At 38.2% G+C, this 288358-nt stretch overlaps 3 protein-coding genes across 6 annotated transcripts; 1 reads left to right on the forward strand and 2 right to left on the reverse strand.

Moving 5' to 3' along the window:
• The first annotated feature begins 23427 nt into the window (after nucleotides 1–23427).
• LIN28B (lin-28 homolog B) lies at nucleotides 23428–152037 on the forward strand. Of its 2 annotated transcripts, XM_043439474.1 has the most exons (5): nucleotides 23428–23463; nucleotides 32283–32331; nucleotides 40365–40552; nucleotides 104090–104274; nucleotides 151177–152037. In XM_043439474.1, exons 2-5 carry the CDS (start codon nucleotides 32298–32300, stop codon nucleotides 151535–151537), a joined length of 768 nt encoding a protein of 255 aa, XP_043295409.1. In that variant the 5' UTR covers nucleotides 23428–23463; nucleotides 32283–32297; the 3' UTR covers nucleotides 151538–152037. The 2 variants fall into 2 exon arrangements, with proteins under 2 accessions (XP_043295409.1, XP_043295410.1); XM_043439475.1 differs by lacking the exons at nucleotides 23428–23463; nucleotides 32283–32331 and adding an exon at nucleotides 39556–39565.
• Nucleotides 152038–169170: 17133 nt separating this feature from the next.
• Nucleotides 169171–214076, reverse strand: BVES (blood vessel epicardial substance). Of its 3 annotated transcripts, none has more exons than XM_043439382.1 (8): nucleotides 213765–214076; nucleotides 205326–205562; nucleotides 202764–202888; nucleotides 200034–200221; nucleotides 199241–199349; nucleotides 190314–190481; nucleotides 189244–189385; nucleotides 169171–171856 (listed from the first exon to the last, which is right to left on the reverse strand). In XM_043439382.1, exons 2-8 carry the CDS (start codon nucleotides 205549–205551, stop codon nucleotides 171732–171734), a joined length of 1083 nt encoding a protein of 360 aa, XP_043295317.1. In that variant the 5' UTR covers nucleotides 205552–205562; nucleotides 213765–214076; the 3' UTR covers nucleotides 169171–171731. The 3 variants fall into 3 exon arrangements, with proteins under 3 accessions (XP_043295317.1, XP_043295316.1, XP_043295318.1); XM_043439381.1 differs by lacking the exon at nucleotides 213765–214076 and adding an exon at nucleotides 213230–213362; XM_043439383.1 differs by lacking the exon at nucleotides 213765–214076 and adding an exon at nucleotides 211926–212146.
• Nucleotides 214077–233239: 19163 nt separating this feature from the next.
• POPDC3 (popeye domain containing 3) lies at nucleotides 233240–254079 on the reverse strand. The gene is made up of 4 exons (XM_043439385.1): nucleotides 253945–254079; nucleotides 235732–236463; nucleotides 234699–234807; nucleotides 233240–233706 (listed from the first exon to the last, which is right to left on the reverse strand). The coding sequence occupies exons 2-4, from the start codon at nucleotides 236214–236216 to the stop codon at nucleotides 233425–233427; spliced, it is 876 nt and encodes a 291-aa protein (XP_043295320.1). The 5' UTR covers nucleotides 236217–236463; nucleotides 253945–254079; the 3' UTR covers nucleotides 233240–233424.
• Nucleotides 254080–288358: the final 34279 nt, after the last annotated feature.

The following is a 288358-nucleotide window of genomic DNA, read 5'->3' on the forward strand; positions in this document are numbered from 1 at the left end:
CATAAGAGCTTTCCACAGTTTATTATGATCCACACAGTCAAATGCTTTGGTGTAGCTGATGAAACAGAGGTAGATGTTTTTCTGGAATTCCCTAGCTTTCTCTATGATTCAGCAAATGTTGGCAACTTGATCTCTGGTTCCTCTTCCTTTTTGAAGCCCAGTTTGAACTTCTGGAAGTTCTAGGTTCGCATAATGCTGAAGCTGAGCATGCAAGATTTTAAGCATGAGCTTACCAGCATGAGAGATGAGTGCAATTGTCCAATGGTTAGCAGATTCTTTGGTACTACCCTTGGAAATTGAGATGAGGTTTGACCTTTTCCAGTTCTGTGGCCACTGCTGGGTCTTACAGATTTGCTGACATATTGAATGCAACACCTTGATGGCATCCTCCTTTAGGGTTTTGAATAGTTCTACTGGAATTCCAATGCATTACCTCTCATACAAAATGAAAATTATTTTACAACACGTTTGTCTTCCTGATCTTAAGATTTCTCAGTGTTAAGGTTCACAATAATTCATATTGTATCCCTAGGGCTAGTCTGGGCACATGCCTAATAAGTGTTATGTTTTATTCTAAGTGGCCTTTTTTTTTAAATCACCAAAATAGTATGAGAATTAAGCTTCCAGGAAATTCCAACAAATTTAAGCATCATGACTATCCAGCAATGCTGCTGCTGCTGCTGCTAAGTCACTTCAGTCGTGTCCAACTCTGTGAGACCTCAGAGACGGCAGCCCACCAGGCTCCGCCATCCCTGGGATTCTTCAGGCAAGAACACTGGAGTGGGTTGCCATTTCCTTCTCTGTCCAGCAATGCCATCCACATTCAAAAGCAGGAACTAGAGACTGACTTAAAACTAGTGTTTCAAGAGGTTCAGGAAACTCCTTACCTGCACCCTAGGACTCATCACCTCTCCTCCATGACCCTCCTGAAAATCACTGCATTGAGCAGGATGTTATGAAGAGAAAGCACCATACTTGTGAAGGGCATAGTTGCGGGGGGGTGGTGGGGGGGAGATTGAAAATCCTGTGTTTAGTTTCAAAGTTTTCAAAATCACTGCAGATGGTGACTGCAGCCATGAAATTAAAAGACTCCTTGGGAGGAAAGTTATGACCAACCTAGACAGCATATAAAAAGCAGAGGCACTACTTTGCCAACAAAGGTCCGTCTAGTCAAGGCTATGGTTTTTCCAGTGGTCATGTATGGATGTGAGAGTGGGACTATAAAGAAAGCTGAGCGCTGAAGAACTGATGCTTTTGAACTGTGGTGTTGGAGAAGACTCCTGAGAGTCCCTTGGACTGCAAGGAGATCCAACCAGTCCATCCTAAAGGAGATCAGTCCTGGGTGTTCATTGGAAGGACTCATGCTGAAGCTAAAACTCCAGTACTTTGGCCACCTGATGCGAAGAGCTGACTCATTGGAAAAGACCCTGATGCTGGGAAAGATTGAGGGCAGGAGGAGAAGGGGATGACAGAGGATGAGATGGTTGGATGGCATCACTGACTCAATGGACATGGGTTTGGGTGGACTCCAGGAGTTGGTGATGGACAGGGAGGCCTGGTGTGTTGCAGTTCATGGGGTCACAAAGAGTCAGACACGACTGAGTGACAGAACTGAACTGAACTGGGACAAGCAAAGGTTAGAACTTCCTCCAAAGATAGTGGTAGGTTATCAGTCCCATGAAGACACAGCTACTAAGAGCAGTTCCACCATAAAAAATAGGTGTGTTGTTTAAGAAGACACCTTCTGAGTATTCTCACAGGAGACTGCGTCAAGCAATCAAGATTTGGGAGCTGAGCCAAAGCCTATTCAAAAGCACATTGGACTGCATTTAAATTTGATTTTCATCTAAATGATGTTAAGAAATAAGAGAAGCCTCAGTTACCTTTATCCTGTACTTCTGTGTTTATATTTTTAAAAACATTTTTGGCTAGAGTGTCCACTGCCCACTGGGGCTTCCCTGATAGCTCAGGTGGTAAAGAATCTGCCTGCAATAAGGAGACCCCAGTTCGATTCCTGGGTCGGGAAGATCCCCTCCCTGGAGAAGGGATAGGCTACCCTCTCCAGTATCCTTGGGCTTCCCTTGTGGCTCAGCTGGTAAAGAATCCACCTGCACTGAGGGAGACCTGAGTCTGATCCCTGGGTCGAGAAGATCCCCTGGAGAAGGGAAAGGCTACCCACTCCAGTTTTCTGGCCTGGAGAAGTCCATAGACTGTATAGTCCATGGAGTCAAAGAGTGGGACACAACTGAGTGACTTTCACTAGGCCCACATCACTAGGTCCACTGTCCTTAAAGAATTCGAGTAGGCATCATCTCCAGAATCCATAAATGTATTTGTTCCTGGCCCATTCTGTAATAGTTTAATTAACCATTACAAACACATTTGATTCATCTACAATAGTGAAAAAAAAAAGAATTTGCATTTCTGTGCATTACACGAGAACAATTCTGTTTATGTTCCACTGTATGCAGGAGCACATTCTGCTGGTTTGAAAGAATATGATGCACACAGTTTTCTAGCAATTTTGTTTCTTTTTACAGAATTGTCTGTGTTGTACTCTTGCTGATGGCTGCTAGATTTTGTTTCCCTACTTGGTAACATTAGTGATTCTGATTTCAGTTTTTCATTTGTTTTGCTTTTCTTTTTTTTTTTTTCCCTTATGTAACATTAGTGAAGCATACAGGAATAGGACACAAAGGTGAAATAAACATTAATCTGTGCATTCTTTGGTAATTTTGTCTTTTGTAAAAACAAAGCCTTGCTACAAATTTATGCATTTCTTTCAGATCAGTGATCCATGTTTGTGTGATTTTCTAGACAAAATTGTGGATTATTAAAATAAAAAAAAATAACATGATAATTACATTCCTAATTAGAATTGCTGTGCTCAGTCACTTCAGTCGCATCCGATGCTTTGTGATCCCACAAGGTTCCCACCAGGTTCCTCTGTCTGTGGGATTTTTCAGGCAAGAATACTGAAGTGGGCTGCCATGCCCTACCCCAGAGGGTCTTCCTGACCCAGGGATTTGAACCTGAGGCCCCTGCGTCTCCTGCACTGCAGGTGGATTCTTTACCACTGAGCCATCAGCGAATCCCCAATTAGAATTACTATCTCTGTTTTTGCATCTTTATGCTGTATTTTAACACTTTGTAGCACTACATAGGTTATTTTGCTTTGGTTAAAAAATAGCTCAAGTAGAAAAGTGGCCCCATTCATATTAAGATAATGTACAAAAGTGTAAATAAAATGTGTACCGTGAATTGTCCTTTAGACAATAAATAAATAAATAAATAAATAAATCACTTACCATAGCAGTCGCAGAAAAGACTCCCTGGGTAGTACTTTATAGAGAACTTTATTAAAGTGCAACCACTAGATGGCAGCACTTATGAACGGCAATCCTGCCCACAGTTCTGAGGTCCGTTTCATTTTTTTTTCTTTATTATGATTGATGAAAAAAGATAATTGGTAAATAAATAAAATGTTTGCTTGAAATACATAACATACTATATTTAGAAAATAATAATTCAATTATGACAATTCTCAAAACAAGAACAAAAATCTCACTTTAAGTGACCAGTTTGCACACCAGGGAGGTTCACAAACTGGCACTTTGCCAAGGCAGGACCAGGACAAAATTCTAAGTGCAAGGATTCTCCACAAGCAATACCCAATCGCCTCAATCAAATAAGTGGAGTCTGAATCTATGTCTCTGGGATTTCCTTCAGGTCATGAGAGCAAGGCGGTCTTCAGGAAGAACCACACGAGTTATGGTCCTGCCCAGGTGCCGCCTGTCTAGCTTTTTGGCACCTGCCCGCCTATTTTCAGCCTCTTCTTCTAGATTTAGGTCCTGGAATCACTGCATTCCCTACTGCACCTCTTTGGCTGCACAGTCAACAAAACAAACCAAAAATCACTGCACCGACAGATGCTTAAAATACAAAAGTTGTTTGCTTGTTTCTCCTAAAATATAAAAATCCCTCTTGGGCCACTTCTAAACAGCAAAACCAAGTGAGAAGCACGGAGAGAAAGGAGCATGGCAAAGGTGTGTCGACTGGGCGGGGTCTGTGAGCCTGGCTGAAAGTACTGCAAGTCTAATTAGCTGCTTAATGAACCATTATTAAGCTGTCTGGGGTTGGGTGAGGAATGTACACACTTGGCTCAGCTGACTGGCATCATTTTGCTCCGAGTCTGAAATGAAACAATAGAATGTGTTAGGCCATTAGATATTTTCATAGATAGCCTCAGAGATCTCTTCTGTAACCTCAATATGTGAGGCTCTGTAATACAGCTAGTCTGTTGCATCACCTGAATTTAGTTTTAAGAAAATGAAAGAGGCTTTTCTCACTTAAAAATAAAAACATGGCAAAAATCACACCACAAAATTAATGTTTCTATTGAGCATGTCTTATGACAGGGAAGGAAAATAAGGCACTAATCCTGCTTTCCATTTTCCCCAGCCTCACCATTTTGTTTGCATGCTCTGAGAATTTTGTCCCAGACTATTAGTTAAATTATTGTTATACACCAAGATTTTCTTTCAGTGATTATAAGATTTAGATTCTGCCTTCTAAGTATAATTACCAGAGTTATTTGAACTTAATTCTGTGTTTAAGTGGATTCAATGTGTATCGGCAGGTCTTTCCTACACAACTTGATCATACGTTTTCCTTTACATTTTAAAGATGAAGAAAAAAAATCTTAGAGTGCTTTTGCTTACTTGTTTTAGTAAATACTATATGGAGAGTTAGAGATAGAATTTGGGTTATTTGACATTCTTTTCTTGCTTTGTAGAGTCCTTCTTTTCTTTAATCTCCTTGAGAATCAAAGAAATTTTGTAAAATTTTGTTCTTCCAAAGTGTGCTCTTCATCCTCTGGTCCATTCTGCTTTTGTTCCAGCATTTTTGCACAGGTTTCATAGGAGTGTTTCTTGCAATTTGCTGGAAAAGTAGTGTACTAGAATCATCTTAATGCATGTCCTTACTCACTTGGGGACCTTTGAATCACTACCTTAGAATACAAAGGTGGAGGTTTCATTTTGATGCTTTTTATCCTATAATCAACCAGTCCCCTGGTTGCCTAAGGGTGGAGGGGTGGGTGGGGTTAAAAGCTTCTGGCTGAAAGAAGCCACGGTGTTATAGCTTTACGTTAAAAAAAGAAACTCCACCACTGTCCAGGGATGCCAAATTGTGAAGAGTATGTTACAGTTCTTATTCAGTGGAATGTCCTTGGGTGTTGGCTTTTTCTTTACTTTAAGGATGAGTCAAAGAATTTGGTTAAGTAGACACACTACTATATATATAAAATGGGTAACCAACAATGGGTATAGCACAGGGAACTAACCTAATATTAAAAAAAGAATTATTTATTTGGCTGTGCTGGGTCTTTGTTGCTGCACAGGCTTTTCTCTGGTTGCAGAGAGCTGGGGCTACTCTAGTTGCAGAGAGCATGCTTCTCATTGGGGTGGCCTCTCCTGTTGCAGAAACACAAGAGCTTTAGGGCGTGCGGGCTTCAGTAGCTGTAGCACCTGGGTCAGTAGTTGCAGCTCCCGGGCTCCAGAGCACAGGTTCTCTAGTTGTCACGCACAGGCTTAGTTGCCCCATGCATGTGGGATCTTACCAGACCAGGGATAAAACCTCTGTCTCCTGCATTGGCAGGTGGATTCTTTACCACTGAGCCATTAGGAAGCCCTAACCTCTACAGATTTTATAGTAATCAATAAGGGGAAAAGATCTGAAAAAGAGTACATTTACATATATGCATATATATGTACATGTACATATGAAAGACCGTGCTGTACATCTGAAATTAACAGGACATTGTAAATCAACTATACTTCAATAAAAACAAATAACAATGACAACAGCAAAACCCCAAAGGCTTTAGTTAAGAAATCAGGTCAGTGTGACACTGACTGGTTCATTTTCGTTTTCCCTTCTTTGCTTCCTTTCCCTCCCTCCCTCCCTCCTTTCTTTCTTTCCTGATTCTTTTTCATCCCATCATTTTTGCTACTTTGCAACAAACTTGACTTCCAACATAGACTCCTCTTTCTCTTATACTTCAAAGCCCTCTTGCCTGATTAAGAATCCAGGTTGTTTTTAATTTTAGTCAATAAGTCATGTCAGGCTCTTTTGGGACCCCATGGGCTATAGCCCACTGGGCTTCTCTGTCCATGGGATTTCTCAGGCAAGAATACTGGAGTGGGGTGCCATTTCCTTCTCCAGGGTATCTTCCCAATCCTGAATCCATATCTCCTGCTTGGAAGGCAATTCTTTACTGCTGAGCCACCTGAGAAGGTCCAAGAATCCAGACTGGAGAATTTTTTTTAAATGGTAGCTAACAGACTGGTTCCAAATAGGAAAAGGAGTACGTCAAGGCTGTATATTGTCACCCTGCTTATTTAGCTTATATGCAGAGTACATCATGAGAAATGCTGGGCTGGAAGAAGCTTGTGCTGATGCTGGGAAAGATTAGGGCAGGAGGAGAAGGGGATGACAGAGGATGAGATGGTTGGATGGCATCACTGACTCAATGGACATGGGTTTGGGTAAACTCCAGGAGTTAGTGATGGACAGGGAGGCCTGGCGTGTTGTGGTTCATGGGGTCACAAAGAGTTGGACACGAATGAGCGACTCAACTGAACTGAGGGACCACAGGGTCTCTTACAACTGACCATCTGCCCTAGAGAATGGGCTCCAGGTAGCTTGGTCTCTGCTTTTCTTGCTACTGCCCATGCTTTTAGTCATGCCCTTTCAAAATAGGGCTACAGGGAACCCCCTGGCAATCCAACCCTGGTTAGGACTCTATGCTTCCACTGCCGAGGGTGCTGGGTTCCGTCCCTTGCCCAAGAACTAAGACCCTGCAAGCCACTCGGTGCAGCCAAAAATTTTTTTAAATGGGGGTACACTGGGCAGCTGATTGTCTTGATTTACTTCTGATGATAACTACAAATGACCAAAAGTATTGGAATGCTTTGTTGTTACTATGGAAAAGTATATACCAAACTCTTATCTCTGAAAATTCTACTTGGTACATTATGTCCTCTATCCTGTTCTAAACTTGTTTCATTTCAATAACTTTAAGATTAAAGTTTAGAAAATTAATTAGCTTTAATATTTCAGAAAATAAAATTTTAGTACCAGCAATTTACATGTGGAATGGTTATGTGTAAATAAAAAAGAAAATACCTTGTAGAAAAATGGATAGAATAATGACTAAAAAGAAATAGCAATAATAAAAATCTTTCCAGATGAAGATAAATACACTAGAATAAGTACACAGGCTGAGAAAGGGCACTAATCTTATTGGAATGCAACAAAAATTATATTCAATATAATCTAATTATCAATTTGAAAAAAATATTCAAGAAAAAGGGGTCTAGGGCCTCTTATTGAATTAACTGACTTTACAAATATTCAAATATTTGAAGATCCTGGGACTACTTTTGCATTTATAGATGTGCTCTGATTTTTCCAATAATCATGAAAACTATTCCAGCTCAGCAGACCACAGGCATCAATCACCGGCCCTTGAAACAACCTCCCAAGTGTTTCTGTGAGATGGTGATTATATTGCAGATGCTCACAAACACACAGATATCATAACCTGAATCAGACAGTTCTCTCATAATACACTAATCACTATTGAAACACCTTTCAGATTACCCGTTCAGCTTAGTAGGAATGCCTGCACTTCATGCCTTTAGGGAACCCTGAAGAAACCTGAGAGTCTAAAAATTTTGAGCATCTCCACAACACTCTGAATCTACTGTTTATTTTATAGCCAATTGCCCCATAGCTTTCTTTTGAAGGTAGGAGCATCACCATGGCAAAGGGAGTTGTTCGATAAAAATACTGTTCCATGACTCAATATCAGAGATGATATTTTTGTCCCAATTTGGCTTCTTATTAGTTGAGTGAAATAGAGCCTTAATTGTCTCCTGTACATGTTTCCTATTACTGTCCAAACAACTCCTGGACTAATCAAACCATCCTCTACATCCCTCCCCAGTGTGTTTCTGGGAGGTGATGAGAATTGGCCTGAGCTTCTACCTACTATCAGGACCGGGACTCCCAATTCCATTTCTTTGACCAGCCCATGGAGCTCACGTTCTTCTTTGGTAAACACTGCAGGATTCTGATCCTTGTCAGTGCTTTCTGGGCTCCTATTTTCACTGTCATTCTGAAGTCGGCACACTTCTTTGCATCTCTAGCCATAATGTGCTCCTGGTCTTTGTTGTATTGACCGTACAGTGGAAGATAGAGAGATGATAAAGTGTTCTTTCTAAGTGATACCATTTTGGCCTCCAAGTATAAATTTTCCTATGAAATAATTCCCCATTCTACTGAACAGTCAGTCCCCTCTATGAGGGAAGGCACCAAGTCTACTTTGTTCATTTTTTATCTCCATGACACTTCCTGACACATAGTGAGTGCTCAACAATATTTGTTCAGTGAATGTTCCAGGTCCTTCAAGGATTGGTTGGAGAATATTTACGACAACACTGCCTTTTAAAATAGCCTTTCTGGTGGGCTTTTGGTCCAGACAAAATGGTATAGATTTGTCTGTCCAAGTACAACTATAAACCCTGGAGATAACAAAAGAGGCAACCATAGAGGACTCTAAAAGGTGAAAAGGGAAAGGCAGACTGGCTAAGGACCCAAGACTAAAAGACCATCACAGTGGCTGGGTATCTTATGATCCTTCCTACCCAGCAATAAATTTTGGGCTCCAAAATCACTGCAGATGGTGACTACAGGCATGAAATTAAAAGACGCTTGTTCTTTGCAAGAAAAGTTATGATCAACCTAGACAGCATATTAAAAAGCAGAGACATTACTGACAAAGGTCCGTCTAGTCAAAGTTATAGTTTTTCTGGTAGTCATGTATGGATGTGAGAGTTGGACTATAAAGAAAGCTGAGCACTGAAGAATTGATGCTTTTGAACTGTGGTGTTGGAGAAGACTCTTGAGAGTCCCTTGGAGAGATCCAGCCAGTCCATCCTAAAGGAGATCAGTCCTGAACATTTATTGGAAGGAGTGATGCTGAAGCTGAAACTCCAATACTTTGGCCACCTGATGCAAAGATCTGACTCATTGGAAAAGACCCTGATGCTGGGAAAGATTGAGGGCAGGAGGAGAAGGGGATGACAGAGGATGAGATGGTTGGATGGCATCACCGACTCAATGGACATGAGTTTGTTCAGGGAGTTGGTGATGAACAGGGAAGCCTGGCGTGCTGCAGTCCAAGGGGTCACAGAGTCAGATACGACTGAATGACTGAACTGAACTGATCCAGCAATAAAAAGCAATTCATACTCCATGTCTCCTAAACCCCGATCTGATGGCAGAAGATGGCCAAGGTAGATTCATTCCTCCTCTAGGTCAAAGAAGAGACCTGCCAATAACAGCAAGCAGGACAAGTGGCATTGGCAATGGGGACAGAGTGGAAGCTCCTCTGAAAACAAGTGGCCCAGGGGAAAAACTTGTCATCAGTGTGGGCTGAAGACTTCCTTTCTGAACCCAGAGACCAGGTGGCTGGGACTGGGGAAGTGCCTTTCATCCCACAGATGGCAACAGCAGGGATGAGTAGAAACCCTAGAGGCACCAGAGAAGCCAAGCCAACTAAAACAGCACAACAAAGGCTCAACATTAAAGTGTCACTAAAACCACAGGCTACAAGTAGACCAGGTTCTGCATGCTAAACCTAAATAGGGTGACTGCCTGCTAAAATAAAAAGATTTAAACAGGACCTGGAATTTCCTAACACAACAGCCTAAATGTCCAGGATACAACAGGAAATCGCCTGTAATACTAACAGCCAGGAAAATCACCAGCTGAATGAGAAAAAAAAAAGAAACGATGCCAACACTGAGGTACATCAAATATTGGAATTATCTGACGTGGACTGTAGAGAGCAATCATAAGAATGCTTCAAAAAGCAATGATTTCCTTTGAAACAAATGAAAAGACAGAAAACTGCAGCAAAGAAATACAAGGAAAATAACCAAATGGAAAATAGAAAAGCACAATAACCAAAATAAAAAAAATCACTGGATGGGCTCATTTGTAGAGTGATGACAGAATAGATGCAGTGAACTTGTTTAGGTGATAAGTCCTGTCTGACTCTTTGTGACCCCATGGACCATAGCCCGCCAGGCTCCTCTGTCCATGGGATTTCCCAGGCAAGAATACTGGAGTGGGTTGCTGTTTCCTTCTCCGGGGGGTCTTCCCAACCCAAGGATCGAACCCATGTCCCCAGGATTGGCAGGCAGAATGTTTATCACTTGAGCCACCAGTCTTCAAACCTCTTTTCCTCTTTAATAACAGAAGAAAAGCACCATTTCCCAGCCAACTGTGCAGCTAGGTCTGGCCAAATGCCCAGGTTCTAGCCAATGCTGCTGCTGATACTAAGTCGCTTCAGTCGTGTCTGACTCTGTGCGACCCCACAGACAGCAGCCCACCAGGCTCCCCCATCCCTGGGATTCTCCAGGCAAGAACACTGGAGTGGGTTGCCATTTCCTTCTCCAATGCATGAAAGTAAAAAGTGAAAGTGCAGTCGCTCAGTCGTGTCCGACTCTTGGCAACCCCATGGACCGCAGCCTACCAGGCTCCTCTGTCCATGGGAGTTTCCAGGTGAGAGTACTGGAGTGGGGTGCCATTGCCTTCTCCATCTAGCCAATGGGATGTGCCCAAAAATTATACAAGTACTTGACAAACATTAGCTAAGCTTGTTTATAGGTGCGCTATGAGTCAGGCTCTGTCCCAAGAACTTTACATGTATTAACTCACCTGTGCCTGGTACCATCAAGTCCATTTTCCAGATGGGGAAACTGAGGAACAGCAGGATAAGTAACTTATCCAAGCACAGAGCTGGGAAATGGCGGCGCCGGGATGAGAAGCCAGGCTGCCCAGCTGCAGAGCCTGCTCTGACCTGACCACCAAGTGTTTCTAATAGTTCCACACAGCAACTTCTTACATATCAACTACCCCAGACTCAGGTTTAAACTGGGGGAAGACTCGGTAAAAATGCAGAACCCTAACTTACCTCCAAATTTCTTTTTTTTTTCTTTTGGCTGTGCCACCTGGCATGTGGGAATCCTTGTTCCCCAACCAGGGACCAAACCCACACCCCCTGCATTGGCAGCTCGGAGTCTCACTCACTGGACCTCCAGGGAAGTCATTCGTCTCCTGACTCCTGACCTTCTGATCCAGGATGGGTCCTGAGAATCAGTGTGATACCATGTGGAGACGAGGCAGAGGGAAGTGGCAAGGGTGAAGTCGAATGTCTCTGCTTGTGTTTTTTTCCCTCCTTATCTGAGGCCATTTAACAAAAGCACATACATAATGGTAATAATCATAGCCGACATTAAGTGAATGATTAGTAGGTGCTAACATTTAAAACACTTTCTAAGTGCTTTACCTATGCCTCAGTCAGTCATTTCATCTTCATAATAACCCTATCAAGCAGGCATTATTTTTGGTCATCGATCCAAAGGTGAACATTTGATGACGTTGAAATCTCAAAACCTGAGATGGCCCACAGCTCGGCTGTCTTTTTGTTATCTTCCAGTAGGATCAAGAAGGTTCTGGGATCAATCTTAGCTCCCATGGAATACAGCACTGTCCCCATCTTATAGATGAGGAAACAGGCACAGAGAAAGTCACCTGCCCAAAGTCACACAGCCAGGGAATAGCTGACGCTGAATTTGAATCTAGGCCATCTGGTTTGAAGGAGCAGATGTTCCTCCTTCCGCCACTTACCCACATGATCCAGGAGACCAGCCCCAGGATGCATCACTGAAGGAGCTGAAGAAGCAGATGAGCAGCTCTCTCTCAGGGCCCAGCTTCCGCAGGGCCACACCAAAACCACCACCAGGCCCAGGATGTTCATACCCTCCACCTACTCTCCCACAGGCATCTTTGGGCAAGAATAGATGTCAACAGGAAAGGACAGATAAACAAAATTCACTGAAACTGAATGACAAAAAAAAAAAAAAAAGGCAGAAAGGAATATTCTGTTCCTGACGACCAGCAAGAACGTCTCTTTTGCTATGTGGTCAACTGTTTCCTCTGCTTGATGCATTGATCTCAACCTTCATTCTGTATAGATGCTGAGGGGAATTCATCTCCCCTTTTTACTAATTTCATTATCACAAGGAGCTAGCTGTTAGGTGCAAAGTTTTCTCCAAGGGGTCCTGAGTCTCCAGACAATAAAGGACATTCTGTGACCTGCTTTGCGGTTCACATGGGTAGATTAACACGCAATTCACTTTCTGCATCCTTGCATCTCCCGTCCGTCAGATATTTCTTATGGTTCCTCATGTAAGATAGCACTGGGCTGCCCTACTAGGATTCAGAAGCACGGGATACGAACTGGAGTCTATGACAATTCTTTAAACTAAAGAAGTTACCTCTACAAATTGGAAGGTAAATGTTTAATGTAAATAAACTTTTATTGGGGGCTTCTCCGGTGGCTCAGATGGGAAAGGATCCGTTTGCAACGTGGGAGACCTGGGTTCAATCCCTGGGTTGGGAAGGTCCCCTGCAGGAGGGCATGGCAACCCACTCCAGTATTTCTGCTTGGTGAATCCACAGTTACTCATTATACAAAGTGAAAAAAATATACAAAATGATTTAAAAGAAATACATCTTTTTAGGTACAAGTCACATTGCTTTCAGAGTAAATCTTAACTTATATCTATGATGATCTTTAGTTTTCTATGCTACCGCCATGAAAAATAGAAATATCCCACTTCAGGTATTTTGGACCTGTTCACAATTATGTTTGCTGCTTCCATTTAAATGTTCTACGCTGGGAACATTGTTCTAAAACTTTCCTTTAGCTATTTCAGTGGCTTTGCAGCTTTATGTGGTCAATGCTTAAGCTGGAAGTCTGTTGTTAACTAATTAGCTCTCGCTAATTACTTGCATATTCTAATTGCCCTAGCGATCTGTGTCTGAACCCACCATAATCTCTGGGACCTGATTTCTTGGCGCTTCTCTCACTATTTGGCCTCTGTCTGTTCTGAAGCCTGTTAAACCCTCTCCTTCCTGTCTCTCTTCAGACCAGGAGCAAAACATGGAAACACAGACTCCAATCAAAAGGCATATAATACGACTCTTGCTACTTCCTCCCCCAAAACTCCAGGTAAGCTCCATGGTTATTCACACACACACACACAATTCAACAAGAGCTACGGTGTTCTAGGCAAGCCGTTGGTCTGTCGAGGAAAGCAACCATACTCACACATCTTTCCAGTTAAGTCTGACGTTCCATCTTATATGCTGGGTTTTGTGTTCATTAATACTTGGCATATTTTTTTTTTCCTGTGTTTAAATCTTAGCTCAAGGACCTACTGTTCTGTGTGTCCATGAGCACACTATTTAATACCCACTCCTCCCCCCATCGAGTGTCAGTTTATCCATTTATACAGAAAGAATTATTTTAGTACCTAGGAAAATTGATTCTGTGGTAAGGATCAACTGAGTATTATGATCACCTAGAATACAGTAAACACGTGATAAATGTTGGCTGCTGTCACTCTTCTTATTTCTACTACTGAAATAAATTCTTCCTATCTCCTTTATTTACTAAATTATAAATGCTGTGAGGGTGGGACAGTCTTATTCCTCTCTGTATACTACATTTTTCTCTGAAGCTGAGTGACTCCACCGCTAATGTCACCATTACCACAGACTGTGTCATACTATTCTATCCAGAACTCTCTGCTACATGGAAAAAAAAAAAAAAAAAAAAAAAGGCAGAACTCTCTGCTACATCGTCACAATACATACTCATATGTATTCTAAATATGTCTCAACACAATTGTACTAATACCCCTACCTGACTTGAAACTGTCTTCTAAAAGCATGGCTGGAGGCTACTACTTGTATCTGTTCCCACTCTCCAGGCTCGACATTTGAAGCAGTGATTCCAGGTAAGTGGGTCATTCCAAGGTCTGTATGGTGAGAAGTATTAGGAAGCTTGATTGGTTGTTGATCTAAGCCCTAGTTTTCAATCTAGCTTTTTAATCTCCATCTGTCTTGCTTCTCTGTATATACGTTAAGTGGTTTAGAACTTGGAAAGTAGAATGGAGTATTATTCAATACCTCATCAAGTCAGCAGAAACTAGTAACAACCCAAGGCACAGTAAGGGAAGAAGAAAACCTGGTAGACAATAAGATATTGAAAAAGAGAGACGGAAACAAGGAAAGTAAAATAAAAAGGATATATTACTAAAATAACTACTAGTGTGCCTTAAGAATGGCACTAACAACTGCTTTTGATGCTATTCCTGACAGTCAACTGAGGATGACACTAGGTAAGCACGAAAGTCTAGAATGCTGGTCTCTGCTCTTTATTATGCTATCTTTATTTACAGGTTGCAAAATTAGTAATTGACCATTTATAACATAGAAATGTAATCATAGATACAGATACTAGTCACTAAGGAGCTCTGTCATGAACAGAAAAAGATTAACTGATGACTTTAACATCCACTCACCAAAAGAGTTTATGTATTTTATGCCTTTTGGTTCTCTTGAAGGTGCCCCAGAAATTATGATTCAGGGGAATCTGATTTGAGGTGTAAGAATTTAAACTTCTATTAAGCTCTCTGGGTGGTTTTGGTGTAGGTGATCTCTGAGAAACATTGAGTAGCCTCAGAATCCTCCTCTCTAAAGGGAAACTATTGTTCTTATTTCATAGATTTCTTACGAGATGAAAATGAGATAATATCCGTGAATGCTTAGAACAGGGTCTGGCAGTTAGGATTCAGTACATGTTAATTCTTTACCCACACTCCGTCTTTTCAGTTTTAGAAGCTATTTTCCACTATACAAAAAAGTGGTGAATTACAATATAATTTCTCCCTATTCACTTTACAATAAATACCTTCTGGTTTTCAGCTAGATTTACTTCTGAATAGCTTTACTGACTGCTTAACATTAGTTTTATCACCTGCTTCAGTTTAACATCCATTATTATATTGCGTTTCTAATAAATGGGAATCAAGATGGCTATCACAATATTTTAATTCTGTTGCATGATTTGAGCTAACTTGTTCATGCTTATCCTCTTTATATATAATTTTATTTATTTATTTTTGGCTGGGCTGAGTCTTCATGGCTGCGTGGGCTTCTCTCTAGTTGTGGCGAGTGCGGGCGACTCTCTACTTGTGGCGTGCAGGCTTCTCACTGCGGTGGCTTCTCGTTGCAGAGCATGGGCCCTAGGGTGCAGGGGCTTCAGTAGCTGTGGCACGTGGCCTCAGGGCTCTAGAACACAGGCTCAATAGCTGTGGCTCATGGGCTTAGTCGCTCTGTGGCATGTGGGATCCTCCCGGATCAGTGATCAAACCTGTGGCTCCTGCTCGGGCAGGTGGTTTCTTTACCACTGAGGGATGCTCCCATGATTATCTTTCTTTTTTTTTCCCCATGATTATCTTAAATACCAAGGGAATTTAAATTCCCATGTTTATCTTAAATACCAAGTGCAATTTGTACTTTAACACTAGCTTTCTAGCTTGATCTGTAGTGCTGAAAGCACAGCAATTTCAGTTACTAAGGTAAGACCATAGGAGAAAATGACCCAGGGAAGATCTCAATTTGGAATTCTTCACGCATCAACTCTATATTTTAAAAAGTCAAGTGTTTAATAACAAGTTAAATAACAAGACAAGCTGTGTGCAAATCTGCAAAGTTTTGAGGCATCCTTTTTTTCCTTTTTTGACATTTCAAAATATGTTGCAACATAATAAATCCAATGTCTTTTTTTTCCTCAATAATTCTATTTTTAAGGCCAGTCCTTGACCCCTATGCGAATTTTTGTTGGGGGAAAATCTAAATGAAAATGGGCTCTAAAAATGAGTAGATACAGCTTCATGGCTATCACCACCTACAAGTCTGAAGGGCACTTCCAGTTTAAAAAAAGAAAACCATTATAAAAATTATTTAAAATATATTGTCTCATATGTTGACAATGTCTGATATGTCTCTTATGTCTGACGAAACTAAAAGCAGATGATGCCAGGCACTCCTTTTCTGCATTAAATGATGATTACACAACGGAGCCTTGAACTATACTGCCTTAGTACCTCTTATGATTTATATTTAGAAAAAGTTCTGAGTAATATTATTGAAGAGAGATGGAAGTACCTGAATTTATTTTTATATGTATGACATTCGTTAACCTTTCATTCAGTGGCTAGTGAATCAATCATAATTTTATGTAAAAAAAGATGGGTATGTTTTGAAGATTAACAAAGGGGCCTCCACCTATGTTGCCCACATACCATTCCCTATTCCCCCCACCCTGCAAGCAACTCAGAACAAATGTGTCTATCCTGGAAATTCTTGTCCCGTTGCCCATACCGGCCACCCCTCTGGCAGAGATGACCATCACCGTCACCTTCCAGGTGTGTGCCCAGCTCGGGGGGCCCAGAAGTTGCAAAATCCAAACAGCTTGCAACCAAGTAAAGGCCTTAACCCAGCCGCCCACCCCATAGTAGACAACACTCACCATCCCCACCCACCAAGTCTCTATTCTGATACATTTACCTTCTATTTTTCTCAAATAAAGTTAGAAGCAATTGCCCCTTCCCTCCCTAAATAACTAAAATTGCCTACCTTTGCTTCCTAGTTAGTAAGCAGAGGTAGAAGTCGTGTGAGAAGCCACATAAAAAGAACCCTTGCCTGTGATTACACACGCACACGGAGCACGCAGGCTTCAGTAGTTGTGGCATGTGGGCTTAGTTGCTTCACAGCGTCTGCGATGTTCCTGGTCCAGGGATTGAACCTGTGTCCCCTGCATTGGCAGGTGGATTCTTTACCACTGAGCCACCAGGAAAGCCCCTCAAGACTAATTTTTAATTAGCCAAAGCTTTTGAAACTCTTTATGCTTTACTGTATGAGGTAAACATGTAGTTACCTTTTTAATATTGCAAGACCCTGGATTTTGGACCTTCTGTGGCTAGTATTAATAAATCCTTTCCTGTCTCAAAGACTTGGGAGAATTGGGTGAACCTGGTGCAAGTATTCATCTATTGGATCTAATCCACAACTGTTTTTTTGTGTATTTACTCCAAAGAATAAAGCAAACACACCTGTCCTCATGGGGCTAAATTATTATAATATTGTAATACACAAAAATGATGCTACTGATGCACATCATTAAATCTTGGATCTTAGTTTTGCAAAAGTAAAGAAATGGGGACGATGTTGTTGTTCAGTCACCAAGTCATGGCCGACTCTGTGACCCGGTGGACTGCAGCATGCCAGCCTTCCCTCTCCTTTGCTACTTCCCAGAGTTTGCTCAGAAAGGAGGATACATTTTCTATTAATCTGTACTTTTCTATTTTCATTGTGATCTTAAACAATAGCAGGGCAGGATCAGGACTGTGCACTGTCCTTGGCATCCAACATGGATGCTCCAATCCAGGCGTTTCCAAGTGGAAACAGCGCAGAAGACAATTCAACGAGGAATGGAAAATACAAAACTGAAATTTGATTTTTACCTCATTATCTTAAATTTCTACTTTGTACATGTTTTACAATGTACATAATATACTCTTATGGTCTGAACATAGAGTTTTGGATTTAATCAGCAATAAGTACGCAGAAACCTATGCAAACAAAGTCAATTATTAATTCAAGGAAATAAAAATGCAGTACAGAGTAAGAGTAACACGTCACTTACATAAGATTATGTTATATAATCTTAACTATATAAACATTCTTAATCATAGTCAATAATGTAAACATTGAATTACACATGCTGGGAAAAGGGGAGCAGGAAGAGAAAGTGTAATGGTTTTAGTCCACAAGTATGCATACAAGCTATAAATACATATATATACTGGAGGAAATATATGCTCATTGATGAGGTAAAACATACAATTTTTATACCATAGCTCTAACAATTTAAAATACAATTAAAATTAAAAATTTAAAAATGAACTATAATGATTCTTTTAGAAGTTGGAGCTAGATGAGGAAGTTCAATTTTAAAAAGTTAGGGTCTACAGTTCTGTGTATGACTATGACATATACTATTGGCAAGGCTGTTGGTTGCATGTAGAAAGATACTGTAATAATAAGTAATCTTTCAACCAAGCATTCCTTTTCTCCTGGTTGGCTTACTTGACCAGACTACCCATTCAAAGGAGGCTTTACTAGTTATTTCTAGCCAACTGCCTTAAAGCTCTGAATTAGGTAGACTCCTCCAAAGCCAAGAAATTTAGGCATTAACAATTAAAAAATTTTTTTAAATTTATTTTTGGCTGTGCTGGGTCTTTGTTGCTGTGTGGGCTTTTCTCTAGCTGCAGTGAGTGGGGGCTGGCTACTCTCTAGTTGTGCACTGGCTTCTGACTGAGGTGGCTTGTCTTGTTGCAGAGCATGGGCTCTAGGGCACGCGGGCTTCAGAAGTTGTGGCATGTGGGCTCACTAGTTGCGGCTCCTGGACTCTAGCGCACAGGCTCAATAGCTCTGGCACACGGACTTACTTGCTTTGTGGCATGTGGGATCTTCCTGGACCAGGGTTTGAACCTGTCTCTCTTGCATTGGCAGGCGGATTCTTTACCACTGAGCCACCAGGGAAGCCTGGCATTAACCATTGTTAAGTGACAGCTGATTTCTCTACCTTTTTAGAAATTTATCCAATTTTTACATAACTCATGAGATTTTATAAATCCTAATGATGAAGAGAACATTAGATGGACTTTCCTGGTGGTCCACTGGTTAAGAATCCATCTACCAACGCAGGGGACATGCATTCGATCCCTGGTCTGCAAAGATCCTACATTCTGCAGGGCACCTAAGCCTGTGCTCTGCAACAAGAGAAGCCACCGCAATGAGAAGTCCACCCACTACAACTAGAGAGTAGCTCCCTTTCTCTAGTTGAGAACTGGAGAAAGCCCATGCACAGCAACGAAGATCCAACACAGACAAAAAAAATAAATGAGAAGAACGAAAACCTATATATAAACAGAGAGAACTTCAGAAATATGAAGATATTCAAACATCATATTAGAGAGACTAATATGATAAACTGTTACATGTCTATACCAAGATTCAACAGTTAAGGTTTTGTTACATTCGCTTCATTAGTCCATTCTCTCTCATTTTCTGGAGATATTTTTTAACAAATGAGTTTTCAAGAAGCAGATAGATTTTAAATAGTGGTTTTCATAGAAGTAGCATTGGTTTTCATAGAAGTAGCATTGGTTTTCATAGAAATAGGATTAGTACCTTGTCATACTTCACTGTTTCCATTGTATCAATGTACCATTGCTTTTTATTTATTTGACCTCTGTCGATGGATCCAGGTTATTTCCATTCTATTTGCTATGATAAGAATGTTCAACCCAGGTATAAACATAATTTGCCATGTGGGCATTTGTATCTGTAGGATAATTTTCCAAAAGAGGGATTGCTAGGTCAGAGGCTACACTTAGAATTTCAAAAGATGTCACAAAACTGCCCTTTCTAAATGTCAAACCGCTTTTGCATTCCCTCAGTAGGGTATGAAGGTAGAGATTTACTCAGTCTTGCCAACACAGCGCTGTCAAACTAGCATTTTTGCTAGTTTTTGGCAAGTACAAGTTGGTCATAACTTTTACGAAGGTTAAGCTTCCTGTCCATTTTCATTTTTCCCTTTTGTATATGAGAGGGAGAGTTCAATAGATACCTTACCTTACAGCTTGGGTGACAGTGCTTGCTTTATAAACTTTTAACTTTGAAAAGAAGATAAATTATGTTTGTGATAGGCATATAGCAGTCTAAAACAAGCTTTCGTGACTGGAGTTAATTTCTCTTACCATAATAAATGGAGGAAAAAAATCCTATGTGGACATAGTCAGTACTTGCAGAAAGCTATCAGTTAAGAAGCAAAATCATCTAGCTCTAACAACGATACCTTATGGGCTGAACTGTGCCCCCTCCAAAAATTGCTTAAGTCCTAACCCCCAATACTGTGAATGTGACTTTATTTGGAAATAGGGTCTTTGCAGATGATCAAATGAAGATGAAGTAATTAGAGTGGGCTCCAGCAAAGAAGTACAATAGTTCTTCTTTTTTTAAAATCTAATCTTTCATTATTCTTAAACTCTATTTTAGAAATTGTTTCTGAGCAGGAGAATAAAGACATAAAGAGCCTAGTTTTTCAAATGATAACACTCAATACTTCTAATACATAAGTAAAATGTCATGATGTCTGGGATTTATTTTCATATACTACAGTCACTAAAAAAGGGGAAGGTGAGATACAACACACTGCACTCTATTTTCTAAATGTCTTGTTAATTATTGCTTGAAAATATATTCAGAATGTATCCTCATGCACTAATTAAAAAATGACATTTCTTTCACATCTACTATGTGTGAGGCAATGTTGTAGGCATTGAGGATATTAACACGGATAAAATAAAAAACAAAACTTGCGCTCCCTGGGAGTAATTATCAGATATAATTTTTAAAGTAAAGCAAATTAGTCTTCCCTGGTGGCTCAGACAGTGAAGAATCTACCTGCAATGTAGGAGACCAAGCTCAGGTTGTCTCTGGGTCTGGAAGATCCCCTGCTGATGGAATGGCTACCTATGCCAGTATTCTTGTCTGGAGAATTCCATGGAAAGAGGAGCCTGGTGGGCTACAGTAAGTGAGGTCGCAAAGAGACACGACTAAGGGACCTTCACTCACTCACTTACAAAATTATCACCACAGCCCCAAGTAGAAAAATATACTTTTTTTTTGAAAAATATACTTTTAATAATTGCCATGAGTCATGCCCAAATGATAAATTCACTTGCTTCCAACTTTCTCTTGTGGCTTTTCATCCACATCTAATCATGCTAAGATATTCTTTACTAAGTGCTTAGTCTATCAAAGTTCATTATCTCCCCTTACTGTCACCTGATATGAAATAATACACTAAGCATTACAATGTCTCATTTTTTCATTTTTGTAACAGTGGCATGGAGCCATTGTAATAATTAGTTTCAAATAAAAAAGAAAGATGACTTTGTGACTGTTTGGAATACTAAGTCTAGGTTACATTTTAATGTTTTTTGTTTTCTGATTACAAGCCTTCTCAGGAGTTTAAGCAGATATTACATAAGTATACTTAAAGTCTTACAGAGCATCTAAAAGAGTATTGGCAGGGGGGAAACCCAGAACTGATAGTAGGTTCCCCCAAACTTCTGACACTACTGTGCTCACTAGATTCTGAGATACGTTACTCATTGCTCTGAACTGCCGTTAGGAATTCATTATCTCCTAGTATCTTCAGAGGGTTTGCTGGTTAAGGAGCAGACACCCCTGAGGATACCATTTGGTACTGTCCTCCATTTTGCTGCTGCCTCCCTCCAGGCGCAGCCTAGGGACCTTAAGTGTCCTGGAAGGTGCAAGTAAGCTTCATTTGTAAGCTCTACTCATAAATAAAAACTTACCATAATGCTTTTAAATCAAGGCATATCAGATATTTCAGATGGTGATATATAATTAACTGCTGTTTTTATTCCCAGTGATGAATGTCTGCATCCTTTTCCACTAAATTATCTTTAAAATCATACTGTAAAGTATGCAGCATTGTAGCAAATCAATTGCAATGGATTGATACAATGGTTAAAACTAAGAATTGTATCTAAAAGAATCCTCAGTATTGCTCCATGAGTAATGTGAAGTACTTTATGAACTTGCCAATGAAAAGGCAACTTTAAAGACAGTCAAGTTGTACACATGCTCAGTGGAAAATTAGGCAGCCCTTTAGGGAATGTTTCAAAGGTGGTCGACCTGGAAAATTCTTAGGGAGTCAAATGGGATTTTACTTCTGATTAGTTTGTCTGCACTTATCTCAACCCCAGGCTAGAAGTGATTTTTCTAGATTGTGGTTATCCCTGACAGATGAACTGGCTTCCTAATCCTAATCCAGGAGCTGGAAGGGAAAATATGATCAACGTTATACAGAGATGGTTTCCAGGCTTGCCTTTTAGTTACAGGTTATCCAGCTAACTGGCCTTTATTGGTCATGCTTAAATTTTTCGACTTTAATTGGTTATATATACACATCTAGTTTTTGGTTGGCTGAAATAGTTAATCCTTTTAATCAGTTCCACCAAATAGTCTATATTTGATCATATCCATTCACAAACCACAAGGCTGTCATTTTTGTAGCTGGTCAGACAATGACTGATTAGGACTTCGCATCTGGTTCTAAGAAAACAGAAATTTTGACAAGAAATAACTATGAAGTCGTTAGGTAGAAAATAACAGGGGCAAAGGAAGGAAGCGTTATTTTGGGAAGAAATACCGTAAATACAGCGCAGTATTTTTGGCCACACATCTTTGGGCATTGTGTGAGACAATGTCTGCATTTAATTTGAGATTCGGTATTTTGTTGTTTAGGAAATAACAATGTAGAACTGTTAGTAGGTTCCACCAAACTTCTGACACTATGATGCTCACTAGATTCTGAACTGCCGTTAGCAATTCATCATCTCCCAGTACCTCCAGAGGGTTTGTTGGTTAAGGAGCAGACACGGGGCTGAGGATACTATTTGGTACCTTCTTACAGTTTCGCTGCTGCGTCCCTCCAGGCGCAGCCCAGGGACCGCCCGCTGAGGGTTCTCCAGGAGCCCGCGCAGCGCGCAGCGGGCCCCGAGTGACAGGCCCCGACGCTCGCAACCGCCACGCGAAGAGCCGGCGGCAGCGACCGTGCGCGCCCACAGCCCGCGCGGGGACGCGCCTTTGGGTTGGGGCGGGCAGCGCGCGTCCTCGAGAGCCCCCGGGGAAGGCTCCGCCGCCGCCGCGCGCGCCCGGCAGGCCCAAGAATGAATGGAAAGTTCAATCTCGCGCGCTCCGCGCGGACAGCCAATAGTGCGGCCCGGAGCGGCGGCGGGCAGGTGTGCGCGTGCCGCCGCCTGACGCAGGGCTCCAGTCGAGCAGTCTGGTGTCGCCGCCGCCGCCGCGCCCCGCGGCACCCCCACTCCGGCCCGGCCCCCTCCTCCCCGCCGGGCTGTGGCGGCCGAGCGGCGGCGACAGCGGATTCCAGTCCGGCAGCCGAGCGCCGCCCTCGCTCCCCGGCCCCTCCGCGCCGCGTCCCCTCGCCGGTTCACAATGTGCTGAGCGGCCCGGCCCCGCCGCGCGCATCCCGGGTGTCCGGCCGCCGCGCTCCCTCAGGAAGTGACAGAGTCCAGGCCCCTTCCTCCGCCCCGTCCCCGGACTGAACGCCACACACGTACTCACACCCTCTCCCCCGCTCTACCCGAGCGAGCAACGCGACCATGAGGCCCCGGAGGTAAGCAGCGCGCCCCGCGGCCGGGCGAGTGCTCGAGGGGCTGGGTGTGCGCGCGGGTGCCGACGGCGCTCGCGGACCCGGGTCTGGCACGTGAGCAACGTCGAGGGGAGCTCGGTGCGGCGCAGCCGGGAGAAGGAGCAGGCGTGAGCGCCAGGGAGGGGGACGAACGGGGCCAGGTGGGGAAGTAACAGGTCTCGCCGCAAGTTGCTGTTCGGGAGCCGGAGCGGTGTCCTGCCTTCCCGGCCCTGATTTATTGCCCCGTGTTCCCACCGAGATGCGGGCAGGCGATGTACTTCCGGGTTCACACCTTTCTCTCCCAGCTCCGAGCCGCTGGGTCGGCGCTGTGTGCCGGCGCGGCATTGCCTGCGCGGCCGCCAGGTCTCACCATAGCCTCGGGTTTGCCGCCCGGCCGCTGGAGCTGGCGGGCCGGGTCGGGGTGGGGGTGGGGGGCGCGGGCCATTCGGGCGCGATGGTGCGGCGCGGGCTGGAGTCCTGGCGGCGGGTTCGGGCGCCTCGAGCCCGCGGGGCTGCGCCGCCAGGGGGCGTCCGCTCCTGCCCTTCGCGCACTCCGCTGCGGAGCTGCTTTGTAGCCGCAGGCGTCGGGGATCCTTTTTGCTTCGGGATTGGTAATGTAAATTCATGAATTAAAATTAAGGATTTGAGGAGAACAGAGAAAAACGCGCTTGGATCTAGGTTGCTTTTGAAAAGGAAAAAAGCCGAAGAAGAATCGATACATTCGCAGGAGCGGTAACGGAGTACTGACTGAACACTGAATGCGGTTGCCTTACGAGGATTTGTACTCCCCAAACTTTTTTTTTTTAAACTACACGTTGGTAAATATTGAGTGTTTTCGAGTAACATCTTGCAGTATGTATTTAGTGCCCTCATTGCGGAAATTTTTTAAATGTAAGTAATAGTCCGCCATTTTGAATTGTTTCATGTAACACAGACTGAAATCTTAGGTTCCTGTGTTTCCTTGAGTTCCTTTCTGATCTCTCTATGGATTTGTTTTCATCCACAGGATATTAACATTATCAAGTATTATTACTGCTAACAGGACTAAATTCTCCATTGAGGATTTTTATCCCTATAGCTGTTAACGCAAGGGAAGATAGACTCGTGTTTTATTGCAGTTTTTAATTTCTTGGTCAAAATATTGTGGAAGTTAAAATTACACATGACAACTGATGTTAGAATGAATTTAAAACATTTAACACCATCCTTAGAAAAATATGACAAAATGATTTTTACTCGGATGAAAAAAATCCTTTCATATTTTTGTTCAGATTATTAGCGTATTTAGTTAGGTGATAATGCAATAACGCTTTTTAAAATGCATCTGATAGTAAAGCATATTTTTAAGTCCAACAATAAGTTATGAAACATCACAGTTTAATTTTTTAAGGACTTCAGGGAAACTTCAAAATTTTAAATTGAACTATTGGGAATTTATGCCAATCTGTGTGATTTTCAAAATACAAATATAATTATTATGGAATTTATGCCATTAGTTTTTTTCTGTTATGGGTTTGCACTAATGTAATAGAGAAGTCATATTATAAATTAACAACACAATAGGTAATACTGTTCCATTTAGATTAGTGACTAAATAGATCCTTGTTCATTTGGGGAACAGCTCTTGCTTCCCATTATTCTTTCTCTCTGAATGTATGAAATGGGGCAGTCCAGTGTGCCCAAATTTCCTAAAGAGCTTTAAGGATTAAATTGACATAGGCCTCTTTCTAGTACTTGCTGGGGAGGGGAAGGTACTAAAAATGAATAAAATGCTTTATTTGACTTTTCCATTTTGCAAATAGGATCAGCTAATCATTGCTTGATATTAAAATATCGAGAGAATTTAAGGATATGAATCAATTTGTAGTTCCTGTTGGTTATTAAAACTGTTTATTGATGCTCCTCAATAGATCTGGAACCAAATAATTCAGTGATCAAGCCCCATTAATCCTTGTCAAATTGTAGAGTGTCTTATTATATGTCTGTGCCAAATTTCTTTCAGAGACAGTGAAAAATTTGTGAAGTTAATCAGGATTTAGATTAAAAATTGTATTAATGGGGGTAAATGAAGTGAACTATACTTCTGTGTAAGCGAAATAGATTAAGTTTTAGTATGGTAGTATTCAAAATTAATCTTCAGAATGACTTAAAGTGTGTTGTACATGTAAATTAAAAAAACAAACACTAGTATTTTAATAAATATAGTGTATATAAGCGTTTTTTTCCCCCCTGTTTACTCTGAACAAAGAGATTAAGCAGATCTGACCTAATAGTTTGATAATGTTTGGTATCTAATCATGTCACTTTTTTGTATTTATAACACACTGCTATCATAATTTACAAATCATAATTAAGAGAAAAATAAGTTATTGCATAAAACTTGTATGCATGTTTTCAGGTAACGGTCTTCATGACAGTCTTCAGGTATAGAGTTGATGTTTCTTTAAACAAAGTGCTATTTAAAACTGCCAATTTTGGGGACCTTATTAGGACACACAAGTCAGGAAATGATCTGTTAACATTTATCTTAATCCATAGTAGAACTGATTGGAGAAAAAGGAAAATGGAGATTTAGAGATGAATCAGTTCAGAAGTAATTAAGCTATTGATTATGAAAGGGACTATACAAAATTTTGGTCAACTAAAAAAGAGTTTTCTTATTTGGTAATTTTTAATGGAATATTATTTTATTTTAAAAATCTGTAGTCATAAATACTCCTAAGGTTTTATGTTTAAATGCGTTAGAGCCTGTACTTGATTTTCTTGCCTTTTGAAGGAACTGTGTTTGGATTATAAGTAAGTATTGTTTTTGAACTGGTTTTGATGAACCACATAGTAAAGAATTTCTAGTTTGTCATACATAACTAAAAATTCTTTATATTATAATACTTAAAATTGATCTATATGATCATATCTAGGAATATATGGAGTATAGAATCATATTGGTTTGAGAAACTTACCCAGTATATACGTGGACACTGTGTTGGATTTCTGACAGTGACTCTCTATGAAGTCGCTGACCATAGTGCTGAACCAAGACAGCCATGTTGGCCATTGCTAAATCTGATTGAAAACTGCACACAGAAATTGTGTAGATGTTCAAATAGCATCATCACTGTATTTCATATATATATGAAATATATATAATTTTTTGTATATTCTTTTTACCCAGATGAAATTTGGTAATATTAAAATCAACCAAAAATTATGATAGAGAAATTTCATCTCTGAAGTAGATTAATATAACATTGATTTTGGGTAATGTCAGTAAAATCAATGGGATCAGTGCTAGAGGTTTTCTCTTTCTTTGCAAGTTACCACTTACAGATGAAGACAAGATTTTAAAACCAATTTAAGAGACCAGTGAGTTTTCTCAAAAACTGTACAATTCTAAGGAACACCACTGTAAACTTCAGTATGAATTTGATATTTGCAATTTTTGACTTGGGTTCATATCACTGTCAAAGTGGCACTGTGAAAACCAATATCAAAACATGTGGTTACCAAAATAATAAAATTAAATGACTCATGAAATAAGTTCTACTAGAAATAATAATAATATATGCATTTTTAAATAAAGAGAAAAATATAAATTTGAAATTATAGTAATCTTGACTTAGCATTTTGTGGGAATTTTCTGTTGTTTGAAGCAAGGTAAACACCAGGTTGTCACCCCTAACAATATTATTGTGTTCTGTATTGTGTGAAATGAACACAGATATGAAACCATTGTAGAAGTTACCTGAAAGGAATGTTGTAATGTGCTTAATTTTTCAGTAAAAAGTACTATTTTAGGCATAGAACTTTGACATTATTTTCCTAAAAATAGAATGGGTTGACATGCAGGATCATCAAATTAAGGGTCAAAGGTGACAAACCAGGACAAAGGGCATGCAGCTCATTTCAAGCAATCAGTTTCTAGTTTTTTCATGGCTGAACAAAAGCTTAATTATACAGGAAAAAGGACTTAGCATTGAATGGCCAGTTCTATTGGTGGGAAAACATGTTTTAAATATTTTATAAATTTGCAAATCAATATTTCTTATTGGGGAATGTAAGAGTCAAAATACTACATTTATATTTTTCAAACAGTTCTTCTGTGTAACATTTCTTTCAGGCACTACAAAAACATTTCAGCTAAATAATTTATACTGTATAAGTTAAAAACAAAATTTACTTTTCTTAGATTAAAAATTTTAGAAGACATGTGTAAATTATGTTTTGTCTTTTTTGTGTTAGGTTTTGGTATAATCTCCTTTGCTAGTTAAAATCCTGATTTAAAAAAAAATTACATTTATTACACTATTTGGTCACTGGCTGTGATGTAAAAGTGAGCAGCCTCTAAAACATCTCTTGATCTTTATAAAGTGTTTATTGAAACTATTTCAAGTGCACTAAAAATTTTCATTTAATCTCATGATATAAATTTTTAATCATTAATTTATATCAAAACTTAAAATTATATCAAATAAAATTTTGTTGTTAATATTGTACTTATATAGAAATATTCAGGTTTACTTAGAATCATTTTTGTTTATCATATCAAGAAGCTCCCCTAGCTGGAATACTCCTCCCTCTCATTAGCCCTTGAAATTACCCACTCCTATAAAAACTGACAGCCCCATACCCTGGGGCTGCTCTAGCCTTCTGAGATGCCCACACTGTGAAGTATGTTTCTCTAAAGAAATCCACTTCTTACCTTCCCCCCCCCCCAAAAAAAAATGAAGCTATTTTAAAGTTTTTGTCTTAAAGTTATGGTAAGCCTTCAAAATATATGTGAGCAACTTCTTTTAAGATGGGACTTCTGCCATTATTTTGACTCTTTTTAAATTTAAAACCACACACACAAAAAATAAATAAATAAATTTGAAACCACTAATTTTTTCCTCCTATTCAATATGACCTCAACAAATGACTCAGCTGTGAGCTTTATTATATAAAACTGTTGTTTGATATGGTAGAAAATATAAACTATTTGCATTAGCAAACCCAACTGTGCCATGGCTTAGTTGTGTTACAACATTCACATTTAAGCTGAAGAATTGTGTTTACCAATTATTATTTGTGCTATGGTTGGTACCTTTAAACAATCTTGACAATGTGCCAGTTGACTTAAATGATTACCCTTTGAAAATTTTTATTTTCTAGAATATATTATCTTTCACTACAGTAGTTGCAGAGAAGACTAGAGCTGCCCATATTTTATGTGAAATCAATAAAATTTCAATATGTAAAATGGTCAAGAAAGTTAAATTCATCTCCAATTGAGTAGCAGTATGATAAGTACTGGCCTTTAAGGTTAACTGTTTTTTAAATATATTATAAAAAGTAGTTTTTGCTTCATAAATATAAGAAATGTAATTTTGAAATGTTTTCTAAAGTAATATTGATTTTTTTCCATTCTCTAAAGATAATCTCAAAATAGTTCAATGAGGTTTCCTGTTTTAACAGGAAAACAATTACATAAAGTCACAAGTAAATATTTGTCTTAACTTCAGTTTCAAATAGGTTATTTATTTAAATTTTATGTATCTGTATAATTGAAGGTGTAGCATTTTCCGTTTTTTCTGAAGTTACAGTAGGATGTTGAGTTAAATTACACAATAATTTACCCTGATTTTGCTTATGTGGCATTTGAATTTAGTCTGTTGACTAATTTGTAAAAATATAATTACACTGAAACATTTCCTAGCTATGAAACATTCCTTCACAGGAAACATTCCTTTACAGGACAGTTTAAGAAAATATTTTTCATGAAGTGCACACATTCATGTCAGCGTTGAACTTCCACATCTAACATTTTGTTTCATATGTGTATGTGCTATACTTAAGTTACAGTAAGTGTAAATAGATACTGTGCTTTAGGTTTTACTCTGATTTTGTACTGTGTTCACTCTGGTGTTTGTGCTAGGTTTGCTGTGTGATTTTAAATAATCATTTAAAAACTTTACCCCCAACTAACTGTTCTTCTAAGCAAGGAAAGTCACATTTCTGCCTACTTTGCTTTACAAAGATAGAGACATACTGTAAATAGACTGTAATTTTTTATAAGCCATGCATGAAGTGAATATTTAGCAAACTATAATGTACTTTATGCTTACATTATTTTGAAAATACTAATGATAAGAAACAAAAGTTTGTTAACTTTTTGTAGATGTTGAGAAATTATGGTGATGAGAATAATGAAATAAATTTGCTTTTATTATGGTGAATATTCTTGATTACTAAACCATTCTTTGCCAAACTGAAGTTACTGTTGCATTTTATTAATATTAGAAGTAAAACCTAACATGATGTAAATTGAATTTAAATAAAGTTCTCAATAATATGTAGCAGTATTTTGTTTATTATTAATTCTCTGGGCTTAACAGCTTGTCAGTTTAAATAAATTTTAGTATATAATGCATAGTAGTAATTGTTTTCCTTTACATTGAATAGTTACAATAGTAGATTAACAACAATATGTAATGTACTTGAGAATATTATTTTACATATTTTGCTAGGAGGAAATATGAAATCAAGTGTTTGTAATGAAGGGTGTTAAATTAGGCAATTTTATATTTGGTAAGTCTATAGTATATTTAAAATAAAATTATTTTAATAAAGTTACTTTATATGTACATATTTTATATTTGCAATAGTCAAATGATTGTGTATCACATCCTCTTGAAGAAAAGATAGTTTTTAAGAAAAATTTGTTTATATGTCCATTTAATTCATAAAAGGCATCCTAGAGATAGTCAACCCAGGTTCAGAAGTTCATTGTCATTGATTCATTTAAAAAAAATGTGTTAAACACTAAAGAATGTTAGGATTACAATGATGAGCTAAATATACACTCTCCTTCCCACCATAGAGCATAGAGTTAAGTTGGGAGAGCCAACATCATCTTCATGAGCAGTTACAGTTAACTTCAGTACAGTGCTGAATGGTAGAGGCATTGTACTGAACAGTAAGGAAAAGAGGGCTAAATGGAGATTTAAATGATAATCAGGGATTATTCTAGTGAAAGGGCAGATAAATGCATTATAATAAATAAAAATGCCTATGTATAAAATTATAAAAAAGCTGTTTTGGGAATATTTCATTGCCAAGAATTATTTTCATTATTTATCATTATTATTTCTTTTCAAAAAATAGTCACCTATAGTAAGAATATGAACATTTAATATTATGAATATTTTATATAACATTAATCTATCATTCTTATCATAGTTGTTCATATAGATAGATTTTCATGTTCGTATTTAAACAGTTCTTCTTTCTCTTCCAACTCCTTTGTTTTTGAAAATTTTTAAATCATTATTTAACATCCTTGGAATATATTGATATCTGTGAAATAATTCCACCTTTTCCTTTGAAAAGGATGATAACATTAAAACTATCAATAACTGAAAACATCACATGTAAGTTTGGATAGTGAAAAATCTGAACATCTTTATCATTCAGAGTGACTGGATTTCATTCAACCCAGAGAGCTCTTAGTTAGAAATCTTAAAGTTGAATAATGTTGTTTAGCTAATTCTTACACCATTTGATGTTTCGTTTATTAGATCCATCATTTATGGTAATTTTGCACCTGAATTATTTGAAAAAATAATTTTTGCAAACACTTTCTATGTTTTTTCCACAGCTTTTGAATATGTTATTTTGAACTTTTTTTGTAAATATAAGCAGAGAAAATTAAGCCTGGGCTGTGGGCTATTAGAAAAATATGAGCTACGTTTTGCTGAAATTTATGTGTAATATTTAAATACACCCTCACATAAACCAAATGTGCAAAATTAATATAGGCTCAATGTAAAGGAAAAGTACTTCAGTAAGTTTTGATAATGAATTTTGTTAACATTAGGATCTGTCATTATTTCTGTATTTTGGTTGTAAACAGAGGATAACTGAAGGATTGAATGTACAGAGGTTCACGTGCCTTTTGTTCACATTCTTCCTCTATTCTTTTCAAATCTTAGTGGAGTTGTCATCCTTTGTAAGAAAAATCTTGGGTCAACATTTAGTAGAACTCTGAATTTGGAAAAACCTCCATTTTGCTTTGAGAAAAAACTGAGATTGTGACTTGAGAATTTACACATAATGATTTATTTTTTTGTGAATTGATTTAGTAGATAAAGAGTGTAAAACTTAGTTAAGAGGGGAATGACATCCTGGTAGTAGCAGGTGAGTGGATGCATGTTCAAACCAATCTATTTTGCAAGCCATAATAACTCTGACCTGAAGATAAAAATGATAATTCAGTGGTCATCAGGAGTTTTAGTTGCAATTGCTGTATTTCATTACTGGGTGACCTCTTTATTGCAAGTTTTACTGTACTGTGACATCTGCCAGTGGATATATTTGAAAATCATTACTTACTCATTTTAAAAAAAGAACTGTTTTTTCTTTATAAAATCTGTGTTAATGCACATTAGATTCCTTTAGTTAAATTTATTCAGTGATTAAATTTACCACCATTAAAGTTAATTTTTTCTCCCTAAGTATTTATATGTAATAGACCCAGGATCAGTGGTGTAGTATCACAATTAGAGTCTCATGATTTATCTTCTAAAAGATGCCTGAAGAGAATAGTCAAATAAGTTCATCAAAGAACACAATATTGTGGGTTGGGTTCATTGTTAACTGTGGCTAAAAAAGAATGGGATTCTTGAATTGCAATGTAAAATTAAATATTACAAAATTTTTAAACTGCATCGTTTCTGAAATCTCGAGATTGACTACATCTTAATAGGTTTTAGAACGGTTTTTAAACTACTGTCCTTGAATTGGAATGAAAGGCAAGTTTATGCCAATTGGTTATCTAATTTTGCTAGGTGAGTCTTAAATTGTAAAAAAAAAAAAAAAAGTTTACAGGTCACTTCACAGAGTCAAAACCTAAGCATTTTACTGCTTTCTAATGAGCCATTAAGCTGAAGAAGAGTCAATTAAATGAGCAATTAATGTAGTACTGATTTGAGCTCTCTGATTTTAGGTTCTTCAGAAGACAATGAGGTCATTCAACCAGGTTTCATCAGCCCCAGGTTAGTCTTTTTTTCAATTACATTTTTACTTAACTAACATTTATTAAAAAAGATCACTGGAGGCATATGAGAAAATGTGACAGCTCTCAGAAATTCTCCACTGTGGCAAGATGGGTACCACATATTCTACTGTACTCCGGATTGCTTCATTTATAAACTGGTACTCCCACCAGAATTGCAAGGGTGAAATCTTCTAATTAACTCTTTTTCCTCCTAATTTTAGCAGTATTGAATTTTGTGATTCCTTTTTCCCTGTCTCAGGCAAAATAGATAATATTTAAATGCTTATGGATCTGAATAAAAAGTAGTTGTGGCTTGTTCATTTTTGTAAGTCCTTTTGTAAGTTCATTTTGAAAAGAGGCACTCACAAGTATTTGTTAAATTAACGAGAGAGACTTGCTGCTGTTTTTAAATAATTTACTGTAAGATAAATAGTGCGATATATTAGACATTTTTTCAGGAAATTAGAGAATTTTCCTAATCTAGGAAAGTCCCATTTATTTTGCTCTTCACCAGTTTGTATCAAATTAGTTGCTCGTTATATTATTAATAGGCTTCCATGGAGGCTCAGATAGTAAAGATTCCTCCTGCAATGCAGGATACCTGATTTGATCCCTGGGTTAGGAAGATTCCCCTGGAGAAGGGACTGGCTACCCACTCCAGTATTCTTGCCTGGAGAATTCCTTGTACAGAGGAGCCTGGCCGGCTACAGCCCATGGAGTTGTGAAGAGTGGACATGTCTAAGCAAATAACATACTATTAATACAAAATGAGTCACGTGAACTTTTAACATCTTAAACCTACACTTCAAAAATAGATATCCTTTCATTTGTTTAGGTGTACTTTAAAACCTAGGTTTTTGATGTATAAATATTCTCTTGTATTAGTGAAACTAACTGAAAACTGACAGCACTCCTCTTTCCAAATGGTTTTATTAGTAACAGTGTATTGCCAGGCTTCCCTCTTGGCTCAGCAGTAAACAATCTACCTGCCATGCAGAAGACACAGGAGATGGGGGTTCAATCCCTGGGTGGGAAAGATCCCCTGGAGGAGGAAATGGCAACCCAATTTTCTTGCCTGGAAAATTCCATGGACAGAGGAGCCTGGCGGGCTGCAGTCCATGGGGTTGCAAAGAGTTGGACCCACTGAGCCCCTGAGCACTCATGCATGTGATAATGTATTATTCTGGCTTCTGCTCTTGTGGATTTAATGTCTTGGCTCTTCTCTTGACTAATGCTATCAAAACTCTTAAAAGCTATAAGATGACAGAGTTCATGAGCATTTTTAAGTACAAATAAAAAGATATTATTCTAGTATTAAGCTTATCAAATACAGGATTGTAGGTAGAGAGAGGAAAGCAGTAGGGATCGAAAGGTTTAGTGAGGAGACCACTGATTGGCATTGTCTTTTGACAGCACTTTACTTTTTTTCTAGACTGAATCCTTTGACATAGAGGTGATGCTCTAAAGAGTACCATGAAAAAGAAGATTCTGAAAAGTTGCTACAATATATTAATTTACCAACTAGTTTCCCCTTACTGTCGATTGTGGTTTTCCTCTGGGGGCAAACTGGAGGCAGTCCAGAGGCCTTTTTCTCTTCTGCTGGAAGTAATGTAAACACCAATGTGTTAAGTGAGTGCAATAAAGTTTCATGTCTGTGTTTCCTTGTGATTAAAAAGGGGTTGGCCAGGGAGAGGTTGCACTTTCCCCAAAAGAAAGATTATTGTCAGAGATTACATTTATGCCTAAAACTTGAATATCAGCTGCTGCAGGGTCCTCACTTTGCAGGTAAAGAAACTGAGGGCCGGAGAAGCTTAATGATCCGAGGTCACAAGGTCATCAAATGGGACCAGAACTCTGGCCTCCAGTTTGTAGCTGGATGCTTTTTCTCCACAGGTTTTCCTCTCACACAGACATCTTTAAAGCCGAAGACTTCTTCTCATTTGCCTCATCTTTTACTCCTGTACTGTTTTTTCCCTTTCCATTTTCCTCCTACCTATCCTTTTCCCCTAAATAAACTGAAAATGAAGATATTAAAGGAAATACCTAGGAAACAGCCCCTACTCTTAGTTATTTGTTTTGATGAGATTAAGTTTTAAAGAATAAACTTTCATTCATTGCTTTCAGAGGGGGAAAATTGTATGCTTACATTATTTACTGTCATTTCTGTAGACTCAATGTTTATTGCAAAAAGATCTTTTAAGTTATGAGGCATACCTGTTCAAGTAGTACAGGTGAAAAACATGGGACTCATTTTTTGAAATAAAACACAACCTTCATTTTGTGCTATTCTGGGCAAGGTATAATAACTAAATGCTTATTACTAAATGATTTCTCTAACATATTGCTGTCATAATTAAAATTACATAGCCAAGTGTTTGTTTAGGACAATTCAGAAAATATTTGGGAGGAGTGATAATAAAATTTTTATTTTTTTGTTTTAATTGAAGTATGTTAACTGATTTTTTTGCTATTCGTTTTAAAAAATAAAACTTTTAAAAAATGATGGGGTTAAAGTAATATCCCCTTTCTGAAATAATTTTGTTGTTCTAAATACTTAACTAACCAAAATGAAGAAAACGTTTGCAAATGCTTGTTTTCAAGCATTGTAATGCTTGAACTAAAGAGGCAATTTGGAAAACTTAAAATGCTATCGTTTTCTGTATTTCCATAATTTTATTTAATTATACCTGGGGAAATAGGTTAAAATATTTAAGGAAGAATTTTCAGAGGTTTTTATAGCTGTGTAAAAATTACCAAATCGGAACAATTGTGTTAAGACAGAGCATTTTGCTTTTAGATAAGGAAATTAAATGAGAACGGAATTGTGCTCTTTGGAAAAAAAAACAAATAGCCCCCATGTTCTAAAGTGCCTCTGTTGTAAGATCAACAGCAGAGGCTCTCCTTTCATTTGACTCCGTATTGTAAGAATTTCAAGAAAGTTACTTGCCAGTAAAGGAGTTTACTGAAACGCAGTGGGAGGGATCGGCAACAGCTTGCCCGACGTGCGGGTCCGCAGCTTTTGGGCGGGAAACCTCACGCCGCGGGCAGAGAAGGGGTTCCCTAAAATCGCCCCTGGTCGCCCTCCACTCCCTCTGCCCCCCGCCGGCTTCCCCACAGACGGCTTTCCTTGACCCTCCAAAGGCGCACGGCGACGTTTTCGTGGCTTCCCGAAAGGACGGCGGCGCCAGGGGTCTGAAGACCGCTCCATTTTAGGCACGGCCTGGTCGGGGAGTAGGGGGTGGGGTGCTCCTTTTCTTGGCTTCTTCTGATAACCGCCCCCCGACTTCACTTTTCTAATTGCGGAGACTTTGACATATCACAGATGAAGAGATCAGATTATAAATGATATATGTCTGGAAATGCAGTGAAGGTAGCAGATTGTGCCAAACGTTGCCTCCATCCCAGTGGAGGCAAGGGTTCCTTTTGTTCGGTGTTCATTTGGTTGGGACAAAATGACTAATGTGAAAGTACCCTAACTAGTGAAAAACCCTCAGGCTTCTTTGGAAGGGCTAAACTTCTAGAACTGAGGTGGTGATGTGGTGAATAAAGAAAAAGGTGACCGGAGAGAAAGGGGAGAGGAAGTGGCAAGGGCGGGCGGTGGAGGGAAGGGGCAGAGCCGCTGACCTGGGGGTCTCGGCGAGCTTGGGGCGCGGGGCTGCGCGTGAAGCTCGGCGGGGCGAGGGCAGAGCAGGCTGCAGACCCCGGCCCATCCGCCGGGAGGGGAGCACGGGTGGAGCCGCTCGCCGCGGTGCCGCAGCCCCTCCTCCTAGTTTTAAGAAGAACCGAAGCATTGTTTCAGCTGTGTAGAAGTCACTCATTGCTTTTACTTGAAAACAACAACGGTGGGCTCTGGGACCTTTTTCGGCTGCTTGCATTGTACTGTTGGAATTTTTAAAAGGAAGAAAAAATGGTGTATTTCGTTTCTTAACTGTAGAAATTTTAGATTGTGATAACCAACGGGCATTTAATAGGTTATTTCCTTGATTTTTTTTTTTTTTTTTACCCCCAGTGTGTTGGGGATTCTTTGTAGCTACTTGAACTCATCTTAAAGACATTTTGAAAGAAGTATGATAAATCAAGCTACTGAACCATTTGGCTTCCACGAGTATAAAACATGCGTTTTGAGTCAAGCACAGGTCTTTCTGGCACTAAAAACAAGTAGGAAATGAGAAAAAAATTAAAACCAGAAGACTTCAGGAAGGTGACAAATTGGAAAGCGTTCTAGGAGATTCAAGGGACCATTTTAGGTGAAAGAAGAACTCTATGAGCTTAAAAAGATTATGGTTAGTTTTAAACAAGGATCTTAGGCTCAAAAGATTGAGGGCAAGGAGCAGGAAAAGATGAGTCTATTTTCAAAGACAGTGCCATATCCCTGAAATGGAAACTGGTATTTTCTCTGTCACTGTCTCCTTTCTCTTCCCTCCCTACCCATTCCCTTCCCCGTTTCTCCTTCCTTCCCTCTCCCCTCGTCTCCCTTTTACTCTCCGCACTCCCCCTCCCTCCAACCAGGTATGTAAATGCATTTGCCTTAAATTCTCTGTGAATGAATGTTAGAGGATTTCTCAAAGTTCCCGGTTGGAAAAAGCTTTCTACAAGACTTGAAAGGCCGATGTCCCTCTCAGGAAATGAATGAGTCGATAACCTCTGACACCAGTGACCAGTCCAGTGAACCCTACCTTAATTCCACTAATACTGGAGGCCCCCATTCCAGCAAAACTGAATCTCATAACCCATATCATCCAAATGTGGTTCACTTATGGTATTTCCCACTCTTCATCTATGTATTTATAGGTTTGAATTTCATCACATTGAACAAATAAGAATTCAGAACCCACCAACATGTTTCTGAGTTTATGCTGATTAGGCCATTTTCTGATTAAAAACAAACATAGATAAAATATTGTTTATCATAGACGTGTGTCAGTGACAAAAGTAAATTACACTGCCTGTGAATTTTATGATAATTTTACATAAATAATGACATTTCCTCAATTGTGTTAATACTTTTCATTTTATTTCTGTTATCAGATGTTGATTTTTAAAAGTGATTCTTTCATTTAAAATATTAAAACCCCACTATTGATTTAAACTAATTTTTATATTTCCTGTTATTCAAAACATTTAACCTGGAGTACCATTGTTAAAGTTATTTCATTATAGGTCAGTGTAATCAGTTGATTTCTAATAAAGTAATGCAAAGTAAATGTTTTGTTAGCAATTTTTTTGTTGTTGTTGAGAGCTTCAAGCTTTTGGGATGCTTACAAAATCATTTGCATTTTTATATTTTTTCTTTCCTCCCTACCAGCTGGCACATGGTTATCTCCCCCTCTCCACCAAAGTAAATAAAACGAGATAGCTTTGCTCCCTTTCTTGAGAAACAACAAAAGAAACAGACGAAAAATCTTTTCAAATTTATCAGTCTCTATTGAAGCCTTTTACCACAAACAGCTGAAAATAATTTATTTATATACATCCATTTATTTCAGATCTGAACTAATTAGTATAATTGTCCATTTCATTGTTTAATATGGGGAGGAGGTGTAAATAGGTGGATTCTGTGGGTTTTCCAAAGCTTTTGGACTCAGAATCCCTACGTTTTAGTTTGTGTGAAACAGTGCTAAGAGTTAGGAGTGTGTTGGAGGGGAGGTGGATTGCGGGTTTGGTGGGGGAGGGTAAACTCGGTAGCTTTGCCGAAGGGAAGTGGTGTCTGTACAGTTTCTCGGTAAACTGCTTGTTTAAGAAAATGGGGGGTGGGGTGGGGGAAAGGGTGGTGGTGCGTTTAAATGTTTCAAAGACCGGTGTTATTTTATATTCTAAAGGAAATCAAGCATTTCCAGTTGATCTATAGTATTTACTGTAGTAGTCGATGAGGGAGGCAATATTGGTGTCAGCATCTAGTGATCAACAATCGTTTGTAACAATCTGAAAGGTAAAAGGATAAGCATTTTGAAGCTGGGGGGCTGGCCGTGGAAGGGACGGTAGGAGCCTAATCCGTTATTAAATTTTCGTTTATTCAACTCTTGTATCCACTGGTAGTGCACTTTTAAAATGTCAGGGTCCAGTCAATAAGATGTGAATTTACCTTTTTCCTCCCACTGGCCCCTCTTTTTCACCCCTCCCCCCACCCTCGCCCGCTGTTTCTCCCCCACCTCTTTCTCTGGCTCCTCTTCACCTCGCCTGCCTGGCGCTCCCCTCCCCCTCCCTGCCCATACACACGTCGCCTTGCTCTTGGGGAACAATCGCCACTGATTGAGGTTCACTCTATGTTAGGCTGGAAAACTGGGCTGTTATTTAGGAAGTCATTAATCACATCTCCTCCCCCGGAAAGAGATGGCGGAGAAACCTGTGAAGTACAATTCCTTACCAACCCCCTCCAAAATGTTCCGAAACGGTAAACCTAAACACAATTTGACTGCATGAAGGTGATAGCGATTTTTCCGGTAGGATTTTATTTTAAATTTGAAAAATATTTCAGGGCACAATCAGGTACTTGTGTGCATTTCTCTTACTGTGGGTGTAGGTTACCAATATATAAAGTTTCATGGATGTGTAATTAGGTTCAATTAGATCCTTTGTAAATTACATATTTTCCTCTAAGAATTGAATCAAATGTGAAATTTGCATCCTAAACAGGTTTGTTGTTACGGATCAGTTGAATTCTTGGGGGGGGGGGAAGCATAACATCGGTTGCTTTATTTAAATGGCTTTTCCCCCCTAAATGAGATTATTTAGACAGGCTTGTGTGTAAGGCACGCGTGTGCACATATATGTCTGTGCCGTTTCTCTAAATCGACGATTCACAAGGACCCTCCATTGTGTTTAAATAAAAGCACGAAATCGGCATTCTGATTTATCGTAAAGAAGCGTCCCAAATTGTCTTTAAGATAACATGTTTGAGTTTTTCGTGTTCATTCATAAATTATTTTGATGTCAGCATAGATGAAATGGCGATTGGTTATCTCTTCCTCTTGCCAGCCCCTTAAGGATCCGAGGTGAAATTAGTAGCAAGAAAGCATGTAATTGACAAAGTCACGTGTGCTCAGGGGGCCAGAAACTGGAGAGAGAAGAGAAAAAAAATCAAAAGAGGGAAAGCACATTAGACCATGCGAGCTAAATTTGTGATCGCACAAAATCAAGATGTTAGATTGATGCAGAAGACCACTCCGTTCCAAAGGGAAAGTTTTCATCTCACGAGTTTGGAGCAGAGGGCCCGTGGGGCAACATGGCCGAAGGTTAATTTTCTTTTCTATTGTTTTACTGTGATTTTCTCTCTTCCTTCTCCCCCTCCCCCTCTCCCACCCTTCTTTGCCCGTCCCCCCCTTCCCCTTTTTACCCCAATACTGAGCAATACCCCCACCCCCCCGTCGCGCAGTGGGGCTTTCTGCAACCTATTGTTATAGATCTCCAAAAATGTTTTGTACCGCCCACACTGATTCACAACTTGAAAAGCTTTCAGGGGGCTATTGTTTGAATTGTTTGAGTGTGATTAAGCGCAGTTTCAGTTAGTGAGCCCGAGAAAACTTTTATACACCTGCCCCCTCCCCCATTCCACCCCAACTTTAATTGAAAGTTATTGGGGGGGAGGGGAATGCACATTGCAAATAACCCTGGATTCAGTGCTGCCGCATGTGCATTAACTAGTTCTAATCATCTTCATGATTTCTTTCCTCCTCGTGCATGCCGGAGAGTTTCGCTGAAAATTTCTTTTTATAAATGGGATCAGTGTTAAATCAGCAATATGCAAGTAAAGTATCGCATGCTGAAAAACGGAGTTAAATGAAAAAGTACACGTATGTACAGAAACGTGGAAGTTGTGATCGATAGAACATTGTGGCTTCCTCCCTCCTCCGCTTCCCCCTTTAACCCTTTAATTTATTTTCTGCAGAAAAAAGGAATCAACCATTTAGTACCCCCCCCCCCCCATTTCCGCTCCCCGATCCCCACTCCTAGGCAGGGTTCCCTCCCCCCCCCACTTTGAATGAACTGTTTGGGACTACTGACTAACTGACTTTTTTGTCCTGTTCTACTCAGGCGGGGCAGGCAAAGGTGGTGGAGAAGAGCCCGGGAAGCTGCCAGAGCAGGCAGAGGACGAATCCCAGGTTTTGCACGGAACTGGCCACTGCAAGTGGTTCAACGTGCGAATGGGATTTGGATTCATCTCCATGATAAGCCGAGAGGGAAGCCCCTTGGATATTCCAGTCGATGTATTTGTACACCAAGTAAGCCAGACTGTGGTTTTTTTGTTTTTGTTTTTGTTTTGTTTTTTGCTTCCCGTCTTTACCTTTTTCTATGTGGAGGAGCTGACAGGTAGTTTTGTCAACTGACTTACAATAATGTGTCCTTCAAAATCTTCTTTAAAATCACGAGTGATTGCAGTTTTTAGGGTATGTGCATGGGCTCTTTCCTGCGTGTCTTTTCCTAAACAGAAAATGAAATCTTTGAAATTTCAGTTCTGAGTGCTGGTTGACTAATTTTCCCTCTTCTTTGCACAGCGAAATTGTCGTAGTGTAGCTTCCGGTGTTACTGGTTACAATACATTATGTGGCTTGTGTCTGGGAAATGAGTGGGAAATGAATTAAGAAACGATGATCATATTAAGGTTAAAAAAAAAAACAACAACTGCCAATTTGTTACTATAAGAATCTCTAGGTACCCTTATTTTAGATGCCTCTAATCACGGTAGCTTCCCCAATTATTTTGTATTTGCCTGTAGTCATTTGTAGATCAAGTTAAAATAATTTGGTTTCACAGTAAAATAAATTCGGACATTGTTGATCTAGTATGGATATGAAGAAATGCAGGAGAGGATTTTTGGTAATCAAACATTTTAGAAACGTGCTCCGTGTAGGGCATAGGTCCAAGGATACTGTCTCTTTAAGAGACTGAACTCAAAAAAACATGTGGCCAGTGGCGGCTCGAGTTTGTGTGTTTAAAATGTACTAGTCGCCTACTTGGGGCATATTTCCCCCGTTACTTATATTGTGTTGTAATTTTAAAAGATGCTTAAATACCAAATATGATGTCTTTTCTTCTCATTTTTGAAGTTTTATCCGGAAACAAGAAAATGAATGCATCTTCCCCTTTCCCTCTTCTCTTCATAGTAAAAAAGGTATCTACAAGTTTGCAAGCTTGATTCTTTCATCCAAAGAAGTTGGAGAAATATAAATGATCTGTAATGACTTCTTCCAAGTAAAGGAATTTAAGACTAAAGAGGTTTATTTTAGCTTGACATCTTAAGTTAAAATGAATTGAATGCATGGATATCAGTCCTACAGGTTGACTAACATAGATACATGCAGGAAATACTTAGTGTATTTGCAAAAACATTGTGTTTTGATTGATAGTACGTTGCATGTTCCTGGTAATAATTTACAACCTCCTTTCCTCCCTAAGGAATATCATCTTCAAATTAAGTATATAAACAATAGAAACACATGAAACCATTTTGTTTTGATCTGTTGTCCTGTGCCTGGTCGCTTCCTGACCTTGCTGGGTGGTGTGTTTTCCTTTCCTAAAGGCCTGGCTATCATTATTGGCTGTTTACATGTGGAAGGATCAGCATAATCTGTGAATTGAAACAGGGTTTAAATACATAAATAGAAGTCCACAGACAGGCTACTGGATTTTATGCCTCCTATTTTATATGGCAGAATGAAGCCACATTTTCTGCTTTTTCTCCTCCGTACAGAGAATGACTGAAATCACTGACAAATCCATCTTCTCGCAGACTCTGGCTTTACCCCCTTTGAACCTTCTTTAGGTTGTTAAATTGTTCTTTACAGTCTCATAAATTTGTTTTATAGATGAATTAAAAAAAATAGCCCTTTTCTTCTTTGTCTTATCACACCTTGTTATAATTTGGTTTTCTGTGTTTACCTTTTAATATATTCAAATATTAGACATTTTATTAACTGATATTAATGTTTAGAACAATGAGTCATCCAGTTGTAAGCTATTTTATGGTTATATGTTCATAAGCATTCCTATATCTACCAAATTAAGAAATGCTGTATTGCTGGAAAAGTTTTTTTTTACATAAATAGTGAACAGTTTCTAGAGTACAACATAGATTATTCATATTAGATTTACTTTAATCTTCTGTTACACATCATGTATTTACTAAAGAATAGTATTAAAATGATGTATATTATTAAAAAAAGGTCTCAAATTATGTGTATTTTTCATAAAAACAGTCTGGATATATTCTTAGGAAAAAGTATGTAAAAGTCAGTAAAACTCAAGTATTAGTATTTTTGTGATGTGAGAAAAAACAGGGCAGTAATAATCTTTCAATTTAAGATTTAAAAGTGATATTTAAGACCCTTTTTTAATGGTTAGAGTATTTGTGTTTTAAAATGTATTTATTTTTCTCCAGGGAAAATTATTTTGAATCAGTTTCTTTGTTACTGTTTCTGGTTTTGTTTCTTCTTGACTTTGATGCCTAGGTGAAGGGGTTTCTGTCTTATATTTATAACATATAATTGCATATAACTCATGAATAATTATTTTGAGGAAGACAGGATTCCACTGATTTCAGCCAAGCAACTGCAAGTAACAATTTGATGGCAATAATGATGTGTGCAGGTATCATGTGAGCATCACTTCACAAAATCAGGTTGTGTTTCATGATCATTTCATAAAAGTTCTTAAGACATTTAAAAAATTATTTCTTAGCTGCCATTTTTACTGTATGAGCATTTTTGAAAGCATACTAGATTTTATGTATAATTATAAATTAGATTTTCCCCATTATATACATATTATTTTGTAATGAAAAGGCATCATAGATAATTAAGAATTTTAAATGTTTAACTGCAGTGTCATCTAATTATTATTTTAAATATATGAAATAATGGAGTTTTTGGACTGTTTAGAAGTACATGTGTTACTGGAGTTTTAGAAAAGTATTCTGAAACATGTTTTCAAGAGTACATATTCGGGCAAATTAAAAAAATGATTTTAGTTACTTTAAAATAATATTTAAAAATTTATTCATGCCAAAGCACCCAGGATATTTTTTTCTCCTTTACAAATATTGACTGCAAAGAACTGCACATCAAAAGCATTAAGTTGCTGTAAAAATTAAGAGAATATATGAATGTGTTCTTAAAATAGAGCTGGACATTTTTGGTTACATAATTCTGTTTAAAATTTATTGTCAAGAAACAGTCAAACTTTGATTTAGTTTCGATAATGTCACCAAGTCCTGAAAAATAAACCCAAGACTTAGGTACTGTCCTTTCTCTATCTTCAGACCTGTTGATAAACATAATGAGACTGTTGTTTGAACATGGTGTGTGACCATTGGTTTAAAATGACTGTCTTCATTGGACTTCCTGATGTTAACTGGTGATTTAAATAATCGTATTTTTATGGATTTGTAATGAATAGATGTATTTTGACACATGTTAATAGTGAAACATTGATAGCATTCAGTATTTTTTAAAACTTAACAAAAAGGTATAAATGTTATATTTGTGAATTTTGTCATAGCTCTCTGTTTTAAGATATTCCTTAAAATTTTTGATAATGATTTAGTTTGTAAATAGGATAAATTTGTAGGAATTTCTTACTTAAGCAAACAGTGCAAAACAGAATTTTGTCTCTCGACTGAAAGAAGAATACAGATGATTAATACAGATTTGTAATACAGAATATAGATGGTTAATACAGTAGGAAGTATAGCTTCCTACTCAGGTTATGTCAAATTATATAAGTGCTAATAATTAATACTCTTATCAGTTTATTATTATCAATAAGTTTTTTAAAATTTGCACCCACAGTTAGATTGTAGAATAACATGTTTAAATTACCTGGAAAGGTCTCTGACAACTTTCTGAAATATTGTAATCTTTTAATAGGACTTAATATGTGATGATATTTTTAAATGAATCACATGGTAATTAAATACTAGATCCTTTATAAAGGAGGGCAATATTACTCAATAACTACCTATTGATGTTATTATGTAACTTTTTTTTTCATTTATTTTTATTAGTTGGAGGCTAAATACTTCACAACATTGCAGTGGGTTTTGTCTTATGTAACTTTTTCTTTTTTTTGTAACTTTTTCTTTATGTAGATTTTTACATTTATTTTTAAAGTCATTACCTCAACCAGTAAGATAAAATGATTATTTGAAATTTGTTTTGTCCAGAGGAAGGATAGAATCCATTCTCCTTATTACCCTCTCTACAGCTTATTTGCATAATAATATTTTCTTGCATAGTTATGTATTTGGGAGTGTTAGCCTTCAACTAGGATACAAAGAATTTTTAACAAATATTTCATTTGCTTAACAATTTATGTAAGAAGTTTTTTCAAAAATGACCATCATTTAGCTATTATCTCTTAGTTGTCTTCAATAGTATTTTAATTTGGTTTTGAATCTTTATTTACCTTTTAACTATTGGTGTTTTCTTCTTATGCTTTCTATTTCTGATTTATAGTTTGATGTTTTTGGAGAATACAAATGCCTGTATTACAAAGATTTTATATATTTATGTTCCTTTTATTACTTTCTCAAAAACATTTCAAAGAATAATGGAAATAGAATAAGAGTAATTATTACAATATAGGATATAAAAATATTTGGAGATGGCTAACATTTAAATATATAAAAATTGAAGTATTATACACAGCTCAGCTGACGTAGGACAGAGTTCATGTCTCAGTGTGTTTAACATTAATTAGCTACACAGTTATGAAAGTTAATTTACTACAATGTGCTCATGTTTAAGGGTTTTTCATGTTTAATTATTAATTTATTAGCCATATCACTTTTGTTATAGTTTAGTATGAAAACATTTTCCAAACTCAGAATACATATTTTTATCCTTGATGCTGTTGATAAATGTCACTGTAAAAAAATACATATATTTAGATCAAAATCTTGGAAATTTAAAATGTGATCATGTAACAGTTATAGCTAATTTGTTAGTGAGTTATGCATGTTAACATTTTGAAAATGGTTCCTAAAACTACTAAATTTTCAAGATGAATTACCCAGTTGACCAATTTGGAAGAATCCCAAGTGAAATGCTTTAAAGTCATTTAATCATAAAGTCACATTTAAAGGTATTTAAATAAAAATTTTATAAGGCTTTAATTATTTTAAAAGATACTGGGTACTTTCCTTCTGGTTTTCAAATGGTGATCCATTTTCAGGACCACTTATACTTCTAAAGTGATATTCTTATTTGGTTTAAACACGAAATGCGAATTGTGTACATAATTAAGACATTGTCTTTCCTCCTCGTTTTAAGCAGTATTGCTGTAACTCTTAAATATTTCCCTCTTATTTTTGATTCTCCTTTTTTAAAAAGACCATTCACAGCAAATGAAGGTGATAAATTGAAGAATTGTTTTTTAAACAAATACGTAAGTTGCAAGCCACTTACAAGTGTAGCATAACATCTTTTAACCTATCTTTTAACTCAACTCAGAGTTCTTAGGTTTCTTAAGAAATTAAAAACTTGTTTTGTTACCTGCCCTCAACATGCTAGGTCCTTTGTTGTAAATTTTGTTGCTTTTGACACCAAGGAACCCTAATAAGGGTTTGAATTTGAATTATCTTCCTGTTCAGAAATTACATAACTATTGCAGATAGTTTTGTGTATCCTAACTGAGCACTTTTACTGGTATTGGGAATTAAATTTACTAGTTAAAAATATGATGTATATAGTTTTTATTTCTAAACCAAGTGTAACCTCAATAAGTAAAATAAGGATATTTCTAACTAATGAAACTGGAAAATTTTTACTTAAATATGATATTTTGTAGACTTGGTTTGAAACTTAATATTGAGAAATTTCTCCTTTGGAAGTTCAACTTGTTCAGTATGTAGCATGGCATTGTAACATACAGTCAATACGAAACAAATTATTTGTATTCTCTAAAATAATTTGATAACATTTTCTAATAATCAGAAAAATAGATAGCAGTAATATGTTAAAAAACAAATTGTAGATCAGTGGGAGTACATGTAAAAATGACTTTTTGAAGAGTATCAGTTGAGTAACAGAAGTGTTCATTATGTTGCATTTTGATACATCAGGATTAATTTTATCTTCTATCTGGCAATGAATTAGAAGATTATCTGATGATTGCCCCCCTTCCTATATCTAAATTTTGACAGTTTAGAAATGCTGTCTCAAATAAGTTTTATAGGTAATTGGTAGCTTTAGTCTTATATTTCTTTCTATAATCAACCATAAATTGGAATAAAAATACCTAACTTTTGGTGGATTTTGAAGACTAGAGCTCTGCTGTATAAACTGCCTAGCAAGTATTTGTTGACTAAATAAACTGTAAACTTGTCTTTGCCATGATAAAATCTTAAATTAGTTATATATATGATATATAACTCAGTAGTATATATTTGTGGTCAAAAATTGGTATCTTTTATGTGCTCTCTGTCAAATTAGACAAAATATATTGCATAATATTATAGCTTAATTTTAATGACAGTGAACTATAAGTCTTATTATTATAATTTTGTGGTATACAGTATGGTTTAATATTGTTTAACACATGAGTATATAAACTAAGACTTGGACGTAATTTTGTGATGTTTTTGTTTTACTGCTAATGGTTTGTTGTATCGTGAGGTTTTACCTGTGTATTCAGGTATACATATTCAGTTTGTATATTCTTCAGTGTAAGCTAAGGGGCAGATATGAAATACTGTCTTCAGTAGACCTACTGTGATAGTTTAATACCTATTGCTCTATTAATAATTATTTAATCCTCATGAGATACAGTGGTATAGAGTCTGGTCAAATAGATCAGTGTTCAAGTCCCAGTTTATTATGTTTGTAGGGCAAGTAAGTTACCTTGTCAGTGTTTCAGTATCTTACAAAAGAGGGGACAAGAACATACGGTCTTTGTATAGGGTTATTATGAGGATTAAATGTTATTACACATGTAAAGCATTAAACCCAGAGCTGGGCAGATCATAAGGACTCAGCAGTGTTTGTACATAGTTATTATGACAAAGGAGATGTCATGTGGTAGAATGAGGGAGAAAATACCAGAAAGGAAGGCTTGAGTTTGGCTGTGCCACTTGGGTGGAGTTCTTTCTTTTGGCTAGTTGCTTCCAAGGAGCTTCAGTATTCTCATGGGTAAAATGTGGCAATAATGACTTCAGTCTCTAGTTTTGAGGGGTGGGGTAAGGGTCAACTGAGGTAGCATACATGAAAATCATTTAAGAATTCTAATGATCCGGGTTTAGTTTTCATCTTTATTTCAAGCACTGTATTTTTAGTAACACTTTCACCAAATAAATCCTTGTCAGAATTTTCAGAAGATACTAAGCTCATGTCAGTTTTTTTTGCCTTGTCAACTTAATTGCGGTATAATTTATATAGAATACAGTTCATCAAAGTATAAAATGAGATGAGTTTTTACACATTGTGCAACTACCACCACCGTCATGATACAGAACATTTCATCACCCCAAAAAGATCCCTTGTGCCCATTTGTAGTCATCCTTGGAAAAGAAAGGCTCAGTTGTCCTGAATGATATCGATGTCATATTTACTAGTTAACTGCCTTGTTTTCTTTTAACTTTGTGTCTTTAGCTATAAGCAACAATCCAGTATCCTTTATGAAATACATTCCACACTTATTTTATGTTCTTTGTTTGTTTTTGTTTATTTCCGCTTGCCAGTGACCTTTTCTCCACCAGTAGTTTCTGTGCTTGTGAAAGTAAGATTAATTAGTATACATTTCACTAATCTTCAATCTTAATTTCATTTATCCTAATGGTACTTTTTCACACACATAAACTGCTTGCCTAAAGGACATAGTTAAGCTTATTGATATTCATATTTCTTGTCAGAAATTTAATGGATTTCTTTCTCAACTGAGTTTTTGTATAGATACTCTTAGAGTTTTAAATCAGCAAGATGGCTGTATCCAAGTATTAACTTTTAAGAAAATGGTTACTCTAAGAAAAACTTATGGTTCAGTAATTTATCTATTCAACTATTTTTTTAACTGATCACATACTAAGTGTAAAGACTTAATAAGAGTTTTGCTCTCCAGATTGCTGTATGTTCTTCCTGTTTTCTTTCTTTTAGCAAACTTCTTAATAAGATTTTTCCAATTAATTCATGTTCTTTTCATACATGGTATGGAGTAGAGACTCATTTTCCCATGTACTATTCACTTTCTTTTTACAAAGTTTAATTGTGCTCCTCTACCAGTAGTTTGGGGATAATTATGATGAAAAAAATAATGTTTGTTTTTAACCTTCTGAACTAAATGCAATGATTTCTCACAGTCATTCTCATTCTCATAAGTCTTATATAGTTTTCAGATTTCATGTATAGAAACTAAACTATTTTTAGTATTGCTGAGAATCAGGTTATTTTATTGTGCTATTAATAATATGCTTAATTTTTACCAGTTTTTGTTATAAGACATTTAAAAATCAAACCCCACTGAAATTTATTACCTTTGTTAACCTTAAAGGCAGCTTCTATTTTAAAATCTTGTATGTTTGCTAATAGCTAAAATATTTATTGTTTTATTCTATATTATATAAATATTCCTTGTAAATTTCAAGTTAATTGTACTTTGGCCTTTATCTGTTCATGAACATTTCTAAAGCTTTGTAAGCAATTTCCTAAGTCATTATTGATAGAGACTGGGATGTTCCTAGCTACTATAATTTCTAAATTTTTTTAATCTTAGCATGTTTTCTTTCAAATGAATTATCTTTAATTCAGTCTGTAACAGAAGTCTGACAACACAGGTTATATCTATCACTTTAAATACTTAAATAGATTTAAATACTTAAATACATTGATGTGTTGTAAAGCTTGGAATGAATTCCATCAACTTTTCTCCGAAGCTCAGATTTTTATAACACATCATTTTGCTTACAATATGGCAACACTGGTGCTTGGAAACTAATTCCACTTTTCAGCAACTCCTTTAAATAGATTAAATGATACTAGAGACGCGTACGTAACACAGTTAAAAATAAGCCATACATTTAAAAAGATAAATGAATAAATCTTTTTCAATTTTAACAAAAAAAAACAAAAAGCTTCTCTTTTTAGGATTGGTTAAACTATGAGTCAGAAACATAATCACAGTCTTGACCTCAATTTTTATTATATTTTTTTTAGCTCTCTAATTAAAAATTTTAGTTGAATACTAAATCTCAGGACAGTTGGATTTGCATGTTTGCCCCTTTCACTGTTTCCTCCCCCATGCCATTGAAGAATTTTGAATGGGGAGGAATTTGCGCCCTTTGGCTCAGGTTGCAGACCCACTTGATCAAGCCAGAGAAGCCAGGGTCAGAACTATTCATTGCTTATCTTTTCCTTGGGCCACTTGTAAATCCTGCCTTTCTGCTCTGCAAAAAATCTCTTTATATTAGACTTATAATAAAGTCTGGAGAATGAAAATAAGCCTAATAGTTGATGCTTGATTGTGAATCCACATGGGTTAATTTCACTTTTTTTTGAAGTTTTTCATGGCATTACAGCTTATTTGATGTACATAATTTTGTTTAAATGCATGCTATTTCATTAGACACCAGTAAAGTATCCTCTTGGTAGTGAAAGTATGATATATAATTTTATACCTCAGGTTGAGATTTAACATCCTTGAAATGTAGTAATTACTGTTAAGTAAATTAAATTAGTTAATTTGAATTAGATCTGTAAAAAGCCCCAAAGTATTTTGATTTGAAGTGCTTAATTTCTAGCATGTATGCTGACACTTAAAATTTGCCTGAATCAATTATAGCACAAGTTTATGAACTGTATCAATAATGGTGTAAAGACTTTAAATATAGACCCAGGTTTAAACAAACACAAAACACTTTGTTCTTATCTCAGCATCCCTTAAAAGTATACAGCTCTGGTTCAAGCCCTCAGGACCACCCATCACCCTGGACACTGGATACTCCTATTTATTCAAGAAGCTTGTGAAGTATCTGTGTGTCAGTGGGGGGATGGTGTGTATATCTGTGTAGGGAATCATAGTTAGGTGATTTTAGCCCAACAAAACAGCACCGTTGTTTATAAACTGAATTACTTTTCAGTATCTGTAGAATTTTCTAGTTGTAAAAACCTAATTTACATTAAATATGTGTTATTTTACGCAAGTGCTGGTTGCAGTTTTCACATTTTTGATGCTTTCAGAAGGTTAGAGTGGGCGTCCATTAAGATTAACCTCAATCCATTACAGCTTTTTGGCTGGCAAGCCCCACCCATTGGCCTTGGATAGCTAATACCGAGCTTTTGTTTCTTCCTGTAGAAAGGAAAGGAAAGAAAACTGTTCTTTCTTTCTCATTGTGTAAGTCATGTGACTTCCCTATGTTAGTTACAGAGTTGAAATGAATCTCAAAATACATAAGATATCAAAGGTTATGTGAAGTATTTATTGAAATGTGCCCCTTATTTAATTCCTGTGTTTTATGCATTAAAATATTTGTTTTGAATAACTATACCTTATTTTACATCCATGCAGTTTTTTAGGAAGCCAAAAAGATAACTAAAGAGATTTAAAAAATAATACCGATCTTTTTATCTATATCATGGTAATTGCTTAGTTTACTCATTTTTCTCTCAGTTATCTTGTAGCATCATTTGAGGTTTCTAAACTGTAGCTTATTTCTCAGAACTCACAGTGTAAAAAAAAGGAGTGGTATTTGAGATGATTTTAGCAAGGAAAATTTGCTGATAGCAAAAAAGAAGTGTGTTACAGGGCTGCATGTAAATACAAGAAGGAACTAATTGGGTATATTTCTTTTTGCTCCTCTTTTCTCTCACCTCTCTGTAATAGTAAGCAGCAGTATAGCTAGCTGTTGGAAAATGCTATCCAGCTCTTAGAATATTTACACTGATGGTTAGTCTCAATTTGGTGATTTAGTCATGATGTTACAATTTACTATTAAATTTTTAATCTTTAAAATTATTTTAATCTGTTTTTAAGCTGTTTTCCCAAACCTTTAAAATCTATTTTAGTAAATAGTAGACCTTTCCTCAAATAATAAATAAAATATTTTTAAAAACAGTAGTTCTAAGAGAAGTATCCTGTTGATTTTTAAAATATAATGTTCTTTGAGAGTGATATTTCCCTGCAAATAAGTATTTTTAAGGCTTCTAAGAAGAATGCTTCTGTGTTTTAAAATCCTGTATGCATTTTTATTTAAAATGTGTTTCAATGAAATACATTCTTACATAAAAGCATTTTTTCTTACATCTTGCCATAGTCTAATAGATTAAAAAAAGGCAATGATATTTAATGCTATGATTTTGCTATTATCCAAAGTTATTTGGTTAGTTAAGATTTTTTAATATGAAAATTTTGTGAAGTTACGTAGAAAAGCTACTTAAGTTTAATAATACTGGGTTATCAATTTGTAAATAACCAGAATCTGGTTTGAAGTCAGTAATGTGCTAGTCCATGTTTTCATTGGCATTAAAATTCATAGTGAGTGATTTATTTTGCATGTGCTTTACAATTGAATATTTGAACTTCCAATTATTTCATTAATATTACTTTTAAATATTTATTGATATTTAATGTTTATAAATTGCCACTAAAATTTTCCTTTGAGAAAAGATTTAAGATACTAAATATTTCAAATTTGTGATACTCCTTTATTTACCATTTGGATAACAAAGTATTCTTAAAACACCAACAATCTATTTTTAAGTATTTGAATTAGTACAGGCATTTTTTGGTTGAAATAACCCATTTAGTATCTTAGTGTCCCTCTGAATTTAACATAACAGATTAAGAAATAAAGACTAGTTAAAAAAGATTACTACCAGGTTTTTCTGTGTAACATGCTTTTTTTAAACTTGGATATCAGAAAGTGAAAAGTTGGTTGCTCTTCCCTTTATCATTTATTTTCCTCCTGCTAAAGTTTTCTTTAACTTGTGTGGAAAAATGTCATTTTTAAATGAATTTAGATGACTCTAAGTCTCTTCATGTTCAGTCAGAAGTATTAATACAAGGTTTATTTGTGGGGAGTAATACCACCTGGGATATTGCTACTTGTTTTCATGAGGGTAATTGTAAATATATGATTGATGAATCACTTGATTTCTGGACTTCTTTCTCCTAAAATAAACTTTATAGTAAATGGGAAATGATTTTTCAAATTGTTGACATATCTGAAGGTCTAAGTACAAAGGGACATTTGTTTCAGTACACTTTCTTTATGGTATTTTCTTTTAAAGGTATTCTAAAAAAAAAAAAAGATATTCTAATATAAAAAAGTCTTAATATGTAACCTTTGGAAAGTTGTCTTATTAGTTATTGACCACTTTTCCTGATTTTCTGCCTTTATTTTTAAAGTATCTGGTCACTATTAAGTCATTAATATTCCTAAAGGTAATCTATAATGCCCTATGAGATTCAGTGTTGAACATGTATTTAATTATTCAAATTCACAAAATTCAAACGATTTTTTTGAATATCTCCTAAGGCATAGGATAATGTCTTCAGTAAGATTTTGACAGAACAGAATTCATTATTTTGATATACATGTTTAGATTTCCATTTTTAGCTGTAAATTGAAAAAAGAAATTACCCCAATTATTAAAGCATTATGTTGTCCCAAAATGATTCCCTGCCCTAACATTATCATTTGATCTGCCACCAGGAATTATTACTGCCTTAAGTGGTGTCTCTTTAGTGTCCGCCTCCCCCTTTTCCCCTCCCCCACTCCCCTTCGGGAAGGAAGCCTGGGGCCCTGGCTCTAGAGATACCAGGAAAAGCAATCACTCAGCAGAAAGTGTCTGTCTTTAGCAGAAGTATCATCCCTTGGAGAAGCGTGTGGTTGAGGAGGTTAACAATAGATTAATTAGAGTTTATCAAATTTACTTTACATTCATTTAGAATACATTTTTGGTACAGCTGGATATTGTGGTGTTACGAAAAAAGAAGTCAACTTTGTCTGTTTTAGGCATTAGCAAAGTCAATTTAGTCCTTCACCACTTTTCTTTCTTAGCTTCGATTAAATATTTTATACTGTTCCTAAAGGGTGTTGCCAGTGGCTTTCCTAACTTTGAAGAGGAGAGTGAGTTCTGAATGAAAATCATGAGTGGTTAGGTAATTTTAGCATTTCTCAACATTTACTTATTATTTGAGGTATTTTCCTAGATTTCCAAAAGAAAGTATATATGAACTGTTTCACTCAATGTCAGTTGTCATCTAAAGATAATGTTTGTATGTCTAGCACATTTTTGCCTAGAAGGCTTTTTAAACCACAAACTGACTCATAAGGTAGGCTAACAGAGAAAATAAACCGATACTGATAGATCTAGAAACGTTTTAATTATTTACTTCCTTAGATTGTTCATAAAGTGCTTTTTTTGTTGGTTTCAGGATGAGTAAGGAAATGCAGATTTAGTAGGGTAAACACTAAATTTTGGCACAAGCTTGCTGAAAGGCCCAAGTTTCTTTGTGCTATAGATGTTTGGGCCCCCATTTCTTCATCTTAAAGGGCAATCCCTTTTCTTAGCTCCACTTGTGTTTAAGTCTCTCATACTTTTGATCCTTTGGAAAAATTAAGCAGCATGGCCATGGAATCTCACAATGAACCTAAAGAGGATTTCAGAAGTTATAGTTCATGTCTGAAAGATAAATATAAATAATATAATAAATAATATTGTGTAATACTTATGTTTTATAGAGTAAATCAAAGATGTTTTGAAATTTTTGAATGTTGTTTACTGAAAGGGCAAATATAAAATAAAATTTCATGCATATTTCAAATAATGTAAAAATGATGAGTATAAGTAAAATTTTGGTAGAATAACTTGAAAAAGAATATAATCATATATTCCTTTCTGTTAGTCTAGCCCCTCTCCAGATCAACAGACATGTGTGTTTGGTTTGTTACAGCCACTGCTGATGCTAAGTTCCCACTACTACCATTCCCTGGGGACAGACCCCAGTTTACCATCATTTGATCCTGTCTTCCCATCATCCAGACTCCCCTGTATCAAGGTTTCTATTCGGCCAACCAAGAGACCGTTCAGCTACAGCCAATCAATATTGTAGCAATGACAGTGATTATGACATCAGTAACAACAGAATGATAATAGTGTCCTGTAATTTTATAGTGTTTGCATGTGCAAGGTACCATGCTAAGCATATTACATCCATTAAGTTTTCGCAAGTCTGAAAGATAGTTACTATTATTGTCTCATATTTACAGATGGAAAAAATGATCTTAGAATTAGAATTGCCTAATTGACCCAATTGAGCCAGCAGTATGACTCCAGAGCAGTGCTCTTGACTCTCTGGGTTCCAGCTACATTTTTAGCTGTTTTAATTTTATATTGATGTGCTTATCTTATGCTGAGTGCTTCAGTTTCAACTGTGAGCCACAAGCAGACAGGGATTCTGATTCTGACTTCACAAATTTAAAGAACAATAGGGGAGACAGACAATCAGACCACATAAATGAAAATAAAAACCACAATGAGCGCCTTGAAGAAAAGGTACATGGTCCTGTGAGTATATAATTGTGAGGGCTCTAACCTAGTTTCAGGATCAGGATGACTACTTTGGGGTAGTAAATTTGTGATGAGAGTAGAAAAATTAGTAGATAATGAATAAGGAAAAGAATATTCCAACAGAGGAAGGGAGAATGTTGAGAGGCAGGAGGGAAAATGAACGTTAGCTTTACAATGTGTTAGGATTAAAAGATCAGTAATATCCTGTCCCTGTCTTTAAGAAGCTTGCAGTTAGTGGCGTGTGTGTGTATGTGTGTGTGACCAGTGGTTACCACAGAGTGATAAGTGCTAGGATAAGAGCATTAAGGCATTGCCTGTGCTTTTAGTAGGGAGAAAAGCTTGATGAAAGGAGAGGCCATTTGAGATTTGCTGTGGAAATACCTAGGAACTTGGTAGCCTGGGAGGGCATTTCGCATCACACTTGTGCAGAGATGAGAAGTGAAAAGACCCTCTACGAACCAGTGTGTAGGTAGAGTGCCAGATGCTTGCTGGGTGGAAGGCAAAGGGCACGTTGGAACTGTGCTGGAGGATGAAACTCTCAGGCCTGGGTGGGCCAGCTAGAGATTAGGCAGGTTTATCCATTGGTCCCCACCTTAAACATTGCTATTTATGAATTTCTTTAAAGTACTCCTGCCCCCAAAAGCTTCATTTGCTATTTGTTTTTAAATAGAATTTAGATTTTTTAGCCGGGCATTCCAGCTCTTCATGACCTGATTGAATCTACTTTACAGTCTTTCGTGTCATACTTATTTAAATTGTTATCTTTGTCAAGTCACAATGTAGCCTATATGTCTTTGCCTCTTCTTCTTGGCACAGACAATACTGTCTTTCCCCTAAATTCCTTTCTACATTTGCCTCTGGAAATTCTTGCCATCTTTGAAAATCCAGCCCCAAATTCAGATCCTTTTGCTGAAGTCTTTCCTCATCATTCTAGCTAGAATTGCTTGCTTACTTCTTATAAACTTCAAAACTCTGTCACAGATTGTCTTCTGTTAAATTTTGTTGTGTCTCCAACTAAATTGTAAACTCGAGTGGAATTGTCTTACCAAATTTTGTATTTTGTGCAGTATAATGCTTTTCATAATTCATACACAAAAATATTTCTTGAACATTAAAAAAGTATAATACATTAGGAACATTTCCCCTATCTTCCATTGAATAAAAGATATGGATGTTATTCAAGAGAGCATATGTAAACTCTTTTTTAAGAAAACCTAGTGTTCAACTTATATTTGCTTCCCTTTTAATATCACTCTTATATGTTCATTATGCATCAATTTATACATAGTAAACTCTGCTTTTGTGGGCCCAGAACACTTTTGGGCTTCTGCCTCCCTCTTTTTTTTTTTTTTTTTAGCAGAAAAGATGGTGGCTTCTGTGCTGCATTTATTGCCACAGTTTATTGCTAAGTCTAAAATGTCTGCAGTATATTGGAGGGGAAGGACCTATGTGTCTCATTCTCTATTTAAGTCCAAAGAGCTTGAACTTTATTCTTTTTCCTTGGATAAAACTTCCACCGGTGACAATTCCTTTCATATATACTGATTTCCAGTCTGGAGGACATGCCTTTCTCACTTCTCCCTATCTCAAACATTCACCAAAGTGCTCTAGTTGGCTAAGAAAAGTTAGTGTCATTTCTGACTCATGTCTCTTCTTTATCCTTCATGTCCAACCAGTAATTGTTGTTGCTGTTTTTATAATCTCAAAATGTCACACAACTTCCTATCATCTGTACTTGAGATCTTAATGATCAGAACCCAGTCTTGATTAGCTACCTAGGTTCCATACCTAAAAGAGCAAAGACCTGAAAGTTAGGCAAATCAGAGAAAGAAGTTTTGGAATTAGGCAGGCGTAAGATATGATGTTGAGGTCTTTCTTCCATTGGAGAGCTTCTGCAAGTAGATCGCTTTCCAGAGGAGACTTGGTGGTAGGGAGTCTTCATCAGGACTTAACTCCATCAGTTCATTCAATAGATTGAACACCTAGTATGTGAGATATAGCAATGAGCAGAAGATGAACAAAAATACCTTTTTCATGCACTAACTCTTATTCCCCTACCTCTTCTTTATCTTCTGTTTTCACTGTAAAAGATGGCGACATAGACTAACGATACTCAGTACAAAATATGGTATCTCTAAGAAATTCCATAGTGATATTTGAACTCTGGAAAACATTCTCAGGAGAATTGGCACATGTGCATTAAAAAAGGTTTTATTTTAGGAGAAAAGAAAAAAATAAAAACACAGATGATGGCTGTAAGTCTGAATTAATTATACTTTGAGGTACATATTGTATTATTCTTAATAAAGAGAAGTAGAGGTTAATGATTCACAGCAGGATTTCTCAATCTTAGCACTTTGGGCCAAGTTGGAGCTTTTGGGCCAGATAATTCTTCGTTGTGAGAGGTTATCCTTTGCTTTATAGAGTATGTAGCAATATCTCTGACCTCTATCCACTAGATACCAGGAACACACCTCCCCAGTTGCGTTAACCAAAAACATGTCTCATCATTGCCAAATGTCCCCTGGAGGACAAAATTGCCCCTATTTGAGAACCTCTGATTAAATGACTTTGTTAAGTGCTTTACTAAATATCTAATGTTTCATAATTATTATCTGTAATCTTTTGTTTATACAAAATTAGTCTAAATGATTTTAGAGGGCCTGAACATTTGGGATAAGACCAATAAATTCATATTTAAATAACAGTGTGAACTGAAAGCTAAGTGTGAAACATTCTAACATTTTATTTTCAGAATGTTATATTGTATCATTCTGATGATAAATGTCCTATATGTTGACTATGGGAAATTTAGACAAAAGAAAGTATAATAAGAATCACCCATTATCCCACCATCCAGAACTAACCACTGCTTACCTTTCATTTACTTTTTTATGCTATTTACCAAAAAAAAAAAAAATTCTTTTTTGCAAATGGGGAAAATAACTTTCAATTGTTAAATTACTGCCAATTTAAATTAGAGAAATTTTAAACTAATTAAACTATAATAGGAAAATAAATTTATAAACTAATACAGAAAATTTTGTCATCTGGGAAAATTCAATAAAAAATCAAGGGCATGATATTAATATGTGTTAATTTTTGCATGCTAAATATAGAAAGTATTGGTATGTTCTATTTATTTTGTATAAAAATTTAGAAGGTCTTTACTAAATTGTTGACTAGTTTTCAGTTTTGTAGGTAAGTTAGTATTTTTTTCTCCTGGCTGATATGGAATTCAGTTCTGCTAATTATATTTAGAGATGACCTTCATTTTAAAATATACTATTTAAAATTCTATAATTTAGTATCTTAAATTTTTAAGTAAAATTCCATGAAAGAATTGTTATTAAAATTTATCAGTTTGTACGAGCTTTGATGAATCTATATATATAACGAAAGCGTATTAAGTACCTTGTTAGTGTTATATGCAGTTGAGAGAAGGTGAGTTTTTATTTCTTTTAGAAAGGAAGATGTTTGGCCACAGAGCAGAGAGTAAAAAAACATTCTTGGCAGGAAAATTAATGCAGATAGTCAAAGGTAAAAACTGTCCTTATTTTGAGTTTGAAAATTTTTATATATGACATAGGGAGTTCCCTGGAGCCCCTCTCAACTTGAAATTCCCAAATTGGTTTCAAAGATGCACAAAAGCATATATTCCTTTTTTATGCTCAGAAGATTACATGTTGACCTAGTTTTCAGTGGCAAATATACTTTAGGTCTCTCTGGCACTATAGGAAATTAAAAACCTATATGAAAGGAACCTATGTTAATTTTCACTTAATATGAAAGGAGATAGCCTTTATTGTACCCTCTTTGAATGTTTGTTTCTCAACAGGGATTGATTCATTATCTGCTCATCCACATATTTTGTTAGTTGTCACCCATGTATCTTTAATCATTGAGATTCCCCTTCTACACTCAGACTGTATTAACATTTTCATATTGTGTGCACTTAAATTATTGGCTAGGCTACTCATTTTCTCAACACAACCACAAGGAACAGTTATGCTGAGAAATCTAATGTCCATCCTTAGTCTAATGTCAGTAATTTTGTTCCTACCATATATTCAAAGGTACGCCTGTTGCTATCAGTTTCTGCTATGGATTTCATGCTAGAAATTTTCTCTTGTCTCCTGGATATTTGGCCTATTCTCAAGATAAATGCTAATCAGAATGGAGGTTGGACTTCACAGTAGGTTCAGGAACATCATATTTTAGCTAGTAAAAAGAAAGCACCACAAAGGATCCTGAATATATTCGTTCTCATTTCAAAATTCCCCTTAGCCTTTGCTTTCTTTGTGCTATTATTTCCCCCATCTCTTCTAAAATACTGCTGTTTTGAAATCTTTCACTCATTTTGCTCCTCTCACTGTGTTGTGTGTGTGTGTGTTTCTCCTCTTGCTCAATTTCCACCCCCACTCTCTTCCTGGTGTAAAGAGCTTCTGTAGGAAATTGATAATCGGTGTCTTTCTGCTTCAAAGTCTTTAACACATGGAGCTGGCTGCTAAGAGAAATTGACCAGGTTCCTGTGATCCTTGTCAGTTTCTCTGATTAATCAATTTTTCTTTACTGGAGAAGCTGCTTTTAACAAAAGAAAACTAGCTTGAAATTTCAATCATTTGCCCATTGCTGCCAAGCTTGTATCTGCTCTTCTGTTCCTATCTATCACTTTAGCTTTTTGTTATAAACTTTTAAATCTTGGCTTTCAGTTACCTCATTTATACTGGAGGATGAACAGCCAATTTCATTTAAATCATACATCCTTGACAATTACAGCTAATTTTAATACTTGCACAATTTAATTTGTAATGTGCTTCCTATTCAGAAGGGAATGATTGCAAATCAAAATGCGTGCATTTCTTTCTTAACTCTTGTTGACTTTCCTACAAAACCAAGGCAAAGCACTTCCAGCGCACTTAAAAGAAAATCATGCTGTCTTAGAAACTAACAGTGGTGAGATCTAGAAAAACCAGGGAGAGTTACTATATTGCTTTTTCTTTAATAGAGGTATTTCTTTAAACATGTTAAGTACTATTATACTTAGATACAGAGTTAAAAGAATTTGTCTTTAGGTCATGGGCAAGTTTGAGCTGCCAGTTAGCTTGATAATAAGGTTTATAAGATCTGATGAGAAAATTTACAAAATGACCAAAATGTATTTGGACTATTCCTTAGGTATTATATAAAGGTGTTTACACATAGTGATATTAGATATAGACAAGACTATTCCTAGGAAGGAGTTAATTTGAATGACTTCAGGCCCAGTGGTGAGATTGAATGATGGCTAATGCTTCAAAGCATGTTTTGTAAATGAGTATTCTATAGTGTTTTAGTAAGTGTTCCCCGAAAGGGAAAAAAAGTCCTTATTCATTAAGTTCGGGAAATTCTTGGTTACACAAAGTTCAGCTAGTTTATTCACTTAATATATGACTTTTCAGTGCCATATTATAAGTATGCTATCGGCTTCTAAGATAAAGATGCAGATTATGATATTTTTCATACTTGAACATTGGCACCTTGGTGGTACCTCTTTTTTTTTTTTAAAGAATCATCTCATGGGGCATGGTTCCATGAGAAACTGAGAAATTCTTGGATGACGGTCACGAATTTCAGTTCAGTCGCTCAGTCATGTCTGACTCTTTGCGACCCCATGGACTGCAGCACGGTCACGAATTAATCAATAGTAATTAATTTGTTGTTTAGTTGCTAAGTCGTGTCTGACTCTTTGCGACCCCCATAGACTGTGACCCCCCAGGCTCCTATGCCCATGTGATTTTCCAGGCAAGAATACTGGAGTGGGTTGCCATTTCCTTTTATAATTACCATATAATTATTATTGTGTAATAATACTGTGTATCAATAAATGTTAACATCTTTAGCTTATAATTTATCCTTAAATTGAAAGAAATTAAAGGTCTTCTAAACATCTAAACATTTTAATGCTATATTTTTATTTTATAAAACCAGAGATATAAATAATATTTAGGACATTCATTAAAGCTGGGAGAAGGGGGTGGTTCATCATATAAAAATAGCCTAACAGATGAATCAGGTAAGCATTTAGAAAACCATTAGCCATGCATTTGGGCATTTAAAGGAGAGTGAAGATAGCTCAAGATTGGTGAATGGTATTAGTGGTGATTATAAGAAAGTTGTAATTTGGCTGAAGGTTCTGTGTTAAGTGGAATAAAAAGAAAAATGGTACACATTTGTCTTTCACTAGCAGCTTGTGGGCCTCTGGCCTGTGGCACCTGGCTTCCTACATCTTTTTCTTTTTTTTTTTTGCTTTTAAAAAATTGAGCAGTAGTTATGGTACAATATTATACATTTCAGATGTATAACATAGTGATTCACAATTTTTAAAGGTTATACTGCATTTATAGTTATTATAAAATGTTGGCTATATTCCTTACGTTGTATAAAATATCCTGGTAGCTTACTTACTTTAAGCATAAGTTCATACCTCTTAATTCCCTACCCCTATCTTGCCCCTCCTCTGTTCCCTCTCCCCACTGGCTTGTTCTCTGTATCTATGAGTCTGTTTCCTTTTTTGTTGTATGCCTTAGTTTGTTGTATTTTTTTCAATTCCACATATGTGTGTGTTTGAGTTGCTCAGTCGTGTCTGACTCTTTCTGACCCCATGGACTATAACTCACCAGGCTTCTCTGTCCATGGAATTCTCCAGGCAAGAATACTGGAGTGGGTTGCCATTCCCTTCTTCAGGGGATCTTCCTGACCCGGGAATGGAACCCAGATCACCTACATTGCGGGCAGATTCTTTACTGTCTGAGCACCAGGGAATCCCAATTCACATATAAGTGCTATCGTGCAGTATTTGTCTTTCTCTGTACAACTTATTTCACTTAGCATAGCACCTTCCAAGTCCATACATGTTGCAATAGCAAAATTTCATTCTTTTTTACGGCTGTCTCCCTCTTTTAGAGTAGTAGCAGAGTCTGCTTGAAGGCGGCCTCCTCCGTTACTCACCAGGATTATATCAGGTGTGCTCTCCTGGCAAACTCTAGGTGTCCTAGAGTAGTGATTCTGAGCTTTTTTTTTTCAGTGTTAATAATTTCTGATCTCTTGCAGATGATACACCTTGGTGCAAATCCTTTCTCAGTTTGTATGCTTGTCATGGTCCGGTAATGAACCGCTTACTTAGCAGCAGTTATCCTCAGACTGCACCAGCACTATTACTAGATTATCACCACTTCCGCCCTGCTCTCAGCTGGTAAATATCTTACCACTTACAACTGCCAGAAATTCTTCCTATTATGAACTAAACCTTCTATTCTACAACCAGAGAAAAAAATGGTTTAGAAACTTAGGTGCTGTTTCAGAGATTGTAATTTTGTTACTTTAGTGGACCAGTAAACACTAAAAAAAAAAAAAAAGAAAAAAGGGTGACGTGGTTCTGTTTAATAATTGGCTTTCTAAAAAAAATTGTGTCTTATAAGTTTTACTGATACAAGTTCTAATGGAGAATACAATTTACAAATAATAACATGTAATACTTCTTATTATAAATTCTATGTGGCCAATTGATTCTCACAGAATATCTTCCTTTTTTTCTGAACTGTTTTTTATATATAGCCAAACTGTGCTTGCAATTGATGAACAAATACAGTTCATACATGAATGTTAAGTGATATTTTTACACTAATGAGTTAGCCCATAAGTCAAACAACAAAGACAAAGATGTATGTTCGAATTTTATTGTGACTTTTTTGCTGAACTGGATAACAGATTTTGAATATTTTGGAATATTTCCTCAGTTTTGTGCTATTTACAGTGTAACAGCTATAGAAATGAATCACTGTTATATTTAATCTGTATTATTAACATTTTCTCCATCACTTTCCTAAGTGTGTAGACAATCAGTAAAACAATACATGTGCCATGATTTGTACTGCTTGCCAGTTTTCATGGTATCAGTACTTCCACCATAGCCAATCGGAAGCTATCAGTGTAATGTCAGTGAGGTGGAACTGGGGAGAAATGCACAGTGACATACAATTATGTACTGGTTCCACTGTACATACTCAGAAGATGTAAGTAACCTCACAATGTAGGTAATAGTAAAGGCAGTAAAATAATTAGGGAGTAATAACTTTTGAGTATTTTTTTAACCAATTTTTTCATATAATTTATTTACTTTTATCTTTATGTTAACTTTTAATACTGGCCATGTTTAACAGCTATCTCATGAAATTCTTACAAATTTAACAATGAGCTGTCTTTAGCTGGTATGAGTCAGCTCTGACATGCCACTGCAGAGCCTGTTTCTTATTTTGCAACGTAAGGGCATGTATTTGTAATTACTGTCAGTTCATAAGAGGGATATCATCTCTGAGTAAAGGAAAAAGTCCAAAAAAGACAACTTGCAAGCTCTGACATTGTCCCTATGTTTTACATTTCTGCAGTGCAGTGTTTAAAATGTCATATGAGTTTCTGCACAGCTATAAGGAAAGTACTGTCCTGGATAGTGTAAGTAGCATCCGAATGAAGCTAATTTTTATTAGCTAGTGAATACATACCAGGGATCACTCAAATATTTTTCTGGTTTGGTTGAGATAGTGAGTTACTGTTAGTCTTAAGAATTTTGTAATCTTCAGTGGATGAGGAAAGGCACTTACAGATAAGAAAGAATGTAGAAAACAAACTCCAAAGACTTAAAATTTTGTGTAGTCTTTTTTTTTTTTTTAACCTTCCACACTGCACTGGCAGGTAGCTGCTGTGTAAGAGCTATTATTTCTCTAGGGCTGTTATCTTTGAGCTGTAAGACAGGCCTTGAGCACTGCGTTGTACACTGCTTCCTGCTCTTGATGAGGTCTACGTTTTTTTATATTTCTCTTCTTCCTTTTTTCCTTCCTCCCACTTCGATACTGAATTAGCTTTCTATTACCACAAACTTAGTGGCTTAAACCGTACCCATTTATTAGCTCACAGTCTATAGGTTGGAAGTCTCCTCAGTGTGGCCATGTTCTCTAGTGCTGGGTGCTCAGATTATCACAAGGCTAAAATCAAGGTTTCAATCAACTTGTTCTCATCTCTAGCTCAGTGCTGTCTAGCTCATTCCTGTTGCTAGTACAAAATGCTTCTTTGTGACTATAGAGCTGAAGAATCCATTTTCTCATCAGCTATGAGCCAGGTACCACTCTCGAGTCCTAGAGGCATCATGGACCCAAGATCTCCATGTCAGCAATGGTGGGTCATATTCTTTGCCTGCTTCAAATCTCTCTGCCTTCCCCTTCTGTCACCAGCCAGAAAAAAATTCTGTTTTTGAAAAAACTCATGTGGTTAAATAGAACCCAAGACACACCCCATAATCTCTCTTTTGATTAACTCAGGGTCAACTGTTAGTAACTGTAATTACAACTGTTTAACATAATGACAGGAGTGATATTCCATCACCTTCACCAAGGAGGGAATTATTAAAGGGTTAGGGATGATTGTTTGTGAGTGACAGAATTCTGTCTACCGCAAATACTAAATGCATCATGTCTCACTTAAATATAATGATGGCGATGTTAACACTTTCCATGTGATAAAACTCTAAAAATTATATCTGAACCCAATAGCTGTTTGCTTCAGATTAGATATTAATTTTTAGTATACATAACAATTTAATCTCTTGAATGAGCAACTTAAAATAATGGAGTGAAGATATTAACATTTATAAAATAGTGAAGACAAGATTGTATTGTATTTAATTCTTAAGTCTAACTAGTAATTAATTACTTAAAATGTATTAATTAAAAAGGCAACTTATTTTTGACATGTAAATGTCGGTTCATAAAATCAGTTAAAGGTACTTACCTAAATGTGGGTGGCTAATACACTTGTATAAAATATAGATTCTTGTCCCTGAACAGGTAGCACAGCTAATACACTTTCTCAAGAAAAGGGAGTGTCACCAAGGTAGAGGGAAAAATAGATAAAAAATAGATAAAAAATTATTCTTCATCAAAGTGGCAGGCTTATAAGGAAATAGTTACGCAATAGCTTATGGCAGAATTTATTTCATTATTGATAATAGTACAAATATTGACATTAAGAAAATCTGTAAGAATCAGCATATGTTTAAATTATGATATATCCATGCAGTGGAAAAACTTAACCTATTCATTGATCCAGTATTTGTTGAATACCTACTACATGTATGTGTTCATTTTGCTCAGCTTTGGATAAAATATGTTAGCTATTAAAAAATAATTTGAAGAATAACTAATGACTCAGAATATGTTCTTTATGAGCTGTTAAGTGTTATAAAGCTAAATTTATTAAGTACAATTTTAGTACTTTTACTGATACGCATAGAAAAATTGAAAATAAATACATTTTTAATGCATTTGGCTACACTGTGTGACTTGCAGGATCTTAGGTCCTTGACCAGGGATTGAACCTGTGCCCTTGGCAGTGAAAGCATAGGCTCTTAACCTGTGGAACTGCCAGGGAATTCCCCCCAAAAATTTTGATTGGTCCTTCCTTTATGTTTTCTTAATCATGTTTGTAAAGAGTTTGTACACCTTTCTTTCTTAACCCCAACATTTACACTCTGGTGATCTATAAAACATTGCTGAGTTCACGTAACTGCTGTATTACATGTCTCTTGTGACTTTCCGATAAATTATTTTCGGAATTGTTTTAGTATCATAAACTGCTGTATATTAAAACAATGTAATCTGTAACAAGGAATACTTTTCTGATGCCATAGAGTTTAATATCATATTTTTTCCTAAGTTATTCAGCAAACAAATGTCTCAATAGAAAAAAAAATGAAGATAAAAGAAAGAAGTCTTTTTACTCAGAAGGGAGAGAAAAAATAGCATGGTTTACTTATTTTGGAGAGAGCAAAAACACTCTACTCAGGGGGAAGGAGTAGGAAGAGCAAATCACAATTAGGAAGTTTCTAAGAATTGATGCTTTTGATCTGTGGTGTTGGAGAAGACTCTTGAGAGTCCCTTGGAGTGCCAGGAGATCCAACCAGTCCATCCTAGAGGAGATCAGTCCTGGGTGTTCATTGGAGGGACTGATGTTGAAGCTGAAATTCCAATACTTTGGCCACCTGATGCGAAGAGCTGACTCATTGGAAAAGACCGTGATGCTGGGAAAGATTGAGGGCAGGAGGAGAAGGGGATGACAGAGGATGAGATGGTTGGATGTCATCACTGACTCAATGGACATGGGTTTGGGTGGACTCCGGGAGTTGGCGATAGACAGGGAGGCCTGGCGTGCTGCAATTTTTGAGGTCACAAAGGGTTGGACACAACTAAGTGACTGAACTGAACTGAACTGCATAATGTATAATGTAAATATATTATTTCATTTCATCTTGGTATTCATTTGGATTAGAGATTATTTCATTTTAAAATGAGAAGATTAAAGCTCAGAAGGTTAAATAAACTTGACTGACGTCATAGAGTAGTAAGTGCCTTAACTAGTATTCTCATCTGTGACAATAGAGACTTTCCTATTATATTTTTGGTGGGAGAATGGAAATTTAATTTAGTTGTGTGCTTTCAGTAGCTATACAGTTTTGCTGGAGATTTTGAGATGTGGAAGGACCTAGAGAAAAACATGTAAAATGTCTTTTTTTCTAATGAAACATCTTACTATCCAACATCTGATGTTTGATTTAATGGTGAAAGTTGAAGAGCAAAGAATGTTGTAAATTTATATAGACTTACTATTAAAGAAAATTAACAACTTATTAAGATGCCAAAACTATATATTTTATGCATTGAGTAGTTATTATTCTAGGCTATGTTTCTATGAAGGAAATATTTAAGTCTATGCTGTTCATGTGATAATCACTTATAAAGAAAGTCACTTATAAAAAAATCACTCTTGAAATGGATTAAAATTAAAAATTTAGTTTCTCTGTTGCAGTAGCATTTCAAGTGCTCAGAAGCTAATATTATTAGTAGCTATTGTCTTGCACAGTACAAATATACAACATTTCCATCATCACAGAAAGCTCTGTTGGAGAGTGCTGACTTAGATTATTCATTTTTATTTTATAGGAAATAATTTGTTTAGTGGTTGTCAGCTTAACTTTTAATTTTAAGAATTTTTTTAATTTGCTAGTTACACCATAGTTCTCCCACTTATATTTCTTTGGGATTAGAAGGAGACTAGAAATTGATTAAGACATTGTTTATTTTGGCTTTTTAAAAACTATTTTAAAATTTATTTTTGTGCTTAATATTTAAAGGCATCATATATAGTTGTAGTTAATCCATATTCTTATATGGATTTTCACATATCTATAATTGGTATTGTATATCATTCTCTTCTATGAATATACCATATTATCATCATTATTATCAATTGATGTTTAAATATTTTGTGCCATTATTAATGATGCTGTACTGAACATTGTCCTATAAGTCTTCCAGTACACATGTGTAAGAATTTTTCTAGACTGTTATCTCAAAATAGAACTTTTGAATCATATGGTATGTGTGTTTTCAACTTGATTCAGAAATGCTAAATTGTTTTCTTCAGTTCAGTTCATTTCAGTTCAGTTCAGTCACTCAGTCGTGTCCGACTCCCTGTGACCCCATGAACCGCAGCACACCAGGCCTCCCTGTCCAACACCAACTCCTGGAGTCCACCCAAACCCATGTCCATCAAGTTGGTGATGCCATCCAACCATCTCATCCTCTGTCGTCCCCTTCTCCTCCTGCCCTCAATCTTTCCCAGCATCAGGGTCTTTTCAGATGAGTGAGCTTTCCGCATCAGGTAGCCAAAGTATTGGAATTTCAGCTTTACCATCAATCCTTCCAATGAATATTCAGGACTGATCTCCTTTAGGATGGACTGGCTGGATCTCCGTGCAGTCCAAGGGACTCTCAAGAGTCTTCTCCAACACCACAGTTCAAAAGCATCAATTCTTCCACGCTCAGTTTTCTTTATAGTCCAGCTCTCACATCCATATGTCACCACTGGAAAAACCATAGCTTTGATTAGATGGACCTTTGTTGGCAAAGTAATGTCTCTGCTTTTTAATATGCTGTCTAGGTTGGTCATAACTTTTATTCCAAGGAGCAAGTGCCTTTTAATTTCATGGCTGCAGTCACCATCTGCAGTGATTTTGGAGCCCAAAAAGATAAAATCTGTCACTGTTTCCACTGTTTCCCCTTCTATTTGCCATGAAGTGATGGGACCAGATGCCTTGATCTTAGTTTTCTGAATGTTGAGTTTTAAGCCAACTTTTTCACTCTCCTCTTTCACTTTCATCAAGAAGCTCTTTAGTTCTTCTTCGCTTTCTGCCGTAAGTGTGGTGTCATCTGCACATCTGAGGTTATTGATATTTCTCCCATCAGTCTTGATTCCAGCTTGTACTTCATGCAGCCCAGCATTTCTCATGATGTACTCTGCATACAAGTTAAATAAGCAACTCTACAGTGTTGACGTACTCCTTTCCTGATTTGGAACCAGTCTGTTGTTCCATGTCCAGTTCTAAGTGTTGCTTCTTGACCTGCATACAGTTTTCTCAGAAGGCAGGTCAGGTGGTCTGATATCCCCATCTCTTTAAGAATTTTCCACAGTTTGTTGTGATCCACACACAGGTAGAAAAGATAGAGAGTCATGGAAGAAAATATAAATGTTGGATGTCGTTAGGAACTACTCTAATAAGTTTGTAGTTGGAGTACAATAAAGATAGTAAATTAGGAGGGTTGGAAGGGTAAGGAGAGACCATTGGTGAAATGTTTTAAATGATCAGCTTAGAATATAGTTCAGGTAGATTCCTAAATCAGGTCATGGTGTGATGAAAATGAATGTTTGTGGACAGTACAATTGCTTTTGAAATTATTGAATGTCTAAAAATGATTTTAATGAACATTTCACCTTGCCTGTAACTTTAAGTCTATTTTTATTAAAAATACTTGTCCCTGTACTTTCTTACACTTTTATAGTTATAATTTTGTATTTTGAACTTTAAAAGGTTTTTGCTCAGTGCACCATGATACACTTTATTCTGCATCTTTACCTTTTTTCATGGCATCCGGTCCCATCACTTCATGGCCAATAGATGGGGAAACAGTGGTTGACTTTATTTTTCTGGGCTCCAGAATTACTGCAGATGGTGATTGCAGCCATGAAATTAAAAGACGCTTACTCCTTGGAAGAAAAGTTATAACCAACCTAGACAGCATATTAAAAAGCAAAAACATTACTTTGCCAACAAAGGTCCGTCTCATCAAGGCTATGGTTTTTCCAGTGGTCATGTATGGATGTGAGAGTTGGACTGTAAAGAAAGCTGAGTGCATAAGAATTGATGCTTTTGAACTGTGGTGTTGGAGAACACTCTTGAGAGTCCCTTGGACTGCAAGGAGAACCAACCAGGCCATCCTAAAGGAGATCAGTCCTGGGTGTTCATTGGAAGGACTGATGCTGAAGCTGAAACTCTAGTACTTTGGCCACCTGATGTGAAGAGCTGACTCATCTGAAAAGACCCTGATGCTGGGAAAGATTGAGGGCAGGAGGAGAAGGGGATGACAGAGGATGAGATGGTTGGATGGCATCACTGACTCAATGGACATGGGTATGGGTGGACTCTGGGAGTTGGTGATGGACAGGGAGGCCTGGCATGCTGTGGTTCATGGGGTCACAAAGAGTCAGACATGACGTGAGTGACTGGATTGATTGATTGGTTGATTACCTTTTTTGAAGAAGATCATTCCAGTAGTTTTATGTGAGGGTGTCAGTTTTCTCAGAAAGGGAGAGACAGTAAAAACAGTGATATAAATGAAATGGCAAACAGTTTAGAGGAAAAATTAACAAGTCTGTATTACAGATAAATGGAGTAAAGGAAGAGAAGAATAAAAGATTTTGACGAAACAATGACAAACTTGAAGTATAGCTTCACAGGTGGCGCTATTGGTGAAGAATCCACCTGCCAATGCAGGAGCCTCAAGAGATGCAGGTTCAATCCCTGGGTTGGGAAGATCTGGAGGCGGGCATGGCAACCACTCCAGTATTCTCACCTATAAAATCCCATGAACAGAGGAGCCTGGTGGGCTGTAGTCCATGGAGTCACAAAGAGTCAGACGTGACTGAGCAACTGAGCACACTATATACATAGCTTCTTTGTTAAAGAATACAGTATTAACAAAAGCAAGTAATACCCACCAAAGGTATTTCTGTTAAGATACCTTGAAAATTTCAAGCTATGCCTGATTATCAAAATGTGTTTTTCGTTGAAAGATTTGACATTTGGTGACAATGAGAAGATTTTGATGGTGGTAGAATTTGCTAGTGCTACGAAATTCATACTTACACTGAACTCAGAATTTGTAATCTGTGTGTGTCTGGGTTCACATCCCATAAAAATTAGTCTCAGAGCTTTAGTGAAGGCTGACACTTAACGGGTTTGATGCGTAGCATCCCCATTAGTGTTAGTATTTATCGGAAGGAACACTAGCCTTTCATCCTTAATTTATTCCCTGGTGCCTATTTGATAAGGTGGTTTCTTTAGATGCCTTGGAAAAACTGTCTTATTTAAACACACTAATAAACTGAGGAAAAAGTTTCCTGTATTGGAGAAGTCTGATTGTTTAAAGAATTATTTTAAATGTTTTTATACTGTAAAATGTGAGTAGTTTTTTATCCACCTGATTTGTTTTAATTACATATAGAATAGTTTTAGATATAGTAATGTTACACAAATCAATCCATAGTATAACAGAATATTGAAGTTCATATGTCTAATTGCTGGATCATAATTTTAAGAAGTGTTTCATGTTGTAAAAATTAATAAGTAAAGAAGTTGGAAATGATTGAAGTTCACTGCAGTACAATTTATTGTATAATTCAAGTCCTGAGACTACATTCATAAAGTTCAGAAGAGGAAGGATATGAAATTAACATTTTGTCATTTTATTTAGATTATTCGATGTTAAACTTTAGTTCAAAAGGTACTTAACAATGAACATACCTTAAAATAGTTTAGGATTAGATGATTTACTTTATCTAATTTTACTCTTAGTATAATAGTTTAATTTATATTTAAAATATAGATAGTAATAATAACCAAGTAATTATTTGTGACTTAAGACTTTTTTGACTGTCACCACTTATATTTAATGCCTGTTTTTCTCCAAATGTGCCAGGTGTGTCATGTTACAGCTGCATGTATAAAAAATTAATTTCTTCTTGCTCATTCATTTCCTCTTAGAATCCAATATTATTAATCATTCACTGACAGGGACACTTAAAGTCAGTTTTTAGTTTAGATGACATATTGTTTATAAAAGTAGTGAGAGATATTTAATGAGTGCAATCTTTTATTCCAAATATATTTTAATTCCATATACTACAGTGTAGTTACACATTGGAGTCATATACATTTAAGTAAAGTGCATAAATCAATATAGAATAGGATAAACCATGAATCTTTTTCATATTAAGTCTATTTTAACTTTTACTTAGATTTTAAAAGCTTATAGAAACTTGTTAGGAAATTAAAAGGAAAGTTGCAAAATAAGAAAACTTTGCAACGCAGAGGCAAAAGTTTACTGTCTTTGCAGTATAAAGAAGTCTTCTGACTTAGTAAGAAAAAACAAGCATCCTTGTAAAAATGGGCAAAGGACAGGAACATAGAAATTCATAAAAGTATATATAGAAATTAAGTTTAAAGCAGCATTTAATGCATTAAAGTTTGGCAAATTTTTATTATTATTTTAATGATCATACCTGATGTTAGTAAAGTTGCAGGGAAATGATCAGTATCATTTATCTCTGGCAGAGATACATACTGATACAATTTCTAGGGTATAATTGGACAATACCTGTCAAAAATCTGTAAAGATGGATGTACACAAATGTTTTTATCATAGGATCTTTTAAAATTTTATTTTATTTATTTATTCCACCAGGCATGCGGAATCTTATTTCTCCCACTAGGGACTGAAGTTCCCCCACCAGGGATGCTTACCCTCTACTGGAAGCATCTTTTGGGTCTTTTTATTTTTGGCTATGCAGTGTTTCTCAGGGGATTTTAGTTCCTTGACCAGGGATTGAACCCCTGCCCCTGGTTTGGAAGTGCAGAGTCTTAACCACTGGGCCACTGGGGACGACCCTCTAACACTTTTTATAACAAAACATTAGAAGCAATTAAATGTTCATTAGGTAATTAAATTATGAACACCCACATAATGTAACACTGTGTGGCCAGTTTTATAAAATGATGTTTTCAAACTTAGATGGTTCAACTGTGTAAGTGCCCTTGATTTCTTTGGAGGAAGTTTGAGGACCCTCGAAGAGGAGGAGGCAGAACACGACTTCGTTCTGCTTCAACCACATCAGCTTTGTCTTACTTGTTTTTGGTTTTGTTTTTGTTAAAGTATAATTGACTTATGATACTATATTTATTTCAGATGTACAACATAGTGATTCAGTATGATATACTACAAGATAATCACCACAGTACATCTAGTCACCACCTGTCCTTAAAGTCATTACAGTATTGTTGACTATATTCCCTTTGCTATACTTTCTTCCCTCTGGCTTATTTATGTTATAACTGGAAGTTTATACCTCTGAATCACTCATCTGTTTTGCTCATCCTTCTCTCCTCTGTGGCAGCCATCACTTTGTTCTCTGTGAGACTGTTCCTGTTTTGTTATCTTTGTTTTGTTTTGTTTTTTTGATTCCACATGTAAGGGAAATGGTACCGAATTCATCTTTTCAGTGTCTGGGCTTATATCACTTAGCATAATACTATCTAGGTCCATGTATGTTGTCTCAAATGGCAAGGTACTATACTTTATTAGGGGGTGTGTGTGTGTGTGTGTGTGTGTGTGTGTGTGTGTACACATCACATTTTTTTTATCCATTTATCTGATGATGGACACTTAGGTTGCTTCCATATCTTAGCTGTTATCAGTAAGGCTGCAGTGTATATAGGGGCACATATATCTTTATCAATTGGTGTTTTTGTTTTCTTTAGAAATACTCTGAATTACATTTCAGTGTTTTTATACAAAAGTTTCAAATAAGAGTCTGAAGAAAGAGTAGTGCCATGTGCAACTTTAAAAGGTTCAATGCAATGAAAAGTTCCACATGTTACTGCTAAATGAAAAATAGTTGTGTGAAACATTGGGTTATAGTAACATTCAGTGTTTGAAAAAAGTCGAATCTCTTACCTGTCTATGCCTATGAAAAAATGGGACCTTAATGATGATGAGTAACAAAATGATTTTTAAAATGGTAGCAGTGGTATGATGGAATTTCAGGTGATTTTTACTCTGTTTTTTGTATTTATAGATTTTATATTTTTATAAAATTAATGTTCTAATTAAATTTTTATTTTATTAACTATAAAATTTACAGGTACTACTTGTGATAAGAGAAAAGGCAATAGCGATTACTTATACTTTTATAATGTTATTAAATTTACATAGAAATTTCCCTTTAAATGTGTTTGTGGTCAGAAGTAGCTTTGGCCTCGTTGGCTAGCTGTTCATGAGAACTTTATTTATATAATAGATGGTATGTTGTAACTGAGTTTCTCTTTCATTACTATTTTTAATTGATAAAATGGTTTAAGTTTAAAGAATATGTAAAGGAAATAAGCAGAACTTGTATAAAAATATGTATTAAACTAAAAAAATAGAAAATGTTTCTTTACCCAAGAATAATAGCAACTGATTATAAGATCTACTATATGCCATGTAGTGTTCTAAGCGGTTGACATATATTAACTCATAGAATTCTTATAATAACTCAATTTAGGTACTCTTATTATATACTGAGAGCTTAATATGACCCAGGTCATATTCAGACTACATGGGTATATCTTCTCTTATTTTCAAAGAATTCCTGTTCCTTGAATTCCAGTTTATAATGCTAATTGCCTTAAATTTCAGGAGTAGTTCTCAGATGGTAGATGTCAAAATATATAAACATACTGACATGTGTGTATATATTTTATATTTTGTTCGGATTTTCGGTTTGTTTTTTAATATTTATTTATTTAGCTGTGCCAGGTCTTAGTTGTGGCATGTAGGATTCAGCTCCCCAACCAGGGTTGGAATCCAGCCCACTGCATTGGGAGTACAGAGTCCTAGCCACTGGACCTTCAGAGAAGTCTAAAGATTTTCAGTTTTTTTATCTCATCCTGTTAGAAACATTTAAAACCTGCTGCTGCTGTTGCTTCACTCATTGCTGCTATCTTATGCAGAAAGGAAATTAAGAGGATTTTCTAAGTCAATTCAATGCCCAATCTCATTAAAACATTTTTGAAACCTGTCTTTGGTAGGCGTGGCCCTGAGTTACTGTGTTTGCGTTAAAGTAAGTTGAGCACCACACTTAAATAGAAATGTGTAGTGTCTATGTACTGTGCCTCTGGAACATGTGTAAGTCATTTGTCCTTGGAACATACACAAATCAGTTTTTTATATTTGAAGATGGCATTTCTTTTAGTATTATTTCCTGGTCCAGACTTCCCACTGTCAGTAAGATTTATGCCTGACTTATTTATGGTAGTAACTGATTGTCTTGAGCATTCACATACTCTCTTATCTGTGATCCTGTGGGCCTTCACAAAGCTAGGTAAAAAAAAGTTGGGAGAGATCCAGGTGCATTTAGACACCAGTCATTTCTATGGATGTGCTTTTTCTCAAGAAGAGATAATTCATTTCCAAAATTGTAAAAATTACGAAGATTCTAAGGGAAAATGGGACATGCGTAAGAGAAAGGAAGAATTATTAAGTAGGGCAATGAAGTGTTCAGAACAATTGGATACGGAAGACAGGAGAATATAAATTTTGGGTTAAGCATGCTAGTGAAAATATCATGGAAACTGAAACTATTACTGAAAGATGATAAGCTAATTGTAGCAATATTATATCCCTATGAATAAAAGGGATATATGAGCCCTTCTGTAAGATTTTCTTGATAATAAAAAAAGAACATATTCCTAGCTGGAAGTTGATTTTTTAAGCAAGTATTTAAACAATAGAGGAAAAGGGGAGGAAAGATAAAATACATAGCACATCATAAATTAATCTTAAAATTACATCTTTTTCTGTCTTGATTATTTGGAACAATTTGTAGCAATGTAGAGATTGTATTGTGGCATACCTGGGGCATTGCCGTACATATATCCAGTGATTTATCCAGTGAAAGAATTAGAGCAGAGTTGTGGAACTTGTTTCATGCCTGGGAAGATGCCCTGGGACTTTGTGACCCTTCTGTGATCATTGGAGCAGGCTGGACACTTGAAGAGATCCTCTGATTTTTTTAGAGGAGGAGGGTTTGTTCATTTTTTTGCCCAACCTTGCGCCAGCCATAAAGATTTTCTCCCACGATACATAATACCCCACAATCTGATAGATTGCTTGGAAAATGAAAGTGGTCATGCAGTTTATAAAAAAATTTCAAAATGATCTATCTTATGGTCATACCTATGTTCATTCTTTTAGATTAATAGAACTGATCTGTATAGTTATCCAGGGAATTCTCAGTGCTGAAAGCCTGGGTACAGTCCTTGGTCAGGGAACTAAGAACCCGCAAGCTGCACTGTGCGGCCGGAAGCAACAGAAACCTCAATCAAACAGTAGAGTGGTCAATTTTCAAACCTCCTTTGTAAAGTACCTATCAGATTTCTGACATAATTCTAAAACTGCACTGTTAAAGATGGCAGTCACTAACCTGAGTGGCTATTTAAATTGAAAGTAGTACAGATTATAAAATACTCGGTTCCCCAGTTACACTGACAGTATTTTAAGTGCTCAGTAGCCACATGTGGCTCGTTAGCAGCTACCATCTTGGATGGCTGAAATATAGAGAATTTTTATCATTGCATAAAATTCTATTGGTCAACATTCCTCTAGAGGATATATGTTTTGAGGCAGTCATTGATTTTGCTTAATCTGTAGCTTTTAAAGTGTAAGTTTATTGATGAGAAACCATTGTGTTTTTTTGAGTTGGGCAGATGTTGTTCTTGTAACTTTGATGGTGTATTACAATGGAAGTGGGTTTGTGAGTTAGCTAACTCTACTATAGGGGAGTTTCATTCAAGTTAATCAGTAACGGAGATTTACAGTATTAAGCTGTAAAACAAAAAGTTGGGCTTGTGGGAAAAAGCATTATGTAGGTAGGAAAGAAGAACACTTACTTTGAACACAGGAAATGTAATCTTGTCTTAGCTTTGCCACTAACTAGTTATAACGACTTTAGGCATTTAATTTTCCGAAGTTAATTTGCAATTTAATTTCTTTATCTCTGTATTATAGGTTTGAATAAAATATTTTTAACATCTCTTTTTGGTATAATATTAAATTTTGGGCCCTAGGTTCCATCAGATGGAAGAGGTAGTGCAAAGAGAAGGAGGTATTGATGAAGCTGCTAAGAGGACCTGCCCTTGTTCACAATCATCTTAGGAGAGAGCAGTTAGAAACCACTAAACCATCGCCCAGGAATATGAGAAGGGCTCTGTTGGTCTTAAGTTTTAGCAGTTTACCCTAAAATATTGTTTTCATTATGTTCACTCCTTCTGCCTAAAATCTTTCTTTTTTAAAAAACCTTCTTTTTAAAAAACTTTTTAATTTGTATTGGTGTACAGCCAATTAACAATGCCATGATAGTTTCAGGCGGACAGCAAAGGGAGTCAGCCATACATATATACATGTATCCATTCTCCCCCAAACTCCCCATCCACCCAGGGTACCACATAACATTGAGCAGGGTTCCCTGCACTATACAGTAGGTCCTCATTGGTTATCTATTTTCAGTATAGCAGTGTGTACATGTTCATCACAAACTTCCTAAAAACCTTCTCATGCAGATCTGGATTTAGATAGCATTTCCCCTGATCAACAACTGTGTGGTTGTGAGCAAGTTACATAACCTACCTGTCTCCATTTCCAGTTGGATGGGTGAAATGAAGTGATATCTCTTGGAACTTGCAGTCAATTCAGAGGGAAAGACACGTTATTATAGTAACAGATGGGAAAGTCTCTTATACATATGTGCCAGGTACTATAAAACAGAAAGGAAGGTTATCACCTGAGGCCTGGCCAAGGTAGGGAAGAGAGCAGTGGAAGGGTATTCCGGGTGGAGGAGAGTGCTCGTGGACGCTGGGATGCGAAAGTAGGTGAGGCATTGAAGAGGGTTAGAAGAGTGTGGTACGACTTAAGCCTGGGAATACAAGCAGAGGCTAGAAGTTTAAAGGACCAAGAAGTTTAAACTTCATGCCGAACCCTGCAGGGGTACACTGAAAGTTTCAAGACTGGATGTGTGAGCATCGTTGTGAAGTATGAAGAGAGAAGGAACAAACCCCCAAGATGTTCATTCTTGAAGCAATGTGGAGAATGGCTTAAAAGCAAAGAGACCAAGTAGGAAGCTGTTATTCCAGTTAAAGTGAGATGTGAGGAAAACTCATATTAAGAAATGGGGGGAAAGGAACTGATGCTTACAAGTGTTAAAGAAAATCAGTATGAGCTGGTGACTGGTTGATGTGGGGTTGAGGGAGATGGATGTCTCTGCGTGAAGCAACTACATGGATGATGGTCAATATTCACTGGATAAGGAAAACAGTGATGTGACTGGTGAGGTAATACAGTGTGTGACTCGGAGGCTATATCTCAGAACCAGACTGCCTGGTCTGAAATCGTAGCTTTGCCATTGATTAGCTTTGTGGTGCAGGACTGGTTACTTTGTCTGTTTCTTTCATTAGATTCCTTTACACATGCGTAATTATGTGTAAAATGCTTAGAATAATGCCTGGCAAGTAATCATTGTATGTATTTGCTGTTATTATTCATGGAGGATAGGAATTAGTTAAGTTTTAGACACAGTAGGGAGTTGTTCAGTCACTCAGTCATGTCTGACTCTCTGTGACCCCATTGAATGCAGCATGCCAGGCTTCAGAGTCCTTCTCTATCTTCCCAAATTTACTCAAACTCATGTCCGTTGAGTCAGTGATACCATCCATCTCATCTTCTGTTGTCCCCTTCTCCTCCTGCCTTCAGTCTTTCCCAGCATCAGGGTCTTTTCCAATGAGTCGACTCTTCACATCAGGTGGCCAAAGGATTAGAGCTTCAGCTTCAGCATCAGTCCTTCCAATGTATATTCACGGTTGATTTCCTTTAGGATTGACTGGTTTGATCTCCTTGCTGTCTAAGTGACTCTCCAGAGTCTCCTCCAGCACTGCAATTCAAAAACATCAGTTCTTCAGCACTCAGCCTTCTATATGGTCCAACTATCACATCTGTACATGACTGCTGGAAAAACCATAGCTTTGACTCTGTAGACTTTTGTTGGCAAAGCGATATCTCTGATTTTGATACTCTCTAGGTTTGTCATAGCCTTTCTTCCAAGGAGCAAGTGTATTTTAATTTCCTGGCTGCAGTCACCATATGCATTGATTTTGAAACCCAAGAAGAGAAAGTCTGTCATTGTTCCTACTTTTTTCCCATCTGTATGCCATGAAGTGATGGGACCCGATGCCATGATCTTAATTTTTTTGAATGTTGGGTTTTATTTTTTGTATTTTTTTTCTCCCAATTATTTTTACTAGTTGGAGGCTAATTACAATATTGTAGTGGTTTTTGCCATACACTGACATGAATCAGCCATGGATTGACATGTGTTCCCCATCCTGAACCCCCCTCCCACCTCCCTCCTCATCCCATCCCTCTGGGTCATCCCAGTACACCAGCCCCGAGCACTTGTCTCATGAATCCAGCCTAGACTGGTGATCTGTTTCACACTTGATAATATACATGTTTTGATGCTGTTCTCTCAGATCATCCCATCCTCACCTTCTCCCATAGAGTCCAAAAGTCTGTTCTATACATCTGTGTCTCTTTTTCTGTCCTGCATATAGGGTTATCATTGCCATCTTTCTAAATTTCATATATATGCGTTAGTATACTGTATTGGTGTTTTTCTTTCTGGCTTACTGAATGTTGGGTTTTAAGTCAGCCTTTTCACTCTGTTCTTTCACCTTTATCAAGAGGCTATTTAGTTCTTCACTTTCTGCCATTGGAGTGGTGTCATCTGCATATCTGAGGTTGTTGATATTTCTCCCAGCAAACTTGATTCCAAGTTTGTGATTCATCCAGCTTGACATTTTGCTTGGTGTACTCTGCATATAAGTTAAATAAGCAGGGTGACAATATGCAGCCTTGGCGTACTCCTTTCCCAATTTTGAACTAGTCCGTTTTTCCATGTCCACTTCTAACTTGCTTCTGGACCTGCATACAGCTTTCTCAGGAGACAAGTAAGGTGTTCTAGTATTCTCATCTCTTTTTAAGAATTTTTCATAGTTTGTTGTGATCCACACAGTAAAAAGCTTCAGCCTAGCCTGTAAAGCAGAAGTGGATGTTTTTCTGGAATTCCCTTTTTTTTTTTTTGTAAATGAGAGTTGTTATATAAGTAGTAGTTGAAATTAGTGGAATATAGAAACTCTTCCAGGGGAAGCAGATATAGTGAGTAGAAGGCCACAGTATGGTTCCAGGGAACTATGATAATTTACAAGTCAAGGAAGATGGGCTTATCGGTGTCACTAAAGGGGAGTGACCGGAGGCATAAAGAAGAAAATTAGGCCTTCAGATCCTGGATACTAAGGGTGAGGGAATGATTGATGTCAAATGCTGTAAAGCTGACAAAATACGATAAAGACTGAAGATTGAAGAGTCCACTGGATTCACCGTGAGAGCAGTTTTGTAGAGTTTAGGGCAAAGGTCACTTTACCAAGACCTGAGGAATAAATGGATGAAGATGTAATGGAGGTGGTGAGTTTTCATCTTTCTCCCCCTCTCTTTCACTGATTTTAAAAAAATTAATTTTATCAAAATAATAGTTAAAAAACCAAATGGTTAAAAAATGAAGTTGGTCTGTTAGGCTTAGTAGGTAAACAGGAAAAGCAGTCCTGTGTTCTATTGGTCCTCATCCCACTTCCTTTTTCTAGAGGAAATGAAACAAAATTGTCCAACTGTTTCTCCTGGAATTGACTGCCGTGTTTCATACTATTTCTTTTTCCTCTTAGATATTATCTATAGACTTTCTACTGCAGAAAATTACCTTTTCCTCCTCAGTCTTCAAAAAAAAGTTTAGTACAATGTTTGATTAAAGAAGTATTTAGTATTATTTTATTGTAGTGCATGAAAGTTAAGATAGGAATCACAGTGTACTGTGATTCCCCCCCCCCCTTTTTTAAAGCAATTTTTAGAGTTAATAATTGCTTTTTCCTTTTTCTTATTTTTTTATGTATACATCATTACTGTGTCTCCAAAATAGTCAACAGAACTGGAAAGCTGCTCTGTAGCTTCAGACATCTCAGATCATTTGCCAATTTCATTTCATTTTTCTTGTAGCATCCCTCCTGGAGTTTGCCACACTCTTGCTCCAGAACTCTTGCTGTTGTTCTATGAAGACCTACTGGATAGCTCTTGGCCCTATGCTTTTTTAAAAAAAACAACTCATTTTGTGAAATTTTTTGCCTCTTTACTATTTCTAGAACTCATGTCATCATCTTTCTTGGTTTTATCCCATGCCTGGATGGAGCACATCCTTAAACTGCTTCCTAAGAAAGAGTAAAAAGGAGGTAAATGTTTTAAGACTCCACGTGTCTGTTAGTTTGGCTAGGCATAGAATTCATACGGGAATAGTTTCTCCTCATATTTGCAAATATTTTCCTGTCATATTCTAGGGTCTGTTGTTGCTGTTGAAAAGTCAGATATCATTCTGATACTTACCCCTTTTTATGAGACTCCACCTTTCTTTTCTTTCTCCCTAGAAACTTTTAGGCCACTCCCCTCTCACCAACCTGGGTTGTTCTGAGGTTTCAGAGTGGTGTGCCAGGTTTTTAAATTAATTTTTACATGATTTGATTATTTCCATATGGAAACATGTCCTTCTGTTATTGAAACTATCCTCAAAATCCTTGCCTCCTTTCTTATTTCTCTCTTTCTGTAATTCCTGCAGGTGGATGCTGAATTTAAATTTTTTCACTATTATTGCCCATCATTTTTTGTCTTTATGCACTTTTGGAGTATTTAATCAGATTTCTAACACTTCTGTTGAATTTTCAGTGTCTCTAATCATATATTCAATTTCTAAGAGCTCTTGTTTTCAGGAGAACCCTAACTTGTTTTATGAATGCAATATAATCTTTCGTGTATCTAAGGATGCTAATTGCAAATTTTTAAAGCTTTCTTCTCCCTATTTGCCATGTTTCCTTCAGAACTTTTTTGTCTGTTTGCCTACGTTGACTTCTTTCTCCCATGTTGAAAGCACAGTGATTCTTGGCTGTCCATTCTTAAGAATGACCAAGATGTTTTGTTATGCGACAGTTTCACCGAATGCCTTGACACCACATGGCATGGTTTGCCTTCTGGTATAATTTTGTTTCTCCCCCTTGCCAGCCTGAGATAATGGCAGATACATTTAGGTTTGGGGTATAGTTACAGCTTAGCTCTAGATTCCTTTTTCTGTACCACATAGGAGAATCTATGTTTTGATAACAGACAACCTCAAATATTTAGTGACATATACAATTAAAGTTTTTTTCTCTTACATGTACAGTGTGGTCTGCAGGACCTTGTACTCATGATCCTCACTTTAGGACTCAGGCTAATGGAGGCTGTATCATGCAACTTCCTTCTCTAATTGATGAGGCAGGAGTAGGTAATACAGCAGATTGTACACTAGCCCTTAAGAGTTCTACCCGAAGTTATGGAAGTCATTTCTACTCAGATTTCATTGGCCAAAGCTAGTCATGTGGCCATGCCTAATTTAAAAGACAGTGGTGAAGTGCAAGCCTACGATTTGTTCTGAGGGAGAGAACAACCAGAATGTTTGAAATAGCTATAATGGCTATCACAATGGTATTCCACTTGCGTATGTTGTTTAATTTCTTTATGCTCTTGCCTTTTCGTGGGTTGCACAATAGATGTATCTTTCAAGAATGGGATGCCTAGCGTTCCCTGGTGGCTCAGTCATAAAGTATCCTCCTGCCAGTGCTGGAGATGTGGGTTCAATCCCTGATCTGGGAAGATCCCATATGTCTCAAAACAGCTAAGCCCATGCGCCACAACTACTGATGAATATATGCCCTAGAGCCTGGCAAGCTGTGATTTCCGAGTGCACAGGCTGCAACTGCTGAAGCCTGAGTGACCTAGAGCCTGTGCTCCACAATAAGAAAAGCCACGGCAATGAGAAGCCCACACACTGCAACTAGAGAATAGACTGCAACCAGTCACCACAATTAGAGAAAGAACCATGCAGCAGGGAGGACCTAGCACAGCCAAAAATAAATGAATAAATAAAATAATCTTTAAAAAAGAGAATTGTTCGGTCACTCAGTCATGTCCAGCTATTTGCGACCCCATGGACTGCAGCACTCCAGGCTTTCTTGTCCTTCACTATCTCCTGGAGTTTGTTCAAACTCATGTCCATTGCATCAATGATGCCATCCAACCATCTCATCTTCTGTCATCCCCTTCTCCTCTTGCCTTCAGTCTTTCCCAGCATCAGGGTCTTTTCCGGTGAGTCTGCTGTTTGTCTCGGGTGGCCAAAGGATTATAGCTTCAGCTTCAGCATCAGTCCTTCCAGTGAATATTCAGGGTTGATCTCCTTTAGGATAGACTGGTTGGATCTCCTTGCAGTCCAAGGGACTCTAACGAGTCTTCTCCAACACCATGGTTCAAAATCATCAATTCTTCAGCGTTCAGCTTTCTTTGTAGTCCAACTCTCAGATCCATACATGACTACTGGAAAAACCATAGCTTTGACTACATGGACCTTTCTTGGCACAGTAATGTCTCTGCTTTTTAATATGCTGGCTAGGTTGGTCATAGCTTTTCTGCCACGGAGCAAGCGTCTTTTAATTTCGTGACCGCAGTCACTGTCTGCAGTGATTTTGGAGCTCAAGAAAATAAAGTCTGTCACTGTTGCCATTTTTCCCTCATGTTTGTCGTGCAGTGATGGGACCGGATGCCATTATCCTCATTTTTTGAATGTTGAGTTTTAAGCCAGCTTATTTCACTCTCCTCTTTCACCTTCATCAAGGGGCTGTTTAGTTCCCTTTTGCTTTCTGTCATTAGGGTGGTGTCATCTGCATATCTGAGGTTATTGATATTTCTCCCACCAATCTGATTCCAGCTTGTGCATCATTCAACCTGGCATTTCACATGATGTGCTCTGTATATAAGTTAAATAAGCAGGGTGACAATATACAACCTTGATGTACTCCCATTCCCAATTTTGAACCAGTCCGTTGTTCCATGTCCGGTTCTAAGTTTTACTTCTTGGCCTGCATACAGGTTTCTTAGGAGGTAGGTAAGGTGGTCTGGTATTCCCATCTCTTTACAAATTTTGCAGTCTGTTGTGATCCACACGATCAAAAGCTTTAGCCTAGTCAATAAAGCAGAAATAGATGTTTTTCTGGAATTTCCTTGCTTTTTCTATGATCCATGGATTTTGACAATTTGATCTCTGGTTCCTCTGCCTTTTCTAAATCCAACTTTACATCTGGAAGTTTTTGATTCCCGTACCGTTGAAGCCTAGCTTGAAGGGTTTTGAGTATTACCTTGCTAACATGTGAAATGAGTACAATTGTGCGGTAGTTTGAACATTCTTTGGCATTGCCGTTCTTTGGGATTAGAATGAAAATTGACCTTTTCTAGTCCTGTGGCCACTGCTGAGTTTTCCAAATTTGCTGGGATGTTGAGTGCAGCACTTTAATAGCACCATCTTTTAGAATTTGAAATAGCTCAGTATGAAAAGACACACAAAAAAGAATAATATGTCTTAAGTTCCCTTATAGCTTCACAGTCTATGGGTATATGACTTGCAAACTGCCACTCACCCCTGACAACTTGTTGAAAATTACTGTGTTCAAAAAATATTGTAAAAATAAACCCACTAATATTCTGTCGAAGATAGGAATTATTTTCCTCAAAAGCAGTTTATTTTTTTCAAGAAAGATTCAGACTCTTAAGAGAATGGTAGGACATTTTTGTTTTTGTGAAGAATGACTGGCAGTATTTAACAGCTGCCTTGATTCTTGAATAATAAACATCCAGTTGGGGGTTTTAAACAACCAGATACCTTGGTTAACTTAAATGGTCCTGGTTGAAAATAAACATGTATTTTAAAAAAATATATCTTGTTAAAAATTATATTATTCTTATTCTATCTTGTCATTAAAAAAAACACTTCAAATATTTTACTACCCTTTCAGTTAGATAAATTTTTTAAAATCTAACTTTCATTTACTTTGTGCTTTATGTTCACACTTTGTTGCAATTTTACTGCTGGTGTTATCTTTGTAAGCCCAGGGACATTGCAACACTGCATGCTAACCCAGTAAGGTTTTTCCTTGTCCATGACTGTTTTCCCAAAATACTCCATTTAGTACTTCTTAAAGAAATGATATAATCTTGTTTTCCAAACCACTAAGTTGTTTAATTTCCCTTAAAAATAAGTTTTAGAAAATGATATTGTATCTTGACAGTGACCGTACAAACACTTTGTTCAGCCTCATTATTTGAAATATATGTATCTTTGAACAAATGTTATTTTCAAAAAGGAATATGGCAACATGAAATAATGTTATAATATTTTATTGCCTTTACATGATGATTTTTATGTGAGAGATTTGGACACTGTTCACATAGTGGAAACGATTGACCAGTTTGTTATCAGTATAAGGGAAATGTGTTTTGCCCTAATTCTAAAGATGCAACGTATTTTTTAATTATCATTTTTTATTCTAGTATAGTTGATTTGCAATATTGTGTTAGTTTTAGGTGTACAGCAGAGTGATTCAGATACATTATTTATGTATATACTTTTTCGACACATTTATTTTTAAATGTCCTACTTTTAGGGAAGAAATAGAAAATTCTTTTTAGCTTTAAAAGTAGTTATTTTCAGCTCACATCGCATTGATATTCAGCTCAGAGGAACACTTAAGATATTACAACAAAGCTTGTTATGTGTTCACTTGCTAATGAACAGCTGACAATTTACATTATGTGGCTGGGTCTTGCCACACTTGTATATGCCACATGTGCTCTAGAAGTAATTGCTCTTATTTTTTTTGTGAGTAGCCTTGAACAAGTCAGAAGCTTTAATGAAAGAGCAATACAAGGCTGTACTATTTTAAATCAGAAGCCCAAGTTTTACTATATGCACTGAAAGATCCTAGTTGAAACTTCTGAAATCTGCACGCCCCTCCACCCAAATGTGTAAAGCTACTGGCACTGAGTAATATGTTAGACGTCCTACTGACTTAATTTAAGTGTATATTATGATTGTTGCAAGTTATAGATCTTTACAGACTTAAAAATGGTAACTAAAAATAGAAATTCAAATCAGTCATTGTAGAATCACTGAAGCATTTCTCTGAACTCCAGAGTTTTTTCAGTAACAAAGTTTAAGAGTTATTCTTTCAAAGGGCCTCAGATGGGGGTAAGTAAGGGGAGTTGTGGAGAGCCTGAGTTATTGATTTTTTTTCTGCATTGGATAAACCTAGAAAGATATGTTCGGGGTTTTTGTTATCGTCTGTGCAACTTGAGAATATCCTGATTTTTTCCTTAGCTCTAAAGGGAAAGTTGGATGCGCTTCTTGTTGATTCATCTTCTCTGCTACCCATCCCTGCCAATGATCATTGTACTAAAAGGTGAATAGCGTATTGTTCTCAAACTCAAATCAGCTCCATGCAGAAGCTGCCTTGGAGGAAAGGAGCAAGTGTCATTCCTCTCATAATATATGCAAAAATGGAGAGCAGTATTCCTCTCTCAGTTGTCCTCTTCAGGTTCAAGATCTTTGCTTTTCTGTGCTGTTGTCTAAATCACCTTCCTGCTGCCTTTCAAATGCAGGCAGCAGCCCAGAATGTAGAGTCTGAAAATAATTCTGCTAATTCATTCCAAAGTTCTTATATTCATTTATTCTCAGTTCCAGTCATGTTTATATTCATTATTTCTTACTCATCTTTTCTTTCTCCCCACCATCCACCTCTCCCCTTCTCCAGTTTTACAAGTAATATAAAGTGGCAGGTTTTGGGGGGAACTGTGCTGGGTCTTCATTGCAGTGTGTGTGCTTTCTCTAGTGGCATGTGCGATCTTAATTCCCCAACCTGATCAAATCTGAGTCCCATGCAGATTGGAAGGTGGATTCTTAACCACTGGACCATCAGGGCAGTCCCTAAAAATGTCAGATGTTAAAAATCACTAGAATATTTAATTTTCTAAAATTAGAGGGTAATCACCAATATAGTGCCATATACAAACTGGTCTTATTAAATGACTTATAAATATAATAATGATAACTTTAATTTCAACTTAATCCTTTAAAACAGTTTTAAGAATGGCAACATATCTCTCATTCAAAGTACCTATCAAAGATGTATTTATACAATATTTTTAAATGAAAAATTTTAAACATGTAAAAAAGTTGAAAGAATTTTAACAGTAAACCATGATATGCAACATCTAGATTGTATAGTTAGCATTTTCCTAATTTGTTTTTTCATTTAACTCTATATCTTTTAATATGGATCTATTAATCTGTCTTTTTAATGTGTTTTGAAAGAAGTTGCAAACATCAAGATACTACTCCCTAAATCCTTCAGCATGCAGATCGTTAACTAAAGTTCAGTGTCTTTTTGGAGTAAAAATTGATATACAATGAAATGCACGAACTGTAAGTGCACCTTTCAATAACTTTGACAGACGACCACACTTTTGTAACCGGAGCCGCTTTTAAGACATTAAACGTGATTATTGCCCCAGGAGGATCCCTTGTGTCCTTCCTGGTCAGTTCTCTACTCTTTGTATAGACCTGCTTTCACCCAGTGCTACTGGGAGACAATTTTCTCCTGGCTTCTTAGGTTGCTGCCTGTTTTATGTGTGAGGCACGGACACTCTTTTGTTCTCGGCTATATTTTCAAGGATACTTATATAGCAGACAGCCTTGGAACATGGAGATAGATGTTTCCTTCCAGTGGTAAAGGGCAATGCTTACTGCCTAATATAAAAGTTCGGGTTCCCTAAGGTCAGTGATTCTTATAATGCAACCCACAGTGTATATGTTTTATTTTACCTTTTTCACATCACCCTGTAGGAATAGGGACTTATTGAACCAGCATAAAGAGGCTGATAGTCCTTGGTTACTACTATTGATCTGAATAATAAGCTGTCCTTTGTGTGTGAATCTGTAGTACTATGCCTTCTGCCATAATCTGAAATTTTAGTGGGCTAATTTTTTAATTTGCATTTGAGGTAAAATCAAAGACCCTTTATAGTTCTTGACAAGTATTGTGCTGTGTACACCAGTGTTTCATTTCTTTTTATTTCTCAGTATTATTCTGTTTTATATGCATTGCACAATTTATTTGTTTGTTCTTTTATTGAAGGATATCGACACCATTCCTAGGTTTTAGCTGTAAAACCTGTTATAAACATTGGCATACAAATCTTTGGGTGGACATGTTTACATTTCTCTTGGGTAAGTACGTAGGAGTGAAATACTGGGCCATATGACAGGCATATATTTAAGTCTATTAAAAATTGCAGAAGTTTTTTCCAAAGTAGACCTACCATTTTAAACTCCTACCAACAGTTTATGATAGTTTTAACTGTTCCATAAGATTCTGACTCCAATTTAGATTTCTGGATTTTTTGACCACACTACCAAGCAATTCTGTGATACCAACTGGGTGTACTACATTCAGCTCAATTCTGACACTGTCTTTCTGGAGATAGCATCACATCCCACAGGTTAAAGGCTTAGTCCTCTCTAACTGCAGCCCCCTTCAGATGACAGTTGCAAGCTCACCTTGTCACTTGTGCTCCTGACCTAATGACTGTTAGATTAGAAAATCCTATGACCCTCTCTCTGGTTTTGATTAATTTTCTAGAGCAGCTCACAGAGCTCAGAGAAACATTTTACCTATTAGATTTCTGTTTTATTATAAAAGAGTATCAGTAAGGAGCAACTCAATGGAAGAGATTCATAGGGCAAGGTGTGTGCGAAGAGGGACACATCTTCCCTGACCTCTTCAGGCACACCACTCTCCATCACCTCTTCGTGTTTATCAAACCAGAAGCTATCGGAACTCAGTATTTTGGTGTTTATAGAGGCTTCAATATAAAGGCATGATTGGTTAAACTATTGTCCACCAGCAACTGAACTCAATCTCTAGCCCTTCTCCCATCCCCAGAGGCTGATGAGAGGTTGGGAAGTGAAAATTCCAACCCTCTAATCACAGAGTTGGTTTCCTTGGTAACCAGCCTCCCCCCTAGGATGCTATCCCAAAGTTACCTTATTAACATAACAAAAGATACTTTAAATAAAATCAAAGGTTTTTAGGAGCTCTGTGTCTGAAATTGGGATGAAGACCAAATATATTTCTACCTCTCCCTCCCCCTTTCTTATTGAAGTAGCTAGGACCTCCAGCACTAACAGAAATGTTGAGAGTGAGCACCCTTGCTTAGCCCCAGTCTGAGAAGGAAAGTGTTCAATACTTATTCAGCTTGATTTTGCTATAGGTTTTTCATACATGTCATTTAATGGATTGGGATGTTTGCTGACAGTTTTTGTTGAGTTTTATTTTATCTTCAGTTACTACTTTCTTTTTCAACTCTAAACTCCTATTTTTCAAAGAACTGTCCTTTTTTCCTGGGTCTCCAATTTTATTGGCAATCTTTTATTCATGATATCCTTTATTATTCTTTCAGTGTAGGCTCTAGTTCTTTGGTTCCTTCTTTGAGTAATTTTGTTCTTATTTTTTCTTATTAGTCTACTTAAGGGTTTATCAGTTTATCAGTTTTGTTGAAAGCCCTGGCTTTTGAGTTTTTTAGTTTTCTCTATTTTTCCTATTACATTGATTTATGCTTTTAGTATTTTTTTCATTTACTAACTAATTTTCTTGTTTCCTTGATTCTTAGGTGAAACTCTGTGACACTGATTTGAGACCTCTCTTTTATTTCTGATATAAGCACTTAAATCTATAGGTTTTTCTTTATGGATGGTTTTAACCACATTCTACAAATTTTGCTATGTTGTATTTTTCATTATCATTCACATAAAACATTTTCCTAATTTGGGGGGATTTCTTCTTTACCAGTTTAATCAAAAGTATCTTGTTTACTTACCAAAATTTACATTTATTTACTTTTCTATTTCTTAATTAGTATTGTTTTCTATTTTAATTGTTTTGATGTGAGAATATACTCTGTAAGATCATCTGAAATGAATTGAGACTCTTTTTTGGTGAATGGGCCATATGGAATTGTAAAGAATTGTATCTTGTAGTCAATGGATGTAGTTTATGTATGTATGTGATCTATCTTTATCTATATAATATCTGTATATCCATATTTATGGGTTTCCCTGGTGGTTCAGATGGTAAAGAATCTGCCCAAAATGCAGAAGACCTGGGTTCGATCCCTGAATTGGGAAGATCCCCTGGAGAAGGGAATGGCTACCCATTCCCGTATTCTTGCCTGGAGAATTCCATGGACAAACGAGCCTGGCAGGCTACAGTTCATGTGGTTGCAAAGAGATGCACACGACTGAGTGACTCATACTTCACTTCATCCATATTTATATCTATGTCTATTAGGACAAAGTGATTAATTGTATTTTTTAAGATTTTCTCTTTGTCCTAAGTTATTTTTGTTCTAGTTCTGTCAATTGCTGTGAATAGCATATTAAAAAGCCTCCAACTATGATTGGGCTTTGTCTGTTTCTCTTTGTAATTCTGTCAATGTTTGATTTATACGTTCCAGAGCTCTATTATCAGATACCTATTTATGATCGTTACGATTTATTGCGTGCGTGTGTGTTAAGTCCCTTCAGTCCTGTCCAGCTCTTTGTGACCCTATGGACTGTAGACTGCTTGGCTCCTCTGTCCGTGGGGTTCTTCAGACAAGAATACAGGAGGGGATTGCCATGCCCTGCTCCAGAGGATCTTCCCAACATTGCAGGCATGTTCTCTACCACTAGCACCATCTTGGAAGCCCTGATTTCTTATTAAGTTGTGTGTTATTTCATTTTGAAATGTCCTTTTTTATTTCTGGTACTACTCTATCTTAAAGTCACATTTACTGTTATTAACATGGCTGTAGCCTTCTTACTGCTTATTGCTTTCATATCATGTCTTTTCCATCCTCTACAGTTTTTTGTGTGTTCTGTATCTTTTGTAAACAACCAATAGTCAGATCTTGCCTTTTTATCCATTCTATCAACCTTTGTGCTTTAGTTGGAGTGTTAAGTTCATGTATATATAATGTATTTTTTATATACTTTGATTTAGATCTCTCACTATGCTATTTTTGTTTACCTTATCTTGTTTTTTTTGGTACCTATATTCTATTTCTGCCTTCTTTTGTCTTGGTATGATATTTTTAAAGTTCTGTTTTAATTCACCCATTGACTTTTGATTATACCTTTTGGCATTATTTTTAGTGGTTGCTCTAAGACTTGCATTCTCAAATAGGATGATCTTCTTGATTCTCAAGATTGTGTAAATTGGTTTTAGGGGTAGGAGCAAGAAAAAAATCCTGGATATTGTGTTAGTTTGTGGGCCTGCAAAGAGCCACAGTACATAAGTTAATATTCAGTATGTCTGTGTTATTAAAATTTCATAGGAGAGACAAAGAAGAAAAAAGGCTTCTATGAGGGGATGATGAACAGGTTGAGAAATACTTGTCTCAAAGTGTACATTCTTAAACTTTTCATGATATACATAGACTTAATATGTTGCCACACTTTGAGTAAAATCAGAGTTATATTTTTTGAATTAAAAAAGTTATTTTTATGACATCTTAAGTTATATCCAGATGTCCAGGCTGGTTTTAGAAAAGGCAAAGGAGCCAGAGATCAAATTGCCAACATCCGCTGGATCATCGAAAAACCAAGAGAGTTCCAGAAAAATGTCTATTTCTGCTTTATTGACTATGCCAGAGCCTTTGTGTGGATCACAATGAACTGTGGAAAATTCTGAAAGAGATGGGAATATTAGACCATCTGACCTGCCTCTTGAAAAATCTGTATGCAGGTCAGGAAGCAACAGTTAGAACTGGACGTGGAACAACAGACTGGTTCCAGATAGGAAAAGGAGCAAGGCTGTATATTGTCACCCTGCTTATTTAACTTATATGCAGAGTACACCATGAGAAACGCTGGGCTGGAGGAAGCACAAGCTGGAATCAGGATTGTTGGGAGAAATATCAATAACCTCAGATATGCAGAAGACCCCACCCTTATGGCAGAAAGTGAAGAAGAACTAAAGAGCCTCTTGATGAAAGTGAAAGAGGAGGGTGAAAACGTTGGCTTAAAGCTCAACATTCAGAAAACTAAGATCATGGCATCCAGTCCCATTACTTCATGGCAAAGAGATGGGGAAACAGTGGTTGACTTTATTTTTCTGGGCTCCAAAATCACTGCAGATGGTGATTGCAGCCATGAAATTCAAAGACACTTACTCCTTGGAAGGAAAGGTATGACCAATCTAGACAGCACATTAAAAAGCAGAGACATTACTTTGCCAACAAAGGTTCATCTAGTCAAGGCTATGGTTTTTCCAGTGGTCATGTATGGATGTGAGAGTTGGACTGTAAAGAAAGCTGAGCACTGAAGAATTGATACTTTTGAACTGTGGTATTGGAGAGGACTCTTGAGAGTCCCTTGGACTGCAAGGAGATCCAACCAGTCCATCCTAAAGGAGATCAGTCCTGGGTGTTCATTGGAAGGACTGATGCTGAAACTGAAACTCCAGTACTTTGGCCACCTGATGTGAAGAGCTGACTCATTTGAGAAGACCCTGATGCTGGGAAAGATTGAGGGCAGGAGGAGAAGGGGACGATAGAGGATAAGATGGTTGGATGGCATCACTGACTCAATGGACATGGGTTTGGGTGAACTCCCGGCATTGGTGATGGACAGGGAGGCTTGGCATGATGCGGTTCATGGGGTCACAAAGAGTCGGACACGACTGAGCAACTGAACTGAACTGAAGTTATATCCTTTATGACTTTGTTTTTTTAAGGTAGCTTTAGATTCATAGCAAAACTGAGATAAAACTATAGAGATTTTCTGTATACCCTCTGCTCCTACACATGCTTAGCCTCCCCCATTATCAACATTTCCTGCTTGAGTCGCACATTTGTTACAGCTGTGTGTTAGCGTGACACATTATAATAGCACAAAGTCCATAATCTACCTTAGGATTCACTCTTGGCTGTTTTATATTCTGTGGGTTTGGTCAAATGTATAATGATATATACCATTGTTATAGTATCATACAGAGTGTTTGCACTGTCCTAAAAGTCTTCTGTGTTCTAGCTGTTCAATCGGCCATGCTTCCACAGACCCCTGGAAAATAATGATCTTTTTACTATTCCCACAAAATTATGTAATTGGAATCAGCCAATATACAGCCTTTTTAGATTGGCTTCTTTTACTTAATAATATGCATTTAAGGTTCTGCCATGTCTTTTCATGGCTTGATAGCTGATTTCTTTTCAATGGTGAATAGTATTTGGTTGTCTAGATGTTCCATTGTCTGTATTTATCCATTCACTTACTGAAGGACATCTTGGTTGCTTCCAGGTTTTGACAGTTATGAGTAAAGCTGCATTAAACGTCTGTGTGAAGGTTCTTGTGTAGACTTAAATTTTCAGCTTCTTTGAGTAGACACCAAGGAGTGTCATGCAGTTGCTGGATTTGGTGGTAAGAGTATGTTTAGTTGTTTTTAAATAATTGCCAAATTGTCTTCCCACCAGCAATGAATAAAAGTTCCTAATATCCTTGACAGCATTTGGCATTGTCAGTGTTCCAGATTTGGGGCATTCTAATAGATATATAATGATATTTCATTTTAATTTACATTTCCCTGATGATATATAATATGGAGTGTCTTCTCATGTGTTCATTTGCTATCTGTATATCTTTTAGTGAGATATTTGTTAAGATCTTTGGCCCATTTTAAAATCAGAGTGTTTATTTTCTTACTGATCAGTCTTCAGAGTTCTTTTTATATTTGAATAACAGTCCTTTATCAGATGTGTCTTTTGCACATAATTTTCTCTGTCTGTGGCATATCTTATTTTCTTGACGTTGTCTTCTGCAGAACAGAAATTTTAAATTTTAATGAAGTCCAGGAGCTACAGGAGACACAGATTTGATCCCTGGGTGGGGAAGATCCCATGCAGGAGGGCATGGCAACCCACTCCAGTATTCATGTCTGAAGAATCCCATGGACAGAGGAGCCTGGAAGGCTACAGTTCATAGGTTCACAAAGAGTCAGATATGACTGGAGTGACTTAGCATACATGCATGCAATAAATCATAACAATCATAAATATGTATCTGGTAATAGAGCTCTGAAAGGTATAAATCAAACATTGACAGAATTATAAAGAGAAACAGACAAAGCCCAATCATAGTTGGAGGTTTTTAAATATGTTATTCACAGCAATTGATAGAACTGGAACAAAAATCACTTAGGACCAAAAGAACATCTTAAAAAATACAATTAATCACTTTGTCCTAATAGACATAGATTATATATGGATGAAGTGAAGTGTGACTTGTTCAGTCATGTCCAACTCTTTGCGACCTCTTGAACTGTAGCCTGCCAGGCTTCTTTGTCCATAGAATTCTCCAGGCAAGAATACTGGAGTAGGTTGCCATGCCCTCCTCCAGGGGATGTCTTATAATTCAATGTATCAGCTAGGAAGTTTTTCAGAAAATTTTTGCAAATATTTAACCAAATAATTAAGGAATAGAAGAAGAGCAGGAGTTGAGTAGGGAGGCCTGCCAGCGCCTGCAGCATCAAGGTTCTAAGCCTAAAGTTTTGACCTTCATATTGAAGGACAGTTGAAATATTCTGGAGAATGTTACATTAGGCATTGTGGCATACAGGGCTTGTGGTGTCAAAAGATCTGACTTTGAGTCATGGCTCTACCATTATTCAGATTTTACCTCTCCGTGTCCTCATCTAAAAGAGACAAAGTCACAGATACTTTGTCCTTCCTCCCTCCCTCTTTCCTCTGCTCCCTACCAGCCTGATTGTCCTCCTCTGCCTTGAATATATATCAAACACCTGCTGTGTTTCAGAAATGGTTTTGGGATGGGGATATAAATGAAAATTTGTGGTATTTCTTCTGGGGAAGTTTGTAGCCTTCTAAGAAAACACATGATAATACAAAATGGTAGGTGTTCAAATGGTGATATATGCCATATATGATTAAAAAGTACCTGTATTTGCTCAACAATGTCATGAAAAAATTTAAAGATGAGATAATGTTTAAACTGAAACTTGGAAATGTACAGACATTTGCCAAGTGGGGGTCAGAGGTAAGGGTAGGTTGGATCAAATGAAAGCATTCAGAAAGTACTTGTGTTTTTGTTTTTGTTTTCCGTTATGATTTATGACAGAGTATTGAATATAGTTTCATGTGCTATACAGTGGGACCTTATTTATCTATTTTGTATATGGCAGTTTGTATCTGCTAATTCCAGACTCCTAATTTATCCCTCCCCCACCCTCTTTCCTCTTTGGTAACCTTTAGTTTGTTTTCTATGTCTGTGAGTTTCTATTTCATGAATAAATTCATTTCTGTCATATTTTACATTCCACATATAAGTGACATACGATACCTGTCTTCGTCTGTTTTCAGTTAATGAAGAATCTGAAGAGATCTGTCTTCAGTTAATTTCTAGTTCCATCCATGTTGCTGCAAATGACATTATTGTATTCTTTTTTATGCCCGATTAGTATTCTATATATATATATATATATATATATATATATATATATATATACCACGTCTTCTTTATCCACCTGTTGACCAACATTTAGGGTTGTTCCAATGTCTTGGCTGTTACAAGTAGTGCTGCTTTGAATAAAGGGGTGCATGTATCTTTTTGAATTAGAGTTTTTCTGGAGTGGGATTGCTGGATTGCATGGCAGCTCTATTCTTAGCTTTTTTAAGGAACTGCCGTACTGTTTTCCACTGTGGCTGTACCAGTTTACATTCCCACCAACACGGTAGTATGCTTTCCTTTTCTCCACACCCTTTCTAGCCTTTATTATTTGTAGGCTTCTTAATGATGACCATTTGACTGGTATGAGGCAATACATCATTGTACGTTTGGTTTACATTTCTCTAATCATTAGTAATGTTGAGTGTCTTAATTGGTCATCTACACGTCTTTTTTGGGGAACTGTCTATTTAAGTCTTCTGCCTATTTTTTTATTGACTTGTTTGTATTTTTGTTTTTGAGTTGTATGAGCTAATGTATATTTTGGAAATTAAGCCCTTGTCAATTGCATTGCTTGCAAATATTTTCTCCCACTTTGTAAGTTGTCTTCATTTTTTTTATGGTTTCCTTGGCTGTGCAAAAGTTAATAAATTTGTTTAGATCCCATTTGTTAATTTTTGCTTTTATTTTTATTGTCTCAGACTAAGAAAATATTGGTATGACTAATGTCAGAGACTATTTTGTCTGTATTCTCTTCTAGGAGTTCTGTGATGTCATTTCTTATATTTAAGTCTTTAAGGCATTGACTTTATCTTTGTGTATCGTGTGAGGGTGTGTTCTGACTTCATTGATTTGCACTGACTGTCCATCTCTTTCAATACTGCCTGCTGAACAAACTGTCTTTTCTCCATTGTATATTCTTTCCTCCTTTGTCAAGATTAACTGACCATGGGTGTGTAGGTTTATTTCTGGATTCTCTATTCTGTTCCATTGATCCATATATCTGTTTTTGTGCCAGTACCATGCTGCTTTACTGTAGTGGAGACAGTGCTTGTTTTTGAATAGATTCTTGAACCTGTTTGTTTTCTCTTACCTCTCTCCCATATGCAGAGTGAATGCTTACAGAAATAGTATAAACCATTTATTGAGCTGCTATTCAGCCTGCTAAGCACTGTGCTAGGCATTTTATTACATTAATTACCTAGAATCTAATAATAACTGGTGTTGTTCACTCTGTCCTGTCTGACTCTTTCTGCTGCCGTGGACTATATAGCATGCCAGGCTTCCCTGTCCTTCACTATCTCCCAGGGTTTGCTCAAAATCATGTCCACTGAGTAGTAGATGTTTTTTATTTCTTGATAATATTATCCCCAGTTGGTAGATAAAGAAACTTAGGCATAGGAGTTTTTAACATGTCTCTGGTCATGCAATGTGAGGTTGTAAGTAGTAGAATTAGGATTTAAACCAGTATTCAAATCCAACTTTAACCTCTGCCTGCTTTCCATTATGTCTCTTTTTAAAAAACTTAAAATATATATATATTTATTTTATATTTTTACTTATTTATTGTCTGTGCTATTTGTTGTTGCATGTGGGCTTTCTTTAGTTACAGCCAGCAGGGGCAATTCTTCATTGCAGTGCTTGGGTTTCTCATTGCAGTGGCTGCTCTTGATTGCGAGCATGGCCTCTAGGGCGTGTGGTCTTCAGTAACTGCAGTGCATGGACCTAGCTGCCCTGTGGCATGTGGAATCTTCCCAGACCAGAGACTGAACCCATGTTCCTTGCACTGGAAGGTGGATTCTTAACCACTGGACTAGCAATGTCGTCAGTTTTAGTGTAACCTTCTCAGTTTTGAAGTACAGATCAGGTGAAGGAACTTAGTTAAGATTCACTTTAATATCAAGAAAAGTATAAAACTCATTATTTTTAATCCTATTTATGTGAAATTGAATGATCTGACTCGGGCTAAGCTGAATTTTATCTGTTTAGATAAAGCTCAGTAAACATTCACTTCTGCAGCGCCACCATACTTCTTTTAGCTTCTCTTTTGTTAAGGGATTTGACTTAAGTTTAAGAGCTAAAGTCTTGTTCCTCTTTAGTAAATTGGGAAATAATAAGAAAGCATAAAGGGAAATCTGTGCATTGACTAAAAAATATATACTCATTCATTTTAATTTATGTCCACATAGACAGAGTGAAGTTATAGAATTTAAAAAATATATTTTAACAAAGGATAGAGACCTGTGTCCTATAACAGAAAGAAAAGAAAGAGATCCACTCAGTCGTAAGCAATTTGTCCATTGTGCAAGATTGTGCTAAGGCTAGATACCAGATCTCCTAATACTTAGTCTGATGATATTTTCGTTGCGTTATTGTTCAGACTTCAGACTTAATGATTCTTGGAGTATCTTGGCTGCAGATCAAAAGCATATAGTCTTTAAGAATTAAGTTAAGAATCAAGTTAAGAATCTTGACTATTACTCATGCATATTGTGTAGTATCTCTACTGTATATTTGCCCTTCATTAATTGTTTAGTTTTCCACTGATACCTTAGAAAAAATAGTCTTTGCCTTTAAAAATATATAAAAATATTGAAAGAAACAATATATTGGACTTCTCAGCACTTTTACCTCCTAATATTATCAGATATTCAAGAATTTTTTTTCTAACAAACCTGTTATCACCCAGCTTTATTGAACTGAAATTTTTCTACAACTTGATTTTTAATTATATTCTTATTATACTATCTAACAATGAAGTGAATCACTTAAGTCTGTTGTTATTAGGGTAAGCCAACTATCAAGAAGGTATTAATTGGCCTGTTCAGGGAGTGGTGGTTTTAAAAAATGCCAAATTTTGATTTTTAGAGTTATTGTCTTCCAGTGGACAGTGTTATCAACAGATAACACTGTGTTTCCTGTGATGAAACACTTGGAGCAGTCTTGCAAAGATGTTTGTGTTACTCCTATAACATAACTATCCATTTACCAATTATTTGTTTATGGGGCAAGTGACAATTTATACCAGGTGATATGTATGACTCAGAATGTGTTTTGCAAAACCAGTTCCTCTTTTAATTTTTCAGTTTAGTTGTAACCCTCTCTTGCTAAGACTGTGACTGTTACCTTATAACAGGTATCCACCTGTAACTGGCATACATTGCTCATGTCTCCGTGCATCCATGGTATTGCCGAAAAATTTACATATTTTTTAAAACACAGATTTGACCTTGCAACTTGTGAAAGCAAAAAAGTATCGTTGTTTATGTTACACAGAGTAAAATGCTTAGGATATCAGTCAAAGTTTTCCATTTTCTAGCTTTAACTTGCATTTTCCAGCCTCATTTTGGTCACCCTTTTCACACTAATATACTTAAAGTAAGCTTCTTGCCTTCCCCAGATATCTATTAATTATTCTTGCTGTACACGCACGTGGTTAAACCATTAGCTCACTTTGGATTACTGTCTTCACTCCCCATTGAAATCTTACTCTCCATGCATGCAAAAATGTAGCTGACATGTAAAAGCTTCCATGATATATATTCCATAAAATATGCTTTACCCACTATAAGCTTCTCCTTGGCATTCCCCTTAGCACTGGGAAATTTTCTCATACTATTCATTTCATAGTTTATCTTCCTCCATCTTTTGTATTCTTTTTCCTGGACCCCCTAGTCCAAGATTTGGATATTTGCCCTTTTGGATTCATCCTTTGTTTCTTCTTTCTTTTATATATTTTGGGGATCTATTTATGTTTATTCTATGTGCTGAGAGATTTTCTTAAATGTTTATTTCCAACTCATAATTTCAACAGTCATTTTTAACTATCTGAGTATTTTTAAATTTCTCTGATTGTGTTTGTTCTTGTTTTATTGATAGTATATTGTCTCAAATATCTGGAGATATTAATTAGATGGTGGATAAATTTTCTTTTGTTTCTTCATTTATCTTGACTTTTCTTCATTATGCTGCATGTTTGGTGGTTCTTGGTTGATCCTTCAGATGTATGAATGGGGGACATATAAGAATAAGGGATAGGAATGATTTAAAGTTGAGTGGGTAGGTAGGGAGACAACTCATTTACCAACAGCTTCCTAACTGTCAGAATGAATAGAGATTTGTGTGCAGTATCCAGTATTTCACAAGTTATCCAGATATTTCCTTTAGTTTCTTAAGAGTCTCACATTACTTGCACTGGGATATTGTTTGCCTGTTTCCACATGTGTAGGTGGGGAGAAGGGTGAGAGAATTAAATGGGCATCTAGTCTATATACAAACTTTCCATTAACCCTTCTGTTTTCATAGTACATGTAGTGTCTTAGCACAGTCTCTTTGAGTTCTGTTAGGAATGCTGGTTCCTACTTCTGCTGCAGGTCCTTTTATGAGTTTCCCTAGAGTACGGCTCCTTCAACTTGGTTGATCAGTCAGCAATCTTTCCTATTTCCAGAAATTTCTTTAAGTCTGCTATTTCTTGATGGCACTCCTCTTATTCTCTTCCTTATTGTGAATTTCTTTTTATTATTTTATTGTTAGTTTTCATGGCTTTTAAAGAGTAATATGAGACATGTTTATTCAGCCTGCCATCTTAAATTGGAAGTCAGCTTACGCTTCTCTAAGGAGAATCAAGTATAAAACTGTGGCAACACTTCATTGCCTTCCCAGTCTAGTTGGAGAGAAAATGCATATGCCAAAAGAGATAAGGAATCTCATTACTAACTAGAACCATAGGTAGAATACTTGGCAAAGTATAGTATTTGGACCACTCTGATTTGACTCCATGTTTCTATCATTTGAAAATCAATTAAAAACAATTGAGAGGAAGAAAAGGAACATAGCAAGACAATTGAGCATCAGTATTTTTATAATTCTGAAATAATTTTTTTTCCAAGATGAATTTTAAAATGTGGAATAAAGCGAAGTGGGAGAAAGGGGAGTCTTAGAGGTGTTAGATGGTTAACTTAATATGAGCACATTCAAAATCAGCCTATCCCCTTTATAAGTGCCTGATATCTTTAGCAGGCATGTCTGCAGCTTCTAAATGCTTCTATATTTTTGTGGTCATTCCTTTGTTCATTTATTTATTCAACAATTGTGATTCCTTCCTATAAAAAATAAATGCCTATTCTGTCCAAACAGATGTCACATATGACAGTGTAAGCCCAAACACCAAATGTTTCTCCTTAAGCAAGTCTTACATGTAGATTGAATAAAAATCTACATAAATCTGCATTTCTTGGTTCTTACAGGCAGAATATCATGTATTGTGAAGCATATCAATGAGAGTGATTAGAGGATATTCGAAGAAGGAAGAACAAGAAAAATAGATCCATATTAATCTCTGAATGCCTTCCCTGGTGGCTCAGATGGTAAAGAATCCACCTGCAATGCAGGACATCCAGGTTCGATCCCTGGGTTGGGAAGATCCCCTGGAGAAGGGAATGGCTACCCACTGTAGTATTCTTGCCTGGAGAGTCCCAGGGACAGAGGAGCCTGGCGGTCTCCAGTCCATGGGGTCCCAAAGAGTTGGACATGACTGAGCGACTAACACTTGCACTTTAAACCTCTGAAAGGAGTCAGAGAATAATGTATTACCATGAGTCATTGTAATCCTATCAGCATTTTATTCCAAAGGTACCATGTGTGGTGTAACCTTGACACTAAAAGTAGAAGTTATTTTAAATAGCAGAAATAGCAGCTGAGAAATTTGACTTGGCATGAGCAATTCACTTAACTCTTTATAATTCAGTCCACCTTTTTTTCAAGTGAGGTTTGGACTAAATAATCATTAATGATCTTATTGATACTAAATCTGGGATTCTTTAAGTACTTACTGAATGATAGTTGTTTGCAGGTATTAGGCTAAGTCCTTTGGGAAATACTAAGATATATATGTCACAACCCCTGGCTTTCAGGAGAAGATAAATCCAAAAGTGCAAATAAAGGCGTACACAAATACCACATTATGTAGGTGTATATTGTAAAAACTAGATAAGAGAATCAATTAGGTGAAAGAGAAGAGAATTTATGACCTGGGCAATTGAGAATGAATGCATAAAGGATCATATGAGTTATGATACTTCACTCTTGAGTAAGATTTTGATAGACAGCAGCAATGAAGAGAATAATATACCCCCATCAGCCTAAGTTGTGATATAGAGATGAGAAAACATGAAGTGTGTTTAAGAAAGTGCAAGTTGCACATGTGTGCTCAGTTGCTCAGTCATGTCTGACTCTTTGCAACCTCATGGACTGTAGCTCACCAGGCTCCTCTGTCCATGGAATTTTCTAGGCAATAATACTGCAGTGAGTTGCCATTTCCTCTTACAGGGGATCTTTCTGACCCAGGGATCAAACCTGCTTCTCCTGCATGGGCAGGTGGATTCTTTACCACTTAGCCACCAGGGAAGCTAAGTCAGCCAGCTTTCTTAGAGTAATGGGAAAGGAAGTAGAAAATATACCTAGAGGTAACATTGTGAGTAGTCTCACCTACAATTTAAGACAAGTATTGTAAATTTTTGAGACAGGGAGACCAACCGGTTACAGTTGATTCAGAGAACATACACAGGTGTAGAAGTAGCTAAGGATAAGAGAGGAGACCTGATGCTGAAATCCCAATAAGGAAGCTATTATACTCAGCCAGGTAGAAGGTAGTTAGGACCAGAAGTAGGGCACTGGCAATCCAGAGAAATGGTTGGGGCAGGTGAAAGAAAGGATGCACGCAATTCAATAAATGACTGGATAAATGTAAGATTGGAACTAGTGTGACTGGAAAAATGGAGGCACCTTTAATAAAAATTGCTGAGACAAGAAGTTGATTTTTTTGAAGAAATAAAATGAGCTAATTCCCCATCTTCCAACAAATCCTTCCCACTTATGTAGCAGCAATTTTGGTATAATAGCAAAGATAGAATATTCTTTGTGAATTCTCATCCTTCTCTTGCAAAGCCATTCTAGTTTCTTAGGGATTTTTTTTTGGTCACTTATTGTGAATCCAAATTGCCTTCTGTGCTCATTTGGGGAAGGATGGGAGTATAGGATAGAATGGAAAAAAGTTTTCTTTCAGAATATCATGAAGAATAGAAGTAAGAGCAGGATTTTAGTTTAGATTTGGAAAAGCAGTTCAATTACAAATGATCCGTATCAAGAATTGTAATAGTAGAAAATGAAATCAAATTAAGTGCACCCATATACTAGGAACTATGAGGAAATAAGTGACAGAATTTTGATTACACAAACAAAGCATGAACATATGATAGCTCTAATTAAAATTGCTATTTCTTCCTTCTCAATTGTAGTAGTTGACCTATGCTCCACTTCATCTGAGTTGATAATCTGCACTTTATGGGGGGGGCGGGGAAGGGAATGAAAGTAAAGGACTATTTATAATTAGTGAGGAGGGAGCTTAGGAGAAAAAAATAGAAGATTTGGAAATACTATATAAAGCTCTAAAAACAATTTTTAAACAGTTGTATAGTGTATAGGCAGTGGTGATTTTTTTTTTCTTCTGATTGCTACATAGCATCAGAGAGCAGAAAAAGTGATGCCAAATTATACTTCCACATGAAGGACTTCTCAGTGTCAGATTACCTGCATGAGAAACTTGTTTAAAAAAAAAACAACCTGTTTTGGGGGCTCTATGACAACCTAAAAGGGTGGGATGGGGAGGGAGGAGACATGGGTGTTGTTGTGACTGATTCTTGTTGATGTATAACAGAAAATCACAAATTTCTGTAGAGCAAATATCCTTCAATTAAAAAAATTAAGTGGCAATAAAAAACCCTGTTTTGTGTGTTGTATTACCTTCACAATGAGTATTCTCCTTTTGCATTGGAGTTTGAAGTATTGGTTTTATCTTTTCCATGTAATTATTTAGCTGCCTTTAGATTCATAACTTGGGAAACTGAAGAGAGTTCTCTAATTCAGCATTTCTCTAAGTATGTTAGTCATCTGTAGTTACATCTAAGAAAGGTCTCTAGGAACAATTAGGTTGAGAATTTGCTGGGTTAAACATCGTTAAACAAGATTTTTAAGTGGAGGTGGGGGAGGGTATGAAATATCAGAGACTTAAATAGGCTAATAGCAGTAAAGAATCTGCCTACAGTGCTGGAGATTCAGGCGACCTGGGTTCAGTCCCTGGGTTGGGAAGTTCTCCTGGCGGAGGAAATGGCAACCTACTCCAATATTCTTGCCTGGAGAATCCCATGGACAGAGGAGCCTGGTGGGCTACAGTCCACGGGGTTGAGAAGAGTTGGACGTGACTGAGCAACTGAGCACACACATGCACACATACATGATCCAGCCAAGAGGAAACTACATTTCGCAGCAATTCACAAACGTATTTTACCACCATCCTTTCTCATGAAATCTTTTTCCGAACCATTGTTCCTCAGAACACTGTTCCTTAAATTTACAGATAAATTCGATAAAGAGATCATTGACTCATTCAAAGCTGCATAATGTTGACTTAAATAATTGGACTTGAATCACGGTCTCCTACTTACCATATTCAGATTGACTTCCTTCCCCCCCCCCCCCCAATTCAAAAAATTCTTTAAGAACTGCTGCATGGTACTTGAAACTAGATCTGTTAAATGCACACAAGGGAATTCGAAAAAATAAATAAAATTAGAATGATTTAATTACTTTAGTATTGTTTGAATTGGCACATCGGGTCAAAGAGCTGATTATTATTTGTAACCTAAGTTACATTTTTCCAATCAGGAAATTTAAAAAAAAATCAAGTTATCTTTCAAATTAAAAAAAAGAAAAGCTATAACAGTCCAATAATGTGTGTATCCAAGAGCTTCCCCACTTTCCCCCCAAAAAAGATTGGAGAAAATGACTTTATAATTTGCTATCAGTTATTCCAGACCCCATAACTATATAAGTAAACGTGAACCTTTTAAAAACTTCTCTGTATAGACAATATTATGGTAGATACACTGTTTTTCCCCTTAATGTTTTTACTCAGCAGTATTACATATTTATCTTGCCCACATTAATACATGTAGATCTTTTAATTACTCAGTGGTATTATATTATATAGCTTTATTATAATGTATTTAATCAGTTTCCCATTGGTAGACTTTAGGGTGATTGTTGTTTAGTCTCTGTGTCCCTTTTAGACTCTTTGCGACCCCATGGACTGTAGCCCTCCAGGCTCCTCTGACCATGGGATTTCCCAGGCAAGAATACTGGAGTGGGTTGCCATTTCCTCCTCCAAGGGATCTCCCCAACCCACTGATTCAACCCTTGTCTCTTACATCTCCTGCATTAGCAGAAGCAGGCAGATTCTTTATGAAATGGTATGAGTTTATTGTTTTCACTGCCAGCATTATTACAACAGGAAACTTTTAAATGGTATGCCTTTCACTGAACTTGAAAAAAAAATGATTTTATATTTAATAATGAATAACTGGAGATGTCTTGCTATGTTGATCTTAAAATCACGAGATAATTTATAAAGCATTAATAATAATCATAATCTGTTTTTCTCTCTTCCTCTTCTGCTCTTCTCAGAGCAAATTATTCATGGAAGGATTTAGAAGCCTAAAAGAAGGAGAACCAGTGGAATTCACATTTAAAAAATCTTCCAAAGGCCTTGAATCAATACGGGTAACAGGACCTGGTGGGAGTCCCTGTTTAGGAAGCGAAAGAAGACCCAAAGGGAAGACACTACAGAAAAGAAAACCAAAGGGAGACAGGTAACCATTCTACTTTGTTAGCCTGTGAGTTTATTTTATTTGGAAAAGATTTCTAAAATCTCAATTTATATTTTTATCATGCTATTGAATGTAGCCACAATAAAATAAAATGCCACCACTGAGTGTTTGAATAGAATTTATCAGAAATATAGGCTATCTTGCAATTTGCAAGATTTGAACTCTCTGCAGAATATATTTAACTGAGCCTGCCGCATTAGGCCCTGGGCAGTCCCTTAACCACTGTTTCCACCAGACTGTTCAGAGAGGTGAAGTTCCCAATAGACGGAGGTAGGTGCCCTTCAGTACATCCTGACACTTCACCTGTTTTTTTCAAATGAGAATACATTTATTGTTTTGACTGTTTTGAAAGATAATTCACTACTGAAAATTCAAATATAAAAAAATCACCAAATATCTTAACTACAGGTGGGTGGGAATCATATATGTGCAATATTTTTGATTTTGCAATTTTTTCACTTAACAGTGTATTGTGGAACATTTCATGTCAGTCTTTATCATCTACATAAATTCCCACTGTGTGAATGTAACAAAATTTAAACAAGGCTCTGATAAATTAATGTAATTGTTAAATTTAGGCTATTTCCAATATTTTTTAATTTACCAATAGCACTGTAGTAAGAATGCTTATATGTACATTTAAAAAATTGTCTGATTCTGTCATTAAGGGATACATCTCTAATACTGAAAAATCTGGATCAGAGACTATGCCCTTAAAAATTCTGATATCTATTTCCAAACTGTTCTTTAGAAATAAGGTCAATGGATAACCCCTTTTAGACTGTTCATTGAACAATGTCATCTTTTAAATTTTTTCCAATTACATAGGTTAAGAAATGCAGGTCATTTTTTTCCTTTGCATGCTTTGACTAAGGTTACATATATTTTCATATGTTAATTTTCATTTTTATTTTTTTCTTCTATGAATTGCATGTTCTTTGTCCTTTGCTTATTTCTTCTGAGATGCTCATTTGTTATTGTTGATTTATAAGTTCTCTCTTTAGAAAAAAAAAATCTCAGTTTTCCTCTTTCCTCTGCTGAAAAAACTCAGTTCTTCCATGTTGTGCTTCCCTCCTTCCTGTCTCCGTTACTTTTACACAGAACATTTAACTTCTGATCACCAAATATGCGGCGGTTTTTCCCCACACCAAGCAATTCTTGACAATCCAGCTGGATATTCTACAGTTGAACTCAGTTCTGACAACATCTACCTAGAGATAGTGTCAGGTCCCACAGGTTAAGGGCTCTGTCCTACTGGACCATCCTACCATATTTCAGATGCTGATTGCCTTGCAACTTCTTTCTGAGTTGGCTATAAATCAGAGATTTCCAAGACCCCCTCTTCAGGTTTGATTAATTTGCTACCGCAGCTCACAGAACTTAGAGAAACCCTTACATTTACCAGTTTATTAAAGATTATGGTAGCAGCAGATAAAGGATACAGATAGAGATATTTTACACAGGGTGAGGTCGAGAAGGGTCCCAAGCATAGGAGATTCTGTTCCCAGGGGTTTGGGTGCTTCATCCTCCCAGTGTGGATGTGTATGCCAACCTGGGAGTTCTCTGGATCTTTACTTTTGGAATTTTATGGAGATTTCATCACATAGACTTGATTTTCAGCCCCTTTCACTTCTCTCAAGAAAATTGGGATAGGGCTAAAAATTCCAAGCTTCTGATCATAGCTTGGTCTTTCCAGTGACCAGCCTCACTCATGAGCCATCTAGGAGCCCACTCACTGTCTGTCACCTCATTAAATAGAAGACCTTCCTATCATGTAGGAAATTACAAGAGTTTTAAGAGCCCTCTGTCAGGAACAGAGGTCAAAAACTGATACCAGAAAAAGAGGTACTCGTAGTGTTCTTATCACTTATGAAATTACAAGGGTTTTAGGAGCTCTGTGCCAGGAACTAGGGGCAGAGACCAATATTTTTCTTGTTATCTCACATTCTCTTTGTATATTTACCATATTAATCTTTTTTCTCAAATAGATAGGAAATATCTGTTTCAACTTGTGAAATATACATATGTATGTGTGTTTGTGTGTATTTTTTACATAATATACATATAAGTAAAATACCATATGATCAAATAGTATATGATCAAATATGATATGATTTACCTTGCAAATACTATATAATCTCCCTTATGTATAGAATCTAAAAACAAAAACCAAGGTTTTGTAAACAGAAAACAGATTGGTGGTTGCCAGGGGAGACTTGGGGACCTTTCATATGAATTTATATTAGAGTTCTATTAAAAAATTGTTTATTTTGATGGGAATGATAAGGTGTGATTTTTTGATTACTGATACAGTCTGTTTTGATTACTGACTCTTACTAGTAACATATGCTTAGATTTTCTTTCTTCCTGATCCAGGCTTGGTAGGTTGCAAGTTTCTTGGAATTTATCTATTTATTTTAGTTTCTTCAATTTGTTGTTGTTAGTTAGTCACTAACTTGTGTCCAGTTCTTTTGCGACCTCATGGACTATAGCCCGTCAGGCTCCTTTCTTCATGGGATTTCCCAGGCAAGAATACTGGAGTGGGTTGCCCTTTCCTTCTCCAGAGGATCTTCCCAACGCATGGATCGAACCCATGTCTCTTGCCTTCGCAGGAGGATTCTTTACCATCTCAGCCACCAGGGAAGCCAATTTGTTTGTTTGTGTATAATTGCTCATAGCAGTCTTTTATAATCTTTGTATTTCTGTTGTATCACTTGTAATGTCTTTTCTTTCGTTTCCAATTTTATTTGAGTTCTCTTAAGTTTGGCTCAAGCTTTGTCTGTTTTGTTTATCTTTTTGAAATATCAGTTTCATTTATCTTTTCTATTGTCTATTTAGTGGTCTTTATTTTCTTCTTTCTACTAATTTGGACTTAGTTCGTTTGCAACCTTTTGAAACTGACTTATTTTACTCAACATAATGGTTTTGAAATTTATCCAAGTTTTTGAATATATCAATTCAGTATTTCCCTCTTATCTGCAGTTTTGCTTTCTGGGGCTTCATGAAACCCCAAGTTATCCATGGTCAACAACTGTCAAAAACATTAAATGGAAAATTCCAGAAATAAACAATTCATGAGTTTTAAACGCACTCTTCTGAGTAGTGTGATGAAATCTGGCCACATTTTCTTTGTCCTACCAGGGATCTGTATCATCCCTTTGTCCAGCATATACTGTCGCTGGTCACTTGGTGGCCATCTTGTATACTAGGTTGACTGTCATGATATTGCAGTGCTTGTGTTCACATAACCCTTTTTTTAACTTATTAATGGCTCTGAAGCAGAGGAGGAGCGATGCAGGCAATTTGGATTTGACAAAGAACATGCACGAAGTGCTTCTTTTAAGTGAACAGGAGAAAGTTCTTGACTTAATGAAAAAAAAATCATATGCTAATATATGATGTGAAGAAGTGTTCTGTGTGTGAAATTGTGAGAAGGAAAAGGAAGTTTGTGGTAATTCTGCTGTTGCACACCAAACTGCAAAAGTCTTGGTCACAGTGCATGATAAGTCCATGGTTAAGATGAGAAAGGCATTAAATTTATACAGTAAGATGTTTTGAGTGAGAGAGACTTTCATATAGCTTTTATTATACTATATTGTTATACTGTTTCTCTTATTAGTTGTTGTTAATATCCTGGTGGCTCAGAAGGTAAAGAATCTGCCTGCAATGTGGGAGACCTGGGTTTGATTCTTGAGTTGGGAAGATGACCTGGAGAAGGACATGGCAACCACTCCAGTATTCTTGCCTGGAGAATATCCATGGAGAGAGGAGCCTGGTAGGCTGCAGTCCATGGGGTTGCAGGGTCAGACAGGACTGAGTGACTAAGCACACCTGCCTAATTTATAAATTAAACTTTATCATAGGTGTGTATACAGAAAAACATCTTATGTATAGGTTTTGGTGGTGTTCATGGTTTCAGGCATTTACTCAGGATCCTGCAATGTGTTAATATCCCCCACAGACAATGGGGGCTAATGAAGGAATGAGGAAATGTTATTGTTTAGTAGTATTCCATTGTAGGAACATAGCACTGTTTTACCACTTATCTACTGAAAGGCATTTAGGTAGTTTCAGTTTGACAATTATGAATAGAGCTGCTGGCAAACATTTGTGTACAGATTTCTGTGTGAACATAAGTTTTCATTTATCTAAGAGTGAGACTGCTGGATAATCTGGTTGTAAGTTTATGTTTAACTTTATAAGAACCTGCCAGATTTTTCTCCAGACTGATTGTACCATTTTGAATTCCCTCCCAACAACATATGAGCATTCCAGTTGCTCTGCATCTTGACCAGGATTAGGTTTTGTCAGTACTTCTTACAGAATTTTAAGCATTCTAATCTATGGTGATATTTAATCATGGAATATCCATTTCCCAAGTAGCTACTGATATTTACTGATATTTAGCTCCTTTTATGTTTTTGTGTCATCCTTATATCCTCATTAGTGAAGTGTCTGTTCATACTTTTTGCCCATTTCATACTGGATTCTTTTCTTATTGTTGCATTTTGAGAGTTCTTTATAGAAAATGTGGATACAAGTCCTTAGATACATGATTTGCAGATATTTTTACCTCTGAGTTTATAGTTTATCTTTCTAATCTCTTACAGAGCAAAAGTAAGATGTTTTAAATTTTGGTAAAGATACTTATCAATCTTTTACTCTATGTCATGTTTAAAAAAAATCTTTGATTAACCCCAGATTTGATTAATTACAAAGTTTTTTCCCCTGTGTGAGGTGTGAGGTTGAAGTCTAGGTTTATTTTTCACCTTTGAATAAAATGAGTTGTTGAAACACCATCTGTTGAAAACTATATCTTTTCTCTTGAAATGTTTTTAAATTAATAAGTTTAATTTCTATCATTTCAGGTTAAAAGATTAAACTTTGAAGTTTTATTATATAGTATTAATATGTTTAACACATTCAAATTTGGTTTCATCACTCAGAACTTATTTGTTCTATATATGTATATACATATAATAGAATTATATTTTGTGAAGATCTATTTTCTGTGGCAAGAAATAAAAATAATTTTAAAGATTCTGTCAATTTTAAGTAAACTATTAACAGAAGAAAATGGGTTTACTTTTTAATTCTGTCTTAATTCTGCTGAATGCCATTTAGTATGCTGATAGTCGTGTCCAGCTATGTAACAGCAGTACATGTTAACTTGTTTTATTTTAAATCCTCCTTGTTTAAAATATTCTCTTGAAATTTTAAATGGAATAATTTTTTATTTATATTTGCTGTTTACTTTTTTCTTATGTTCATTGTCAGAGAGTAAAGAGATTTAATGATCTTATAAAAGCTCTCTTTATACTACGGATAAAACAAAAATTGTTTTTAATTAAAGATTTAAAAACTTATTCTCAAAAACTGACCTATATTTGGTATCTTTTTATTCTTTGAAGAGCTGCAGTTTACTCTGAGGAAAGAAAAGTGACCTCTAACAGAATAAAATTGTGGGAGAAGATAGGAGAATGATTTTTTTGTCACCATCTTTCCTATTTATATGAAATAATCATGTAGAAACCTATCATATAGAATTAAATATTTTATATAATAAAATTTTAGTTCCTATTAATGAATGTGTTACATTAGTTAAAAGGATGTGAACTGAAACAAATGGTATGATAATGTTTCTATATGTAGGTTAAATGATTTTAATCCTTAAAGAACAAAAATATGTGTAATTTTAAAAATACTTGAAATGCATATATATATGATAGGTATATATACATTGAGTGTATACACAAAACTGTGTTTTTTTAATTTATGTTTTTTTTTAAACCTCCTCTTTTATTCCGATTTTTTTCTAGCAGCGTGACTATCTTCTTTGTTCTCCTGAACCTTCCACATCTTTTGACCCAACCACACAGTCCAAGAAGTGCTATTCATAATAATAATGCAAGTTCCTTTTCAACAATGTTGACTTGAGATTTACAAAATAACTTAGAAAATAATGTCAACATTGTGTTGCTTTTATTCTATTTCAGGCAGTAATGCGTTTGCATCACTGCATTGGCACATGAGTAAGCTTCCTGATTTTCTACATGAGTTGAAGTTTAAATGTTTTTTGTTTAGAAAGAAGGCTAATTGTTATGATGTTCAGTATTACTGCTTTTGACATGGAAGTGCAGGAAATTCCTGTCATTTTTTCATGTTAGAAATACTTATTAATTTATCATTTTTAAGATTTTTTCATTTAGACTTAAAAATTGATTATGAAATTTGAAAATCCTTATAGTTCAGTATTAAAATGGTGTTAGAATGGTACATTATGTTTTATTTACCATTTATGGCCAGAACAAGGTGGATGTAAATAGAAACTCATTATATATGTCTGAATTATTCTCTGTTCAGAAGAGCTTACTTGGCTTTTAAAAAAAATTAAAGTGGTATGATAGAACAGTTATTTTTACAGAGTCCTAGTTTTGTGGTTTCAAATTCTTTAAATTTGCAAGGTTTTGAAGTCTTAATGATTTTTTTTTTATTTTGTTTTTAATCTATTTACTTTGTCCTCATTGAAGGACTGTATATTTTCACTTGTCTATTAAAAAGAAAAATATATTTATTTAATGCCCTCATTCACCTTTAGAGCAAGGAGGATCAAAACTGACTGGTGGTATCCCTCCACACCTCTCCCCACAAGCCTCTATGGCAAAATAATCTCGTCCTGTTATCTCTGTGGTATAATTTGAAAATTTCCAGGTACTTTATAGTTAGGAATTCTAGTGCTATATTTTTGAAATCCACATAGCATTTCCAGAAATAATGAAGCTATACCTGGGTTTATGGTGCTATTTTATTAAGGATATCTGTTTTATATTAGAAGTTCTTTCAGTGATTTTTTTTTTTTCATATTTATTATGTCCCAGAACCTGCTCCCAAAAGAAAAATAAAGATGCTGAAGATGTTTGAAAAATGTAAATCAACAAATTCCAATAAATAACTGTTTCACCCTGATCCTTGTGTGATTAGATTTAGGAATTTGCTGTTTAGTAGGTTCCTATTGTGGAAGAGAAATCTCTCAGGCATGAATTGATAGTCCAGATCCTTTGAGGTCTGTCTAGTCTGACCTATGACCCCTATTCTTACAGGGTCAACATCTGAGGGCAGGAGATTAAGGCAGTTTAAAGACTGGAATGGTAAATGGAATGGAAAAATTAGCCAGCACATTTTGGGTGCAAAACATCAAAGTCATCACATAGTTTGCTTATTTTAAACCTGGCTTGTGGTTGTAACAAGCTAATTTTACTGTTTTTTGGAATCAGATATATTAATAATCATAATTCTCAAGATTCTATTTATGTATTATTAACTGTATAATACAAATTAATAAAGCTTAATCTTTGGAATATCAGGAAATGTGGAAATGTCACAATTTGAATACATTTTAGTTTTTCATTCAGCTTAGATGCTTAATTTAAATTAAAATTGGGAACATATATACCTTAGCTTTGAATGTGAAATAATTTTATCAGCATGTTGAATAGAATATATGTTCAGTTGTATATAATTTAAAGTGACCAAGGCTTTAGTTGTAATTATATGCTATTGACTTTTAAGAAAAATCGCTTTTTAAAAAGTAGAGATAGAAAATAGAAGAAAGTAAACTGGTCAAACAGAGACAGTTTCCCTTTTTTTCTCCCTTGTTCCTAGACTTTGCTCTTTTATATTTTATATTTACCTCTTTCCTGCTTATGTCTTTAATTGTATGCTTTTCATTGTAATTTCAAAATAGACTTTAAATCTTAATTCCTAAGTTTTGGTCTGTAGTAAGCGATTCCCACCACCCTTTGACATTTGTTTGTAGCCTGGACAGCTGTGAATTTGCATCTCGGGCTTCCCCACTAATAACTGGCAAGGACTAGAGTTGAATAACTGAACTGTTGAGTCCACATTTCCATTCATTCATACAGTGACTAAGGAAATTAGTAACACCAATGGAATACCCACGTCTCCTTAATTCTCCTGCATTTTTTATTCTCCCCCAAATTTTCCTTATTACATACTTAATTTTAGGGTGTTTCCTTTCTTCTTGTGATTACTTGGCTAGAGATCTCTTAATGAGGCAATTATGGTTGTTTCCTTCATTCACAGTATCTTAGCAGATGCTCTCCCTGCTGTGACCTCTGTTCAGACCAGGCAGACAATGTGCCGTTCTCATCACCCTCCACAAGACATTGTGTGGGCTGAGTTTCATTTGGCGCTGCATAGGTCTCCCAAGACGACTGATAAAAATGGTCAGAAGCCAAGTGGCAAATAATCACAATTTTAGGTCGATTTTCTGATTGCTGTTTTATTCTAATCAAAATAAATAGTAAAGTAATGCCTATTGGGGAAAAAAAAGGTCCAGAAGCAACTCATAACAAGTAGAAATGATGTGTTTAAACTCTGATATTTAAGGATCTAAAAGTGTAAAGCCAAACTTACAGCTCTTAGATTTGGGAAAGATTTTAATTTTCTTAAACAAGACCCAGAACACACAAACTGTAAGGGATAAGGTTAAATTGACTACTTCAGAATTCAAAACTTCTACCTGGCAAAGATTTCAGTCAGGGAGGTTGTATCACTTTAAGGGTTATGAAAACCGAAGATTTAGAACTTAGACAAATGTGGGAGAGTTGGTGGGGAAGGGAAGAGTCAGCACATTAGAGAACTATTCACTAACCAGTCTTCAGAAGCCCTGAACTAGATAGACAAATCAGCTTGCAGGGAAATCCGAAAAGCCAAGCGTATGTGGTATCGCAGAGGAACTGGGGAGAGCTGTGGAATCTGCTCCCTCTGTGTTGCCACCACCTCTCTGGGTTTGCAAAGAGCTCATGGGATCTGAGTCGGCCATGATTTAAGCCGCTGAGCATGCACATGCTCTGGGTTTGCAAGCAAGTGATGGTGTCAGGCTGATGGTCAGCAGGACCAAATTTGGGAAGACAAGCTAGGTACAGAGGACACACTTGGACCTGCTGGGCGGACCTGTGTGGGCTACTGTGTCTCACCACGATACCCTTCCAAGAACTGTGGCTTCTGCTTTAGTTTTGCTTTCTTGGAGGATACCAGTTTCTCTTTTGGCTGACTCCAGCTACCTTTATCAATCTGGATTGCTTTTAAAAATCTCACTATAATGTTGAATAATAAAGCAAGTTGCAGAGTGATCCATACAATATTGTTCAACTTGGAATCATCCAGGAAAAAGACTCTGGGAAGTATAGTTACCACACAACCAAATTGACATAAAATAGTCCAGCACCAACAGTGTAAACCAAGTCAGAAAATACAATATAGGGTGGGAAAAGATAACTTGCAATGCATGTAGTGTGAAAGAACTAATATCCTTAATGTATAAAGGACTACAAATCAAAAAGAAGTAAAAGCCCAACAGAAAATGAGCAAATAAACAGCTACCTTTATCAATCTGGATTACTTTTAAAATACTGATAATTCAAATTTAATTTAAAAATTAAAATTTAATTTTATTAAATTTCAGATATAATCTGTTAATTTTTTCAGTTAATCATCATTTTAATTGCTTCCGTTTATTGTGAATAGCATTGGATTATATCAAAAGACTTCATCTGTTAACATAATTCTGTAATTTTTTACTTTAAGTTATTGATAAAATGAATTACATCTACAAAATCTGTGAAGTTGAATAATTCCTATATTCCTGGTAGCAGAGAAACCCATCTTAGTCATGACATGCTAACGTATTCAGTTTCATAATGTTTATTTGTCTTCATGAACTTGGGCTTTAAAATATGTTTTCCTCATCATATTTTATTATTAAGATTACTTTGTTTCATGTTTTAGGGAGGTTTCTGTCTATTTCTATGTTGTGAGGGATTTTAATATACATAAGAACTAAAGTTGTTACTGTTTAATCACTAAGTTGTGTCCAACTCTTTTGTGACCCTGTGGACTATAGCCTGCCAGTCTTCTGTCCATGGGATTTCCCAGTCAAGCGTACTGGAGTGGGTTGCCATTTTCTTCTTCAGGGGAACTTCCCTACCCAGGGATCAAACCCAGGCCTCCTATATTGGCAGGTGGATTCTTTACCACTGAGCTGTCAGGGAAGCCCCAAGAACTAAAGTACTGGTCTCCAAATTGGAAAATCTACACTCTAATAGATAGACAAGATAATAGTTTCATTTTCTTCAGACATGGAATGACTATGTCTTGATACTGTTTTATTTACTTTATTTTTTGTTTTATTATGTATAGTAGCATGCATCTACTTTGGGCTTCCCTTGTGGCTCAGCTGGTAAAGAATCCGCCTGCAATGCAGGAGACCTGGGTTCGATCCCTGGGTTGGGAAGATCCCCTGGAGAAGGGAAAGGCTACCCACTACAGTATTCTGGCCAGTAGAGTTCCATGGATTATATAGTCCATGGGGTTGCAAAGAGTCGGACACAACTGAGCAACTTTGATATGCATCTACTTTATGAATACAAATATATGTATATTGGGATGGAAATTCAAAAATATTTTACTGATAAGTGTGTGTAATCAAAATGACTTGGAACCTGCAGCTTAGAAGGTTATAGAACGGAGCTACAAAACATCTAAGCCCCTTCTTTGCCTTTTGTCGTTTAAAAAATTTAATTTTCAGAGTCTTTTGTATTAGGTGTTTGTGCTTCCTATTGGTCAAATTTGGTATATCTTGCTGGGGAATTATTTACTTCCTTCATGTTTTCTCATGTGCTCAGTCCCGTCTGACTTTTGGTGCCCCCATAGAGTATAGCTTACCAGGCTCCCCTGCCCATGGAGTTTTCCAGGCAAGAATAAGTGAGTGATGTGCCCTTTCCTCCTACAGGGGGTCTTTCTGACCAGTGATTGAACTCGACTTTTGCATCTCCTGCATTGGCAGATGGATTTTTTACCACTAGTGCCACCAGTATATATAGCCATGAAGTTGCAATAAGAGTCTCTTAATTATTTGAGTCTCTTCCATTTTGCATTATTTAATAATCTCTAGGATTTTACATTTTTATTTTCTCTCTTCCTGTTCAGGCTTCTTGAGGATTTACCTTTTCAAGGAATTAGCTTTTATCTTGTTTATAGTTTCTGCTGCTTTTGTTGGTTTTCTCTACTTCTTTACTTTCAGATCTTACAGTAAAAAGTCTTCAGCTTTTGTTAATTTTATTGTATTTTTCTATTTTCTGAAGTTGAGTATTTAACTTATTTTTAGTCATTATTTTTCTTAACAATAAAGATTTCACTTAAGTATTCCTTTAAGAGAACCTTCACTGTGTTGCATAGTTTTTGGTATGAATTTCTAATTATTTTCTAGATAACTTGAAATTTTCATTTTAGTCTTCATTTTGCTTTCTTGTGGTTTAGAGGGTAAAGAATCTTTCTGCAGTGCTAGAGACTGTGGCTTGATCCTTGGATCAAGAAGATCCCCTAGGGACGGGAATGGCTACTCACTCCAGTATTCTTGCCTAGAGAATTCCATGGAGAGAGAAACCTGGTGAGCTACAATCCATGGGGTCGCAAAGCATGGGACTCGCCTGAGTGACTAACACTTTCATTTTTGCTTCAAGGATTATTTCATTGTTTTTCATCTGGCTGAAGATATGTTGGTTACTAACCTTTCTGGTGTAAGTAATACGAACCAACTCATAAAGGCAGTGTTCGCTGTACCAGCATTACATGGAAATGTTGTTAGAAATGCAGATTCTCAGCCCTCATCAAGATTTACCTCAGGATGTGGATCTCAGGAATCTGTCTTTTGTTTTTTAACAAACCCTCCAGGTAATTTTGATGTGCTCTGAAGTTTGCAAACCACTGTTTCCTCCTTAAGGAGGAAAAGAGGAAAGGTATTAACTTAATTTTATAATTCCAAGACTTAGAATAGCTTTAGACACATCTGAATTGAAGTGCTCAATTCACATGCCAGGAGGGACAGAATTAACAGCAGTTCTAGCAGAAGCCCAGGATTGAGTCTATGGCCAACCTGTAATATGGGACTCCAATTTGTTAGACAGAAGTCATTTGCCTACCTTTGAGTTGAGGAGTGAGGTGAGCCCCATCTGAACCATAAGGATTTAAAGTAGAGGAAAGAGAAGTCTCCGAAAGAAAATCAAAGTGCTATTATGAAAAGAAATGTTGGATGAGTTAGGCAAAAACAAGTGATATCCATAAAACAGTGCTATCCAGAGAAGCAGGTCTGCAAAGTGTTTGCTTCTGTTCTTCAACAACACTAGGGACTTGTGCCATAATGTAAAACATGCTACTTCCTTCACTGATAAAGTCATAGTGCCAAAACAAGGTTGCCTGTGCTAAATATCCTTTTCTTTATGTGTTTAGAAATTTACTACTGTAATTTGTTCACATATTTCTTTTCTTGTTTCCTTTTTCTCTTTTTAGAGCCCTTTTATTCAACCATTAGTTCCAAAATCGGCCTTTAAAGTTTCTTATCTTCTTTCCTTACCATTTCCATCTCCTGTCTTTTTGTTGTAAGATTGTCCCTCTTGAACTTCCAGAATATTGAGTTCTGAGGTGTTACTTGCTCCCTTCACGGTACTTTCTATTTAAATTTAAAATTTAAAATCATGCTTTTAGTTCCAGACAGACTTTTCCCCTCTGTTCTAAACTAACAGGTTTAGGTTAAAATTTTCTTCAGAGAAATTTCAGGGGGCGCGTTTTCTAAAGGTATGTGTTTCTTCTACAGATTACATTGTCCGTATGTTTTTCTCCCTATTATTTATTTCTCAGGTTTTTCTTCTCTCAACAAGAATCCAGAGCTGCCTTTTAGCATTTCTTGTGTAGAGGCAAATCTCTGAGCTGTGAAAGGTGTAGTTTCTGCTCTTCTGAGCTGTCAGTAGACTGAAAACATGGCCCTTCTGCTAAGGGAGATAGGGAGATGAGGGGATGGAGGGCAGAGGAGAGAAGCTGTATCTTCCTCTGCTTACTGAAGAATATATTTAATTTACCAAAGGAACAAAACATGAAAACACTTAGCAACAAATTTTAATGAGAAATATGCAGGACCTAAATAGAGAAAATGAATACTTTGTTAGCATAAAAGAAAAGTAAACATGTCTAAAATCTATCCTGGATTATATTATCATTGTGTACGTGTTTGGCTACTATTAAAAGTGATAGTTTTTCCTTCTTTTATTTTTATCATTTTTTTTCTAAATAGAATTGATTTTAATAATTTTTCAAAGTATTTATGGTTTCCCATGTATGAAATGTTTTCACCTACAAATAATAATTCTACTTCATCTTGTAATTTTTGGCGTATCTAATTTTATTGCTCTTTCATTTGTTGAGTTCCTACATTTTGTTTCTGCCTTTGTTTCCTATATATCAGATAAATACTGATCTACATATATCAGATAAATACTGATCTACATTTTTTTTTCTGGTTTATTTCTTTTAACTCTTAAATCCATCTAAAATTTGATTTGGAAATTTACCTAAAATAAAGCTTCATTCTAAATTTCCCCATACTCAGCATCTCTTGTTTGAACTCTTTCCATTAATTTATGAAGTCTCTTTTGTTACATAATGATTTCTTCTATTATTATTTCTGGTGTGTATGTTTTAGGACTCTAGTTTTGTATTGTTTGTCTTGATTTTTCTTCAACCAGTTGTCTTTATTTCTCTGTATTTTTAATACCTTTTAATACCTAGAAAGCAAATCTCCTTTATTACTGTTCTAAAATATTCTTGTAGCTCTTGGATGAACTTTAAATCTCTTTGTCAGGTCTTCCTGTCACTACCAAGAGAATGCCACTGGTATTTTGATAGGAATTCAAGTCATTTTATTCATTCCTGAGGTACAGGAATCCCAGCTTTACAACTGATAAATCTGAGGAACAATACTATAAATAGAAATTTAAATTTTCATAATAGACTCATAAGTCTGATCATAGCTGTAAACTATTGCTTTATATACCTTGATCTGTTTTTTTCACACTAAGAATTGTATTAATACAGTTATTGGATATTACTTTAATAGCAACAGTTTAATCTTTCTATTTGTTAAAAATAATGTACCTCTATGTAATAAGTGAATTTGGATCTCTGGTGTATTAGAAAGATGTTAAAGACGGAAGGGAAGGGACTTCCTTGTGGTCCCATGGCTAAGACTCCCTACTTTCAATGCAGAGGGCCTGGCTTTGATCCCTAATCAAGGAACTAGATCCCACATATGCTGCAACCAAGAAGCTCCCGTGCTGCAACGAAGATATAAAATCCCATGTGCCACAACACAGCCAAATAAATAAACAGACTTTTTTAAATAAAGGGAACAATAATTCTATAAGTACATGTTTATGTATAGCAGTTAAACTGTTAAAAGTAGAAACAGGAAAAGCGGATAAATAATCCCATCAAAGACTGAAAATTATGGGAGTAACTGAAGGCTTCGTTTGTTTGTCTATTCTAGGTATATTTTATATAGGTAGATCTGTTTAATTAAATACTGAGTGATCCTTTACCCGCTCATTTTAAATTGTATTTTCTTAAAAAATTAAAAAGTTATCACGTCTGCAAACACTTGTATGCTCAGTCATGTCCAATTGTTTGTGGCCCCATGGACTGTAGCCTGCCAGGCTCCTCTGCCCGTGGAATTTTCTGGGCAAGCATACTGGAGTGGGTTGCCATTTCCTTCTCCAGGGGATCTTCCCGAGCCAGGGGCAAACACTTGAGCCATGCTTTTTAAAAATCACTCATTTTTTGGCTCAGGAAGGAAGTCTGAAGTCTTGTCGTGCATGGCCAGGCTCCTTTTCAAAGTCCAGTTGGTTGGATGCTAAGCAAAACCTGGCCAGAACTCAGATCTGTAAACTTTACCACATGCCTCCAAATGGTCAGTATACAATGTCCTTGCTATCTAATACTGCTGTTTAAAAAATCTGAAGCTTCTATATTCTTTCATTCATGAACTGTTTTCCTTCTATTTGGCATTTTTTTATAGTTATAATTTTGATCAATACTAAGTGGATTCTAATGTTTTAAAATTACTGTTTTTATATTATCAGGTCAATTATAGGCCTCATTAATTTTTTAAAAATTTGTTTCTTAAGTCAGATATAGATCACCAAAATATCTGAGAAATGTTGATTAACCACTTTGTTTTATTAGGAAATTCAATACATGGTATAAAATGTAAGGCTGTGTTTTACAAATAATGTAAAAGGTATGTAGGACTCATCTAGGGTAAGTAGGTATATCTAAATGAAAAAAAAATGCACTTATAATAGGAAGTTGTTACAAGAGTAAATCTTAAAATTCTCACCACAGGAAAAATATTTTGTAACTCTGTAACAGATATTAACTAGCCTTTTGTGGTTGTCATTTCACAATATATAAAATGTTGAATCATTATGTTATATACCTGAAACTACTGTAATGTTGTGTGTAAATTATAACTCAATTTTTAAGAAATAGATAATCAGGGGACACCTAATTATAATTGAATTCTTAAAGAATATTTTGTTCTAGCTTTGTGTTTAGTTTTCTCAAAGGACTGTTTTAAAAGTTTCAGAGAAGCGTGTGTCATGGAAAGATCAGAAGGCCATGAGACCTACAATCTGAGTTACTTTGATGTATAAAATCCATGAGAATAGGATCTGATATTCCTTATTTCTTATTGTATATCTAGTGTGGTGTATAGCTAGTAGTTGGTAAATATTTCCAATGTCTGTGTGTGGGTGTTCGTCTACATATGTATGTATCCATATTTGCCTAAATATATGGTTCTTTCATAACCTGATAATTTTTAGTCATTAACCTATTTTCCATTGTTACACATTTTCATCTTAAGTGAAACCCATACCATATTCAAATTTCCTCTAAATAATTGCAAAATGTCCTCTTCAGGTGGTTTACATAATTAGTATCAAAGTGGTAAATTTGTGAATTTTTCCCTCTATATTTGTCCATTTTTGTATGTATGTATAGAAGCATTTATAAATTGAACTATTTTTCATTATGTAGCATCCTCCTCTATTCCTAAGAATATATTTTACTGTTCAGTTCAGTTCAGTTGCTCAGTCATGTCCGACTCTTTGCGACCCCTTGAACCGCAGCACGCCAGGGGCCTCCCTGTCCATCACCAACTCCTGAAGTCCACCCAAACCCATGTCCATCGAGTTGGTGATGCCATCCAGCCATCTCATCCTCTGTCGTCCCCTTCTCCTCCTGCCCTCAATCTTTCTCGGCATCAGGGTCTTTTCCAATGAGTCAGCTCTTCGCATCAGGTGGCTGAATTATTGGAGTTTCAGCTTCAACATCAGTCCTTCCAATGAACACCCATGACTGATCTCCTCTAGAACAGACTGGTTGGATCTCCTTGCAGTCCAAGGGACTCTCAAGAGTCTTCTCCAACACCACAGTTCAAAAGCATCAATTCTTTTGTGCTCGGCTTTCTTTCTAGTCCAACTCTCACATCCATACATGACCACTGGAAAAACCATTGCCTTGACTAGACAGACCTTTGTTGACAAAGTAATGTCTCTGCTTTTTAATATGCTGTCTAGGTTGGTCATAACTTTCCTTCCAAGGAGTAATCTATTCCAAGCTTATTCCAAGGAGTAAGATATTTTTACTGTAAATGTCAATAAAATCAACATTCTTTGGTTAATATTTGTCTGATGTTCTAGTCTGCTAAAACTGCCATAACCAGATACAGAGATGGGCGGTTCAAATAGCAAGTTATTTCTCACAGTTCTAGAGGCTGAAAGTCTTAAGGTCAAGGTGTAAAGATCAGGGCAGGTTTGGTTTCTCCTGAGGCCTCTGTCCTTGACTTGCAGATGGTGCCTTTCTTCACTATGTCCTCACATTCTGGTGTTTCTTCCTCTTCTTATAAGGGTACTAGTTATTTTGGATTACAGTATCACCCTTAAGACTTTATTTAACCTTGACTATGGTGGCTCAGATGTTAGAGCGTCTGCCTGCAATGCGGGAGACCTGGGTTCGATCCCTGGATCGGAAGATCCCCTGGAGAAGGAAATGACAACCCACTCCAGTATTCTTGCCTGGAGAATCCCATGGATGGAGGAGCCTGGTGGGCTACAGTCCATGGGGTCTCAAAGAGTCGGACACCACTGAGTGACTTCACTTTCATTTTCACTACGTGTGTGTGTGTGTGTGTGTGTAATTTTATTTATTTATTATTTTTATTTTTGACTCTGCTGGGCCGTCAATGCTGCATGCTCTTTTCTCTAGTTGCAACAAGCAGGGGTTACTTTCTAAAGTTGAGTTGCATGGGCACCTCATTGTGGTGGCTTCTCTTGTTGGAGAGCGTGGGTTCCTGGAAGCACAGGTTTCAGTAGTTGTGGCACGTGGGCTTAGTAGTTGGCCCTCACAGGCTCTAGAGCACAGGTGCATGGGCTTAGTTGCCCTGTGGCATGTGGGGATCCTCCCAGACCAGGCATGGAACCCATGTCTCCTTCATTGGCAGGTGAATTCTTTACCACTGAGCCATCGGGGAAGCCCCTTGGAGGGGATCAGTTCAGTTCGATTCAGTTGCTAAGTCGTGTCCCCGACTCTTTGCAACTCCATGGACTGCAGCACGTCAGGCCTCCCTGTCCATCACCAACTCCTGGAGTTTACTCAAACTCATGTCCAGTGAGTCGGTGATGCCATCCAACCATCTCATCCTCTCTTGTCCCCTTCTCCTCCTGCCTTCAATCTTTCCCAGCATCAGAGTCTTTTCAGATGAGTCAGTTCTTCACATCAGGTGGCCAAAATATTGGAGTTTCAACTTCAGCATCAGTCCTTCCGATGAATATTCAGAACTGATTTCCTTTAGTAGGGACTGGTTAGATCTCCTTGCAGTCCAAGGGACTCTCAAGAGTCTTCTCCAGCACCACAGTTCAAAACCATCAGTTCTTTGGCGCTCACCTTTCTTTCTAGTCCAACTCTCACATCCATACATGATTACTGGAAAAACCATAGCTTTGATTAAACGGACCTTTGTTGGCAAAGTAATGTCTCTGCTTTTTAATATGCTCTCTAGGTTGGTCATAACTTTTCTTCCAAGGAGCAGGTGTCTTTTAATTTCATTGCTGCAGTCACTATCTGCAGTTGGAGGGGATACAGAAGATCTAATATAATTTCTTCCATCTCTTTATTTTCAATCTATTTATATTATTTTGTTTTATATGTTCCTTATAAACATATCTGATTTTTATATTTTTAAATCTAGTCTAACAATCAGTATTTAAACTTGCACATATAGTCTGTATACATTTAATGCTGTTATTGATATATTTTTACTATAGGTTTTGTGCTGTCTGTTCACTCTGAATTTTTTTTTTTATGTTGTTTTCCTTTCTCCTTTGATTGATTGAAGTTTCAATCATTTACTTTTTGTTTCTTTCACCTTTCCCTCTCAGTTGTATAGAAGTTATACAATGTATTTCTAGTCTTTTATGATTCCCTTGAAATTCTACCATGCTTAACATGGTTATCAAAGTCTAAAGTTAGTCCACAGCTTAACTAAGGCTGATGTTCATCAGTAATGCACTGGTGTAGTCATCATACTGTTTATTTTATTGATCATTCTGATTGACTAGTATCCATGATGTAATAGTTGTTAAATATTTTTAGTATTATTTCTGCTTTTGATTCCTTTCCATCAAACAATAATACTAGAGTAAAGCCTCGGAATTGGCTGCAAACCTTTAGGTTATGTTTCAATTTTTACTTTTTAACTTTATAAATAATTGTTATCATTATTATAATTTTTTATATTTTATCAGTCATTGTTACATACATGCTTAATGAATTGTATACTCGTTTTTTTTTTTTTCATCTCTGACTTTCCTTCTGGGATAATTTTTCTCAATATATATCTTTCAGAATTTTTCATAAGTACACCTGTTTGTAGTAAACTCTATTTTTATCTCAGTATATCCTTATTTTACTCTGATTCCTAAAAACTAGTTTCACAGGGTATGCATTTCTCACTAATTGATATTTTCTGTCAGCATTATAAAATATTATGATACTGATTCTTGGTTTCCATTAATGTAGTTAAGATATCTGCCATCATTGTAGTTGCTGTTTCTTTGCAGATGATTTTTCTGTCTAGCTGTTTGTGAAATCTTTTTGTCCGAGGTTTTTACAGTTTCAGTGTATTATGTATAGATGTAGATTTATTTCTCTTTGTCTTGGTTAGTATAAGTAATAGTCCCTTAACCTGTATATTCCAAGTTTTTCATCCCTTCTGGAAAATTTTCAACCATTATTTCTTCAAATATTGCTTTCTTTTATTTTCTCTATGCTCTCTTTCTCTTCCTTACACATGTTTATGATGGACTTTAGACATTCTTACTCTTTTCTCAATATCTCTTAAACTCTCTTTTAAATTTTTAATCTTACCTGTCTATGGTATATTCCATGCAATTTCTTCATATTTATTTTCCAGTTTACTAATCTAACCTTAAGCTGTGTCTAAGTGCTGTTTTTCAACTCCACTAAGGTTGAATTGTCAGTAGTATTGGTTTGCTATCTTAACAGTTCTATTGAACTTTGTATTTTCAAATATACCTGGTTATTTTTGCTAGTCTCTTGTTGATTATTCTTTTTTATACCTTCATCTTTTATTTCTTTATAAACTTTGTCTCTAGCTATTTTATAAGCTGTTCTTTACAATTTAAGTATTTTAGAAATCTAACTTGGTGGTTTGTTGTTTCTACTGACCCTTACCTCATGGTGATTTATTTCCTTGTGTCTCATCATCTTTGATTATAAGGGCATATGTGTTTGATTATAATCTATGGAAATAGTACAGGCTTAAAGTGAGAAAACTTTCTTCTAGAAGGAATTGTGTTTGCTTCTGCCTGGAACTATGGCTTTCCATAGCCTTGGTCAGTAACAGCTAATTTCAAAAATCTTTGCCTTGGTATAGAAGACAGTTAGGTGCTGCAGGGCCTATGACTCAGTCTAGTCACCAATTGCTATTATTATTCATCCTTAGGGAAGCGCTGCGTTTCCAGCTTTCTTACAGCTCACTGCTCCTTGCTCTAACTTTACCTTTTTATTTGCAGAGGCTGTTACCTTTATTTTCTGCAAGCCCAGTATATATGTTTTTTTAAATCTGTGCATTGTTTAGAAAACCTGGTTGGTCATGTTGCTGGAAGCAGAAGTCCTTAATGTTCTCTTCAGCTGTTTCTGATCTACTTTTTAAAACATCCATTAATTTTTAGTTCCAATTACATATTCAAAAATTTCTAGGTATTCTGTTTATTTTTTGAATCTGTTTGCGTTTTGCTCATGATCATGTTTTCAGTCCTTTGTTATTTCTGTAGATCAGAGGTTCTTTCTGAGCACAGTTCTATCACACAGAAGATGTTTGGAAATTTGTGGGGGAGATTTGGTTATTTTCTCTACAAATTGTAGTCAGTGATGGGAAAGGGTTTTTTTTATTATCTCCTCCACTTTGGACAGTAACGGGAAGAGGTAGTTAGCTATTGTGTAGGAATGTTAGATGATTTCAGTGTGTGTGGCAGTCTCAGGGGACCCACACATTGTCTTACCTACATTTTAGTATTGTCTTCTTGATAAAGAGTTTCTTTGTTTCATTGATTTACCTTCAATTTTTGTTGAAAATCAACTGGTTGCACAAAAGTAGCATGTTTATGGATTCTTTTCTTTTATACTAAGCTAGTTGTCCATCCTAGTGCCAGTATCACCCTGTCTTGTTTATTGTAGGAGAGTTGGGGTTGATTTTGCCCTGGCAGGGACATTTGGCAATGCCTGGAGACATGTTTGGTTGTTACAATTGAGGAGGCGAGTTGCTCCTGGCATCTAGTGCTTAGAGGCTAGGGACACTGATAAAAATCTTAGGGTACATAGGACAGCCCCCACAATAAGAATTTTCTGGCTTATTGTTACAGTGCTGAGATTGATGAACCCTACTGTATATTTGGGCTTCCCAGGTGGCTCAGTGGGTGAAAAATCTGCCTACAATGCAGGAGACCCAGGTGATGCGGATTTAGTCCTTGGGTTGGGAAAACTGTATCTTTACAGTAACTCTTGAAATCAAGTGGTATCAGTCCTTCAACCTTGTTTATCTTTTTGAAAATTGCCTTGGATATTTAAGGTCCTCTGCATTTTATAGAAATTACAAATAAACTTATAAACTGAAAATTTGGTTGGGATTACATTTAATCTATAGATGAATTCAGTGAGAATTTATATCTTAACCATTATGAGTTTTTGGAATCATTCATCTGTATAACCATTTAAGCTTTCTTTTATGTCTCTTAGGAATGTTTTACAGTTTTTAGTATTAAAAGCCTTCCATATCTTTTGTTAAATTTTTTCTTGAGTATTTTATGTATTTGGGTGCCATTATATATGCTTTCCTTAAATTTTGTTTACAGTTTGCTGCTAGTATATAACAACATAATTGATTTCTTAAGTACTGTATTTATCTATTAATTCTGTCATCTTTTGTAGATTTCCTTAGGATTTTATGTGTTAACAGTCATATTGTCTACAATGAAGATAACCATTTTCCCATCTTTATGCCTTTTATTTCTTTCCTTTTTCTTGGTTTGATTTTTGATTTTTTTTTTTTCTCCTTAGGAGTGATGGACATCATTATTACCTTCTCATTCTTTGGAGGAAAGTGTTCAGTTAATTATTTTGTGATAATCCTTTGCTAGCTTGAGGAAGTTTGCTTCTCTTTCTAATTTCTGAAAATCTTTAATTGGGAATGAATGTTGGATTTTCTCAAGTGCTTTTCTGTGCATGTACTGAAATGATCAGCTGTTTTTATCTCCTTTATTAACATGACTTTTAAGTCAATTAATTGACTTTTCAATGATAATACCAACAGATAATGTATTTCTGGGATAAACCTCAGTTGGTCATGATACATAGCCTTTTTTATATTACTGGATTCTTTTTGCTAATATTTTGTTAATAATTTGTGTATTCATGAAGGACATGGGTATATAATTTTATTTTCTTATAATGTATTTGTAAGGCTTTGGTATTAGGATTATATAGATTTTATAAACAATTTCCCTCCTTATAATGAAAAAGATTTTGTAACATTGTATAATTTAAGATTTTTTTCTTTAAATGTTTGATAGAATTCACCAGTAAAACTATCAGACTTGTTAAAAATTTTTTTACTACTAATTCAACTTCTTTAATAGATAGAAGGTATAATAGAGAGCTCCAAGGACACAGACAGATTTTTTAAAATAAAAGCTGATTTTAAAAACTTTTTTTTTTTAATCAAACCTGACAATCTGCTTTTTATTTGGAGAACTGAGACTGTTTGTATTTAATTATTAATATAGTTAGATGTAAGTCTACAACTTCGCTATTTGTTTGCTGTTTTCCTCTTTATTCTTTCCCTGTCCTTTTTTTTTTTTTTTGCTTTATATTGTTTAATATGCTGTAAAATGTAAGCACTTAGAAAAGGGTAATTTCATTCACTCCTATGTCACCCTTTGTGCTATTAGGTCATTCTTTGTCCTATTATGTCATATATTTACTTTAATATAACTTGTAAATTCCACAATTTAGTGTTATTACATTTGCTTTAAATTGATATTTATGTTAGAAATAAGTGAGACTAGAAAATAGCATTTTATGTTTATGTACACACTGCCCATTTCCATTTCCCTTCATTTCTTTGTATAGATCGAAATTTTCATGTGGTAGCATTTCCCTTGAGCCTGAAGAAATTTTTTTCCTTTTTTTTTTTAGCATTTCTTCTTATGGAGGTCTGCTGGCCACAAGTTCTCTCAGGTATCTTTATTTTATCCTCAATTGTGAAGGATATTTTTAATAGATTCAAAATATTCAATTGAAAGTGTATATTTTTTATCTTACTACTTTGAAGATGTTTGTTATCTGGCCTCCGTTAGTTCTGAAAAGGCATTAAATGTCATTCATGTCTTTGTTCCATGATGTGAAATATGTCCTTTTGTTCCCCTTGCCTCTGTATTTGGATTTTTAGTAGTAAGTATCATGTGGAAAGGTATGTTTTCTTTGCATTTATCATGTTTGGGGTTCTCTTGAGCATTTTTAATCTGTTGATCCAAGGTGTTTTTCATAAAATTTAGGAAATGTTTAGCCATTATTTCTTCAAGTATTTTTTTTTCCTGCTCCAGTCTCTCCTTTTTTTCCGGGACAGCTTACATATATAACATACTATTTCATATTATCTCACATGTCACAGAGGCTCTGTTCATATTTTTCGGTCCTTTATTTTATCTGAAATCCAGTTCATGTTATTTTGCAGTCTGTTTTTCAAGTCACTGATTCTTTTTCTGAAATTTCCAGTCAGTGCAATTTTTGTTCTAGCTACAGTTTTCAGTTCTAGAATTTCCAGTCAGTTTATTTTGTTTATCTTCTTGCCAAGATCCCCCATTTTTTTAAAATTCAGCATGTCTTTCTTTCCCTTTATGTTGTTGAACATATTTCTCATAGTTGTGTTGAACTCTTTTATTTCCAACATTTAGGTCTTTTCAGCGTCTTTTGTCTGCCTTTTTTCCCCCTGCTTCTTTATATGTGTAGTAATTTTTTTTTTTTTTTAATGCAGAATGTTGCTGCTGATAGTTGTAGGGAGTCTGGGTTTTTAACCTGCTTCAGGAGATGTTGAGTTTTCTTCTGGGCAATTGAATTACTGTTAGTTTTTTTTTTTTATTCTGCCAGCCTTGTTTTTATTCTAACTTAGTGTAGGTCTATTTTGGTTTTGTGTTTAGTCCTAGGATGCAGCCCTTCCTCTGGGGTATGCTCCTTATTCCTAATGTGTTAGTTACTGGGATCTCAATTGAATGCCCAAGGTACTGGATTAAGAATCCAGTGTGGCCTTACTGCTTTGTCTATGTGGAACTCCTGTCTTAAAGCACCTTGGGGATCTGCTTATATTTCCACCAAATAACAGCCTCTTTCTGCTGTGCTTAGTAGACTCACTCTGTATATGGGGGTAGGGGATGCTCTTTCGCATAGATTTCTTCTATCCAGTGGTCTGTTCCACAATTTCAACTGCTCTGTAAACCTTTAACTCAGATCCTTAATTCTTCTGCTCATTGACATTACTATGCTATGCCTGGGTTCTGTCTCTCTGACTCTTAGTCCCAAGTCCACTTGAGAAGCCGGATCACACATGATGCTTACACTGAATGTTACCTTTCCATAAAGCATCAGGTTTTCACTGCCTATTGTCCCATCCAGTGCCTGTAAACAGGTACTTCATATATCTTTTTCACTTGTTTAGTTTTTTACTGAAGAAGAGCAAGTCTAGTGAGTCTGTCATGGTCAGAAGCCTACTGAATCTGTATAATCTTAGTTTTTCTGTAACACAGAGATTTAAAAATTGCACATAGAAATTATTTATTTGGGAGTTGCAGGTTGTTATCAGACCTACTGTGATACTGTCTCCAGAAACAATTTTTCTATAAACTCTTGTATTATCATCTTATTTTCCAGTTTATCACCTGTTTCTTGTCACCTGTTAAAAGGCATGGTTTCCAAGGTCTTTTTATATACTTGACACTGAATTTATGTCTTGAATTTATGAGGTAGAGTTGAAAGATGTATGTTTTCTGCTGTACTTCAGCACAATTGTCTACCATGTTACAGTATGGGGAATGGGATACTGCAATTATAAGTAAGGTGTAGCTCATTTAAAGAGTGTTATTTTCTCATATTTTATATGTTGATTTTTTTCACACTTGCCTTGATATGTTACGTTACTTCAATTACTGTCATTCCCTTTCTCATTGTGTATAGTATATTTACACTAATTTTTTTCTAGTATTCCTCTGTACCTCTTTTTTCTCATTTTTCTTTGCTTGTACAGAATGACTTCTCTTAAGTTCAGATTTATTTCTCATAAACAAGTATCATCCACTGACAATTTTACTATGTCATCTAGTGTGGTTTTGTTACTGCATTTTTTATTGAAATACATATTACTTTACTATTAATTTCTTTTTCTCCTATATTTTATACTTTGCATATATGTATTTATAAATATATGGTACATAATGTATATGTAGATTATATTACATTTCTTTCATGAAAAGAATAGGGGCATTACAAAAATATTTATTATAAAAAGTAGATATGGGCCTGATAAAAACCATTGCTTTAAACATATCAGAATGTATTTATTTTACAGTTTGAATCTAACCAATGCAATATCTGAGCTGTCTGGGTCTGATTCTACTGGCTGGTTCATGGTACCCCATTTCCCTTTTGTTTTTCATTATTTTTTTAACCAATCATATTTCTTGGACTTTTACCTATAGGAATTCTTTGGCTCTTGGCTTGAAAAATGCATTTTTTCCCGGGAATTTTTTGTGTTTGCCTGGAGACGTTTGTACCAACTGGGAACCATTTTATAAGACATGCTCAGCTCATGCCACATCTCCACATGAGCTGCAGTCTGGGTTGTGGTTATCACTTCTCAAGGGAGATGTATTTCTCTTCCTCCCAGCATCATGTAGGGGGATAGGAAAAGTTTCCATGCCATCCCCTTCTTCAGGGCAAATTTACTTTTCCTATATCTTTTCGTTGTGGGTTTAGTTTTGAGGGGGTTCCGGCTCTTGGGACAGGATCTCCTCTGACAGCCCCAACTTCCGGGCAGATCCTGGAGTTTGTTTCCTGGCCCTCTGCTTCATCATCCCCCGTACAAGGTCAAAGCTTAAGGTTGGCAGGGTTCTGTGGATGCCTCCAGGGTGAGAGTGTTTCAATGCTCCACTTACTGCCCTGGTTTCCTGTTTTCACTTCCTTTTTGACTTCTAAGCATTCCTTATTTTCTTGCCTGATCAGTAATGCATCTCAAAAGATGTTTTAAAAATATTTTGTCCAGTATTTTTAGTCATTTTTGGTGGCATGGTCAGAGTATTTTTATATGCTTTCCTTTGAGGGGAATATAATTCGTTATGGGGTTTTTGGTATGGTTGATTCAAAAAATTTTATTATTGCTAATGTATTTAAAAAATTTTATGTCATTTTTCTTTCTCTTTTTGTGAATTTCCTGTTTGTGTGTGATTGTGTTTTCTTTCTTTTTTTTTCCCCCTGCTTTTCTATTAGATTCTGGTGATTTTCCAAAAAAGTGTGTACAGCTTTGGAAAGGGCTTTTTCTCCACTCTCTGACAGACTTCTACTTCCTAAGATATATACATGTTTGACTCTCAGGAAGTTAAGTTTGATACTGGCACTGCAGTTCAATTTTAGATCCTTAATTCTTTTATTTTTATTGTGTATTCTATCTGAGGCTTCTCACTATTGCCTGATTGCTAAATCCATCAACCTATTATTTTAATACCTCATTTTATTAGCCACTTTCTCCACTGCAAAACTATTTTCATTTTTAACTGGGGAAACCCTTCTTTTCTTGCCTTCCTGCTATCAACAGAAAAAAAATTGCACATAACTCTGAAGTTTTAGGTTGTGCAATTTTTTTCAGTCAACACTGCTACCCCTTTAACAGTTTCTTCTTAGACACTTCACTGGTTCTTCCACCTGAAAATTATAAATAGAAGTATCTCTGAAAACTTTGTCTGCAGATCTATTCTCACTCTTCACATTTTGCTGGTTGACCTCTGTCCTATAGTTTAAACTACCATCTGTCCTTTCGATGGTGTCTGCCAAATCGATGACTTCAACCTTAGCACCTCCTCAAGTTTCAGAATAGCAGTACCTCCAGAATGCATGTCAGCTGACAGATAACTTTTAGTTCTTCCATTACAACTTCTTTGGAAACTCCTTTTTAAAAATTACTGATTTATTTTGCTGCATTGGGTCTTAGTTGCAGCACATGGGATCTTTCATTCTGGCACACATGCTTAGTTACCCCCCAGCATGTAGGATCTTAGTTCCCCAACCAGGGATCAAACCTGAATCCCCTGCATTGGAAGGTGGATTCTTAACCACTGGACCACCAGGGAAGTCTCTGCAAACTCCTTATGTAGTTTTTACTGAAGCTTAGTCAGAAGTCCTAAAGACTTGTCAAAAGATGAGGAAATTGAGCTGAGTTGGTAGTTTTTGCCCAGGAGATGAGGCTGCTGCCTCCGGTTATCTGACAGCCTAGTAGGTGCCTCTTCCTCTGCAGTATTGTGATACTCTGCAGACTACATGTAACGACAGTACAGAAAGTAAAGTAGGTGGGAATGCATGCCTTTATTTCTTTCTTTTTTTTGACATTAGTTACTCTATACCTCACTCACTTTCATAATAATGCCGTTTTGGTACTAATTTCTCTCTTCCCACCTTCAGGTTCCAGCAGCTTATAGTAATTTTCCTTTTCACTGTTAGTTTTTTATCATGCTATTAAAAATAATACAGGGTGACTAACTTAAAAAGTTTTTATTTCACTTATAATATTTAAGATAATACTAACATGGTCATTGCTGGTTGGTAATTGAGTGGACCAGGTGGGTTGATAGATGTACCTGGAATATCACTTAGAATAACCAGTCTTTGGTATGACATCAAGATGGAAGACCAGAAATCTATCCCCAAATGGGCAAGGTACTTGAGAAGACTGTTTATAAGTTTAGGAAAGTTGACCCCAGAGTAAGCTTTATGTTTCCATTGTGCTTCTAAAGGACAAAAAGTTAGTGTAGATTTTAATAATAACTTTTCCTTCTTTGAGGCAACCAACTAATATGACCCTAGACACTATGAAATGCAGTGATAAATGAAGGAACTAACAGGAAAATTAATCAATATTGGAAGACATCTGGAAACAAGGGGTCAAATGGCCTTGAAGAGATGAATTGAGTTTGAGATTACAGAAAGACATCAAAGTGGAAATAATTTGTGAGTGATCAGCATAAATAAAATTGCTTAAGGAAATGGATCAGTTGTTCAAAGGAGAGATGATAATAGATAAGCATACATTTAGATCTTGGTGAATCCAAGAAGATGCTGAGAATAAGTTAGGAAAATAATGTCAGAATGGTAGAAAGAAAGCCTTTATGACAGTATCCTAAGAGCTAGATGAAAAAAATAGTTTCTAGAATATGCAAATAGTAAGCCAATTTGCCTATACATAAAACTGCAGTATACACAGATTAATGTCTTTATAATTTTCTTCATCTATCTATATACAAGAAAAAATGTTTGGCATCTGCAACAAACCAAATAAATTTGCCAGTAGCTCATCAAAGTTCAGAGTAAGAGATAGTAAAGAAAATCCCAGGGGACAAGGAATGGTAAATGCAAATTAAATATAGAGCATTATAAGATAAGCAAAATATTATTATTAGGCTATTTAGTTTGTTTTCTTCACTATTCTTGAAAAGGGAAAGATATTTTAAGCTTCTCTTGTTATTCATTTTTGCATTCTCTTACCCTAACTCATAAGAACTTCAGTTCTACCATTATCTCACCACCAGTAAAGTGGAAGTGCTTCAGGAATATAATATCCAAGATAAGGGAGAGAAATTGTACCTACCATTTATATAGAGCTTTGTAGTTTGCAAAACATTTTAAAATATTTATCTCACTTGAGACCAACAGTGACCATGAAAAGTAAGTGGGAATCATTATCATCTTTATAAAAGGATTCCTAAATGCTGAAACTTATTTTAGATGAGGAAACCCAGAGATATTAAGTGATTTATCATGCATCACTAGAGTTGTAGAGGGAAATCCTAGACTGTCCATTATTAAGTTTGTGGTCATGAGCAATGCATGTATCAGCTTTGAAACTCGAGTTTTTTCCCAACTCTTAAGATGAAAGATTTAAAAATATTAAATTATAAAATATATTTAATATTCTGCTCAGTAATCTTGGTTTCCATTTGCTTTTGCAAGCTAACCAGTTGCCTTCCTAGATACATCCTCCAGTTTTCCACTTCCATTTTCTAATTCAAGCCATAGATTCACCTGGCGTGTTTTCTCTTCCATCTATATAAATCTTACTTATTTTAAGTAGCTTTTGACTAACTTGTTGTAGCCAGGTCAGCTCCCTTACAAAACCATTCTTATTGCTACTAATAATTGTGACCATGTCTAATCTTGAAAAGATACAACATTTTCTATCTCTTACGCCATTTATCAAACTCTACATTTTATTGGCCACCAGCATACCAGGAAGAATAGTCATCGCCAGTTACTCTCTGAGTTCAGTGGCCTCTTGTAAAACATATTTTAAAAATCATTTTATAAATAATTTACAGATACAAAAATGAAGGGATGTTGTGAAAAACAACTGGATTGGAAATTAATAAGAATTTAAATGTAACAAACTCAAATTTTATTCCATCTTTTTCTGGTGTAAAGATATACACACCCAAAGTGGGCAGTATCCTTTGAATGAAAGTAACTGGCTCATGGATGAGCTTGGAACATAGCCATCTTACAAATAGTGATCCAGATTTCAAATATATTTCTAAGAATTCGAGCTTTTTATTACCTCTGGTTCTTCTTGTACTTGTATCGTCAAAATACAGTGCTTTAAAAACTTTTACGGTTCATAGTTTTGTGGAAGAGAGTGGTAATTTTCCTCGGCCAATAGCAACAAAATATTCTCATTTCAGGTGCTGATTAGAATGATCAGTTCAATGAGATTTTTCATTTCTGTGCTGTTTATTTCCTTACAGTCAGTGCCTTCATCATTCGTCCACTTATGGACCATATCAAGTAAATTCCCTAGCACAAACTTGATAAAAGGTGAAAGAATGCTGTTGCATGTCCTTGTAGCAAATATGTCTTTTCAAAAAATATTACCTGATGACATCTTCCCTGAAAGACTGAGTAACAAATTTCCTTTCTGTCTATAGAAGTGTATTTTTCACTCATTGATTCATAAGTTTGCTAAAATATATTTCTAGGATCTATTATGCGAGTACTCATGATCTGAGCTTTATCTTTTTTTTTTTTTTTTTTTGAGCTTTATCTTATATGATTAATTTCATCATCATCATTACCGTCTGGAGTGTTACTGTCTGTCTTTTTGTATTTGTGTTCTTTTTTGTCTAACAACTGCAAAATATCTTCTGTCAGTTTTCTTCCCTTTGCCATTATGCAAAAGGTGAAAATTTTTGAATTCTCAACTGTGTTCAGTGAAGAGTTAAAAAGACAACAAAAGTCCTGTCTTCTGGTGTCTTTTATAGCTTCTGGAAAGATCGGACAATACTTTGGACAATGCAATAACAAGGATGAGGAAATAGCAATTATTTCATTATTTTATCATCCCTCTAGATGATCACATCATTTTTAAATTTTCTCCTTTATTTTCTGTGAAAATTTTAAGTTCAATATGGTTATTTGCCAGTTATCAGAAAGTTATTTAATTGTATAACTAATAGACTATTCTGGAGGCAGATCACAATAATATTAAACAGATGCTCTGCCAACAGTTTTGGATGCCAGGGTTGTGCAAGGCAGTTGAGTGATAATTTAGTACAATTGATATTAGGGTTATGAAATTAGGGAAGATTGAGACTCTTTGAGTCTAGGTATTTAAAATCCTCCCTCCCACCCCCACCCCCACCCCCACCTCCTTTTTTCATCCTCTGAGTTGCTTCTGGTCTCAGGTGCCTCTCCTCCCAGCTCGGATGGACTCATTTCAATAATGCTTTTTTGAGCAAACTAGTCCCCCTTATCCTTTGGTCCCCTCCCAACCGCAACTTGAGATAAATTTGAGTCTCTTCTACCAACCGTTGCCCACTATGGGTCTGGCAGATATTTCTCAGTATCAGACTGAGTTGTGCATTATGAGAGTAGAGACATACACACAGCTTAAGTTGGGAAAGAATCACAAGAAGTCAAGTCCTAGCTCGGGAGATGTGTGTGCATGCTAAGGGGCTTCAGCTGTATCCAACTCTTTGCAACCCTTTGGACCAAATCCCACCAGGCTTCTCTGTCCGTGGGATTCTCCAGGCAAATATACTGGAGTGGGCTGCCATGCCCTCCTCCAGGGGATGTGCTGACCTAGGGACCGAACCTGCGTCTCTTATGTCTCCTGTATTGGCAGGCAGGTTCTTTTCCACTTGCCCCCCTGGGAAGCCCAGCAAGTGCATGGAGAGTAATAGAGAGTTAGTTAATAGTAGAGCTAAAAACAAAAGTGGAAGTCTCCTGATATTTGTCTCAGTGAGTTTCCAACACAGTGAATTGCGAATAGGAAAGTTATATAAATTAAGAGAGAAGAGAAAAAGCATTAAGTGGCATGAAGTCCTGAAAAGGAAACATTCTAAGTCCTCTCCCCACCCTAGCTTTATTGAAGTGTAGTTAACAAGTAAAATTGTGAGGTTTTAAAAATGTACATTGTGACCATTTGATACATGTATACATTACTAAAGAATTCTTCCCATCTAGTTAATTAACATGTCCATCATCTCACATATTTATCTTTTTTTTTTTTTTTTTTCTTCTAAGAACATTTAAGTTCTACTCTCTTGGCATTTTTCAGTTATACAATACAGCATTATCATGTGTGGTCACCATGTTATACATTACATCTTCGGAACTTATAGCTGAGAGTTTGTATCCTTTTACCAATCTCTCCCTATTTCTCCCACCCTCCCAACACCTGGCAACCACTTTTCTGTTTTCTTTCTATGCTGCTGCTGCCAAGTCACTTCAGTTGTGTCCAACTCTGTGCGACCCCATAGATGGCAGCCCACCAGGCTCCTCCGTCCCTGGGATTCTCCAGGCAAGAACACTGGAGTGGGTTGCCATTTCCTTCTCCGTTCTTTCTATGAGTTTGACCATTTTTTTTTTAGGTTCCACGTGTAAGTGCTTGTCTTTCAATGTCCGACTTACATTTAGTGTAATCCCTTTGGGGTTCATTCATGTTTTTGCAAACGGCAGGATCTGTCTTTCTTATGGCTAAATAATATTCCATTGTGTGTATAAAAATACCACATTTTCTTTATCCATTCATCCATCAGTGAATGCTTAGGTTGTCTCTATGTCTTAGCTATTGTAAGTAATGTTAGAGTGGATATCTTTTCAAGGTAAGGATTTCGTTTCCCTTAGGTCTGTACCCAAAGTGGAATTGCTGGATCCTATGGTAGTTCTGTTTTTCATTTTTTTTTAAGCATCTCTATGCTGTTTTCCATAATAGCTGTACCAATGTACATTCTCACCAGCAGTGCACAAGCTTTCTCTATTTTTCACATCTTCATCTACACTTGTTATCTCTTGTCTTTTTGATGACAGCCGTTCTAACAGGTTAAGATGATACTCTCATTGTGGTTTTAATTTGCTTTCCCTGATTAATGATGTTGAGCACCTTTTCTTGTACCTATTGGCTGTTTGTATGTCTTCTGTGGAAAAATTTAAATTTTCTTATTTTTTTCAACTCCTTACAATAGTTGGATATACTTCTCAGGATTATGAAAGAGCAAAATGTTTCAAGGTATAGGAAAAATAACATACTGAAGAGAAACACAAAAACTTAAATGGGGTCCATTAACCCTGAGGGTTAGGACTTCCCTGCTGGTGCAGTGGATAAGAATCTGCCTACCAGTGCAGGGGACACAGGTTCAGTCCCTGGTCCAGGCAGATTTCACATGTTGTGGAGCAACTATTGCCCGTGTGCTGCAACAAAGAATAGCCCCCACTCGCTGCAAGTAGAGAAAGCCCTTGCACAGCAATGAAGATTTAGCACAACCAAAACAGTAACAACAGCACACAAAACCTGAGGGTTAAAGTTAGTTGTGCATTTATGTATCTGATATCTTTTCTAGATTCTGTGTGCTTAAAGAACAAGGTCATCATGATGTCATAATGATCTTTGCATCTCATGCAGTGGCTTCTATATAGATTTACTGTGTGAGAATTACAGGATAGTTTTCAAAAAGGGTGACATCATGATTTTCATAAAGATATAAAATAAACAAGTGTTAAAGATTTTTTTTTAAGTCAAACGAAGGAAGCAAGCAGATGTTACAAACTTTTCAAAGGAGAAGCCAAAGAACAGACACATGTGTAGATGAGAAATATTGAGACTAGCATGCAAATAGAGGCAACACTAGCTTTTTCCACATGGGAAAGGAAAGTTAATTGAACCTGACAGGGCAGAATTTGCCGCTGTGTGGGCAAGAATAACTTTGCAGTTATCGGCAATTTAAAGAGCTGTAAGATAACTCCCATAGAATCAGAATCAGATAATCCATAATTGTAAGTGCTGGGTCTAGACAATGCAGTTTTCCACTGAAGCACTGCTTTTTCCTTACACATATGTTGTATTCAGGCTTCCCAGGTAGCTCAACGGGTAAAGAAAGAATCTGCCTGCAATGCAGGAGATGCAGGCAGATGGGGGTTCGATCCCTGGGTTGGGAAGATCCCCTGGAAGAGGGCATGACAACCCGCTCCAGTATTCTTGCCTGGAAAATCCCATGGACAAGGAGCCTGGTGGGCTACAGTCCGTGGGGTTGCAAAGAGTCAAACATGACTGAAGCGATTGAGCACACAGGAACACGTGTATTCAATTAATTATAAAAATAAAACATAATAAAGAGAACTTCACACTCAGTGTGTTAAATAGCACTTTGCCACTTGCAGCTGTTGTATTTTTCAGTGTTTGTTTGTTCTCTGAAATACATACATTTTTATAGTGAAAAGATCAAGGATTATCCAAAGAAGGTCACCCACCTCCTTTTACCACTTCCACCAGGATATTTTTCAAGAATTTTTTTGTTAGGGAATTCCCTGGTGTCCTTGTGGTTAGGATCCTGGACTTCTACTGCTGTGACCCAGTTTCAGTCCCAAGTTGGGGAACTGAAATCCTGCAAGCTGTGTGGCACAGCGGGGAAAAAAAGGAGTTTTTTGCTAGAGAAAAATAGAAAAATTCTTCAGTGGCTTTTATTTCTTTTGTCCCACTGAGAAGATAAACGAGATTCTTCATGTAAACTTTATCAGCCAAATTTAAAGGATGACCAAAGGAGATGAAAACTCTATCACTCAAATGTTAAAGGAATTGTTTCCAAGGCAAGCCATAGTTTGGCTTATAGAATTTGCAAGCATAAATTTGTTAATGGTCAGAGTCTAGTCCTAATGGTTTATACTTATTAAGAGTATTGGGGGATGTTCCTGGTCATCCAGTGACTTAAGTCTCCGTGTTCCCAATGCAGGGGACCTGGGTGCAATCCTTGGTCTTGGAACTAAATCCCACATGCTGCAACCAAGAGTTCACATGGTGCAACTAAAGACCCCACATGCCACGCCTAAGACCCAGTGCAGCCAAATAAATAAATACTTTTTAAAAAAGTATCTGGATGTGGGTAAGCAGTCCTGGCTTAGCTGTGTCCATGGATCGACCTGCCCTTCTCATACTTCATATTTTACCTCCATCCTTGGCTCCTCAGTTGTCTATCTTTGTAATAGTGGCTGTGTATTCACAGAATCACAGCCTTAAAATGCTCAAATAGGGAATCGCAATTTCTTAAGGGATCAGTGAAGATCTGTAAGAATACCTTAGCAGCTTGGCCATCAATCTTTAGTCATACAAAAAGGTGGGATGACTTGAAGGGCAGCAGCAACCAGTAAGGAGGAAAACAAGAAGCAGCCAAGTCGCTCAGTTGTGTCCGACTCTTGGCAACCCCATGGACTACTCCAGGCCAGAATACTGGAGTGAGTAGCCTATCCCTTCTCCAGCAGATGTCTCCAACCCAGGAATCAAACTGGGATCTCTTGCATTGCAGGCGGACTCTTTACCAGCTGAGCTACCAGAGAAGCCCTACATGACTTTAAGCTTTAATTTTCAGAATGAGACCTACAGAGAGGAGACAGTATCACAATTTATGAAGGTTGTCTGAACATAGTAGTGGTTTTCTTTGTTCAGCTTGCACTTACCTACATACCGACATGGTAAATGATATAAGAACTGCTGATTCTTGACAAAGCGCAATATTATATAACCAGTCACAGGAAGACCGATTGGGCTGGAGGGAGAAATGGACAGAGGTCATTTACATCTCATCTGTACTTCATTATTTTCCTCAGCAGTAGCTGGTGCTGGAACAGGAGGAGATCAAACTTATTGATCAGTAGAAGCCTTTCTTTGGTGATTTCAGCAGAATAGTTTTTAACTCCTTCTGATTCTTGAGTAGCTGTAGTGATGGAAGATGGTTTGGCACAATCTTCTTTTGCATCTTTCACATGAATTAATCCTGAGAATACATTTTGGGTAGATCACAGCAAGCAACATGCTCTAGGGCAATAGGTCCTTTAAAAATATTTTTTAATATGACTCATATAAATATTGTCAATGTGGAAAGCTTACAAGTAGTTCTTATTAATTCAGGAATATAGCAACAATTCAGTGTTAATATGAAAGACATTGATTCAGTAATGATAGGGAGTTGTTTTAACACTATCTTCATAGAAACTCAAACACTACCAACATTATTATTGGCATCAAAGGTAATTAAGCCGTGGTAACTTAAAAGCTTTAAATAGTCAATTTGGCTAAATAAAACAAGAACAGTACCTCAGTTGGCTAAAAGTAGGATTGCATCTTAATCGAGCCCTCTTTTTTGCTTCCAGCTTGCAGATAACCAGCATAAATCTGGAACTGTTATTTAACCTTATTCTGTGCAGTTCATCAGTCATGCCACTAAAATTGATTCTTGACCTCTATACATCATTCTTTCCTTTGAAATTTCTCATGCTGTCTCTTCCTTTTATGCTTTAACTGAAGAGGTGTGTGTGACAAAACAGAAGCTAGTCACTTTTTAATTTTACAGTCCTTATTTGAATACCTAAGGTGTTTTAATCTTTAAGTATTTTTATCATGTGTTTAAATTATCTCATAAATTGTTTTGATATTTATATCTACTTCTCTAGATACCAAATTATTGTTTCACCTATCAAGTAATCATAATGAAATCCCTCTTAAATTTCTTGTGCTTTGGGTCAAATTTTTAATAAAAAATTCAATGTACACCTAAAGAGAAAGATACCACTTTAGAGTGATTTTTGAAATATGGCAACCATAAAAATAAAGCTGGTTTTCTGAGACAATGCCTAAAAGAAATCATGTGATGAGCAAAAAAGAAAAAAATTTATTAAAGTTGATATAAAAGCAGTGGTGGAATTGTCTTTCCTCGGGGCAAACCAGTGTTTATTTACAGCAGGTGTCATACCTCTGACACTGGTGAATGTGAAATGGTCTGGTGGAAAGCAAGCAGCACTGGGGTTTTAAGTTTTCAGCAGGATTGCTATAATAGATAAATGAACCAACATTTTCACATTGCTGTAATCAGATTACTATAATCTGATTTCTTTCATCAAAGTAAATACCTAATTTTAACCACTCAAGATAAATATTGAATGTCTTTCTTTCACTTTAATACCTGCACTAACCTTCTAAAAACATGTTATACCTAAAGTTCAGTGTGACCAAAAATGGTAGATAAATTGACCTTGGTTCCAACTAGAACGAATTTAAACCAGCAGTTTGGATAGTTGCAACGCTGCCACTTCAAAAATACAGTGACTTTTGTGTGTGTGTTTGTGTGTGTGTGTCTGCGTGTTGTCCTGACCTGGACACTGCTGTGATGGGATCATGCAAGCTGTGCTGTCAGAGTGCCCGCTGCATGGGAGATTGGGTCCTATTTTATAACGGACTGTTTTGACTTCCCCAGAAATTGGAAAGCATTAGGTTATCTATGTTTGAGTCTATCTTTCTCCTTGTTTTTTCAGCTTTTCCATTAGCCAGAAGAGATTACCTGGGCAGCATGTTGTTTGCCACCTAAAAGAGAGATAACATTTCTATTCCAAATACAGATTTAACTTATGACCTAGAATTCATTATAATGCTCCCTCTCAAGTTATGGTACAAAGTAGCCAGTTCTCAACAAACAATTATTGTTCCGTGGAATTGCCGCATGACTTCCAAGTATTTTTAAGCATAATGGAATGAAATACAAAAATGCCTGGCTTATACTTAAAGTGATGGAAGGGCCCTTACATGAAAAAGGCTCCCTTTGCCCCAATTTTTCCAGTGATTTTTCTCTCCCCTTTTCATGTCCTCACCTCTTTAGAATCTGCTGTCTGTTCCGTCCCTACTTCTCTTGACCCTGCACGATCATTCATCACATGTCTGTCCCACACATTTTCCGTCTTATCTTCTTGTTTTTATAAGATGATGAAAGGTTTGCGAATAGAGCTATTACTATATTTTAGCTGGTTGTCAAGATACTGTGGTACATTTTTAGCTGGTGTTATGATACAGATGACAGACCATGGCATTAATCAGAGAGAGTGTCCAAAAACTAATAAACATAAGCAATCCAAAAAGCAGTCAGGCGAAGACATCAAACAAGATTTTACACACACACACACACGTATGTATATATTACCATCTAGCTAACTATTCACATACATTTCATTAGTATCTAGTATGAAGTCATACTCATCGTAGATATTCTTAGGTGTTTGTTTTTTTCTATTTTTCATATGTATTTATGAAAGTTATTGCTTGGGTATTGTAAGCAGTTGAATCCACTGACAGGAAAGGTATCTAGATAATTGCACTTTGTAGAATTAGGTGGTAAAAAGAGGTTAGCAGTTGGTAAGTAAAAAGTACCCTTGGAACTCAGCTTTAGTAAATGGTCTGGATACTGAGGTTTGGAAGAGGCATATTCATTTCCTCTGCCAGTAGTTTTAAAGTTTAGAGTTCACGTTAGTTTTGTCTTCATAAGATTGACCCATGCTAACACTAAGCAATACAGAGCCATCCAAACATCTAGCATTTATTCACCAGAAAGTATTGAATGGCGGTTAGACTCAGTTACGCTTTTTAAAAATAGCATTGAAAACCAATCCTTAGGGTAGTCTAACCTGCATGCAGGTCAAGAAGCAACAGTTAGAACCGGACATGGAATGATGGACTGGTTCAAAATCAGGAAAGGAGTATGACAAGGTTGTATGTTGTCCCCTGTTTATTTAACTTACATGCAGAGTACATCATGCGAAATGCCAGGCTGGTTGAATCACAAGCTGGAATCAGGATTGCCGGGAGAAATATCAATAACCTCAGATATGCAAATGATACCACTCTATGGCAGAAGGTGAAGAGGAACTAAAAAGCCTCTTGATGAAGGTGAAAGAGGAGAGTGAAAAAGCTGGCTTAAAACTCAGCATTTAAAACACTTAAGATCATGGCATCTGGTCCCATCACTTCATGGCAAATAGATGGGAAAACAATGGAAACAGTGACAGACCATATTTTCTTGGGCTCCAAAATCACTGCGGACAGAGACTGCAGCCGTGAAATTAAAAGATGCTTGCTCCTTCGAAGGAAAGCTATGACAAACCTAGACAGCATATTAAAAAGCAGAGACATCACTTTGCTGACAAAGGTCCATCTAGTCAAAGCTATGATTTTTCCAGTAGTCATGTACGGATGTGAGAGTTGGATCGTAAAGAAGGCTGAGCAATGAAGAATTGATACTTTCTAATTGTGGTGCTGGAAAATACTCTTTAGAGTCCCTTGGACTACAAGGAGATCAAACCAGTCAATCCTAAAGGAAATCAATCCTGAATATTCATTGGAAGGGCTGATACTGAAGTTGAAGCCTCAATACTTTGGCCACCTGATGCAAAGAGCCGACTCATTGGAAAAGACCCTGATGCTAGGAAAGATTGACATCAAAAGGAGAAGAGGGCAGCAGAGAATGAGATGATTAGACAGCATCACCAATTCAATGGACATGAGTTTGAGCAAACTCTGGGAGATAGTGAAGGACAGTGAAGGCTAGTGTGCTGCAGTCCGTGGGGTCACAAAGAGTCAGACACAAGTTAGCGACTAACAACAATACCATCTATTATACATTTTATTTATCTCTAAGTTAAAAAAAAAAACAGTAGGCAGGAGTAATTTTATCAGTGGCAGTCTCTTAGGTGAAATGTAGTTTAAATTTTAGAGGTTTTAAAAATTCCATGGCTAACATATTTTATAAAAAGCAGAGATCTTTTTATTATGTTTATATTAATTTTATATGTAATAGCCAACAGAATTTGGCCATTAGACATATTTGCAGGAATATCTCTACAGGAAACAAGTTTATATGGTTTTGAGAATTATTATAGATGGAGGCAACAGAAATGGAGAATTAAAGTAATTATTATGAGAAGTCAATAAATATTATTTGGTGATAATAGTGAAATTTAGAGAAAGGAGCAGTTGATTCAGTGGCTGTAAATTATCACCTGTTTTGATGATATGGGTGCATACACATTGAACCCATAAGGATGAACTAAGAATTGAGTAAAGGCCTCAGAAACAGGAAAACTACTTTGGAACCTAGACTCCATAGATTTTTGCAGTCTTTTCCTCCCGAAATAAGCAGGAGACTTCCCTGGTGGTTCAGATGATAAAGAATCTGCCTGCAATGCAGAAGACCCAGGTTTGATCCCTGGATTGGAAAGATCCTCTGGAGAAGGAAACGGCCACCCACTCCAGTATTCTTCCCTGGAGAATTCCATGGACAGCAGGGAGCCTGGTGGGCTACAGTCCGTGGGGTTGCAAAGAGTTGGATATGACTGAGTGACTGACACACATAGTGATGATAAAAAAGATGGAGGTTTTTGTGCTGTTAGAATCAGAAGGTCCAGAGAATCATTTTTAGTTCATAGTAAAGAAACAAGATCCATACATAACCTTTTTCCTCTCTACCCTCCTGCTTTCTGCCTTCTTCCTTTCCAGGAATTAGTGAACTGTTGAAACAGTGTTTGGGGAATATTCAGTATTCAGTTTTGAACCACATTTCTTGTGTTTGGGATTACGAGGTGATCTCTTGGTTAAAGCTGTCAGTGGTAAACTCAGGTTTGTATATAGCCATGGTTCTCAAGTAGCTGCTCACTATCAACAGGGAAGTTTTTTAAAAAGTATTGATGCCTGGGGTGTGCCCTCAAAGATTCTAATTTATTGGTCTGGAATAGGACCCAGCCATAGGTATTTTTTAAAAAGCGTCCAAGGTGGTCCTAGAATTTTAATTTGCTCATGTGCAAGTTAACTGTTAGATGACTGATAATAATAATGGTCAAATTATAAAATGGAAATGCAGCTTTATAATTGCTTTTTCCTTTTTCAATTGTACAAATAATTATAAATTTTCTGGTTATTTTAAGCTATAAAGAACTTATGGAGTTCTTATATGAAAGTTCCCCTTCACCTTACATCTGCTCTCTCCAGATGTAACCACTTCCAGTGGTTTTCTATGCATCTAAAAATGCATACATTTACTTGTATATAGTGTTTTTGAAACATAAAGGAGATCATACCTTCTTTTATTATGTGTTTTGCTTTTTTCACTTAATTTATCTTGGAGATCTTTCCATGTCGATACATAGAGATCTACCTTTTTTAAAAAAATAATCTTTTACTTCATTCCTTTTAATATCTGTAGAGTGTTTCTCAGTATATGGCTTTAATTTCTTTCTCATTTTCACATATCTAGCTCACTGTTACAGAACAAAGATTCTGTAATCAGACTACCTGGTTTTGACTATAAATATTTATTCTTCTTGGTGACATTATTATCATTTAATTTTTTTCAATTTTTTACCAGTATGGACAACACTATAGTTAATATTTTAGTACCTAGATCATTGTGCTTATCTGTGAATATTCCTGTAGGGCAAATTCCTAGAGTTAGAGTTGCTGGCTCAGAGAGGATACATATTAATATTTTGAATTATGCTATCACGTTTTCCTCCAAGAGCAATTTATATTTGCTTCAGCCAATAGAATCTCATTGCAGTTTGTATTTCAAGGCCTGAATACATTGTTCATATCACAGTGCGATCGTATGCACACTACAATGGGCATTACCGCATGGGAACTGCAGTTCCATCTACAGTGATTGGAATTCATTTTCTTTATTTTGGCTGGAATTTCTTTGAGTTACTTTAATAGCTCTGATTATAGCTTATTAACCTGAAGTTCCAACTTACAGTCTTAAACATATGATTAAGAAGAATAGAAAAATTATTTACTGATTTTTTTTTTTTAGACAAAAACTTTAGACAGTAGAAGATGAGTAGAAAATACAAGAGGAGTAGGAAAAAAACTGAGTGTTGGCAGTCAAAAGTCTGGCCTGGATTAGTTGCTGCTTTTCATTTTATAGATGGAAAGAGAAGCTCACTTCCCACAGCACACTGACAGAACAATAACCAAGTCTCAAGAAAAATCAACTTCAAATCTGTGTGTTTGTTGGTGTTTTAAATTCAGGACCCTGTACTTTTTAGATTACATGTGATAACATTTACATCAATATTGTTGGGTATAATGTTTTTATATAATGAAAATACAAGTGAAATGTATTATTTTCAGTTAAAATTTCCTTCTCTGTATACTCTCTGAGACTTAGTTTTCTCATCAGCACACTTTTGCTTTTTAAATAAAGAGCAGGAAGCTGTGAGTTTTTAAAGTCACTTTCATTCGTCTACGTATTTTTGGCCGTGCTGGGTCTTCACTGCCACACTGGCTTCTCTCTAGTTGTGCTCAGGCTCCTCATTGCAATGGCTTCTTTGGTTGTGGAGCGAGGGCTCTAGAGCGCACAGACTTCGCTTGTGGCGTGTGGGCTTAGTCGTGGCAGCTCCCAGGCTCCAGAGCGCGGGCTCAGGAGGTGTGGCGCGTGGGTCCGGCTGCTCTGCGTCACGTGGGATCCTCCCAGACCGGGGATCACACCCGTGTCCTCCGTATCGGTAGGCCAGTTCATACCACCGAACCATCAGGTCAGCCCTCATGCAATGTTGATATTGTAGTACCTACTTCACAGGGTTCAGGGGAGAAATCAGTTTTATTTTACTTATTAAAAACCTTTTGCACAGTGTCTGGAATGTAGTAAGCTCTTAATCAATCGAACTTCAGTATTCCTGTAATTATCATTTTAACTCTCTTTTAACAGTGTGTTCAGCCTTGCTGTGACAGATGCAATCTGCCCGCCCCGGTACCTTCTGAGGGAAAGAGAGGCAGACTCCTAGGCCAACGTTCCAGAAGGCCCCATTTTGTCTGAAAGTTTCCCCAAAACCTAAATTCACAACTGGGTATAGCTTATTCACTCCATAGGACTCCCCAAAATACCAAGGGGAGAGTTAGAACACGTTCATGAACCACATTTCCTGACTTTTCTTTACCCCTCTGGACTTCCGTTTTGAAATTTGGTTGACCTTTTCTTTCATCTCTCTTTCCCAGGGATTTTTCTGTACTCCTTTCCTGTATTTATCCCTCCTTCCTGCCCTGTGGCCTGCAGTTTTCCCACTTTGTTCTCTTTCACTGAGACTGCCTTACTTACATTCTCTCAACATTTCCTTCCTCTTTAGAAGCCCACAGATCACTGTGTCTTTATCATTTTTTTCTCTTAATATTCATTTATTTGGCTGCACCTGGTCTTAGTTGTAGCACGTGGGATCTTCAGTTGCTGCATGTGAACTTTTAGTTGCAGCATGTGGGATCTAGTTCCCTGACCAGGTATCAAACCCAGACCCCCGGAACTTGGGAACGTGGAATCTTAGCCACTGGATCACCAGGGAAGTGCCTGTATCATTATCCTTAATGCTTCCCTCTTAGCTCTCAGAATATAAGTTTCTATATATCTTCTTATTAAGACTTTCAAATATTTAGAAGCACCTACATTGTATTTTTTGTTGTTGTTGTTACATTTTTAGACAAACAAAACTGGATTTCTGTCTATGGAATGTCACTCCTCATTTTTTAAAATCACTTTTGGGACTTGTTTTAATGCTCACATCATAACATAAAATTCATTCAAATTAAACTGATTTGGAGGGGTTGCCAGAGTGAACAAAGGAGGCTAGTACCATGCAGAGCTTTGTATGGAGAATGTGATGTGATATTATTTGTGAGCTGTTCCATTTTGGTGTCAGTCCCTAGAGAAGGAAGCGGTTTCCTAATGGGTGTGATCTGCACTCTTAAGAAGAGTGATTGGCGTTGAATGATTAAATAGAAGAGGAGAATACATACCACTCCTCCCTTTAAAGCTAAGCACATATATACTGAATGCAAGTCTTTTCATCATGGAAGGCAGTCTGGCCTAATCATAGGACCAATCTGAAAAGCTAAGGGATTGAATTAACTATGCAGATCAAAATGCAAGGAAACCAAAATGATGCAGTGTCCTTAAAAGTAACTTTCAGAACCCAAATAAATGTAGTGGTAAATGTACATATGGAATATAATGGAAGACCCCATTTGAAAAAAAATGAAATCCAGACATGAGGCCCTTGGTAGATGAGCGGGCAGGTGGCTCCCTGAATTGGATAACAGTGTGCATTCCACAGTGACTGATGAAATTGATGTGTCCGTGGGAGAGCGGCTCTATTACTCAGCCTTAACCTATTTTCTCTCTCTTCAGAAATGAGCGCCTAAGTGGGTGTTATTCTCAAGGAAGTGAGTTTAATTCAAAAGGAGGTATTTTATAGATGGGCAAATTTAAGAATTCACTTTGCTCTTATAGGGGAGAACTATGTGGAAAAGCATTATTATAAGTAATAGGCTTATACATCTCAAAGATACCATTTTGAGACTATATTTGGGGATCCTGAATTTGAAGCATTAGTGAGTAATTTTTATTGTTTAATTTTGCATTATCTCTGAGAACATACCACCAAAACAATATTGAATCTGCTTTGTAATGTTTCATTAATTTATTAAAGTATATAATAAATCATTTAATCCTAAAAAGTGACTTCTTATTTTTTCCCTTTAATTTTTGAAGATATGAACTGTTTTTTCCTGACATAAGTATTTGTTAATTACTGGGAAAAAAAAAAAAGCCCCCCGCCAAAAAAAAAACCCATCTTGTGATTCCATTATTCTAAAATTTACAAGGTAATATTGATAAATGGCGAAGCAGGGTGTTCGTTATCCTAGTGTGTGCTATGTAAAAAAAAAAAAGAAAAACTCTATACCTTATTTTAGAAGATAAAATATGTATTCCTAAATATGACTAGAATGATCAGTTCAGTGAGATTTTTCATTTCTGTGCTACTTATCTCCTTTCAGTAAGTGCCTCAGCATTTTTCCATTTATGAACCATGTCAAGTAAATTCCCTAGCACAAACTTGATAAAAGGTGAAAGAATACTGTTGCATGTCCTTTTAGCAAACATGTATCATCAAAAAATATTGCTTGATGACATCCTCTCTGAAGAATTAACTAAGTAACAAATTTCCTTTTTGTCCATAGATATATATTATTCCGTCATTGATTCTTGAGTTTGATAAAGTATATTTCTAGGATATAGTATGTGAAGACTCATAATCTGAGATTTAGCTTACGTGATTAATTTCATCATCATCGTTAGAGTCTGTAGTATTACTGACTGTCTTTTTGTGTTTTTTTTCTATCTTAACAATTGCAAAATGTCTTGTCAGTTTTTTTCTCTTTGCTATTATGCAGAAAACAAAAATTTTTGAATTTTTAACTGTGTTCAATAAAGAGCTAGAAAAAAAGACAACAAAATTCGTGTCTCCTGATGTCTTTTATACCTTCTGGAAAGATCAGACAGTAGTTTGGGCAATGCAATAACAAGGATGATGAAATAGCCATTATTTATTGCATTATTTTATCATCCCTCTAGATGATCAAATCATTTTTCAATTTTCTTATTTTTTTTCTATGAAAGCCTTAAATTCAATATGGTTATTTGCCAATTATCAGAAAATTGCTTAATTGTGTAATTAATATATTATTCAGGAGGTAGAACAAAATAATGTTAAACAGATTTTCTCTGCCAACAGCTTTGGATGTGCTAGGATTGCATGGGGCAATTGAGTGATAATTATTATATAATTTCATTATTAATAATTGATAATTATGATATAACCTCAATTCCAGAAATTCTGGAATTGAGATTATATAATTGATATGGTAATGAAATTAGAGAAGATCGAGACTATTGATGATTCTGGTCTCAGGAGTCTCTCTTCCCAGCTTGGACTGGCTCATTTAAAGAACGCTTTTATGAGCAAACTAGTCTCTGTCATACTTTTTTCGTTTCCCACCATCCACCTTCCCAATTCCAACTCTAGATAAATTTGGATCCTTTCTACCTCCCATTGTCCACTACAGGGCTGGCAGATATTTCTTGGAGAAAGTCATAAAATCAGACTGAGTTGCACATTATGAAGGTAGAGAGATACCAAGATCATAGATAAACTTGGAAGAGAATCAAGAGATGTCAAGTCCTAGCACTGTCTTGCAAGTGAGATGGAGAGTTAGTGAATAGTAGAGCTAAAAACGAGTTGAAGTTTCCTGACCTTTGTCTCAATGAGTTTCTGTCCCAGTGAATTAAGTAGCAATGTTAAATAATGAAGCCAGAAGAGAGAAAGTGTTAAGGTGGCATAAAGTCCTCTAAGGGAAACATTCTAAGGCCCATCCCCACCTCAGTTTATTGAAATGTAGTCAACAAGTAAAACTGTAAGATTTCTAAAGTGTACATTGTGATGGTTTGATATATATGTGTGTTTTGAAAGAATTCCTCCCATCTAGTTAATTAACAGGTGTCCCAGGTGGCTCAGCGCTAAAGAATCTGCCTGCCAATGCATGAGATGTGTGTTCAGTCCTTGGGTTGAGAAGATCCCCTGGGGAAGGAAATGGCATACCAGCTCCAGTATTCTTGCCTGGGAAATGGCATAGAGATAGGAGCCTGATGAGCTATATATGTAGTCCATGGGGTCGTAAAGAGTCAGACATGACTTAGAGACTAAGCAGTAACAATAACAACAATCCTACATATACTTCCCAGTAGGTTAATAGTAGTAGCTTGTTTTGGGAATATTGGTAATATAAGTTACTAAGCTTGCTAGTCTCACACACACTAGCTGGCTAGTTAATTATAACTAACTCTTTTGTCATGATCTTAAGCTGATTCCCAGAGTTACCACTTGTTTTGTCTTCATTTTGTAAAATGACCTATTGTGTGTATTTCATGATGAGAATTAATGGAATCATAAATGTATTTGGAGAATAAATTTAGAAAAACCCTTAAAACATTTCATTTGTAGACAAATTTTGTATTAAGTAAGTAGATTAAAAACCTTCACAAATATAAAAATTTATTTTCTCCACTTGATGTTTTGTTTTTAATATGAAATTTTTAAAGAAAGTCTGATTGAAATTTATCTTCTGAATAACTTCTCAGCTTTTAGAATCTTAGTCAAAATTTCAAACATAGTACTACAAGCTGTGCCCCCAGTGTGCATTCATTTATTAATTAAAGATGGATTTATATTTATCTCAATTTAGAATTTACCCTGAAGGAAAACTTAATTTCTTACAGAAAGGAAGTTTTTCCTTTTCCTGAACTAGCATCAACCTTTATTAATCTGATGTAGGTATCTAGAAGCTTTCTTTTATAGCACTCTTCTGAATCACTTTCTGTCTTGCTCTAATATTACTTGGTAATTTCCCAGATACTCACCATAGATGTCTGACTTTTTTATTTATCAAAAATAAATGAGTGCAGTGAGCATTCATTTGTGCAAAAGGAAAAAAAATTCCTCCAGTTCAACTAATTTCCATAGCCAAAATAATCAACACCCGAAGAACTGTTAAAGTCATAAAATTTAATTTGCTCTATAGTTTTTCCATTTGCTGATTGAATTGGTGTTGCATTTTAAGTCAACTGCTGGGTTTTTAAACTTCTTTTCAAGCTAGCTGGTTGTTTTTTGTTGAACGCGGCTGCCCTCTAATGGACCAACCTTCCTTTACAATAACCTGACTCAAATCTCAAAGGAGTCGTTTATCTGTGGAAGTGATTGGTCTTTCATGCTTTCAGATTCTGGTTTTTCATTGACTTTTGTGTTTAATACAAAACGTGTGTGTGTGTGTGTGTGAAGAAGACATACTGAAATCAGCTGATGTCTTTGACAGGCTTTATATTTTAGCACATTTTTGATTTCTGACATATTTTGTGATACACCTGCTCCTCCTTAAGATGTTTTCCATTGTTCTCGCTGCAGATGCTACAACTGTGGTGGCCTTGATCATCATGCTAAGGAATGTAGTCTACCTCCTCAGCCAAAGAAGTGCCATTGCTGCCAGAGCATCACGCACATGGTGGCGAACTGCCCCCACAAGACTGCGGGGCCGCCGCCCGCCGGTTCTCAGGGAAGACAGGAAGCGGAGCCCCAGGCGTGCGCGTCGGCGGCCCCTCGGGAGGCGGGCGGAGGGCCCGGCTGCGCATCCTTTCCGGAGGCGAGGGCCGAGCCGTCAGAGCGGCCCGGCAGGTCCCCTCCAGAAGCTTCCTCCACCAGGGCGTCCGCGGCAGCAGAAGAACAGAGCAAAAAGGGGCCTTCCGTTCAAAAAAGGAAAAAGACATAACCCTTCTCTAACGTTAGCGCGTTCTCTCCCCGGTGGGGAAGTCTACCTCATGCAAATTCAGGGGAACAGTATTTCACATACAGCAGCTGACCTGGGATTTTTAACTACTGTTGAGGAACTGTGAATTTTTTTAAACAGACAAATCACTCTAAGCAAATCACCTTGGAGCAGGGTGTCATGTGTTACGTGACTCAGAGGATGAGATGCTGTTATCTGTATGTACGCGTGTGAGAGGGAGCGAGCCTGAGTCTGTGTGTGTGTAGCAGGATTTTCTTTAGAATGTAGACATATATATAAAGAGGGCTTGTCTTTATATATGTGTGTATGGAGATAGAAGCACACACCCTCCCTCCCAGAATTGGACATCCCGCGAGAATCGAAAACTCAAGTGAAGCGTTTTTAGATGGTTTTGAAAATAACCCTTGGAGTTTTTCTTGAAATAACATTTCCTTTATATTACATTAGAGAAAAAAAAAAAAGACTGTTACCTTTTATGTGAACCAAAGGATATACTTCAGATCTCAGAGCTGCCAGTCAAATGGTACTAAAGGTTTTTAAAAACATCAGTTCTCCCGAATTTGGGATTGCCTCTTTTTCTTGGTATCTGTACAGTGTATCCCCCCACCCCACCCCTTTTCAACTGAGCTATTCCGGCCCCCTTTTACAGTGTATCCCCCCACCCCACCCCTGTTCAAGGCAGTACCTTAACTCCATATGCCTCCGACTGCCGTTTAAGCTTTTTTGAATCTGGGATACAAACCAGAAAAGACAATGAATGTGTAATCTCTGTGCCGATATTTCAGTGTTTTCAGTTCCAATGTTTTGATTGTACATTAGATGCCTATTCAGAGAAATGAAGGGGGAGGGCAATGTATAAATGTAGTGATGTGATTGTTTTCAGTGGTATTTTGATACCAGCTCCTTGTAATCTCTTACCTGTTGTGAGGTTTTTGAGGGACTGTGGCCGACAGCAGCTCCCCTTGACTGAGTCAATCCTTCTAACCATCACTTTGAGCAGGGGCCTCCTTGTTTACTACTGAGACCTTGGAGGAAAACTCCAGTCATTGGGTGTATGTTTTTGGTGGCTGTTTTTATTCCCCCTGGAGAGTTACCTAACTTGTTTCTAAAACAAACACGCCAAACAGCATAGTAAAATGCCAGGGTTGAGAATGAATATTGAGTGGATGCTCACAATTGCCCATGATGTATGACCTTGAATAATATGAAAAAGCATCATGTTTGGTTGCAGGCGACTAGAGTGACGAGCCTGGGGAAAAAGGTTCCCAAACCTCCCCTACCAGAGAGCGGAGTGTTTCTTATACAATTTAGTGGATCTTACGAGAATTCCCTCATGACTGCTACTGAAGGGACGGATATGGGAGATTCGGGTTGAGCATTCAGTGATGGAGACAGAGACAGTAGTGTCAATGGCTAGGGGCCAACCACAGTATTGGTCCCTTCAGCTTCCAGTCATGAAAAACACTCATTTTGCTGTCATCCTGGTTCTAGATCTTACGGATGAATTTTGGGAACATTTCCAAGAAGGTACCAATTAGTAGTAAGGCTTAACATTGGCAGTAAATATAGAGTCTTGCATGAGCCTGTTGGTGTAAGCTCAGATAATCAGAAACAGAAAATAGCATGATTCAAATGAGACACGTTCTGCTGAACAGTTTCTGCTCCCTCCCGACTTGTCCTGCCGAGGGAGACTTGTTGTACGGTTTTGCCCCGGTTTCAGCAAGCAAGCCACGCGGAAGGAGAGCAAGCGAGCCTGGGGCTGGGCCACCAGCCCTTCCCAACTCAGCTTGAGTTGACAGTGTTTGTGAGAGTCTCCATGGGATGTACTGAAATCTCAGTATGCTGTGATGCAAAGCTGACCTTTGACGATATTGAATGTGATAAATAGCTATAGAGAAGTACTTCCTTGCCTTATGTGAGGAGTGTAAGCTTATTTAAATTATGTAGACAAATCAAAGTGGCATTGCTTAATTTTTAGCAGGTATAATAAGCAGGTTAACAGTAAAAATGCAAAATGTAATAAGTCACTTTGAATATTCAAACCAAAGTTCCTTGACCTTATTAGAAATAGGAAATTGTGGACTTGAGAATTGGACATTCCCTGTTTACATATAAAAAGTTCAGAGCTGAGATCACGATTTAAAAAAAGAAACATTTTATAACTGTGGACCTTATGGGTGCAATTTGAAATCATTTTTCAGCATCTCACCAGACTGAACTAAGCACATACCAAACCTATCTTTGATGAAAAGTTGGGGTTTATTTTTTATATAAGAATATTATCACTATTACATAAACATACTCAGGACAAAGAACTTCGCTCAGGGAACATACCGTATAATAATTATTGTTTCTTTACAGAATAGTCTACAGTCCTGCTTACTCAAAACAAACCAAATAACTTAGACCTTTATGTAAGTATTATGTACTGGTGTTAGTAATAACTACCTCTGAATTTGACATAGATCGAAATGTCCAAATATCAATTATCAGCTCTCCTTTTTTAATTTCATGTGAAAATTACTCAAGGAGACTTCCTCCACTCCTTTCAGATGTGAATATCACTGACGTAAGCACAGTGTCCATTTACATGGGTGAAATATTCTGTTTACAGCAAAAGGCTACCTCATACTTGATGCATAGCACACCTTTATGCTGCTCCAGCCTTACAGTGGCTGACAATTCTCTGGTACAGAATCTTTTTATCTAGAGTATAGATAGCAATTCATAACTGCATGTTTCTGACAAACACTTGTGAATAATGAAGCATCTCATCTAGTTAGCAAAGTCTCGGAGCATTTCCTTCAAATGACCATGTATTTAAAGACATAGACTCTTCTGCTGAAGCAAAACAGAGCACAAGCCAATCTTCGAAATAGCTGCTTTGCCCAGAGGTCCGTAGTGGGAAGACGTCAGGAAGTGAGGTTGTTTGTATGAGTGTATGTGTGCTGGGCGAAAGTATCAAAGATGCCAATCTCCTTCGTTTATGTCTGTGCTGCCCTGAGGCCGAGTGATTGCAGCATTGTTGTCCAGGCACATAATTAACAGCACTGGCTGCCAAGGAGTGAACATACAGTGGACGTGCAATGCCCTTTCTGGCTACTGAGGGGTAGGATCTGTGTGAAGCATCAGTTTACTGGAGTTGCTAATGGGTTGGGCAGGAGGTCTGTGAAATAGTTCCCCTTTGACCTCTCCCCACCCACGTCAACACAAATGTAATTCCTAGGAAAAGATGCACCACCGGTCTCTAGCCCTGTGAGCTATTCATTGCTACGTGGCAGGTTATAGTAGAAACATTTTTATACTTGCATTTTTCGTCTTTACTCGAAGCCTTTGGATGTATTTTTACAGTTGAAAGATTTAGAAAGATTTTTACCTGCTTATAACTTGGAAAATTTGGCGTGCAATGTATGGGAAAAGATCAAGAAACATCATGTTATTAGCATTGGTCCATCTACAAATAAATATAAAGGTGTTTCTATTGCCGATGTATTTTTTTTGGCCCAGTTTTATTTTGCACCAATGTGGCCCCAAGTTACTGCTAGTTGTATGTAGTTTGTGAATAGGAGCCCATAAGTGTTAATAGACTTTGTAACTTTCACTGTAAGATGAGTTATACAGGACAAGGAAAATCTCATTAAGTCTTAAAGATAATTTAAATTAATTTATCTGTTTTCTCTAAGAAATGTTTATCATAAAATATATATGTGTATTTCCCCTTTGGTTATAAAATTTGGGAAAGTGTGTACACGTGTGGCTGCACGAATTTTAATTTTCTAGATGTCTTAATGAGATTTATTTGTTTTAGGGAAGAACAACTTGTTACAAGCATCAAATTCTGTCTTACATCGCTGTCAACAGCCTCTTTCAGATGTGGTGGTTGTGTGATCTGTGTCATAGTTCAGTTAGAGTGAGAGGTTGACCTCTGAATCATTGTTAAATTGTCTGTTTGGAGCAAAGCGGCAAAGTTATGGTCAAGTACTGTACACTGAGAATCTATCGCAACATTGAATATATCTGTGGCTTCACATGTGTGAGAGTTAACCAGCTTGAAAACGATGGTGTTGACTACCTCTTGAATTACTTACAGCTACCAACCACTGGCACCCACCACCAGCTGGCTTTAATTAGTATGTATTGCTTTTTTGGTATTAACCTTAACCACAATAGAGACCAAAGTGAACACTGATTTCTATATGACCTTAATATGGTGTTTTATCTAGTGTTTTACAATTATCCTGTGTAGTCTTTAGATGACCTCATTGTCCATTTTGGCTCATGTTGTTTACAAGTGAAAATAAAAAACACTTGAACTGTATGTTTTTAAAGGACAAAAAAGGAATAGATGGTCGGAATGGCGTTTACTTGGGTACAGTCATCTCGATGGACTACAAGTACTGTTTGCCTTTCTGCAGACCGTGGATTTTATATTATCATCTCATGCCTAGTGTCTTATTCTGTCAATTATGGATATTTTGAGGTTTAAAGAAATTACTTGATTAAAAATAAAACATATAACGTTGGCATTTATGATGAGTGTTGGAGAGTTTTCATGATTTGTGTGATGGCTAAATTTAATGAGTGGGTAAAAAGGCTACTTAGTATTTACACCAAAATGAGTATCAGTTACATAGTTTTAACATATCCTCTGGCAATGGCAACCCACTCCAGTATTCTTGCCTGGAAAATCCCATGGACGGAGGAGCCTGGTAGGCTGCAGTCCGTGGGGTCTCGAAGAGTCGGACACGACTGAGCAACTTCACTTTCACGTTTCACTTGCATGCATTGGAGAAAGAAATGGCAACCCACTCCAGTATTCTTGCCTGGAGAATTCCAGGGACGGGGGAGCCTGGTGGGCTGCCGTCTATGGGGTTGCATAGAGTCGGACACAACTGAACTGATGCAGCAGCAGCAGCAACATATCCTCAAGTCGCAGTGATTATAAATATAAAATTTAGCTGTGACGGTACAGATGGCGAATAAACTCCACCTGAATGAAGGAGAAAAGGTGGGTCCTGTCCTCATTAGGAATCATCCTGTGTCAACCAGCATGGACTGTGCAAGCTTGGTAATCAAGACATACTTTCTGGGGCCAGGAAAAGTAGGCTGGAGCAAAAGTGTTGAATTTTCCTGCAATTTTTTCCCAAGGATTTAAGTATTTGAAAAGAACAGTCAAGGACATGTGACACTGGTACCAAATATCTAAGCTATGAGTGTAGATTTGATATACTCTACAACCAACTTGAAAAAACTGCTGAGTTCTATAAATTGACCAGCCTCACTCTCACACAGATTTTCATTTCCAGTCTATACGTGGATGATTCACTTTTTCCCCTCTGTGGTCTTCTGGACTCTTTTTTACCTTTTAATTATGGTAAAAGGCAAAAAACATAATATCATTTGCCATCTTAACCATTTTTAAGTGTACAGTTGAGCAGTGTGTTATATATTCACCTTCTTGTGCAACAGTGAGTGATGTGAAGGGCTTGATCATGAATGCTCATGAGACGCTTATTAAGTAAACATTTCAACATGTTTACTTTCATTGATTATTATTTAAAATAGTAGCTTCTTGTTATAAAACTAGTGCTGTACTTTACTGCAGAAAATATGGGGAACTTTGAAAGAAAATGGTATACAATCCCATCACCTGCATTGTATTCTAAATTTAAATTTTATTTATTTCAAATATGGACAACCTTTTAAACACATAATCTTATCACCTATAAATAACCATTAACATTCTTCATTGTCTTTTTTTCAAAAATTGCATACAGGTATTTTAATATAAAATTAGATTGTGTATGGTTTGCAACTTTATACTTTTCCCTTAACATCTTATAATGTTTGTCATATCAGTAAAAATTGTTCAAAATCAACATTTTTGATAAGTGCAGGTGTGGTTTGAGGAGGTGAGATTCAGTGGGGCAGGAAGATGGGCTTGGTTTGGGAGGGTGAAGAAAGAATCCGGGACAGAAGAAATAGCATAAAGAAAAAGTCGGAATCCAGTCGAAGCAGTGCATGTTTAATCAACCAGTAAAGAGATGGATTTGGTGGAATGAAGTATTTTTTTAAGTATTTATTTATTGGGTCACTGAGTGTTAGATGCGGGATCTAGTTCCCTGACCAGAGATCAAACCCTGGCCCCCTGCATCGGGAGGGCAGAGTCTTAGCCTCTGAAACTCTGGGGAAGTCCCAAACAAAGCGTTTTAAAAAGCAACATTTTGAATGTAGGGGAGGGCCACTGATGGAACCGGGAACGTGAGGGGTGTCCAAGTTTGCAAAGGGAAAAGCAGGAGTGGTGAGCGCGTCTGCCCCAGGCTTTTCCCCCGTGGTCACTTCCCAGGTCTTGGAGGTGACACGTGGGGTGGCAGTCTCACTGAGCCGAGGAAACAAAGGCAGGGCTACCGGAGCAACGGAAAATGGAAGGCTAAATCCCAGAGGAGGGATCATGAAGAAGGGAGCCCCAAAATCTTCATACAGATTCCTTCCAAGTCATCAACAGTCTGCAGACCCAGCAGAAAACAGCAGTTGAGGGCAGAGTCACAACTAGGATGTGGCCAGAGAGATGTCTGGGGTGTAAAACTTCAGGAGGTGCTCACTCTCAGGCAGCTTCCTGGCCCGAGGCAGCATCCTTGTCCTGTCCTGGTGCAGCCACTGGCTGGGAGGCTGAGGGAATTACCGGATGTTTTCTCAGCCATCTTTGCTGGAGAGAGACAGAATCTGAAGTCTCAGAGAGTGAGATGGGCCTTGGTAAACACCTGAGCTTTTTGTCTGGATCCCAGCAGGGCGAACCCTAGGAATAAGGGTCATGGGACAAAGAAGAATTGATGCCTTTGAACTGTGGTGCTGGAGAAAACTTTTGAGAGTCTCTTGGGCTGCAAGGAGATCAAACCAATCAGTCCTAAAGGAAATCAGTCCAGAATATTCATTGGAAGGACTGATGCTAAAATTGAAGATCAAATACTTTGGCCACCTGATGTGAAAAGCTGACTCATTGGAAAAGACTCTGATGGTGGGAAAGATTGAAAGCAGGAGGAGAAGGGGATGATAGAGGATGAGATGGTTGGATGGCATCACCAACTCAGTGAACATGAGTTTGAGCAAACTCCGAGTGATGGTGAAGGATAGGGAAGCCTGGCGTGCTGCAGTCCACAGGGTCACAAAAGAGTCAGATAGGACTGAGCAACTGAACAGCAACCACCCTACGGAGTACAGGATTCAGGATAAGAGGAAGCCCCAGAATCCTAGGCTGTCCTCTGTGTCCACAGAGCACTGCATTTGAGCCACCTCTTGAATAAGCTTTTTGTAAGAGCCTTTATATGAAACTTTTGCTTGCCAGGCTACTAAATTAAAAAAAAAAAAAAAAAAAGCTTGTTTGTCAGTCTACCATTTTGTGGCTAAATCCTGCTCCTGTTTTCTTGTTATTTTCATGAAATTGATTTCTTTCCCCTCAAAAACTCCTATGAATTCTTTGTTTTGCTTTCTAGAAACAATTGAAATTTAAAGGAAAAGGCTTTACTGTTATCCAAATGTCATTTCGGCCTTCTTCAGTATAGAAATCATCCTATGTTACTCTGTCTAATCCTCTCTTTGTCTCTCTCTCTCTCTCACACACACATACACACTTTCTGAAGTGTCTTAGGTACCCTGAAAAATGATAAATGTTTCTGAGGCTGCATATCAGGCATGTTTCTTAGCACAGAATTTCCACTTTAAAAGCTCCCTGACTTTAGGATACATGCATGCGTACTTTGTTTCTAAAATTAATGAAGTTTCTTGAAGATATGAATTATTGTTTTCAAGGTCAAAGGCCTCAATTGTTAGTTAATTTCTGAGCCTCCTAATATCTAGAGCTGCCTGCTCCAGTTTGTAAAAATTTTTTAAAGTACCAATTCCAACCTTGGGTGTTTTGCTTACACCCCCATGGTTCATTCTGTTCTTTTGTCAGGAAAACTGAACTCACACCTAAGTATTATAGCAGTGGCAATATTGCAAAATTAAGGTATAGTGAAAGACAATTTCAAATTTAAGACGCAAACCATATTTGCATTTGACTTAGTTCAGATATGTGTATTATTGACATGTGATCCTTTCTTACTATTTTCCACATTTTCCTGTAGGAATGTGGCCTCAAGTATTTGTGGCAGATATTTCAAGTCCTATTTATAATCACGTCTTTCATTTAGATTGTCCTTTCATGTAGTCAAGCCACAACAGTAGTCTTCACATGGGCTCTTCAAATTCTTTCTTCAAGGAATTAATTCTGAACAAATAATTTTCATTAGCTAGTCCAGATATTAGTTTGCTGGTCCTGTGTTAAACTTGCTTCTGCCACTCATTCAAGGTAATCCATTTAAAACAAAAATAATGGAATCTCATTACAACCACAATAAACTTTCTCATGGTAAAAAATTGGAAAAAATACAGAAGAGGGGTTGAAGTATGAGCAGCCATTGCAGAACCATGCTGGAGACGTGGCCGAGCTCATTCTATTTCCTTAGGTTTGTATTTTCCTTCTACTTGGAAATACTGCTCAGCAATAACAGAAATGTATCAGATTGCCAAGGAAAGCTTAACATAGAACAAAACGGGTTGGAAGAGACCCGAGAATGTCATTTGGCCCAATATTCTGTCTTTGCCTAGATCACATGGATTATCCCAGATGGTATTCCCAATCCTGCCAGAAAAGATTCAACAAGTCCTGTTAAAAACCCTGGGACAATGTCTAAATGTTCCAACACAATTCCTAACCCAACCCCAAACCAAACTAAAATAAGCAATAGAAAAAAACTCTGGACCAGGGTCAGATTATTTAAGAGATTCCATTTGGAGGTGCCATATTAACAACCTACAGTGCTTCTTTTTAATTAAAAATTATTTCTTAATGGAACACTGTCTCAATTAGAATTTTCTTTAGGACTTCTGTAAAAGATAACCTAAATAACACAACAATTAAAAGGTGTGTTCTAATACAGTCCATTGTATAATGGGCCTTTGGAGATGTAAAAATTCTCTCTGATTAAGATGAAATTCCGATTTTGGGTTTTCCCTGGTGGTTCAGTGCTAAAGAATCTGCCTGCCAATGCAGGAGACAGGGCTTCAATCCCTGGTCCAGGAAGCTCCCACATTCCACAGTGGGAAGCTCCCACATCCCACATGCACAGCAACTAAGCCTGTGCGCCCCAACTATTGAACCTGTGCTCTAGAGCCCCCGAGCCCCAGCTATTGAGCCCATGTGCCACAGCTATTGAAGCCCCCACCCCCGCCCCGCCCCGCCCTAGAGCCCATGCTCTGTAACAAGAGAAGCCACTGCAATGAGAAGCCCGTGCATCTCAAATAGAGTAGCTCCCGCCCCCTGCAACTAGGGAAAAGTCAGCGCAGCAACAAAGATCCAGCACAGCCAAAATAAAACTATTCAAAGAAAAAAAGATGAAAGTGATTTTTAAGATACTGTAGAAAAGTAGTATGGTAATTCTTCAATTAAAGACCAAGTATGATCCTTGGGTCCTGGGGAAAGAAAGGGCAACCCACTCCAGCATTCTTGCCTGAGAAATCCCTCCGACAGGAGAAGCCTGGCGTGCTACAGTCCATGGGGTCTTAAAGTCGGAGAGGATTTAGCGACTAAACAACCTTGATACAGTTCAGTTATGCATGACACCGCCAGAGGGCACTCTTCACTCACTTTGCATCACCTCAGCTACTACATATTTGAATTTCTGATCATGATTGATAAATGTATCTAGGAAAATTTCTGCCTAGAAAAATGTATACTTATAAGTAATGGCTTTATAGGCTCTTATGAATAAGAGAGAGACTGTCATTGTGGAGTTCATGATGCTGAAGGGATACTGATAATGCTAACTTGTTTCAAAGTATTTTATCTAAGTTTTCTTGTAATAAGAAACTTCAAAACGGTAAACACTAGAGAATTAAATACTCATGTTGCATTATTACCCCCAGAAAGTCTCCTCTATCTTTGAAGCTGTAAGAAATAAAAGACTTTTAAATTTTTTGTTTGGTATTTTATTACCTAACTCTTTGGTGGGTAGTTTTTTGTTTTTTTTTGTTTTTTAGACATCTTACTAAGTCTGTCTATGCTCCCAATATCTGAGAAGAAACCATATTTTGTTGAAGTGCTCACATTATCATACCCAGGTCTTCTTGATTTGGGGTTTGAATATTGGAGGCTAAGAGCAAGGACAAATTAGATACAAGCTCCAACAGAATTCCCAGGCATAGTTTAGTGAAGAGATATTTCTTTCACTTTAAACTTCCATTTGTGTGTCACTGGTTAATTTAATAATAGCTTTCACTTTTATAGTGTTTTATAGTTTATATGAGCTTTGAAATCTGGTTCTCACAAAACCTTTCTAAGGTAAAGATGGCAGATACAACTATTTCTGCATTACAAAGAAATGTACGATTGTACTTAGGGAGCTGACGTTAACTGCCCAGGTCACACAAACAGACTTGGAGCTAGAAAAGACACTTCAGGATTCTGCTTCTAATTAATTTTTTTTCTCCCAAACACCAAAACCAGGTAGAAAGCTTCTTTCTAACTCTGATACATAGGAAGCCACAGGGAGCCAAAGAAAGTAAGGGAGTTGGAAGGATCAAAATCACACACCAACAGTGGTCCAAAGGTACAAACTTCCAGCTACAAATGAGCCCTGGGGATGTAAAAAACAACGTGGTGTCTCTAGTAAAACAGTGTTTTACATATTTGAAAGTTGCTAAGGGAGTAAATCGGAGAAGGCCATGGCACCCCACTCCAGTATTCTTACCTGGAATCCCATGGACGGAGGAGCCTGGTGGGCTACAGTCCATGGGGTCGCTAAGAGTCGGACACGACTGAGCGACTTCACTTTGACTTCACTTTCATGCATTGGAGAAGGAAATGGCAACCACTCCAGTGTTCTTGCCTGGAGAATCCCAGGGACGGAGGAGCCTGGTGGGCTGCCGTCTATGGGGTGGCACAGAGTCGGACACAACTGAAGCGACTCAGCAGCAGCAGCAGCAAGGGAATAAATCTTAAAAGTTCTCATCACAAGAAAAATAATTTGTAACTGTGTGGTGATGGATGTTAATCAGACATATTTTGATGATCATTTCACAATATATACAAATATCAAACCATTAGGTTGTACACTTGAAATTAATATACTGTTCTAGGTTAATTATGTCTTAATAAAAAGAGACTAAATGTTCCGAAAATAAATATTGTTTTATACATAGGAAAATAGACCCATCTATGCTTCTGGTATTCACTCTTCAAACCTCACATTAACACTTCAGTGTTTTTTTGTTTCCTAAAGCAGGAAGGAAGATCAGGAAAACCTTTGCCTGCGAAGTACAGACCAGCCTGCAGCTACAACCAAATTACCTGGGATGTCTGAACTAGTGAAGCTTTCTGACCTTCCTCCAGACCAAAACTTCTCAAATTTATTACCTCTTTTGAGTTACTTGGGGAGCTTTTAAGAATCCTGATGCTCACATAAATTACTTCAGAATTTCTGACTCCAATGTGCAGCCAAGGTTAAGACTAACTCTTCTGGATGTATTGAGTTACTGGAGCCAGATTTTAACTGACTCCCTAATCAACTCATTAAAAGTTTGGTAGCTATTGATCTAGAGCAAAAAAAAAAAAAAGCTGCTTTTTTAACTGAAAGCCATCGGACTATGGACAAGGATACTTGGGTTCTAGTTTTTCTTGGGTTCAATTTTCTCAGCCACACCCTTCTCACCTGCTAATAAGGGGGTTGGACTAGTTAAGGGGACTTCAAAGAATGGTACCCTTAATAGCAGCATCAACATTATCTGGGAACTTAGAACTGCAGTATTTGGCCTCTACCCTAGCTATACAGAATCAAATTCTGAGATGGGGTCTGGTGAGTTGTTACCCCCTCCCTTTGTTAAACTTTATTGTATAGACTAAAAATTTGGTTTCCTAGACTCATTAGTACTAAATTGCCCATTGGGTTTAGTGTCTTCTTGCATCAGCTCCTGCAACTTGCCAATCTGTTCACCACAAACGGCATTAAGTTTTTCTTCTGGTAGGGAGATTCTAAACATGCTTTTATACTTGCATTTTGTCTGCTTTCATTAGCTTGTTGTTATAGCACTCCTGCAAGAATTGCTTGGCCTCCTTATAACCAATGGTCCTATGTTTCCTAAATTTGTCCTTCACGTGTGTGTGTGCTAAGTTGCTTCAGTCATGTCTAACTTTTTGTGACCCCATGGACTGTAGACCACCAGACTCCTCTGTCCGTGGGATTTTCCAGGCAAGAATACTAGAGTGAGTTGCCATCCCCTCCTCCAAGGGAACTTCCAGACCCAGGGATCCAACCAGAGCCTCCTGAGGCTCCTGCATTGCAGGCAGATTTTTTTAAACCACTAAGCCACCGGGGAAGCCCCATTGTGTGTGTGTATGTGTGTGTGTTTTAGTTACTTGGTCGTGTCCAACTCTGTGACCCCATGGACTGTAGCCTGCCAGGCTTCTCTGCCCCTGGCATTCTCCAGACAAGAATACTGGAGTGGGTTGCCATTTCCTTCTCCAGGCATCCTTCACATACTGGTCATCAAGGGCTTTGAGGTCTGGGGGCAGAACCTGGGACAGCATCAAAAGGTACCAATAAGAGGCCGGAACTTGCAAGACTTTTGGGCAGGCAGAACGCTGCGCCTGCCCCCGAGCTGGTTTTTAATAGGGGCCTCCAGGTGATTCTGGTGAAATTTACCTACCTACTCTAAAATTCTACAGTTCTGTCCCCTCCAAAGGAAAAACCACAATCCACACCATTCTGGAAAGGTCTGGAAGGGATTATGTCAGCAAGCTGACTGTTTTGAAGACAACTTTTGAGAAAACTTTAAATGATACACCTGAAACACAGACTGCGTGGTGATCCAAGTCATTATTGTGGTAATACTATTCCAACGTCACACAGACGACACAGCATTTGTGAAGGACGGTCCAAGGATGGGGGAACTCTGGATAGAAAGACAACAGGTGAGACTTTACCTAACCCCCCCAAATCAAATCCTCAAGCAAAAACAAAACAAAGTGTCATGAGTTGCTTGGACCACGAGTCACACGTGGAGCAAGAAGACATCACGGCAGCCCTTAAGAAGCCCACACGCCAGGAATTACCAGAACTGGCATATCCCTCATCTGGTTGCACCTCCTTTTACAGATAAAACTGGGGCTCCCCTTGGAGATGTGAGCTGCCCAGGGTCCTAGCATTCTTGAATAATCAAACTGCATTAGGAATGCACATCTCCTTAGTGTTTGAGAACTCCCCTTCCACCCTCACTCTCTGGGATCTAGAGGAACTTCTCTCCATCCACGCGTATCCAGCACACCTGCTCCCGGCTCTCACGTGGCCCCCGTGGGGAGCTCAACACAAGGTATTCAAAACAACCACAGCTGAAGACGGTCATCTCTTCACCTCCTGGAGAGCCTCATTTAACCTGATGCTGGCATTTTCTACTCACAGCAACCTCCCAGGAGAGGCACCTACAGCCTCCTTTTTCCCCGCCTCCAGCTTTCTGGGGCCATGTGTGGAAGTCAAGATGGGCTTCTGTCTCTGCCTCAGCCAAAGAGGTTGAGAGAGACCGCAGCCTGGGCACTGGGCCCCAGGCCTGCAGACATTTCTGCTGTGAGCAGGAGGGGCCTTGGTGCCTGTCCTTCAGGTCCTGCTGGTACCAACTCTCTGGCTCTTTACAAGAACTGTGGTTGCCAAGACTCCAGAATCATTAAGGATTCAATGCAGCAACCAAAGGGAAAAGGGGATGGGAACAAACTTGTACTTCGTGCCAACTATGCCTTTGGAAAGGCCCTAGAATTCAGGTAAGGACACGGCAGCTTTGAAAGGTGTAAGGACTTGGTGAGGATCACATGGTCAGAGCCCACGTTCAGAGCTGCATCTGTCTGACCTCGAAGTCATGTCCAAGGACAAAGACTCGGCCTCCTTTTTCAGGTTGGTGCTTTGAGCTAAGAGAGGTGGAGGTGGACAACAGAGATTAGAAACCAGTTTGGGACATCATGTATCTAGGACTCTATATTTTCATATTAGCTGATGGATTATGTTAAAGGTCAGTATCAAATCTTGGCTTTTCATTTTTATAAAAAGCCTCTCCCTAAAAAATACATTTTTTTTTTTACAAAAAAATATGAAGTATTATAGTCTTTAATTTCAGCATGGAAACTCCTTTGATAACCTCAGGTGAGAAGCTGAGAATAAGATGGTATGGTGGCTGCAGGCTTCCTGTCTAAGAAGCCTGGAAAAAGTAGCAGGGTGAACAGGTCCGCAGGCTGAGAGATCTGGGATGGAACACGGCCCTTCTACTGGCTGGTTTGTCCTGGCAAAAATTAGCCTATTTGAACTTCAGTTCTGTTGTGTTAAGCACCTTCCAGGATTTTTGTGAAAATACTAAATTGTGTGTTGTAAATGCCTTTAACAGTCTCTGGTAAATAATATGCACTTAATAGACAGCTATTATTACTACGTTATATTTTAATTATGCTTATAGGAAAATGTATCCATACTAATAAAGAGAAGAGTTAAAGAGTTTAGATGAGAACAACAGAAATAGTGGGAAGCACACTGAAAAACATTAGGGAGGCCTCCAAGATAACAGAAACCCTTTAAAGAGAAATGGATTCAGAGCAGCTGACGGTTGTTGTTTCCTGTGCAGCGTGGCCCCCGTGGGAGGCCGGGGCCTGAAACTTGGCCCCTGTCCGAACTTTTTCAAGGGGACTCCAGGATTCACCTCCGTCCATCTCTACACAAATGACCTAATTATATGTAACCACCAAGGAACGAGAGCAGCTCTGAAGTTTCCACCATTCGCAGAGAAATATCAAGAGGTAAATGGCGCTAATCACTTTTCCCTGAAGGCTCCCTTCCTCTACCAGTCGGGTTTTGATTGTGAGGCTTCATTTACTCAGCTGTGAGGTAGTTTAGCTTCATTCGAGCCACATTTGCTTCTGCTGGTCTGTCGTGCAAGAAGGTGGAGGGTGAAATCCTGAGCCACGGTGCTTCTTCCCCAGGAGCAGGCCCGGGGTTGGTCCTGCAATGTGGGGTCCTGCCTGTTTTGAGCAGCTGGACCAGGCAAATGGGGCAGAAAAGTAGAAAGCTTAGCTGTAAGCTGGGAAGATGGGAATCATCTTGTGACAGGATGACAAAGGAGGTTGGGAGAACCTGAAGGTCAGTGGGGATATATCTGCCCTTAGTAAATAGCAAGGAAAAAATTTTTTTACAGTAGGACCTTGTTTTTTTGTTGTTGTTTTTTTAAAAATCTACCTTATGTATAGTAATTTGTATCTGCAAATCCCAGACTCCTAATTTATACTGTCCCCATCCCTTTTCCCACTTGGTGACTGTCAGTTTGTTTTCTATGTCTGTGAGTCTGTATATTTCACCTGTATATTTTAGACTGTACATATAAATATTGTATATTTGTCTTCCTCATGCTGACTTGTTAGTATGATAATCTCTAGGTCCATCCACATTAAGGAAATATTGGTGTAGTGTATTCATTCATATTTATTCATCACAGACACACCCTTTAAGAGAAAATTTTTTACATATTGGGAAGCTGTCAAGCTCATGGTGCCATCTTCAGCTCAGAAATCTATATCCTTAGCCCCAAACCCTCCTCTGAGTTCCAGACTTTGACACCTCTCTGCTGTCCCAGAGGCCCCTCAAACTTGGCATGAAGAAAACAGTCTCTCCACTCAGGGAGTAACCAGCAGCAACTCCAGCTGGAGCTCTTTGACACTCTCCCCTCTCACCACCATCTCTGCTCCCACAAATCTGGAACCAAGTCCTGTCGATTTTAGCTCATGTTGGGTTGTACCCACACGCATCCACAGAAAACCCCTCGTGGGCATAATGGGAAACTCGTAAGTCTCACAGCACAGGCTAGGTGATGGGAAGCTGCCCCAAAGATGGGGCAGCTTGAAAGTCAGGGCTTAGAACCAGACATTAGGCCTGAATGACATGGCTTATCAGGCAAGAGAATTAATTCTTTAACTAGTGGTGTAAGATGCCCGGTCCAGCTGGGTCTCGTCTTGGCGCTGATCAGGGCAAGTTAATTAGGTGTCAAGGACCTCCTACAAATGGCCAAGAGGTGGGCTTTCCAGTCCCTTTTTAACATCAAGCACAGGTGATGGAAGCAAATATGAATTTTTTTATGAACAGAAATACTGCCCACCACAGAGCAGACCCAGGGGACATGTTCCGTCCCCTTCATGTGATTCCTTGTATTTGTGAACCTTACGAAAACTAGAAGTGAAGTTTCAAATACAGTGGATTAAAAATTTGAAATAAATGTATCCTCACATTGAAACTCTGGAGGCTTCTCAGTCACTGCATCCAGGCAGGACTGTCCACTGCCTCGTGGCCCACCCTTTTCATGACCAAAGGCAGCAAGATAGCAGGCCCTCAAAACTAAGGGGAGCTAACCTAGGAGCATGCCTCCTGCGTGTCTGCTCGGATTGCCTAAACCAGAGCAATTCCCATGACCTCTGAACCTTTGGGCATGGCATTAGAGAAACCAGCCACACATAAGAGAAATGAAATTTTAAAAAGTGTACATATTCCAAGTAAGAAGTTTATTTGATCAAATGACAAAATATGAAGATATTTTAAACTACAAAGCTCTATTCAGACAAAATGTAAATTTACTATAAAGTAAAATGATATCCATGTAAATGGCACCTCAAAGCAGAAAGAATGCAATTCCTATAAATACTATGCCTGTACAAAGTATTCACAAAATTCTCAGATACTTTAAAACTAGGTTGTAAGTATATTGGTAAAATCTGTAAATAGTGCTTAAAGTGAGTTTCTTAAACTTGCCCTACAATATGTCATGGGGGTCCTGTAATGATCAGAGTGTCAGTGAGATGTGTCGTGAGTGTGAAACAACCTTGAGCTCCCGGCACAGTCCTATCCCGTCACATCCCAGGGAATTGGAATTGAGTGGGTGGGAATTTCTAATCACTCTAGTTGGGCATAATTAGAAAAAGGTTGTGAAACCAGCTTAGGAAAGAGGGAAGGGAGGGGAAACGTGGCAGAATCCACGGTTTCTGCAGAGCAGCTTTACAAATGACCAGGAAAATGGATTTTAAAAATAGTAACTGAATCCTTGGAGCTGCACCCCAGGGTCTGGACCAACCAGCAGGCCCAAGGGCTCGGCTGGATGCCACACACACTAGCATTATATCCTCACCAGAGGGCAAGGTCATCAGCTGGGTGCACCACGGACAGGGCTAAGAGTGTAGTTACGTAACTTTCTCTACTAAATATTTTTTCCAGCATTTAAGTGACTCTGCCTTTGAGGCCACATGATAGGACCTGGGGAGCAAGAATCGGCAGCTCCAAGTTACAAAATCGGAAAAGCTTCAGGCGTGTGGAAGGAGAACCAGATGCGCAGAAGGTGGTGTCTCCCAGTGGGCACAGCACACTGTTGGCAGCAAAGCACAAAGGTACAAAATGATTAAAGTGAAATGAACCACAGGGAGAAACAGAAAAGATCCCAGGGAGCCAAGGAGGTAACTGAAAAATAATTGTATAGCACCCATTATTACTAATTTAAATCTATAAACATCATAGGGTTTGTGCTGTTATTTTATAAACACAACATTTATGAGAGCTTGCAGAATATTATAAATGCCATATATTCTGGTATAAATGTTGACTCCAGCTTCATACAAGGAACTTGATGTTACATTTCAACAGTGGATTTGGGGTGATAAATAGAGTAATTTTTATAGGCCATTTTCTGGACCTTGCTCACACAGCTAAGTGAAGGCCAAAAAACACAGGAAGCATTTTATTGGTCGCTTTGGCAACAAATGTGTGTTTTTTTTTTTTTTTATCTACATGTTATACAAAGATACACTTGCGTCCATGAATCTATACAAATCATCTATAGGAGATCTTTTATGTTTTCTTATCTGCTTCTTTGCTATCAAGTCTAATGGGAGGACTACTCAATGGCTTTGGCTCCTTCACTGTCATCCTTAGAGGGATTATTTACAGATAGTTTTATGTTTCCTATTCAAGATAAGTGGCTCTTTGAAGATTCCTAATCTTGAGATTATAACCTTCATTATCGATGGCAGTGACACACACAAACACATTAAAAAAGTAGATGACTTTATATCACCTAATTTTAGCAGTGTGCTTTTAAACAGTGTGCTTTTCCAGCACGACTGAGACTCACCTCTAAACACATCCAGGTTGATCGTTAGAGATGCTCCCCTCTGCTGTCTAAGGGTGACTAAGTGAGACACGTCTGAAAATGGGTCAGGGTAAGAAAGTCTCAAGGTTCTGTGGACTCACAGAATGTTACAAACATGGCTTTTGTAGAATCTAAAATTGCTTTCTACTTAGACAAGGATGTAATATCTAATTACTCTGTTGAATGATTTTATAAATTAGTCCTAGGCATGTATAAACTCAAAGGCCTACATAGCGTCACTTCAATAGTTAAAGTGGCATTAACACCGTTACTTCATACACTTGATTCAGGCACTGAGAGAAAGTTCAACCTGCTATATCTTAAGTCTTAAAGTCAAGGTAAAGTCATTCACTCACCTTTGTTTCACTTCCCCAAAATAAAATCTTAATGTAGCAAACAGAAGAGACCACTACAGCAGAAAGTGAAATCAGCCTTTCTATGGTGAGGTTAACAAGCTATTCATTTGATGAATGTGTTAGGAGCTGGATACCCAGTCTGTGGAATTTTTCTCAGTGAGTGATCAAGCAAGTAAATTTGACTCAAGTGAAATTACTAAAATAGCTGGCTTTAAAAAATGAGTTTAGGAAAATGAAGTGACCCTGGGGTAGTTGAGTTTTAAATCTTCTCTCATAGAAATCACCTCTTGGCAAAAGATGCTTTTGGCTCAGCTCACCTGAAAATAATTTCATATGTGACTTTTCTTGTTATTTAACATAATGGGTCTAACTCAGAGGTGGAGTACACAAGATGAAGTTAGTGGGGCATGATGGAGCACAGCCGTTCAGGGGGGCTTCCCTCAAATGGGTGGCCTGGTGAAGGGCCACAGTCACACCGACTCGCTTGATGATTTAAGCAAATTTCCCAAGTTACCACCGTGTCTGGAATCACAACTGGTGGAGAAGAGAGATCTAGAATCAAGGTCCTTGGAGCACTCTCTAGGTTGGGTGATCACGGGAGAGCTTGTGGCGGACCGTCTGCCTCACAGCTGTGTCTCCATTTGCAGCCCTGGCATCTGGTATCTGACACACACAGTAAGGAGCCATCTGTGCCCCTGGAGGAACCATCTGAACGTCAGAGCAGTAGCCAGAGAGTACGGTGGCTCTGTCAGCCTCGTCACTCTGGGACGCTTCTTTGAGCACTTGACTCTGCAGTCCTCCTGTCCCCCAGTCATGTGCTTCCTGCAGCAGAGCATGGGGCGAGATGGCTCCACGTCACAGCTGGGCGGGTTTAGCCAAAGGGTGACCCTGAGCTCAGAACTGTTCCGCTGTCACCTTCCAGGGTGCATCCCAACTTCCAAACAGTGTAATATCAGGGTAATGTGAGTCAAGTCTGACAAGCTTTGTCCATTATCAACCTATCCATAGTGTCCACAAAGGTGAGACATTCTAATAGAATGATGTATCTGGCCTGAGAGAAAAAATATACATGAGTCACATCACATCTTTCTTTAAAATTTTCCAGCCAGAAAAGTCATTGAGCCAAGCCTGAGATTCCCTGCCTTTTTTTTTTTTTTTTAAACATTCCCTCCACCTCAATCAAATGGACAACCCCATTGCCACAGCAGAGGATAAACTGTCTGATGAAAGCGAACAACAACTTGGAAGATAAGTGAAGGCATTTGAAATGACAAAGCACTAAGATTTTTTTTTAATTTAAGTGATAATATATCTAGAAAACACTGTGAAAATATCTCTCTCAAAAATAGCACACGTTTTAGTCAGAAGGCTCAGTGAAACTAAAAGCTGACCAGTAAAAAGAGAAGGTAACCTTCCCATTTTTGAATCTCTCCCACTTTCCTACCCTCAGACTCTACCAAACTGGGTGTATGAAAGCAGAAAAAAATCTAAAAGCCGTGAAAAAGTGCTGGTATTTTTCAGGATCTCTCCAAGACCGTTTCCCTCTTGGTAACTTGAATCCTCTCTTGGGATCAAGGCCACTGACGAACTTTAAATGTATTTGAAGATGCAGGTTCAAAGACCTCGTCGTCATCTTCCACCCCTTCTTCTATTGGTTTCATCCTGGCCGAGGCTCGCTGGTGTGGGGATGGCACATCTGTCAAAGACACGGAAAAGAAAACCACTTAATGTACAGCCTGCCCCGATGCTGGCATGATGTATCAGTGAAAAGCTCCAACTGGAAAATAAAACTCTGGGAAGCTATAGCTGGCACCAGGAATGCAGTGTCCCTAATACTGCATCTTTTTTTTAAATTTAATTTTTTAAATTTTATTTATTTTTAATTGGGGAATAATTGTTCCACAGTGTTGTGTTGGTTTCTGCCATACATCAACACTAAATTGAATTTTTATTTTACATTGGAGTATAGTTGATTTACAATGCTATATTTCAGGTGTACAATGAAGTGATTCAGTTATACATACATCTACCCTATTTCAAATTCTTTTCCCATATAAGTTATTACAGAATATTGAGTAAAGTTCCCTGTGCTATACAGTAGTCCTTGTTGATTATTTTATATGTAGTAGTGTGTACACGTAGAGGTTTCTTTGATGGCTCAGCAAGTAAAAATCTGCCTGAAATGCAGGAGAGGCAGGTTTGATCCCTGAGTTGGGAAGATCCCCTGGAACAGGAAGTGGCAACCCACTCCAGTATTCTTACCTGAAACATCCCACAAACAGAGGAGGCTGGTGGGCTACAGTCCAAAGGGTTGCAAAGAGCCGGACATGACTGAAGCCACTGAACTCAAGTGTGTATGTGTTAATCCCAAACTACATTTATCCCTCCTCCCCCCACCTTTCCCCTTTGGTAATCATAAGTTTGTTTTCAAAGTCTGTGAGTCTGTTTCTGCTTTGTAAGTAAGTTTATTTATATCTTTTTTTTTTTTTAGACTTCACACATGCTATGATATGATATTTGGTTTACTTCACTTAGTATGAAAATCTCTAGGTCCCTCCATGTTGCTGTGTGTGTGTGTGCTAAGTCGCGTCAGTCTTGTCTAACTCTTTGCAACCCTATGGGCTATAGCCCACCAGGCTTCTCTGTCCATGGGGATTCTCCAGGCGAGAACACTGGGATGGGTTGCCATGCCCTCTTCCAGACCCAGGGATTAAACCCGCGTCTCTTACATTTCCTGCATTGACAGGTGGGCTCTTTACCACTAGTGCCACCTGGGAAGCCCAGCAAATGGCATTCATTCATTCTTTTTTATGGCTGAGTAACATTCTGTTGTATATATGTGCCACATGTTCTTTATCCATTCCTCTGTTGATGGACATTTCATTGCTTCCTCATCTTGGCTATTGTGAATAGTGATGCAGTGAATACTGGGGTGTATGTATCTTTTTGAATTATGGTATTCTTTGGATAATATACCCAAAAGTGAAATTGCAGCATCATATAGTAGCTCTGTTTTCAGTTTAAGGAAACTATATACTGATTTCCATAGTGACTGCACCAATTTACATCCCCACCAACAGTGTATTAGGGTTCCCTGTTCTCCACACTCTTTCCGGCATTTATTATTTGTAGACTTTTTGATCATGGCCATTCTGACTGGTATGAGATGATACTTCATAGTTCTGATTTCATTTGTCTGATAATTAGTGATATTGAGCATCTTTTCATGTGGCTTTTGGCCGTCTGCATGTCTTCTTTGGAGAAGTGTCTGTTGAAATCTTCTGCCCATTTTTAAAGTTATTTGTTTAATAGTGAGCTGCATGAGCTGTTTATATGTTTTAGAGATTAATCCCTTGTTGGTTGCACCATTTGCAGATATTTTCTCCTATTCTCTAGTTTGTCTTTTCATTTTGTTTATAGCTTCCTTTGCTGTGCAAAAGCTTTTAAGTTTAATTAGGTCTCTGTTGTTTATTTTGTTCTCTGGAGCAGATGGATTAAAAAATATATTGCTGTGATTTGTTTCAAAGTGTGTCCTGTGATGTTTTCCTCTGGGAGTTTTATAGTATTCATTCTTAAATTTAGGTCTTTAATCCATTTTGAGTTTATTTTACATGTTATAGAATGTTCTAATTTCATTCTTTTACATGTAGCTGTCTAGTTTTCCCAGCACCACTTATTGAAGAAACGGTCTCTTTTCCATTGTATAGTTTTGCCTCCTTTGTCATAGATTAATGGGTTTATTTCTGGGTTTCCTACCCTCTTCTATTGATGTATATTTCTGTTTTTGTGTGTATGTGTGCAGCAGTACAACACTGTTTTAATTACTGTAGCTTTGTAACATAGTGTGAAGTCAGAGAGACTAATTCCTTCAGCTCCATTTTTAAGTTTGCTTTGCCTTCTTGGGTTCTTTTGTGTTTTCATAAAATTCTTTGTTCTAGTTCTGTGAAAAATGCCATTGGTATTTTGATGGGAATTGCATTGAATCCGTAGATTGCCTTGGGTAGTATAGTCATTTTAACAATATTGATTCTTCTAATCCAAGAACACAGTATATCTTTCTATCCGTTTATGTCATCTTCAATTTCTTTCATTAATGTCTTAATAGTTTTCAGAGTACAGGTCTTTCATCTTCTTGGGTAAGTTTATTCCTAGGTATTTCATTCTTTTTGATGTGATGATAAATGAGATTGTTTTCTTAATTTCTCATTCTGATCTTTATTTTTTAGTGTATAAAAATGCAACAGATTTCTGTGTATTAATTTTGTATCCTACAACTTTACCGAATTCATTGATGAGCTCTAGTATTGTTTTCTGGTAGCATCTTTAGGATTTTCTATGTATAGTATCATGTTATCAGCAGACAGTCACAGCTTTAGTTCTTCTTTTCCAATTTGGATCCCTTTTACTTCTTCTCTGATTTCTGTGCATGCCAAATCATTTTTGGCAAGACCAAATATCAGGGACCTTTTGACATGGACCAAATGTCTCCATGGATATTTCTGAAAGGACCAAATATGACCAAGTATCAAGGACCTTTTGGCATGGACCAAATGCCTTTTGGTCATTTTAGACAGCACTACATGGTCCTGTAAACATCAAGGACCTTAGCATGGACCAGATGTCTTATAGACCAATGTTCTGCAAGGCAGCAAAGTCAAGAAGCCATTGTTAGTTCTTGAGAACAGATGTAGAGAGGATGTCACTGCAGGTGTGTGGATGGTATGAGCTTCTCAAACACATGCAGTTCCCAGTGATTTGCCCCAAAGTCTGCTTAGGACTCAGAATGCACATTCCTACATTAATATCATAGATGGTAATTTTAGTCCCTTGAAGGCAGAGTTAACTCCTACTTTCCCTAAGGAATGGTTCTACTCTGAAACTATAGCACCTCCACCATCTGGAACATCACCCAAAAGAATATCTCTTGCCACCAACTGTCCAGTCACTCCCTGGACTTACAGGGGAGAGGGAGAGAGAGAAGGAGGTGGCAAGGAGGAGAATCCAGGCATGCAGGAAGGAAGAGCTGGATGAAGCAAATATAACCCAGAAAAGCAGCAAAGGCCCTTATATCAAAGAAACCAAATAAACAACCCATTCATTCTGTCTGTCCTTCATTCATTCATGCATTCACCAAATGCTAATTGAGCATCTATTATAATGGACACCATGCTTGATGGAGGAAAAAACACTGTCTAAAAGTAAGAGTAGAAGTTATTATAAATGAGTGCCTAGGCTTCTCAAGGTGCCTACTATTATAGCACACACAAACTCCCTCCTGTATAGTTCCCGCGTTCTGTGTCAGGCTCATGAGGGTCTCCCTCGGCCCCACCCGGGCTTGTGCCATATTCTTGCTCTGCCCTCCAGCAGTGCGAGGTCAGTTAGCAATCAATATATCAGCAAATGCTGAACTCAGGCTAAGTGTAAGGTTGATGAAGGAGGAACAATGGGAGAAGTCTGACTCTTCAAATACTTGCTCTACAGCAAAGAACAGTAGTGGGCTCTTATGAAGACACAAAAAGTCAATAAGAAATTTATCAGGATCAGCTCTTAATCCCTAGCCAGAAGCAGCTGTGTACTCCACACACAGGGGTGGGGGTGCAGAGCACAGTGGCCAAGACCAGAGGCTCAGGAAACACTTCCAAGGTTCAGATCCCTGCCATGCTGCTTCCTAGCTGTGTGACCTGTCCTCCATTATCAAACCTCTCTAGGCCTGTTTCCATCTTTGTGGAAAGGAGACTTTCACAGGACCTGCCTCATGGGGTGGTTCAGGGGATTAAACAAAATAATCATGGAATGTGCTTGGCACAGTGCTGGGCACATAGAAAATGTTGCTGTCATTTTTTTTTCAAGATATATATATATATTTATTTATTTCAACTTTATTCACTTGGATAAAAAGTGTACATTGCTTATTTTAGATCGAATTTTGAGATCAGGATAAAGATACTTGGGAAAGTGACTTTTGGAGACCCTGTGTGTTCCTTCCATCAGCTTCAGAATCAGTCGCCATTGTTAGAACATCAATATCATCAAAGAAGGATTCATTTACATATAAATTATTTTCACTTAAGTCTCTTTGGCATATATAACATTTATCACTGTTTTCCAGTTAGAGATTCATATAACACCATTACATAAACATTAACATTTTTTTGTTAATTTTATTGAAGTATAGTTGATGTACAATACTATAAGTTACAAGTGTACAATAGAGTGATTTACAATTTTAAAGGTTATATTCCACTTATAGTTATTATAAAATATTAGCTATATTCCTGTGTTATACAATATATCTTTTTAATTTATTTATACATAGTAGTTTGTACCTCTTAATTCCCTATCTCTATATTGTCCCTCCCCCTTCCCTCGCCCCACTAGTAACCACTAGTTTGTTTTCTATAAGTCTGTTTCTTTTTTGTTATATTTACTAGTCCACTGTATTTTTTTAGATTCCATACAGAAGTGATATCATACAGTATTTGTCTTTCTCTGTGTGACTTACTTCACTTCAGCATAATACCTTTCAAGTCTACTCATGATGTTGCAAATAGCAACATTTCATTCTTTTTTATGGCTGAGTTTTTTTTCAGGGGGACAAGGGGAAGCAAAAAGTTATACACAGTAACTGTCATTTATTATTAACTATATAGTCATGGCCATCTTGGAAGATGCCATGATCCACAGCTACATCTTTCAACATAAAAGATCATAATTATACAGTGCGGAGCTGGACTTGGGCAGAGCTAGTGTGTTTGTCATATATAAATGGAAATTGTTCACTTTCAAACATTTGCAGTTAGTTAAAATACTGAGTTTACGGGGAGACAACTACTGATGTAACTGGTAGAAAATTAGCTTCTATTAAAATAGTCTAGGAACACAATTCTGCCTCTGAGCACAGCATGGGAAAATCTCTCAGACATATTCTTTTTATCCTTTTTCACACAGGTTACAGAAGACATACCAAACATAACCTGGAACTTGCATTTGAATTATTCAAATGGCAATGTAATCTATCTGTGTGACCTTGGGCAGGGTACTTCACTTCTCTGTGCCCCAATTTCTCTATCCGTAAAACAGAAGTCATAATAGTGGCATCTATTTCATATGGTTGTTAAGAGGATTACATGACTCAAACTTGTTAAATTCTTATATCTGTGCCTAGGATATCATAATCCCTTTGTAAATATAAGTCAGTAAAATGACTTAATAATATGGCCTTAGGAGAGCAATGGCCTAAATCATTAGAAAACTTGTTAAAATTCATCATCGCTCATAGGCATAGCAAATAAAAGAAATGAGACGTGCTCAAATAGCATTTTGTGTTGCTCAATGTAACAGTGCAGCAAAATTGTCTATTATTTTTTTAAGAAAAACAATAGCCATGACTTCCATCATATTTGTAGCCTCAAGTTATGATTGAATCTCATGAAATATTAACTTAGGCTGAGTATCTGCAATCAGATAAACCCTCAGAACAAGCAAAATGGCATGGCTAAGAGCATTATGCCAAATCAATTATGCAGAGCATCCAGACGTACGAAGACATATGATATATGTAACACGAACATGCCCAGTGCATTTTGGCTGGGGAAGCGGGGAGAATTGGTCTGTAGATTTTAAGCCCATCTATCAAACTAGAGAACTAAACGTATAGAACTATCAAACCAAAGGCATGGGACTACAGGTTCTATAGTAACCTGAAGTAGTTATCCACGTTGGGGCCAAAAATGTTATCTGCCCCTTTAGCTACCTCACCAATCACTGCCTTTTTCTGTTGAGAGAGAATGAAGAGAGGAACCAATACAAGTAGAAATGACCTAGAGAAACTCTGGGAGAACGTTTAGCTTCTCTATTGTCAATTGAAAAGAAATGCACAACTAAAAGTTGAGAACTGTTTTATCTGGCAGAGAAAACTGAGGACTTAAGCCCAGCACATACTCTCTCAGATATCTCTGAGAGACTGGTCCCAAGAGGGAAGGGAGGGGCTTGGATATATAGGATTTTTTGCAACAAAGACCAGGTATTCAGAATATCAAAAGATTACTGTTAAAGAAAACCAGACATCTCAAGTAATTTAGCACTTTTCTATGTATGAGAAGATGCGAGAGCTTGCACTTTGACGGGCACCTCAGCTGTCTGGGGCCAGCGTCCTCTGCTTTTTCATCCCGAGTCTCCTCAGGGTGTGTGATCAGGGTGGCTCCAGTGGTTGACTGCTACACAGCAGGCCTCCTGTTTGAATCTTGAGTCCCCTCAGGGCTCACCATCAGGGTGGCTGTAGTGAGATGACTTGAAGACTGCAATATCTTTTGTTTACTGATACGACAGGGAGCATTTTTTTTTTCATTGATGCGTGCTCAGTCAAGAATGCTGGAGAGGGTTGCTATGCCCTACTCCAGGGAATCTTCCCGCCCCAGGGATTGAACCCACATCTCTCTTGTCTCCTGCATTGGCAGGCAGATTCTTTACCACCATCCTGTGAAAGACTTTATTCTGTGCCCAAGAAAGGAAGAGCTGTAATCTTAGGATGTAACATTAAACAGTAAAGCAAGAGTTCCTTCCAGTCCTGGGGTGACACCCAGGGGCCCCCTTCCCTTCTGGCCAAGCTCTGGCAAACTCACAGTGCCCCAAGTCCAGTCCAGTGTTTTCCTCTTCTCCTCTTGCTTTTCTCTCCTCGTGAACTGGCTACTCCACTCTCCGCTCTACCCACCAAATTCTTCTCCACTCCGCAAGGTGAGCCTCAAAGCCCTACCTCCTTCATTTGTAGTCTTCCCTAATTCCCTGTCTGGGGAGATTCTGTTTTCCGCTGAAAGACAAGTACTTGCATCCCCACCTTACTGGAAAACAGGCGTCTTGTGGGCTGTCATCACAGCCTTTTCTCTCCTGCAGCCTCTCTGAAGTACCACATGTAGTTAGGTCCTTGACAACTACTTAGTACATGAGAAAAATCCCTCTCCAAAACTCTGCATGGGGCCTTCCCCGAGGACATGGGGACCCCACACAACCACACCTGGAACTGATGGGTCAAGTCCAAGTCCTGCCAGCGGGGCACCACCAGTGGCCCTCAAATGCCTGCAGGTCTCAGTTCACAGCAACACCTCACTGCAAAAAGTGGCTGTTATCACTGCCTTCTCTACTACGTGCCTTGAGGGAAATCACTTTCACATCACTGATGACGACAGTCCTTACAGCCCAGGCGGGAGTACCGTCCCTCCAAGTCAGCATCAGCGAGGCGCATCAGTCCTGTCACCTGCTACAGAGTTTTCATCCAGTCGGCCTAGAGAATCCCCGAGGGGACCACACTGTGCAAGAGGCGAGGTTAAATGTTAGGGAAATAAAAGCAAAGCAAACCTAGTTTCTGCCTCTATCTTACTTCTCAGAAACTCCATTGTGTATCAGAGAAGCAATTCATGCCATATCAGTATTTCTATTTTATACTCTGAGGCTAAAGCAGAGACAGCCTGGACATCTAAGAAAGAAGAATAGCTGGGAGATGGTGCGGATGAACCCCGTTCCCACCAGAGAGGGAACCAGTGAGAAACAGAACTGGCCAGGGTAAAGCAGGAGACGCTGGCAGCCCAGCAAGACTGACAGCTAATGATTTTTTTTCCCCACACGGAGAAGAGTAAACTCAGGCTCCGCGGTGCCTTGGACCCCACAAGTCCCCTCATCCCAGTTCCCACCACGGTGCCTGCTGCTGTTTTCTCCATCGAGCAGACCGATGCGCTGGAAGGTGACAGGAATGAAGTCTGATTTAGAGCCGCCAGAGCCAGCAGGCTGTCTGACCCCCGAGGGCATCGGAGTCTCAGAGAGAGCCCACTCTGTCTCAACCTCAGGTGGCCCGGCTTCTGTACCACTCAGAGCCAAGGACGACATTCATCTGGCTCTACCTGGGAACTGGCCATGGTCACAGCCAGGAGCTTCCTGGAGGAGGAGCTCACTGACCCTGACCTGGGGTTCTGTGCCCTCTGCAGAACCACTGGTTCAGTGCAAAGACTCCGAGGCCATCACCATGCTGCCAGAAATCATTTTTGTCCACTAATCAAAACCCAATTTGGACTGTCAACAACAACAACGAAAGAATATCCTGCTTCAAGGGGACTAGTTATATTTCAAAAATGGAACATTAATAATAATTCTTTCTACAAGCTTGCCCAGTTTTTTTTACTAAACTTGTGCACTGATGCATCATCAGAACTTTGCCCAGAAGGCCCAATACCTCCCTTAAGTGTGAGAGCATGAGGAGAGAACAGAGGGAGAAATTGAGCTTATCTTTAGCCAAGTGCATTTTCAAATTCCTTCTGCCTCTTGAGGACAGGACTATGAACTTCATGACCTCTGCATAATGCTTCACTTTTCACTTATTCCAAATTCTGGAGGGGCAAATAATTCCATCTCCATAAATTTTTTAGGAAACTGATTTTTATCCTTCTTTTAAAGCCACTTCTACAGTTGAGAGACAGAAGTGGTTAACTGTATCTTTGATATGTATTATAATCAAGAAGAGATAACTAGCATTATTTTTGGCTTTTAGCTATCAATATCATCCAACTGGCCCTGGCTGCCAATTAACATAATTTATACTAAAAGTAAATAAAACAAATATCTCAGACTAAACTTCAATCCAGACTTATCAGGTGTGAACTTGTTAAATAGCTACATCAAGAGTTACTTTTGCTTGGGGGATGTTTCACATTGTACCACATAGCAAAAAGAGAAAATTCTGCCAAGAAGGCATATACTTGCTTCCATAGATAGCAAGACCTGGAGAACACACAGCCAGCAGAGCAGAATGGACTCTGAGCTGTATGCCAGTTCGGTGTGTTAGGTGGGAAAGAGAATGGGAGCACCAGGTAGCCGTCCTATGGGTTAGAGAGTAAAACTAAAAAACACGGGCTCTGAGCAAATGCAGCAGACAGACTTGGAGGAATAGCTCTGAACCAAACAGTGGACACCTCTACTCAGGCCAGACCACAGGAAGACACCCACAGGCAGCTCTGGATCCAGGGAGCAGAGTCTCTTCTCAGCACACCTGTTTAGACCGCAGCTTGTGCTGGATCCTAGCTGAAAAGAAAAGGAGCTGGCAAGGAAGACACACTTTGTGTCCTTGAGGGTTGTTGCCGGCAGGGGCAAACCGGCCAGGCGCCTCCACCCAGGATGGGCCCAGGGTGCCCTGCCGGGCCTTGTACCTTGAAGTCCCGAATTAAACACAGGAAGCCTTTTTATACACAGACCCAGGGGATCTTACATAACCATCCATCCAAACTCTGCTATAAGTGCTAAAAAAATTAGGAGAAATGCCCTTTGACAGAACTCTATCCTTATTGAGCTTATTTCTATTTTGGTGTGCTTCTGATTACACGAGGGCCTGAGGGCTTCTCCTTGCAGGAGAAGGTAAACAGCCATAGTTGTTCTTATTAAATCCAGAGTGAAGGTCACACTTGTTCCAGAGAATGAGTAAGTGACCTCAAGTTTGATCTTTAAGTAAGCAAAGGACCATGGTATGAAGTTTGTCAAGCGACTTCTCTCTCTGCTTCAGAAATTTTAACAAGGAGTGACACTTTTATAAACTCTCCAGTTTAATTGTGGTAAGATGTTTTTCCCCTTTCCTTTGTTAACTTTGATGACATTTTCTTCATTCCTTTCAAAGTGTTCTTTTATTATGTTTAACCATCTGGCCAACTGCTTTAACAAGTAATTAAAAACCTTACAGGGGTTTAGAATTTTAATTAGATTATACATTTTTTGATGTATGAGAATGGGGGAAAATGTAATGGCTTTTTTGCTAGAAAAGGATTATCATCCCCTTTATGCCTTTGCCTTATGTATATTATAAGACTTTGTTAAATTTGAAAAATGTGTTTTTCATTGAGGTCATAAGATTATTTCAGATTGTAGAAACTGAGTTTGGATGGAAGTTTTCTGAACGATAATGCTGAAGAGTAGGTATGCCTTTAGACCTAATTTCCTTAAAGGGACCACTGAGGGACTCAGCAAAGAATTATAGAAATTATGGCAAATGGGGAGGATGAGGAGGTTAGTGGCTCTCATGAGGAGGTTCTCAGATCAATTCCTGGCTTCTCAGATGGGTGGTTGGGGCCCTGAGATGCCCGGGCAACAGGTGTGAGTAGCCAAGGAACAGCCTGAGTCCTCTCCTGCCCTAAAGAGAAAGCTTTAGGATTGCAGAGCTGGTGGGTAAGCTCAGGGGAACAGGGAAGGCAGTTCAAGGATGGCAGCTGTGAAGCAGAGCCAGAGAATCACCAGTTTGGGGTAAGGCAGGAGGGTGGGAGGCTCCATGAGGAAGGCTGGAGACAAAAGGGACATGGAACTGATGGCCCCGGAGAATGAGGATGTGAGACCAAAAAGGTAAGGATAAGGAAAAAGAGGTCACTAGAGATACCCATGAAAACAAAAAGCACTAGGAAAAGGCATGACTCAAATGCCAAATAACTACTCAGACTTTAAGAAGAAATGAAATGATTCCCCCAAAACAAAAAGCAACTAGCAGATACTGGGTATCTGGTGAATAAGATGGTTCTGACAGCAAGGCATAAAAAAGAACTTTAGAGGAAAAAAGGACAGGCATGGCAGGAAGTAAGCTACCATGGCATTATTTACATGTGTTTTTACAAAAGAAGAATCCATTTGAACTTACCAGGAACAGTCTCCTTTGAACAGAGCAGGAATCATGATGACAATGGAACCCAAAGAAAGCAATATAGTCATAGCCCACTATTAAATTCTGAATAAAGTGTAATGTCAATGTTATTTGTTTGCTTTAAATAAATAAAACAAGCCATGGATGAAGCAAGGAAGACCCAACTGCAATTGGCAGAGAGAATAATCATATTTAATACCTTTTAACTATACATTTAAAAAATGGATAAGATGGTTATTTGTGTGTTACATGTAATTTACCACATTAAAAAACAATCAGCAGAAACCAACACAAATTGTGAAGCAATTTTCCTCCAATTAAAAAAGCATAAAAGCTTCTGCACAGCAAAGGCAACTATAAACAAGATGAAAAGACAGCACTCAGAATGGGAGAAAATAATTTTTTGCAAAGGAAACAACTGACAACGGATTAATCTCCAAAACATGTAAGTAGCTCATGTAGCTCAACATCAGAAAAACAGCCCAATCAAAAAATGGGCAGAAGACCTAAACAGACATTTCTCCAGCGAAGACAACAGATGGACAATAAACACACAAAAAGATGCTCAATATCGCTCATTATCAGAGAAATGCAAGTCAAAACTACAATGAGGTATCATCTCACACCAATTAGAATGGCCATAATCAAAAAGTCTACAACAACAAATGCTGGAGAGGGTGTGGAGAAAAGGGAACCCTCTTGCACTTTTGGTGGGAATGTAAATTGATACAGCCACTAGGGGGAACAGTATGGAGATTCCTTAAAAAACTAGGAATAAAACTATCACATGATGGAGCAATCCAGCTACTGGGCATATAACCCTGAGAAACCACAATTCAAAAAGACACATGTACCCACCCCAATGTTTGCTGCAGCACTATTTACAATAGCCAGGACATAAAAGCAACCTAGATGTCCAATGACAGATGAATGGATAAAGGAGATGTGGTACATACATACAGTGGAATATAACTCAGCCATAAAAAGGAACGAACTTGAGTCAGTTGTAGTGAGTTGGATGAACCTGAGTGAGTTATACAGGGTGAAGTAAGAAAGAAAGAAAGATTGTGTATTAATGCATATTCATATGGAATCTAGAAAAATGGTACTGATGAACCTATCTGCAGGGGAGGGATGGAGATGCAGACATGGAGAATGGACTTGTGGACCCAGTGCAGGAAAGGGGGGGTGGGATGAATTGAATAAGTAGCATCGACATATGGACACTACCATGTATAAGATAGCTGCTGAGAAATTTCTGTAGAACACAGGGAGCCCAGCCTGGTGCTCCCCGATAACCTGGGGCGGGGTGGGATGGGGTGAGAGGAGGCTCAAGAGGGAGGAGAGAGAGATATATATAATGTTGACTAATTTGCTTTGTTGTACGGTAGAAACCAACACAATGTAAAGCAGTTTTCCTCCAATTAAAAAATAAATAAGAAAAAAGAAGGAACAGAAATACGTTCTCAACCTTGATTGTTGAAAAGTTAAAGAAGAGACAGGAGTTTGAAGGTAGAAGGGGAAAGAATAAGTAACTATAGGGAAGCTAATGTCATCATCTTTAGAAGTGCTTCAGAGAGAAAAAGAAACGGAGGTTTATATGTATTATTTAATGTTACAAATGTAAACAATAAAGGGATAAGAACTAGTCATATTTTATACTGAGCAGAAGTAGGAAGGGAAGTTAAAAGTGAGTTAAGTTAGGTTAGAAGATAAAGGTTAGGAGGATAAATCAATAAATAACAGCACACTACTTAGCATTTTGGACAAAAATTGTTCCAATATGATTGCTCTTAAAGAGTGGTTAGGTTGGAAGGGGTCAGTTCTTTTCATTGAAAAAAATTTTTTTATTATTTGATAACTGTATATTAACTTGATAATTTTATTAAAGACTGAAAGTACACAACCCAATAAAATCCTTTTACAGTCATTTTACAGATGAAAAAATGCTGGGTGAGGAGAGAGGCCATTTAAAGGACTGGTGAGGGCTGGGGTCCTGGAGATGGTCCCCCAACCAGAAGGAGCTTGTGCACTAAGGTCCCAGAGGAGATGAATGGCATATTCTTTGCCATGAGAAGGGGGAAATACAACACTTACCTTGTGAAGGTAAGTGAAGATGAAATGAGAACATGTATGACAGTGGTCAGGATGTGTCAGTGGCTGAAACAGGGGCTGAATATTCCCAAACAAGTTTACACTCATGCATGGGTATTTGTAAGGGTAAAGGCAAAGCAAGACCTTGGAACCAATTCAGTATTTCTTCGTTTCAGGGCTGGCGAGCGGTCCTGACCAGGTTATTTAACCTCCCTAAGCTGCACTCTACTCATCTTCAAAGTGGGGGCGCTGCTTTTCACTAGCCCTTCTGGTGGGTCTGAGAACAGTTCTTAGGCTCATCTCCGGGTCCCCGCTGCCTTTCCACCTCTCCCTATAATCCTGTTTGTAAGCCTACAGTTGTTCACAGGGGAAACAAAATACAAATTGGATTGAGAAGATTATTTCATGAAACTCAGAAGATGGAATTGGCTTTCTGTATATTTCCAGATAAAGAAATAAATAAGAGAGCTGAGGGAAACCCATCATGTCAGATAAGCTGCCTAGTCATAGCAGACGAGAATACTAACCAGATGCAAATGAACTCAGCTTAGCACAGATCTATACCCCTAGGTCGGGCTTCCATGGTGGCTCAGATGGTAAAGAATCCACCTGCAATGTGGGAGACCTAGGTTTGATCCCTGGGTTGGGAAGACCCCCTGGAGAAGGGAACGGCTATCTACTCCAGTATACCAGCCTGGAGAATTCCATGGACTGCAGTCCACGGGGTCCCAAAGAGGTGGACACAACTGAATGACTTTCATTTTCACTTTTCCCTAGGTCATATGAAATTAGTAGACTGTCCAGAGCTCCTCCTTGACATTAATAACAAAAAAAATACTTTAAAAGGCTTTTTTGGTCAGGAAGAAATATCTCTTAACTATTCCATAGTCTGTTAAAGAAATCATAAATTTTAACTATAGTTTCTGAAAAACATGGTTTAAGTTAGCAAAATCTTTCAAAGATGAGTTCTAACAGACTGGATCACCTACACTGACTCAGGATTTTTAAGAAACAAACCAAACAATAGGTTATTTCACTCCAATTAACTAAAATAAAGTTCTCAACTTTCAAAGAAACATCATATGTCCACCTGTTGCCATGACAATGCCTGTGCTCAGCACCACTTATGATGGAACTGCCAAGGACAGGCAGTCTGCATGCGTGTTTTATATACTACACGTAGGGAGCTAAACCTGTAAGGAGGGGAAGACAGATGACAGGCACCTTGATGAGCTCCTTGGTCCAGGAGCAGAGACCAGAAAGCTTACATCCACATAAGGGCATTAAATCCTCACACATCCTGGACACCCTGTCTCACAATCACACTTCCAAACATGGGACTCAAGCAAATGAAGCAATGGGAAAGCAACAAAGAATTAAACAGCTTTAAGAGCCGTGTTGTGATTCTGCCATCACGGTCTTTCATCAGCCGCGAGTGGCAGTGACTCAAACACCAGCTGCTCCTTCAGTCTTCCCGAGTGAGGAGGAGCCAGCGGCACCCATGTGCGTGTGAGAAAGAAAGGAAGCAGCCTCTCTATCGTGGCCAGAGGTTGGGGGAGCCATCTGTTAGCACTGCGTCGTCTAGTGAGAGCTAAGATACCTCTCTCCCATGCAGACTGCAGTGAAGATTAAATGTGATTATGTTTAGAGAGTACCTGAAAAAATAATAACTGATATTGTCAATAAACATGTGTTCCCTTCTTTCCACTAGCATTCATGAAGTGGATACTTACTGTTGCTGAGTCCAGCTGCCCTGGCTGCCCCCATGTGTACATCAAAAATGCAGAAGAGTCAGAGCTTAGGCATTTGTTTTGGGGACCTCGCATGCTCCAAGTGTGCTGTAGTCCTAAGGGATTGGTTTTGTATTCTCTGTTTTACAAGGAATGTAAACTGGATAAGTTGATGCCCTACTGATGGGCTGGGCAAAAGAAAAACGAAAACAGCCTTCCGTAGTTCTGGGACAAAACCTAAGTAAGAGAAAATAAGAACTAACCAATTTTTAATGAATCACATGATAGGATGAATAATTCATAATTAATATCAGTGTTGTGCCCAAATACTAATGTCTTCCATTAAGCTGCAGAGGTGAAGCTGAGAAGCTCAGAATGAGGACTGTTAGAAGGAAGCAGGGATGAACATCCATTTGCTGTGCAGTTCACACACACACACACACACGCACACACTCAAAACTATGCATATATGTGGCTCTGTGCATTTTACATCATAACGTGTAAGAGCTTGTATAATAAACCTGAGGATAAAACATATATTTAATAGTTAAATGAACAACATAAGCAGGCTGTACACATTTTCAGTGCAGCAAAGTGCACTGAACGAGGGGACTGAGAAGGAAAGCTACCACCCTGTCCTCCAGGGCTCCCTGCCTCTTCAGAGGCGGAAGTTTCAATTACCCATGCAAGAAACAGCCAGTTGGATTAAACTCACAATTCACTACAAGGAAGAGGGAAGGAAACAGACCAGGAATTGTGCCCTGACAATCTGATATGACAGCTCATGTCAGACTAGAAAGGTCATGCAATTTATTCCAAGTCATACAACTAGTAATTATTAGAGCAAGGACCCAGGTCTGAATGCACAAGATGTTTGATCTATCCACAAAATACCTAGAAATTTAGGCTTCTGGAGGCAAGTATAGTACAGATGTTAATCTTGAAAAAATGTTCTCATTCTGTTTTAACAACATACCCTAGAGAAGGTTTCCTTTTCTAAAATGTTAAAATGTCCAAAGGACTTCCCTGGTGGCTCAGATGGTAAAAAATTTGCCTGCAGTGCAGGAGAACCAGGTTTGATCCCTGGATTGGGAAGATCCCTTGGAGAAGGAAATGGCAACCCAATCCAGTATTCTGGCCTGGAGAATCCCCATGGACAGAGGAGCCTGGTGGGCTACAGTCCATAGGGTCACAAAGAGTCGGACATGAATGAGCAACTAACACTTTCAAAATGTCCAAAAGCTTTAGATTATACAATAAAACACTACAGAAAAACCAAGCTGATTTTAAGAAAATGAATGGCCATCCCATATACTGCTTGTTCTCAGGGCTTCCTCAGCAATACTGCAGAACTATAAAAACTACAAAAAAAAAGCCATTCTATAGGAAGAATAATCACATACAATATTTCAGTGTAATTCCCCTTCTGCTGGCCTTTCTTAGAAATCACTGTACAAGTAATTAAGATGGGTCCATTGGAAAATGCTTATTAATGACCACCAAACTGTTTCAATAAGGCAGATAATACATCTGACATGCTAGTAGATTCAGAGTTTGGTCAACCTCAGTTGTACTTTCAAAAAGTTACTTTGGAATAAAATATAGCCATTTCCAGGTTCTCATTTGTATTATTTCTGAAATCTCCTTTAGGCCCATAATGCATTTCTGTGCCTAGTCTTTGCTTTGGCACTTACACCAATTACATGGCCTTGTCAATTCCAGCAATACTGTGCAATACTTAGAATCCTTAATCCATTTTCTCTAAAGCATCCAAAGTTACAAGATCATTTACATACATGTTTAGGATCGTTGAATGTGTATATGGATGTTCTTAAAAGTTACTTCGGTTTTACATATGATTGCAAAGATGAATAGTTTTTAGTTCATGCAGTGAGAGAATCTGCCTGTCTGCTAGTTCCCATGAATTGGTTCAACATTCTTACACCACCATTATTGGAATAATTCTTATTGTAAAATAATTTTAAGTATTAACATTAAGCATCTCTTGAAATAATTGTTTCATCTTATTAACCTCAACATCTGTGTCATTAGTACTATTTAAAATGTTTTAAAGCAATCTAAGCTATAGCAGAATCTTGAAAAACTTGCCTTTTGGTGGGAGTGTGAATGAGGTGACTCACAGTGGAGCTGAGTGGCCTCCTTCATCTTAGGGAAAGTTCTGTTAACTGATCACCTGTTAACTCTGGGTGGTTACATTGAGATAACCAGCTGGCAGTATAACTAACCTCCAGCTGTTGCTTCCTACCATTTTAAACACTGGGTGTAGTTTCCACGAAAATCATGAAAACAAGAAGACCATGCCCAGAAAGCCGTATAGACTGTTTCATACTATTCCACTCAATAGTTTGAGAAAAGTATATGGCAAAACAAGTGGACAACTTCTGAAATGTAAATAAGAGTTCCAGAGTTAGATTTTAACTGATGGGCAATAGAAAAAAAAAGCTAGAAAAAGTGATTATTTTTATTGTTACCTTGAGGTTGTCAAATAATTTCAACTCCAAAAGTTACTTTTCTGATCAAAGTTGTCACTTGTCCTTTTCTAGCAACATCCATCAGAATCCCAGGGTGGGGATAACTTACGAAGAGAGGATACGCTGGAGGTGCCCCGAAGAAACTGGTGTAAGCCGTCTTCGTCTTCGCTGGAGCTGACTATGCTGTTCCTCATTTCCAGCATGGACAACTGAGTGCAAAGGCTGAGCTGGTGGTCCAATTTTTTGATCTTCTGTAAAGCAAAGTTTTAAGATTTCTGAGCGCTATGGGGCTTAGATCATAGCTTTCCTGTAAGTAGCATTTACTTTTCCTTGAAATAAGGAACTGTTGGTACATAGTGCCAAATAAAGAGGAGCTATAATTTTTTATTATAAGCTATTACTGCAAATACATTATAAAAATTTAATATACTCACTGGACTATTTATTAATCTGCAAAATGCTAAGCACCAACCTAATTTGATAACTGCCTAGACAAGATAACTTGAAGAGTGCCCACACCCATACTCATAGTCCCTGGGGGACAGTACTTATGGAAACAATGTTTTGCAAGTTCTCTTCTGTAATCACTTAAACTTCTTTCTCAGCAAATGTGGGGAAATAAAGATCAAATTGCAAATTGTTGAAGATCCATACAGCTCTGAAATGCCTAACTGAATGGCCACAGGCTTCCATTCCTATACCTCTCGTCGCTTATGGGCTTTCTGGAAAGGAACCTGATCAGTAGGATGTGCAAGACTGGAAGACATGGGGTTAAAATGCCAACCTCCTGCTTGCTGGGGTTGATCAGCATTTATCGGTCTGCCCTGCCTTTCCTGGCCTACACACATCACCCTTAGTCCTCTGGCTCACTTACCATTTTCTTTAGATTGCTTGAAAGACATTTTATGAAGAGGACAGCACATCTCACTACACATGTGTCTGACATGCGCAGACACCTCACTAGGTCATGGGAAATATAGTAATTACATGGTATTTCCTCATTCTTGAGAAATGATCCCCTGAAGTGTCTCTCAATTATAAGCATCCCCACTTCATTTAACATAGAACTAATTCATGATTAGTTAATGAAAATTCAGGAAACTATACACTGCATAAAGGAGGGATACCTCACTCTACATATGTATTTAACAAAGTAAAAGGACTCAGAAAAATACGTACTTTATCGTTTAAGGTGGGATCATTCAATGAGTAGAGCTTGTTTGTAATGTCTTTTCCTATAAGATACCTAAATATTTCATACAGAAAAGGCTCTGATTCCAGAAAGTAAGTTAATCTTTCTCTTGACCAGCATAAAAATCTGCAATTATCATCTGCAATAATGGTGACCTGCCAAAGAAACAGAAAGAAAAATGTATATGAATTATGATGTCAGTAACTTGGGGCAAGGGAAGAGTGGAATAATTTAGTGGATATTATTATAGCAATGTTTTATCATATTAGTTAAAATAAGACTCATAAACACAAGCTTCTATAAATATAACATTATGTTTAAAATCAAGCAGTCTGTACACTGGGCTTCCCAGTGTACAGTAAAGAACCTGCCTGCAATGCAGGAGACATAAGACACGCAGGTTCAATCCCTGGGTCGGGAAGATCCCCTGGAGGAGGGCATGGCAGCCCACTCCAGCATTCTTGCCTGGAGAATCCGCATGGACAGAGGAGTCTGGTGGGCTATGGTCCATAAGGTCGCAAGAAGTCAGACATGACCAGAGCAGCTGAGCACACAATCTGTAGACTAAGTGAAAATAAAGTCTTCAAGTTTTGTTGTTCTGTTTTGTGAGCTCTGGTGATAGAAGTCTGGCCTCCATGTCAATAGCACTGCTAGAGTGTACTAGACTGATGTCCCATTCAATATGGCTAAATATTTCTTTACACCTGGATTATTATACTGGAGAATGAAAAAAGGAACTCATGTGAGTTGATTTTACCCAGATGGTCATTGATGAATAAGGCTAGTAAGGGTCCTTTTTTTGTTCCTTCTGTCATAGGTATTTCTTGTGTGTGAACTACCAAGGGTAGCACAAAGGGGACACACACAGAGATGCTCCAGCTAGCTCAGAACTGGGAAACCACACTCTTTCCCTCAGTGTCATTACATAAGAAAGTGGGCGAGCATTTTAATTGCACCGTGCAGAGCTCAAGTGTTCCTTAAAGAAATCCCCTCTCCAGAACGAGGAGCTCAGTGTGAGGACGCCCTTCCTCACACGCAGGTCCTTCCATCAGCTTCACATGGCATGCCTGTCACTGGACTCCAGCTCATCCACGGTCCATTCTCTCTCCTGAGCACCCTGAGGGCAGGGCTGTGCATCTTCATACTGAGTGCCTGGCTTCCAACACAGCGTGGTGCTCGCTGCAGATTTACTGATGAAGGTGTTAAGAGATGAACACACATACTACTGAAGGCACAACGTGTTTTTATATCTTTTTTTTTTTTAGCTTTTTTTTTTAGTTATTTATTTATGTATTTTATCTTTAACATTAAACCCAATGCCTTTCCAAGCGGGAGATTAATACAAGTTTTCAAAATTGACATGAAGTCATATCTGGGCTCAGGGCAAATGTTTCCAGAGGAGCTCTTTACCCTTTGTTAGTCAGAAAACTAAATGTATTTCAGATGACAAGATAGGTTTTCTCTCTACTAGGAGAGAAAACAGAAAACCCAGCTTCTCTCCTTGTGTCAGTGGCTGAAATCTGATCCTCAGTAAATCAGAGGGTTTGACTACAAAAGACGAGTAAGTTCTTTGACTACAAAAGAACAGTCAGTGTTCCCAGGAAAATAAAACTGTACTTATTTATTATGTTAAATAATATTAAAATACTATATTAAATAATAAATCTGCCAAACCAAACACATTGGCATTTAAGAAACGCATCAGCAGCTCTGTGGTTCCACAAAACACTAAATTTCATTTATTCTTTCAACATACATTGTTAGGCTGGTAGTTTACACCAGACCCAGTTCAAGGCACTGGGGTTATCATGGTGAACAAGAAAGACAAGATCCTTGCCCTGTGATGCTTACATTAATGGAGGAAGCTGATAATAAATGTGACAACCTCAGGTGGCAGTAAGTGTTTTGACAAACCACAGGACAGGGGAAAATGGAAGAGAATGACTAGGAAATTCCAGGTACACATAATGCCCTTCCTTTACGAATGTATTGTATTTTGAAACATTTAACATGCTTTTGTATCTATCATGTAAGCAGATCCTTAAAACTGCTTTTGAGGTAAGACAGATAACATTCTTCCTCATTTTCCAGATGCTAAATAAGCACCAAAAAATTTACATATGGACACATGTTAATGAACAGTGGAGTGAGTGCTTCTGACTTCCAGCCCAGACATGTTTTCCCACCAGGTGGGAAATCCTATATGTACTAGAGTTATCAAGACAATCACCGAGAAAGCCATTTGGTAAAGTGAGCACAAGGCTGACTCGCCATCAAGAATCCTCTGTGTAAAGAACAACTGAACATAGTGTCATAAATCCTACATTCTAATGGAGGAAGCTGGTAATAAGTAAGGATATGTGACCAAGGACAAAAAGATTTATAGGAAGAGAAGTATAAGATCAAGAGACATAGAAGCCTGTCCTTAGGAGTTCCCAGAAACAGTAGGAGATGGGTATGTTAACAAAAGATGACTGAATAATATTCTCGAGGAGTGAATATTTTTAGAGAAGGTGAGCACGGGGCACTCAGGATGACCCAGTCCTGCACCCAAGCATTGAAGAAAGGGTTAGGGGAGTTGAAGTCCCTTCATTCTGCAAAGACGTCATCCATGCCTTTGGAAGATACAATTCATGCACGGTGGGGGAAGAAGTAAAGGAGAAGTTGGAAATCATGCAGGAAAAGAAGAAGCCATTGCACAGGTGATGTATTGCACATGCATTTAACTTTTTTCCAACAATTTTAATAACCTCAAGTTTTCCATGAGGCAAAAATACTTTTAATATGATATTATAGTTTGCTTAGAACCATTGCTTAGAACTATTTTCAAAAATTGAAGTTTAGTTGATTTGGTGTTTCAGGTATATAGCAAAAGGATTTGTTTATACATACATACATACATACATATATATATATATATCTCCTTTTTCAGGTTATTTTTCATTATAGGTTATTATAAGGTTGAATACAGTTCCTTGTGGCATCAGATCAGGAAAGGAGTATATCAAGGTTGTATATTGTCACCCTGCTTATTTAACTCAGAGTACATCAAGCAAATGTTGGACTGGATGAAGCACAACCTGGAATCAAGATTGCCTGGAGAAATGATATCAGATATGCAGATGACACCACCTTTATGGCAGAAAGTGAAGAACTAAAGAGCATCTTGATGAAAGTGAAAGAGAAAAGTGAAAAAGTTGGCTTAAAACTCAACATTCAGAAAACTAAAATCATGGCATCTGGTCCCATCACTCCATGGCATATAGATGGGGAAACAGTGAGACTTTATTTGGGGGGGCTCCAAAAGACACTTGGTCCTTTGAAGAAAAGTTATGACCAACCTAGACAGCATATTAAAAAGCACAGACATTACTTTGCAAACAAAGGTCCATCTAGTCAAGGCTATGGTTTTTCCAGTAGTCATGTATGGATGTGAGAGTTGGACTATAAAGAAAACTGAGCACCAAAGAATTGATGCTTTTGAACTGTGGTGTTGGAGAAGACTCTTGAGGGTCCCTTGGACAGCAAGGAGATCCAGCCGGTCCATCCTAAAGGAAATCAGTCCTGAATATTCATTGGAAGGACTGATGCTGAAGCTGAAAGTCCAATACTTTGGCCAGCTGATAGGAAGAACTGACTCATTTGAAAAGACCCTGATGCTGGAAAAGATTGAAGGCAGGAGGAGAAGGGGAGGACAGAGGATGAGATGGTTGGATGGCATCACCAACTCAATGGACCTGAGTTTGAGTAAACTCCAGGAGTTGGTGATGGACAGGGAGGCCTGGCGTGCTGCAGTCCATGGGGTCGCAAAGGGTCAGACGTGACTGAGCAGCCGAACTGAACTTCTGCTGTCAAGCAAAGTGATTCAGTTATACATATACACATTCTTTTTTAATATTCCTCTCCATTACTCTTTATCATAGGATACTGAATATAGTTCCCTGTGCGATACAGTAGGGCCTTGCTGTTTATCCATTCTATACTTAATACCTTACATCTGCTAACCTGAAACTCCCGCTTCACCCCTAACTCCCTCCTCCATGGCAACCATAAATCTGTTTTCTATGTCTGTGAGTCTGTTTGTTTTGTAGATAGGTTCATTTGTGTCATATTTTAGGTTCCACACATAAGTGACATTATATGGTATTTGTCTTTGTCTTTCTGACTTACTTTACTTAGTTCGATAATCACTAGTTCCATTTATGTTGCTATTTCATTCTTTTTTATGACTGAGTAATATTCCATTATATGTATGTACCACGTCTTGATCCATCCATCTGTTGATGGACATTTAGGTTTCTTTTATGTCTTAGCTATTGTAAATAGAGCTGCAATGAACAATGGGGTGCTTGTATCTTTTTGATTTATAGCTCTGTATGGACATATGCCCAGGAATGGGATTGCTGGATCATATGGTAATTCTATATTTAGTTTTCTGAGGAACCTCCATACGGTTTTCTATGGTGGCTGCACCAACTTACATTCCCACCAACAGTGTAGGAGGGTTCTTTTTTCTCCACATCCTCTCCAGGCCATTCTGATCAATGTGAGATGGTACCTCATTGTAGTTTTGATTTGCATTTCTCTAATAATTAGCGATGTTGAGCATCTATTCTTGTGCCTGTTTGCCATCTGTATTTCTTCTTTGCAGAGGTGTCTATTTAGGTCTTCTGCTCATTTTTTCATTGGGCTTTTTGTTGTTGTCAAGTTGTATGAGCTACTTGTATATTTTGGAAATTAAGCCCTTGTCAGCTGCATCGTTTGCAAATATTTTCTCCCATTCTGTAGGTTGTCTTTTCATTTTGTTGATGGTTTCCTTTGCTGTGCAAAAGCTTGTAAATTTGATTAGGCCCCATTTCTTTGTTTTGTTCTAATTTCTATTGCCTTAGGAGACTGACCTAAGAAAACATTGGTATGATTTATATCGGATAATGTTTTGTCTATGTTCTCTTCTAAGAGTTTTATTACCATAAATGTTATGCCTTATGTTTAAGTACTTAAGCCATTTTGAGTTTAACTTTGTGTACATGAGAGCGTGTATTCTAACTTCATTGATTTACATGTGACTAGGCAATCATTTTTTATTAATGGTTGAAAACTACTTTAAACCTGTTTAAATTATTATTCAATTTAAGTGTAGTAACAATATTCATATAATAAGCTATGCGTGCGTGCTAAGTCACTTCAGTCGTGTCCAACTCTTTGTGACCCTTCAGACCATAGCCCCCCTGGCACTTCTGTCCATGGGATTATCCAGGCAAGAATACTGGAGTGGATTGCCATGCCCTCCTCCAGGGGATCTTCCCAATCCAGGGATGGAACCTGAGTCTTATGTCTCTTGCATTGATAGGAGGGTTCTTAACCACTAGCGACACCTGGGAAGTTGAGTCTATCAAGTCCACAAGAGCAAGCATTTAGTTGGAAGCAGGTAGTTAGCATATTGACTGAGGTCATTTCACTCGATAGCTAATGCTTCATTTCTATCAAATAGACAGTTTACTTAATGATTTCCTGTTGACAGCAGCCAAATGAAACATATCTTTAATGAGGAATTTTTTGAAGCACCTAGGAATTCTTAAAGCTTCCATAAAGTACATTTGCTTTTTAGATTATTAGGGTATCTCAGCAGTGCCATGCTTGAGTTCTTGTGAATTTTACAGAAGAAATAAAAGCCTACACAGTAGTGGAAGACACAAAAGAATTTCTCTCAAGTAGAGAATTAGACAAAGCATTTGTAACCAGGTTTGCTGCAATTACTCAAGGTGCTGGATTAGTCCCAAACCAATCCTACACCCTCACTTAATGAAAAGACTTTATCAAGAACCAGGGTGTCGGAGGGAAATGCTGAATGTGCTAGCATGGGAAATGGCAGTCTGACATTATGACTGACTGACTGTCCTCAGGGGAGAATTTATTATTTTCTTTGCGTACTGTACAATATTTCACACATGAAAATGTCCCCGAAGTGGTCCATTCAACTAATTTTTATTGAGTTCTCATCCACACTGAAACACAATAGAGCCAAGGCTGGCAGATTAAATTGCTTTGCAACTTAACCCAAAGATTTACTTAACACTAAGAGAAGGTTTTATTTAAAAGCAGTTAAAACTCAGTGTTCCTTTATTTCACCAGAGCCTGGACATCTGCCTCCAAGACATTCTTTTTCTCTTAAAGTCAATAAAGGTTTGTTTTTCAAGCTTCACAGCACAGGATGTGCTATCGATTATGGGAAGGCAACAGCGGGAGGTAGAACCCAAAAGAAAAATGAAAATGGCAAAGCTCACTGGAGATCAAATGACTGTACAAAGAAGAAATAAGACACAAAACACTACTTCTGCCTTTTGTGATATTGATACTCAAGATTCTCCCAAGAGTTCTCAGAAGCAGCCTGGGTCTGGTAGTCCTAGCAGAGCACCAAGGGATGCTGGATGTTTAGAGTTGGTGTGTCAGCTCCGTCAATCTGCCCGTCATCATAATTACCGCATGTTCCTGAACAACACACTGTGTGATCTCAAGGGACAGTCGCCAATTCTACTGGCTTCCTTTCCTCCTTTCATCCTACTGTTGAATTCACTAGCACCCCTACCAAAGAATGAATTTAAAGATACAAAAATGCAAAGGAAGCAGCACCTTGTCAGAACACTTACAAGCATCCAGAGTTAGAGAAGAATGAAATTAGCAGGTAAAAGGGTGTGTGGGTGCAGAAGTCTGGCCACTGACAATTTCAAGTGTCCTCTGCCTTTGGCATAGAGAGTGAAAAGCTGATCCTAGGAGCACATGATGGTTTTCATCTGGGAACTCGCTTCAGGAAGAGGCAGTATACTCCTACACAGATGTGCAACAGCTATTTTTACTCTTGAGTATCCGCCAATAGGGACATTTGGTGAACAATCAAAACAGAATCTCTCCCGAGGGCTTACTCTGATGGGAGTCTTTTCCAACTGTACGGGACTTAGGCTTGATGGTGCCAGAGCAGTTTTTATCCATTGATCAATCAGCCACACCAGACTCTGTGCAGAGAAAAGCTGACTAGTGCTTGGGGAGGCTGAACTAATATCTTTCACCCCGTTAGGGTACCTTGAGTTTGGTCATGTTTTTAGAAACGTGAGAAGCAAATCAATCATGAGGACTATTTCTCAATTGCCAAATCCCAATCCCCTGTCCTGAAGAAGCAGAAGAACTGTGATGAGTGATAGAAAGTCCTTTGTTTGTTAATTACATATAATTTGTAGTCCGGTGTTAAAGACAGTACACGTTATGTCCCAGGGGCTACAGGCTGCTGGAAACACAGGAGGTTCAGTCCCCTACCTTTCCCCAAATGCTGGTCTCTTCAGGATCCTATGAAACAGTTATTGTGTAAAATCACTTGCTACTATAAACAGAAATAGATGCAGCAGATAAATGTTGGGCTTTGGAAGAAGAAATAGGAAGCAGGTCAGAGGAAAAGAGGCAGAGAGGAAAGAAGTGGCCCCGGCCAGTTTGTAGATGGTGGTGATTAAAGATACTGTAAGAATAAACCTCCGTGCAGAGCTGACCCCAGAAAAACCCAAGGGAGTGTGTAAGTTAGAGCAGACAGGATGTAGGATCTGCTTTTTCCTCCTGTATCTTTAGCTCAGCAAGCCTGGGGACAGCATTGCAGCCAGGTAGTAAATTTATATGAGACCCTCTAGTAAATGCACATAACTTTAACACATTGTGTGGTTACTCAGGTAGGGTAGGAGTGGGGCAGGCCTGAAACCATTGTAAATCCACTTAACTAGTGTCTGTGAATGTCCCCTTGTATCTCCATGTGGCGTCCCCAAGAGTGTGGCATCTCAAAATGAGACTCAATGATAAGACTTTGTCATCAAGAAACACTGATTTTTCCTCCGACAGGTGGTAGCATCCCCTTCTACTCCATTTCCTACCTAAATGTTTACATTTACCCTCCTGCTCATAAAAAACCGTATTCTCAGGATACTTCCTTAATGCCGTTTAGCTAAAGGCTCAGACTAAAGGAAACTCTCCATTTTCTTGGTTACTTTCCTGACAATACTGAGGGGAATAAAATAGGACAGCTGGACATTTACAGGAAGAATCAGAACAAAGTATCACAAATGGAGCTTTTTTTTTTTTAAAGATACTAAAAGAACCAGGCTGAGTACTTCAAATTATTCTAACTGTAAAGAACTTCATTCTTTGCTGTTAAACATATTCATTACATTTAAAAGAGTACAGTGATTAACTTTTTTTTCATGAGGATTAACAAAATAGGTTCTCTAGGGCAAAATCAGTTTCTTGCTTTTCCCCAGTAAAAGTAACCAATTACATGTTTTAAGTACACTGATTATCCATAACTGACCTTTTCCTTTTTTTTTCATAACAAAAGCATTAGATGTTCTCTATGGAAAATGTAGAAAAATCAGAAAAATTCAACAAAACAAAAAGGAAGAAAACAAAACAATCAAACTTACAATTCAGAAATAAGTGTTAACATAATGACTAAATCAGGATATATATTTCTAGACCTCTTCTTGTGTACCTATACACACCACTTTCAGTTTTACAAGGAACTTCCCTGATGGTCCAGTAGTTAGGAATCTGCCTGCCAGTGCAGGGGACACAGGTTTGATCCCTGGTTCAGGAAGATCCCACATGCTACAAAGCAACTAAGCCCTTGCCACAAGAGAAGCCACCTCAACAAGAAGCCTACACACCACACTGAAGAGGAACTACCATTCTCTGCAACTAGACAAAAGCAGGACTGCCAAAAAAAATTTTTTTTAAATTTTTGCAAAAATGGGATCATACTATATACACCATATGGTAATCTCTTTTTTCAATAAATCATGGCCACTTTTCCATCCATATCCTTTGGATCTTGAATACGACATTAACTAGTTTCAATCTTCTTAAGAATCATGCCAAAACATACCTGGAATTTTTCACCTTTGTGCATCTGGGTTGATCTAAATTCAGGAGAATCTATAAAGGCACAGGGGTAAATGTTATGCAGAAAATGTCCTCGATAGGAAACCTTCATTCTGATAACAGAAATTAGTGTTAATAAATGCATAATAATTCACACATATCATGACAAGCTTTAAAATCTCCATAATCTTATGGGTTTTTTATTTTGTAAAAACTTAAAGACCCCACAGGAGACTGACATCATTAAAAAGTACTTCCCGAGGCACAAGTATTAGTTTCAAAATAAGTTTCACTAACAACAAGGGGAAAAAAGTGTCCATATTGAAGCAGACATGTCTAATTTCATCAGTGTCTAGCTGGAGTGACCATATAATTCATTATTCAAACTGGTACACTTCTGAGCAAGAACAGACACTGCAGGGGAGACCGATATTCCTAGAAGTTGCATGTTTGTGATATTCAAAAAAATAAGCAAGTTGCCTCTAAAACACGCATAAGTTTCTTAAATTTTAATATCCAATTTAAACCTATTCCAGTTCTGCCTCATTTAAACTTACTAAAAAGGTGAAAACTATTCACAAGTAAAAATCTTGATAGCAACATGATTCACGGAGATAAATCCTACATAACTTTACCACATTATTCTGTAACATTCTATAATGCAGTTGTCCAGATGAAAATTCACCTCCATGACCACTTACTCCATTAGTTGGCAACATTCCCTTTCATTCATTTCCTACCCAGAGGCCAGAAGATTCCAGGCAAACAAGGCATTTTGATTTCCATAGAGCACTTACTTTCCTTTCAGGAGAATACTCAGACGGTCGTCAACTGAGGTTAGATCCTCTACAGCATAGCTCTCGCCCTTTTTCAACGTTTGGATCATGCAAAACTGTCCAGTTAATCTTCTGAACAAATCTGGAGACACACGGAGGGGTTCAAACAATCGCCGGTAGATGCTTCTGAGTTCCTTTTCGATCTTTACCTGAAAGGAAGCAGTGACCGAATGCCACATCTCATGCAGCAACCCCGAAACATCAGCTACTGTGGTCTAAATAGAGTTTGGGGAATAAACGGATCTGCAATACATGCTATCGCCCTTCTATATTTTGGTCAGTGGAATCTGACACCGAGAGTAAGTGGTGATGTAAGTCTAGATGCTAAAAGGGCACTTTTGCAGTTAAGCCGAACTCTGAGAGCATATGGTGAAGATCTGCACTGTTGACTACATCTCTTTCTATGCACTACCAAGCAGCCGTGGCGGTTCTGATTGTTGTCACACTATTTACCTTGCCCATCTTAGCATTTTCTAGAAATAACATATTAATAAAAGCTTTTCATTTGAGAACATTTTTGTTTCACAGAAGGAAGTTACACTAACTTTGAAATATTACAGCAAGGAAATAAGTACATAAATTAGGAATCAACTTGGAAACAAATTTATTAAGATTGATGCATTAAATGTTTTACTTATGTGCAATTATTATCTAGTGGGTTAATACAGGAAATCAAATATCCTTAGCTGTAATTGCTACTTCTCATGTATTTATTCCAAAGCAAAGTGAAGAATGCAAAATTCAAATGGCTCAGTCGCCTCTGTTGTCAGACTATCCAAGGCCCAAGTCAAGCCTATCCGTGTGCCCAGCATTAGTCTGGGAAAGCTGTACTGCATGCAAATGAACCTTGATGTTCAAGTGATCATCCATCTCAATGAAATCTGTGGCAGCTATGCCATGAAGCTACAGACCCAGGAGATCAGGGCTGCTCAGATGTCACCGTAGCCTTTCTGACACTCTTATTTCCTGCTGTTTCGTTTTAATGAAGAATTAGCATTTATATTTTTCAAAAAGATAGGCTTATAGCCCGAGAAGAAACAAAAGCACAGATACTGAGTGATTTACTTCCTCGGTGGCAACTCCTGAATCTTTCGTTCAGAATGTGGGATTCTAGGAAGTTCTGATATTGAGAAGCTGAAATCCTTATTATTACTATCATCTACCTCTCCACTCCAGAGCTTTTGTAATGAGTGTCTCATTAATTCACAGATCTGTCTCACTTTCAGCATGCACACTAGCCAGTGTGGCATAATGATCATATGAACTGAAAAACTGACTTAAATTCATAATCTGCTCATCCTGCCAGCCTTAGCTCAAGTCCCAGTTCTTCCATGAAGCCCTCTAAATTCCTCTCTTTGAAAGCATTTACTTATCAAAGGTTTTCTTGAGCACCAATTACGTGCCAGCCATGCTTGGCAGGAACAGGGAACACAACAATAAGTGTGGTAGATGATCCTATTGTTTGCAGCTCCTGGCTACTTCCACCCCTGAAAGAGGATCGCATATCCTCTTAACCCATCCTATTCCCACATCATCAGGCTTGGTCATGTCAGTTGCTCTGGCAAGCAGAATTGATATATGCTCCTCCTGAGCAGAAGTTTTAAGAAACAATAAGTGTTTCTTTTGTTCTCTTATATGCTTCTCTCTGCCATGACAATGCATGTCCAAATAGAACCTGCTGCTTCAGCAGAGATCCTGAAATGAGGACACGCGGAGAAATGAAGAATTGCAGCTGTACCCAGCTGCCACAGTCCACACATTAGGTGAGTGAAGAAAAAACTTGTTGCTGTTATATGGCACGAAGACTTTCAGACTGTTACACAGCATAAAGTAGTGAAAAGTGACTAACACAGTGAGTAAAACAGAGTGGGTTACAATGTTTGAGGAGGTTACAATCTAGTGGAATGTCTATGACACATGTCAATCTGTATCAGGGAAATTGTAATTTCCTATGAATTGTCGTTTCTAATAGTTTTCTATGTGTATGTCTGGCCTTGAACATAAGATTAGAGCAAGCATGTTATCTTTTGCTCTACTGAATATTTGTATGTGCTTTGGACAGTCAACAGTCAACAAACAGCTATGGAGTGATTGCTACAGGTCATGCTATTTTCCTTTTCTGTTAGCATCAATTTGTTCTTGGTATGACCAAGGAAACACAGCAAGATAAACTGGAGTGGAAAAGAAAAAGTTAAATATTACTGTTTTCATTACAATTCACTGAAAATGGTGATCTCCTTAAATGAGTATTTTGGACATAGGGAAAAAAAGCTATTACATTTAAAAACTAGCATAAAACATAACATGAGCTATTTGTAAATCATTAGTGTGTTGCTGAAAGTTGTCTATGAGCACTTAATTTTACAACTAGGCAAAGATATTACCAAATGATATTTGAATATCAATAGGCAGAAGAAATAATGAACTTAAATGACTAAAAAGAGAGAATACTGTCATGTTCTCTAATGTCTAAATTGCCCTAATGATTAAAAATGCTTTAAAAACTCATTTGTGGAACAAATTTCATGATATTCAAATATTTCATTTTCAGGCATATATACACAAAAAGTCTCATCTTCAGAAAAATGATATTAAAGGGCCTAAGGATATTAGAGGCTCATTCTCAAATATGAACAAAGTACTTGATTAGCTTTAAAATCTCTTACTTATTAATTAATTATTAGTAATTACCGGTCTTTTCTTGTACAAAAGATATGAAAGATGCAAAATGTTGATCCCCAGGAACACCGAGTTCCAGATCATGATATCCAAGGCACATCGGTAGAGAGTGGCCCAGACGACATAAAGGGCACATCCTATAACGAAGTGGGCATGTTAGATGTCTTGTAGCTTAATAAGCTTGTCTTGTAGCTTCAGCATGTAGCTTAATACATTTGTCATCCTCTGTATATAAAATAAACCAAACACATCTTGGAAATACCTGTCAAATATCACTTTGTTACATTTTGGTTTTTGTTTGATTAACCAAACCAAACCAAACCAAACCACATGTTGTTGCAGAAAACTTGTAAAGTATAAAAATCATTTTTAAAAGGAGAACAGAACCTCATAATTCTACTACTTAAAAGATAGCTACTGTTGATAGTTAATACTGACTCACAGTTTTTCTGTGTTTTTAACTGATGGCAAACCTAATGAATCCACAATTTAAAACTTACTTTTTTACTTATTGCAGTGATTTTCTCATTTCATTAAAGCACTTCATATACATACTTTTTATTGATTGTAACTGATAAACCATAATTTATTTAACTATCTCCCTGCTGGTGGACAGGTGAAACATTTTGCCTGTAGTTAAAAAAAATATATTTATTTTGGCTGCATCAGGTCTTAGTTGTGGCATGCAGGATCTATTTCCCTGACCAGGGATCAAACCCGAGCTCCTTGCATTGGGAGTGCAGAGTCGTAGTTACTGCACCACCAGGGAAGTCCCTGTAATTTTTTATAAAAGCAACTTTATATATAAAAATATATCTGTTCTTATGACTACTTGCTTAGGGTGGATGACCCAAGAGTGAGCTAAGGGAATAAGCTTTATAGACTCTGATGACATTAAAGGACTGTTTTCCAAATATTTCCAAAAGACTTGTGCAAATTTGCAGTTTCTTTTGGTTGGTTTTATGATGGGAGAATCAGTATATATTTTAAATTTAAAATTATCCATATCAGTTATCAATACAAATATATCAACAGCACATACACACAGAAAAACTAAATCTTCCACTTTTAAAAAGTTACTCACTTGCAATTTTAAAATTTCATTAAAATGATGTGGAGCACCTGAATAATAACCCAAAGTGTAAAAATTTTAATGTTCTTTCGATAATATTATGTAGCAAATACTGAAGACATGTAAAATTTGATTACTTAAAGGAGACAGGGTTACAAGATGGAAGGACTGACTGGGAAGCTGGAGGACCTGAATTATAGTCTTGGTTTGGCTAGTTTTCTCTGGTCTTAACCTTGGATGATGCATTTGATTTCTCCAAGGCCTCAGTTGCTTTGTTTCTATAGTGTTGCAGATCTCCCTTGGTCTGTTCCACCTCCAAAGCTCTGTCTTAAAAGTCATAATTAGCTTTGGTTTTTTATAGGGCGTGGTTTTATTTCTTGCCTCAATACTCTGTTCCTCCTGCTATAATTCCTACCTGACCCAGAAGTAACAGCCACAGAAGCCCTACCTTCCAGGCATCCTTCCAGCACTTTCTTTGACCCTTCCTTGTCGTTCTCGTATATTTCAGGCACAGTGAGCTACTTTTCATCCTCCCTCAACGTGCTGGATCTCCCCCTCCTCTCCTTTTACCTGGATGCCCCACACACGCACACTCAGAAGAATCCTGTTCATCGTCTCTGCAGTGCACTCTGGTCTGCTCTCCTGCTGAGCCCGGCATCCTGTCCGTTTCTCCCTGGCACTGGAATGCCCACCTGCATCACAGCATCTGGTGTGTCCTGTGTGACTGCCCACCTGTTTCTCTCTGGCCCCCCAAAGAGTGTCTTTCTCAAGGATGCAGACTTCATTGTTCACTTTCTGTCTGACATTTTACAGGTGCTCAAAAATGCATCTGAATAAATGAATCACCAGGGACATAATCTCATAGAGAGTAACTTGTTCAGAATCACTGGCTAAAATGGTAAATTCATCTGTTTTAGTATTTTGATATGGATTAATTTAACTTGCTTCATCGGGGTTAACAGAGTATCTCCCTAAAATTTTATTTGAACTATTGTGTAAACACCTATTCAAATAATGATAGTTAAAACTATAGAGTATTTACTATATGCCAGGCACTATTGTAAGTCAAATATCACATACACACACACTCCTAAACACTCACCTAATTCTCAAACCCCAGGAGGTGGTATTATTTTTACCCTTCTTTGACACCTGGGGAAGCTGAGCTATAGAAACGTTATTGCCCCAACTATTGCCCAACTATTAATAACAGTTGGCAAGTGCTGGAACCAGGATTGTAATAACAGAGTCTGGCTCCAAAGTTTGCACTCTTACACACAAATGGATTTCTGATGTCTGGAAAATCTAAACAACATATGAACATGTTGTTAGTTTTATCTAAAGTACAAAAGGGTGAAGGCCTATGTTCTAACTTACTCAAGGTACTGCTAATTTGCTAATGAAGGCTCGTATTTTTGGTATGCTATAGACCCTCCCCAATACAAAGCCCATCGGATGCAAGTTATAGGAAAATTCTGTATAACATCAGTTAAGTATCTTACCTACAGCTAACATCCCCCTAAGAAGTATCATATGAAGGTGAAGTGTAGTTGGAATAACCAATCCAATTGCGAAAAAAATATTTGCTACATGAAAAACTAGATGATGTATCTCTCTCCAGTTTTCACAAGTGGTCTCATTGGAAGGCACAGGTAGGATTCTTTCTAACTCAGGTGTAAAACCTATTGTAGTTGCTTCTGCCAGTGGGCTGGACTTAGTATAATTCATCTTGAAAATTCCTGTAAAAATGAAAAAACGAAAGGACAGTCAAAAAATGACAGCTGTATCTTATCACCCACCCCTATGGGTATTATACTATACCAAAATTATTTCTGTGAACTAGATGTTGGTAAATAGACTTGTCTGGTGCTTATGAATTAGACAGACCCACTGTCTAATTCACTGTCTAATTCAAATTCCCACTCTGTCACATATTAAATGTATCCATTTTCTTATCTGTTAATGATGATAATACTTCACTGACTTTATGATGAAATATATAAAATACTTAGGATAGTGCATAACTATTCCCTGATGTATATACCTATACATATCTACATTTATCTATTAATATGTTTGTATCTAAACATACTTGGTGGGGTAGAGAGGAAGGCGGGATTTAACTAGCCTATAAACAATCACCAATATTCATAAACCACAGCAATTAAAAAGTTATTTAATATAGTTTTCCACTATGCTGCCACTAGAGACACTGAATCCAAACACAGGAAAAATAACTAGAAAATGGGTTTTTTTAATACTTTGAAAAATTAACACCTTGTTATTTATTATTTGAAGGCTTAGGATGTTTTGTTGTTTAGTTGCTAAGTCGTGTCTGACTCTTTGTAACCCCATGGACTGCAGCCTGTCAGGCTCCTATGCCCATGTAATTTTCCAGGCAAGAAAATGGGAGTAGCATGACATTTCCTACTCCAGGGGATGTTCCCGACCTAGGGATCAAACCTGCATTTTTTGCATCTCCTGCATTGGCAGGTGGATTCTTTACCACTAATGCCGTTGTTAATCACTATAGCATACATACGTATGTGCTACATTATCTTGTTGTTCAGTCGCTAAGTCACATCTGACTCTTTGTGACCCCTTGCACTCTAGCACTCCAGTCTCCTCTGTCCTCCACTATCTCCTGGTTTTGCTCAAATTCACGTCCATTGAGTCGGTGATGCTGTCTAACCAGCTCATCCTCTACTGCCCCCTTCTCCTTTTGCCTTCAATCTTTCCCAGCATCAGGGTCTTTCCAGTGAGTCAGTGCTTCCAATCAGGTGGCCAAAGTATTGGAGCTTCAGCTTCAGTATCAGTCCTTTCAATGAATATTCAGGGTAGATTTCCTTGAAGATTGACCGCTTTGATCTCCTTGCAGACCAAAGGAGTCTTTTCCAGCACCACAATTCAAAACCATCAATTCTTTGGTGCTCAGTCTTCTTCATGGACCAACTCTCACATCCATGTGACTACTGGAAAAACCATAGCTTTGACTAGATGGACCTTTGTCTGCAATGTGATGTCTCTGCTTTTTACTGCACTGTCTAGGTTGGTCATAACTTTCCTTCCAAGGAGCAAGCGTCTTTTAATTTCATGGCTGCAGTCACCATCTGCAGTGATTTTGGAGCCCAGGAAAATAAGATCTGTCACTGCTTCCACTTTTCCCCCCTCTATTTGCCATGAAGTTATGGAACCAGATGCCATGATGTTCGTTTTTTGAATGCTGAATTTTAAGCCTGCTTTTTCACTCTTCTCTTTCACCCTCATCATGAGGCTCTTTAGTTCCTCTATATTTTCTGCCATTAAAGTCATACCATCTGCATATCTAAGGTTGTTGATATTTCTCCGTAGATCTTGATTCCAGCATGTGATTCATACAGCCTGGCATTTCATATGATGTACTTTGCATATAAGTTAAATAAGCAGGGTGACAATATACAGCTTTGTTGTATTCCTTTCCCAAATTTGAACCATGTCTGGTTCTAACTGTTGCTTCTTCAGCTGCATACAGGTTTCTCAGGAGACAGGGAAGATGGTTTGGTATTTCCATCTCTTGAAGAATTTTCCATAGTTTGTTGTCATCCATACAGTCAAAGGCTTTAGTGTAGTCAATGAAACAAAAGTAGATGTTTTTCTGGAACTCACTTGTTTTCTCCATGATTCCAGTGAATGTTGGCAATTTGATCTCTGGTTCCTTTGCCTCTTTGAAACCCAGCTTGTATATCTAGAAGTTCTTGGTACACATACTGCTGAAACCTAGCTTGAAGAATTTTGAGTATAACCTTGTAAACATGTGAAATGAATGCAACTGTACAACAGTCTGAACATTCTTTGCTGTGCTGTGCTTAGTCACTCAGCCGTGTCTGACTCTTTGCAACCCCATGGACTGTAGCCCACCAGGCTCCTCTGTGCATGGGGATTCTCCAGGCAAGAACACTGAAATAGGTTACCGTGCCCTCCTCCAGGGGGTATTCCCAACCCAGGGATCAAACCCAGGTTTCCTGCACTGCAGGTGGATTCTTTACTGTCTGAGCCACAAGGGAAGCCCAAACATTCTTTAGCAATGTCCTTCTTTGGGTTTGGAATGAAAATTGACCTTTACCTGTCCTGTGGCCATTGCTGAGTTTTCAAAAATTGCTGAAATATTGAGTAGAGCACTTAAACAGCACTATCTTTTAGGATCTTAAATAACTCAGCTGAAATTCTGTCACCTCCACTAGCTTTGTTTGTAGTAATGCTTTGTATAGACCCAGTTGACGTCACATTCCAGGATATCTGGCTTTAGGTGAGTGACCACACCATTGTGGTTATCCAGGTCATTAAGACCTTTTCTGTAATGTTCTTCTGTGTATTCTTGCCACCTCTTTTTAATCTCTTCTGCTTCTGTTAGGTCCTTACCGATTCAGTCCTCTATTGTGTCTACCATTGCATGAAAGCTGGAATCAAGATTGCAGGGAGAAATATCAATAACCTCAGATATGCAAATGACACCACCCTTATGGCAGAAAGTGAAGAGGCACTAAAGAGCCTCTTGATGAAAGTAAAGAGGAGAGTGAAAAAGTTGGTCCTAAAGGAAATTCATTTCAGTTCAGTCACTCAGTCGTGTCTGACTCTTTGTGACCCCATGAACTGCAGCACGCCAGGCCTCCCTGTCCATCACCAACTCCCAGAGTTTGCTCAAACTCATGTCCATTGAGTTGGTTATGCCATCCAACCATCTCATCATCTGTCATCCCCTTCTCCTCCTGCCCTCAATCTTTCCCAGCATCAGGGTCTTTTCAAATCAGTCAGCTCTTTGCATCAGGTGGCCAAAGTATTGGACTTTCAGCTTCAGCATCAGTCCTTCCAATGAATATTCAGGACTGATTTCCTTTAGGATGGACTGGTTGGATCTCCTTGCAGTCCAAGGGACTCTCAAGAGTCCTCTCCAACACCACAGTTCAAAAGCATCAGTTCTTCGGTGCTCAGCTTTCCTTATAGTCCAACTCTCACATCCATACATGACTACTAGAGAAAAACCACAGCCTTGACTAGACAGACCTTTGTTGACAAAGTAATGTTTCTGCTTTTCAATATGCTGTCTAGGTTGGTCATAACTTTCCTTCCAAGGAGTAAGCATCTTTTAATTTCATGGCTGCACTCACCATCTGCAGTGATTTTGGAGCCCAAAAAAATAAAGTCAGCCACTGTTTCCACTGTTTCCCCATCTATTTGCCATGGAGTGATGGGACCCAGATGCCATGATCTTAGTTTTCTGAATGTTGAGCTTTAAGCCAACTTTTTCACTCTCCTCCTTCACTTTCATCAAGAGGCCCTTTAGTTCTTCTTCACTTTCTGCCATAAGGGTGGTGTCATCTGCATATCTGAGGTTATTGATATTTCTCCCGGCAATCTTGATTCCAGCTTGTGCTTCTTCCAGCCCAGTGTTTCTCATGATGTACTCTGCATATAAGTTAAATAAGCAGGGTGACAATACACAGTCTTGATGTACTCCTTTTCCTATTTGGAACAAGTCTGTTGTTCCATGTCCTGATTATTCATTGGAAGGACTGATGCAGAAGCTGAAGCTCCAACACTTTGGCCACCTGATGTGAAGAACTGACTCACTGGAAAAGACCCTAATGCTGGGAAAGATTGAAGGCAGAAGGAGAAGGAGACAACAGAGGATGAGATGGTTGGATGGCATAACTGACTCGATGGACATGAGTTTGAGCAAGCTCCAGGGGTTGGTGATGGACAGAGAAGCCTGGCAAGCTGCAGTCCATGGGGTCACAAAAAGTTGGACACAACTGGAGTGACTGAATTGAACTTGCATGAAATGTTCCCTTAATATCTCCAATTTTCTTGAAGAGATCTCTAATCTTTCTTATTCTGTTTTCCTCTATCTCTCTGCATTGTTCATTTAAGAAGGCTTTTTTTAATCTTGCTTTGCTATTCTCTGGAACTGTTCGTTCAGTTGGGTATATCTTTCCCTTTCTCCTTTCCCTTTTGCTCCTCTTCTTTCCTCAGCTGTTTGAAAAGCCTCCTCAGAATACCACTTTGCCATCCTGCATTTCTCTTTCTCTGGGACGGTTTTGGTCCCTGCCTCCTGGACAGTGGTATGAACCTCCATCCACAGTTCTTCAGGCACTCTGTCTACCAGACCTAATTCCTTGACTCTATTTGCCACTTCCACTGTATAATCATAAGGGATCTGATTTAGGTCATACCTGAATGGCCTAGTGGTTTTGCCTACTTTCTTCAACTTAAGCCTGAATTTTGCAATAGGGAGCTCATGATCTGAGCCACAGTCAGCTCCAGGTCTTGTTTTTGCTGAATATATACAGCATCTCCATCTTTGACTGCAAAGAACATAATCAGTCTGATTTTGGTATTGACCATCTGGTAATGTCCATGTGTAGAGTCCTCTCCTGGGTTGTTGGAAAAGGGTGTTGTTCTGACTAGCATGTCCTCTTGACAAAACCCTGTTAACTTTTGCCCTGCTTCATTTAGTATTCCAAGGCCAAACTTGCCTGTTATTCCAGATACCTCGACTTCCTACTTTTGCATTCCAATCCCCTATGATGAAAAGGACATCTTTGTTTGGTGTTAGTTCTAAGCGTTGTAGGTCTTCATAGAACTAGTCAACTTTAGTGGCCCTGCATGGCATGGCTAATAGCTTCATTGAGTTACACAGCCCCTTCGCCGTGATAAGGCTGTGCCCCGTGAGGAAGACATTAACATAGACACACAATAACTATATTACTATAGTCATTTATATATACAGAGAGTTAACGTTTACTCCTTTAACCATCTAATTTAAACATTTACTTTCTTTCCCATAAAAATTCTAGTTAGAAGCATCTCACAAATTGAAAAGTAGTAAACTTACAGGTTCTTTTTATGTAGGAGGGGTCATGAGTATGCATTTGACTATTTAATATTAGAATCAGTAGCAAATATATTTCAAAGAAAATACATTTTATACATGTTTACATAAACCTTAACACAAAATGGCACTACTTCACGACTATATGATCAGTCTTCTCTGGTACTTTAAAAATTCTATATTAATTACACAAATTGGTCCCTGACAAAAACTATGTAGATTTACAGAATAAGTGAATTTTTCAGGGTAAGAATTCCAAATGGAGACCCAAAATATGTTAAACATTTCATTTAAAAATATGAATTTCCTTCCAATAAGTTCACACAATAAGCCATATGTTTTCATTTCTTTCTTTTTCCTCATACTGAAGTAAAGGTTTCAGGTGGTAGAATCAATTGGTATCAGGTTGGCCATTTTTCAAGGATGTTATTAATACATTAACGTGAAAGAATTCCACATCTCTTTAGATGATAGAAAAACATGCATGTCTAAATTTACAAACAGTAAATGAACAAGTCAAAGATCTCATCTCATAATTCTAAAACAGTTCATACATATGAGAAATAGTTGACTTAGATATTGATTTGCTGCAAAAAAGGAAAGAAATCATAAAAATTCAACTACATTTTAATTGAAGTATTGATGTACAATATTATATAAGTTACAAGTGTATGATACAGTGATTCACAATTTTTTTCACAATTTTTAAAGGTTATACTCCATTTATAGTTATCATAAAATATTGGCTATAGTTCTGTGTTGTTGGACAATATATACTTGTAGCTTATTTTATATACAATAGCTTGTACCTCTCAATCCTCTACTTTCCAACTGTTTGAATCAATAAAAATATAAGCCTGTTAGGATGGTGGAATCATTATTTTACTAAGACAATTTATACAAAGTTTGTTTTCAAGAACCAAATCAGAACTAATCTCACAATTTTTTCAAGAGGGAGAATGATATTAAATGTCCTCTATCACTCATGATGACAACATCAGCCTATGCATTAGTATCATATAAGCTAAAATTAACTGCCATTTTTACTGCATTTTAGAATGCATTTTCATTTCCATTGTCCCATTTGTTCCTCAAAGTACCCTATGTTCCCTACAAGGCAGACTGTCATATTCATCTAGGTATATCCAAGCCTAGTCTCTGTAGAGAGTGCCAGAGGCAGAGGTGAAAGCCGTACGCAAGGTACACAAAAATGACAAACACTTTTAGAAATTACCTTTCAGTCTCCCCAAGCCTAGTAGTAAAGGCAGGACAGTGCCAAGCCTTCCCCAGGTTGAGAGTCAGGTTCTATACTGTAAGCTCCAGGAAAGCCAACCTGAGTAAGAGAAAGTCACTTCTGCTCTTGGGGTGGGCTTCTTCCTGGGAATTGAGACAACTGGACTAGATGGTCATTGAAACCTTTTCAAGTTTTAATAGCCTATGGCTCTAATAGAGATTTACACAGTTAATTAATACATATTCTCCTTCACATCCACATGATTATACCTGCATTGCCAACTAATCTACTGTAATTCAATTTCAGGCTTTTAAAAGTTCTCCAAGTGGAACTAAAAGTACCAATTTACGGTCAAGAAAAATGACAGGAAAACTATGATCTACTAGCCTAAGAACCAAGGACATAGTAACATGAATTTTTAAAAGGTGACTTAATCTTATAACATATTTTGATGTAGTACACCTTATTAAAATACATAGTCTATACACTATATAGTTATTAACATATTATATAATTCATTTTATTTGTATGTTTATATGTCTACTATTTATCTATAGGTCTACTATTTATCTGTGTATACTTATCTATATGTCTATTTTGAAATGCCAGTGATCTACTGTCAACAAATATTGATAGGATCTTTCTGGTTTCAATTTCTTTTGACCAGTACGTAATCGATTCATGTGGCTTACACTGAATTATCCTTATGCAGAGAATGCACGGGTCTAACGGAGAGAGGTTAGACTGGTAAAATGATAAGCATTCACATTAATTCTGGCTAAATCAAGAGAGATTTTCTTTCTTGTATTAGTTCCTTGGAATCTAATTTCTTACATTCCCTATTCTAGTAAAGTCCTGTTGATCTGTTGGTTTTCAAATAGGTGTGTGCAGGGCTCAGTAGCTAGATGGTGAAACTAACCTTAATCCTTTACCAAACTGCAGAAATGTAAAAGGTAACAACAATGAGCAAAAGTTGTGCTCCTAGACTGGCTCAATTCATTCCGTAATCCTAACTGAACCTTTGTTTATTTTCGGAATGGTAAAGGGCATTGTGTTACTAAGTCTTTTCGCACTTACTCCTGCTTCAAAAGCCAGCAGTTTCTGGGACTTGTCTGGCCGAAAATCGATTTCCCAAAGACTCCGAAACCAGGGAGAGAGGGCGCGGGTGGATCGTGGGTCCCCTATCCATCTGCACTCCCCAGGCGCCGGGCTCACCTCGCTCCTCAAAGAGGAACGGCCATATCAACTGTTCTTGGTCCAAAGCTCTCGGGCCCAAGGGGTGTGCAGTGAGCGCCCAGACTCACCTCGCATTCCCAGCGGCAGCCCAGGGCGGGCGACACGGTGCGCCCGGCAGCGCGCTGCCTACGCGTGGGACCCGGAGGCCCTACAAGGGGTGAGGAAGAGCGGTACTGGGTTCGCGGGTGGGGAGCCCTGGGAGCGTTGCGGGGAGTGGAGAGGCCGAGCTCACCCAGGGCTTACGGGCAGCAGAGCGCGGGAGCGGGCACCCGATGGGGCCGGGGCACCCGAGGACGCTGGCATGGCCAGACTCGAGTGGCAGCAGTTGACATCTGAAGGTTTGTGGCCGTGCTGTCCAGACCCCGGGTGAAGGGCGGCTTCCAAGGACAGCGATCCCCACGAGGGCGCAGCCAGCGAGGGGAGGGCGGGGTTCCCAGTGGTCCGGGGCACGGAGATCCCGCAGCCACCGCCCGGGAGGACAAAGTTGCTCCCTGAGGAGCCGGGATCCAACTTTCACTTCCCGATTTAGCCCAGAGAGCGCGAGCCTGCAAATAACCGGGCGCCCTGGGGGAGCCCGAGGCAGCTGTTCCTCCCGCTCCTTACCTGGCTCGTCCCTGGCGCGGAGCCCGGGCGGCGCTGGCCAAAGTTTGGGGCAGCAGCGGCGGCTGAGGGGGACACAGACTTGGCCACCCGACGGGCGCGCGACGCGAAAACCTCAGCCGATCCCGGGATGAGATGCTGCTCCGCCGGTGCCGGGTCCCGGCGCCCGCAGCGGCTTTGACTAAAATAGGCATCGCGGCAGCTGCGGCTGGGGTTGGGGCCGCACCGCGCACGCGCCCGGCGTCCCGGCGCCCCCCGGCGGGCGGAGTCCCCGGCCTCGGCCAGGGCTCCCCTCCCGGCTCTTCCAACTCCGCTGCCGCGTTGGCACAAGCGTGGTCCATTTGAAACACCCGCTTTTTCTTTCCTGGTTTCCTCTCTTCTTCTGGGTTCTGCCCTTGTTTGGGCACGAGTGAGGGGCGGGCAACATCTTGGGGCCAGCGGCGTAGGTGGTTCATCCTCATGGGGATAACTCGAGCGGTCGGGTCCCAGGAGGGAGAAAAATCAGGAGAAGAAATGAAAACTAGAATCATTTCCCCACAAAGTCGCATAACTCCTTTCTGGGATAGTCGCTCGCATCTGAGCACAAAGCGGAAGGACCGGGAGAGCGCGCAACTCTGGAGTCTGAGCCTGGCGGCGGAGCTGGCGGTTTGGTCCCCACCGTCGCGGACGCGGGATGGCGCCCTTGGGGAGCCGGCCCTGCTGCTGCTGCTGGGGGGCCACGCGGGAGGCTTCGACACCAGCCACTGTTTTGCTTCCATCGGAAGAAGGTACTGATCTGAAATTTACATTTCCGTGGCAACGCCAGGCCTCCTCTGTAGGCGAAGCTCCACCCTAATTTGCCACGTGAATTTGGCAGATTTGGGACCCCTAATTTGAAAAGCCAGGTGATGAAAGTATGCCCCAATCAATCTTTACTAAAAATAGGTACAGGGGAGGAGTTGGAGGACAAAAGGGGAATATTACCTGGGCATTCAGAGTTTCCACCCCAACTGTTCCATTGACGGACAGAGTTTGTGCCGATTATTAAGAGTGTGAGGTCTTTCGCGTGTGCCAAGCATGCTCCAAAGACCACGGGTACATTAAAAGTGAGTACTTGGGTGTGCTCCCTTGCCAGGGGTCTCTAGTGGAGAAGCAGTGCCGCATCTTCTTCAAGAACATGGCTAGAGTGCTGCAGAGACCAGTTTTGAATCCTGCCTCTACCCATCAGGCAGCTGTGTGGCCTTGGGGAAGTTACTTAGCTTTTCTGTGCCTCAGTTTCCTCTTTTATACCTTGGGGATGATGACGATGATGATTGCACCTGTCTCAGGGCTGTTTGGAAGACTGATTTAATATGCATAAAAAGCTTAATATGTAGTACAGAGCAAGTTCTGTGTGTATGGCTACATATTCTCCTTATAGACCTCCTTCTCTAACATGTTTGAAATTTGCGGTATCTATCCAAAATTTATTTTCAGGGCTACTTCTTCAGAGTCTGTTTCTTTTTAGATGCACTGCTAGCAATTTTGGTAGCTACCACTACATGCAGTTTAAGATGTAGGTTTAATCATAAATGCGCACAAAGATTTTGCACGGATAATCATTGGAGAATGGCTTATAGTAATGAACACTGGAAATAACCTAAATTCTAATCATAGGGGACTAAGTAAATTTTAGGTTATCCAAACAATTACCTATAATTGTTCTAAGCAGCTATTAAAGATAATTCATAGAAAGATATAAGAGACATAATAATGTCTGCAAATCATACAAAACAGGGATCAGTAAACTTTGGCCCAGAGAACTGGCCAACTACCCATCTAAAATGGTTTTTACATTTTTAATGGTTGACATCATCAAAAGAAGAATATTTCATGATCTGAAAATTATATGAAATTCAAGCACAGTCTTCATAAAGGTTCATTGGAACCCAGCTCATTAATTTATGACTGCTTTTGGGCTATATTGAGGAGTTGTGATAGAAACTATACGATTCTGCAAGGCCTGAAGTTTTTACTATCTGATTCTTTACTGAAAAAGTTTACTGCCCCTTGATATAGAGTATACTTTGTGCCAGGCACTTTTATAAGTGGATGTAAGTAGCTATATTAAGCAGCTGAATCCTCATGATGGACTCTATGAAGAAGTAGTTACTATTATTATCTCCATTTTGTGGATGGGGAACTGGGGTAACAGAGAGGTTGGGTAGGCTGCCCAGGTCACACAGCTGATGAGAAGCTGGGCCATGATGTCAATCAGGCATTCTAGTTCTGGAGTTTATGCTCCTGTCCACTACTGATGCAGTTTCTGCCAACTTCTGTCACTGCCTACACTGCCTCCCATAAAAAGATGTTAAATAGAAAAAGGCAAGTTACAAGAGTGTAGAGAACATTACAAATCACCCAGGATGTTAAAGTACTTATATTTCTTACCTCAAGGGACTAAGGTTGTACATGATTTTCCTTTTTTTCCTCCTCTTCTCCCTCCATCCCTCTTCATCTTCATTCATCTTCCAACCTCTTCTGCCCCTTCTCCTGCTGCTGCTTCTGTTAAATTTTCTATGATTATTTTATGTTAAAATTTAAACACATACTTACTAAAATAGAGCCCAGGTTCTGGCTTTTGCATACTGGAATGGCAGACTCCAGAGGTGTAGTTATGGAGTCACCTGTTACAGGACATTCTCACTCCTCACCTAACAGGATAAGATGTCTGCGAGGCAATCATGTCAAGATTGCATACTTTTATGAAAAGAGTACTGCATTTGATATCATCAAACTTGAGTCTTGGCCTTGGACAGAGCCTCTTTTCTTGGAGTCTGTTCCATAGAACGGTTTGACTGAATTTAACCCATCTCCCTCACTATACCCTGTCTAAGGATTCAAAGCATGATTTTATTTTTAAATTTCATTGTTGATATATGAATACCAGCTCTATAAAATTAGAAGTAAGAATTCTAGGCATGAAAACTCAGGTTTGGGAGTGCCCTAGTGTCCCTGGTCTCCTTCTGCTGGTCATGGAAAGATCAGATTGAAAGATTCTGAGCACTGTGTGAAAACTAATATGATTCAGAACGGTAGCTTGCACAGAAATGTAGAATGAAAAGATATGAGGCATAAATAGCCAAATGTAGGGAAACCTGTCTCCTCTGCATAAGCTCTGGCTAGTACAGGTTGGATCAATATAAATAATTATTTCTACCTTTATTTCTCTATGGGCATCATAATCTGCTTTTATCATTTGAACAAAACTTTGATGAAGTTTAGAAGTTCAGATAGAATAAGTTTCATGAAAATAAATCAAGACCTGAGGAAGTCACTGGTTTTAAAATTATGTAGCATTACCTTCCTTACCTCTATCTGCCCTCGGTTACATTGGTGTAGACTTTCTTTCAAATGTTACTCCTAACTGCATGAGGGTCATAGCTTCTGGTATGGTCTCACAGTAGACAATTCTGATCAACAATTAAACAGTAATTTGGTTAAAGTCTTTCTTTTTTAGTAAAGTAATTAAATAAAGTTTTTATTTTATTGAAATATAGTTGCTTTGCAGTGTGTTAATTTCTGGTGCACAGCTAAGTGATTCAGTTTTATACACTCACACAGATTCTTTTTCATATTTTTTCCATTATGGTTTATTACAAGTTGTTGAATATAGCTCCCTAGGTTATACAGTAAGGCCTTTCGGTTTATCCATTCTATATGTAATAGTTTGCATCTGCCAATCCCAAACTCCCAATCCATCCCTCCCCTGCAGCCACCGTGTCTGCAAGTCTGTTTCTATTGGATATGTAAGTTTATTTGTGTCATATTGCAGATTACACATATAAGTGATACAATATAGTATTTGTCTTTCTCTTTCTGACTTCATTTGTATGATAATCTCTAGGTCCATCCATGTTGCTGCAAATGGCATAATTTCACTCCTTTTATGGGCCAGTAGTATTCCATTGTGTGATCTTTGGCACATCTTCTTTATGTATTCATCTGTCAGTGGACATTTAGTTTTTTTCTAGGTTTTAGCTATTGTAAATAGTGCTATTGTGAACATAGGGATGCGTGGACCTCTTTGAATTACTTTTATCCAGATATGTGCCCAGGTGTGGGATTGCTGGATCATATGGCAACTCTATTTTTAGCTTCTTGCTGCTGCTGCTGCTGCTGCTGCTGCTGCTGCTAAGTCGCTTCAGTCGTGTCCGACTCTGTGCGACCCCATAGACGGCAGCCCACCAGGCTCCCCCATCCCTGGGATTCTCCAGGCAAGAACACTGGAGTGGGTTGCCATTTCCTTCTCCAATGCATGAAAGTCAAAAGTGAAAGTGAAGACACTCAGTCGTGTCCGACTCTTCGCGACCCCATGGACTGCAGCCTACCAGGTTCCTCAGTCCATGGGATTTTCCAGGCAAGAGTACTGGAGTGGGGTGCCATTGCCTTCTCCTTAGCTTCTTGAGGAACCTCCATACTGCTTTTTCCATAATGGCTGCACCAATTTACATTCCCACCAGCAGTGTAGGATGGTTCCCTTTTGATTAGATTCTTTCTGTATTTAAGCTCATTAAATGTTACATTAACTTTTTCATTGACCAGTTTGAAAACCAACCTCACTAACTGTTTTTTAAATTTATTTTCCTTTTTAAAAAAATAATAGACTTGGTTTTGTTACAGCAGTTTTAGGTTCACAGATGATCAAGCGGTAGTGTAGAAAGCTCTTATATACCCCTTTCTCCCTCGCTCAGTTTCCCCTGCTGTTAACATCTTGCATTGTTGTTGTTCAGTCGCTCAGTCGTGTCTGACTCTTTGCGACCTCATGGACTGCAGCATGCCAGGCTTCCCTGTCCTGCACTATCTCCCGGAGTTTGCTCAAACTCATGTCCATTGAATTGGTGATGCCATCCAACTGCCTCATCCTCTGTTGTCCCCTTCTCCTGTGTGCTATCTTTCCCAGCATCAGGGTCTTTTCCATTGAGTAGCCTCTTCTCATGAGTTGGCTAAAGTATTGGAGCTTCAGCTTCAGCCATAGTCCTTCCTGTAAATATTCAGGGCTGATTTCCTTTATGATTGATTGGTTGGGTCTCCTTGCAGTCCAAGGGACTCTCAAGAGTCTTCTCCACACCACAATTCAAAAGCATCAGTTCTTCAGCACTCAGCCTTCTTTATGGCCCAACTCTTATATGCATATAGGACTGCTGGAAAAAACCATAGCTTTGACTATATGGACCGTTGTCAGCAAAGTAATGTCTCTGCTTTTAATTATGCTGTCTAGGTTTGTCATAGCTTTTCTTCCAAGGACCAAGCGTCTTTTAATTTTACCGCTACAGTCACCATCTGCAGTGATTTTGGAGCCCAAGAAAATAAAGTCTGTCACTGTTTCCACTGTTTCCCCATCTGTATGCCACGAAGTGATGGGACCATATGCCATGACCTTTGTTTTTTGAATGTTGAGTTTTAAGCCAGCTTTTTCACTCTCGTCTTTCACCTTCATCAAGAGGCTCTTTAGTTCCTCTTTGCTTTCTGTGATTAGGGTGGTGTCATCTGCATATCTGAGGTTATTGATATTTCTCCCGGCAGTCTTGATTCCAGCTTGTGCTTCATCTAGCCCGGCATTTCTCATGATATGCTTGCTCTACATGTAAATTAAATAAGCAGGGTGACAGTATACAGCCTTGATGGACTCCTTTCCCAATTTGGAACCAGTCTGTTGTTCCATGTTCGGTTCTAACTATTGCTTCTTGACCTTATGTACAGGTTTCTCAGGAGGTAGGCAAGGTGGTCTGGTATTCCAGTCTCTTTCAGAATTTTCCACAGTTTGTTGTGATCCACACAGTCAAAGGCTTTAGCATAATCAGTGAAGCAGAATTAGATGTTTTTCTGGAACTCTCTTGCTTTTTCTATGATCCAACGGATGTTGGCAATTTCATCTCTGGTTCCTCTACCTTTTCTAAATCCAGCTTGTACATCCGGAAGTTCTTGGTTCATGTACTGTTGAAGCCTAGCTTGGAAGATTTTGAGCGTGACCTTGCTTAGCATGTGAAATGAGTGCAATTGTTCCGTAGTTTGAACATTCTTTGGCATTACTCTTCTTTCAGATTGGAATGAAAACTGACCTTTTCCAGTCCTCTGACCAGTGCTGAGTTTTCCAAATTTGTTGGCATATTAAGTGCAGTACGTTAACAGCATCGTCTTTGAGGATTTGAAATAACTCAGCTGGAACTCCATCACCTCCACTAGCGTTGTTCGTAGTGATGCTTCCTAAGGCCCACTTGACTTCACACTCCAGGATGTCTGCCTCTAGGTGAGTGATCACACCATCATGGTTATCTGGGTCATGAAGATCTTTTTCATATAGTTCTTCTGTGTATTCTTGCCACCTCTTCTTAATATCTTCTGCTTCTCTTAGGTCCATACCATTTCTGTCCTTTATTGAGCCCATCTTTGCTTGAAATATTCCCTTGGTATCTCTAATTTTCTTGAAGAGATCTCTAGTCTTTCCCATTCTGTTGTTTTCCTCTATTTTTTTGCACTGATCACTGAGGAAGGCTTTCTTATCTCTCCTTGCTATTCTTTGGAACTCTGCATTCAAATGGGTATATCTTTCCTCTTCTACTTTGCCTTTTGCTTCTCTTCTTTTTTTGGCAATTTGGCAGGCCTCCTCAGATAACCATTTTGCCTTTTTGCATATCTTTTTCTTGGAATGGTTTTGTTCAATGCCTCCTGTACAATGTTATGAACCTCCTTCCATAGTTTTCTGTCTATCAGATCCAATCCCTTGAATCTTATTTGTCACTTTCACTGTATAATTATAAGGGATTTGATTTAGGTCATACCCGAATGGCCTAGTGGTTTTTTCTACTTCTTCAGTTTAAGTCTGAATTTTGCAATAATGATTTTGGATTTTAGCCAGGTGTGTTTTCTGCTTTTTACATTGACTCACTTGGTTAATTTTTTTCAGGTTATACACTGAACAAGTGTTTTATATCTTGGCTAAATAAAAAACAGGAAATAACAAAGCAAAAGAGTATAATCTTTCATATCACTGTTGCATCCCAAAGGGCCAGAGTCTTAAAAATGGTTAAAACAGTGGCTAAATATTTCTAATACTCCATTCTGGGAGGAGCTCCCTAAGAAGTTGGATTATGCTTTGTTCATTGAACAATGAGCTTTTATCTGAAGGATTCAACCCTTAAAAGAAACAAAACCTAACTGAAACTCAAAAAAGTGACCCAGTACTTTAAGAGAACAGTGAATTATAAAAGAGTAGGGTATTTGGAATTAACAGCTGGATTTGAATCATGGTTTTACATTGAGTAAACTGGGTAAATTCAGATCATTTGTTAAACTTTTCTGAGCCTAAATTGCTTGTTTGTAAAACTTCAAAGGTAATTCTTAGTTGACAGAATTATTTGAAAATTCTAATCTTTAGAATTAAAGTTTTTAAAAATGCCTCAGACTTCCCTGGGGGTCCAGTGTTTAAGACTCTGCACTTCTAACACCAGGGAACTTGGGTTCCCCAGTCCCTGGCTGGGGAACTAAGATCCACATGGCTGTCATGCAGCACGGCTAAAAATACAATAAGAGAAAATGAGTGTGGCATCCATCTTTTGGTAGCTTAATTGTACACCTTTTTACCCCACTTACAGTGCACGGCATATGGCACACAGTCAATAGGAAGGATTAGAATTCCCATCATCAAAATTCCCTGATGAAATGGTTGAACTATTCTGTGAACATATGAAATGAAGATGTAGTTTCATCTTCAGTGTCATTTGCCTGGTTTAATAGCTGAAACATAGCATATACAAGACCTAGAGATTTCAAACAAAATTTGTAGATTGCAAGATTTTGACTCATGCTAAAATATCTGGTGGTTTGGGATTTCCTCAGAGTAGCCAGAAATGAGATATTGGCTTCAGAAGCAAATTCATAAAATACGTACTAGAACAGATTCTAGAAACCAGGCACTTAGAGAACTAAGTCACAGTAATTCACTGTGTGGGCATTGACAGAAATGTGCACACACCAACTCTAGGCAGAAACCAGAACCCCTGACACTCCCTCTGTCTGTTCTTCCTTACATAACTTTCCCTCTGAAACAGCAGAGTTGCATTTGTGAATTATTTGTTTCAAATATTAAAATAACAAAGGCCATAGATGAAGCATTTAATAGGATTTCCTAATCTCTCAGAAAGTTATTTCCAAAAGAAGAATTTATTATAAGTAACTAAGCCTAACAGAATAGTGATTTTTTTTTAAAGTATGAAAAGAGGATCAGAGAAATATCAAAATCACAGTCAAATCCCAAAGAAGCCTCAAGGCCTGGCCCGTGTTGGATCCTTAGAACAGAAATGGATCCCTCCCAGACAGATCTCCCACAAGAGCAGGTTCAAAAGTCTGGCAACAGCCACTGCCAAGACCTCTCTTGTGTTTTGTCCTTTTGGGAATTTCTAGAAAATGACAGACCCTTGAAGCCTGTCTATGAATCCCATGGTAAGTACCTTTACTTCTAGAGAAGAGAAATGCTACAACCCCGAGGATGATACTTCTAACAATACTGTGTTTTTAGTGTGTAAGTAACTTCTTTATATGAATAATTAATTTGGTGATTAGAAAGGAAAAGTTGTTAATGATAGAAAAACAGCTGATAGCAATTCTTAATGTGTAATTTGAATGTATAGATAAGATTTTGATTGAAAGTAAAGCCAGGGAATGACTTTTGATCTATATCTAGTGAAAGCTAAGCTTTCAGTCATAGAATTTCTACTGAGCACTATCATTCTGTTATGTAATTAATCCTCAAAAAAGCCTGGTTTTGGAGGCCTGATAACAGCCAGCCCAGTAATTGACATTGGCTAGAAACAAAAACCCAAAGCAACATATTATAAAGATGGAATAATAAAATAAAGTTGGGAATAATGATGCTGTCATCTGGTGTTAATTGATGTGCAAAAGCACTCGGAGTTCCCAAGAGAAAAGAATTATTTAAATGCAAATTTTTATTATTATGACTACTTAAATTGTTGTAATAAATTCATGAAAATAAGACACCTCACTAGCTTATGCATATATAAAACCTAATACAATATTTATGAGCCACATACCAGTAGCTTTATCATTTGGCATAAAAAATGATATAATATTTTTTTAGTCCAAGAACAAACATATTTGGTAAAATTTAGGACCACAGAAAATGATGACAGTGATGTTTGGCTTGAAAACTACAGAAAACCTCACACACTTACATGGGGGGGAGAAAAGGTCATGCTTTGAAGAGATTTTGCAGTCATTGAGTCTGCTTAGAGAAGGGGAGGAATGGAACTCCTTGGTTAGCACATTTTCTGACAGAACACCATTTTGGTTTACATGCCATATACAGAACTATTCTTGCAGTTTTACTGCATACTGCAACTTAGGGATTTCTTAATCATGTTTATATCAACTATACCACTTTAAATTATCTGAAGAGAAGTGTAATGAATATAAGCTCAGAAAATGGCACCTGAGAGCAACAGAACATTCTAACATGAGTCAGGAAATCTTGCAGATGATATCATATGACTGTTTAATGAACAAATAGAATTTCTAATACCTAGATAATTGATGTTGAGTAGGAAAATATCTAGTAGAAAATGTTAGTATTAATGACCATTATAAGATGCCATATGATGAAGTCATTAAAATACCTTGGCATTTAGTACTGAAATTATTGATGGCTTAACATGTTGGCATGTGTTACCATGTGTTTTAAGGTGATATTACAGAAGTGGATTCCCCAGAATAGTTTGTCTGTACCTCTATTGTGGCTTTTATTACTTGATCCATTTTATATGTTTATATACAAGCCTTGCTTTTCCTTCCATTTTATAAGTTTCTGGTGGGTAGAGGTGTGTCTGATTTATCTTTCATGTCTCCATGGTACCTATGTTAGCTGATAGAATACTTGCATTTGCTTTCAAGTATTATCTTCCAATAGAAGAACTATTGAATATTTTTAAAATGGTGTTTTACAACCTAAATTGCTATGAATGGTGGATATAGCAAAGTAAATAATCATGCTATCTAATAAAACATTAATAAATAACAAAATAACAATATTCTACTAGATTAAAAATGACTTTATTCGAATTATGATGACCTCTCCACTATAATAGTGACCCTTCTCTCCCCTGCCCACCCTCATACTCCCCATCACTACCTTCCTCCCCCCTGCCTACTTACCATCTAGATGATTTATGCTGGAACAGGAACATATATGCATATATAAAACATAATAAAATATTTATTAGGTGGAAAAGTTAGGTTTGGAAGGTAGAAAAGGTAGATTTGGAAAGTAAGAAAAAGTGATGTTAACCCTGAGATGCTCATTCCTTTAGAAACATTAAATGGTCTGAATGGTGGCAAATGCCTGGCGTAAGGAAGTAGCAGTAGTGGGGGAGCGCAGAGAGCTCAATGTCAAAGGCAACTGCGAGACACTGGGGGCCCCCCTCCCAGAGGCCAAGTTGCCAAGCAACATTGCCATCAATCCAAGGAGGACTCATAGACACAAAGAGAATGAAGCAGCCCTCCTGCTGTGCCCTGATATCTTATAAATTTGCCCCTGAACCTCCTGGAGCAAGAAGAGAAACTCAGAAAAACTAATGAGTTCATTTTAAATGGTAGTTTAAGATGGGAAGAAATTACTTTTTAAGTGGTTGGTGTTGTTCAGTTACCCAGTTGTATCCGACTCTTTGTGACCCCATGGACTATAGCATGCCAGGCCTCCCCGTCCCTCACCATCCCCCGGGATTTGCCCAAGTTCACATTCATTGCATCTGTGATGCTGTCCAGTCATCTCATCCTCTGACGCCCTCTTCTCCTTCTGCCCTTTCCCAGCATCAGGGACTTTTTCAATAAGTCGTCTATTCACCTCAGATGACCAGAATGCTGGAGCTTCAGCTTCAGCATCAGTCCTTCCAGTGAACATTCAGGGTTGATCTCCCTTAAGATTGACTGGTTTGATCTCCTTGCGGTCCAAGGCTTTTAATTGGTAGGGTCAAGTATATTTTGCTATCACTGGGAAGAGGAGGTGAAAGCAGGATGAAATCAATTGACAAGTTAAAGGAAAGGTGTGTTTTCCACATGTCTGATCAATGTCTCTTTAGTTTACACTTGCTATATATTTTATTCATTTTTTTCAAAAACAAATTAATGAGCACTTGCTATATACAAGACCAGGGTAACTTTTCACAGAAAAATATAATTATAGTAAAAGTATGGAGACTGGCTTTGGGTGAGGTCACATTTATACCTTTTTGAGAAAAATAAAGTACAGAGACCAGTTATATTGTTTATCATTTTAAATGGAATTCCTTACAGGGAACACAGTAGTCTGTTGCATGTTACCAGCACAGAAGTCTCTAAGCTAAATCTGCTTGCAGGTTTTCAGTCCAAAGAATGATCTTGGAACCTGAAAACCAATAACTGCATCCTGAACAAGTGCTATTCAACTCACTTCAATGATACTGGGAAGAAAAATGTGACTTTGAAAGCCATTTAGAGGAATACCAGTTCTGTCTCATACAGAAAAAATGACATACAGAAAAAATGACATTATTACAAATCTTACATTTTGTTTCATGACAAAATCATCGATAGCATTGCATTACTGAAGTCAAATTAAAAGGGGGATTAGCTGTCAAAATTCAGATATGGATTCAAGAACAGATGCAATTACTTTCCTTGTACTCAGCAAATATTTACAAATCAGCTGCCATATGCCAGGCACTGGTTCCCAAATGGTAAGCAAGATGTAGACTAGCAGGGGAGTTTAAAAACAGAATTCCTTTTCTCAGAAAAATAGACATTATGCTTGTGTATTTTGGCTAAACTTTTATCTCAGATGAACCGAGTTATATCTCACTTCAGATATATTCTGTGATCTTCAGAAACTCCAACTTACTTCACATCAAAAAATATCCTCTCTGTCTTGGAGACCTTGCTAGCTACTGTTTGAAAAAACTTCAGTTTACAGAGTTTCATTGTACATGAGATTTTATCCTATCTTAGAAAAGAGACAGAAATAGCACCACAAGGAACACTGAATTAGTTTACCTGGAATATAAATAGGGGAGGTGGCCTGAGATAAGAAACCCTTCTCAGTAAAATTTCAGGAGACCTGAAGATATCTGAAATGAAACTGGACAGATTCAGAGTTTAAAGAATTTATTTAAACTGCATCAGAGAAGCTTGGCCATGTTTTCTTATTATATAAAGTTATAGCCATTTTAACAGAGTTACGTTTAACTGCACTTTTTGCTTGTAAACCCCATTTGAGCTCAAGGTAATCGCTGATGATTTAGAAGAAGGCTCGTGTTTGGATGATGTTCCCCATACTGTCGCTGACTAATTCAGCGGGTGTGTAACTTGCATTTTCGCTTTGAGCTTTCTTTCAGTTCCAACCGGGGGCATTTTACTTTTCTCCAGGTCGCTTAGCAGCACTGTGGCCAGTGTAACGTGGGAAACACAAGGACACTGATTTGGAGGAACTGGCTTGAGTTGAGTGTCACCAGTCACTGACTCAGCCTCTCTAACCCTTTTTTAGCCTGCTTTTAAAATCCTTCTCCACCATGGTTTATTACAGGATATTGAATATAGTTCCCTGTGCTGTACAGTAGGACCTTGTTTATTTACTTAATATATAATAGTTTGTATCTGCTAATCTTAGGCTCCCAGTTTATCCCTCCACCCCAGCCCTTCCCCTTTGGTAACTAAAAGGTTGTCTTCTATGTCTGTGAGTCTGTTTCTGTTTCAAAAGATAAGTTCATTGGTATCATATTTTAGATTCTACATATGAGTAATGTCATATGGTAATTGTCTGTCTTTCTAACTTACTCCACTTAGTATGATAATCTCTAAGCCCATCCATGTTGCTACAGATGGCATTAATCATTCTTTATGAATAATATTCCATTGTATATATGCATATACCGTATTTTCTTTATTCATCTGTTGATGGACATTTAGGTAGCTTCCATGTCTTGGCTATCATGAATAGTGCTACTGTGAGCATCGGGTTGCACATATTTTTTCAAATTGGAGTTTTCTCCAGATGTGTGCCCAGGAGTGGGATTGCAGGGTCATATGGTAGCGCTGTTTTTAGTTTTTTAAGGAGCCTCCATACTGTTCTCCGTAGTGACTGTACCAATTTACATTCCCACCAACAGTGTAGGAGGGTTCCCTTTTCTTTACATTCTCTCTAGCATTTATTTGTAGATTTTTTGATGATGGTGATTCTGATGAGTGTGAGGTGTCACCTCATTTTAATTTTGATTTGCATTTCTCTAACAACTAAGAATGTTGAGTATCTTTGTATGTGGTTATTGGCCATCTGTATGTCTTCTTTGGAAAAATGTCTGGTTCTGCCCATCTTTCTGGATTGGGTTGTTTGTTTTTTTTGTTACTGAGTTATGTGAGCTGTTTGTATATTTTGGAAATTAAATCCTTGCTGGTCACATCATTTGAAAATATTCTCTAAGTTCTCTCTTCATTTTGTTTCTGGTTTCCTTTGCTGTGCAATAACTTATGAGTTTGATTGCAACCTCTCTAATCTTTATCATAAAATGGAATTCTTCAGCTGGCTGGAATAGCTCAGTTAGGAGAGCATTACACTGAAAATCTAAAATGGAATTCTTCAAAGGAACAAGCAAATGAAACCTTGCGTACATGCATGTATTGTGAACTATAAAGCATTAAATAGAGGTAAGATATTATTTTGTAAAATTAAATAATTTGGGAGACAAATTTATAAGAGAGGTAATCTCAAGTTAGATGACCTAAAATATCTGGTGTTAAGTCAAGTGAAGGTAAAAGTTCTACTATAAAATTATGTAGAAATAAATATTTTTGGAATTCTATAAATAAAATTACATTTTTTAAGATCACCAAGGCTTGAATTGAAAGGGAGTAAAGGGAAAAATTATAGTTCAGAACACAAATTATCTGTTCTGAGGGGCACAAAAAGTTCCCTGTCAATCTTTAATAGCTAGGAGGTTTTAAAGCTAGTCAAATTTAACATAATAATAAGACTTCATTATGTTGAAACCATGCTGATATCATATGCAAATATACAATCCAGCATTAAAATGATGGAAATACTCATAGTGAGGTGACTAAGTGCTAAAATAACTATTTCATTTTTGCTACATCTTTTCATTCCTGTAAGATTTTTGAACTTGAAACTTGGTTATATCAAATTAAACCTGTATTTTACTATAAAAGGTCCATATGATGTTGGTATTAGCATTTTATTGATATTTATATTAACTTTTGATAAATTGAAGAAAAATAATGGAATTAGGTCCATTGATTTCTCAAATTTGTGTAAAAAGTGTCTTTCACTAAAAATAATATTAATTTGGGAACACCATTTCTGAAGATTAATTTCTTCGATAACCATAGGCAACATAATGGAACATGGAACCTAGTTTGAAAGTGCAATCCAATAGCACACATATTTAGCCTTTGGTCAATCCAGGGGACTCAAGTACATAGTACTGTATGTGTATAGCTCTTATATTTAATACAGTGTCTAACTGGTCAGTTTTTTTATGGCTCTTGCCAGCTTAGTTGAGGGATTTCACTTTGTAACTACTTTGTCAAATCATTTCTGTCCTTCTGGTTCTGTGCAGTGTAACAGTATGACAACCAAAGCTTATTCAGATGAGCAGAGAGCAAATGAATTTCCTTCTGCTCCTCTGTTGAGGCAAAGAGAAAATTCTTCCACCTCTGAATGCTGAGCGCATCGTACTATTCTTTATGATAGATACGTCTCAGCATTGTGAGTTCCTGAGGGTGCAGAGCCAGGGCAAATCCCACTGGCCCGTTTTCATATTTGCACAAAGGTTAGATCAGGTTAGTAGGTCTAGCTCTGCCCCACATCCTGCCCCGAGAGGGTGGGAGGCTTCCAAACATCTAAGTGACATAAGCTGTGTAACTAGGGCCTGCAGCCTCTGGGATCTGGCCTTGGTGACAGGGGTGGGAGTGCTTATGAATGCATTTTAAGCCAGAGACCCACACTTCAGGCTACTTCTCAGTTCTTCCTGACCACGAAATCTAGCACAGAAAAATAACAAAGCGATCACCCCATTTCCATCAAGAAGGAGGGCCCATTCTTGGCCTGTGCCAGCTTCATGGGCCTGCGTCCTATACAGTCACAGAGAGCCCCAGGCTATGAAAGCGCCACACTTGGTATAAATGCTCTACTGTCTTAATCTCAAAATTCTTTATTCTTTGTGGACAAGGTGCTCCATTAATTTTTGTATATATATATTTTGTATACAAAGCCACAAAGCATTTTTGTTTGTTTTTTGGAGTTTTTTAAATGTGAATTTTAAAAATTAATTTATTTTAATTGGAGGATACTTACTTTACAATATTGTGATGTTTCCTGCCATACATCAACATGAATCGACCATAGGTATACATGTGTCCCTCCATCCTGAACCGCCCTCCTACCTCCCTCCTCACCCTATCCCTCTGGGTTGTCCCAGAGCACCAACTTGGAGTGCCCTGCACAAAGCATTTTTAACACAAGAAAGCAGCTGTTTCCTTATCTTACTGCTCTATTACCAACAATAAATGAATCAAAGGAATTTAGGGCTGGAAACAATTAGGCTGAGATTAAATTGAGCCTAGTTTTTAATAGAGATTAAATTTAAATGCACTGTGATATTGCACTTCCAGGGTACACTTCCAGAATATCACTGCTTTCTTCTTTCCATCTGGATTGATTAGAATATTTAGAAATAGTAAAGTGCAGTTTGCTAGACACTTCAAAGCAAACATACAGAGTGGATCCATGGAGATCACTATGGGGTTTTTTATTTTTTTAAGTGAGAAAAGCTGGGTGCAACCAAGGTATTGAATAATAGCCGACGTGTTAATACTGAGGGATGGTGCCAGGCTTACACAAGTGTGAAGATGGAGAGGTTTGACAGCATCTCTTAGGTCCATCCTGTTACGTTTGTACTCCTTCTTCCTCATCTAAAATTGATTTGATTTCTGGAAAACGTAACTAGAAATTCTTTTCCTCCCTCTGCCCCTTGATTCGAGCCAGAAGGCTATATCCCATCTCTGCCTGGCTTTGTTCTCAGTTGACTTTCATGGTTAGACAGCTATCTGATAATTAACCCCTGTTGTACTCTTAGCTGGTAGTAACTTAAGGTGTGACTGCTCCTTGGGGTACTCTGTATTTTAATATTTAATACCACACAGCCTTATAGGCACAAAGAAATGAATTTCTCCCAGAGCCATTGTGAAGCCCGCTGACAAGCCAGTGGGTGCTTCCTGAAGGCCTTCAGTGGCACCAGGCAGATAGGTGCCATTGTGTCTGCTCATAAGCACTGCCCGTGTGTGGCCGGGAGATAGAGGAACCTCCCAACTATCCATTTAGTTCATGCCAAGCTCAGTGGCTCATCCAGACGCGTTCAGACCGTATCGTACTGTCCCATTTACGGCAGATGCACATACAAGAAAGTAATGTACTTTACACAACCCCACGGCTTCTTCCCTCTCCTCCCCATGACTTTGCTTCCTTGCTCACTGAGAAAATAGAAGTAACTGTGAGAGAACTTCCATACGCTCCCATCACATCTCTCCCTTGCCAGCAACCACACTCCTACATGCTGTGCCTTCTCATCTTAACTAATGGTTGTCTGTGCTTAGTTGACCTTGACTCATCTGCTCAAGGTCATCACTCTCGCAGTTCACCCTTCTCTTCTGGATCATTCCCAGCCTCATACCTAATATGCTGTTATTTTTCTTTCTTCTTTTAAATGTGTTTATTTATTTATTTAGGTCATGCTCAGTCTTTGCTGCTGTGTGGGCTTTGTACGGTTGCTGGGAGCACAGGCCGCTCTGGAGAGATGCAGCGCGGACTTCTCATTGCAGTGCCTTCTCTTGTTGGGGAGCACAGGCTCTAGGGTGCTTGGGCTCAGTAGTTGTGGCACACAGGCTTAGTCGCTCCAAGGTGTGTGGACTCTTCCTGGACCAGGAATTGAACCCGTGTCCCCTACCTTGGCAGGCACATTCCTGTCGACTGTACCATCAGGGAAGTCCCGTTGTTTTTTTCTCAGTTAAAAAAATATACAATAAAAACATCCTCTTTTCTTGACCCCACTTCCAGCTCAGGCTACCAGCCATTTCTATTTCCCTTCACATCAAAACTTGGTAAACGTTATTATACTTGCTCTTCTGATTTCATGTCTCTCATTTTCTGTCAGCCTACTTCAGTCAAGATTTTGTCCCCAGTTTACTCCACTAAAACGGCTCCTGTCAGGTTCACCAGTGACCTTCATGCTGCTCAACCCAGCTGTTCATTCTCAGACTTCCTGTTACCTGACTGTCAGCCACATTTGAGGCAGTTCACCGCTCCCTTCTCCTTGAAACACTTTTCTTCTCTTGATATCCAGGACTGCACGCTCATGGTTTCTTTCCTTCCTCACCAGCTGCTTCTTCTTGAATCCTTTGCCAACTCTTCCCCTGCTACCCCATTCTCTTAACAATGGAGAGTCCCAAGGAAAAGTCCCCAGACCTTTTCTTCTTCTGAACCTATGTTCACTCCCTTGACCATCTCATCTAGTCCCACGGTTTTAAATATCATCTACATGTGAAAAACAACAACAACAAACAACTAATCCCTGGTAGCTGAGATGGTAAAAAATCTGCCTGCAGTGCAGGAGACTCTGGTTCGATCCCTGGGTCTGGAAGATCCCCTGGAGAAGGAAATGGCAACCCACCCTTGTATTCTTGCCTAGAGAATTCCATGGACAGACCATAAGGTCACAAAGAGTCAGACACGACTGAGTGATTAACACATACATGTGAACTACTCCCAAATCTTTATCTCCAGCCCAGACCTTTCTCTGGTACTCTAGACTCCTCCAGCTATCTATTCTACTTCAGTCTAATAAGCATCTCTCACTGAACCCTGATCTCCCCTTCCAAGACCAGTCCTGTCTCCTCCAGCCTTCTTAGCAGACTGACCGAGGTGATTCTATTAAAGTGTAGGGCAGATCACATCACTCTTCTATTTAAAGCTCTCCAGTGGCTTCTGGTCATTCTCAGAATAAAAGTCAAAATTCTTACCACGAGTTAATTAGGCCCCACAATTGACCTCTGGGCCCTCTCCCTTGCAGTCCTTCTGCTCCAGCCACACCAGTGTCCTAGCTCCTCCTGCTCTTGCCTAAAGACCTCATGTGCTCGCCTTCGGCCCAGACTGCTGTTTCCCCAAATAGCCGCATGCATCATTTGTTTGCCTCCGTCAGGTCTTTGCTCAAACATCACCTTTCTCTCTCGGGCCTTCCTTTACTCCTATTAAAATTGCAGTGCCCCTTCCCAGCCACCTTCTCCGGTTTATCTTTCTCTACAGTACTACCTCTTTCTGTCTCTAGGTGCTTCTGATTTATCTTCTGCCTCCTTCACCTCTGGAATGTGAGCTCCGTGAGTGACAGGACCTCCGTTACCTGACATCTTCCCAGTGTCCAGGTCATCACCTGGAGCCACAGCGTCTTAGTCGCTCAGCCGTGTCCAGCTCTTTGCGATACCATGGTGTAGCCCACCAGGCTCTTCTGTCCATTTTCCAGGCAAGAATACTGGAGTGGGTTGCCATTCCCTTCTCTGGGGATCTTCCCAACCCAGGGATCAAACCTGGGTCTGCTGCACTGAAGGCAGATTCTCTACCATCTGAGCTACCAGGGAAGTCCACGGTAGGTACTCAATATACACTCGCTAGCTGTAGGATGCTCTATCTCTACCAAAGAACACGGCTTGCATGTGAGCTCCAGAAAACCAGTTTTCCAGATAGGGATCAGATCCGTCTCTTTACAGAGCTGAAGGAATGGCTAGAAGGTAGACCACCTGCCTGCCCCTCGTGGTGGGTAGAGCTTTCAGTAGGAGTCCCTCACCATCCAGTCAGACCACATCTCTTGCCCTTAGAACTGAACGTGTAAAATTGAGATGCTGTGCTACATTTTTACTATTGATTCACAAGTATTCTTTTTACTCAGTAATTAGTATGCAGCTTTTCATGAAATGCCTCTGTTTAAAATATGCTAGCCATGATTAAGCTGATAAATTATTTGTAGTAATAAAATAGTCTTTAAGATTGGCATACTATCATCTCGAGAGATGCAAACATTTATTCCACTTTCAACTCATGTTAAATAACTTCACATTTAAAATAAATAATTGCTGCCTACCCCATAGTAACACATGTTGCTTTCATCAGAGGTTGTAGCAAAATTCTGGCAGCACTGATGTGGAAGTAGCTACCCACTCTCCTGCTGAGAGTACTTACTGGCTGCTTCTCGAGAAGTGACACCTAACTCAGTAGGGCACAACAGCAGACTTCCATAAATCTGAGGACATACTTGAGGATGCAAAATTTCATTCTCCCGGTTGTGGTACAGAAAAAGACAAAATTGCCCACAGTTTTTTCACCCCCCTTCATATATTCCAATGAGAAATACAGAAAAAAAAAATTGTAAAATTTATTCACAGTGTACAAGAAAAGATGAATAAAACAGCTGGCAATAGCATCTTGCCTCTGAGTTGGATTTATAAAAATATTAGTGAGCTCAATTTGCCATATTTTGCTATTTCATTTGGGGAATGATGAAGAGAGTCTTTTATAATTATAAAACTTGAGACTTCGATGTCAATTATCACAATATCGTCTGGAATTCTGCAAATGTTCTGTCAGGGATGACTTGGACGTTTCAGGACTTGACATTTGAAGGAAGTTGGGTAACCGAATATCATAATGGTATCTTTTTCCTATGTATACCCTGTCATTCAAGGCATAGAGTTTATCTGCAATGTCACTGCCAATTAAAACCGAAAACAGGCGGGAGATATACCGATGCTGAGCCAAGAGCAAGTATAATTTCTTTCTCCTCCAAGACACATATCGACAATCAGTTTCTGCTGTGAGGGTAACCTGAAAAAACATATAAGATCACACATAAACAGAGATTAGGCAACAAGAAATGTTCTGCCTTTTTTTTTTTGGCCCCAAATTTTAAATGAATTTCTCATGCTGATTTTAACGTTAAAACCCACAATATATTGTAAAACATAAAGTACAAAATTTATTACTATATATGTAATTCATAACATGAATAATCACAGTGTTGTGCCCATCTCCAGTTCATCTGTTTCTAAGTTTAGATATCTATATTTTGCATTTTATTGAAGTGAGAGCTACTTAATATTAAAAAATAATAAAGTTGGCTAATGTTGGGGAAATATTTCCATGTCAGTCTTAAAGACTGTGGATATTTAACCCTAATCCATTTTCTGTAGTACTGAATAGAATTAACCTGATCTACATATGTATATGATTCTATATATATAAAACACATATATATACACACATGTATGTTACATGTATTAACCAGAGGAAAATGAATGCCATAATAGAACCTACCGAAAGATTATCTTTCAATACTACCCGATATGGCAGCATAGTAATGACAATTTGTTTAGCATTTTGTTGCTAGAAAACAACTGAAATTCATCACATTTTGAATTTTAAAAGTCACTTATTTTGTCATAAGGACAGATTTTCATTCTTGGTGTTTTTCTAAACTGTGACAGGTGGCAGTGTTTAGAGTCAAATATCGGTTGATTATATTTTAATTCCCATGTACTCAGTTAAGCAAAGGAAAATTTAAGAATTGATCACAGACTTCTTTCTGTCCTACGGGATACCCAATCTTCTCCTTGTTGCTGGACCTATAAAGTGACATTAATCAGTAAGACTCAAGCGGAATGGGGAAGCCATGCCTGCTACCAAGTACATTCCGAAGTTAAGTGTAAATGACCCCATGTCATCTGCTGCCCTGTTTGCTTGTCTGCCTGTTTTTAAACAAGCAGTGTTTATCTGTTTGAAAGAGGCAGCGTTCACGGTGTGGTCTAGTTATCCCTTACCTGAAAAGTGCCTTCCTCTGTGGGTTTCAGTGAGTCCCATTCAGGAGAATCCAGGAACTGGAAGGGGAAAATGTAATGCAGAAATTCGCCATCAACTGTCACTCTGATCCTACCCAGACACAAAGGACATCAGTCAGGAGAGAAGGAGAAAGAACTAAATTGGTGACAAGGGCAGGGAGCAGTATTTCTGATCTCTGATGATTCTTTTGGCTTTTAAAATCTTGAAGGGCAAAATATTAAATTCATACATTACAATAAGTGACAAAAATCTGTAAAATTTATGTACTGCTGCTCCTCCCATAGTTAGGATTCTGGAACGGTGGGTGAAATTCATCAGAAAATTCATCAAACTGCACATTGATATGTGCCCATTTAGGTGTGTATAATATATTACAATTACAAGTTTCAATGCACTCAGTCAGATTTTAAATTAAGTAGAACTCTGAAGAACATAAAGATGTACCACTGGAAATACCTCTGTAAACTAAATATTTACCCTTTTAAAAAATATGAATAATCACATTCCTATTTCTCCCCCAAACTTTTTTTCAAATTTTATATATAGTACACTTCCCCTTTGAGCAAGTGGGCATTTGCTAGAAATTACTGAAAAAAAAAAGATCATTATAAAATTTAAATGTTCTCTATTACTTAAAAGAATGCCCTAATAGAATGTTTCAAATACTTTGTATGCTAAATAACTATAAGTATTCTATACCTTCAAACTGGCATCATCTTTTTCTTGACTCTAAGTGATTAGTTTGGAAACAAATAGCATATCCAGACAAACCAATTCATACCTTTGATTTCTATGAAGAAATATTAAGACTAAATTATATCCTGCTTCAAGTAAATGGTACCATGTATTCTAAATGCCTATGTAAATGATTCATGTTTAAAGGGTTTTCTCATGCCTCAGAATACTAAATGCTGCTGAGGATTATACTACGCTGAGATGGGAAAATGCAGCGAAAAGAAACAAAAGCTAGTAAGTAATAAAGTGGAAAGCCACACAAGTGCCAAGAGTACAAACCTTCCTGAGACAAGCAGGGAGAGTTTGTCAATGGAGGTTTTCCCCTGCATGGCATAGCAGTGCTCCTTCTCCAGAGTAACCACTTCTGAGCTCATAGCAATAGTTCTGAAGTCGGGCAAAGAGGTCCCCAGAGGCTGGAAGAGGGAGCTGTACAACAGCTGAAATTCTCGGGCAAAGGTTATGCTGTGGACTTGATAGGCGATGTGAACAAACCGTATGAAGCAGATGACAAACAGTATAAAATTCCAGGAAAATATGTCGGCTGCACAGACATCTACCCAAGCCCAGATAGCAGAACAGAGAAAACCCAACCCCAGCAGACTGAAGACATAAAGGAGCCCAAAGAATCCACTGCCACCCATGAAACCTACTACAAATAAAATACTGGCTAGATGATAGATGGCTCCTTCAGCCTCCTGCTTCCAGATGGTGCAGACAGGGTGTTCATCGATTAGGTTCTTCCATAAACTTGAATTTCCTTCCATGGCTGTAGTACTGTCTGGTTCACTGTTCAGTCAATATTAAATATTATCAAAGCAAATAATTAAGTCCTTTGCCTTTCCATCATCAGAGTTGAGTCTTCACAAAACCAGAGAAAGCCGGGACACTGGACCTGGGGTGATTACGGGTTTGGTGTATGTGGATCTTGAAAAACTAAGAATCCCATGCTAGCATCCTTAAGTTCATCTGGGCTTCTGATTTAGTTCTAGCTGACAAATATGTTGTTGTTGCCTATGTAAGAAATAAAAACAGGATTCTAATTAAACAGAATTGAGAAGTGTATTTAATGAATCACCAGTGTTTTACTTATTCAAGTTGACATCCTACTTTCTATGAAGTTAAAATATATTCAGCACAAATACTGAAAGTATTACATTTCTAGGATAGGAAAAAGATGCATATTTTCAAGTTAGGCTTAATTAAAAATAATTTACAGATATTTTAGTATTTGTTACAATTAGCTAACTGTGTATTTTTCGAGAAAGCTAAGTGCTATAATCAGCTGGTTTCTATAACAGTAATTCAGTGCACCTCAGAATCTTTCATGATAGTGACTAAAAATGCAGATTTATAGACTGTTTCCAGATATACTGAGTCAGAAATCTCTAAGGGAGGGGCCTCAGTGTTGGTATTTTGAACAAGCTCCCTACATGATTCTGATGCATCAATTCATGTCTTCCATGGCCCACCCTTTTAGAGATGCTGTTTGACAACTTGTTATTCACTCTTTACAAATGAAGAATTTGAGGCTCAGACTGATTTATCCTAGGCCACACAGTGGTTGATGGCAGAGCAGAACTTCAGCACTTAAGCCTGCATGCTAGATCCAATCATGTGGTCTCTCTCATGAGAGAGATTTTAAAATAGTCACTGCAAGGAGCCCTAATCAATAAATGTAAGAAACACACCATTAGGAATCAGGTTTTAAGAGCACATGGTAGACTGTGAAAATGTTTAATTAGATCAAAATTATTTGAGAAATATAAATTCAGTTCTCCTTTACTGTATTAGAGGCTCTTTCAGGCTAAAGGTTGTATCTATATAACTAAATAAATAATATTAAAGTTCCTGCTACTTACACATTTATTTGCCAGATGGTCAAAAATGTTAGCGACTAGTTCCTCTGCACATATATTCTCTACCCTTTCAGCCATATGGTAAAAATGCTAATATGTGATCTCATTCAGGAGAGATTTAACCATGATGACAGAGCTGAAGGATATATATCATTTATCACCAAGTTTCTTAACGATAAATGGTTTCAAGATGAAGCATTCATTGGATTGATTTTTTTGAAACCAAAATAACATTCAAGAACCTTGAACTTGTGTACTATATTGTTTTTATTTTGAGATAGATTTTTTTTCCAGAACACTTGGTAATAAAATATCAAATAACATAGATCTAGTCTCATAGAAAAAAAGTACCTACAGAGGTGAAAATGACTTTAGCTGAAATAAAAAAAGGAACAGCATTTTACTACCAACAGAACTAGAGATGAAAATAAAGAAGCTGCTGCTGCTCAAATTCCTGGTTTTTCATCCTGGGCAGTGATTCTCTTCTCAGCAAGGAATGACTTTAAGAACATCACCAGGTGAATCATTAAAACAGGAAAAAACAACACAGACCTATAACTTACAACTGTATTATTTCTACTTATGCTGCTTTCAAATACAAACATCCTACATCCCTCTAATTATCACTCCATCCATCCCACTGTGAGGGATGAGCCTCAAGGCCAGACTGGCCCTCTGAACATGTTTCCTTTCTCTTCTTTAAACAAAACCCAAAGTTATATTATCACTGCATATTCACAACAAAGAAACATTTTTAAAAAATACAATGAGTAGTTAAGAAGTGTGATATGCAGACCGCAAATGTCAGCCTCCCTGCTGTTTTACTTTTAAAACTCAAGTATTTTAAGTTAATTCCTCAAGATGCCAAGCAAATAGCCACAAAAGCAATATTAAAAATTGCTTTTTTAAAAAATACCAGTGGAGCTCTGAACTTGGATTTGAACTCCCTGGAAATTTAAAATCCTCAACAAATTGCGAAAATGATGCTAATGTGAAACGTTTCTGGCAATTCAGAAGGGAGTTTATTGGAATCTTACCCCTTAAACTCTTGACTTGGGGAATAATATACTGGGCCACCTGCATTCCTGGAGTGTGACCCATTATAATTATATGAGGAACTGTGTTTCCAGCCCTTTCCAGCCAGCTTGTGTTTCAATAAGCTGCTACCAAACCACCCTCCTACCCTTGATCCTGTATCACTCAGCAAAGAGTGCTGACTTGCCCTGATTAGATTACTCCACACCCAGGCTTTCTCTGCTTGGTGTGTTTTTATTCAGTCACCAAAACAGATGTACTTTATTAGAAGAGGAAGAATTGACAGGGGCAGGTGACGAGCCCAAGTGTTCCTCGGCCATGTGCCAGCCGCACTGTGTGAATGCCGAACACGACTCATCAGCCAGCCGCTGATGTCAAAGGCCTGTAGGCCTTAAGTCATGTTTTGGGGTAAATAAATGCTGACATGCCAAAGGAGCACAATGGATTTCTTAAGTAGTTGATCTTCCCTGCAAAAGAAGTTAACACTTGGGGACACAAAGTGCAAATACACAAAATATTTCCAAGCTTTTCCCCTTTTTACTCTTTACACTGTCAGAGCCTGAGTTCAAAGGAATAAGGAAATGTAAAGGCAGACACAAGGATGCTCAGCTAAATGTGATATAAATTGGGTGGCACAGGGGTGAAGATTAACTTGAAATGGCAGTTATGGGCTCAGAACATGTACATTTATTTATTTTTTTTCATGTACATTTATTATCTCACAGCATCACACTTACTGCCATGAGCGAGGCAGTATCTAAACCATCATGCTCAGCTTACAGATGAGAAAGGTGGAGCCCAAGGCACGTTAAATAACTTGCTTCAGGTAAAAGTCACAATAAGTCATGAAGCTGGAAGTCCAAGTCTTCTTCCGCTCAGCTTCATGCTCTCCCCAGCGGGCAGTGTGTCTTTCAAGGCTGCAGATCTTATTTAATGTGTTGGGAGACCAGTTGAATATTCTACCAGGATGGTTTGCCAGGAAAATAATAATCCTAACAGTGGATTATTTGAGACAGGCTATATCCGCTTGTCCAGTTCAGTCCATAATACTTAGACTACTACCAGGGACACAGACATAGAAAGCCACTCGTGAAATAATCTGCTGTATTACTGTTCAACACTGACTCATTTCCTCTTCTTGATTCCAAAATTATTAAGGGGCAAAGACAAATGTTTTTGTATTTCAGACCCTTGGCACTCAGGGAATGTGGATTGAACACGTTGATAGAGAGGAACAAGTCCTCTCTGCCTTTTCCATCCTCACTCTATCCAGGTCAACAGATGTTCTAACATCTTCTGTCGCCTAGGGGAACAGAAGTGGAGGCCTTCTTGACTGAGGGGTTAGGACATCACTTATTTAAGATGTCTGGCACAACTCCAAATTCACAGGAGAATCCTTCTGTCTTCTTACAATGTTCAGTTCCTTAAGAGCAGCTGAATTCCTGATTTCATTAAAACAGCTCTGGTAGCTTGTGGTATTATGTTAGTTGTGGTTGCTAGGCAACCTAGAAGATCAAAATTCTATCAATATTATCCTCATTAATTGGCATCATATCCCAACTGTGGTATGTGTTACATATGAAGAAGATAGTTTTCTCTACTTAAACCTTTAAGTATGTATACTTAGCAACTATGTGCCAGACATTTTAAAAATTATTTAATCTGCACAACAACCCCATGAGGAAGGTACTATTATCTCCATCGCACAGATGAGAAAATTGAAACTCAGAGAAGGCAAGTAAATTGTACAAAGTCACCACACTGTTCATATTGGAACTAAGATTCCATCCAGGTCTGTCTGACTCTGAAACTCACTGTCTCAACCATATCATTCTGCTTCCACAGTACCAGGATTTAGAAAATATAGACTTTAGTTTCCTCCTTGCTACTTAGATGAACTTAGACATATTTATTCATCCGTAAAGCAGAGGTAATGTCACCTATTGTGTCTACTTTAAAGGGTACTGGAACATTCAAATGAGAAGATCTATACTAAAAATTCTTAGCAGATTTTATTCTTTTAATTTTTTAGTCTTTTGGGAGCACTTATCTTATTTTTTTATTTTTATTGGAGTATAGCTGTTTTACAATGTCGTGTTACTTTCTTCTGTACAGCAAAGTGAATCAGCTGTTTTTGTTCAGGCGCCCAGTCATATCCAACTCTTTGTGACCCCATGGACTGCAGCACACCAGGCCTTCCTGTCCCTGACCATCTCCTGAAGCTTGCCCAAGTTCATGTTCATTGCATTGGTGATGCCATCCAGCCATCTCATCCTCTGACGCCCTCTCCTTCTGCCCTCAATCTTCCTCAGTATCAGGAAGAGGAATCAGCTCTGTGTATACATATAAGTCCCTCTTTTTCTGGGTTTCCTTCCCATTTAGACACCACAGAGCAGCGAGTAGAGTTCCCTGTGCTACGCAGTAGGTTCTCATTAGTCGTCTGTTTTATACATAGTCGTGTATACATGTCAACCCCAATCTCCCAATTCATTGCACCCCTCCCTCCCTTGGCATCTATCCATTTGTCTTCTGCATCTGTATCTCTATTTCTGCTTTGTAACTACAGATTCCACATATATGTATTAATAGTTTTTTCTCATTCTGACTGACTTCACTCTGTATGACAGTCTCTAGGCCCATCCATGTATCTGCAAATGACCCAATTTCATTCCTTTTTATGGCTGAATAGTATTCCACTGTATATACATACCACATCTTTATCTATTCCTCTGTTGATGGCCATTTATGGTGTTTCCATATCCAGGCTATTGTAAATAGTGCTGCAGTGAACACTGGGGCGCATGTGTCTCTGAATTACAGTTTTCTCTGCGTATATTCTAGTAGTGGGATTGTTGGATCACATGGAAGTTCTATTTTTAGTTTTTAAGTAACCTCCATAGTGTTCTCCATAGTGGTTCCACCAGTTTATTAATACATTCTTATCAACAGTGCAAGAGCATTCCCTTTTCTCCACACCCTCTCCAGCATTTACTGTTTGTAGATTTTGTGATGTTGGCCATTTGGACAGGTGTGAATTGATATTTCACTGTAGTCTTGATCTGCATTTCTCTAATAATTAATGATATTGAGCATCTTTTTATGTGTTTGTTGGCCATCTGTATGGCCATCTCATCTTTGAAGAAATGTCTGTTTAGGTCTTCTGCCCAGTTTTTATTCAGTTGTTTGTTTTTTTTAATATATTGAGCAGATTTTTAAATAACAGAGAAATGGCATTGCTGTACTTGTTGCTTGTTTGCTACAGAGCTGAGCCATTTGAAGATATAGATTTTAAAAGCTTTCTTCAGAGGATTTCAATAGAAGACAAACCATCCTTATGTCGTAAATTCTAAACTTACTTATTCCTGCAGGAGTGATCTGTTTTATTCTTCCCTATCTTGTGTCCTGACCACCTAAGGCTGATAGGTATCGACCCAGAACTAACCTATCCTTGAATAAAGAAACCAGTCTCTGGAAGCCAATAACAATTGGAACCACCCAGGGACTTGTTAAAATGCCCCTTCCCTGGCCCCACCCCAGAATAACTGAGCCAGGGACGGACAGACAGGTGGATTTCTAATAGGCTCTCAGTTGATTTTTTTTTAACTTTTTATTTTGTATTGGGGTATAGCTGATTTAACAATGTTTTGATAGTTTCAGATGAACAGCAAAGGGAACTCAGCCATACATATACAGGTATCCATTCAGTTTGAGAGCCATTATTTCATCTTGTTCCTGAAGGATTCCTGGATTATCCTTGCTTAAAGAGCCTCAGCTTTGTCCATTCCTGGCTGCCAGCTGGCTGTCCTTCCAGGCTGGTTACTCCATGTGATGTCCTCTGATCCTTCATTGTCTGTCCACAGCTGTAGTCCCAGTGTTGGGTCTACCATTCTTCTGTCTGGTCTGTCCAGTTGGTATTACTACTTAAGAGAAAGGTGTCAGTGTTAGCTATGTCCCTAAACAGCATGTGATTAATTTATTATTGTCTGTGCTTAGCTTTCTCTAGTTGTGGCCTGCGGGCTTCTTATTGCGGTGGCTTCTCTTGCTGTGGAGCATGGGCTCTAGCTGTGTGGTCTTAGTAGTTGTGGCATACAAACTTAGTTGTCCTGCGGCATGTGGGATCCTCCCAGACCAGGGATCGAACATGTGTCCCCTGCGTTGGCAGGCGGATTCTTAACCACCGTAACATCAAGGAAGTCCCACGGTGTGAGATTTTAATCTTCCCAGACCTGTTTCCTCATTGATAAAATGAAAGATTTGGACAAATCATTATTTGCAGCACCTTTCAGCTCTACAATAACACCACTTTCTATGATATGTAATTCAAAGTTATTCCTAGCCCAGGTCAAAATATAGAGCAGAGGGGCAGAACTGAATTATGATTACACATCTTCACACCAGGTTTGTGACTGGGGCCCTGCTCTGGAAATTGTTTAATCATTTAAGGACTGTAGTGGGACCCAGGCACTGGCATTTTTTTCACAGACTTCCCATTGATTTTGTTGTGCAACCAGGGTTAAGAACTTTTAGGGGGTTGGGGTAAGAGACACTAGAACATTCTATAGAGTAAAGGATCTGGATTTTAATCCTTATTTTTCAGGGCTAGAAAGGCACATTTTTCTCTTGTGTTTCTCACTTCCATGCTTTGCTCAGGTCAGGAGGCATTTTCTTCCTCACACTCATCTCTGAGGGGGCTCAGGGTCTGCGTGTTCTGCATCCGCCTTTCCTTAACATGGTGGGTGAAGTGCACTTTCTAGGCTCTGAACTTTTATGGTCTTTACTATCTGTCTACATGGCTTCCACTGTATATTATATTGCCCATAATATATATTTTCCATTTAATTTTTTTAAAAGTATGTATTTATTTGACTGTACCGGGTCTTAGTTGTGGCATGCAGGATCTTTTTTAATTGAGGCATGTGAAATCTTTAGTTGCAGCATGTGGGTTCTAGTTCCCTGACCAGGGATCAAACCCAGGTCCCCTGCACCAGGAGCTCAGAATCTTAACCTCTATACCAGTAGGGAAGCCTCTGTTTTCCTTTTTAAAGCATCATTATTTGTTTATTCTTTCAGTTGTGGTACATATTTAAGTAATATTTTAAAGAATCTAATGTAGATAGTGTGTATATTTTTAAATATTGGCTTTATTAGTTGGTCATTTATATATGTATATATATTATATAAATGGTGTTCAGGTAGAAAAACAATGTTTAGAATATAGTTTTGGAACAAGCAGGTTAATAGCCAGGAAGCCCAAGTGAGAGATGATCGATACCCGAATCAATGGGTTAGGTGTTGGACAAAGAAAGAAAGAAAAGCATATATTACATTAACCATGAAGAAGAAATGAAAGGAAGACATGTCTCTGCTGAGACAGAAGAACAGAGAAGGGATGAAGACACTTTGGAGTTATAAGAGATCCTGAAGCTTGGAAAGAAATCAGAGGAAGTTGGGGGGGCAGGGGACTCGTCACGTTTAACCTGATGCACCTGGTCTAACAACAGAGTTCATAGCAGAAGATAAGGTGCAGGATGGAGGCATATTTAACAGTTGTCCTAAATGACACAGGACAGCACTGAATAAGGACTGGAGCTGATGAGATTATCTAGAAAGTGAATACAAAGAGAAATGAGAGTTGAAGTTAAATGCCCATGACCAGAAGCCTTAGAACTCTAGGGTTGTGCTGGCCACTGCAGGAGCCGTCAGCCACACGTGACCACTGAGCCCCTGAAATGTGACTGGTCTGAAGCAAGATGCGTTGGTCTCAATGGATGTCAGACACAGCACAAAGATAAGGAATATGTCATTAATAATTTCTTTATTGGTTGCGTGTTGAAATGATAATGTTTTGGAAATACTGGGTTAAATTAAACATATTATTAAAGTTAATTTCACCCATTTCTTCTTATTTGTTAATGTTGCTACTGGAGAATTTTAAATTACGTATGTGGTTGCATTATATTTCTCTCGGATAGTGCTGGTCTAGAGCCTCTCAAGCAACAGGAAAGAAGAAATTCATTTCTTCATCATGCTAAGACTTGGCATGATGCTGTGCAAACAGTGCATATGTATAGTATATAAACGTATAAATATGGAAGAATTATCTCAGATTAAGAGCAGAGAGTTGATGTAAATGTAAATGATATTGGCTACAGTATTCATACGCTACAGTCAGTCAGATGTTATCCAAGGCATAGATGTGTCACCATCTGGCTTCTGCCTCTAGAGATGGCCAACCCCACTAAGCTCTTGGCTCCTTTATTCTACCAAGGAAGGTGCTACTTTTTTCTTTTGCCTTAGGAGAATCCTACTTTCTTAAGCAATTATATTACATGGTCTCATTTTCTCATTTCATCTTCTGATGTTACCCCATTGAATACACTGGAAATCTCAGGTAGACAGTCTCATAAATTTTATGCTGGAGATTGGATTGTGGCCTTCTGGATTCCAGAAGATCCACACCAGCCTTGGGGGTTTTTCACTTACTACCTAAGTCTCTTCATGCACCACTAGGCTCCTAGGCTGGAACATGCCTTTGACTTTTTATACCAATGAAAGCTTGGCTTCACTTGAGACTCGAGGAAACTAGAGAACCTGCCCACAAGCTATGCCAGGCTTCTCTGATTCTCTTGTCTCAGCTAAAGCCACATCTGATTATCTCTAGCCATGTTTGGTTTCTCACTTTATCACATATGGTGGGAGGGAGAATTCTAAGATTCCTACCCTGCTCATGCAAGGTCCTATAAACCCCCTTTCCTTAAGTCTTCCCATTGAATGGCATTCTCATGTGAACGGCATGGGATAGAGGGTGCCTACATTAGGTAACATGTTCTGGCCAATGGGGCTTGAATAGTGACATCTGTGATTATGTTAAGCCATGTAAGACTCCACTGTAGGACTGGAGAGGGGCTGGAAACTAGACAAACATATTCTTACTAGCCTAGAAAAAAGCAAACACCATGCTGTGAACTGCCTGTGAGGGCCACTAGGCAACGAACTGCAGGCAGTCTCTGTGAGCTGAAAGAAGTACCCAACCAAAGTTACCAGAATAATGGGGACCTCAGTCCTTCAATCACAAGGAGCTGAATTCTGCCAATCACTTGGAAATCTTGGGCGAGGACCTTAGACTCCAAATGAGGAGTGCAGTCTAGCCGATAACCTGAATTGCAAGCTTGTGAGACCCTGAGCTGAGGATCCATTCTAGCTGTGCCTAGACTTCTGACTCACAAAAACTGTGAGATAGTAAATTTGTATTGTTTTAAGCCACTAAGTTTGTGGTAATTTGTTACAAAGCAATAGAAAATGAATATACACACCTATGAATATTCACTATAAATGAGGCTTTTCATTAAAGTAATAACTACATTTTACGGTGGACCTGAAATACAGGTTTATGGAGAAGAAGACAATCCTTGTGAGGTTTCTATTAGGAAAATCAAGTGATAACAGGTCTTTAATCATATCTGGAAAACAAGACAGGATAAGTGGCCCTGGGAATTATATTTAAATTAACTGTATCACTTTATAGGTTTTTCTTTCATGGAGTCCAGTGGCCCCAACACTATTAAGCATGTGGGCAACTTCTAGAATGCTTATGTCATTCATATGTTGTTGTTTGGGGTCCCTGGTGGCTGAGATGGTAAGGAATCTGCCTGCAATGCAGACAACCAGGGTTTGATCCCTGGGTCAGGAAGATCCCCTGGAAAGGAAATGGCAACCCACTCCAGTATTCTTGCCTGGGAAATTCCATGGACAGAGGAGCCTGGCGAGCTGAAGTCATGTGCGACTCTTTTGTGACCCCATGGACTGTAGTCCACCAGGCTCCTCTGTCCATGGGATTTCTCAGGCAAGAATACTGGAGTGGATTGCCACTTCCTTCTCCAGGGGATCTTCCCAACCCAAGGATCAAACCTGCATCTCCCGCATTAGCAGGCGAATTCTTTACCACTGAGCCACCGGGGAAGCCCACATGTCATTCATACACCAGTCTCCAAAATTCCTGGAATGCCATGTTTCCATGGTTGACTTTTAGCTGGATCAATTCTTTGCAAAATTGGGCCATACATGTATGGCAAATACTTGATGTTTCAAACACATTCAGAGAATAATACTAAAAAAAAAAAAGCCCATAGAAACTCGAAACAAATAGCTACGTAATTCGAATTGTGACTCTACCAAATTTAGATGAGTTGAGCAATGGGAATTAATGAAGTAACTATGTGCCATCTTCTTAATCCTCATATACTATTACTACTAGTAGTACTACCAACGCTGTTACCACCTAACGTTTACTGAACACTTACTGACTGTGTGCCAGGCACATGTCTAAGAGCCCTAAAATGCCATGTCACTTAATCCTCACAACTTCATGAAGGAGGCAAATTTATCTCCCCATTTTACAGATGAGATATCTAAAGCATAGGCTGCACAAGGATACAATATTGATAGAGCCCAGGAGCCCAGACTCACTCTCAGGCAGGCAGATGCCAAGGTTCTGCTGTCTTAACCTTCATGATTTAACTGCTTCACATACAGTTTGAATCTAAATATCTGGACTTACTGGAACAAATCAATAGCATTCTTGTTTTCTCACTTCAGTCCTAGATTCAGTGAATTTAAATGTTTTCTTAAGAAATTACAAATTTTCAGGTGGGAGATGAGAGAAATAGGTGAGTGAGGTTGAGAGGTACAAACTTCCAGTTACAAAATAAATGAGTCGTGTCTAAAATGTACACTCTGGGGAATATAGTTGACAATTATATAATACCTTTTTTTAAAATTGGAGGATAATTGCTTTATAATGTTGTGTTGGTTTCTGCTGTCCAACAATGTGAATTAGCCATAAGTATACAAATATCCCCTCCCTCCTGAGTCTCCCTCCTAACTCCTCCATCCCACCCCTCTAGGTGATCACAGAACACCGAGCTGAGCTCCCTGTGATACCCAGCAGCGCCTCACTAGCTATCTGTTTTACACATGGTAGTGTATATATGTCAGTATTACTCTCTAAATTCATCCCCTCCCTCCTTCCCCAACTATGTCCAGCAAGTCTGTTCTCTATGTTTGCGTCTCTATTTCTGGCCTGCAAATAGCTTCATCAGCACCATTTTTCTAGATATGCTAATATATGGTATTGGTCTTTCTCTTTCTGACTTATTTCTAAACTCTAGGTTTGTCCACCTCACAAGAACTGACTCAAATGCATTTCTTTTTATGGCTAAGTAATATTCTATTGTATATATGTACCACTAACTTCTTTATCCATCCATCTGTTGATGGACATCTAGGTTGCTTCCATGTCCTGGCTATTGTAAATAGTGCTGCAGTGAACATTGGGATACATGTGTCTTTTCAAATTATGGTTTTCTCAGGGTATATGCCCAGTAGTTGGATTGCTGAGTCTTTTTTTTAAATTTTCATTTATTTTTATTAGTTGGAGGCTAATTACTTTACAATATTGTAGTGGTTTTTGCCATACATTGACATGAATCAGCCATGGATTTACATGTGTTCCCCATCCTCATCCCCTCTCCCGCACTGCTGAGTCTTATGGTAACTTTATTCCTGGTTTTCTTTTAAGGAATCGCCATACTGTTTTCCATAGTGGCTGTATTAACAACTTATTAATACATTCCCACCAAAAGTGCAAGAGGGTTCCCTTTCCCTCCCACCCTCTCCAACATTTATTGCTTATAAATTTTTTGATGATGGCAATTCTGACTGGTGTGAGGTGATATACTTCATTGTAGTTTTGATTTGCATTTGTCTAATAATGAGTGATGTTGAGCGTCTTTTCATGCTGTTTGTTGGCCATCTGTATGTCTTCTTTGGAGAAATGTCTGTTTAGATCTTCTGCCAATTTTTTTATTGGGTTATTTGTTTTTCTGATATTGAGCTGCATGAGCTGGTTGTGTATTTTGGGGATTAATCCTTTGCCTGTTGTTTCATTTGCTATTGTTTTCTCCCATTCTGAGGGTTGTCTTTTCATGTTGTTTATAGTTTCCTTTGCTGTGCAAAAACTTTTAAGTAGGTCCAATTTGTTTATTTTTGTTTTTATTTTCATTACTTTCAGAGGAAGGTCAAAGAGGACCTTTCTGTGAGATCTGTGCCAAAGAGTGTTCCGCCTATGTTTCCCTCTAAGAACTTTATAGTTTCTGGCCTTACATTTAGGTCTTTAATCCATTTTGAATTTATTTTTGTATATGGTGTTAGGAAGTATTCTAATTTTATTCTTTTACATGCAGCTGTCCAGTTTTCCCAGCACCACTTGTTGAAGAGGCTGTCTTTTCTCCACTGTATATTCTTGCATCCTTTGTCAAAGATAAGGTGCCCAAAGGTACTTGAGCTTACCTCTGTGCGTTCTATCTTGTTCCATTGATATATACTTTTGTTTTTGTACCAGTACCATACTGTCTTGATTACTATGGCTTTATAGTATAGACTGAAATCAGGAAGGTTGATTCCTCCGGCTTTGTTTTTCTTTCTCAAGATTGCTTTAGTTATCAGGGGTCTTTTGTGTTTCTATGCAAAGAAAATTATATAATATTAATCTTTGTATGTTGACGGACGGTAACTAGACTTATCATGGTGGTCATTTTGAGATATATAGAAATATCAGCTCACTATGTTGTGCACCAGGAACTAACATAGTGTCATAGGTCAATTATATTTCAAAAATAAAGCAACTCGTAGAAAAAAAAGTCAAATTTGTGGTTATCAGAGGAAGGGGTTGAGGAAAGGTGGTCAAAAGGCAGAAACTCCCAGTTAGAAGGTAAATAAGTCCTAAGGATATAATGTGAAACATGATAAATATAGTTAACACTGCTGTATGTTATATATGTGAAAGTTTCTAAGAAAAATCCCAAGTGCTCTTATCACAAGGAAAAAGTATTTTTTCTGTTTCTCTAATATTGTATCCATATGGGATGATAGACTTTCACTAAACTTAATGTGGTAATAATCATTTTATGATGGAAGTTAGACTATTATGCAGCACATCTTAAAGTCATACAATGCTGTATGTCAACTATATTTCAGTAAAACTGAAAGAAAGAAAAGAAATTAAAATTTTTGGAGCAACAGAATGATAGGAGGTTGAGTCACTCAGTGCCCTATAATTCTTAATGTGAAGAAACAGCTGTAAACCTCTCCTTCATAAGCTTATCATTTATCTGCTTTAAACAAACAATCCCCATACTCTGCTTCAAGTTCTTCTGACTTCTCCATGTTCTGGAAATGGCTAAAGGCACAAGCAGGAAGCCACTCACTTTCAGTCAGCTGCAATCATGTCATGCAGTAAGTTCACCAGAGATTCCTGATGAAAGATGCAAGAGAAGCTGGAATCACAGATGCATGAAACAGTCTTTCCTTGATATGAATCCAAGGAAGACACCTTCACTTAGCTCTCCTCCAAGTGTCCTGCATACAGCAAATGAACTCACTTTTTCTATGTTTACTTCATGTTCCTTCCTGGCAAACACACCTAATAAGTTCATGTGTGCTAGCTAATTGGCTGTAATTTTTCCTGTCATTTGTTTGAGCTTAATGAGCAGATGGATCACACACCAGGGTCAGCAATGTTTTAAACCACCAAACCAGCCACTCCTGGTGCTAATAGGAGCATTTCTGCAAGGAATTCCATTTCCTTTCGAGTGTTTTATAGAGACAGGAGCTTTCTCTTTGTGAGAAAAATTGTTCACTGGTTCTCCATCCAGACAGTCAACAATCTTTTCACTTTTTAAAAATTTCTTTCAGCCTCATTGTTATTGACTTTGAAGTACTTGAGCTTATTCCAGCCTTAGACATTGCTTTTATTTTTGTGTACTTCTGTCATGATCTTCAGTGTGGATTATTCCCTTATTCCTGCTGCTCAGGAAATACTGCATATTCTCTTGATTCTTTCAAAATATTTGATTATCTCAAGCTTCTCTTCAGTGTTTAAGCTGTCCTTTTGCATGCACTATTTGACATTTTTGAATCAAGATGCTTAAATATTCTTGGGATATTAAATGAGTATTTTTCTATAGAAAAATGCATAAGTGCAAAAGAATAACAAAACACAATCTTGCAGGATATCACTCAGTGAACCAAGGTAGCTGGTAATGTTTGAGGTCTGTGTGTGTTATATTTTGTGTTATATTCCTATAGGGCTTGGTTAGCTGGTTACAGTTTAATGTGTTCACCTGGTGTTTCTGACTGAGTAAATCATTGAATAAGTTAGTACAAAATTTGCATCATGCTTGAATTGTTACTTACATTTCAGTTGCATTGGAATGATGCTGGTTTTCAAAATAAGCATTTTAGCATAATTGACTGTGTCATCAACTTTCAAATAGCCAAGAACACATTAATAATTAACATATGTAAGAATTCAACAAATCCCTGTCCTCATGGAGCTTGCATTTTAGTGAAATTCAAATTTTGACACCATTTAAGCCCAGTTTCAAATTATGAGATCTAAGATAATCTAAAAATACATTTTATATGCAAATAAGCTACTTAAAACTCATTTAAAGTCAGTTGTTGCATATTGAATTTTTAAATAAATGCTATATTTTAAAAGACAATCTAAAGTCTTAAAAATCAAAATGCAAGCAAGTTGTTTCTTAGAAATTCAAGACCAAAAGCAACAGACAAGCCTTAAAATGTTGTATGTATCACAGGAGTAGCATATTACATATTAATGTGCCTGTATTCTTCTATTTGTATAAATGCAAGGGCATATGGAGTGATTTTTTACTTAATGCTAAGAAAGGTTGTTCCTGGATGTCAGGACACTACTTTTTTCTTTGCATAAACTGATATTGTTTGCTTCCTTTATAATAATCTTATAAAACTAAAAAGTGATTTTATGTTAATTTGAAAATTTTTAAATGCAAAGATATCAGAGAAGAAATATCCATGAACCCAACAACCAAAATTATCAAATATCAACACTGTCATATTTTTGGATCTTTTTAAAATAAAAAAAGATTCCACAAAAAATTAAAGATCACCATGGACTACTCTCTAGTGCCATTCCTCACCCATCTACTCCCTCTATAAAATTGTGTTTCTTTCCTGTCCATATAGAATAATTTAAAAAACTCCAATTAAAAATGTTAAGCTAGACTAGAATTGTATCTTATGAGTTTTTCAGCTTTACGCTTAATTTTTTTCTGATGAATAATTTTAAACATATTCCAAAATAGAGAAAATAATATATGATTACCCCCCTATATACCCATTACCTAGATTCAACATTCATCAAGGTTTTGCCACATGGAATTTTTGAAATCAAAAGTGGAAAACTGTAACCTACTGTTCATCCTACAGTTTGTTCAGTCAATAAACAACCACCTACTAAGGAAGACAGGGAGAACTGAGATTAGTTATGTTCTCACTATGTGCCACGAACTGGGTCTTGTCTACACTGACCCACTGAGGAGTCAAAACTATGCCACCCAAAGAGTATCATTAGCATTCTTCAGAGTGGAAAATGAGGCTTGGAAAGATGAAAGTTCTTCCACAGGCCCAGCTGCTTGCTCTTCTTTCTAGACCGTACATCCCTCCTCCCCCACCAATTTCAGTATGTGTGATAGTCACTAGAGGTTATTCTGTTGAAAAATACAAAATGAGAATGTCTCACTTTGTAGCTGTGTGAATTGATCCCTCAATTCTCTGGGCTGGAGGAGGGTCCAGCGTTGTCATGGAAGTTTTAAGTCAGCAACTTTTTGTTATTATTTAACTTATAAAATAACCTGTTATAACTTTCATTTTAAGATATTTTCCTCTAACTACTTAGATAAAAGAGAGGAATGTTTTCTCTTTTCCTTTAAAAAAAAGTCTCATTAATGATTCAATACACTTTTGTAAATTCTTACTTATTCTCTATAGCTAATAATCCCAGCTGACCAACACCCATAATTACAGAAACCAATTTCAATTGCAGTTTGCGGGCTCGCAAATGTATCACAGACATTTTCCAAAGCAGTTTTGAAACTTCTTGCCTGTCATATCACTTATGTGTTGTTATGCTCATATGCTGCAGCAAATGCTTCATAACCATTCTTGATCTTTCCTGGGGACTGTTGAGAATAAGCAGACAGGAATGTTCCAGTGTATCAACCCTATTAGTCAGTCTTGTGATAAGAAGCATGGGATTTGGGTTTCCCCTGACACATATTTATTTAATAGCATAGACTGTCACCATTTAGAAGCCCAGGATGCACAATGATTCAGCTATTTTGAGAAACTGATGAGATTAAAGAAACTCAATTATCAAATGTCTCCCAGCTTATATGTGTAAAATTTTAGTAGAACAGATAACATCTTATTCTAGATTTCACTTAATATTTGTATCCCAAACTCTTCAAAAGACAAACCCAGTCTTCCAGAGAAGGAAAGAACCTTAAAGATCATGTGGGATCAGACAGACCTCTTCATTTGGCAAATGTGTAAAGAGATCCAATATTTATTTTGCTTATATTTTGTTTCAGGTAGTTCTTGTTTGGTTTTCAGTGGTCACAAAGAACAGTGCCAGGTTCCTGTATTGTCACACCAGGGAGTTGTTTGTGCAACAGTCCCTGGTATTAAAAATAACAGAAAAGAAAATAGCCACCAAACTTTAGCATGAACAGAGAAAATTTTTTAAGGCTGCCATAAAACTCAAGTGCAACGTGCAAGCTTGCAAACTGAAAATAGCTAACCACAAGAGTTGGAGTAAAAAGTCAGGAAGGAAGGTTGTCACATTCTAGAAGTTCAGTAAATCAAATTAGGTTATATTCTGCTTTCCCACTTATTTACATATAGAACTTTTTCACTTTTTGCAAAATGTCTCCTGACTAAAACAAAAATTTTTCGTGTGTGTGCCATAGCCATATTACTGTTTTGATTCTGTGCCTTTAATCTTTTCTTAAAATACAGACCCTCAAAATACATATCTCTGTAACCGACCTTGGTGAGGAGGTAGTTTCGTGGTTTTCAAATGTCTTTCTCTTTCTTTCCTTCCCCTCCCCTCGCCCAGGGGGATTCCCCAAATAGAGTAAACAGGTCAGCGTGACCTTGGATGAGGCCGCTTTCTGGGTCCCGAACTCAACGGGGAAACCCTGCCCCTACTCAGACCTTTTGCCCAGGGAAACTTCTCGCCTCTGCCCGACTTCCCCAAGGCCAACCGAGGGCTGTCAGGGCCCCCTGAAGCAGCTTTTCTCCCTCTAAAATCCGACCATTTGGGGGTCTCCAAGGTGCTGCCCGGGGCAAGAGTGGGTCCAACAGCAGATGTGGGAGGAAGACTCACCTCTGTGGGCGGAGGACCCGAGCGCCTAGGGCCGGTGCGCCGACCCCAGCCGGCCAGCCTTCCGCGGCACCCGCGCGGACCCCCGGGCTCGCCGCTGGCCGGAGCGGGGCCGGAGCGGGGCCGGAGCGGGAGGCAGGCGGCAGCGCCGCGCAATCAGGGGTACAGGCAGCGAAGCTTGGGCGCTGCTGGGGGTCTGCAGGTCGCGACCCCCTCCCAGGAGCGGGGCCAGGACAGACACCGCACCCGGCAAGCAGCCCCGGCGCCGCAAGGTGTGAGGGTGCAGACGGCGGCGGGAGGGTGGCGGCCGAGGCGCCCCGGCTCCCTCCTTACCTGGCCTTTCCCGGCCTCACGCAGAGCTCCGGCCTCGCGCCCGCAGAAGTTTCCCAGCCGAGCGCATCGGGCCCCGCCGACCGGCGCGAAGTCCCTGGTGCCCGGCTCACGCGCTCCTGGCCACCCCCCGCGCCGGTGCCCGCCCTGCGCCCGGGCGCTCAGTGACCGCAGCCCGGTTCCGGAGCGGCGCGGTGGCGCAGGCGGGGGCCGGGCACGGGCGCGCGCCCCGGGGACCGCGGGGAGGGCGGGGTGGCGGCGGCAGGAACGGCGCGGGGCCCGGGTAGCCCCAGCCTCCAGGGAGTCGTCGGACTGCTGATCAACCTAGCGATTGCGCGGCGGAGTAAAGTTTGCAAAGATGGGTCTCAAGTGAACGCAGCTTACAGCTGAAAAACAGACCTCGTGCCCGCTATATGCCAGGCAGAGGACCATGGGGTTCACGCCTCGGATGGGAAGCAAGTGTACTTCTGCCCTCTCGCTACCCCACCCCCATTGTAAACAAAATGAGATGGGAATCTTGTGTAAAGAGGGCAGAGAACAGTTAATATCTTGATTCAAATCAATGAATGTCTCCAAAAATCAAATGGATGAAGAGCATGGACAATCATAGAAGGAAAAAAATTTAAATACGGATGATCCCCCCCAAAAAAGTTCAAGTTAGTAATGAGCCCTAATGCATACAACTTAAGGCAGAAATCAAATGCATTTTTTCCCTCCCGTGAAGTTAGTGAAGTTTTCTTTGGTTTTGGTGCTCAAACCCTGGTGGTTGGTGAGGGAACACTGAAACAACCTACTTGAGGATTTGCATCTCCTCCCTTCTCTCAGCACCCTCACTCCTGTTCTATAACTGTTCTGGTGACAGTGATTCCAGGAACATTTACTGAGTAATCTGGCTCTTTTGGTCCCTAGAATAACCATTAAAGTAATATAAATGGTAAAAATTAACCTCTTTTAATGGATACTGGGACTGAGGGGCAAAAAGTCCCCATATTCCTATACCCTGTATGGGGCTAGAAACCATACATCTTCCAGGCCTTTGCTTCATTCTAGGGATTTACTCAGAAATGTGGGAAATTCAGTTTAAATTGGATATGGCTGGGGAAGTAAGAAGGTCTTGAGGTTTGACATCAGATGTATTTGAAACTGCTAAGTGGTGTTTCAGGCGGTTCCAGGGAGCTGCAGTCCTTTATGTCTCAGCACAAAAAGAATTCATCAATAGGCAAAGTGATAGATAAGAGGTGATAGGATGCTTGTGAGGCTTATCAGTGGGCAGGTGAGAGGGTGCCACACTGAGAAATTAGTGGGCTCCAGTTTTATAATCAGGAAAAATAGGTAAGGGGAAAGACAACCTTCTCCCTTGTTCTTAAGTAGGCATCATGCTTGCATCATTAGCTACTCCCCCAGGTTGGGCAAGGGAGTCTTTTTGTCCTTATATGGTCAAGCTAGGACTGTCATGGCAGTAATGGAAAAATTATTTCAAGTCTCAGTACAATGGGCGTCTTTCACTTTGAAATGTCACCTTTCCATAAAGTGTTGTCTTTATATGTGCAGAAAGCATGTTCTATGGATCATCTACTTACTGAGCTCACTGGGCCAGATTTGGGTCTCTGCCACCATTGGTTTTTCATTATGTCTCATGCTTCTGTTCCCTGGTTTTGTTGCTAAGCAAGCCTGCTTGGTTTTGTGGTTAAGTCATCCTACTTCCTTGAGTAATCATTACTACAGGGGTCTCCCATATTTATTTCTACTTACAATCCTCTAGTGTGGTTAACTATTTAATCACCTACTTTGTTTACTCTGTCCCTATCATATTCTGGGTTTAGATTTTACTTCTTATTTAGTATTATATGTTACATTTTTTAAGGATTATATTCATGGTCATTTTAAACTTCAAAATTCCAAAGCAGTAAAAGATATGGTTGTTCAATAGATTGTAAGGTGGCTTCATGAATTCCTGTTGACTCCTGGTGTTCACACCTTTTGGGATCCCCCTCCCTGTGAGTGCCTCTGGGACCTGTGACTTGCTTGTAAAACGATAAATATAGCACAGGTGGTGGATGTCACTCTTGTGACTACATTACATTACAAAAGACTTGGTCTTGGTAGCCAACTCTCTCTAGAGACCATCTGATCTGGCTTGATCCCAGCCATGCTGGGAAAGTCCACTAGGCAAGGAATTGTAGGTGACCTCTAGGAGCAGCCTCTAGCCTCCAGCCAGAAAGAAGCCAGGGCCCTGGGGTACTACAAACACAGGGAAATGAATTCTGGCAGACATCTAAGTGACCTTAGAAATGTTCTTCCCCACTCAATCCTCCTGATGAGAATGCAGACCAAAGGACACCTTAATTTTGAGCTTGTAAAACCCAAAACCCTAAGCAGAGGACCCAGTTAAGTCTTGTCTGGACTCCTGACCCACCAAAAATGTGAGATAATAATTGTGAGTTATTTCAAGTCATTAAGTTTTTAGTAACTAATATAGCTTGTTTGTGTGGTTCAGTTATTTAACATATTAGTGATAAAGTATAGTTTCTTCTTTGATAAACTTTGTGTTAAATATTGCTGTCCTGTTGCATTCTAATTTTTTTCTTTCTTACTCCTTCACATATATGTCTCTATCTTGATTTTCATTGCAAAGTCATGAGACAAAAACTCTAATGAACTTCAAAGAGGTATCATATCACACCAGTTAGAATGGCTAATTATCAAAAAATCTACCAATAATAAAGATGCTTTTTTATTGCTGGAGAAGATGTGGAGAAAAGGAAACCATCTTGCACTGTGGTGGGACTGTAAATCGATATAGCCGCTATGAAGATTCCTTAAAAAACTAGGAATATAAACTACCATATGACCCAGCAATCCCACTACTCAGCATATACCTGAGAAAATCACAATTCAAAAAGACACATCTTCACTGCAGCACTTTTTACAATAGCCAGGACATGGAAGCAATGTAGATGTCCATCAACAGATGAATGGATAAAGAAGTTGCGGTGCACAGTCGCTCAGTCGTGTCCAACTCTTTGCAAGCCTGTGGACTGTAGCCCACCAGGCTCCTCTGTCCATGGGATTTTCCCAGCAAGAATACTGGAGTGGGTTATCATTTCCTACTCCAGGAGATCGTCCCCACCCAGAGATTGAACCTGCGTCTCTTGCATCTCCTGTATTGGGAGGCAGGTTCTCTACCGCTAGTGCCACCTGGGAAATGTATACATGTGTATGTATACATATATGCAATGGAATATTTCTCAGCCATAAAAAGGAATGGATTTGAGGCAATTGTATTAAGGTGATTTAACCTAGAGCCTATTGCACAGAGTGAAGTAAGTCATAGAGAAACAAATATCATATATTAATACAACTACATGGAATCTAAAAAAATGGTACTGATGAACCTGTCTGCACGGAAGGAATGGAGATGCAGACATTGAGAACAGACTTATGGACACAGCAGGGAAAGGAGAGGATGAGATGAACTGAGAAAGCAGCACTGACATATATACACTATCATGTATAAAGTAGATAGCTGGTGGGAAGCTGTTATATAGCACAGGGAGCCTAGCCTGGTACGCTGTGATGACCCAGAGAGGTGGGGTGAGGGGGTGGGAGGGAGGCTCATGAGGGAGGGGATATATGTATATACATATATATATATGTATGTATGTATTTAGAGAGAGAGAGAGAGCTATGACTGGCTCGTATTGTTGTACAGCAGAAGCCAACACAATATTGTAAAGCAATTATCCTCCAATTAAAAAAAATGCAATTCAAGGGAAAAAAAAAGAAGTGGTGCCCCATGCATCAGCCCTAGGTCTAGGGCTCTCTGGGACTTCCACCTGCATTTCTGCTTCAAAGATTGTGTGTCTAAGGTTCACAGCCTTGTTAGTCTCTACTAAACCTCTAGGGCAGGACAAATACAGTCAACTCAGCTTGCACAACTGAAGTTGCAACTGCAATGTGAAGAATACTTGTGTAAAGAGCTGGAAACAGTTAAGTACTAAACCAGGTTTCATTTAATTGAGTGTACTTGCTTGCTAATTAGACCAACTTCCATATGTGAATTTAGGTGGGCTTACTCACCAACCCCCTCCTTCTTCCTTCCTCCCTTCCTCCCTCCCTCCCTGTTTCTTCCCGTTTTCTTCTTTCTTTCTTCCATGCTTCTTTCATTTGTTAATCTCTGTATAATTCTCCATAACTCTGTTTCTCTGTATCCCCCATTTTTATTTTATTTATAGTTGCTGTACAATATTGTATGAATTACAAGTGTACAATATAGTGATTAACAATTTTGAAGGTTATACTCCATTCATAGTTATTGTAAAATATTGGCTATGTGCCCTGTGTTGTACAATATGTCCTTGTGTTCTTATTTTATACCTAACTGTTTGTACCTCTTAATTCCCTAACCCCCTATATTGCCCCCTCCCCATTGGTAACCACTAGTTTGTGCTCTATATCTGTGAGTCTGCTTATATTTTGTTATATTCACTAATTTGCTTTATATTTTTAGATTTCACATTTAGTAATATCATGCAATAGTTGTCTTTCTCTATCTGATTTATTTCACTTAGCATAAGCTGTCTAAGTCCATCCATAGGACTTAGTTGCTGCAGATGGCAATGTTTCATTTTTTTAAAATGACTAACTAGTGTTCAATTGTATATCTATATATACCATATCTTCTTTATCCATTCATTTGTTGATGGACACTTGGGTTGCTTCCATACCTTGGTAGTTTTAAATAATGCTGCTGTGAACATTGGGGTGAATGTATCTTTTTGAATTAGTGTTTTTGTTTTTCAGATAAATACCCAGGAGTGGAATTGCTAGGTCATATGATAGTTATATTTTTAGTTTTTTGAGAAATCTCCATATTATTTTGCATAGTGGCTGCACCAATTTACATTCCCACAAACAGTGTAGGTGGGTTCCCTTGTCTCCACATCCTTGCCAACATCTGTTGTGTTCTTTTTGACAAAAGTGATTCTCACAGGTGTGAGGTAATATCCCATTGTAGTTTTTTAAAAAAAAATTTATTTGGCTGCACCAGGTCTTAGTTAGGGAACGTAGGATCTTTGATCTTTAGCTGTGGCATGCAAACTTTTAGTTGTGGCATGTGGGATCTAGTTCCCTGACCAGGGCTCAAACTTGGGCACCCTGTCTCAGGAGCACAGAATCTTAGCCACTGGACCACCAAGAAAGTCCCTCATTGTGGTTTTGATGTGCATTTCTCTGATGATTACTTAAAAGCTTTTGCACAGCAAAGTAGACCATTGAGGAAATGAAAAGACAACCTACTGAATGGGAGAAAATATTTGCAAATGATATGATTGATAATGAGTTAATATCCAACATATGTAAACAACTCATGCATCTCAACATCAAAAAAAACAACCCAATTAACAAATGGAGCAGATGAACTGAATAGACATTTTTCCAAAGAGGAAATGCACATGGCCACCAATAGGCACATGAAAAAATGCTCTTGTTTTCTTTTTTTTTATTAAGATAAACTTTTATTATATGAGTAATACATTAATATGTCATTTACTAATGTATTCAATATATTGCATGACATCAAATTTCTTTCATCAGCTATCTTTTTCAGACCAGAAAATAACTTGGAGCTCATTTCTTTTTTCATATACATTCATTTATGTTTTTCATATATGGTTATATATATGATATATATAATTACTCTTAAAGTACTGCATGCTGTCATCCTATTATTAGTATATAACAATGTATTCATCTGTTTAACTATTTAGATTGTTTCTGATGTTCTGATGTAAGCAAATGCAAAAAGCATGATTCTGTCAGCACATCTGTAATGAACTTCCTAAGGCAGATTAGATACCAGAAGTGAAACTCTTGAGTGCATCCATTTTATTTTTATTTTTTATTCTGTGTATTGAGTTGTAATTGACACACAACATTATATTAATTTCAGGTACAACTTAGTGATTTAATATCTGTACGCATTGTGAAATGATCACCCTGATAAGGCTAGTTAACATCTGTCACCATACAGAGTTACAAAATTTTGTTTCCTTGTAATGAAGAAAGTGAAAGTGAAAGTCACTCAGTCGTGTCCAACTCTTTGCAACCCCATGGACTGTCCATGAAATTCTTCTGGCTAAAATACTGGAGTGGGTAGCCTTTCCCTTCTCCAGGGGATCTTCCCAAGTAATGAGTTAAGATCTACTCTCTTAACAACTTTAAAATACGGAGTACAGTATTATTAACCAGTATTATTCATGGAATGTTAGGTCCATGAATCAAGGCAAATTGGAAGTGGTCAGACAGGAGATAGCAAGAGTGAACATCAACGTTTTAGGAATCAGTGAACTAAAATGGACTGGAATGGGTGAATTTAACTTACATGACCATTATATCTACTACTGTGGGCAAAAATTCCTTAGAAGAAATGGAGTAGCCATCATGGTCAACAAAAGAGTCCAAAATGCAGTGGTACTTGGATGCAATCTCAAAAATAACAGAATGATCTCTGTTGATTCCAAGAAAAACCACTCAATATCACAGTAATCCAAATCTATGCCCCGACCAGTAATGCTGAGAAAGCTGAACAGTTCTGTGAAGTTCTACAAAGCCTTCTAGAACTAACACCCAAAAAAGATGTCCTTTTCATTATAGGGGACTGGAATGCAAAAATAGGAAGTCAAGAGATACCTAGAGTAACAGGCAAATTTGGCCTTGGAGTACAAAATGAAGCAGGTCAAAAGCTGACAGAATTTTCCCAAGAGAATGCACTGGTCACAGCAAACACCCTCTTCCAACAACACAAGAGAAGACTCTACACATGGACATCACCAGATGGTCAACACCGAAATCAGATTGATTATAATCTTTGCAGCCAAAGATGGAGAAGCTCTATACAGCCAGCAAAAACAAGACCAGGAGCTGACTGTGGCTCAGATTATGAACTCCTTATTGCCAATTCAGACTTAAATTGAAGAAAGTAGGGAAAGCCACTGGACCATTCAGGTATGACCTAAATCAAATCCCTTATGATTATACAGTGGAAGTGACGAATAGATTCAAGGCATTAGATATGATAGACAGAGTGCTGAAGAACTATGAATGGAGGTTCATGACATTGTACAGGAGGCAGTGATCAAGACCATCCCCAAGAAAAAGAAATGCAAAAAAGCAAAATGGTTGTCTGATGAGGCCTTATAAATAACTGAGAAAAGAAAAGACGCAAAAGGCAAAGGAGAAAAGGAAAGATATTCCTATTTGAGTGCAGAGGTCCAAAGAATAGCAAGGAGAGATAAGAAAGCTTTTCTCAGTGATCAGTGCAAAGAAATAGAGGAAAACAATAGAATGGGAAAGACTAGAGATTTCTTCAAAGAAATTAGAGATACCAAGGGAACATCTCATGCAAAGATGGGCACAGTAAAGGACAGAAATGGTATGGACCTAACAGAAGCAGAAGATATTAAGAAGAGGTAGCAAGAATACACAGAAGAACTATATGAAAAAGATCTTCATGACCCATATGACCACGATGGTGTGATCACTCACCTAGAGCCAGGCATCCTGGAATGTGAAGTCAAGTGGGCCTTAGGAAGCATCACTATGAACAAAGCTAGTAGAGGTGATGGAATTCCAGTTGGGCTATTTCAAATTGTACAAGATGATGCTGTGAAAGTGCTGCACTCAATATGCCAGCAAATTTGGAAAACTCAGCAGTGGCCACAGGACTGGAAAAGGTCAGTTTTCATTTCAATCCCAAAGAAAGGCAATGCCAAAGAATGCTCAAACTACCACACATTTGCACTCATCTCACATGCTAGCAAAGTAATGCTCAAAATTCTCCAAGCCAGGCTTCAACAGTAGGTGAAAAGGGAACTTCCAGATGTACAAGCTGGATTTGTAAAAGGCACAGGAGTCAGAGATCAAATTGCCAACATTTGTTGGATCATCGAAAAAGCCAGAGAGTTTCAGAAAAACATCTACTTCTGCTTTATTGACTATGCCAAAGCCTTTGACTGTGTGGATCACAACATACTGTAGAAAATTCTTAAAGAGATGGGACCTGACCACCTGACCTGTCTCCCGAGAAATGTGTATGCAGGTCAAGAAGCAACAGTTATAACTGGACATGGAACAACATACTGGTTCCAAATAGGGAAAGGAATATGTCATGGCTGTATATTGTCACCCTGCTTATTTAGCTGATATGTGAAATGCCAGGCTGGACGAAGCACAAGCTGTATCAAGATTGCCAGGGGAAATATCAGTAACCTCAGATATGCAGATGATACCACCCTTATGGCAGAAAGCAAAGAAGAACTAAAGAGCCTCTTGATGAAAGTGAAAAAGGAGAGTGAAAAAGTTGACTTAAAACTCAACATTCAGGAAACTAAGATCATGGCATCTGGTCCCATCACTTCATGTCAAATAGGTGGGGAAACAGTGAGACACTTTATTTGGGGAGCTCCAAAATCACTGCAGATGGTGACTGCAGTCATGAAATTAAAAGACGCTTGCTTCTTGGAAGAAAAGTTGTGACCAACCTAGACAGCATATTAAAAAGCAGAGACATTACTTTGCCAACAAAGGTCCATCTAATCAAAGCTATGGTTTTTCCAGTTGTCACATATGGATGTGAGAGTTGGACTATAAAGAAAGCTGAGTGCCGAAGAATTGATGTTTTTGAACTGTGGTGTTGGAGAAGACTCTTGAGAGTCCCTTAGACAGCAAGGAGATCCAGCCAGTCCATCTAAAGGAAATCAGTCCTGAATATTCATTGGAAGGACTGATGTAGAAGCTGAAACTCCAATACTTTGGCCACCTAATGCGAAGAACTGACTCATTTGCAAAGACCCTGGTGCTGTAAAGATTGAAGGCAGGAGGAGAAGGGGACGACAGAGGATGAGATGGTTGGATGGCATCACTGACTCTATGGACATGAGTGAGTGAGTGAGTGAATGAAGTCGCTCAGTCATGTCCAACTCTTTGCGACCCCGTGGACTGTAGCCCACCAGACTCCTCTGTCCATGGGATTCTCCAGGCAAGACTACTGGAGTGGGTTGCTATTTCCTTGAGTTTGAGTCAATTCCAGGAGTTGGTGATGGACAGGGAGGCCTGGCGTGCTGCAGTCCATGGGGCAGCAAAGAGTCGGACGTGACTGAGTGACTGAACTGAGCTGAACTGATTACTAACCATGGTTGACATGCTGAACATTACTGTGTGTGTCCATTTTAATTTTGTTAACTGTTGACTAATTGTTCTCCAACGTGTCTGTGCAGCTCACATTCCTACCAGCTGTTCTAGGGCTTTCTCCACAGGTCCCACTGACACTTGATGTCACCCGACTTTAACAGAGCTCTAGCTCTATTTCTTTTCTCCTTTTTCTCATCTAGTTCTTCCTCCTCTTTTCTCTTCCCTCCCTTTCTCATTTTCCCTGGCTCTCATTCTCTCTCTCCCTGTTTCTTTTGCTCTTTTGTTTCCTCATCCTCTTTTACTTTTTTTATTCATAATTTTGAAAATTTATCTTAATTTATTTTTAATAAAATAAATTACTGTTTTATTACTTAATGAAGATCATGAAAATATCTGCCAGCAAATGAACGTTTATAAAGTCACTGTCACTAAGAGAAAACAAGAGAAGGATGATATACTGGAGAAGAGGAGAGATTTCAAAGCCAATGAATTGCCTCTCTGCAATGCATATGGCAGACTACAGAAGGCATTGCTTGGTGCAGAACATGCCTTTTCTCTAATGAGTTTCATTGCAGTGAGCTGTTACCTACTTTTATAAGTATGTAAAATGTTTTAGATAAAATATACATATTCGATTCCATGTCTAGCAAATCATAGATCTTAAATAAATGTGTGTTGAAATGAAAAAAAAAAATAAAGTCGTTGTCAAAGGCTACAGTGTTTTCTATGTCATACTTTTAAAAACCAAGGTAAAATACCCATAACATGAAGTTAACTATTGTCAAGCGTACAGTTTAGTGGCATTTAATACATTGACAGTGTTATACAGCCACCATCTCTATCAAATTCTAAGATATTTTCATACCCCTAAAGATATGGGTATGGGTCCCCATACTCATAAAACAGTCACTCGCCAATTCTCCCATCTCTTAGCTCCCAGTCACCACCAATCTGATTTCTTCAGTGTGGATTTACCTGTGATGGATATTGCATGTAAATGGATTCATACAGTATGTGACCTGGCATATCTGCTTTCTTTCATTTTGCATGTCTTTGAGGTTAATCCATGGTATAGCATATGTCAGTACTTCATTCATTTTTATGGCTGAATAATGCTCCATTGAATGGTTATGCCACAAATTGTTTATCAATTTACCAGTTGATGAAGATAAGATAATTTCTACCCCTTGATTAATGTGAATAGTGCCACAATGAACATTTGTGCCTAAGTTTTTGTTTGAATATCTGTTTCAATTCTTTTAGGTCTACACCTAGGAGAAGAATTGCTGGGTCATATGGTAGTTCTATGTTTAACTTTTTGAGAAACTGCCAACCTGCTTTCCATAGCAGCTGTACCATTTTACATTTCTACAAGCGAAGTACAAGGGTTCCTATTTCTCTACATTCCTGACAACACTAATTATTTCTTGTTTTTCATATTTAAAAAAATTACAACTATCCTCTTGGGTATGAAGTATATCTTATTGTTTTGATTCGCATTCTCCAATGACTAGTGATATTGAACATCTTTTCATGTATGTGCTGGCCATTTGTATATCTGTTTTAGAGAAATGTCTACTAGTCCTTCACTTATATTTAAATTGGGTTGTTTGTCTTTTTGTTGCTGAATTGTAAGGATTCTTTATATATTCTGGGTACTGGATGACTCCTATCAGATATATTGTTTTCAAGTATTTTTCCCATTCTGTGGGTTGTTTGTTTTTCATGTTCTTGATAGTGTCGTTTGATGCACGTTTGATGCACAAATTTTTAATTTTGATGTTTATTTTTCCCTTTGTTGCTCATACTTTGGGGACCATTTCAAAGAGTCTGTAAAATCCAAGGTGGATAGCATAAGCTATCTCATCATTATTATTTTTATTATTATTATACACATCATAGACTATTGTATCGCTAAGTTTTTTCTTTTTTTCTTTTTTAAATTATGAAAGTATGATACATTTATAAGCAACTTGGAAAGTACAGAACAACATTACATCGAGTTCCACTCTATATTACAATTATTTTTTAAGTAGAAAAATTAAGATACTTAGTTGGAGTTTCAATAGCAAGCTCTCAAAATTAATGGAATGAAATTATCCTTCAATTAAATAAATGTAAAAAAATTAACAAATGAATAGATAGAAAAGTATAAGGATATAGTAGGCCTGAAAAGTATTATGAACCAATCCAACATTATAATTAAAATTTATACAATTTTCATAAAACAGCAGCTTACAAATTCTACTTAAGTTCCCATAGACTATAAGCCAGGAGACACTGGAAAATATCCAGGAACATAAAACAAGGTGCAGAGATTTCATGATCTAAAGATATTGGAATCATACAGAGTCTGTTCTCTTACCACTGTGGAATTTTATTAAAAATCAATATCAAAAGATATTTGAAAATAATCCGCATATTTTCAAGTGCAATGTGACATTTACTAAGAGAGATCCTTGACTTAGGCATTAAAAGCCTCAATAAAGTTAAAAGACTGAAAAAACACAGAGAGTGATTGCAGAGAAGAAAGCATTTAAATGAGAAATTAATATCAAAATGAGAGATTAATATCAAAGATACTTTATAAACCCCATGTAATTAAAAATTAAAATTAATGGGTGTATCTTTTCATTTTTATTCTGTTATGAATATTTTCTAATTTTCCTTGTTACAGCTTCTTAGATGCACTGATGGGTGTATCTAAGAAGCTGTAACAAGGAAAATTAGAAAATATTCATAACAGAATAAAAATGAAAAGAGAATTTATCAGAATTTGTTGCATGCAGCTGAAGTGGCTCAGAGATACTGAATACAATGTGGATTCTTGAATAAGGTAGGAAAACAAATAATGGACACTAACAAAATTTTGTGAAATTTGAACAAAATCTGTGGTTAGTAATACTGTATCATATGTTAATTTCCTGTGGTTCTTTTGTTGTTGTTGTTCCTTAGCTGTGTCTGACTCTTTGCAGCTTTATGGACTGTAGCACACTAGGCTTCTCTGTCCTTCACTATCTCCCAGAGTTTGCTCAAACTCATGTCCATTGAGTCAATGATGCCATCCAACCATCTCATCCTCTGTCGCACCTTCTCCTCCTGCCCTCAATCTTCCCCAGCATCAGGATCCTTTCCAATGAGTCTGATCTTTGCGTTAGGTGGCCAAGGCTTTGGTGCTTCAACTTCAGCATCAGTCATTCCAATGAATATTAAGAGTTGATTTCCTTTAGGATTGACTGGTTTGATCTCCTTGCTATCTAAGGGACCCTCAAGAGTCTTCTCCAGCACCATAATTCAAAAGCATCAATTCTTTGGCTCTCCGCCTTCTGTAAGATCCAGCTCTCAAATCTGTACATGACTACTGGAAAAACCAAAGCTTTTTCTATATGGACCTTTGTCAACAAAGTGATATGTCTGCTTTTTAATACACTGTCTAGCTTTGTCATAGCTTTTCTTCCAAGCAGCAAGCATCTTTTAGTTTCATGGCTTCAGTTATTGTCCGTGGTGATTTTGGAGCCCAAGAAAATAAAGTCTTTCACTATTTCCATTTTTTATCCATCTGTTTGCCATGAAGTGATGGGACCAGATGCCATAATCTTACTTTTTTGAATGTTGAGTTTTAAGCCAGCTTTTTAACTCTCCTCTTTCACTTTCATCAAGAGGCTCTTTAGTTTGCTTTCTGCCATTAAGGTGGTGTCATCTGCATATCTGAGGTTATTGATATTTCTCCCGGCAATCTTGATTCCAGCTTGTGCTTCATCTGTCCTGGCATTTCCCAATGATGTACTCTGCATGTAAGTTAAATAAGCAGGGTGACAATAAAGCCTTGACGTACTTCTTTCCCAATTTTGAACTATTGTTCCTTGTTCAGTTCTAACTGTTGCTTCTTGACCTGCATACAGGTTTCTCAGGAGGCAGGTGAGGTGGTCTGGTATTCCCATCTCTTTAAATTTTCCATAGTTTGTTGTGATTCACACAGTCAAAGACTTTCATGTAATCAATGAAGCAGAAGTTACTTTAGCACTAACCTCATAGATGCCAGAATAAATGGAACTACATCAGAAGTAGATGTTTTTCTGGAATTCCCTTGCTTTTTCTATAATCCAACAGATGCTGGCAATTTGATTTCTGCTTCCTTTGCCTTTTCTAAGTCCAGCTTGTACATCTGGAAGTTCTCAGTTCACATACTGTTGAAACCTAACTTGAAGCATTTTGAGCATTACCTTGATAGCATGTGAAATGAGTGCAATTTTGTGGTAGTTTGAACATTCTTTGGTATTGCCTTTCTTCGGGATTGGAATGAAAACTGACCTTTTCCAGTCCCGTGGCCACTGCTGAGTTTTCCAAATTTGCTGGTATATTGAATGCAGCAGTTTAACAGCATCATCTTTTAAGATTTGAAATAGCTAAGCTGGAATTCCATCACCTCTACTAGCTTTTTTTTTTTTTTTTTTTTTACAACATAGTATTTCTTATATTCTCAGAATTGAAATAGAAGTTTCAACCTCACTCAACTTAAAAAAAAAAATCACTCAGGTAATAAGCTTTCTAGACTTTTAGCAATAATAGTATTAGGTTGGTCTAAAAGTAATTATAGTTTTGGACCCTGAATTTTAATTCATTATAACTGGGCTCAAATACATCATTATTAATAAAAATAGGAGTCACAATCCCATTTTGTTACAATCAGCACATTTTTGCCAATGAAAAATAAGTTTCTTTATTCCTGTAGCATAAAAATCTGTGCTTTGGGTTTTGACGAACTCTTGGAAAGCATTTTCTGCATCCTGGTGGTTGTCGAAGGATTTTTTCTACAAAAAGTTGTCGAGATTCTTGAAAAAGTTGTCAGTTGGTGAGAGGTCAGGTGTTGTCACAGAGAAGCATTGGGCCCATCCTGTTGACCAATGCTGGCTGCAGGCATTGCAGTTTTCAGCGTTTCTCAACGTGCTGAGCATACTTACCAGATGTAATGGTTTCCCTGGGATTCAGAAGGCTGTAGTGGATCAGACAGGCAACAAACCACCAAACAGTGACCATGACCCATTTTAGGGCGCAGGTTTGGCTTTGGGAGGTGCTTTGTAGTGTCTTCTCGGTCCAACCACTGAGCTTGTCATCCCTGGTTGTCATATAAAATCCACTTTTCACTGCACGTCACAATCCAATTGAGAAATAGTTTGTTGTTGTTGCCTAGAAGAAGAGAAGCAACACTTCAAAACGACGATTTTTTTATTTGTGGCAGCTCATGAGGCACCCACGTATCGAGCTTTTTCACCTTTAAAATTTGCTTCAAATGCCAAACAACTGTAGAATAGTTGACGTTGAGTTTTTGGGCAACTTCTTGTGTAGTTTTACGAGATCAGCTTCAGTGGTCCTCTCAGATGGTTGCTGTCATCTCCCGATGGTTAGTCTCTGTGCTCCTCAACTTCACGCTTCTCATCTTCTTTGCAAAACTTGAACCACTGCAGCACTATACATTCATTAGCAGCTCTTGGGCCAAATGCATTGTTGATGTTGCGAGTTATCTCTGATGCTTTATGACTCATTTTGAACTCAAGTAAGAAAATTGCTTGAATTTGTTTTTTGCCTAACATCATTTTCATAGTCTAAAATACATACAAAATAAACAAATAATAATTCATTAGCAAAAAAACATAAGGCAAGAAATGCTCATTAAAAGGATGTATAACATAACCACATTTATTTAAGAATGTATTCCAATATCAAATGGCAAAGTTCAACAATGCAAAACCAAAATTACTTTTGCACCAGCATAATAGATGCCAGAATAAATGGGACTATGTCAGTTTTGAGTGAATATAAATTAGAAATCTAACATTCTATTCTTAGGCAAACAAGTGTAATCAAAATGTCAAAATTTTTTAGCTGGGCAAAAATTCATAGGCTTTCTAAAATATATATTTATTATACATACTATTTGTACATATTTATACCAAAACTTTTTTCCTGTACTTGATAAAGACTTGAGAAAGAAAAAAGAAGGAGATGGAGAAATTGGAAAACAGAAACTAAATGAGAACACTTGAATATGAATAGAAAAAGTAAAATGAACTAGATGAAAGTAAAATATCATCACTAGTCCAGTTGCTTTTAAAAATGACTGCTTATTAGAATCACATCTGGAGCTTAGGAAAAAAAGTAATACCTGGGTATTTGAATTTTTCAAAAATTCCAAGGTAATTATAATGTGCATCTGAATTTTAAAAGGTGATTACAGGTTTTTCTATTCAATAGTTTTACTGATATAGACTTATATTATTTTCTATTGACCAATCATGATACAATGGTATTAAATGAATAATAGTTACATAATCATAATTGTAAAAGATGTTTATCAGTTTTCGCAACCAATAGCCAGGCAAAAAATAAAAGATAATTATAAATATAAGCCATAATGGAAACATGATCCTAACAATACAAAATAATTACATACAATTTGGGGGGTTAAGTAGAGTGATGCAGTAAGTGGAAATGCATACATGCACATGTTTTCATCCATCCAGCCAGTCTATATCTTTATATAGCTGAGTTTTATAAGGAAATAATATAGCATATAGAAATACATGATCTTTTTTGGGAAATTGAAGTATATTTGACTTACAATGTGCTAGTTAGTTTCGAGTGTACAGTAAACTGAATCAGTTATACATATACATATATCCAGGTGGTTTTTTTAGGTTTTCTTCCCCGTAGAGGTCATTACAGAGTACTGACAGAGTTCCATGTGCCGACACTTGGTGCTCATTACTTATCTGTTTTACGTGTATTAGTGTGTACGTGTTAATCCCAGTCTCCCAACTTATCCCTCTTCCTCTTATCCCCTGGTAACCATCACTTTGTCATCCATATCTGTGACTCTGCTTCTGTTTTGTGACTAAGTTCGTTTATACCTTTTTTCTTAGATCCCACGTATAAGCAGCATCATGTGAGGTTTGTTTTTCTGTGTCTTAGTTCTCTCAGTCCATCCATGTTGCTGCAAACAGCATTTTTGTTCATTGTTATGACTGAGTATGGTGGTTTTGTCACTAAAAGCTGTGTCTGATTATTGAGACCCCATGGACTGTAACCTGCCAGGCTTCTCTGTCTGTGGAAATCTCCAGAGAGAATACTGGAGTGGGTTGCCATTTCCTTCTCTAGGGGATCTTCCTAACCCAGGAATCGAACCCGGGTCTCCTGCATTGCAGGCAAGTTTACCGACTGAGCTATGAGGGATGGTTGAGAATATATATGTGTGTGTGTATATATATATACCAAGTTTTCTTTATCCATTCCTCTGTTTCGGTTGCTTCCATGTTCTGGCAATTGTAAACAGTGCTGTAGTGAACACTGAGGTGCATGTATCTTTTTGAATTGTGCGTTTCTCTGAGTATATACCTAGGAATGGAATTGTTGCATCATATGGTAGTTCTGTTTTTATATATACATATTCCTTTTCAGATTCCTTTCCATTTGGGTTTATTACAGGATATTGAATATCGTTCCCTGTGCTACACAGTAGGACCTGTTGTTTATCTGATTCTTTATATTGTTTATCTTATTTTATACATTTTTCTGTTTTTTCCTTTTGGATCATAGAAAAAGTACAAGAGTTCCAGGAAAACATCTACTTCTGCTTTATTAACTATGCCAAAGCCTTTGTGTGGAAAACAACAAACTCTGGAAAATTCTGAAAGAGATGGGAATACCATACCACCTGGCCTGCCTCCTGAGAAATCTGTATGCAGGTCAAGAAGCAACAGTTAGAACTGGACGTGAAACAACAGACTGGTTCCAAATCTGGAAAGGAGTACGTCAAGGCTGTATATTGTCATCCTACTTATTTAACTTGTATGCAGAGTACATCATGAGAAACACTGGGCTGGATGAACCACAAGCTGGAATAAGATTGCCAGGAGAAAAATCAATACCCTCAGATATGGAGATGACAACACCCTTATGGCAGAAAGCGAAGAAGAACTAAAGAGCTTCTTGATGAAAGTGAAAGAAGAGAGTGAAAAAGTTGGCTTAAAACTCAACAGTCAGGAAACTAAGATCGTGGCATCTGGTCCCATCACTTCATGGGAAATAGATGGGGAAACAGTGGAAACAGTGAGAGACTTTATTTTGGGAGGCTCCAAAATTACTGAAATGGTGACTGTAGCCATGGAATCAAAAGACACTTGCTCCTTGGAAGAAAAATTATGACCAACTTAGACAGCATATTAAAAAGCAGAGACATTACTTTGCCAACAAAGGTCCATCTAGTCAAGGCTATGGTTTTTCCAGTAGTCATGTATGGGTGTGAGAGTTGGACTATAAAGAAAACTGAGCGCCAAAGAATTGATGCTTTTGAACTGTGGTTTTGAAGACTCTTGAGAGTCCCTTGGACTGCAAGGAGATCCAGCCAGTCCATCCTAAAGGAAATCAGTCCTGAATATTCATTGGAAGGACTAATGTTGAAGCTGAAACTCCAATACTTTGGCCACCTGATACGAAGAACTGACTCATTTGAAAAGACCCTGATGCTGGAAAGATTGAAGGTGGGAGGAGAAGGGGACGACAGAGGATGAAATGGTTGGATGGCATCACCAACTCTAAGGACATGAGTTTGAGTAAATTCCAGGAGTTGATGATAGACTGTGAGGCCTGGCGTGCTGCAGTCCATGAGGTCGCAAAGAGTTGGACTCTACTGAGCGACTGAACTGAACTGATATTGTATTATGATCACAAAAAGAAGCAACTAAAAGAAAAAGAGACCTTTAGAAAAAAGGCCACAAGAAAGGATCTGACTTTACTGTGGACCAGTGATTTGAGTAATTGGTGTCTTTCAAAGGCCTATTTATGCAGAGGGATGGGCTGGTCTGGTGGCCACAGGTATATATATGGCATCAGCCATTAGGAACATTCCCCTGATTACACCCTATTCCCCCCTACCCCCTCCGGCCCTGTGCACTTTCTCCTGGCTAAGGGTGGGCGTGGACACTTGCTGATGGTTGTGGAGCCCACATGGGGAACTGATAACATGAAACCAGTGCCCTTGGGGCTGCCTGTCCAGCAGACATGGTGTGGAGCAGTCACTGTTTCTATGAATCAAGTGTCAGGGCCTCATTTCCCCTCATTAAATGAGAAGACCGTAAATGAGGACCATAATGTCTGGTCCTCCTTCAGAGAGGCATTCAAGGAATCAACAGAATAGTATCTGTAACTAGCTGTGGGCAAAATCTCTCTGGCTTTACTCCATTTATTAGTAATGTCCAGAGTGGATTCCTAGAACTGTGGATGGAAAGGACTCTTGCTTGAGAGGCCCCTATCCAGTCCCATCTGCAAGGAGAGCTGCACCCAAGGCACCCAGACCTCTAGGCTCATTCTTCTCAGCTTCCCTGCATAACTTATTTATGGCTCTAAAACCCAGCAGAGTCAGTAATGTCCTTCTATCCCTCTTTACATCTTTCCACTCTTAAACTGCATCCCTCCTGGGACTTCATTCAAAGGAGTCCCTTAGTCTTCTTTGGAGTTCCTCCAGCTTCTCTACATTCAATTCAAGAAGCTCTAAGCACAACCTTTCCTGTAATAGATGCTAAGTAGTCTTGCTTGAGCAGAGTAAAAGACAATTTATATCCTTCAGTGCTATACAAATGTGATTCTAGGCTGAGGGAATATATAGAGAGAAATTAGGGGCTTTGGTGAGCTGAGATCAAAATTCTGCTGCATAGCCCCCTGCCAGTGACCACAGGTGAGTCAGTTACTTCGCTTTGCCTCCGTCCTTAGAAGGTAGAAAAGAATATGTACTAATTCTTCAAAAGGCCCCTGTGAGGAGTAAATGAGAGTGTATATAAAGTGCTTGGTTTATGTTGTGCTTTTTTTTTTTTTTCATACAAAACTGGCTTAACTGCAAGTCAGTTTCTTTATCTGGTTTTCAGTAGGTGAAATGTGATCTGCTCCAAAGCTGGAGGAAAAAAGCGGATTTACTGACAAACAGAACTGTCCTATTCTCTAAGAGATGTTCAAGAGTAATTTTAAGGATGTTTAATCTTTGCCTTAAATGCTGATTTTAAAGCTGAGCTCTATGATAAGATCCAACTGCCTTAAGGGAGAGTTTGCCTTGCAGTTTTATTCTCAGCAGTTTACAGTCCAGTGCTCTTTTGAAAGCTTAGTAAGATTTGGGGAACCATTGACTCAAAGATAAATAATTTATCACTTATAGTCCTCACAAAGGGATAGCTTGATTTGGAAATATCTCCTTCCCCGAAATCTCTATGAAATAGGAGGGGAAAAAAACATACATGAGCAGTGTTTGGAATAATCAGTGCGTGAGAGATAAACAGTACACCCCAACTTTGCAGGACAGAGTAAAAACTGGTGCAAATGGGACAACATCCCATAGATTCACTAACAAATGAAGAAAAAATCCAAAACCTTAACATGTCTCCCATACATCATCAAGATAAATAACAGGTAACAACTGCTTATAGTAGACTGGGCACTGTTTTATGCAAATCATATGTATTAAGTTATTTATCCTCCTATGAATTTATGGGCAAGTATTGTTTCTGTTCTGACTTTCAAGGTAAAGCAGCTTAGGTACAAAGAGATTAAATTTTGCTACATGTGCCAAATCCTGGGGTTTTATGCACGTGTGGTAGAGCTGGATTCAGACCCAGGTAGTGGGTGCCAAGAGGCCACCTTGTACCGGCTGAACCTCTTGAGTGTCTCTGGTTGGGAACTCCTGGCCCAGCCCAGTCTTTATCCCTAACTGGGAAAGCAATTACAGTAGTGTAGTTAAATGCACATATTTTAGTGTCTAAAATTTCCTCTCTTAATCCTGGTTCTACCACCTAGTGGAGGAGCAGGAAGGGAATTGATTACCTTCCCCGCTCCCTCTATCTCAAATGCTAGCTGGTTAAGAAACTGAGGTCTACAGGATTTAGATATTTAAAATAGAAATCATATTCTGTACCCAAACACTGAGTTGTTTCGCCACCTCTGAGTCAGCTTGCTGTACTCAAATCATCATGCATTCAGAAAGCTTCTTATACATCAGCTGTACTGAGTGGCGGTGGGTTTTTTGTTTTCTTTTGTTTTTTAATAGTTTAACATGGATAAGGCATTGTGAATTATGGAGAAAAGTAGTGTATTAACACTTTGAGTTAATTCTAATAAGATAAATTTTTACTATTGCTCTGTGATTTGGTGTATAATCTTCACTCTCAGTTGAAGCCTAAATATTGTATTGATTTAATATTTAAGCAGTTAGTAGGAATGCTTACCACTTATTGAGTATTTACTTTGCGCTAGGAGCTTACTTAAGATTTTTCATTCACTTTTCAGTAAGGTTAGTAGGTATCTTTCCTCCTCATTGTTGATGGCAATTGAGTTATAGAGCAGTCTCCAGTAATTAGCTTCAGTTCTCATTATAACCTAGAGTGATAGAGGAAGTCTGAAAACTTTGAATCATTCTAATGTTTTCCGGTGCATATTTAACCGCAATCCTTTACTCCTTCCCAAAGAATTGATAAAGGCAAAGCTATGTTTGTGCTTCAGACTTGCTACATCACAGCTTTAAAGGCCAGTATCTATGTAATATGTATCTAATACCATTTTGTTACAAAATTTGCATAGTGTTGATCCCTTGAGTACCTGACCCCAAAATTAATCTCTAATCTGGCAGATTCCATACTCTGATCCTCACTAAAGAAATCTTCAAACTGAAAAAAACAAAAGGCTTATTTATGGGCTCTCTCAAAAACTATCAATGTTATGCAGAAAGGAAGAAAAATCAAGTGACACCTTTCCTCAGAAGGTGACAAAAGATTAGCTCTGATTAACTCAACCACTGGCTCTGAGTTATTTCATAGTAGCAAGGGCAAAAATTCTTGGCTGTGTTAATCACATTTGGATGAGACATCAGGTTTTATAGAAATTATCCCCACATCGTTGCTTTGTTTCTGGCACATTAGTACAGCTAATTCATGAGCAGAATGAACATGCCTTTCTTGCAGCAGAGAAGATCTTCCTTTGATGAAACAGAGCCACTATAAGCTGTCCTCCAGAATCTGGGAAAAGATTGTATTAGTCTGTTACACATGTTTTGCTTTTGAATTCAGTTGACCACCAACAAGTCTGTGATCATAATAACTGTTTAAGGCAATAGCAAGCCTAGTTATAGGACATCAGTTTCAGTTTCTTCCTAGTTTATTTTTCAAAAATGCTTTTTCTGGATTACTTGGTGGTTCAGATGGTAAAAAATCTGCCTGCAATGCAGGAGACCTGGGTTTGATCCTTGGGTTGGGAAGATCTTCTGGAGAAGGGAACAGCTTCCCATGCCAGTATTCTGGCCTGGAGAATTTCATGGACAGAGGAGCCTGGCAGGCTATAGTCCATGGGGTCACAAAGAGTCAGACATGACTGAGCAACTTTCTCTTTCAGATTACATACACGTTTACACACCATTTCAGGCCATATGAATTTCTTTATTGTGTGACCTGTTTACTAACCAAAATGTATGATTGAGAGAACATAAACACAAATGAGCCAATAATCCACAGTGGAAATGGGAATCAAAGCAACTGATCTGAACTCAAGGGGCTCCTATTTCTCCTCCATCTCAAAGGCGCATACACAGATATGGGTCAGATCTGTTGTTGCCACGTGCGTGGACAGGGAGTAACAGTTCTCTACTGGAACTGAGATGACAAGGGGGACCCAGAGAGCAAAGATGATTGGTGAGGAGTAGTAAGAGTGGTTGCCCTTCCCTCCAGTTTTTTAAGAAATGTCAGTTCACTATTGAGTAAAAGAAAGCAGAAGTTGTCAACATGTATATAGCCCTAGGACACATTCTCTATAAGATACCTCCTACAGTAAGGTAAAATTTATAAAAATGTATGGTGCATGATTCTTTTGATGAATTTGACTTATTGGTTTAAACAGTAAGTTGATCTTTGGGACTAAGCTTTCTGGAAGCTATAATAACACTTCTGAACTATAAGGATACGTTACTGATTCCTATGGACTGGGATTTCCTCAATTGTACACTTGTGTCCTAGAAAAGATGAGAGAACTTCGCCAGAGTCACAGCAGGAGGGTATGAGAAGTAGAACTATTGAAGCTGCAGGATGGAAAGAAGTAGGCCTAGGGGCTTAAATATATTCAAATGTAAAATTTTCTTTCAGAGGGTCCTAGGTGTGAAATGCTTGAATTAATCCTGCTTAAACCATGTAGAAAAACAAACATACCAGACAAAGGAAAAGTCATGAAAATTCATCTACACAGCTAAAAAATAGTATGTGTAGACTACCTCTCAACTGCAGCTTTTTAAAAATTCACCCACGATGGCTGGTTTGGCATTCATTCCTAAAACCTCTTTTGTTTCTTGATCTGCACATAGAAATCAATTTGCAATGACAAACTGACGTGTTAAACACCAATCTCAAATTTAACTGAAATTATTTCATGCCCCTGTGAAGCATAGTAATCCATTATTTTGTTTTGCCTTGACTACAGAATGGCAAAAGAGGCAGACATTTTTTTTATTAAAAAAAAAAAAAAAGCTCTCAAACTCCTTTTGCCTTGTCTACAGCATAGGGAGGAGGGAGGTTGAATATTTCCATTCAGTGTTTGAGCTACTTGAGAAGATAAATTGGGTGAGGCCCACAGGAAAATCTCCCCATTATTTTCTGCCCTTTAGCCATGCATGTGGCTCCCTCCCAGGAGCTCACACCTTGCCCCTCTGTAATAACTGAAGTGTGTAGTTTATGCCAAAATATGCTCTGAGTAACATGTCCTCACAAATAGAGTCATGCAGTGATTGGCAGCAAGCCAGGGTTTTGGCCTCCTCCGGCTCTAGCATCTCTATCACAGGTCTGGGAGGCGGGACTAGTGAGTGAAGAAACAAAGACTCCATTTGCTTGTGGGAGTGGAGTGAGCCAGGGAAAGAGCCGCCTCCTCCATTCAAAGAAGCCACTTTGAGAAGATGAGGACTACATGCTTTCTACCTGTGGCAGAGTATCTGGCAAACAAACAGAAAACATAAATAGACTCCTGGAGACAGATAACAAACCAGTGGTCTCTGGATGGAAGCAGGTAGAGGGTTGGGCAAAAGAGATAAAGAGGATTAAGAGGAACAAACTTCCAGCTCCAAAGGAAGTAAGACCTGGGGATATAGTGTACAGTATGGGGAATACAATCAGTAATACTATAATAAAGTTGCATGGTGACAGATGGTGACTAGATTTATCCTGGTGACCATTTTGTAAGGTATAAAAATATCAAACCACTATTCTATACACCTGAAACTAACATAGTATTTTAAGTCATTTATACTTCAATTAAAAATTTTTTAAAAATGTACTTAAAGTGTCTTCAAAGATAAAACTACCATGTTTCCCCAAAAGATAGATATAAGAAGTATCCAAATTATTTAAGAAGTTGTGTTGAATTTATGTTGGCAGTGCTGAATTCACTTTTCAGTTTTTTAATGAACTGTCAGTTCAGTTCAGTTCAGTCGCTCAGTCGTGTCCGACTCTTTGCGACCCCATGGACTACAGCACGCCAGGCTTCCCTGTCCATCACCAACTCCCGGAGCTTGCTTAAACTCATGTCCATCCAGTTGGTTATGTCATCCATCCATCTCATCCTCTGTCGTCCCCTTCGCCTCCTGCCTTCAATCTTTCCCAGCATCAGGGGCTTTGCCAGTGAGTCAGTTCTTCACATCAGGTAGCCGAAGTATTGGAGTTTCAGCTTCAGCATCCATCCTTCCAATGAATATTCAGTACTGATTTCCTTTAAAATTGACTGGTTTGATCTCCTTATAGTCCAAGGGACTCTCAAGAGTCTTCTCCAATACCACAGTTACAGTTCAAAGGCATCAATTCTTCGGCGCTCAGCTTTCTTTATGGTCCAACTCTCACATCCATATATGACTACTGGAAAAGCCACAGCTTTGACTATATTGACCTTTGTCAGTAATGTCTCTGCTTTTTAATATGCTGTCTAGGTTTGTCATAGCTTTTCTTCCAAGGAGCAAGCATCTTTTAATTTCATGGTTGCAGTCACCATCTGCAGTGATTTTGGAGCCCAAGAAAAAAAGTCTGTCACTGTTTCCATTGTTTCCCCATCTATTTACTATGAAGTGATGGGACCAGATGCCATGATCTTAGTTTTTCTCATCCCTGGGAACTTAAAAAAACTCTGTTATAAAACATTTCAAACATATACAAAAATGAAGAGAATGATATGATGCATCCCTATATACCTACCACGGAACTCCATCAATTATCAACACATGGTCAGTCACTCCATCAATTATCAACACATGGTCATGTAACCTTTATGTACACCATTATTTCAAAGAAAGTTACAGATTTCATATCATTTTATCCATAAATACTTAAAAATGTACCTCTAAGAGATGAGGACTTGTTTTAAATTTAATACCAAGGTCATATCTAGAATTAACAATAATTCTCTCCCTTTAAAAAATCAGACCCTTGAGAGAACAAGGTGGCGGAGGAGTAGGTGGACGTGGAGTGCATCTCTTCCCATGGATACATCAGAAATACACCTTCGGACACAGAAGTGCATGCAGAACACCAGCTGAGAGCGGACAGGAGTACCTGACCAGCAGAAAGAAACATATAGAACCACCAAAAACTTGGTAGGACGAAGGAACTGGGGGAAAAAACAGGAGTGTTAGTAGGTGGGGTGGACTGAAGCAGGGGCCCAATCCCCACATCAGGGCAATTGTCTGAGTCGGAGGAGAAACATTTAGGGCTCAGAGTGAAACAGCTGATCTGTGGCAGCCTAAATGGAATGAGAATCAGACAGTCCTTGCTGCAACCATACATACCCCAGACAGGGACGCAGGTCCCCTGGAAGGCGCAGCGGCTGGGAGCTAAGGTTTAGGGATTGTGGAGCAATCCCAGGGCGAGGGCTGCTGTTGACTGTGGAGAGATGGATTGAGGGGATGTGAGGAAGGAGACTGTGGTGGGAAATGCCTGTGGAGGAAAGCCCAACAACCATGGAAGCAAGGTGATACTGCTGAGTCACGCGTAGGGGGTGGAGCCATCACCATAATCTCTCTCCCCACATGCCAGCATTGGCAGCTGAACAATAGAGAGGCTGGCCCATCAAAGGCCTGATGGACTGACCTACAGAGTAGGACCCTACCGAAAGTGCTCCTCTAAGTCACTGATGCACCAAACTACAGAGTCGGACCCACCCAGGGTGCCCCTTTAAGTGCCTGGCGTGCTGATCTACAGAGTAAATCAGGCCTCAGTCAGGGGGACCCCTTCATGTGCCTGACGCACTGAACAACAGAGGAGGACCCCAGGCAAGGGAGCCCTCTAAGTGCCTGAATGGGCAGAACTACGGAGAAAGACTGGCCAAAGAGGCCTTCTGATCGCCAGCTACAAGAGGCTCAAAAAAAGACTCTGATTGGGCCACAACGCCTGCAGCAGAGGCAGTCTGTGTCCCTGCACACTTGGCCTCACCAGGGTCCCCGCAAGCCAAGCAGCAGCTCCACCTTCACACTCAACTCTCACGGGGGCAGAGCTGCCAGAGGCAAAAAAGTCTTGTGTCTATGCACGCAGGGTCACTTTGATTGTGTCCCACTTTTTGCGACCCTGTAGACTATATGGCCTTCCAGGCTTCTCTGTTAGAGGTTTCCCCAGGCAGGAATACTGGAGCATGTTGGCCAGTACTGGTTGCCATCCCCTTCTAGAGCACTGTATTTCCTGCTGCCCTAGCTGCCAACTCCCCTGAGGACCTGGTGCTGCCAGAACCCCTGCGACCCAAGCCGCTCTACCCCCTCCACACCTGGCCCTCACAGGGGCAAACCCAAGTCCTCCAGGGCAGCCTCAGGGGCAAATCCCAGTGGATGACCCACATGCAGAGGTGGAAATAGAACCAAAGTTGAAATCCAAGGGCAGTGTGGCTAAGGAAGAAGACCCAAAACATTCCCACCAGATGTACAAGCTGCAGATTAAATCCACATGTGTCTATGGAAATGTAAAAGGTCATTGAGAGCTCCCACAAAAGAAAACGCACTAGTTTGAGAGCTGTGGACATTGGAGGCAAGAACACACAGGAGTAGGACCAGATTAGAATCTGAGCTGTCTCCGCAGCAGGTCCAGACATCAGCACAGTGTTGGAGGGCATCCTGGGGAGGTGAGGTAGACTGTGACTCCCAGTGAGGGAAAGGACTCTGACAGCAGTGACTCAAGAAAAACATTTATTATTGTTATGCTTTGACTTATTCTATAGGTTCTTTAGAATTTTCCCCCCCTTCTCCCCCCCTTCTGTTGTTAGTTCAGTTCAGTCACTCAGTCGCGTCTGACTCTTTGCGACCCCATGGACTGCAGCACGCCAGGGCTCCCTGTCCATCACCAATTCCTGGAATTGCCTCAAACTCACGTCCATTGAGTCAGTGATGCCATCCAACCACCTCATTCTCTGTCATCCCCTTCTACTTCTGCCTTTAATCTTTCCCAGCATCAGGGTCTTTTGCAATTAATTCAGTTCTTCAAATCAGGTGACCAAAGCATAGGAGTTTCAGCCTCAACATCAGTCCTTCCAATGAATATTCGGGACTGAATTCCTTTAGGATGGACTGGCTGGATCTCCTTGCAGTCCAAGGGACTCTCAAGAGTCTTCTCCAATACCACAGTTCAAAAGCATCAATTCTTTGGCACTCAGCTTTGTTTATAGTCCAACTCTCACATCCATACATGACTACTGGAAAAGTCATAGCCTTGACTAGATGGACCTTTGTTGGCAAAGTAATGTGTCTGCTTTCTAATATGCTGTCTAGGTTGGTCATAACTTTCCTTACAAGGATAAATGTCTTTTAATTTCATGGCTGCAATTACCATCTGCAGTGATTTTGGAGCCCCCCCCCCCAAATAGTCTGTTTCCACAGTTTCCCCATCCATTTGCCATGAAGGGATGGTCGGACTGGATGCCATGATCTTAGTTTTCTGAATGTTGAGCTTTAAGCCAACTTTTTCACTTTCCTCTTCCACTTTCATCAAGAGGCTCTTTGGTTCTTCTTTGCTTTCTGCCATAAGGGTGGTGTCGTCTGCATATCTGAGGTTATTGATATTTCTCCCAGCAATCTTGATACAGCTTGTGCTTCATCCAGCCCAGCATTTCTCATGATGTACTCTACACAAAGTTAAATAAGCAGGGTGACAATATACAGCCTTGGTTTACTCCTTTCCTGATTTGGAACCAGTCTGTTGTTCCATGTCCAGTTCTAACTGTTGCTTCCTGACCTGCATACAGATTTCTCAGGAGGTAGGTCAGGTGGTCTGGTATTCCCGTCTCTTTCAGAATTTTCCACAGTTTGTGGTGATCCACACAGTCAAAGGCTTTGGCATATTCAATAAAGTAGAAATAGATGTTTTTCTGGAACTCTCTTGCTTTTTCGATAATCCGGCAGATGTTGTCAATTTGATCTCTGGTTCCTCTGCCTTTTCTAAAACTAGCTTGAACATCTGGAAGTTCACGGTTCACATACTGTTGAAGCCTGGTTTGGAGAATTTTGAGCATTACTTTACTAGTGTGTGAGATGAGTGCAAATGTGCGGTAGGTTGAGCATTCTTTGGCACCTTGCTTTAGTTTTGTTTTCCAGTTTGTGCTTTAGTTAGTTTTGTTCTTAACTGGTAGATATAATTCTTGGTTTCCTTTGTTCACTGAGTCAATCTACTGTACTTTATTTTTGTTGGACTGTTTTGACTTTGCTTATGGGTGTATATGTGTATACTCCGTTATTTTAATTATTATTTGCCTGATTTTGTAACTACCGTTTGTCTGGGGTTCATCTTTGGTTTCTTGTTTTGGTTATTTGTTTTAATCTCACTTAATGCCATAACAAAGCACTTGTGGAATCTTTGTTCCTGACCAGAGACCAAGCCCTGAGCCTTTGGAGTGGGAGCACTGACTCCAAGAATCCTAGGCCACCAGAAAACTAACCCTAGGGAGTGTCAGATAGTGAGAACCTCCACAAAGGAAACCACCTGAATAAAGACCCAGCATCACCCAGCCAGGAGTAGCGCCCTGTGCAGAATGCCTCATCTAAACCACAAACAAAACAAAAATACAAACCCAATCATCAACAGACAGGATTACCACCTCACTCAGCCTTGCCCATCAGAGGAAAAACAAACAAACAAAAAAAACTCAGCACAAAGGTAGGAGACAGGAAGAATAAAAGAAAAGCAGGCCTCGGCAAGGGAGCAAAAGAAATTTATAATTATTAATAAACTGGATGCTATAAGACATGAGACTCTTGGAACAAGTCCAGAGGGAACAGTTCATAATCTTGAAAACAAGATATGATCCTGGGGTTAGAAAACCGACCTCAGACTGTTTCCCAACTGGTGTTGGGAGTCACATGTTTTATGTATCTGGTGAAAATCTATAGATAAGAATATTAGTCATAGTTATTGATTTGTTATTGATTACTGTTTCTTAATTACTCAATGGTTAATGATCGCTTTGTTCTTTGGCCCTAAAGTCCACATGAGTTATGGTGTAACTCCCTGCACATTCTTTCCTTCATGGCTGAGAGTATAATAAAGCTAGCTTGGATTCAGTTTCAGCATCTTAACCTTGGAGCGGTGTTGGTCCCCGGATCCTCGCTTTTCACCGAATTCTTGTCTTGTTTCTTATTCTCCCCTGTATCGAGCTTTCAGAACCCCTGTTTGCCAAGCCGGTATCGACAAGTGGCTCCCGATCAGGGTCCCAAAAGTGAATCCAGCCTGCGAGGCTACACTTCTAGCGGCGGAAAACGCAGGGAAGTCCGGCCAGCTCGGCAGACAGACGAGGAAAGTACGTGGTAAGTACACCCCTGCGGATTTGTCAATAGGGTAACAATGGGGCAAAATCCTTCTAAGCATAGTGACTATATGCAAGTGTTAAAAACTTTGTTAGAAAGTTCAGGGGTTGAGATATCTCAATCCCCTTTTAAAAAATTGTTTTCTGCCATCGAAAAATATTGCTACTGGCTAGATCCAGATAAAGGGACTTTGAAGCAGGAGGAATGGCATGAAATTATGCATTGCCTGCGCCGTGCCTACCGACGCGGTGAAAAGATTCCTTTGTCTGTATGGTCAGTAGGGAATCTTACTAGCACTGCTTTAGGACCGCTGCAATCAGAAACCTCGGATTCAGGGGATTCTGTAGAACAAATACAAGAACAAATGGAAGAAGTGAATTTATATAACATAGATGATGAGGAAGAAAAACAATCAATAAAAATAAAAAATAAGAGCCAAAAGAATGATAGAAGTCAAGAACAGATCTTTCTCGCTCAACCAATTGCACCTCTGGTCAAGCCCCCTCCTTCCAATCCTAAAACCCCTTGGGATGATGGATTTGCTTTTAAGCCACAGATAAATAACGCCTTTACAAAAGGGGGTTCGTATGGCACAACTGCAGGGGGATGAAGACGCTTTAGTTCTCCTGTGGCTGTAACTCAAATCCCACCAGATCCTCAAGCCCCACAAGGAGGAATGCATTATGATTATGATGCCATACCATTTAAAACTATAAAGGAGATAAAATAGGCATGTACCCAATATAAGGAACTAATTCTCCTTATACCATGGGACTAATTCAGGGACTTACACAAGCTGAACGGTTAATTCCTTATGATTGGAAAATGATAGCCAGAACTTGCCTATCCACCTCAGAATTTTTACAGTTTAGGACATGGTGGCAAGATGAGGCAAATCAACAAGCTCACAGAAATGTGACAGTCAACCCACCAGTTGATAAAGTGCTTAATCAATTAATGGGTAGCGGGGCACATTTTGGAATTCAAGCTCAGTTATAATTTGATCATCAATTACTTACTCAAGTGAGAATGATATGTTTAAAAGCCTGGGAGAGAGTAAATCCACCCGGACAAGCCTTGGTTTCATTTACCCAAATTAAACAATCAAATGGGGAACCTTATGTAGATTTTATTGCCAAGTTACATCAAAATTTAAATAAAACAGTCTTACAACCTGCTTTGAGAGATTTGCTGAAGCAAGTTCTTGCATATGACAATGCTAACTCAGAATGTAAAAAGGCGATTCAGCCTCTCAAAGCGCACGGTGACTCTCTAGAAGAATAGCTTAAAGTTTGCCAGGATATTGGGTCAGAACCATATAAAATGCAACTCCTGGCTCAAGCATTGTCTAAGGCTAATAAAAAGACAGATATGAGATGCCACTCCTATTTGTATTGGTTTTGGAAGTGTATGTCTTAAAACAGGATATCAAAAATGGCTGTCAGTTGTCAAAGAATCAAATGATGATAAGACTTCCCTCTTTCTGTTAACTGCTCTTACTTTTTTAGAAAAAGAGGAAACTCCCAGCATGATGAATCCACCTGACCTTCCTGACTGTGTTGCTGAAATTAGCCATGGTATTGAAAATTGGTTAAAATGGAAATTATGTAAGGGATCAGAAGGTCACTTATTATTAAATGTTACAGAAGGCTCCATTATCATTTGGGGACCCCGAGGAACCCCTAAACTTATAGAATCTAAAGTGTCTTCCCCATGGGTATATAATGATAAGGCAATTAGTACTTATGGTAGTCAGCCCCTCAATTTAGATCATTACCTTATTCATGATGAAATATGGAAAATATCCATGGCATTAAAAGAATTAATCACTTGGAAGGGACTATATACTGAATATATTTTAAATGACCCAAATGCTACCTTTAATTTTACAAAAAACTCTACCCACACTATTCAGGCTTGTGTAAGAATTCCTTTTGTTTTTATGATTGGACCAGCAAAATATGATCCCAATTTGGGATTAGTAACATGTCTTAATTGTTCATTTTATACATGTATAAATAATACCACTCTCTTTAATGAAAGTTGGCAGAGTATTTACATTCTCAAAACCAGAATTGGCATATGGGTTCCAGTTGATTTACAACGACCTTGGTAAGAAAGACCTACATTACATGTTATTGAAGAAATATTGAAAAATCTTAAATGTGTTAAACATTTTCTGGGATTGCTAATTGCTGCCATTTTGGCATTATGGCTATTACCGCTTTGGCAGCTATAGCCGGAATGGCTCTTCATAAATCTATACAAACAGTTCATTTTGTACAAGAATGGCATAAAGATGCCAACATCCTTTGGACCACTCAACAAAAAAATTGATGGAAAGTTGGCCTACCAAGTGGCTGACCTTCAACAATCTGTTATTTTATTAGATCAACTGGTCAGTTTACAAAAACAGGTGAGAGTAAGATGTGGTTGGAACTATACTTCCTTTTGTGTAATGGCTTTCAAATATAATAAGACACAATTCAAGTGGGATAAAGTTAAACATCTATTGAACCAAAGTAATATTTCTATAGATATTCAAGACTTACAACAAGATATATTAAAATCTTTTAATAAACATCTCGATGTAATTTCTGGATCAGATTTTCTTGATACCATTACTGATAATCTTTCTTATAGATCAAAACATTTGGATATGGAACTGCTCTGGTTATGGGAATGCTATTAATTATATGTTTGTGTTTCTGTATAGTCTGGAGAAGAATGATCAAGAGACAATGAAGCCAACAACAGCAACTAGCGTCCCTCACCATTTCTCATCACGTGCAAAATCAAAAAGGGGGAGATGTAGGAGACAGTAAGAATAAAACAAAAACAGGCCTCGGCAAGGGCTGCAAAAGAAATTTTTCATAATTATTGGTAATTATTTTTGATAATTATTGATAAACTGGATGCTATAAGGCACGAGACTCTTGGAACAATTCCAGAGGGAACAGTTCATAATCTTGAAAAACAAGATGTGATCCTGGGGTCGGAAAACCAACCCCATACTGTTTCCCAACTGGCATTGGGAGTCACATGTTTTACGTATCTGGTGGAAAATCTATAGATAAGAATATTAGTCTTAGTTACTGATTTGTTATTGATTACTGTTTCTTAGTTACTGCATGGTTAATGATCACTTTGGCCCTGAAGACCACATGAGTTATTGCTTAATTCCCCGCATATTCTTTCATTCACAGCTGAAAGTATAATAAAGCTGGCTTGGATTCAGTTTCGGCACCTTCCCCTTGGAGCGGTGTTGGTCCCCGGATCCTCGCTTTTCACCGAATTCTTGTCTTGTTTCTCATTCTCCCCCGCATCGTGCTTTTGGAACCCCTGCTTGTCGAGTCGGTCTCGACACACAAATCTTGCCCTATATGAAGCTTACACAAACCACTGAACCAACCTTAGGAGGGCAGAAACCAAAAGGAAGAAAGAATTCAACCTTAAAGGCTGAGAAAAGGAGACCTCAAACACAGTAAGTTAAAAATAAAATAATGAAAAGGCAGAGAATACTACACAAATGAAAGAACAAACTAGAAACGCAGAAGTCCAAATAAATGAAGAGGAAACAGGCAAACTGCCTGAAAAAGAATCCAGCATAGTGATAGTAAAGATGGTCAAACACCTTGAAAACTAAATGGAGAAAATGCAAGAATCAATTAACAAAGACCTAGAAGAATTAAAGAATAAACAAAGAGATGAACAACACAATTACTGAAATTAAAAATATCTAGAAGGAATCAATAGCAGGATATCTGAAGCAGAAGAATGAATCAGTGAGCTGGGAGATAAAATGGTAGAAATAACTTCTGAAGAGCAGAATAAAGTAAGAAGAATGGAAAAAACTAAGGGTAGTCTCAGAGACCTCTGGGACAATATCAAACATACCAACATTTGAATTATAGGGGTCCCAGAAGAAGAGAAAAAAAAAGGGTATGAGAAAATTTTTGAAGAGATTATAGTTGAAAATTTCCCCAACAAACCATCTTTTTGACAAATGTTAAAGGGACTTATATAGTCAAGAAATACAAGAGAAGAAAAAGATCTACAAAATCAACCCCAAACAATTAGAAAATGGCATATTGTCTACTCCAGACCTAAAGACACATAGACTAAAAGTGAGAGGATGGAAAAATGTATTCCCTGCAAATGGGAAGCAAAAGAAAGCTGGAGCAGCAATTCTCATATCAGACAAACTAGACCTTAAAATAAAAAAGGTTATAAGAGGGAGGACACTACATAATGATCAAGGAATTAATCCAAGAGGAAGGCAATTGTAAATATCTATGCAGCCAACATAGGAGCACCTCAATACATAAGACAAACACAAACATAAAAGAAGAAATTGACAGTAACACAGTAATAGTGGGAGACTTTAACACCCCACTCACACCAATGGACAGATCATCAAAACACAAAATAAATAAGGAAACACAAGTCTTAAATGATACATTAAATGGGATGAATCTCATTGATATCTTCAGGACATTCCATCCAAATGCAGAAGGATACACCTTCTTAAGTGCACATGGAACATTCTCCAGGATAGACCACATCTTGGGTCACAAATCAAACCTCAGTAAATTTAAGAAAATTGAAACCACATCAAGCATCTTCTCTGACCACAATGCTATAAGACTAGGTATAAATTACAAGAAAAAAACTGTAAGAAACACAAACACATGGAGATTAAGGAATACATTTCTAAATAACCAACAGGTTATGGAAGAAATCAAACGGGAAATAAAAAAATTTCCAGAAACAAATGACAATGAAAACAATAGTTCTCTAGTATCATTAAGTATTTACCTAGAGCCCTTTATAACAAATATAGATAATTAGTGGTTATCTATTGCTATGCAACAATCTATCCCAAGACCTAGAGTCTTTAAAGATGAACCCATTATTCTCTCCTACATAGGAATGTTTTTAGTCATTAAATCAATTTCTTTGGTAGGGTTCAGATATTTCATTTCTTCTTGAGTCAGTTTTGGTTAAGTTTTAATTTTCTAGGGATTTGTCTTTTTCATCTAAGGTTTAAAATTTGTTAGCATAAAATTGTTCATGATATCTTTTTATAATGTCTATAGTTATCTATTGATATATTTCCTTTTTCATTTCTAATATTGTTTGTTTGTACATGCGTGGTAATTTGCTTCAGTTGTGTCTGACTTTTACCACCCTATGGACTGTAGCCCACCAGGCTCCTCTGTCCATGGGATTCTCCAGGCAGGAATACTGGAATGAGTTGCCATGCCCTCCTCCAGGAGATCTTCCCAACCCAGGGATCGAACCCGTGTCTCTTACATCTCCTGCATTGGCAGGCAGGTTCTTTACCTCTAGCGCCACCTGGGAAGCCCAGTATTGCTTGCTTGTACCTCTTTTCTT

This window comes from Cervus canadensis, chromosome 20, assembly GCF_019320065.1.
Source record: "Cervus canadensis isolate Bull #8, Minnesota chromosome 20, ASM1932006v1, whole genome shotgun sequence".
Lineage (NCBI taxonomy): Eukaryota > Metazoa > Chordata > Mammalia > Artiodactyla > Cervidae > Cervus > Cervus canadensis.

What these genes read in the sequence shown, in the direction of transcription:
- LIN28B (XM_043439474.1), top strand. Translation starts at nt 32,298, where the DNA reads ATGAGGTCATTCAACCAGGTTTCATCAGCCCCAG. An exon ending in CCAGGTTTCATCAGCCCCAG is followed by an intron (nt 32,332 to 40,364) that starts GTTAGTCTTTTT and finishes TGTTCTACTCAG; the next exon opens with GCGGGGCAGGCAAAGGTGGT. An exon ending in AGAAAACCAAAGGGAGACAG is followed by an intron (nt 104,275 to 151,176) that starts GTAACCATTCTA and finishes TTCTCGCTGCAG; the next exon opens with ATGCTACAACTGTGGTGGCC.
- BVES (XM_043439381.1), bottom strand. An exon ending in TAGGGGGATGTTAGCTGTAG is followed by an intron (nt 202,889 to 205,325) that starts GTAAGATACTTA and finishes ACTTCGTTATAG; the next exon opens with GATGTGCCCTTTATGTCGTC. An exon ending in ACAAAGGTGAAAAATTCCAG is followed by an intron (nt 190,482 to 199,240) that starts GTATGTTTTGGC and finishes TTTCTTTGGCAG; the next exon opens with GTCACCATTATTGCAGATGA.
- POPDC3 (XM_043439385.1), bottom strand. Translation starts at nt 236,216, where the DNA reads ATGGAAGGAAATTCAAGTTTATGGAAGAACCTAATCGATGAACACCCT. An exon ending in TCCCTGCTTGTCTCAGGAAG is followed by an intron (nt 234,808 to 235,731) that starts GTTTGTACTCTT and finishes GTGTCTGGGTAG; the next exon opens with GATCAGAGTGACAGTTGATG. An exon ending in CAGAGGAAGGCACTTTTCAG is followed by an intron (nt 233,707 to 234,698) that starts GTAAGGGATAAC and finishes ATGTTTTTTCAG; the next exon opens with GTTACCCTCACAGCAGAAAC.